The sequence below is a fragment of the Nilaparvata lugens genome, chromosome 3 (genome assembly GCF_014356525.2).
Source record: "Nilaparvata lugens isolate BPH chromosome 3, ASM1435652v1, whole genome shotgun sequence".
NCBI classification, from domain to species: domain Eukaryota; kingdom Metazoa; phylum Arthropoda; class Insecta; order Hemiptera; family Delphacidae; genus Nilaparvata; species Nilaparvata lugens.
The window spans coordinates 58,536,781-58,825,138 of NC_052506.1; the positions used below are offsets into that span (position 1 = coordinate 58,536,781).

Here is a 288,358-nt window from a genome sequence, read left to right on the forward strand (position 1 = left end):
TAGCTCTAGCCTGAGCTTTGTTCAGAACATTTTATGATCCTGCCGAGCCGGGATAAATTTAAATTTGTAATTTGTTGATTAATTCACACACATTGGATTCAAGCAGTTTCGTATTTGTCCAATGTTGGCATGTTGAGAATGGTCTGATCCATGCTCAACTTAAGTTTGTTGTAGCCTTGTTCTAAGAGCAAGGTTTCTTGTCAATTTGTATTTGTCTGAAATTAAATTTATTTCAGTTAAAATTATAATTTCCTAAAACTAGGCTCATTGTGCTCTTTTTCAAGAATTTGTTTGTTTGTTGGAATTTGTATTGTCCATTTTTTATACATGTTAGTGAAGGTTAATCACCAGCATGATTTTGTTTGTTCAATTCAACAAGTTATTGTTTGTTTGAGAGTTGTTGGAAGAACATTATCTAATCATATAGTTTTGTTTTCAGCAATAACTTATCTTGTGAATTGATAATCAAAGTTTAACTTTGATAACTTACTAATTCGTGATTCTTCCTTTCATCTAGTTTTGAACTCATTCTTGTTTTATTGTCTGTTGTTTGTATTGTCGGGGCTGAATTGTTTTGTGTATGAGTTCAAGATGGAGGAAAAATTACAGAAACAAATCAGGGTGCATTGCGTTAAACTGGAACAATTGTATGCCAGATTGCAAAGAATTTATGACCTGTCTAAAAATGTCTCTGATCCAAAAGTTGCTGAGCAATTTTCAATCTTGTATCCTCGGGTGTCTCAGACCATTTCGGATTATGAAAAGACAGAATTAGTGGTTAATGAGTTGGAGCTTGAGTTGAATAAAGATCATGTTGTAGCATTCAACGACTCACACCTAGATCTGTTTCAGTATATTGAAGTAGCGGCTAACACTCTCAAACAGAAAGAGGCGACTGTCGCTATTGCTCAATCTTCGGCAGCTACAGCAGCTAGTTCACAGCCGGTCGTGTCCGAGTCGGTACTGCCTAAAATCGACCTTCCGAAATTTGATGGGAACCAGACTCAATGGTCGGTGTTTTATGAACTATTTAAGGCATTGGTACATGACAACAAGAATTTGAACGATCAGCAGAAGGTCCAATATCTTGTAAGTAGACTTACTGGACAAGCAGCAAATATTTGTCGTCATTTGCCACCATTGGCTAACAATTATCAAATAATTTGGCAGGCATTATTGACCCGCTATAACGATCCACGGGCGCAAGTCGATGCCTATTTCAAACAAATTATTGAATTTCGTCCAATAAAATCAGAATCAAAGGCAGGTTGTATTACGATTTTGGATGGGTTTTGCAATTCAATCAATGCATTGAAGAGATTGCGACTCACTGATTTGTCAGACTCGATATTCCTCTATCATGGCTTGAGATTGCTGGATCCAAGTTCTCGTAGAAATTTTGAATTGGCCGTCCGTGACAAGGCTATGCCAACTTATACCGATTATGTCAAATACATTGAAAAGCAAATTAAGATTCTTCCTTCTGATGAGAAACAGACTGAATCGTTTAATATGAAGCACAAAAAGGATAATAAATCAAAGGTGTTTGTGGTTCAATCTAATGATTCATCTAACGATGCATCTAGTAAAAATCTCAATTGTCTGAAGTGCTCAAAACCGGGTCATCGGTTAGTAGATAGTTTCAAGTTTCTTGAAAATGACTCCTTGGGATCGTTATTGTTTGATTAAAGGAAAGTTTTGTTGTTTTCGTTGTCTTGATGTGGATCATTTGAGTAGAAATTGTCGTAGTAAAACTCAGTGTGCTCAATGTCGAGAATCTCATCATTCTTTATTGCACTTTTCCAGATCAAGTTCCAATGAAGGTGTTGCGTCCTCGTCGAACTCCAAGGCAGGTGGCACATCACCTATTAGTTGTTGTTCTACATCCAACGATGTAGAAAATTCGACCGTTGTGTTGTCGACCGTCACTGCACATGTTCGAGATTGTAATGATCAGCTTTGTGATGTTCGTTTCTTGGTTGACACCGGGAGTCAGTGTCATTTTGTTACAGCCAAATTGTGTCGGCGTTTGAGACTACCATTCCAGCCCATGAAAACCGTTGTTCGTGGATTCGGTGGTGGTACTAGTGAAGTTCGAGGTCGTACTTGTGTGTCGATTCAGTCGAAGTTGGATCCTACCGTCAAGTTTTCGATGGATGCCACAGTGGTAGATAAAATCATCGACAAGTTGCCTTCTTGTGAAATCGACAGATCCAAACTTCATCATCTTGAAAATCTCACACTGGCTGACGACAAATTCTACCTTTCTAGTAGAATAGATGGCATCATTGGTGCGGAGTTAGTTCCTCACTTGCTACGTGGGAGTCCTAGTACAGGTGAATCGCACGAATTGATGACTGTTAATAGTGACTTTGGTCACATTCTGATGGGGAGAGAGCCGATTCTCACTTCAACAACGAATGTGTCGAATTGTTTTACAGCCATCTGTAGTCCATTCGTTAGTAGTCCATCGTTGGATAGTTTTGTGGAACGTTTTTGGGAGTTGGAATCGTGCCCTGCACCAAGCTGTCAACTGAAACCGGAAGAGTTGGAGTGTGAGGTAAATTTTCGGAAGTCTGTACATCGTGTGAATTCTGGTCGTTTTGTTGTTGCCTTGTCATTTGCGGAGCCGCCCAGCAGCTTGGGAGATTCGTATGCTGTCGCCGAACGCAGACTGCTGACTTTGGAGAGACGACTAGAGCTTGACAGCAATACTCGTATTTCATATCATGAAATATTGATCGATTACCTACGTCAGGGTCACATGTCGTTTGTAGCAGATCAGACAGACCGAGGTGGTTACTACATACCGCATCACGCCATCGTGAAAGCAAGCAGCACTACCACGCCCATCCGAATTGTATTTGATGCTGGTTCCAGAACATCATCTGGTTTGTCATTGAACCAGGTTCTTCATGCTGGTCCCAAATTGCAGACTGACATTTTTGTTTTGTTAGTTAATTTTCGTTTGTTCCCAATCGCACTAACTGCCGACATTAAACAAATGTATCGACAGATATTAGTGGAGGATTCCTGCCGTCGTTATCAGCGTGTATTGTGGAGATTTTCGCCGGAGGATCCAATTGAAATTTATCAGCTCAATTGTGTTGTTTTTGGTGTTTCAAGCTCTCCATATTTGGCGCTTCGCACCGTCCACCAGCTTGTAGAGGAGGATGGAAATCGTTTTCCAGCAGCCAAGGCGAGAATACCAGGAGACATGTTCATGGACGACTTAGTCACCTCTGTCGCCACAGAGTCAGAGGCCGCGGAGCTGTATCGTCAGTCCAAGCAGCTGTTTGAGGGAGGAGGTTTCTCGCTCACAAAGTGGACAAATTCACCATCAATGTTGGAGAAATTCTCGGAGGAAGAGAAATCGTTTTCGTACAAGGATTTCGAAGCAGACAACTCCTTGGCTATCTTGGGATTGAATTGGCAACCTAGTACTGATCTGTTTCAGTTTTCCGTCAAGTGTGGTGAGGTCGTCGCTACTAAGCGTTCTATTCTGTCAGTGATGGCTCGTATCTATGATCCACTTGGTCTCTTGTCACCGTTTACATTATTTCTAAAGTGTCTTGTCCAGAAACTGTGGAAATTAGGAGTGGATTGGGACGAGAAGCCGCCTGAGTCTATATGCACTCTTTGGGAGAATTGTCAAAAAGATTTGCCTCTATTGTTGAAATTTGCTGTTCCACGTCACGTTGTTTTGTTTCAGGATTCTCACATCAGTTTTATTGGTTTTTGTGATGCATCATTGTCTGGTTTTGGTGCAGTTATCTATGTGAAGTCGCAGAATGAGAGCGAGGAGCCAAGAGCTGTATTATTGTGTTCAAAGTCCAAGGTAGCACCATCTAAAGTTGTTTCAATACCTCGTTTGGAGTTGTGTGCGGCACTCTTGTTGGCAGAACTCATGAATTCAGTAGTCACTATTATTAGTGAACGTTGTCATGTGTCTCGTATTGTCGCACTCTCTGATTCTAAAGTCACCTTGTGTTGGATTAATGCTCCATCCGCGAAATGGCAAACTTTTGTTGGTAATCGCGTCGCAAAAATACAGAATTCTTGTATACAGGGGTGGATGCATGTTGCCGGAATTGAAAATCCCGCTGACTGTTTGTCTAGAGGTTTATCACCAGTTCAGCTTGTGAACTTTCCGTTGTGGCTCTCAGGTCCATGTATAGCAGAGGACGAATGCGATTGGCCCGTTCGAACTCAAATGGAAGAGATAGTGGATCCACCGGAGGCGAAAAAACCGTCAGTGTTGACAGTCACAAAATCTCCTGATTGTAACAGCAATGCAATATATTCATTGATTGGTCGTTGTTCGGATTATGGTCGTCTTTTGAGAATTGTAATTCTTGTTCTCAAATTCTTACGAATCTTACCCCAATCAGAAGAATCAGATTTTGATGTTACTGAGAGGTATCTATGTAAAGTGGTACAGAAGATACATTTTTCATCTGAATTTGTGCAATTAGAGAAGGGAGAAGATTGTTCTATGCGCCTACGTCGCCTGTCTCCATTCATTGATAAAGGTGTGATTCGCGTCGGCGGTCGTTTGTCTCATGCTGGACTTGAATTTGAGACTTGTCATCAGATGATCTTACCAAAATCCGACGCTTTCGTATCGATGTTAATTGATTATCATCACAAGAAGAATTGTCATGCTGGACCTTCGTTATTGTTGTCCTTGATCAGACAGAAATTCTGGATACTGTCTGCTCGCTCTATTATTCGTATTTGTGTCTTTAAGTGTAATCGTTGTTTCCGTGTTCGACCTAGTAATAATGCAATTATTCCGAAAATGGGTGACCTGCCTGCTTGTCGAGTGTCAAAATGCAAACCATTTAAAAATTGTGGTGTGGATTACGCTGGTTCACTGCGTATTACTATGACGAGACGTCGTAATCCTTGTGTTTTGAAAGCCTACATTTGTCTGTTTGTGTGTATGGCAACAAAGGCGGTACATATTGAGTTGGTATCGGATCTATCAACGCCCATGTTTTTAGCTGCATTTCGTCGTTTTTTGTCACGTCGTGGACCCTGTCGTGTGATGTATTCCGATTGTGGTACTAATTTTGTAGGTGCCAAGGAACAGTTGCGAAAAATATCTCAACTTTTGAACTCGTCCGAGTTTCAAACCACATTGACTAGTCAACTCGCCGAACACAAAATTGATTGGAAATTCATTCCCCCTGGTTCGCCGCATTTTGGAGGTCTGTGGGAGGCAAATGTCAAATCTGTAAAGTTGCATCTGTTCCGAGTAATTGGCAATCAACTTCTCACCTATGAGGAACTGAACACTGTATTGGTGCAGATTGAAGGTGTCCTGAATTCCCGCCCGCTGTGTGTACAGAGTGAGGATCCGCGTGAACCGCTGGCTTTAACACCAGCGTACTTTTTGACTCTAACACCGTTGAAATCGTTTCCCATGCGGGACGTGGACAGTGTCCCTGTGAATCGTCTCACCAGGTATGAATTGGTCAGTCAACTTATTCAATCGTTCTGGAACCGATGGAGAAGTTTGGTCTTGCAAAAAAACGGGCCGACGAAACAAGACAGAGAAGACTTACAAAAACATCCACAATGCCAAGCAGCACACGAACTTCAAAGTCGTAAAAAATGGTTGAAATCACCCACTTCTATCGGTGTGGGAACGGTTGTGGTAGTTGACCAACCAAACACACCTCCATTGCTGTGGCCACTGGGTGTCATTGAACAAGTGTTTCCGGGAAGTGACGGCGAGGTTCGAGTGGCGAGTGTTCGCCTAAAAACTGGTATTTATAAAAGACCAGTAACAAAATTATATCCACTCCCAACTCAATAGTTGTTGTGATTGTTGCATTTTTTCTTTTGTGTTGTTTTTTGGTGTTGGTGTTTTGTTCTTTTTGGCATGTCTGGATTTTTCCTTTCCTTGGTTTTTTCAGTTTTGTAACTTGGCTGAAAAATAGTTTTTCAGAGGCGGGGGTATGGTCTGGCCAGAGAACTCGAATTGTAGCGCCAGAATGCCAGACTGTAGTTCTGCCAATAGCAGGCTTGTGTTTGTGCCGGCGCAGACCGTCCTTTGTCTGTCATGTAATTTTCGATCGGAAATTTCTTGTGAATTGTTTGAGTGTAGTGTGTGTGAATTATGAATATAACATCGTAAATAGTATTGAATTGAATTAATTTGAATCAGATTTGAATTTATAAAGAATCCAGTTTGAGCTTTGTTCGAAACACAGTGCATAACCTGCAAGTTGAACGCAGAATCAACGAAAAGGCAGCCCGTAAGCAAGAACCTGTCTATTCCCAGATTTCGTCCCACCCTGAACCTGACCAAAACACCCAATAAAGGCTTCGAAGGGCAAGTAGTCAAGATTGGAATAAATTTGGTGAGTTTTTGCTCTTTTTTATTGTTCATTAATGCAGAGTTTAACTGTACAAATAACCTGGCTCAAATTGAAGATTAAATTTTGCCCCTTGTTTGTATTTGATTATTTAAATAGTAAATTACAGTCCTCTGGTAGCTCTAGCCTGAGCTTTGTTCAGAACACCCTGAAAATTTTGGCGGCCATCTTGTTTCCGAGATGTTTGCCTGTGATTTCGACTTATCATCATCAAGATCCTTATTATGCTAGACCTAACAAAGAAATTGAGACATCTTCCACGACTGTTACTAAAAAATGACCACGGAATGACATTTGCGTCCGGACTACTATACAGAGTTGGTGAAAATTATGGAAACAGATGATACCGTATTCCTCATACAAGGATAATTTGGCAGAGGATTTCATGGGGATCCTATTCGAATTGAAAAAACTACTTTTCTTTGGCTTCAAAATTTTGGTCCACCGTTTTGGATCAAACTTTTTTTTTAATAGGTTGTTGGTCATATGATACTTGATTCTGATACAGAATTTCAAGAGAAAATACTTACTTACTTTCCGTGTCCAGGATCACCAGTCTTCTATTTTTCTATATATTTCGCTCCCAATATTTAGCCACCCGGAGGGCTTTGTCGTTGCTTTGGAGGAGGTCGTCAAGCTTGTGTCAAGCAACTCGCACTGCAATAGGTGAGTGTAGTTTTGTTCCAGGCCGCAGTCGCGGGCAGCATCGTCCTGAATGTAACCCCAGCGTAGTAGATTTGATTTGCACCTTGTGACTCCTGTGCGTAGTCGGTTTAAAGAGTTCCAAGTTGTGAAAGGGAGTTCACTACCACAGCTAGCACTTTCTTTCAGTTCCAGGAGCGGATTTTGCAGTTCCTCCTGCCATAGATCCAGCCTTCGTTGTTCAGGTGTTGTGGTAAGAGGTACTTTTGACTGGATAAAACTCCTTCTTGACTTGAGCCTTGTTGCCGTTGGTGAAACAGAGGGTGTCTTGGGTCGCTGATTTGCTTCTTCCGTTCCACACTGCTGCAACAGTTCTGCGAATGGGTGGTGGTGCTATTCCTATGATTGGGAAAATTTTACCAATGGGTGTGGGCATGAGACAGCCTGAAATTATTCTCCCAGTCTCATTGACCGCCGTATCAACATGTCTGGCATGTACAGAGTTTGCCCAAACTGGGGCAGCATATTCTGCAGTGGAAAGGCATATATTGTTATTTCATCGTATAAAACAGCATATGATGAGCACAGCTCAAACGGTGTACTACCGTATATGTCAAATATATCAAGTATATGGTTTCCCTCCATTGAGGGAAAGTTTTTCATTTTAAAAAATCGTCTGGATAACTTCTGATCTCTAGGATTTCAATGAGAAGATCTCATAACATTCTCTTAATGAATACGGGCAGCATTCAGTCAGTATATCTTTGAGAGCTGTATAAAATTTACCATGACTGTCAACACTCTTAAGTTTGTCCGTCAAACAGTTGAAAATTCTGAGCCCAGCATAATGTGGTCCCCCCTCCAAGAGCGAAAGTCTATGAGTGGGGTACTGGAGGGTAAACATTTTATGTCTTGTGGGGTATCTGTGTGAAATGTTATCCTCCATGAATTTCTGCTTATTACTGTAAACAAAAGATGCAATATCCAAAAAATAAAGGGCTGGAATTGTTAATAATTTGAGTTTTTTGAAAATTGGCCTACATGAAACCCTAGATTCGGCTCCCTCAATAACCCTGATTGCTTTCTTTTGCTTACGGAACATATTCTGAAGGTTTGTCTGGTTGCTGCCCCAGAATAAGATACTGTATCTGATGTGAGACATGAAATAGCCATGATAGACAGTTAGTGCTGTTTTTCTATTTGCCACTCTGACTATTGTTTTCAAGGCAAAAATAGCACGGGACAATTTTACATCCAATGCTTTTACGTGGCTGTCCCACTTAACATTTCCCTGCAGGTCAACACTAAGAAATCTAATCATCTCAGCAGCGCAACATTCCTCTCCTGTTGTTGAATAAAGAGTATGTGCGAGACTTCCAGAGCCCCCAGTAGAAAAATTGAGTTGATGGGTTTTCTTCAAATTTAATTTTAGAAGATTACAGCTGAACCAATGGCTAAGCTGGTTAAGAACCTGTACTGATTTCCGCTGCACTTCATCATCATCTTCACCCTTCACAATCACAGTGGTATCATCTGCATAGAGAATGAGGTCAGAGCTAATACTATGAGGGAGGTCATTAATAAAAATATTGAAAAGTACAGGACCCAAGATCGACCCCTGAGGAACCCCACATAGATTTCTTTTCCACTTTACCCCGCCACATCCGTTTGTAAGTCTGACGGCCTGAAATCTCCCCGAGAGATATGAATTGAAAAACCTGGCTGCTTTTCCCGTAAATCCATAAAATTCTAACTTTTTCAGCAACAATTCATGATCGACCATGTCGAAGGCCCGGGAGAGGTCACAGAAGAGGCCAATGGCACCCTGAGACCCATCCAGAACCCACAACACGCTCGTTACCACATCAAAAATTGCGGACTTTGTTGAGAAAACCTTTCTGAAACCATATTGTTTCTCATGAAGTATGGAGTTACTTTCTAAAAATCTGGTTAAAAACAGCCCTTTCAAAAATCTTGGAGAAAACAGTCAGCAGGGCAACAGGGCGATAATTTTTAACATCTTTCCTATCCTCTTTCTTATACAGTGGTTTGATAATTGCAAATTTGAGTTTTTCGTGGAATTCACCATTCATAAGACACAAGTTGATAGCATGCCTCAGAGGTTCAGCAATTATTGGGCATGCAGTTTTTATTACTGAGCTTAAAAAGCTCAGTGCAATGGCTGATGTACGTAGAACACTGGGGTTAGCCCCCCATGTTGTACTTGTCAATTTACGTATTATGTTGTTTCTAGCAGCCACCTTCTGTGTCCTGACAGTGTGCTCTGTATGACAGCGTTCGGTCCAGCTCGACACCAAGGTACTTAGGCCACTCACAATGCTCAAGTTCTTGTTGCATCCAGTTTACTCTAAGTTTTCTTTTGGCCTCTTTATTTCTGAGATGGAAAGCGCACACCTGAGTCTTAGATGGATTGGGCTTGAGGTTATTAAGTTTGTAGTACACACCAAGATTTTCAAGGTACTGGCTAAGCTCTTCCTCCACCTTGTCAAAGGTTTTTGCTTGTACAGCCACTGCTGTGTCGTCAGCATAAATGAATCGTTTCACCTTGGGACTGTTTGGTTGTTCATTTGTGTAGATGTTATATAATAGGGGCGCCAGAACACTTACCTGTGCCAAACCGTTTTTCTGTTGTCTCCACCGGCTATTCTTTCCCTGCAGCGTTACATAGAATCTTCTATTCTGCAGAGTGCATTCAATAAACCTTGTCAGCTTGTAATCTTTGGTGAGGTTATACAGCTTATGGGTCAGCTTTCTATGATTGATGGTGTCGTAAGCTGCACTTAAATCAATGAATGCAACTCCTGTCACCTGACCCCTCTCATAACCATCCTCTATGTGCTGTGTCAGATTGAGAATTTGCCCACAGCATGATCTGCCAGGCTTGAAACCAGCCTGCTCGGGAATCAAGGACTGGTCGATTTTTTCAGAGATCTTGTGAATACCATCCTCTCCATGCACTTGAAAAGGTGGCAAAGTAGAGATACAGGCCTGTAGTTTTTACAGTTGTTTGGCTCTTTCCCAGGCTTCCAGAGTGCTATCACTCGTGCTTTCCGTGCTTTCTCGTGCATGCAAGAGAAAATTAATTACGAAAACCACTCATCCATAATATTATCTCAAACCGTTCCAAAGTTATTCACATTCAAAGATACTTTATAAATTTACAAAAATGCAATGAGTACATTAAAAATCTGACAGATCAAAGTATTAAAGATGTTAATAAATTTTAACTAACAAAATTTTACTAATAAGTAAAATTTGATAGTTTAGATTTCCAATTTTATTCATTTGTTAATTTTACTCAATTTTGTATGATTTATTAGTATCTTTGAATGTGAATAACTTTGAAACGTTTCAAGAAACCAATGTATAGTTTTCGCCATTCATTTTCTCTTGAAATTCTGTACAGTATTGAAATCATGCATCCACTTTCCCATACAAAAAATGAAGGTAGAAATAAGATCCTCAATAAAACCTACTGTCAAAATATCCGTGTGAAATGAAAATAGGTAAAGGTATTTCCATAATATTCTCCATCCCTGTACTGTATAGCATAGATTCAAATGAATCTCAAGTACTCGAGATAAAAAAAGTTGCTGACAGCAGCAGAGTAGGTACTTTTTGTGTTGACCATCAGAGAACAGAATATGCTATAATTTTGTTTCCTGTGCATGGTGTAGGAAAATGACTTGCTATAATATTGTGTATTTCACAGGGGTACGCGACTAGGTGCCACCCCGACTACTTCTCCCCTTTTAAAACCGGTTTTTAGGGGACAAGTAGACGTGAGCCATACCCGTCTACTTGTATCCTTTCTGAGGAGGTGAGACACTAGTCGGGGGGACACCCTGTCGCGAGGGTGCGAGGTGTCAAGTTGTCGTTTACGGTCGGGACTAGTTGGCACCTCCGGTCCAGTAGGTGTCAAATAGTCGGGGTGACAACTTGACGGCAATGGTATATTTTTACGAGGCCACAACAACCTATCACCTCTACACCACTCCACAAGAAATCACCATTCTAGCTGGCTCTTCATTTGAAAGATGGGAAATGAAGCCTAACTATCAAGTTCTATATGAAAAGGCATTGAGATTCCTAATTTTTATATAATAAGATATTTTCAACATCAATGTTGAAATTCATAATAAGTCCTATTCAAACTTATCCCATAAGTTTTAATAGGACTTTTCATCCTCACTCTTTGTGAGTGAGCCTTTTCAACCATGGTGCAATCAAGAATAAGTATAGAAACAGACTGTATAGAAACAAGTGTATATAAATAATTATTTAACCTCATATTAATTACCAGACTTCATGTAATACCTCAGTTGATAACCAGTCTGATAGCTTCATCTGCCATATCATTGATTGTTGAAAATTTGACTGTCCTAGCATTATGCTCAATTTACTCGTAAACGGTGCGTATGACGGGAAAATATAACTGAACAAAATGTGTTTAGAATTGTGTTCTACATCTGGTTCAGTCATCAAAAGGGCTTGTTATTCATTTTTTTCGGTTTTCAACCAACTCGAAAAAATTTGTCCTAAAAATAGCAAAGACGGCGAATATCTCCCGAACTGTACGCTTGACGGGAAAATGTTACTGAACCAAAAGTGCTTAGAATTCAATTTTACATCATAAAAAATTACCAGTAATAAAAATTGTTGTATAGTGTAAGTTGTGTCAACTGTTGCTCTGTAGGTGACAAGTAGTCGGGGTGACACCTTGACGCCAGCGTGCAAGGTGTCATGTAGACGTGAGCCATCCTCGTCTCCTTTCCAAGGAGGTGACAACTAGTCGGGGGGACACCCTGACGGGAGGGTGCGAGGTGTCAAGTGGTTGTTTACGGTCATGACAAGTAGTTGGCACCTTTGGTCCAGTAGGTGTCAAGTAGTCGGGGGGATAACTTGACGGCAATGGTATATTTTTACGAGGGTACAAGTAGTCGCCTATGGCCAAAATGACCAGGTGTCAAGTAGTCGGGGTGACAACTAGACGGCTACCCTTTCATAGCTAAGACCCATAACACAAACGCCTGATGACAAACATACTGTAGTGAGGTCTACTTTATAATGGTAGTTGATTAACATTGGCATTGCTATCCTTGTCTATCATTCGACAAAACAGATAGCGCTAACCATTTCTACCTCTGCAACGTTGCCAGATCACTTTTCATCAATCTAGAAATATAATTAACAAATTATTTAATCTCAATTATAGGAATTTATTATTGAATTTTATATTTTCTTGACAATTTAATAAAATATAATAATTTTTAAAAGGAATGGACAGTTAATTCTCATCAGATATACCGGTATTAGCTGTATTCTATAGAAGAAGGTAGTGGCAAGGCAGAGATCCGGCAACGCTTTTTTCTAGCTTTCTTCATTACCATTATAAGGCGGACCTCACTATCACTATATAGATGGCCTATCACGAGCTGATCTTAATGCAACAGTAAGGCTTATGCTCCAACACGCAGGCGATATTCTTCAAGTCATTCTCATGAGCTGAATTTTACAAAAATGGCTGTGTTAGACTAAAAGTTGACACTAACTGTTTAAAAACCTGCTCTCACACTACCCTAGAAATTTTCAGGTCTGCGCAAGCGTGGTAAATAGTTCTTTGTTCTTTAATGTCTGCCAGACTCAGCTTGTGATGGGCCATCAACTTCATTATTTAATAAATTTCATCCAGTGACCTCCTGTGGAAGGGGTATAAGGATTCGTCAATTTTTTACTAAAATTCAACAAACAGTTGATCAAACTAACCTAATCCACCAGCTAGTTACAACTACCTAATTGTACCTGGAGGAAGGAACAAACTTTAGGCACAAGTTTGATCTCATTCATAAGAACGATAAATTAGAAATAATGTTGATCATACCATGCGCCACTAATTCAATGCTTTTCTCGTTTGTAAAGTTATTGGAACAAGCTGGATAAATTTCAAGTAAATAAGCAGAAAAAGCAAACATTTTGAGGAAGAAGTGACCATCATTAATTTAAAAAATGTTTTTTTTATTTACTAGATACTGAAGAACAATCAGCAAATACAACAATAATAAATAAACAAAAGAGAAATAATATGGAATCAACTTTCTGTATAGCAGTATCATGCGAGTCTATAATCTGAATTAATTTTAAAACTGCCAGTAAAGGATAAATAGTAAAAATAATAGAAACTCCATAATAATTGTTCTAAATAATATTATATTAATGACATTTTACAATGGTGATGGCAAGTATATACGTTGTGTCTGTTGCCTGGGAACTTTTACACATTAAAAAATATGTTTAGACTGAAAGAAAAGTAGTTTAGCTGTGAGAAATGTGTACATTTAATTTTATAGAAAATTATATGCACCGCCAAAAGTGAGTTCCTATGATAAATACAACAAACAAGCCATCCAAGTTTCAATTACTTTAAACAGAATAGCAAACACAATAAAAGTAATTTCTGAATTTAGAAGAAGTTTATTATGAAACAGCGCGCTGGTCTCCGATATTTTACAGCATTCAGGATGAATACAACTGAGATTGCCAATATCTTGAAAGGAGGAGTAGGAGAAGAGACACTTGCAGTAGGCTTCAACCAATTATTTATGCTTCCACAACTGTAATAAAAGAAAATAATCAATTCAAATACAAAACATTATAATATTAATTGAATTGCACAGATCTCGTGATATAATTGTGCTATTTATAATGAATTCATCAATAATATTGTAGGCTGTATATTATACAAATTTATGCATGCTTACATACATTTGTTAGTATTAGTAGCTGCTCTGTTTGAGGTTAAATTAGTTTTTTATTATAATTTGTAATTCTCCAGTTATTTATTCATTGCTGTCAAGCAGCTGTTTTCCGCTCGAAGCCTTTCGCGTGAATGTCTTAGTAGGGGTTTCACACCAAAGCTGGGCCGCCGAGCCGAGCGGAATCCGCGTGCGCGCAAACTGTGCAGTATTTAGTCGGGAGCATTCAAATCAACGCCGGGCCGAGCCGAGCTGAGCGGATTTGTGCAGTCGGCTTGACGCCCAACTCGAGCGTTTTCGGTCAAGCGGATTCTGCCTTCTTTCAGTTAAGTTCAATCTCACGTAGTGAGTTGCGCAGTATTTTGTATTTTCAACTAAAAAATGTCTTAAAAAGCAAATTGGCAATCGGCTTCAGTGCGAACGCAGGCAGATTCCGCTCGGCTCGGCATCGCATCGATCCGCCCGGCTCGGCCCAGCTTTGGTTTGAAATCCGCCTTAGACTGGCCACTAACGGTAGAACATGCATTCCATGCACAGTCGTCTAACATTGTTGTGTCATCACAGCTGTGATCACCGTGAAACCCTTCGAGCAAAATTTTTGAGGTTAGGTCTTTGTATCATGTATGTGCATTCATGTTCTACTGATAGTGGCCAGCCTTATTCGTTTGAAGAAATGTCGTTCACACATGTTCGATAAACTTGTCCTGTCGTAAGTGGCTACCCTAATAAGGGATCAAAGTTTCAATCTTCGCTTCAATCTACCTTCGTCACTCTCTATGTTTTGACACATTTAAATAAATTTATATGCTCAGCTATTAGTAAATGTACTAAGCAAAATCAATACAATTTGCATGTACCCGTGCTTCGCATCGGAACTCCTTTTTTGTATTAGTAATTTTATCCAAAAGTATTTACATGTTACTATTTTAGGCTAATGTATTTTACTGCGCTATGAGTTATTTTACAAATCTATTTCAATGTTTCAATCTATTCTTATATACACCGTGTCCCACGAAAAGGTTTACATGTTCAATTTTATATTACGTGCCCATTCATGCACCAAACTTTTTCAAATTTTACACAGTTTACAAAGTTGTTTTCAAATTTCAGCTCCCTAACCATCGTAGAAACAAAATGGCGGCCTATTGAAAATATTACCAATAGAAAAAGAAAAATTTTTATTATGCTGCCATTTTGTTTCTACGAAAGTTGGGAAGTTGAAATTTTCCCAGAATATGTTTAGAACCTACTTTGTAAACTTTGTAAAATTTGAAAAAGTTCGTTGCATGAATGGGCACGTAATATCAAATTAAACGTGTAAACCTCTTCATGGGACACGGTGTATATCTTAATATCTATTAAATTTGAAAATAAAAAAAATTAGTTGACTAATGTGTTTTGAAGTGAAATAAGTCAGTTGATGTAAAATAGTAAAGGAGTCATTTTTGCAATTTTGGAAATAATCCTTTAGTTCGTATTGAATTTTTCAATTTGAAAAATTACTTTGTACAAGGTGACACACGGGAGACGGACGGTTTTGAACTGCGTAGTACTGAGAGTGCGGCGGTGGGAGGTGGTTGTGGTGGGGATAGTTCTGCTCGACATAAGACGCCATTTTGTTTACTCAGTCACTATGGAGCAGTGGGACTTACAACGTCGATTGTTTGTCTATGACAGTTTCGTGAAAAGTGGTGAGTCTATTACAGCTACGCAGCGATTGTTTCGTGTGCGGTTTAATGTTGGTCGACATGGAGCTGTTCCAAGTCGTAACACAATCCTCAGATGGGTGAAAAACTTCAGATCGACTGGAAACATACTGGATAAGAAGCATCCTGGCCCGATACGCAGTGTAACAACACCAGAAAATGTTGAAAGGGTAAGGGAAGCAGTAGTCAGAAGCCCAGGACGGTCAGCTAGACGTCATGCTAATGAGCTACGAATTAATCGTGAATCGGTTAGACGAATTTTGCATAAAGAATTAAAATTCCATCCCTACAAAATGCTCATTGTCCAACAACTTAAGGCAACTGATTTTGCTGTACGCGAAGACTTTGCATACCGAATGCAAGTGATTTTGGGATTGAATGAAAATGCAATTTTATTGATGAGCGATGAGGCTCATTTCCATTTAAACGGGACTGTGAATAAGCAAAACCTGCGTTACTGGGCTCCAGAGCATCCACAACTTATCCATCAGCGTCCTCTACACTCAGAAAAAGTAACAGTATGGTGTGCTCTTGGCTCTGTTGGCATTATTGGACCTTATTTTTTCGAAGAGAACGGGGCCACAGTTACTGTTAATTCGGCTCGATACATTCGTATGCTTGAAACTTTCTTTAAACCAGAACTACGAAGACGACGAATCCCCTTAAAACGTGTTTGGTTCCAGCAGGATGGGGCAACATCACACACCGCAAACAATTCAATGACAGTTCTTGCACGCATGTTTCGTGGAAAGATTATCTCACGTTTTGGCAATGTTCCTTGGCCTCCCAGGTCTCCTGACTTATCAGTGTGTGACTTTTTTCTGTGGGGGTACCTTAAGAGCTGTGTCTATAACCACAAACCACGAACTTTGGATGAGTTGAAGAATGCAATCATTCAAGAAATTGCTGCCATCCCTGTAGAGATGTTAGTCCGTGTGATGGAGGATTTTGAGAAGAGACTTGAGTCCTGCATTCGAAATGATGGACATCACCTTGAGGACATTATTTTTCACAAATAACTGAAATGACAGGTAATGAGCTTTGTTAACTAAAATGGCAAATAATAAGCTTTGATTTTGTGTAAATAAACATGTATTAATTTTAAAACTGGCTGAGTATTATTACATTAAAATCCGTCCGTCTCCCGTGTGTCACCCTGTATAACATTTAATTTACCTATCTTCTGGAGTTCGGGCCAGATACTCTCGCTCAATAAGGCTTTCTATTCGCTTCTTGATTATGACGGGTGAAGGAAGGAATCGACTCTTTAGTTGCTCTGTCACTTCTGCTACGAGGACATTGTGCTGAAAATAACATTTAAATAATAGTATATACTACAAAATAATTATAATCCTGAACCTATACGGCTATATGATAAGTTGATACAGATTTATTATATTTTCAATTCCACTAAACTTTGGCTATACGATGGAATTGATAATCTATCCCAATAATGGAGAGATTCCACATCGACATTATATTACACATCTTATAAAATAGTGTAGGCCTACTATGCAAAATACACTAGCATGGTTCAATCTATGAGTTATTATCAAGTTATCAAAATTATTTGTTTGTCATCGGGCCACAAAGCCATCTGCAACGTAAACTGTAAATTGCCAAACTATTAAAAACAATGAATGAATAATTGCGCCAAATAGACCAATGTGGAGAAGAAAAAACAGTTTAAATAATCTTGACAGCTTGAAAATTCCCAAAACCTGATGAGAAATAATGGAGGCAAGAAAGGATTGTTTTACTTGCTGAAAAGTTGCAAGAGTAGCTTGAACAAAATCTTGGCAAGAGCAGAAATCTGGTTTCACGGCCAGATATTGAACTTTTCTGCAATCCAGAAAAATTAAAAAAAAAAACACACACACAGAGATTGTTTATTAAAACATACCATAACTCCGAGAGAAAATATATTCAAAATATCAACATATTTTTTCGATTTTTTAAATTCTATCAAGAAATAAAGTTTTCTATTTCAACCATTCAACCCTGAAACCTTTATAGCATACTCGAATATCTGGGATGAAATCTTACAAAACATTTTATGAATGGTTTAATTAGAAATTCGAGAAAGTTGCAATTTGGCAACACTGTTATTTTGCCGGGTGGAGGGGTAAGTCTCAACGTTTTTTTTATTCAGTAAAAAGTAAATTCTTATGGCTTTTGTTGGTGGGGAGTCCCTTGCGGGAAGGTCCCACCTCGCCTGAATATATAATTTAAGCAGTCAATGGGCCTTAAGACTGTCATACTTCAGCCGGGATCGACAAATTAATGTGCCCATCTGATAACACGGGAGTAATCTGGTAAAAAACTTTTGGTAATGAGAGGGTTTGAACCCGGGATCTCTATGCTGCTATGCAAGCACTCTATCCACTAGACCACGGATCACTCAAGACTATAGATAGATGGGTTTTGATTCTAATAAAACTAATAGTTTCACTCACAGTCATTTTCTTTCTCGCTTTCATGATTCGGACTATTGCAGCTTCAATTTCATGCTTTCGATCTTCATCGACTTTGTTTCGTGTTTCGCGTCTCTCTGGTTCTGATTCACCTTTCGCTGCTACTGTTTGAATTTTCACCCTGAAACAACAAAAACGTTCATACTAAAGTACTCTATCAATTTGAGCACCTCTGACAGAAATCATTCTCACCTCTAATTCTCATCTTCGATGAGTACTGGGTTACATTTTTCAAAAAAAATTCATTATAAAATATTGAAAACGGATCCTTTCTCGTATTGTAAAGGATAAATAACTCACAAACGGTCGACACGAAACACGACCTCAAAGTGAAAGCTCACAGCTCGCTACGCTCCTTCAAATAGAACATTTACTATGTACAAAATAGTACCTACATTTTTGAAAATTAATAAAGATCTAAGTTAATTGTTTATGCAATGATTGTAGGGTATTGAGCAACTCAATTTAAGAAATTCACCTTTGGCTTCCTAGAGTGCCCAAAAATCTTCAAACATATTTTTTTCAGTTTCTTGCAATTCCAACCACATCCAGTCGTCAGACAGAATAAATATTCCCGCTTGTTTAGTAGATAACATTTTGAAGAAGACCTGAGCCAGCCAGGTCATTATTATTTGAAGAGGATGAAACTTGATAATAAAGAAACATCATGATTTTTCATTTATTTTATAGTCTTAGAAAATGTTTAATAAGTGTTGTAATATGGTGAATATTGGAAGGATTGAATTTTAGTTTTTTGTGCCTTTCTTTCAGGTTGTTGAATGATCAAAATTGAACTAAATTTTTCCAATATGAACTCTAGTGGACCTTGTTTTTGATATTTAAAGAATGTATTCATGTAACAAGTAAGCACCTAAATTTTGTGTCGCCATAAAATATTTTCCAACTTGCTTCTCATTCATCCAAATTATTGCACTCTTCTGGCATTTCCTTAGTACTGGCTTGGATTTCGTAATGAAATTAATGCAAACGTATTTAGAAATGTATTTGAACCGTGCGACCCCACGACGTTTTAACCTTAAATTAGGCCTGGCGCTCCACATGTTTTCTTGAAAATAGGAAAATTTGAGTGGAAGAGCGGCAGTTCTAAACGAGTCGTCACCGCGAGGAGATGTGGTCACAGAACAAGTCTCGGCCTCTAAATTAGTCTTCGGCCTATTTAGATGGAAAATATCCTTATTTTTATTTTGTATAAATTAAAAGCATGTAGTCTGAAAAATAGTACCGTAGTTAAAATGGGAAGGTGAGTGATTGTGATTACCGATTTATTTGTTAAATTTTCGATTCATGGTGAGTGCCAAAATTATTCTATTAAGCTCGAATAGATTGACCAGATAAATTGACCGAGGCCCTAAATTTATTGTGGAGTGAGTTAGCAAATTCTTGTCTAAATATCAATTATGAATCGCTGCGATAAACAAGTAATTGAATAAATAACGGGATTGGTTACAGTGAAGATTCGATCTAACAAAATTTCAAACATGAACGATAATTCTATGTTTGAATACAACTAATAAATTAATGTCAGTAGCATTTCTACCAAAATATTTTATTTGACGTTCCTGGCTCGTGATAAGTTACTTAGTTGCTAAAACAGGTGTTGTTAAACAGTAGTGAAGATCTTACGAATCCATCCAAAGCTCCCAACCGTGGATTCAAATAATTTAAACAGTTGAGTGGAGATTTTTAAAGCAATTATTATATATTTTTCCTTGTTACAAAATGGGGTGCTAACAAAGTTCCCCTGGCCTCCCACCCGTTATAGTGGTGTCATCAGGTAGTGTTATAAATACCTCCACCGGTTACAATGATGTCAGGTGTGAGATAGTATTATAAAGTTCTCCACCGTTACAGTGTGATATAATTAAAAACTATAATAGAAATATTGTTATGAACTCTTTATATTAAATGAGTGGATCTTCTTACTTGAGAGCGGAATTTCAATGCAAGGAACAAACAAGTTAGTGCTGAATGTCTAAACTTAAAATATGGGGTGTAAACTTAAAATATGAATTTTCTTCAAGCAAGAGAATTTTTCCCCACCCTGCACAGAAATAGTAGGCCTACATTATGTCCTGTCAAGCAACTTATGATGCATAAAATAAGATAGCTGATAACATAATTCTGTACTTGGAACCACCACTTTATTATTCAACTGAATTTTGGGCAAAAGCTAGAACTAATAGTCACTAACTGATAGTCACTAGATTCTAGTGAGGCCCATTAAAGTAAGCTGTTCAAGATGAAATTGCCCTTGGAATAAAATATGTAACACTCATTACTTAAGCTCAGCAAGGTGAATCTGAGTCTTAAATAGCAAACTTTAATGCTTCAATAATGGAAAATCGTTGAATAATTTTACATTTCACATTCAGCCTTGAGAGAGGAGCTCTTGAAAATGGTGGTAACTTCTACTAAAAAAATACATTTTTGATAGCACATTAATTCAGAGCGTCAAAGGGCAAATTAGAATTTAAAACGAAGTCATGTTTCTAATTTGAGATTCACTCACCTATGTAACTTTGAAGCAAACGAGTCGTTGACGTAAAAAACATGACTTGGTTCGATCTCTTTTGTTTTTGGGTTTTTAATCAGGATTCTCTGTGTGGCTTTGCCCATAGCAAGAGACTGTAATGCTCTGATCAAATCTCTTTCGGGAATGTCAGTCTCATTTGTTAATTCCTAAAACAACATTTCACTTTTAGTCCAGTCAAATAAATATTGAATATGAATGACATTCGATAAAGTTGCAAATTATTAACAAAAACATTTCCCTTACCAAGATTCAAACCTACAGTATTCATATTTTCATTGGAAGTAAATAAATATAATAATATCAGTAAGTTATTGATTTTGCAAGTCAATCATGCAACAATCATGCAGTTTTCCACTCCAGTCATACAGGCGGACGGCGGACTGACAACATAAATGAATGCTGGAAGCCTAATCTATCCTACCACCACTATTTGTGATTGAGCTTAACATGTGTTTATATTACTGTATTATATCAAAGAATGAGTTTTCACAATTACATGACATTTTGTCATGATAAATCAAAATATAGCAACAGAAATCAAATCAAATTGATTCAATTTCAACTCAATGACATCACATTAACACATTACATTACAGATCATCGAATATAGTACTGTTTGCTCAAGAAAATCTTGTCTGCAAACAGGAGTAATCTTCAAACAATTTACAATCTTTACTCAACTGTCAACCATTATTGCTTATAATTTATTAAAGACTAGCATGTAATGGGGAAAAGTTGGAGTTGTAAAATACAATCTCCTTATGTTCAGGAAACATGAGGAAAATAATAATTATTTATTATTTTGTTCAAAATCACATCTAATAATATTTATAAGAGTAGAAAACTTTCAGCAAAAAATAATGGGTTTGATATGTCTCGAACCCCAAACCTTTTGATTCATAAACCGTGCTCGCTATCAACTAAGCTACGGAGTCACAGGAGAAAGCACTGATTGGTTGGGCTTTTATAGTTACGTAAACTCTGAATCACAAATTGAATAAATTTGTATCATTATAATTGAATAATTATTAGCAATGAAAATAAGCTTATGTCCATCCTAGGTGAACTCAGAATCTTTGTGCAAAATTCCAAGTTAAAGAGTTGAGTAGTTGAGACGTGATGATGTGCGATTCGTGTATTTCCTATCCCTTACATGTTTGAGACGATCCTTTTCTTTATTATAGGTAACCCGTGCTCCGCAAGGGTATATTTTAAAACTTGACAAACTGAGAACTTGACGTAATAAAATCTAGAAGAATTTAATAATTATCCTCGGTTAATCAAGAATCTATAATTATGCAAAATTTCAAGTTAATCAGTCCAATAGTTCAGACTCCTATTCCTATCCCTTAATGTTCCTAATGTGTATTTCCTATCCCTTAAATGTTCAAGACGATTCTTTCCTTTACTATAGTATAGATAATAGATAGATAATATTGGAGCTTTAGCATACCTCATAAGTGAGTTTATCCCTATTGTTGAAGAGCATGAGCACACACATCTGATAGGTGGAGACCTGAATGATGTGCTTTCGGGGCGAGGTGTTTGAGGGGCGCGCAGGAGGAGGGGGCATCATGGAGGTGGAGGTGGGTGTGTCGCGGCCCTCCCCCTCCTCACGGCGCACTCCCCCCCAGAACACCGCGTTCAGGTCCGAGGAGCCCAGTTGGGGCTGAAGGGTCAGCTGTCTGCCGCTGTGCTTTCCTAAATAGAATCTGCAAACAAATCAATAATTGACCGAGCGAAGTGAGGTTCAAGATTCAAGTCGACGGTTTGGCATTTCTCTTAATGTTTAAATGTTTGAATGTTTAGATTTTTAAACGTTGCGCATTTACGGCGAAACGCGGTAATAGATTTTTATGAAATTTGACAGGTAGGTTCCTCTTTTAATTGCGCGTCGACGTATATACAAGGTTTTTTGAAATTTTGCATTTCAAGGATAATATAAAAGGAGAAAGGAGCCTCCTTCAAACGCCAATATTAGAGTAAAAATCAGACTATAGAATTATTCATCATAAATCAGCTGACAAGTGATTACACAGATGTGTGGAGAAGCCAGTCTATTGCTGTATTTCCATAAGGTCTATAGTTTCAATCAGGTACTTGTGGATGAGAATACTGCGTGAGGTCTACTGTTCACAGAACTACTAGTTATGAATGTTAAACATAATACGCACTTTATATATCAATATTTCCATTAATAAGTGAGTTTGTGTTTTTTTATGACTCCAAACTTTCAAAGTTCATTTAATATTACACAAGTTTCTAACACTTGTTCATCTTGTTCAGCATGACGGTGCACCACCTCATTTCCACAGAGAAGTTCGGGATTTTCAAGACAATTGCTTTCAACTTCGCTTGATTGGCCGTGCAGGACCAATTGCATGGCCACCTCACTCACCGGATTCAACACCGATGGATTTCTTCCTGTGGGATTTCATCAAGAATAAGGCTTAAGTTCCGCCTCTAACAGACAATCTCCGAAATCAGATCACAATCGGATCTCTGCGGTTGCACAAGTTACGCCTGATATGCGGGTACGAGTGGGATGTATGTCGCATTACCAACAGCTGTCACATCGAACCACAATAACATCCACACCTTAAACTTGAAGTGTTTTGTAAAAAAATGACACCTTTCTCTATTCTGTAAGTAATTTCCATATAATTATATTCATGTGCTTTCAAAGTTGTTAAGTCCTTTTATAATCACTCTGTATATATATGTTTCCCTCAATAGAGGTTTTACTTGAAGCGAGATAATAATGTATAATCTTATCAAATATTAATAATGATTATATAAAGTAAACTTTTTGCTTATGTTACTAACTCAAACTCATAACAACGGCAAAGTGAAAGAAGCAATGGTATTAATAACAGAGTAATATGGATAATTTTGAGTTTTATATCCAGAGTTGAAGATGAACAGAACACACCTTCTGAAGGCCTCGAATGCATTGCGAGGGGCGGATGGAATGCTGCATTTCGGTGTTGAACTTTGAGTTGGCCAAAACCCTGTCGTCAGTACTCTCACGCTGAGATCTACGCCGTGTAAATTCGCCTGTCAAACATATTCAAAATCAATTTAAACAAGTTTGAATAAAATGAAACTTTATTATACTTCAACTTTTTGAACACTCTGTTTATCAATTGAAATCTAAATTTTGAATGGTTTGGATTGTTTGGAAGATATATTGTTGCTTTATTTGGATTCTTTCTAATGATATTAATAGAAGATTTGAATAATTTTTGGAATCCACATGAAAGCCAGTATTTGAATGTTCTATTTGTAGATGTTAAATTTGATAATTGCAGTAGAAGATGAAATATAAATTTACATAATAAAGCTATGAAAATTGTGCATTATAGTTTTAGCTCCATAGATGTCAAACTCGTACAATATAATTATATATGCTTGAATTGTCACCTATATGTTCATTTCAATTAATCAATGGAGTGGCCTATTTGAAACCATTCTATTTCTGACAAACGTAAATGCCAAGAATGAATGTAAGCTATTCTATTGAGAAACTATTAAATCAACTTACTCCGGACGATAAAACATGTTCTTTAAATTCTTCCATAATCGTGTTGGATACAGTCATATCTTTAAACATGCCCTCAAGTTTCGATGTGAACTGACAGCCACATTCGGTCTGTAACAAAATGTAGCATTAATTATAAGTACTAACCAACATAATTGAATTTTATTCCCATATAATAAAAGATTATACAATATAATACATACACAGGGTATAGCAACGCTACAAATATTCAAATTATTTGAATATTGCAATACATAATAGTGGGAATTAACCCCATTACTTTAATAACGCCATTATTAAATATTGTTGAATACCATCATTATCAATTATAATAGGAAATGAATTATTAAAGTATAATTGCAGCATACCAATACTCTAACAGTGAAATAGTAATTGCCTACATAGACTAAAAAATGTATGTTTGTGGGTCAATGAGACCAGCACCTTGCCAATCCAAAAATTATTTTATTGCTCTAATTCAATATTTAATGTTGAATAATCTAAAACAATCATACCTGCACCCCACAAATCCTCACACACATCCCCCCCACAACACACACACACATACACCCACACACGTCAGCTGTGAATAATCAATAAGCGGTAAGGGGCCGTTGTTAACAGTACCGGTACTGAATAGTGGGTCCCCTCCACCGAGCACTCTGTGACCGGAGCGACCAAATCTTCAACTGTTGATCAAGTTATAGACAAAAACTTGGCTCAATTGAGTCTCCCGCCAAGTGCTAATTGTGTAGCGCTATTAGTTTTTGCAAGCAAAATGTAATAGTGCCGCAAAATCTAACTAAGAATGAGTCAAGTTTACAGAGAAGACTTTATGAACGGTGGTGTTGTGCATGAATGGTGTCGGGAAATTCAAATACGTCCTTTAAAATTATTTCCGGAATAGTTGTTATTCATGATCGATCACCCGCCATCAACCTAACTTGAGCACGAATAGATTTCACTTTTTTCACAAAATCAAGGCATGACTTATTAAAGGGCAGCACTTCCAAACTAATGTGGAGCTCTAAAACAAATTCCACTCATTTGGCGGTAGCATTTTATGAAGAGGATATTGGCAGACTAGACAACATATATCTTATGACAAATACCTCACGGCTATTATGTTGAAGAATAATTATAAGTGTATGTAAATTTTAGTGATTAAATATTCTTTTATTTTGGTCGTTATCCATAAAATATATAACTTATAATATAAGGAGGTTGAAAACACGACCCTAGTCTTCTAATTCTTCTTCTTTGGCTACACCTTATCCAAATCATCCGCAATTCAGTCTATGCTGTATTTCTGCATCCAGCCCACCGTCCCTTTGCAAAATTGAACCCAGGTACTTGAAGCTCACAGATGATTTGAGTTGGCTCCCATCTAGTTCCACGGCCAGTTCGTCATCGTTCCCCAATGTCATGTACTCTGTCTTTGTCCGGCTTCCAGTCGGTGTTTCCAGTCACTTCACAGAGCACAATGTCATCCGAAAACAGCATGCACCATGACGCTGGCCTCTTAGCCTCAGATCCTATGACATCAATAATTAGGACAAACAAGTATGGACTGAGTGCGGAAGGCGACTGGTGCAGACCGACTCGCACTTGGAACTCATCAGTTCTTCCCACACTGGTTCTCACTTGTGTGATGGCTCCTCTGTACATTTCCTTCACCAGAAGAATATACTTTTCAGGCACAAACCTTTCCCTCATACTTCGCCACAGCTCCTGCCTGGGTACCCTATCATAGGCTTTCTCCAAGTCCACAAAAGCCAAGTGCAGCTTAGATCGTGTCTCTCTTGCCTTCTCCACCAGCTGCCTAAGCGCAAATATCGCATCTGTTGTTCCTCTCCCAGGCATAAAGCTAAACTGTTTCTCACTAATCACCGTCTCCTGTCTTAGTCTTCTCTCAATCAATCTTTTCCAAGCCTTCAAAACACGACCCTAGTACTTGGAAGAAATATTATTAACAGAGGTGCAACAAATTTCAATAGAGCAAAACTTTCAGTATTCAGAACATTCTGAATACTAGAAATTGAACCTAGTCAATTGAATACTAGTCACTGAACCTAGAAATTGATAAATTTATGGATTTCAAGCGTTTCATTCGACATAAATCTGCAACTGAATTCAGAGACAATAGAATATGAATACATATGCCTCCGTTCCCATGAAGCGAAAGCTTATTATTGCTAACGAATATGCTATTGAATAATGAATTATTGTCCATGGAATAATTAAAAGATTTCTTGATATAATGAATATGTTCACAAAGATGAATGTATCTTCTGACAACGAACATCGTTCTGTATTCTATTATTCACATCATTCTGTATAATACAACTCATACTACCACTGTTCAACCCCTGCAACGTTAACTTATTATAATATATACCCGTGACGCATACGTCATACATTAACTCAACCACTCAAGACTAAAACACTTGGAAAAGGAACAGCAGGTATTACTTGTGAATCATGGCAAGGCTACATCTTGTATTGAGCTATCAAGTTTCTTGACTTGACTTTTCAAAATAAAATTTATCAATTTGAAATTAGAAAAGCTCCTAAGTTACCTTCAATTTTGAGATCATATTCTTTTCATTGTCGTCGCTGACTGACTTATTCAGCAAGAGCCGCTTCGCCAAATGCTGCTTGTAATAGCGTTCAAATACATCCTTCTCTTGTAGGAATCTGAATAGAACCATCGTTTTATCTAGAACTGTTTCTATTTCTTGTTCTGTCATCTGTGAACAAAAATTTCAACGTTTCAAATAGGTCGAAATAATGAAGCAAATCAATATTATCTCATACTATAACACAACAAATACGACAAACGCTTCTTGTCGAGATTATACTTCACTATTTAGAAAAAGCAATATCATATTTACAGTAAGTTACAGTAAATTCAATTTCTATAAGAATAATTATTAGCTTTAAAATGTGATCAAGGTCTAATTGAGTGAAGAAATAAAAATGTATACAAAATAGATAAGAAAAAGTAAAAAAAAATTCGTATCGTAACGGCACATTTTATGAAAGTTGCCAAAAGTAGGGAATATCCTTAAATAGAATACTAAAGAGAAATAAAAAAAAATCATCATGAACAGTAGGCCTATAAAGGAATTGTTGCAATAGAATTTTGTAAGTAGGCGCCAAACTAGGAGTAGTGTATCCGCTATGTTGCTGATAACAGACCCCTTCTACAGCTGATAACTTAGGCCGGCTCTAACATAAAATAATTATCACTCCATTATAATTATTTCCTAAATTGTTTAAATTGAAAGGAACCTAAAATATAATAAATAATTTAATCCATCCACCCATTCTATCATATTTCACGAACTGGCAAAAAAAGTTATATCAATCAATAATCCTTTATTGTCATGAAACACAAAGTGTTGTAACAAATGTCAAGATACAATAAAATTAATAACAGTCATCAAAATTGGCAAATAGTAATAAATAGCAGTAATTGATAAATAGTAGTTATTAAAACGGGGTCCACTTGATAATTAAATACTATAGGTAGGCCATATCAGTATTTCCAACACAAGTCAGAACAAAGCTGTTACAGTTAAACAGATGAACACTGAAGCTATTCAAAAAATTCCCCAACAGAATAAAGACATCTTTCTATAGTAAGCCTTTTATGTGTGATTTGAATAGTGAGATACTCAACAGTCTTACTTCAGGGGCAAGCTCAATAAATAACTTAATCAACAAATGTTTCTCCGATGCCTATGGGTGCTTGCATATAGGTGAGAATCAATTCTGAGATTTAACCTGCCTCTAGTTGGATTATGAATGTCACTATTTCGACTATATTCATTCAGGGTTTTTTCATGTACATCAAAAGGTGCGTACAGACTGTCGCTCTGCTCCGCAGCCGAACGTCACTCCAGCAGAGCGATTGATGATCGACCGGGGAGCAACAATGGTTCGACCGGGGAACGCGAGAAGATCTAAAGGTGCGTACAGACTTTCGCTCTGCTCCGCAACCGAACGTCACTCCAGCAGAGCGATTGATGATCGACCGGCGAGCAACAGTGGTTCGACCGGGGAACGCGAGAAGATCTAACATCTTCCGTAACGTTCATGATGGGTGCGTGGGCGGCGCGACTGTAGTTCGATGGAGGAACGAGGGCGGTACGAGGGAGGAGCGTGCTCGGTGCGGGTTGGAAGAGCGTATATGTGTACGCAGCTAAACAAGTGAATACATATAAAGATGGGAGGGTCAAGACGCCTTGTTTACGAAAAAGTGGCCTACATGTTGCTAGAGGTGCTGCCTGAAGATTATTCTAATGGCCTTCTTCTGTAGTCTGGTAAGTTCAATAGCGGCCGAACAATTGCCCCAGCTGAATCCCATAGGCTAAATGGCTATAGACGTGAGCATAAAAGACACTCATTGAAATTTCATGATTCACTATGAGTTAATCTACGCAGGACACATGAACCCTTACTGAGTTTACCAGCTGTATAATCAATGTTCTTTTTCCAATTTAAATTCGAGTCAAGCATGATACCCAGGAATTATTTTAAGGAATCTGTGCCAGTGAACCTAGGGTTGAAACTGAATTGTAGGTCACAGGAGGTTAAGACACAAATTGTTTGAAGCACACCAAACCATTGCTCAATTCAACAACTGTGTCAACATTTTGTTTTCTCGTCCCATTTACCAATAAGCCCAGGTCATCGGCAAAAAGATAGGGTTGGTTTTGATCACAGCAGTTCCTTATCACATATGACAAATCATTTATGTGAATGATAAACAACAGTGGACCAAGTATTGAACGTTGGGGGACACCATATCTAACCAGCTCACCACTTGAGAATTTGCCATTTCTATAGACAAATTGCATTCTGCGACCCAAGTATGAACCAATAAGATCCACAGCTAACTTGTCAAGGCCATAAAAAGAAATCTTTTCAGATAGAATATTATGCTTCACTGACTCAAAAGCTTTGGAAAAGTCAAATGCTCTGAGGTTCACAAATCTCTTGTGATCTAAGCTACTGATGACTCCCTCAATAATATTCAAGACATTGTTAGAGGTACTGAGATTTTCCGAAAACCGTACTGATCTATATAGTATCGAGTAGCTTCAAGTCGTGTGACGTGCCGGTCGTGTCTAAATAAGTTTTTACCGGAGAATCATCGCTTGTCAAAGGCTGATAAAAGTGGGTTTTCACATCCGTATTCGGCTAAGTAAGCGATTAGTCAAAATACTACTCAAAATAGTCAAATACTAGTCAAAATAGACTACTTTAAAAATGTCAACTTGTAAAGGGAACAACAAAAAGACGTGGCTCTGTATAGGGGAAGTTTTAGATATAAAACGAAATAGAAAAGCTCCTGACATCGACCCTATAGTATTAAATAATTATTTCTCGCAAGTAGGTAGAAGTTATGCAGATAATCTGAATAATAGTTTGAACTCAAGTCACCCAGTACCAACTTTAGTTCCACATACTCAACATTTTCGAGATTCGTTTTTCATTTTCCCTACAAATTCCGATGAAGTTGCTGCCATGATAAATACATTAAAAACTAATTCATCTCCTGGTATTGATAATATAAGCAATGTTTGTTTGAAAAATATATCAGAATACATATCTCAGCCTTTATCAATTTTGTTTAACAAATGTTTCGAAACAGGTCATTTTCCTTCACACTTTAAGGTTGCAAATATAATTCCACTATTTAAATCAGGTGAGAGACAAGCTCCTGAAAATTACCGCCCTATTAGTTTAATAAGTAACCTGTCTAAGATTTTTGAAAAATTGATGAAGGTACGTATAATGAAATATCTTCAAAGACATAATTTAATAGCAGAACATCAATTTGGTTTTCAAGAGGGAAAATGCACTGAGGATGCAATATCAGAGCTGGGGAGGATTGTGACAAATAATTTTCAGATGAACAGAAGGACCTTGGCTGTCTATTTGGACTTAGCCAAGGCCTTTGATACTATTCCTCACATCTTTCTCTTGAGAAAGTTGGAGGGTATAGGTTTTCGTGGCACAGTTTTGAATTTTTTTGAGAATTATTTGAAAGACAGATCACAAATTCTGACTATAGATGGAAAAACAAGTAAACTAACTTTAACTGAGTTTGGCCTTCCACAGGGAACGGTTCTGTCACAAATTCTATTTCTCCTCTATATTAATGACCTATTGAGACTTGATATAGCTGGTTGTCATTCGATCTCTTTTGCTGATGACACGGCATTGGTCTTTACTGGTTCAAGCTGGGATGAAGCTAAGCGCTTGGCAGAGTCTGGTCTCACACGTGTTAAATCATGGCTTGACCAACACATTCTTACACTGAATGCCAATTAGAGTGTATATATGGTATTCTCACCAGCAGTGAGCTCTCTCCCCAGAGATATTCTGAATACTGGTATCAGAATACACTCTTCAATCTGTCTTGAACGGGAAAGATTGCGGACTGGTGATGGAGATTGTGATTGTCACTCTTAAAAAAACGTGAAAGAAACTAAATATCTAGGAGTCTTTGTAGACTCTCATCTTAAATGGAATGCATATATAAATAACATGTGTAAGAAAATAAAACACATAATTCACAAATTCCATAGATTGAATGAGCTCAATGACCCAACTATAATAAAGATGGCTTATTCAGCATATGCCCAGTCCATATTGCAATATGGTATTAGGGTATGGGGTGGAGCATTGGACATCCATTTTAATAAAATCTCCGTAATTCAAAGATATATTTTAAAAGCTGCACTTGGAAGACCAAGACGATATCCCAGCCATAGCCTTTTTGCAGAGTTTCCAGTTTTAACAGTAAGACAACTTTACGTGAAAAACTTAATTCTAGCCGTTCATAAGTATAAAAATCTCTTTGAAACTAACATTCCGTCGTATAATTTCCGTTCATCATCTCATTACCGCATTCCTAGAACAAATTTAACAGTATGCCGCAGGCAGTTCATATACATGAGTAATAGATTGATGAATATTTTGCCAGACCAATTAATCTCAGATAGATTTAATAAATCAGCCATTAAAAATATAGAGAGATGGATCAGAAGTAACAATGTTTTTCGCCTCATGTACAGTTAGAATCTACTTTATTAAAAAAAAACTTTTTTCTTTGATATTATTTTCACTAAGTTATATTTTTTTCAGATATTATATTACTACAATTATTATTATTTAACTTATTTATTTATTATTACCATTCAAATAAAATGTTTAATCATCTTTTATGTTTATGTTAAATTAAATGAAATCTTTTGGTACTCGTTGCTAGCACACAAACTTAGGTTTTGCTGGCAACGCCAATTAAATTTTAAGTTAAAATTTTTATTTTTATTCTGTATAAGTATGAAGTATTTGTTTTATCCATTATTGTTATCTTTATAATTGGCAAATAAATGATTTTTATTTTTTTTTTTTTTTGATTTGCTATTTTGACTTAACGCATACGCCGACGAACGCGGATCCGCACAAACGAAACCCCACCTTTGGACAGAAAACGCATGCCTGAAACCAGTCCAGCGTGTGTACCAGACTAATATGAGGGACTCAAAACTTGGCCTATAGGTGAGTTACAAATAATTTATATTTTCTGTAATTGCCAATTCCTTGCCATAACCTCATGCCAAGCCAAGTTAGGTCAATAATTAAATTCCATTGAGCTATCCGGAGCAATTATAAATAAACAATCCTCTTTAAAATAAAGTAAAAACAATTAACACAAATAAAATTTAAAACTACAAGGCGTAGCCAGTGCTCTCCAAGTGTCAGATTCTTCATCAAACGAAATCAGCATCGCTCACAGACTGCTATCCAAGAACCAAGAGACTACACCGATGATTGTCGTCAGATTCGTGAGAAGGAATATGAGGGACAAATGGATGACGGCTTTCCAAACCATGAGCAGAGAAGATAGGAGCAGCCCCGGAATCCATGTCAAAGAAATCAACAGAAACCTGCCGAACGGACACTTCAGGATAATGAATCAGCTGACTGCCAAGAGTGCTAAAGAACTGAAAGCCGCTCGTGAGTTAGCTAAGGAAAATGATTGGAAATTCGTCTGGTTTCGTGATACACAAATGTGCGCTAAGAAGTCGGAGGGCTCACCTGTATTCAAAGTTATGGAACTGGATCATCTGAGAAAATTTATCAACGGAGAGGAATAAAATGTTTGATACAGGTTTGAATAAACATTTATTATGAATGATCTTACGCAATTTGTAAATAGTATTAACAGTGTTAGGGAATGTGAAAGTACCGATGAATACTTGAACTATATCCAGCCCCTTGATTACGAATTGAATATTTTCAGTTTAAATATAAGAAGTTTGAAAAGAAATTTTGATCAAATTCTCCTTATCTTGAACAGCATGAGAACAAAATTTGAGGTTCTAATTTTTACTGAAACCTGGACTTCAGAAGAAGAAAAATCACTGTTAAACATTAATGGCTATAATTTATATATAAAAAGTAACCCCTTGAATCGTTCAGATGGAATTGTCATGTATGTAGCTAAAAGTATTTCTTCGAAAAAAATTGATAGTCCAAACGAATATCCTTTCTTAGCTGTTGAGCTACAAACTAAAAAGAATAAATAATTAGTAACATCAGTTTATAGATCTCCTAGTACAAGTATACCTTTATTTATAGAACAGCTTGATAATTATATGAATGGTTCATGCTTTAATTTTGATTATTCATTAGTGATAGGTGATGTAAATATTGATCTATTAAGTAATTCTAAAAAACGCATGATTATTTGTCTGATATGAGTTCGCATGGGTTTGAGTCCTTTGTCAATAGAAAAACTCGTCCTGCTTCAAATACTCGTTTAGACCATATTTTTTTCTGAATCCGAACATAATGACTCATTAAAAACTGCTGTTTTAGAAATGTCAATTACTGATCATTATGCGACTGCTCTTCACGCATCAATTAAAAAGATGTTTGTTCTCAATCTAGTCAGTCATGTAAGTTTATTGAAGTGAGGAATGTTAATTAAGAAAAGTTGTTAGAGGAGAGTGCTTTGATGAATTGGGAGATTGACGCGTAAAAACATGCATCAGTAAAGCAACAGTTATTAAAAAGGTTAATTTAACTAAAAAACATTTGAAGCCTTGGATGTCCAATGAAATTCTAAAGTCCATAACTATAAGAGATAGATTATATAAAAAATTGAGAAATGAACCATTCAATGTAGAGCTGAGAAGGAAATTCCTGTCTTACAGAAATGGAATAGTAGATATAATTAGAAAAGCAAAAGATTTTTATTATCAATCAGAAATAAATAAAGCTCAAGGTGACCCTAAGAAGATATGGTCTGTGATAAATCAAGCAATTATTGGGGTAGACAAGAGTTCACAATTACATGTAAATCAAAATCTTAATGCTTTGAATGACTATTTTGTGAATGTAGGTATAAATCAAGCGCAGGAAATTGATATACATGGACAGAATGAGGATCAATATTTGGAACAAACGATAGATATTGAAAATACATTCAATTTCAATTTTGTTACTGAAACAGAAATCAAGGAAGTAATCAAAAGTTTGAATGATAATAAGGCACCTGGATGGGATAACATATCCAACAGCGTGCTGAAACTATTAACTGACACAATCTCTAAACCTCTTTCAGAAATTTTCAATTGTTGCTTTCCATCTGGATACTTTCCCTTGCATTTCAAGAATGCAAAAGTAATTCCTTTACACAAGGGGGGGAGCAAAGAAATACCTCAAAATTATAGACCAATTAGCTTGCCAAGTTCTATCTCTAAAATTTTCGAAAAATTGGTAAAGAAAAGATTAGATGAATTTCTAGATGTTAATAACATCCTTCATAAGAGGCAGTTCGGTTTCCAACAGGTTAGAAGTACAGAGGATGCATTGGAGTCCTTAACTGAGACAATATACAATGGTTTCAAAACAAATAAAAAAACCTTGGTCATGTTCCTGGACCTGGCCAAGGCTTTTGACACAGTTCCACATGATAAAATGATTCAGAAACTATCTAATATTGGTATTCAAGGAATAGAGTTAGATTTCTTTGAAAATTATCTAAGGGGTAGAGGCCAAATCGTTAACTGTGGTGGTAGTAATAGTGAGATTAGAGATGTGACATGGGGACTACCTCAAGGGACTGTATTGAGACCAATTTTATTTTTGATCTACGTTAATAACCTCCCTAGTGTACTAGACTCAGTTGGGTCTAAGACAGTTTGTTTTGCAGATGACACAGCACTTATCTTCCAAGAAGGTTCCTGGGAAGATGTTATCAAGCCAACAAAAGTGGGTTACATTAAGGTTTCTCAGTGGCTAAAATGTAATTATTTGAGACTAAATCTTGGTAAAACAAAATGTAAGACCTTCAGTCCAACAACAAGAGGAGATCTAGATTTGAACAGGCTTTGTTTGAATAATGCTTGTAACAGGTATCCATGTGATTCTTGCAATGAGGTTATTGAGAGTGTAAACAATTACAAGTACCTTGGTATTCTTGTCGATAAGCATCTACGCTGGTCACCTCAGATTAGCTACCTTTGTAGAAAATTAAGGGTGGTCAATTTGAAAATGTACATACTTAGGAGTATTTTGAGTCTAAAATTACTAAAATCTGTTTATTTTGCTTTATTCCAATCCTTAGTTCAGTATGGCAATTCTATATGGGGAGGAACTTTTGATTCAACTTAAAAACCTTTATTTGTTCTACAAAAGTTAGTTATCAAAACAATAATGAAGTATCCAAGAGATTTCCCAAGTGTCACATTGTTTCAAAATTCCAATCTGTTCACTATAAGACAATTGTTCATTTTAAAGACTATTAAGAAACATGTGCTCAAATTAAAAAAATATGCAAAATTTTCAAAGAGTAACTAGACAAATCGCTCACAACTTAATCAAAATTAAAAGAGTTGACAGCACCCTATCCCGTAGAAGTATTTCATATTTGAGAAATAAGCTCTATAATAAAGTTCCAAGAGGATGGTTGATAAAGAAGCCTAAAATAAAAGAACTCCATACCTGGGTGAAAGAAAATTATTTTTATTCGATTAATGATTTGGTTTGATATTGATTAATGTTGTATGAATTTAAAATTCAGCTTTATGTAAATATTTAATTATTGTTATTTCTTATAATGGAATATTGAGTTGGTTGAATGTTAATTATTGTAAGCCTATATTATAATATTTTATTATCATTTTATATATTAATATTAAAGACTCCACGTCGGCGTACAAGTTTTCTTTTGCCGACGTGTAGCACAAAGTTGTCAATTTCCTTTTTGTTGTATTCTGTATATATTTTTTGTGCAATAAACTATTTGATTTGAAATTATTCCAGTTATTTCAACTTATTTCAAGTGAATAGAGCGGTTCTTTTACAGTATAAATAAGGTACTGTAGCTTATATATATTTTTTCAAATCCATCAATAATTAATGTTGAATGCGATTTATATCAACCTTCCAACTTTTACTTCGTAAAGGTGCGCCAGAGAAACTTACTTATTTGAAAAAAAAATCCTGTAGGTTGAACTGGTCGTGTAGAGGGGCAGGAGGGGGCGCATCTGGAGGGGGAAGTTCTCAAATTTATCCTCCCTCAAGTAAATTAGTCATCATGCTCTGGTCTAGAGAGCAGCGGGCCTTCGCAGTTGAGAGCTTCTTTTATAATGGTCGATCACCTTCCGCGCTCGATTTGAAATTCCTCCCCACAGACTCGTTCCTAGCCATAATTCGAATCTGTCGTGGTTTAACTCATTTCAGGATTGTGTAAGTGTCGCTAAACCCAGAAAAGGACTTCAAGGAACCATCAGAACTCCAGAAAATATCGAAAGAGTATGGCAGTCAGTTGTGCGTTCTCCAAGGCGTTCCGCTCGCAGACACGCAGCTGCTATGGCAATTTCTGACTCCAGTGTTCGACGAATTTTCCATGAAGACCTTAACTTCATGCCTATAAATTGGCTGTTGTTCAAGAATTGACTGAACGCGATTTTGTTGTCCGTCAAAATGCATGCGATATGCTGATTGACAACCTGCGTGAAGACGCGGTCATTTTTTTAGTGACAAGGCTCATTTCCACATTCGTCAATGCGATTTTTTTATAGGATTATTTGAAGTCTCTGGTTTATGTCGATCGACCACGGATCATAGCACACCTAAAGAACAACATTCGCGACTCCATTGCCAACATACCGATTGATATACTGCAACGAAATTTCAAAAATCGACCTCATCAGTGTATGCGCAATGGGGGTCGCCATTCGTATGATTTTATTTTCAAGACTGCATGGAAAAAATTTATATATTGTATTCTCATATAAAAAAGAGATTAAAAAAATATCTGGAGTACTTTTGTTTCTATTGACCTTTCAAATAAGTTAGTTTCTCTGACGCACCTTGTAGAATCATAATACTTCTTTAAGAAAGTAGAATACTACTAGTTTCAAATTGAAGAAGATTTGTTGGGAGTCAAGGACAAACCTGAGATATTTCAACTATGAGATATTGAAAAATTAATGAGCACGAAGAAAATTTATTTCTGCTTCTCTCCAGTGAAACCTGGACAAGTTGAAATTAACAATATATAGCACACTTACCCCTTTCACCCCCTTCTTCAATTTATCATCAATGAACAATGAGAGATATTCCGGTGATTTAGGATTCAGGTTCAGGAAATACTCAAAGTCGGATGCGATCATCTGTTTAAAAATCTTATCGTTTGCGAACGAATTGTGTAGGAAATGATCGAGTCGATCTTTAAGATCCAGCAGGTTCTGAAATATGAAATAAAGATTCAATAAAATATTAAAGAGTTTGTGCAACAATAATTGTTGATTTCACTAAAGTATCAATAGAAATAGGTCTATAGTTACCTATATACATATGAGAGCATTTCACAATAATACTACTACTACAATAAATTATTTTGCTTTCTCTTCAAGACTTTTTAATAATTAATTTGGTACTGGTTAAACCTTTTTTACATACAATTTATTAAAAATGAAAATAATTTAATATTGAAATGAAAGAGGAAACCTTTCATACATTTGATTTATTAAAAAAAATTGTGAATAAGTTGATTTCTAACAATGGTAACAGCCACTGACGATGTCTCAATTTCTTCTTTAGGACAAGTATAATGAGGAACACAATGATGATAAGTCAAAATCACAGTTTCCTGAAAAGTTTCAGGGTTTTCCTTTATCGTTTGTATTTTTATAACAGTTCAAGATATTCAACCGTTTAATGCAGGAATATATTCAAAAAAGCTTCTATAAGTTTTATCTTATGAACGTATTTATATCTTACGATTTTTATCTTATCACAGATTTTATTAGTTAACCTAACCTAAAACCCTACAAGAATTATTTTTTCCTACAGATACCTTGAAAAGTGACCATTTCTGCACTGATTGCAGGCTGCAAAGAATCACTTTTCCGCTCTAGTGCGCAAAGTATTACTTTGCGTACTCCAGATTTGCAGCATGACAATGCAAAATAGTTAGTAGGTTATATGCAACGTTAGTAGACAGAAGGTTGATCACTCACAGGTGTGAGATTCAAAGTGGTGGGGGGAACGCCAGCGTGACGTCACATGTAGTAAAGAAGTGATGGAGTAACCACACTGAACATACAGTTTATTCATTGTAGCTTCAAATACATCGTCATTTAACACCCTTACAATTAAGATAGAACATTAAAATTCTCTGTACTTGTAGCGAATGAATCACCGATTCTAATGATGTAGTTTAATACACAAATTTCAAGTTCATTCAAATTGTATGAATAAAATACAGTTGGAAGTTTTTCAAAATTTCAAAAACGTGACATGAAAAAGTTAATAAGCTAGGAAATTCTCAATTTTTTTTGGGTAAGCAAGTTTTGTTAGCGAGAAAGTTCGAGATAGAAAGACAAATTTAAAATTTAATTTGTTCATATTTTACTAACCTTGCCCTTACAATCAGAAAATATCATGCTCTTCAATTCCCTTAAAATTTATTCCATGATCAAGGAAGTTGTTCCTGAGCAATTTCAGAAGATGTGGAACATCATTAAATACCCAAATATGATTAGAGGTGATTGATGGGTGATGCCACATTTAATGAATTCAATAGACTTTGGTTCCCTCCGCCCACGTCACTCACTACACCAACAACTTTGAAGTCCGATTTTTGCAGTTCAGAAATAACTTCAAAAAGAATATCTTTTGTCATTTTTTGATCAAATGCATAATATATTATTTGCTTCCATTTCCTACATAGACCCCTAGCCATCACAACCTGAACTTTTGAGTGTGGTCCAAGAATTTGGTCTTCTCTTTGGTCATACACTACACGTGAATCCATACTCATCTCATCAAAGCTCAACATAGTCAATTTCTCCATTTTCTCCATAGCTTTCGATTTTGCTGTCATGAATCTGAGAACTTCTTTTTGAAGTCCTGTGAGACATTTAATATTCCTTGTCCACTTTGATAGAGTTGACAATCCTGGTAATGGTAAGTTCATTTTTAATCTTAGAAAGTTGTATGCTCTCCTAGATAAAACGAAGTGTTAATGCTGAAACAATATCACTTTCATTCCATTTCAGTCTTTTATTGCTCAGTAGCCTTGCAATTTGACCTTCAGTGAACACTTTTCTGGCATAAATTTCATTATCCTTCGAATATCTTGAATACTTTCGTTTAATTAGAAAAATTTGTTGCTGCAAACTTACAATATTCTTTTTCCTCGTGGCTGAGAGTTTTCTTACTTTGCTCACCTCCTGTTCTAGATTATTAACTCTAATCTGAAGCAACTGTAGCTGTCTTTGCAGTTCATTTTCCTTAATAACTGAATTCATATTATTGACTACAGGTGGCTCAGTATCAAAGTTAGAGTCTACTAACGTTGGCTCAGTATCACATTCCACATTACAAACTGGTGCATCAATTTCACTGGATGATTGTAATATATGGTTTACCAACTGTTTGCGATGTCTAATGGCCACACGGATGTCAAGACTGGAAGTTGTAGATAATGTATTCTCAGATTTCGGTAAGAAGAGCTTTGGAACAGCATCTTTTTTCAGTTTTTCTTCCTTTGTTGTCCAGTTGATTCCGCTTGTAAATCTCTTTCATAATCATCATTTTAAAAATGGATTGAACATATGAAAACATTATTCGCATTGAATTTGTCAAATCTTCTACAAGCTACAATCCACTGTTTTCTTGCTAATGTATCCCTAGGAAACCTGTGATACATTAATGAGCCCCCTGTCTTTTTCGCATCATTTTACAACTCTGAACTGCACAGCTAGCAGGCATTGCGGAAAAATAACTTATAAAGTGGCCAAGAATAAACTAATTATTTACATAAAATATCAATTAAGGTGTAGTTTGATTTGTATTAATGATGCATAATGATGCACACAAAAAGACTACAAACTAATATCTATAACATAAAGCATAAACTATAGCTATATCTATAATAATCAACTAATAACGCACTGCAAACATTGCCTAACACTGCATTGTTCAACACACTAATTTATTCGACTGTCAATCATAATAATATATACACTGATAGTAAAACGAAAAAAATAATAAACCGATAAACTGATCCCGATAAATTTGAAGCATTGCATTCACATAATATTATGCATTGAAGACATGCTGGAATCGAACACATGTTCTACAATATTATTTGTACTACAGCCTACGTCACAGCTGCAGTTCCCCCACTCCAATTAATTTTAACTCCAATACATTAGATGAGTGACCAACCTTCTGTCTACTAACTTTGGGTTATATGGAGCACCAGTGCAGGAAAATCAAAATTAAGTTGGTAACAATGTCTGTGGTTATATAATTCAATTCAATTCAATTCAATTTATTTCACCAAAACACAAAAACTTTACAAAGATGTGACAATCAGAAAAAAAACAATAATTATTTTTCCTCCACCTACTATCAAAAGTCTCATTTTACACCCTGGAATCGAATACTAAAGTACTACTTTTCCTCCCATGGGACTAAAAATAATTCCCAGCGGGAAAAGTGATCACTTTTACTCCCAAGGGAGTAAAAATAAACCCATAAGATTAACATAGGAAGAAGTCCGACAACGCCGCGATTGAAGAATGAGGAATGTGGCAACACTGTCGTGGTCGGTAGAGGAAAAGTAAAAGAGCTCTATTTCGATCTTTGGAATATTTTAGCTCTAGGAAATAAGTAGCTCTATTTCGATTGTTAGGTTATGTTCAACCGTTGGTGGATATGAAAAAGTACACACCTCTAACGTCATCGGCATCTCTACGAGAGCGTTCATCTAAAGGTACGTTTTCGTTTATGCGAACTTTTCCGCAGTCGACGACGGCAAGCATTGTTGACATTCATATTGTCCAAATTTCAAGTGTGCTAAAAGAGCTCTATTTCGATCTTTGGAATATTTTAGCTCTAGGAAATAAGTAGCTCTATTTCGATTGTTAGGTTATGTTCAACCGTTGGTGGATATGAAAAAGTACACACCTCTAACGTGGATATGAAAAAGTACACACCTCTAACGTCATCGGCATCTCTACTAGAGCGTTCATCTAAAGGTACGTTTTCGTTTATGCGAACTTTTATTTAATTATTCAATATACAAATTATTCATTGTTATAGGTATTGGTGTAGGTGGAGGAAAAATGTTGTGTGCATCACGGGACTAAAGTACTTATTCTCCCTCAGGTACGCCATCGGGCGACAACAGTTTCCCTCAGGGAGAAAAAGTTGCACTTTAGTCCCTAGATGCACAAATAACTAATTCTAAATATCTATATCATCTATCTGTGGGTAGAGATATAGATATATTAGAATATATATATATATATATATATATATATATATATATATATATATATATATATATATATATAGTGGTTATATAAGAATCATCAATGGCTGTATGTCTACATATTTATGATAAAATCCCAATCTAGAAATCCAAAAAAATAATAATGTTTATCTAAATCATAATTAAATAATAACTTCTCATCATATAATAATAGATAATGTTTCTTTTCTATTGACAGTAATAATTATTTCAACTCCAAGCAATGAGAAATGTAGCAAACACACATTATGAAATTCGAATTTTCAGGTTAAATAATTACCGTTCGAAATCCATGTAAATAAAATTAATAAAATAACATTAGAATATACTACAATAAACTATTTTCTGTTGTCTATGTTATTTTATAAATATTTTTTAGTTTACTTATAGTATTTTTCGGTAATTTTAGTTAACCATAAGTCTAATTATCTGAATCCTGTTTTTAGCTGGATGAAACGAATTCTTTCCACTAGGTCGCGCGCTTGTCGGTTCAGCCATTTTGCAGCCATCCCAATCAGCTATCAACAATGTTGTTGACTGTGTATTTTGAATGTGAGTTTCTTCTATCTGTATTCTTTTCTGATTTTTGTATAATTATAAAAATGAGAATTTTTGCTGAGAATTCTCAACTTCAATAACAATTATTCATTTAATTTTGACAAACTAAATATTTAAAATAAATTATTAAAATTAGAAAATAAAATTGTATGAATTATTAATTGATGAATTAATAATAAATAAATTTACTTATATTCTTATTATTTGAAATAATATAATTTATAGAAATATTAAATGAAAATTAATGATATAATAATTGATAAACCAATTTAATAATTCAATAAATTATAAATAAATAAATTGATATTATTATAAATACTAATACTGAATATAAAATATTGAAATATATTCAATTATACATTTTGAATTTTATTTACCATTCATTATTTTAAATTATATATTTTTTTATTTAAAAATTGATTGGTTGATAAATTATTAAGAAATTGAAAATTATTTACAGTTGCAAATTAATTGGTTTATTTCAATTATTTATTGAGATAAATTGATTGAATTAAATTTTCAATTGAATTACTAATCATTATAATTAAATTATTATTTTATTTTAGATAAATTAAGGCCTTATAAATAAAATAAATTATTAATGACAAAATTACACAGAAAAACATTTTATGGATTTCAGGGAATTTTACCCATAATTAATCACTTTTCATATTCAATGGTAACTGTAGGAAGAATTTAATGTGAAATTTAATGTGCACTCAAGAAACCTTTATTCCGCATTCGCCTATGGCTCGTGCGTAAACGTTTCTTTCGGTGCAGCAAACAGTCACTTTGCGTACTAGTTGCACAAATAACTATTTCACATGTTTTTTCAAATTTATTTCTTCCAAAACTTTTTTCGTACAAGAGATACAGAGGAATGTTGAATCTATAAAATTTGGATCGTTTTCTCAGCTTTAAAAATTATATATTTTTTCATGAAAACTTCATGATAAATGCAAAATTTGCATTTGATGATATCAATCTCTACGTTAGAACAAGCTGAATAAAAATATTTATAATGGAAACAACGAAAATAGTTATCATCATTGAAAAATTCAAGAAGGCTGCATAACTACCGGTATTTTTTATATAGATTTATATTCAGTTATAGTGAGAGATATCGAATTGATTCTACCGCTAGAGTGTTTGGAATTACCCAAAATATAATATTCAAGAGAAACGTCTCATTTTGAGTACTTTTTTAATAATTAATATAATATCAAGAGCTTGAAATATACATGTTTTGGGGACAAAATTTAACTTTCCAGCCTGTAAATGTACTTACAGTAAATACACACTAATATTATTCAGACAGTGTAGTAGAATATTTCCGAAGCTTCTAAATAACACCAAGTTGAAGGTTGCAAGACCATTTTCCATGGCTGGAGCATCATCGAAAGAGAGAAAAGTAAAGTATGCAACAGAAAACACGTTTTTCACACCATATTCCAATCCAAACCTAACAATTGGAAAAGCGTGCATCTCATGACTCGTTGAAGATACAATCTTGGAAATGGTATCAATCTCTTACACCAATAAGTGCGTAAACTGAAACGGTCGATTTTATCATGATTTTGTGTAAAACATTACATTTTCTTAAAATTCCTGAGATTTTTATACTTCATTTATGAATTATAAATATGAAAGCCAAGATCAAAGAAAATAGTATGGAACATTCCAAGTAACTTATTCAATTGACTAACCTACTTTACGTAATTGAAAAAGTAACAATACTAATAACTATAGTGAGGTCAGCGTTATAATGGCAGTATCTGATTAAAATTTGTGTTGCTTTCCTAGTCTATCATTCGACAAAGCAGATAGCGCTAGCTTATCCTTTTTCTAGCCCCGCAGTATTACCAAATCTATAATAATTATCAAAAATATAATAGCTCAACAAAGTATTCAATCCCAATTATAAAAATATATTATTGGATCATTGAAAAAATATTTTTTCTTACCGAATAAAATATAATTGATTATTTTAAACCATGATGAGCAGCTAATTTTACATCAAATATACCGGTATCAGCTATCTTCTATAGAAAATAGAAGGCAGTGACAAGGCAGAGAATCGGCAACGCCATTATATCCACTGCCATTATAACGTAGACCTCACCATACTAATAAATGAAAATGATAGGAAATGAAATTTAATACCTGCACAAAATTAATGGCATTTGTGCCACCTTCTTCTTCCTGGACGAGCGCTTTTCCTTGTTCTCGGAGATATTGTGAAACACAATCGGACATGGTTTTGAGGCCATCGTGTACACGCGAGAATAATTTATACATACACGCCAAGTCATCTGTTTTCTGATTTTTGAGCATATGGACAACGCCTGAGTTCTCCATCTGAAATGAATGTATATGTTTATATCGCACTATGAATTGAAATAATTCTATGTTTAAACTAGTGTAAAGCCGAGTCCACATTGAATTTGTTGGAACATGCAGCATTCCAATTCAAGGCCGATATTAATGTGTGGTGATGGTAGGACATACTGTGTGGCATGCAGGATTCTAGGCCGTTGTCGGGACGCTGTATGACAGGCGTGCGCCCGGCGCACGGGGGTAGAAATGAACACTGAATCTATTTTCCTTCCAACTACAGTGCATAAAGACCTCTGGCCACCTACTAGGTACTTAATCTAATTGGAAGGATCGGCAATAACTAATTAATAATCATGCAGCTTAACACGTTTTATCCTAAATAATGTCTTTTTTTCAATCTGATGTTTTCCAGTGAAATATACTTAGTTTGAGCCCACTTTAGTCCATTATTGTGAATTAATTTCACATATGTGACATAAATGTGACACAGTAGATAACCTAGATTTGGAATCTATTTATATATAAAAGCGAAATGGCACTCACTCACTCACTGACTGACTGACTGACTGACTCACTCACTCACTCACAGAACTAAAAATCTACCGGACCAAAAACGTTCAAATTTGGTAGGTATGTTCTCTTAATTTATAATTGAAAAATGTCCATACCATATGTTAATATAGAGCTATAATCTGGAGAGAGTACCTCTTCGAAACAGTTGATAACTGGTAACTAAATTAATAATTTTGTCAGGTTGACTTTGTTAGGTTGGCACCAAGTTGAAGATTGAAATGCATTTATCGCAGAAAAATTGATTGGGCATTGCTACTTTAATCAGAGCTATTCCTGGGAATATTATATTACTAGCCGTCAGGCTCGCTTCGCTCGCCATATCCGTTTAGCCAGACGTTTAGTCTGGACCCCCGACTGGATCGTCCTAACTTATGATAAAAATGCTCAAATGAAAAATGCAGGCGAGCGAAGCGAGCCTGCTGACCTCATCCTTGGACGATCCAGTCGGGGGTCCAGGGGGCGGAGCCCCCTGGCTAGACGGATATGGCGAGCGAAGCGAGCCTGACGGCTAGTGTTGTAAAAATTAAAATAAGAAACGTTTTGGGCACAAGCCTTCTGGGCCATTTCAAAAGCTATAGCTATACAGTCTGATATAAATAAATGTGTATAGTGATTGGCCTTATTGTAACGCTTGGATAATCCACTACCATTGATATAACGTACTTGATTTGAATATACAGGTCGGTCAACATTGAAGAAATCATACAGATTTATACAGAGTTAGTGAAAATCAAGGAGACAGATTTCCGTTACAAGTATAATTTGACGATAGATTTCAATGGTGATCCTACTCGAAATGAAAAAATACTTTTCTATTGCATCAAAATTTTGATCCACCATCTTCGATCCGCCAAATTGAGTCCAACTTCATTTTTTGAATGTGGAGGTTAGTTGTCATGTGATACATGATTTAGATACAAAATTTCAAGAAAAAATTTATGGCGAAAACCGAACATTGTTATTTCAAACCATGTCAAAGATACTCACATTTAAAGATACTAATAATTCATACAAAAATAAAATAGATGAGTACATTGGAAATCTAAAAAAATTAAACTACCAACTTTTATTTTTCAATTGTCAGTAAGAACTTACTCTAACATGTACACACATCTTTGAACAATAAAGTTTGATTTTTAATGTACTCATTCATTGGATTTCGCATGATTTATAAGTATCATTGAATGTGAATATCTTTGAAACTACTTTAAAAACTGAATTTGGACTTAATATGGCGGACCAAAATTTTGAAGCCACAGAAAAGTAGTTTTTGATTCAAATATGATCCTTAATGAAGCATATAGCCAAATCATCCTTGTAACATAAATATCAAGCTGTTTCCATAATTTTCACCAACCCTCTATATTTAGGCTACACACTGATTTCTTTTATTGTCAGATTGGCCTACCCGAATATAAAAAAATGTTGATTGTTACCTTTGTAGAATATTTATATTATAGTCTTGAAGTGGTCTTATAAAAAATTTTTCTATACATCACTTTTTACTTCTTAACAATGATCTCAATTTCCAAATCTTATCTTTCAAATTATTATTATTATTGCTGGACCAATGAAAAATTGAAAAATGTTTTCAAACTTATTTCTCATTATGGCATCTACTATGAAATCATGGTGCAAATGAATATATTCATTTATCAATGCATTCATTTATAACTGAATATATTATCATGTCCAGGATCCACTATCATTTCTTCATCAACAACATCGTAATCACTCATTATCTCTCAGCATTAGCTTTGTATTGCCTATTGTCTAATAACCCTCCCAAATATTTTTCTCCTAAATCTTTGTAGGGTGAGTAGCCTACCCCACTTTCAGAAGGAGCAATGAATAATAAAATCACTGCCCTATCATCTTCCTCATCATCATTATAGGCTAAAATTATGCTCAGTGACTCTGGCAAGTAAGCCCAAGCATGAAATAGAAATAGAGTTGTTCACATTCCATCCTGGCTATAAGTAAGTAGGTTGCAACCAGTAGCAGTGAATTGTCCTAGCGTTACCACATCAAATTGAATCAAATCAACAGTTTTTATTGTCGTTGACAAGTATATGTATTATAAAATGGTACATTACAAGTACATATATAGTAAAAATGGAATAGAACATTGATTTTTGAAGACCAAATATTATAAAACTCATGTAAAACTAAGTAAACAAGAATCACTCTTGACTATTGTTTATTGTATCTAAAACCTGGAATAAATAATAATATTTAAAAATAAGTAGCCTAGAACTTCCTGTGTTGTTACATGTTATCCAGCAACAAAAAAATCCAGTGAGCATAGTAGATTTATATCACTGACAGAAGCTTCTAACCTAAACTAATAATAGAAATGCTAAACCAGTTTAGGTTATTCTAGCAAGGATCCACCTCGATAAAACTACTTTTCAACTTGAATAGTGTGATCATATGGTGACGCTAGGATATTTAACATCTGGACAAGCATGCGAAATTTATCTCAGTCATCTGCTCTCACTTTAGTTATTGTTCTATAGTAATATTGATTTCTACTCTCACAACTTATTATGGACGGACCGCAGGCCGGTAGATGTAAATTAATGGCAACACCTTATGCACGCCACAAGCGATGTCTGCTCACTTTAGTTATTTGCTAGACGCATATTCTCAGTGCAATAGACTGAATAATATATAATTTAAATTTCAATTATACTATCAAGAATGAATTTGAGTAGATCAATTAGTTAGTAATAATTGCATTTGCATTGTGCATTTCTTAATAAAAAAAGACAAAAACTATTCATACAATTAGGCAAATGAGTTCTAAGAAATGGTGTAACCAATATCATTAGTATTCTCCATTTTTATTATTATTTAATTAGTAGTATCCATTTTTATCTTGGTTTAGGAATTTTATGAGTTATAAGCAATTATAGCTTTCTCACTTTTGTGCACACTCCAATAATCTTTCTGTATTTTTTTACAAACATCCAAGTTCAAATCAAGTAGGTTCAGTATATTATAGCTATCCAGACATTCCTCTAGCCTGTTTTCATGTATGCATTTCCTAATCACTTCTCACTTCTGTGTAAAGGTTCATACTTAAGCAGTTAATACTTCAAAATATGCCATTCTAAAGCTTAACCTGACCTACCTGTATTCTTTGTGAAATCTAGGTTTGAAAGGTTAGGGTTAGGTTAAGCTTGTAGTAGCCATCGTTCCACTAATAATAACGTTTTTAAGTAAATTCTATCTAATTCAACAAAAAAATCCATACTTAATAGTACACTTTTCGAACAACTAAAAGTGATCAAACGTCTACTCTCCATTCGAGCTATTTCGACTTTTAAAAAGAGATGTGTTCAGACAGAAGGCGATCAGAAGAAATCTTGTGAAGATGTCAGGTTGGACCAAAGCCAGTATGTCAAGTGTAATTTTTAGTATTAAGATAGATATTTGAGGGTTAAACTCAATCTTATTTTCTTCTCTTCCCACAAAAATGTATATCAATACATCCAATAGAAAGCTGGAATAAACCGCGGTTGCTTGACAACACTGACGTGCACAGATACAGCACTAAGTTTATAGAAAAATAATGCAAAAACTTTTTCAACACTTCAAAACTAGACAACCAAATTAGTAAACTCACAAATCTATACATTCTCAATAACCTGACTGTGTTACACTATGAAAGGAGCAAACTAGCTTGATTACTTATAAATTATGATTAAATTTAATACTACAGTTAAACTTAATGAAAACAATCAAGCTGGGATTACCGATTGAAAGAATCAACAACGTTAGGTTACTAACTTTGAATTTAATATCATTTATTACGTCAAATTCATAACTTTCAACGTTTGATTGTCAATTTACTCTAGTAACGATTAACGATTTAACATCGGTTACTTTCATTTGCGACGGTGAGTGTGCTGGTTTGCACAGATGTAATCCTTGTAATTGAAATAGAGTGTAGTGACATGCACATGCATTGCATTGCACCGGGCAGCGGGGCCAATCCCAGGTCAAGTGGGTGTAGCTGCAAACTCCTTTACGCAGTCTAAAAGTGTCTTGGTGTCATACGCAATCAGTGTCAATAAATTTGAAACTTCAACTTCTAATCAATTAATTTTAATTTGATCAGTTAGGTACTTTTTCAGATTAACTTCAAACTTCAATCAGTTATATTTGAAAGTTAAACTTTAATTTGAATCAGTTGGAAAAATTGGTTAACTTTCCCAACTTTCTCTTATTCAACACAAAACTATTTATCTTTTCCTTTTCAAAGACGGTATAGTTTCATTTTTTCTCAATGTTCGGTATGTTACTTTCGATCTTCAATACCTTTCCAAAGCAATTGACAATGTTTCAGTTATCAATAATTGGAATTATTGCAAGTGCCCATGATATTATGTATGAAACGTAAAAATACATAAGTTAATTAGAAGTGAATGAATTTGACCCATTAAAGTAACATATTGAAAATGAATTGCATGAGTATGTAATAAATCACCTCAACAATTGTTTTCATATGCTTCTTGATGAGTTCTTCTTCGACAACTTCCACGATGCGAGATTCGGTTGACTCATCCAAATAGTGCTTTGCTCGTTCAGCTTCTTCATTGATGCGTGCTTCAACTTTTTTAATATAAACAGAAGCACTATTTTCACCAAGGAACTTTTGACTTTCCATCTGAAAATAATTATTGAAAAAAATAAATTTCAACTGTAGAAGTTATTTCTATCTAAGCATACACTAGTTGAAATAAATCAATCGAATTTGCGAAAAAAGTTCGTCCAAATATTAATTTCTGAAACAATCCAACTGTAGCCAACTGTAGAGAAAAATTAATTTTTCAAGTAGCTAACAATAACATTGAAACTATTCATTCAACAAAAATCTAAATTCGTGCTAGTGTAATAATGATTTTCACAGCTAATATTGATGACAGACAAAATAGTTTGTGATTATTCATTGAATGCTATCACAGGTACACACAAATATTGGTATAGACCGAAAATAGAACCCAGAATCCCGGAATACCTGCTTCCTCACATAATAATAGCCTGACCGGATTAGGACTGGTTACATACTCATACATAATAAGCTCTCAGGTCTAAATTGACTTTCTGAGTCACGATTTTATCTTCTAAACTCCGGAGTCTATCAAGTTCTCGACTTATTTGAGTCCAGGACTTTAACGCAGTAAACGTGAGGGAAATTCACAATATTTTGCTGTTGTATTGTTGGCATTTATAGCAAAACGGAAACAGCTGATTACAGCGGGACAATTCAAATGAGCATGCTCTCCAAAGTCCAAACTATATTGTAAAAATACGTTTCGATTTCTTTGTAGGCCTATTCAAAGCAAAACCTTTGAAAGGTGAATGAATAAACATTTCATTTTACGTTATGCTATTATTGATCATTGATCCTAACCAGTGATTTTGGAATAAAATTTAATTAGGCTATTGGGTTTGAAAACGTATTTGTTTTGAAAAAAAACTGGAGTAGCTAATAATTTATTATAGCTATTATTATTAATATGTTGAATATGACATTAAAATAATAACATTCAGATTGGAATACAAATTCCAAGGCAATCCTTGTATTATTTTGCTTGAACATTTTTAGGTTATGTCACAGTCGTAAAATGAGGTTAGTTTTTTACGCATATTTCTGATACAATTTTATTCCAAAATGAACTTGCAAACTATAAATTATGAATCTAAATGGACAAATCCAAAAATTTAGGTATTCCATGATATCTATTTGGCTTTTTATTTACTCCAAAACAATAACTGAATTGTGTTTGCTCAGTTGAGTCTAGAACTTGAATTTAAACCCTACCCCAGTCGAGGGTTTAAAATCACGCTGTTTTAAGTCCTGGACTTAACGATTTTTGATAAATCCTTGACTGGGAAAGAGGCGAGAATCTAATCTAAGTCCTGGACTTATAAGACCTTCACTCAGAAAGCGAAATTATAAACTCCAGGGTCTAACATGATCTCTAAACTCCAGAGTCTATTTAAGTCCTCAACTACGTTACCGCTCTGACTCGGAAAGCCAATTTTCTGACTCCACAGTTTAAAGCCAGTTAAAGTCTAGAACTCAGCTAAATCCCGAGCTCAAAAACCGGCCCATAGAGGTTTACAAAATCAATTTTCAAGCGGAGGCTAAAACTATTCCTAATTAGTAACCCTATATATTATACACTTTTCAGGAGTTCTATGAACTGGCTAGGACTTTGTGAAATGCTTAACATGTTAAGCCCATTTTGTTATCAAATACTGCTACTTTTTTGTTCGTCTTTTTTCTTACTGTTTTTCCGTGTCCCAGGACTAGGATATCATGTATTTGAATATATTCTATATAACTTTTTTCTTTATCTGGACATTTCCATAAGTGGATCTTGATATTTGATATATTTTATTGTTTTTAGAATAGTTTTTTCAATTTTTGTATAATGTATGTATGAAATTTATTGTATAGTGTAACGAAGGAAAAGCGTTTACAATAAAACATATTCTATTCTATTTTAATAACCGTTCAAGATATTCGACCGTTTTTTGAACAATATTATGAAAATCGTCCTCTATAATTTTTGTTCCAAAAATAGTTCTTCTAAAACGCATATTTCATTAGTTATAGCCTCCAAAAGCTCTACAAAACATTTTTCTCAATTTTTTTAAATCTCTTTTTTTTTCTATCAAAATTCTTTGTGCAGGAGAAACTGAAAAAATGTTAAATCTACGAAATTTAGATCGTTTTTTTAGCTTTAAAACGATATTTCTTCATGCCTGAACCTAAAAAATGTGTTCTCCAGCACCCTCCAAAGAAAACCTTGCATGATTTCTGGTGCGTTTTTCCATACGCATGAGATAACAAGCAAGAACTATAATTTGTTTTTTTTTTTATAATTACTTAAAGATCGAAACTTGCAAATGGTCCCAATCTCTTCGTTACAACAAGCCGAATAAGAATATTGATAATGGAAACAACAAAAATATTTGACATCATTAAAAAATCCAAGATGGCAGTCATTATTGACAAAAATTTTCATATCGCTTCCTATGCAGTTATTGTGAGAGATATCAGATTGATTTTACCACCAGTGTTTAGAATTAACCAAAATATAATATTCCAAAGAACCGTCTCATTTGGAGTACTCTTAACTTCAAAAGCATGAAACATACATTTTTCCGGGGACAATATTTCACTTTCCACCCTGTAAATTTATTCGCAGTAGACATACTCTAGTATTATTGGCTTATGTCCGGTTGCAGAGTCGTTACATATAATCAAACATAGCTATGTGAGACATAGTTTAAAATCACTGACATAAATGGTTGGTCGTTGCACAATCGTTTGTCGAAGCCCATTTAGCTATATCTCAAATTAGCATCACACATAAGTCACACTGCAGCTCTATTCACTTTTGTCCGTACATTTCCGTGCATGCTTCTTTCCAACCAATGTCTTGGCATCGGGGAAAATTTCAATCGACATGACTGTGAACATACCTAAAAGACCTCACATAAAATTGATAAACCATATGGCGAATAGTGGCTTTTGACGAGATTTCTCACCATATTTAGCGATAATATTACAAATGGTTTTTAATAAACATCTTTAAAAAAAGCTATCACAACCTCTAAAATGCATTTGGCGAGTGTAGATATTGGATGTAACAGCACGACTTCGGGCCCATAACTTAAATGACCGTTTTGCAACGAAATCGTGTGTTTAATTGGGCGTTTTTAGTTTTATGGGAGCTATAGTTTACTTTGACATCTGTGCAACACTAAGTGGACTTCATAAATAAGTTAAATGCGTGCTTTTAACTTTATGTGACAACTCTGCAACCGAGCAATAGTGTTGTAGATTATTTCCAAAGCTTCAAAATTAAATCTGGTTGAAGGCTGTAAGTTCATATTCCATGGCCGGAGCGTCATCGGAAAAAGAGAGAAAAGTACTTTTTGCAGCGGAAAACACGCTTTAACCACCATATGCCAAACCTAACAATTAGAAAATCGTGTATCTCATGACTCCTTGAAGGTACAGACTTGGAAATGATATCAATCACTTCGTAATAATGTTTGCAGGAAGAGAATATTCATGATGACTATCTCAAAAATGTTTGTCATCATAAAAAACAAGATGGCGGCAACCATTTTTCTGTATATACGATTCACTATGTATATAGATATATTTGTGTACTTGATATACTGTGTATAACTTGATTAACTGTGAATACCTGAGTAGGTATTGTATTTCATCATGTGATGAATGATACATTGTGTTGACTCAAATATGTTTTATTAATATTGTATTTTGTTGCATTCACATAAATTTTATAATATGTATTAATATTGATTTTAGTATTTGATTAGTTTTTAGATATTGTATTTTATTATGTTATGAATGATATATTGTTTCGTCTCAAATATGTTATATTGATATTGTATTTTTTGGCTTCTTATTTATAATGTATATTAATATTAGATTGACTGACGATATCCAACTGCACGATGTTTGAATTTGAAATTATGCTAGCATAATGAGAAACGCGATGATAAGTCGGAATAGAATAGAATATTTTTTTATTCAACATAGCAAAACGAAACATCATGCAGTTGAATATCGTCGCTCAATCTAATATTAATACACATTATAAATGAGAAGCCAAAAAATCTGGTGTGGTACACTCACACAACTTTCCTTGCTCATATTTGAAACTACGATCAGACTTCTGTATAATATGTTTATATAATTGTTTTCAGAGTACTTTTTCCTTTGTGTAAACTGTGATATTCGATGATTTTTTTAGTCGTCATTTTTTTAAAGTCGTCGGAACAGCTGTTCTACAGATGAAATAACTCGACTTTGTGTTCTTTTTATGAACTGCGCTACCTACCTACCTCATGCACGAGAAGGAGGTTACTAAGTTTATTTCTCAAGGATGGGGTGGACCCCCCATTAGTTTCCCAGAAAGAAGACTCATGCCAGTTGATAGAGCTGATAAATAACTATACAGGGTATGAATTTGAAAAAAATCGGTCAAGTTATTTTTGAGAAAATCGTGGAAAACATGGTTTTTTAGTAATTATCCGCCATTTTTCTCAAGAATATTACTGAGCTCCTGCAATTTTCCCAGAAATGAGACTCGTGTCAGTTGATAGGGCTTATAAATAGCTATCCATGGTATAAATTTGAAGAAAATCGTTAGAGCCGCTTTCGAGAAAACCGTGAGAAACATGGTTTTTTTAGTAATTATCCGCAATTTTTTCCGCCATTTTGAAATCAATTTTATTGAATTTCTTATTGTCAGATCCTCATGGTATAAGGACCTTAAGTTTGAAATTTCAAGTCAATCGGTTAATTAGGAATGGAGTTATCGTGTTCACAGACATACACACATACACACAGACCAACACCCAAAAATCATGTTTTTGGACTCAGGGGACCTTGAAACGTATAGAAAACTTGAAATAAGGGTACCTTAATTGTTTTTGGAAAGCAATACTTTCCTTACCTATGGTAATAGGGCAAGGAAAGTAAAAATACAATATCAATATAACATATTTGATACATGTTTCGTTTTGATGCGATATCATCGCTTTTCTCATTATGCTAGACCTAAGGCTAGTTTCACAAACATTCGGTTCGGTTCGCTTTCTGTTCGTTTTCGGCAGATTCTGATAAGAGTGTGAAATGGTAATTCGGTTTGAATTCGGTACCGAATAGAAATTGCATAGAACTGAACGCCCACTTGACACTAATAAATTCCATCAGGTTTAAATCCGTTGCTAGCGAGAATTCCGCACACATTCGGTTCGGTTTTCTTTCTGTTCGTTTTCGTCCGATTCTGATAAGTGTGAAAAGGCAATTCGGTTTGAATTCGGTTCCAGATAGCTACCGCATAGCACCGAACGCCCCCTCAACACGAATAGGTTTTATCATATTCGAATTCGTTGCTAGGAAACAGGAAACAAAAAGAAAGTCTTTCACACACGATCGGTTTTTACTTTCCTTGCCCTATTACCATAGGTAAGGAAAGTATTGCTTTCCGAAAAAAATTAAGGTACCCCAATATCTAAATTTCTATACGTTTCAAGGTCCCCTGAGTCAAAAAAGTGGTTTTTGGGTATTGGTCTGTATGTGTGTGTGTGTGTGTGTGTGTGTGTGTGTGTGTGTGTGTGTGTGTGTGTGTGTGTGTGTGTGTGTGTGTGTACGAGTGTATGTGCATCTGTGTACAAGATATCTCATCTCCCAATCAACGGAATGACTTGAAATTTGGAACTTAAGGTCCTTATAATATAAGGATCCGACACGAACAATTTCGATCAAATGCAATTCAAGATGGCGGCTAAATGGCGAAAATGTTGTCAAAAACAGGGGTTTTCGCGATTTTCTCGAAAACGGCTCCAACGATTTTGATCAATTTTATACCTAGAATAGTCATTGATAAGATCTATCAATTGCCACAAGTCCCATATCTGTAAAAATTTCAGGAGCTCCGCCCCATCTATGCAAAGTTGGATTTTAGATTCCCAATTATCAGTCTTCAGATACAATTCAAACAAACAAATTCGAGTGGAGAAGATTGAGCATGAAAATCTCTACAATTAATGTTGATTAACATTTTCACCTAAAATTGAAATTAAGCTCGAAATTCGAAAAAATGTGATTATTCTATTGCAAACTGTTGGCAACTGTTGATTCTATCAAATCATTCACTATGAAGAGATAGCAGACCTCATATGTCTCCAGCGTTATTGTCCTGTCACCAGCTGGCTCAGATCTTTGTTTATAAGTAGACTTGAGATTCGTGTGAACACTAGCGTCAGGTGATCAATTCATAACGGCAAGGAAAGTTGTGTGAGTACGCCACACCAGATTTTTACTTTCCTTGCCCTATTACCATAGGTAAGAAAAGTATTGCTTTCCAAAAAAAATTAAGGTACCCTAATTTCATGTTTTCTATACGTTTCATTACTTTCCTTGCCCTATACTATAGGTAAGGAAAGTATTGCTTTCCGAAAAAAATTAAGGTACCCCAATTTCTACATTTCTATACGTTTCAAGGTCCCCTGAGTCCGAAAATGTGGTTTTTGGGTATTGGTCTGTATGTGTGTGTGTATGTATGAGTGTATGTGCGTCTGTGTACACGATATCTCACCTCCCAATTAACGGAATGACTTGAAATTTGGAACTTAAGGTCCTTACAATATAAGGATCCGACACGAACAATTTCGATCAAATGCAATTCAAGATGGCGGCTAAAATGGCAAAAATGTTGTCAAAAACAGGGTTTTTCGCGATTTTCTCGAAAACGGCTCCAACGATTTTGATTAAATTCATATCTGAAATAGTCATTGATAAGCTCTATCAATTGCCACAAGTCCCATATCTGTAAAAATTTCAGGAGCTCCGCCCCATCTATGCAAAGTTGGATTTTATTTTCCCAATTATCAGCATTCACATACAATGTAAACAAACAAATTCGAGTGGAGAAGATTGAGCATAAAAATTTCTACAATTAATGTTGAGTAACATTTTCACCTTAAATTGAAATTAAGCTCGAAATTCGAAAAAATGTTATTATTCTATTGCAAACTGTTGGCAACTGTTGATTCTATCAAATCATTCACTATGAAGAGATAGCAGACCTCATATGTCTCCAGCGTTATTGTCCTGTCACCAGCTGGCTTAGATCTTTGTTTATAAGTAGACTTGTGATGCGCGTGAACACTAGCGTCAGGTGATCAATTCTCATAACGGCAAGGAAAGTTGTGTGAGTGCGCCACACCAGATTTTTGTTTTTATTTTAACCTGTTATCGTGCTGTTTCAAAATCTTCTATGTCAAAATCATATGGTCAATTTATTTCATTTAGTTCACTGAAGCATTTTTTCTCAATAGTATGTTAAAAAAATATGAAGGTAAATTAAAACTGTAAGAGAATTTTCATTTTTTCCAATGAAAATTACATGTTTTCATTAATGGAGAGAACAGATGAAGGTTATGTAGGGGTACCATGTGTTAAAAGCAAGAAACTAATTTTAAATTTAAAAAAATAATCACTCTGAAAATCAAAAATTAACATAATAAAAAAACTAGGCCTATTTAAAGAGTTCACAATAAATTTTGAATTAACTTGAAAATTTTGTAGTTCAAGAAATAACATCTTACTATTTGAACACCAGCCATAATATTTTCATACCAGCATGAATGTGATACGTATTAGAACGTGATACGTATGAAAGTCTCATTCGTTTTCGGTTCGTTGCCGAAAGCGAATGAGACTTTCATACAGAATGGAACCGAATGTGTGTGAAGCTAGCCTAACGATGAAATTGAGACATCTTCCACAGTTCTTACCCGAGAGTGCCTTTTTCATGACATTTGCGCCCGGACTACATTAAACTTGTCTCCTTTTCAGATGCGCCCTCAACTTACTCACCCGATAGAACTCAGCGGATTGGTGCAAAAAGGGACGCTCGAAGTCTTCTTCGTAGACCGATCGGCTGTTGATGCCAAGAACCATCAACATCTGGGAGGCGTTCTTGATAGCGATGCGGTCAACCACTTCTCCTCTTCTTTCTCTCATAACAAGATTCAACAACGTTTCTCTCAAATGATCTCGTATGCAGCCATATCTGACTACCTGTCAACATATCGACAAATGGGATTATTTGTAAAACTGGAAATGACAGACACTCAATATCAGCCTTAACAATTTTGCCAAATCTACTTCTAATAAAAAACAATTCAATAGTGATTGACTGATGAATTATCAATGATATTACAAACACTGTTTTCAAGGTATGAATAATGTAATGAAATAGAAATGCAATATTTGTCTTTTCCTAATAAGATAATTAAATAATGCATTTATTTTATATCACGTTTCTATGATCATATCGTCGGCTCAGTTCCATAAGGTTCTATGTGACAATTTTGGGCTTATTGAGTTATGCACATAGATCGATCCCCAAAAACAAAGAGAATGCACCAGTAAAAGGTTCTATGTGTTAAACTGTATTTTAGTTATAGAAATTGATATTTTCATTATGTCCCATGTGCTTTACCCCTCCACTGATTTTAGCCATAAGGTTCTATGTGATCATACTGAAACATAGAGCATAATTAGGTCTGAACAGCTGCACTTCCTCTAAATGGCTAGTGGTTCTATGTTATTAAATGCTTCATTTTTCCCAGTTTCATACAAATGTGGTAGAAGTATCAATACAAACATATACATTATTAGTTATTAAATCATGAAATATTTATTAGAAATATAGACTTACAGAGAAGGTCCTAAAGTAGGAATACACTGAAACAGATTTCTTAAAAAATCATGGAAACAGATAAATTTTCCTTTTACAATAACAGTTTCAACAATTTCATTCATTGGGAATCATATTCTTATTGGGAAATAACTTTAAGTTAGAAAGCTAAAGAACCTTTAAGCTGGTTCCATAATTTTCACCAACTCTGTACATACATTGATTGTCTGATTGCGCCCTTTCTTCTGCTTTCACTGTGACATCTTGCAACTTGTTAATTCTCACGTTGAAACATATGCAATAACTCACTTATTGCTCCCTGATCAATAATAGTACCTATTCTATTTTAAGCTTCAACTATACCACAGAGAAAATATGAACTGAAATATCATAGGCCTATGATATATTATTTTCTATGAAAAAATAAATAATGATTTATTTAATAAAGAAACTTTATTATTAGGATGTAGTTTTACAAGTAGAAATTGCTTGAAATCACACCAAATTGAGGGTATTTTTCTAAAATTTTCTGGGGGAGGCTCCCTAGACCCCCTTCTCGTGAGAGGTATAGAATTTTCTTGTTGTTTGAAGGTGTTTTCATTTTCATTTTCTTATGTTTTAATATTTTAAACATTGGTGGAAAAACATTTTAAATATGACTTTGTGGGTAATGAAATTGTTCAGAATTGAAAGACGAACCCCAATTTGAGACTGGTTTCTAATAAAATAAAAAGAATAGCAAGTTAATAGCTTAATACGAACTTAAACCTGCCTCCTAGCAGGTCTAAGTTGGAGTCCAAAATAATCATTTTTGCTCCTGATATTACGGTATCTCATTTTAGCCTGATCCCGATCTCAGCAATCCACCGAGATTATCTTTTAAACCCGAGTTGATGATCTACGCTTGAACTCAGCAATCCACCGAGATTAATTTTTAGTCTGATAATGAAGAGTACTTATTGATTGATTGAGGCTCCGTAGCTTTTAATTTGTTTTTCAATTATTGCATAGTTATGCTGATATTAAAATGTTCAATTCATACACAATTATCTATTTTCTTAGTTTGTTCCCTTCATAATATTTATTATTCCAGGTAATAAACGTTTGAATAAGCTCTAAATCTTAAATCAGTGACCAATAATGTTTGAACAATAAAGCCTGCTTGCACTGTTAATAAAATGCTGGTATAATAGTTAATAGAGTTTGCTATCCAAATCCATGGATCATCCTTTACTGTATAGGCTACTAGAATTATTACTAGATTACTAGAATTGCATTTATAAAAAATCGATTGCTTGCCTTATTGCAGTCATGATTGTATAGATGTAATAAAGGTTTAACACAGTATTGTAAAAATCTTAATTCTTAGATTACTGAAATTCTCAAATTCTTATTGATAATTAATAATATTTTTAATAGGGAAAATGTCATGGAGTGGAGATATTCCAGTGATTTAAAAAATATCAACAGTAGAAGAATGGCGAGATAAAAGGTTCTATGTTACATAGTGGTTTCAAATGTGTGATGTAAATGAATAGCCAGAAGGTTCCATGTGGACAGTCTTCTATATTTTCTCAATTCCCAAAACTGTTCCTCAAATTAAAACATTGTTTTAGTTCCTATGATGATTGAAAAGGTATCTGTTCCATAAAACATTCAAAACATTGGAGAAAAGATGGTAAGTTTTGGTGTGAGTGTATTTCGAGCCTGCTTGAAAACTTTGAATGCTGATATCTCCAAAGTAGCAAAAATACACATAGAACCTTATGGAACTGAGCCGACGATATCTAGTTTCATGTTCAATTGGTTGTATGTAGATTACATAAAATATTTCTTGAACAACTACAGATGTAGGCTAATATGCCATTTTCATAGAAGTATTCAAGGAGGAAATCCTTGACTATGCCTCATAGTTGCTCGAATCTTAAAGGGTAGCAGAGAATAATTGCAATTTTGGATTATCAAAATATATGCTGATATAATCTCAAATTGAGAATTTGAAACAGCATTGTGTAAAAGTTTGACTATGGGAAATTAAATTAACGCATTCATTCAACCGTGTCATTGGGTGATTTTTTTTAAAGAACACTCCACATACAATCGAAATACAATGCAACTCGGTTCCAGTGCACAGGCACGGCCAATGCGGGGACCTTCCTCCTATTTAACAGCTAATTCTATAATTCGTCAGGTTTATAGTTCGTAATGTTGGGCCTGTATTATTTTAAAACATTATTAATATGTTGTGAATATTTTCTAGTTTTATTCTTCTTCTTCTTCTTTGTCTCTCCCCACTATGCCTTTAGGCTATGTACACATGGTAGCGTCGCACCGCGCGGTGCGACGCGCGTCCAAAATTCTGCAGTTGTACACATGCAAGCGTTTTATACGCGGCGTCCACCTCCAGTTTAGCAATGGAAGTTGAAGAGGTAACATGTATGTGGCTTGTGTATTGTAGATATAAAGCGAAAAAACGAAGGCAAAGAAACTTTTGCGTTCACCCTATTTTGACCAATAGATTAACGCATGGTGCTTTTGTGACACTTTACCCTAACTTGAGGAAATACGAACCCAAATTTTTTAACTATTTGCGAATGTCGATTTCATCTTTTGACGAGTTGTTGGAGATCGTAAAAGACGACTTGGCATCAAGTTCTTGTTCTGTTCTTGTAATCAGGACTCGCCATATCCCATATGACACGTCGACTTTTTACTTCTTCTATAAACAATTCTGTGTCAAAATTGTTCATTTCCAAGGCTGCACACTGAACAGAGTTGCTGTAAAATCACTACACAAAACAAGTGAACTAGATCAAAACTCGCGTCCGACTGCTCTCATGTGTACAGTCCAACTGACTGTAGTGTACTAGGAACTGCGCTGTCGCCGCGCGGTTCAGGTTGAAAGTCTGAGCGGCGCAGTGCGCGGCGCGTCCAGATTTGAGTGAGTGGTGCATGTGGACGCTGCCATTATCTCCATTGTATATCGCACCGCGCGGTCGGACGCGCGTCTCAAGCCGCGCGGTGCGACGCTACCATGAGTACATAGCCTTACAGCGTTGGGGTAGCCTCGACCCAGTTCTTCGATACCCGTCTGTCCATCGACATCCTTCTCATCTCCGGAACAGTCTTCCCTCTTCTCCTTCCAATCTCCTCAATTCTGTCCTCATATGAGTACCTCGGTCACCCTACAGTTCTCCTTCCCTGCACTCTCACATTCACAAAATGTTTCGCTTTTCTACTATCATCCATCCATCCATCCATCCATCTATATATGCCCATACCATAAGCTGCCTCATTTCAATCCTCTCACATATCTCATGCCAACTTCCTCTCTTATTCTGGTGTTTCGTATTCTATCCCTTTTTGTCTTTCCCAATGTTTTTTCTATGACATTTCATTTCCACCGTTCTTATTTTATTTTCATGGCATGTTCTCATGGGCCCGCTTTCACTCCCGTACAGTAAGTTTGGCTCAATTATTGATCTGTATACCTGGTTCTTTATCCTCTTACTGATCTCTTTTTCAACCTCAGAGAGTCACGCACCCAAATACTCATATTTCGAAACCTGGTCAAGCACCTCTCCGTCAACCCTAATTTCCACATTCTCTCCTACCTTTGAAACCACCATCACTTTGCTCTTCCTTACATTTAGAACCATTCCTTTTTCTTTCAGTTCTTCTGACCATTCCGTCACAGCTTGCTGGAGTTTTTCTAAAGACTCAGAGATCTGGACAATATCGTCAGCATATAGGAGGGCTCTTGTACCAATTGGCCTAATATTCCAATATCCTACTACCTCTGTGTCCTCCTCTTGCATATCTTGTGTATATCATCCATCACTAAAATGAATAGAAGAGGATTGAGGCTGTCTCCCTGTTTCACACCCTTCTCCATTTGGAATGCTCTTGATACATCTCCTCCAATTCGTACTTTGGCTGACATTCCTTCATTTACACTTCTGATGGCTTTCACAAGTTTGGGAGGTACTCTTCTATTACTCAACACCTTCCATATCCACTTCCTTGGAATTGTGTCGAAAGCAGCCCTCAGATCCAGAAAAGCCAAGTAAACATTCTTACCTCTCTCAATGAATTTCGAGCATATATTTCGGAGTGGGAAATATGCTCCTGGGTCTGCCTACCTGGTGTGAACGCCGCTTATCCTCTTCCATATCCTGTTCCACCACCCTGCGTAAGCGTTTCTCCAGAATGAATGTGTAAATCTTCATACCCAGCTGGGACAAACATACAGCTCTATAGTTTTCACAGTCTGAAGTGCAGCCTTTCTTGTGGAGAGGAATGATAATGTTTTCCTTCCATTGTGAAGGAACTTTTTCTTGCTGCAATATTAAATTCAACAAAATCAGCAGTTTCCCTGTCAGTATATCCCCTCCCCATTTCATCAATTCTGGAGCAATCACATCGCCCCTGCTGCATTACCGACCTTCATTTTCTTCAAAGATTCTTCAACTTCATCTCTGTTAATATCTGATGTAATCCCCTCAATTTCGTCTAGCATAGGCATATCTTCATTCTGATCATTTTCTTCACCCATATGCTCGTTATTCTCCCGGAATTTAACTTCATAGAATCTTCTCCATCTCTCCAATACTTCATCCGTCTGTGACACCAATCTTCCATCTTCATTCACTATTGTTCTTACTTTCTTTCCAAACTATCCTCTCAGGTGTTTAACTGTTTTCCAGAAGGCTCGGCCATTATCTTGTCCATGCTGGTCCTGTAGATCTCTACCAAAATCTTCCCATGCCTGTATCTTTGCCAATTTTACACTTCTTTTAGCATCATTCCGTTTCTCCACATGCGTTCTGAAATCTTCCTGCCTCTTAGAGATCATATATTTCTTATATGCCTTTTTTCTTCTCTTTAACCTTTTTCTTCACTTTCCAACTTTTCTCTCACCTTGGCAGCTCCAGTCACGGCTCCTTTCAAGTCACTCCAGAATTTATCCACATCGGTGTATCTTTCTTCCTGGGTTTGCCAGTTCTCTATACGGGCTGAGAGCTCTGTCTGGTACCTTTCTCTATTCTCCCTGGATCTTAATTCTTCGTGCTTGATTCTCATGTATGCCTTTTGCCTGCCGTCCTTTCTCTCTACAAAGCCTGTGTCTGCCACTAGAAGCCTATGATCAGTATCCAGCTCAGCTCCTCTGATCACATTGACATCCCTCACAGCATACCTAAGATCTCCTTGATACAATATATAATCAATCATACTTTCTGCTTCTCGACCTTCTCCTACAAATGTGATTTTATGAATTATTATGTGTATGAACCAAGTATTTCCAATGAGAAGATTATGTTGTGATGAATACTCAATCAGACGCTGTCCATTATCATTTTTTACTGTCTCAGCCATATTTTCCCATACTCCCATGTCCATCTTGTTCATCCTTTCCAATTCTTCCATTGAAATCTCCCATCACTATGAGTTTCCTTGATTCTTCAGCTTCACATGTTTCTCTTTCCAGCTGCAATCAAAATTCATCTTTATCTGCCATACTTGCATCCTTAGTAGGTCCATAAACTTGAATGATGCTATTTTTTTCTTCCAGATCTAGATCCACTCTAATTATTCTAGGACTTATTGCTTTCCAGCTTCTGACTCTTGTGTTGGTATCTCCATCAACCACAATCGCCACTCCACCGCATGCCCTTCTTCCTTCTGCCATTCCTGAGTATCTCATGACATAACCATTATCCAAATCACTCTCTCCCACTCCCCTTCCTCTCGTCTCACAAATCCTCAAGACCTTCATTTTATATCAATTCATTTATTCCACCATCTCCACCTCCTTTCCTGTAAGCGTTCTTACGTTCCTTGTCCCGAATCTGATAAAGTGTCTTTTCCGTTTATTAATCCGTTAATTCCTGTCCCGTCCGAGGCTAGTTGTAGTACTTTGAATCCGATGTAAACCGACGTGTGGGGGATTAGCCCAACGACGTCTTCTTTGGAGCACTTCTTTGTCTTACTCCTACTCTTCGGCTTGGGTGACCCTACTAGTAGAGTTACACTACCGCCAGTATAGCTCTCCGGGTCACGGGAGTACACAAGCCCCTCCACCACGACCAGGTGTTGTGCTCCCCAGAAGGGGTCTAGTTTTATTGTTGTCTATAAAATGTATTGTGTTTTTGAGGAAATAAACAGTTTGATTTGATTTAAATGAATCATCCATAGATTAATAAGCATCCAAGTATGAATAATAAACAATATTTTAAATTTTGATAAATAGTAGACTTACCTGGTCCCTAAAAATGATCAGTCCCAAATTATAAACGTTATCGACATCGTTTTGCTGAACATACACTCTGTCCATGTACATGAGAATATCACGGATCATCACCATGGACGTCTGGTGGTCATTCCAGGCTTGATTCAGGGTTTGTAGGAAATTGTTATGAAGAGCGCGTAAAACATCTTCCCTAACCTAGAAAGAAAAATATCGCACAGAAAAAAATATTATTGGCAATAGAAAAAGAACCAGTAAATATAAGTTTGGTGATTTAATGTATCAACAACCATCTTCCACCATAAGACAATATTATTGCAAAGATAAGGAAAGTTGAGATTCAAGGTTGACACTGCAAGCTTTTTTTTGTTGTTAGGCTGGGTAGTTTGGCAATATTGTCAGCTACTTCTTTCTTCTCTGCTCTGCCTGGTGTACATCGGACTAATGAGCATCACCGTGACACTAGACAAGAGCTGTTTGACATTCTTCAGAGATTGCGGGGTAGGCCTATGATACAGGAGTTCAACACTACGCTACTTCAACAGGACAGGCTGCCGGCAAGGATGTAGCAGTTGGATCTGAGCATTTTCAGAGTATGACTATGTGATACTTGAAATGCAGGAATTATTACTTGGACGCTGAAGTGTCTCATTGTATTGAGCCAAGCATTCAATTGAAAAGCGTTATGTGCCAGTTCGTTGGCTCCTTGATTTTCACTTGTGTGTTTGATCACAAGTACAACAATCTCAAGTACCAAGTTATACCACACTGTAAGAGACAGATGAAGAGAAGTGTACATAATACAATATGTACCTATATGAATACATGGAGTTGAAGGATTTGAAGTTATTAAGTTAGTTTTAGAAAAACTCTAACTTATAAAAACGATTTTACAGAGTGTGGCATCAAAATTCCCTTTTTTGAAATGTGCACTATTCAGTTAGTTGATGACATAGCGGAGTTCTAGTAGTCACTTTCGAAAGGCAGGGTTTACGGTTTTGTTGTTGCACAGTTCAGTCGCCATCATGCGTTGGAACAGCGAGGCCTACTTTTTGAGTGTATATGCAACACATTGCGCTTTTCGGAATCGGTTCATTCCAGCACTGTTGGCCCGTGTTCCAGACCGAAAAGTAATTTTTCGTGGGTTACTACGTTTAGAAAAACAGTTAGTACAACAAAATTTAGAGTTCCACGGCCAATTAGATTACGTGAAACGTTGAGACAGTAAGAGCTTCAATTTGCGTCTGCCTTGGACTTTCCGATTGTTCTTTGAGGAGGATTGTTCACGATGACCTCCTGAAAGGGTGATATCAAATACTAGAAATGGGACACTAAGTGTAAAAGAGTGGGGAATGTCGTCTTCATGATATACTCTTCACAACTACATGAAAAAAAAACTTTAAGGCTGTTCGGTACACCTTTTTATTTTTATTTAAATTGGATGATATTTTCCAATATAATTGTTTAGATTATTATAAGAGTGAGAAAAAGTGGCAACTAAAATTGTCAACTGGTCTAATAAGCGAGTTATGGGTTTAAATTTAAATAATAAAAAAGTGTACCGAACAGCCTTAAATACATACTTACATTTTAAAAATAGAATAAAATTTTTCTGACTCTAACAATGCGTTTTAAGTTTTGAAAAAAAATTATGATGTCGCACACTGTATGATAAGAAAACATCAATTACAGACAAGAATACTGGAGAGATATTTGACTAAAAAAACTTTTCTGAAGTGCCTTCATTAGAAAATCTAGATGAAAATAAACAAGATGCACATACTATTTGTTCATTTTTAATTACAAAAGTATAGGCCTAATAGAATTTCAAGTATAAAGTACCTACAATCTGATCAACATCAAAGAACTGAATAATGAAATTTATAATAGATGCAATACATACCTTTGATTCTAAATGTTGCGTTACTACTTCTTTTAAACCTGTATAAAGACGTTCTCCATGCTTATGCAATACCATAGTATATGCATTACGATAAAGTTCTTCAAAACTGAGTCCTGAATTATTTTTTTTCTGAATCTCTTGAATTGCACTTTTAAGGAGGGCCCAGATGCTGTCAACAAACTTCTCATCCATTGACATCTGAAAAAACCCAAATTAATAAGGTCTTAAATTTAAAAAAATGCATAGAATGCAAACACACATATTACAGAAAACCTGTAATAAATAAATAAATAAATAAATAAATAAATAAATAAATAAATAAATAAATATATATATATATATAATATATATATATATATATATATATATATATATATTAAATAAATAAATATATATATATATATAACCTGTTACGACGTTACGACCAATAATTTTATTTTAAAAAAAGTTTACATTATGATTCTAATTTGAATAGGGATTGGTCATTGTTAAAAATTGACATTACTCAATATTAATGAAAAACAACCAAACTGTATTCTACGTAAAGCCAATAAAAGTTCTTCATTGAGTAAATAATGTTTGTTACAATACTTTTTATTCTATATGGATATCTAAAACGATATCACTCTTAATACTAATGTGCTAAAAAAATAAGGAACTACGCATTTATAATAATAAATTTTTAATCAAGGTTAAATAAATTTTAAACTTAGGACTAATAATGGACATACCAGTTTGAGATATAATGGAATTTAAATAATTAGAGTCTCGGTAAAAAGCCTTTCAGCAAATTTGAAGAGCTCATAAAATTTATGGTTAAACATTTTTATAACATAGTATTTTGTCACACTCTATTAAAAATAAAACAATTATTAATAATACAATATTATTGGTAAAAACCATGTAACAGCCCACCTTTTGTTCTAAATGTTTGGGAAATGGCGGGGACATTATTTTAATGCGCCATAAACCTATTCTGAAGCTGTAAGGCATCATGTTTAGGCTACTATTTACTAGCTCTTCACCAAAAACTTCACAAAACAAGGATAATCATAATACAATTGATGAATGGATGATTTGAGGTTGTGTAATGTAATAAAAACTGTAAATTTTGTAGAGTTGAACTGGAATGTAAACTGGTAGGCTAAATTAAAAATGTAATGTAAACAAAAGTCATCTGAAGATTATTTTGGAATCCAAGGGTGAATAAAACCACCTGATTTTTGTTGCTCAAGAAATTAATATTTGATTGAAGTGGTAAAAAAACATGCTATTATCTGATTTGAGCAGCAAAACTAACTTGATGAAGTAAACCATATCCGATGCAGACTCTATGTAATGGTCAAGCCATTTTTCAATCAAACTGAGTGGATGCAGACAAATTTAAGAGTAGCCTACAGGGCTTTAGAGGATAAAATTACCTACAATTTTATAGGCTACCAATTACAGTACTTGTTTCTTTAATGCATTAATTGGCTCAAACTCTGAAGAGGATAAATTTCTTAAAATCTTGGCTTCTTAAAACTTACCCAATTTAAAAACCATTTATTCTCAACTAGCAGGTAACACGTGCTCCACCAAGGTCTAATTATACACTTGACCTACTTAAGTCTTGAAGAATTCAAAATAGGCCTAAAACCATCCTTGGTAAATTAAGAATATGCAAAATTTCAAGTTATAACTTTTATACAAAACATTTTGGGAGCGTAACTTTTATTAAACAAAACATACATTATTATGAGGTGAAAACATCCTAATTTCTGGCTTTTTATGGGTAGATAGATATTTGATGGAACGTAATATGACATCAATGTACATCTTTGAAAGGATTAAATCAAAGTCGATGGATATCCTGATTTGGAGTCAGGATATACTTGTTTAAAGAAACCATTGTAGAGTTGAACTGGAATGTAAACTGGTAGGCTAAATTAAAAATGTAATGTAAACAAAAGTCATCTGAAGATTATTTTGGAATCCAAGGGTGAATAAAACCACCTGATTTTTGTTGCTCAAGAAATTAATATTTGATTGAAGTGGTAAAAAAACATGCTATTATCTGATTTGAGCAGCAAAACTAACTTGATGAAGTAAACCATATCCGATGCAGACTCTATGTAATGGTCAAGCCATTTTTCAATCAAACTGAGTGGATGCAGACAAATTTAAGAGTAGCCTACAGGGCTTTAGAGGATAAAATTACCTACAATTTTATAGGCTACCAATTACAGTACTTGTTTCTTTAATGCATTAATTGGCTCAAACTCTGAAGAGGATAAATTTCTTAAAATCTTGGCTTCTTAAAACTTACCCAATTTAAAAACCATTTATTCTCAACTAGCAGGTAACACGTGCTCCACCAAGGTCTAATTATACACTTGACCTACTTAAGTCTTGAAGAATTCAAAATAGGCCTAAAACCATCCTTGGTAAATTAAGAATATGCAAAATTTCAAGTTATAACTTTTATACAAAACATTTTGGGAGCGTAACTTTTATTAAACAAAACATACATTATTATGAGGTGAAAACATCCTAATTTCTGGCTTTTTATGGGTAGATAGATATTTGATGGAACGTAATATGACATCAATGTACATCTTTGAAAGGATTAAATCAAAGTCGATGGATATCCTGATTTGGAGTCAGGATATACTTGTTTAAAGAAACCATTGCAGTGTTGAAGTTCGGGTTGGTACTGTGGGGGGGGGGGGTGGGGTAAGCAAGCGGTGTACCGATGGAAACTCTTCGGTTCCACGCTATGTACTATTAATACCAACACCCTGCAAGAATTCAACTTTCCCCTATTTTTTGTGCTAAACCCTGTTTTTTGTCTTCATTGACTGGGCTGCATGTACGGGGTAGGTAATAGACGAACTGATCAACTTGCAATTTTGCATAAAAGTTCTAAATTTACTGAGAATGATAATACGCTTACTTCCAGTTTACAGTACGTCAAGTTTTCAATTTGTCAAGCGTTCAGTTAATTTACTGAGTATGTTTGTAGGCTTACTTCCAGTTCGTCAAGCTTCCAGTTAATTTACTGAGTATGTTTGTAAGCTTACTTCCAGTTTGTCAAGCTTCCAGTTAATTTACTGAGTATGTTTGTAGGCTTACTTCCATTTCTTCAAGCTTCCAGTTAATTTACTGAGTATGTTTGTAGGCTTACTTCCAGTTCGTCAAGCTTCAGTTAATTTACTGAGTATGTTTGTAGGCTACTTCCAGTTCGTCAAGCTTCCAGTAATTTACTGAGTATTTTGTAGGCTTACTTCCAGTTCGTCAAGCGTTCAGTAATTTACTGAGTATGTTTGTAGCTTACTTCCAGTTCGTCAAGCTTCCAGTTAATTTACTGAGTATGTTTGTAGGCTTACTTCCAGTTCGTCAAGCTTCCAGTTAATTTACTGAGTATTTTTGTAGGCTTACTTCCAGTTCGTCAAGCTTCCAGTTAATTTACTGAGTATTTTTGTAGGCTTACTTCCAGTTCGTCAAGCTTCCAGTTAATTTACTGAGTATGTTTGTAGGATTACTTCCAGTTTGTCAAGCTTCCAGTTAATTTACTGAGTATTTTTGTAGGCTTACTTCCAGTTCGTCAAGCGTTCAGTTAATTTACTGAGTATGTTTGTAGGCTTACTTCCAGTTCGTCAAGCTTCCAGTTAATTTACTGAGTATGTTTGTAAGCTTACTTCCAGTTTGTCAAGCTTCCAGTTAATTTACTGAGTATGTTTGTAGGCTTACTTCCAGTTCGTCAAGCTTTCAGTTAATTTACTGAGTATGTTTGTAGGCTTACTTCCAGTTCGTCAAGCTTCCAGTTAATTTACTGAGTATTTTTGTAGGCTTACTTCCAGTTCGTCAAGCTTCCAGTTAATTTACTGAGTATGTTTGTAGGCTTACTTCCAGTTCGTCAAGCTTCCAGTTAATTTACTGAGTATGTTTGTAGGCTTACTTCCAGTTCGTCAAGCTTTCAGTTAATTTACTGAGTATTTTTGTAGGCTTACTTCCAGTTCGTCAAGCTTCCAGTTAATTTACTGAGTATTTTTGTAGGCTTACTTCCAGTTCGTCAAGCTTCCAGTTAATTTACTGAGTATGTTTGTAGGATTACTTCCAGTTTGTCAAGCTTCCAGTTAATTTACTGAGTATTTTTGTAGGCTTACTTCCAGTTCGTCAAGCTTCCAGTTAATTTACTGAGTATGTTTGTAGGCTTACTTCCAGTTCGTCAAGCTTTCAGTTTTTATTATACTTTGCTTGAGAGTGGTCATAGATATAATAAGAGTATTCACCGGTTTTATCTTCTATCTGCTTATTCTTCTTTTTCTACATCTATACTATATTATTAAGGAAGGAGTTGGCTTATATTGTTCGGAATACGAAATACTTGTTTGACGCATCATCGCGTCGGAACTAGGCCTACATAACTCATTAACTTTAAATTTTGCATGAAGATTCTTAATTTACCGAGGATGGTTAGAAATAGAGACCTATTTTCGTTTTTGTTAACGAATTTATAATAATTTATTGATTAAAACAAATTTATTCATTCTGTGATACAAAGTTTACGTAAGATAAATTCCCAATGAAATCATTTTTCTATTGTAAATTATTACAGTTGTTAATACTTTCAATATCAGCATAAACTGAATTCAATCTATTAGTGTTTTAAACTATTTTACATTTGTGCGGGCGGAGCACGGGCTACCTGCAAGTAAATAATTGATTCATCCATGGTAAAAGATATAAAGTATAACTGCTGTTATAATAATGATAAAATCCTACTGTTATCAATGATGATTACATTTATCAATGTAAATATTTAATGTAAAAAATGATTTATCGCTTTTATCAAAGGATTTATTTTTTATTACACTCCCAATCTGAATTTCAATTATTTTATTTTCTGTCATTCGCATAGTTTCCGAAATGAATGCGTAAAAATGGTACTTAAATCATCCACCCCTTAGCACAGAGGCTTGGAATGAGGACTTTTGATATGTTTGTAGGCTTACTTCCAGTTTGTCAAGCTTCCAGTTAATTTACTGAGTATGTTTGTTGGCTTACTTCCAGTTCGTCAAGCGTTCAGTTAATTTACTGAGTATTTTTGTAGGCTTACTTCCAGTTCGTCAAGCTTCCAGTTAATTTACTGAGTATGTTTGTAGGCTTACTTCCAGTTCATCAAGCTTTCAGTTTTTATTATACTTTGCTTGAGAGTGGTCATAGATATAATAAGAGTATTCACCGGTTTTATCTTCTATCTGCTTATTCTTCTTTTTCTACATCTATACTATATTATTAAGGAAGGAGTTGGCTTATATTGTTCGGAATACAAAATACTTGTTTGACGCATCATCGCGTCGGAACTAGGCCTACATAACTCATTAACTTTAAATTTTGCATGAAGATTCTTAATTTACCGAGGATGGTTAGAAATAGAGACCTATTTTCGTTTTTGTTAACGAATTTATAATAATTCTATTGATTAAAACAAATTTATTCATTCTGTGATACAAAGTTTACGTAAGATAAATTCCCAATGAAATCATTTTTCTATTGTAAATTATTACAGTTGTTAATACTTTCAATACCAGCATAAACTGAATTCAATCTATTAGTGTTTTAAACTATTTTACATTTGTGCGGGCGGAGCACGGGCTACCTGCAAGTAAATAATTGATTCATCCATGGTAAAAGATATAAAGTATAACTGCTGTTATAATAATGATAAAATCCTACTGTTATCAATGATGATTACATTTATCAATGTAAATATTTAATGTAAAAAATGATTTATCGCTTTTATCAAAGGATTTATTTTTTTATTACACTCCCAATCTGAATTTCAATTATTTTATTTTCTGTCATTCGCATAGTTTCCGAAATGAATGCGTAAAAATGGTACTTAAATCATCCACCCCTTAGCACAGAGGCTTGGAATGAGGACTTTTGATATGTTTATATCTTAACTATCCAGAACAGAGCTGCAAAACTGAATATTGTGTTTCAAGCATATCCCTCCTACCTTTTTTAGGGCATTCGTTGCCAGGACTATAGGGAGAATTGCAATGTTGGATTGAAGATTTTGTTAACTTGCCATAGTTTGGAGCAGTGAAAATCAAATGGAAAGTCGGTTAGAATGCATTCAGCAATGCATTGTATACCGCAGCTGACAGCTGATTTTAGACCCACGTTCAAAGTGTCGTCAATTCATTGGGAATTGACTAGTAAGGAGGTAAGTATAGACTTTACAAAACTAGTAGGACATTTTACAAGCTTTTATTCTTAAGAGAATATGTATGTCGCTGAAACGCATAGATCTCGAATTGTATGCGAAAACAAAAATTTAATTTAAACAACCCCCACCCCTCAAGGAACAGGGGGTAGGAATGAGGAATTTTTCTACATCTATACTATATTATTAAGGAAGGAGTTGGCTTATATTGTTCGGAATACAAAATACTTGTTTGACGCATCATCGCGTCGGAACTAGGCCTACATAACTCATTAACTTTAAATTTTGCATGAAGATTCTTAATTTACCGAGGATGGTTAGAAATAGAGACCTATTTTCGTTTTTGTTAACGAATTTATAATAATTCTATTGATTAAAACAAATTTATTCATTCTGTGATACAAAGTTTACGTAAGATAAATTCCCAATGAAATCATTTTTCTATTGTAAATTATTACAGTTGTTAATACTTTCAATACCAGCATAAACTGAATTCAATCTATTAGTGTTTTAAACTATTTTACATTTGTGCGGGCGGAGCACGGGCTACCTGCAAGTAAATAATTGATTCATCCATGGTAAAAGATATAAAGTATAACTGCTGTTATAATAATGATAAAATCCTACTGTTATCAATGATGATTACATTTATCAATGTAAATATTTAATGTAAAAAATGATTTATCGCTTTTATCAAAGGATTTATTTTTTTATTACACTCCCAATCTGAATTTCAATTATTTTATTTTCTGTCATTCGCATAGTTTCCGAAATGAATGCGTAAAAATGGTACTTAAATCATCCACCCCTTAGCACAGAGGCTTGGAATGAGGACTTTTGATATGTTTATATCTTAACTATCCAGAACAGAGCTGCAAAACTGAATATTGTGTTTCAAGCATATCCCTCCTACCTTTTTTAGGGCATTCGTTGCCAGGACTATAGGGAGAATTGCAATGTTGGATTGAAGATTTTGTTAACTTGCCATAGTTTGGAGCAGTGAAAATCAAATGGAAAGTCGGTTAGAATGCATTCAGCAATGCATTGTATACCGCAGCTGACAGCTGATTTTAGACCCACGTTCAAAGTGTCGTCAATTCATTGGGAATTGACTAGTAAGGAGGTAAGTATAGACTTTACAAAACTAGTAGGACATTTTACAAGCTTTTATTCTTAAGAGAATATGTATGTCGCTGAAACGCATAGATCTCGAATTGTATGCGAAAACAAAAATTTAATTTAAACAACCCCCACCCCTCAAGGAACAGGGGGTAGGAATGAGGAATTTTTATACGTTTATCCCAATATCCTAAACAGAGCTACAAAGTAGAAAATTATGTTTTAGGGCGAGCGCGAGTCAATAAAAAATTGAATGAATAAATGAATAATAATAATAATAATTCAATTTAGGAAATGCACTGAACATAATAATTGAGATAAAAATGATAATAAATGAATTAAGCAATTTGAAGAACGAAAAAATCAACTAATAACAAAGTAAAATACATTGTAGGGTAATAATAGTAAAAAGTATAATGTAAATACAGTACTTCTATTGGATAAAATTAGAGTGCATTCTAGTGAGAAATATTTTATAAAATTATAATGGCAAGGAAAGTAGTTTCAGTTTCAGTTTTTTAAGTCTTCACCGCAGTCAATAGCCCGGGCAATTTGTCAAATCTCAATAATCTAATAATTTAAAAATATTAATAATCTGACTCCGCAAATGTTAATAAGTATGTTCCTCTGTGTATTCAGAGACTGTATAGTATGGCCTTACAATCAAATATTTTTTTAATTCCTAAAAAAACAATCGTTTGCTCTCAATAGTTTTGAGATGTAGTGGGAAAAGGTTGAAAAATCGTGATCCTGCGCAAATTGGGGAGCTTCTAAATTTATTTAGTCGATGCTGAGGATATTTTTTGTTGGTCTTATTTCTTGTGTTGGTTGTTTCTTAGAGTTGGATTTGAGTTTTTTGCTAGTATTATAATATTCCTAACATATACAATGATATTATTTAAAAAATTTTGTTTTTCAGAAATAGGGGCTTACAATGTTCAATTAAATTTGTTTGGAAGATTGTTCGTATTGCCTTTTTTTCAAACTGTTTTGGGGTGCAGCTCCCCAGGCAACAATTGCATATTGCAGATGCGAAGCGAACAGTAAGCGGTTAGAGCCGTTTTTTCATCCGTGGTATTTGTGTTACGTCTTACTACATATAGTGCTGAGGATGATTTCTTAGGTAGTCGGAATGCTGTTGCCAGCTCAGGTTCTTGTCGACCATCACACCAAAAAACTTAGTAGAGCCCTCCAGCATGCTACCTCATCCTCTCTATTGCAGTTTTTGGGTGTGAAATTGATGAGCGTTGTATTTTTCTTGTTGATACTCAGTTTCAGACTATTGCATATTGAGTTGGCTTCTTCAAATGCCAAGTTCACTCTACTATTGTTTGCTTTCTGTTTGGTGGGTAAAATAAGTAATGGTTGTATCGTCAGCAAAAGTGTGACAACATATTTTTTTATAATTACATACAATATTTTTTCTACAACTGCGGAACAATTTGCCTTCAAAAACAGTTTAATGATTGACTCACCTAAAAGCTAAAACCCTGATACAAAACAGTAAAACCGAACTGCGCATGCTAATCGAGCGGTGAAGTAAAAACCTACTGCGCAAGCGTAAATTAGATTATCAGTTCTCTACCACAAAATCTACTACTACTACTCCATGATGAATTTTCAGTACGTATAGAAGTGACGTATAGTCACGAGCAGTTGTAGAGAAAGCTATTTTTAATTATGTATTATATTATCTTTTTTAGTTAGGTAGGGCTACTCTTGAATAGAAATAAAAAAATATTTATTCAATTACTTGATAATGGCATCATGTCCGAAACATGTCGTAAATAAATAATTTTTTAAAAAAGGGTACTTAGATTTTTAATTTTTATTTCTATGTATTATATTTTTTGTTTTATACACTTAATCTTCACCAAAGACTTTTAAAAGTCTTTCTGCATGTACCATGACCGATGATATTGGGGTATGACGTTGTGTTGTGATAAAGACTTTAAATATACTACAAAACTGTTTCCATCTTATATTTCTAGCCATCGTTTAATTAGTTTATTATCTCTAGTGTAAACTGGTTTTTTTAAAGGAGGAGGGCGAGTGTGGGAAAGAATTTCGTACGCCATTTTGAATGCAACTTTATTTTTTAAATAGGAAGGTGGTCATGCGATACATGATTTCGAGGAAAAATGAATGGTGAAACCCGCACATCGATATCGCAAACCGTTCAGAAGATATTCACATTATTAATCAATACCACTCAAGTATTTCATTTCTGATATGCATGATATGAATATGCTATGATATGCATGATGTGAATATCTTCTAAACGGTTTGAGATATCGATGTGCGGTTTTCGCCATTCATTTTTTCTTGAAATTCCGTATCAAAATCATGTATCACATGACCACCTTCCTATTTAAAAAATAAAGTTGCATTCAAAATGGCGGACCAGATTTTTAAAGTCATAGTAAAGTAGTAGTATTTTAAATTCGAGTAGCATCCCCAATCACACTCACCTTGGAATCACTTTTTTTTATGAGATACTAAGCCGTTCTCAGACTTTTTTCTTTCTTTTCTGCTTTGAATAGTATTGATTAATAATGTGAATATTTCCGAAACGGTTTGAGATATCGATATGCGGTTTCCGCCATTCATTTTTTCTTGTAATTCCCTATCGAAATCATGAATCGCATGACCACTTTCCTATCTAATAAATGAAGTTGCATTCAATATGGCGGATCCAAGATGGCGGACCAGATTTTTAAAGTCATTGTAAAGTAATTTTTTCAATTTGAATAGAATCCCCAATCACACCTACCGTCATATTACCTTTGTGTATGAGATATTAAGCCGTTCTCGAAATTTCACCCACTCTGTATAGCTGAGTTACATGTGGCTCTGCTACATAGTGTAAACCTAGCTTAAGGAATAAATTCTATTTCAACTTGGTTTTTAATCAGAAGAAACAGTTTTACTGGGACTTGTACAACAACGAATGAAATGATTCATTTCACCGGATATCTGTAATTTATCTTTTCGCCCCACTTGGATATAATGAGCTGGTTTACGTGCGTCATATGGAGGCCGAAAGTGATTGTTTTCTGACCAGGCCGGTAAAATTTTTACGGCCCTAGGGTTGTAAAATAACCTTGAAATCAGCTGATTCTGATTTGATGTGAACGTGTTTAAAAAATAGTTTATGAAACGGAATCAGTTTATGCTTCTAGAATTGAATAAAGTATTTTGCAATAAGATACTATCATTTTATTTGGATGAATGAAATACAGATAAAATATATATTATAAATATTCAAATTCGATTTTCAGAGTATAATAGAATCTAACCTCAAACCTCATAGTACTTCGTTTATCACGAGACCTGGTGGATAATTTTGGAACTACTTGGGCAATATCCATGGTGCTGAACGTTTTTACAAATAGTTTATGAAACGGAATCAGTTTATGCTTCTAGAATTGGATAAAGTATTCTGCAATAATATACTGTCATTTCATTTGGATGAATGAAATACAGATAAAATATATATTATAAATATTCAAATTCGATTTTCAGAGTAGGATAGAACTTCTAAACTAAACTTCCTAAGTCGATGACAACAAGCATTGTTGACGTTGACAATCAGATTGGCCGAATTTGAAGTGTGCTAAAACAGCTGATCAAAAAACTTTCCATTATTTGTGTTTATTATTCAATAATTGAAACATTATTTATAATAAAATGATCTTATTGTCATTTGAAAAAATGAAAAAGTATAAACTCAACCTCCAACATGATTGAACATAATCTTTCAGGTTATTCAAACAAATCAGAATAAAAAATAAAAATACTTGGACACTTCAGATCACCTCAGATTTGCTAGAGCTATGACCTTCCACTTTAGCATTTGGAAGTGCTTAATGAACAATTATTCTCATATATATATATTGTTTATTTTTTTGTGTGGCGAAAAATCACCATGGGCAAAAATGTTTTTCCGGCTCTCAATCTTTTCTAGTCCTTGGCCTACGGCCTCGGACTTGAAAACCGATTTCGAGCCGAAAAAGTCTCATTTTCGTCCCTAGGTGCGAAATATACTATTTTTTAACCCACTCATAAGTTTAGCCAATCATTGGAAGACTGAATCAATTCAAACTTTTTACGGAAAACCTCTTAAAATTAAATTCCTAGAAGTAATTTCTAGGAGAATACATATATAGCCTAATACTAATATATAATTATTTTTAGGGAGTCACAAACCTTAGGTATAAACTACAACTTACAAGAAGTGATCTAGTTATCCGCAAAATTAAATTTTATAGTTTTTTTTCAAGTATACTTCATTATTTGAACCCATAGAGTTTGACATTATAATCTCCAAAGAGTGTGGGGCTACATGTAAGAAACTTGTTTCATCTATTAACTTTTTCTCACTCTTATAATGATTTTAACAATTAGGTATAGCCTATTAAAAAAGATTATCCAATTTGAATAAAAAAATATACCGAACAGCCGTAAACAATCTAACCACTACTTACAGCACGGTGGCTTTCGTATCCACACTGAGAAACATAATAGTTATCCACATTCACAAAAATTGGTAAGCTTGATAGAACATAAATATTTTTTTGAGATATCATTCAATGAGAGGAGCTATATAGACCTGGTATAAAGTAACAAATTGGTCCATTTTTTTCTAGGAATCAACGCAATTAGTTTATCACCTTCATACTTTATTTATTTAGAAACCCCTTTTTAAAACATGTCTAAGTGGTGTTAATGACTGAGCAATTGTCAACCTCAACCTTAGTTATAGTACCGTATATGTTTGTAAGTACAAAATCGTAGGCCAGTACTTAGTTATGGTATATGTTTGTAAGTATGGTACAAAATCGTAGGCCAGTACTTCAAATTTTTCAGTTGGGAAGTATATCAGTGAAATATATTATGTTTTATGATTAGATAATTGCACAGCAATCAATTTTTTATTAAGAGAACAGGTGTTCCAACAATACATTTTAAATAAAACTGACTAAAATCAAAGAAACAAAATTAATCTTTCAACTTGTTGCAAGTAAAGTTAGTCTAAAATCTATGTTATTTAAATTGTAGTAAGTTTCAAAAAGTTAAAACAATTTTTACAATCTATAATTTTTTAAGAGGATAATGTTTTCTTTGTCAAGAATATACGGTAACAAAGCGACTTCTAACCTAGGTTCTTAAAAATTTTATATGCTACAACCATAACTTTAGATTCAAGTCTACTGAAAATGTAATTACCGGAAATGCTCGAATCCGCATCTTGCCATCCTTTTTCGAACTTTTCATCATCTTTAATTCTTCTATTTTTTAAGGTACGGTAATGAAATAGTAGCTTTCACTCATCTACCTTCAGCTAGGCCTATTCAGCTGATAACACCCATTCATTAATTTAGAGTCTTCACCACACTAATAATAGTCATGTTTAAACACAGTACCTAAAAAGAGATGTATAATGTAAGTATACAGGTTCTAAACAACATGCTTCAACTAAGATTACTTTAAAAGATTCAAGAAATCCGAATCAACATACAACATGATGAGCTAAATAAAGAGCCATGAACATCAGTCATGAAGATTTATTCCTCTCTATTCACAATTCACAACCAATCTGCCATGCTAACAAAATGTCAAACATATGAGCACCTCCAATTCATTGTTAGACTAGTCGATAAAATGAAAATAGTGAACAAATGAAGAAATCATCATTTTTACAACTTATCTAACGTTCTTCACTATTTTCAATTATAAAAGAGATTTTACAATATTCATATTTCTTCACAAATGGACTCTTTTTGTCTGTACGCACCAAAACATGAAAAATGAAAATTGCTCGAAATAATTGAAGATGAATCAGTTATTCGAAAAGTGTAGTCTTGATTTGAATTATTAGTTTAATTGGATTGATAAAGATAAGGTATCTTTTATTGCCTTTGAACATATAAAATGCAGTAATAGGCAAGAGTCACAATACAAACAATATGAAAAAAGTAAAAAAATCATAACACTGGCGGAAATTACTCTACAAAAAAAAGTTACCAAGTGACAATACCAACAACTAAACCAACCGAATACAGTTAATAGTTGAAAAGGTTCGTACTGACTTGAAACTGAATATTAATCGATATTCTGTTGTACAGTTTCTTTTACAAATCAATGGTACGTTTTCATTATGCTCCTGCTGTTAGGACACAGATAAGGAGGTAAATCTATTTTACATTTGTGTTTAGCCTATATTAAGGTCCACGTTATAATGACAGTATTTGATCAACTTTGGTTTTGCTATTCTTGTCTATCATTCGACATAACCGGTGGTACTATCCTTTTCTAGTTCCACAACGATGCCAATTATGTTTTTGACAGTGTAGAAATATAATTAATTAATGCAGAGAATCGGCATCGCTATTCTTCTATCTTTATCCACTACCATTATAACGTGGACCTCACTATCGGGGTCTTTGATTCGGTTTGGGTGGTAGCCAGTTGTTCGCTCATCATTTGTGTGTACTATCAGTGTTGTTCGCATCACAATCTATGCGCGCTGGTTACCTATGTTACTGGTTATGTATGTTGGTAACACTTCCATAGACGTATCAAGTGACTTGTCGATGCTATGGTTTGTCGATGCTATGGTTTGTCGATGCTATGTCGTGTCGGTGCTATGGTTTGTCGATGCTATGTCGTGTCGATGCTGTGGTTTGTCGATGCTATGGTGGTTCCCCATGCGCGCTGGCAGTTTTGTGCAAAATTAGTCGTTTAAGCTGTGTTTTCGTAACGGGCAGGAGCAGAATCGATTGCAGCGCACCCAAGCGGGCAGAAACAGTAGCATTCAAAGAACTAGTTCTTTGACATGAATTTTGCTTTATGTGTTATGGGTATAGAACTTTTTGGGTTGTCCAAAAGGTAATTCTAAAATGATTATTGGATATTTAATTCAGTAAAGTGGATAAATTGCTTTTTATAACTCAGATAACTTTTCCACAATTATTAGTCACTTCAATTATGCTAAATTTTATGCTTTATAGGCATGTCAATCAAAGAGTTAACTTTTCATTTCCTATGCTTGAAATTTGTAAGGGTGAATTATTTGAAGTAACTGATTGTATTTCATTATTAATAAGATATTATTTTATTAACTAGAAGCATTCCATTATTAATAATATATATTATTATTATTTTATTAACTAGAATCAATTGCTTTCAGAGTCAATGCATGTTCTTTGAATCACATCGTGTATAGGTAGGCCTACCTACAATGAGTACCGTATTCAACTTCGAAGGCCTATAGCGGCCTATTGAAGCTCTATCGAAAAAAAATCAAATTAATAAATGAGTGCTTTTACTTTTGGCATTTTTGGAATCTACGGGTTATATTACACCAAGAGAAATAAATATTGTTAACGTTTTTTAGGCAATTTTAGTCCCCTTTTTGATCATTGGATAGGTACGGTCCCGGCTGATATACTTAAATAAGAATCGTGAGGCCCATTGCCTGTCTAAATCAATATGCCTTTTCAGGCAAGGTTCAATTAGGGACTCCTACCCAGTAAAAGCTATACGAATATTAAAAATTATTATTATTATATTAGATTACTGTAACACATATGACATGTACAAAGTGTATTCAAACAGGCGAACTAATTCTAATAATTATTGTTCATATAACTATATATTGCTAGAATAAACAGGTTCTGTTATGGTACTTTAAAAAACACATAGCCTATTTTAAAATGGATAAATATCTATTAATTATAGAAGGTAACTAGTTCCCTTGTGATATTCCAAAATGAAACATGATTAGTTTCGACTTGTTCAATAAGGACTCTCTTGACAATGACATAATTAGAAACTGCATGCTCATGCTTATTTTGAATATTTTAGGGTAGGCCTACTAGTTATTTTCTATAATTATTAAACATTGAAGTTGCCCTATTAAAATTAATACTTTATTAGGGTATTAATTAGAACTAGAGTAGCCATTCAATCTCCTTATTCACTATAATGTTCTAAAAACTTATTAATTTTAATCAAAGCCTTGGAAATATAGCCTAGAAGGTAGAATTGAAAGTGATTATATTTGATGTGGCTTGGAACATAATATTTTCAACTTTTGCTTGAGTTATTTTTCATATTCAAAGAATTATTACCCCTTCAATGCAGTACATAAGTACTATTACTTAATTCTTAATGCAATACATAATTGTGATACCCTATGTTATATTCAATTCAAGTCTATTATTTAACTACACGTTACCTCTAGCATTTGCTAGTCAGCAATGTTAAATAATGTTATTATTTTCAAAAAAAGTAGAAGCCTTACAGAACCAATAAAGTCGTTAATAAGAGTTCGATGCTGTTGGGTTGAATATAATTTTAAAAATCCCTCAAGTAAAAACCATCAAAACTCATTTTATTAGCTTCATGTCACTTGCTGTATAATTCAAAACTACCTGAATTGCAGCAGTTTGCAGGAGCGATCAGAAGAAGAAGATATTATTATGAATAACATGAAATAAAAACATCAAGATGTACTGAAAAAATGAATATATTTCTTAGATTAGTCCATCTCTTTCTTCTGTAGGCTACTACATCATACATGAATCATATCCATGGAATATTATTCATAGTTGATTTTCTTTGTCATCCTCTACTTCTGGCTGGTACACCTCTAGGCCTGAAATCAAAAAGTTATTGATAATTATTTATTATTCATTATAAAAAAAACTTTGCAAAGTGAATTCTGAAATTGATTGTTTGTAATCTGTATAAGTTTTTAATTATATTTCTTGGGAAGAGACCCCCCAATAATGACAAAGTAATATTATATGAGAAATTCCAATAAACCAACAATCAGTTGAATTATTATTGGCATCAATCTGTAAGTTGTGTAATTCTGAATGATTGATTGAATAAATAAATAAATCTCCATGCAGGAATTGGGATTAATCAGTGTGCTCCAAGGTCAAAAGAACTTGTTGGTGAACAACACATTTTTGGATACCATGAACAATTCATTTATTTCTGTGGTCAGTAGGCCTACTTCTCGACCGTTCGGTTTACTAAACTCTTCCAAAATGTACTGCATAAAGTAATTATTGGTTCTATATTTAAAGAAACAAGTTTAATGAAACAAATCGAAATATAATCAATTAATTGCTTAATCTGAAATGATGATTATCTACAACATTATAAGTAGAACTAAGTGATTTGAAAATGAATACCAAACTGTAAATACATAAATCTCAAAATAATGCAGGTATTTCATCCATGAATTCAATCATAAATTTTAAAAGGTGGAATCACTGTCATTAAAGCTATTATTCAGTGTTTTCTACCAGCACTTGCTGAGTGAATTTTTGAAGTCATCTATTCATAGTTCTAATGTATGGTCATTCATAAAGTTCAAAATTCACTCAAGATCAAGATGGACAGTTGAGAAGATTGTTTCAAAAACAATGTATTCACTTATCATTCAGGGAATAGAGCTGTTCATAATATTTAGGATTCCTTCCATAAAGAAATAATTTATGTAACAAAATCTAATAATGTGATAACATTTTAACATCAAATTATGTATTTAATGTTATCACATTATTAGATTCTGTTACATAAATTATTTCTTTATGGAAGGAATCCCAAATATTATGAACAACTCTATTCCCTGAATGATAAGTGAATACATTGTTTTTTAAACACTCTTCTCAACTGTCCATCTTAATCTCATGTGGTTTCACGTTGTTTTGAAATATTGTATACTGTAAGCTATTAATGATTTCAAAATTCAGTCAGGTTTTTAATTATTTTAGTCACATACCATAGCTTTATGTCTTACTAATTGAATAACTAACATCAGATCGATAATAAAACATCGAAGTGGATAAACTTTTTAAAAAAATGTGAAACTGTATAAAATGACATCGCCTATATAAAGTTTAAAAAATGAGTGGAATTTTATCTTACCTAACTTATTCTTATTCTAACTATGGGTTCCAATGACTTTTTCCATCCTGGTCAACAAAAAAGAATTCATATGAATTTCCTTTCGAGCACATTCTCTTCAATATTTTGTTTGTAAATGGTACCTGAAAAAAGAAACATATTTAATCTTTCAACATATATCCATTTTGGAGATAAAGTGAAGTTAATCATCAATGATAATACATAGTTTGGACTTTGAATAAATTAGAAGTGAACTGGGCCTCAATAAACTATTCACATAGTGTATAGTATACTATAGCCTACTTACATTAGACTATATACTATAGCCTACTTACAAGTATATAGCCTACTTACATTTGTAGCACATAACAGAAAACACTTTAAAGTTTTATAATATAAATTAAAACAGGAGACACACGACATGGATAGATTAAAAACACTAAAAAACTTACATTACACACTCTCTGCTCAGTCGAGAAAAGGGACACAGTTCCTCGAAAATTTCCGATTCTAATGTAAGTTTTTCAGTGTTTTTAATCCATCTATGTTGTGTGTCTCCTGTTTTAATTTATACTATTTACATTGATATACCTGGGATCACGCAATATATTGATCAATAGAGCATGAATAAGTGTTTCAAATACATTACTATTTTAGTTTTAATTTTTTTTTTTTTTTAAGATTACGTCCTAAAGACTCCAGTCATGGAGTATAAGACAAGTCATGTTATTACATAATGATTCTAACACTAAGTAGTTCAACCTAGTTTAGGTTTGAAAGGAATTCTTGTACACTATAAAAAGCTCTATCAACTAAATATTTTTTAATTTGTTTTTTGAAAATCTTCAAATCATCATTACTTTTCAAGATTTGAGGTAGCTTGTTATAAAATTTCCTACCAATATAATCTGGTTTTTGTTCAAATAACCTACTATTGTGACCCATTATATGATAATCTGCTCTGTTTCGCGTATTATACTCATGAACATCTGAATTCTGGATCACACCACTCGTTTTCACATGCATTACTACTTCATATACATACAAAGATGGCACAGTTAATAGACCAAGCTTTTTAAATAAAGGCCTACAAGAGTCTAACCTATTCACTTTCTCTATACATCTGAGTGCCTTCTTTTGAATCTTAAACACCCTGTCCATATTTTGTTGAGATGAATTACCCCATACTAAAATAGCATACCTAATATGAGATAGTATAAGTCCATGGTAAGCAGTTAGCAGTAGTTTTTTATCATTCAGCCTGGCAAGCTGCCGCAGGACAAATACCCCAGATGATATATTATTACATATCCTCTCAATGTAAGGATGCCATGTTAATTTCCTGTCCAATAAAATTCCCAAGAATGCTACTTTCTCTTCTTGGTCTAATTCATTTTCCTCTACAAACACATTTATTTCTCTATCCTCTACTGAATTATATTTACTTTTGAATTGTAGGAATTGACATTTCTTACTATTTATTGTTAATTGCCTTTGCTTCAAGAATTGGACAATTGACTGTACTCCAGTAAAAGCATTTATTTCTAGACTATCTAATAAATAATTGTTAAAGATAAGCGATGTGTCATCAGCAAACAACAGAGCTCTGTGATCTTTTAACTCTTTTGGTAATTGGTTCACATACAACAGAAACAGTAAGGGACCCAGAATTGAGCCTTGAGGTACTCCAGCCTGGACCTCCAGTTTTTGAGATTTAATTTTTACTATTTCATTCCCATCCACCTTGGTAAGCTCAACACACTGGTTTCTACCTATGAGATATGATTCAAACCATTTTAGTTCTATACCATTCACACCTACAGTTTTTAGTATTTCAAATAATATTCTATGGTTCACACAATCAAAAGCTTTGGATAAATCAAGAAATATTGCGGCTGCCTTCTCACCTGAATCTATTATATCTATTAGTCTTTCAACAAGGGATACTATTGCAGTCTTAGTAGATTTCCCTTTCTGGAACCCATGCTGTTCATCACATATGAAATTAATTTCTTCCAGGTGCATCAATAGCCTATTTAAAACTACTCTTATAAAATTTTACTTATTACATTTAGAATACTAATGGGTCTATAATTTTCAACTCTTTCAGAATCACCGCTCTTGAAAATTGGCAAAATTTTTCCTTGTTTCAGATCATCAGGGAAAATACCCTGCTCTAGTGAAGTATTAAGGAGATGCAATAGAGGGTCCAGTAATTCATTTTCACATTCTTTTAAAATTTTGCTTGAGACCCCATCCAATCCTACTGTTTTTTTTGTTATTCAAATTTTTTATTATTCTTGACAACTCATCTCTTGATAATGGATGAAATTTAAATACCTTTTCAATTGGCTCAGCATTTAATGTAGTTGTATTACAAGTATTAGTGTTCAGTGACTTTTGGAGATTATATGCAACCTGTTGATAATACTTATTGAAAAAGTTACAAATGTCTATACTATCATCCATATAATTTCCATGTTCATCGATTATCCTAGGGACATTAGTAACTGTATCTTTTTGAGCTGCTCTCCTATTTCTATTAATTACCTCCCAAACAGCAGAGTTAAAATTGGTACTAGTTGTTAATATTTCAGCTGTTTTCTTACACTTAGCTTTCCTCACTTCTTTTGCATAGTTTTTCTTTAGACATTTGTATTTGACTTCACTCGGAACATCCCTCACTAATTTAAATTCCTCATAAGCTTCCCTAACAATATTTCTTTGAGTAAGAATATCTTCAGTTATCCATTCATCTACTTTGTTCAATTTACTTTTTACTTTGACTTTTTTTATTGGACAGCATACACTAATGTGAAATCTTAGAGTATCAATGAATTGCTTATATTTGTAATTTAGGTTACAACTGTTATAAACACTACTCCAATTTTCTTGAAGCAGTTCCTGCTTCAAACAATTTATATTTCCTATCTCATATTGCTGAATTTCTTTCACAAAAGTTTTTTTTCTGCTTGGATTCTGGCCCTGCAACTTAACATCTAAAATTTGATAGTTATGATCTGATAGATCTGAGCTACCTAACCTGACATCACAACCTTCTATATTTGTGAGGATATTATCAATAATTGTCTGTGAAGTTCGAGTTACTCTTGTATATTCGTGGACCTCAATTTCTAAATTATTCATATTAATAATATCTCTAATATCCTCTGTCATTTTATCCTGCCTGGCAAAATCGGTATTGAAATCTCCTACTACTATAACATTTGTGAAACGAGCGGTTGTAATTTCCAAAAGTGTATGGAGCAGCTCACAAAATTTTTGCCAATCTCCATTTGGTGACCTATAGATACCTAACACTGCTACCTCAAATCGATCATCAATTTTTAACCTTAGTCCCGTCACCTCTAAATCCATCTCAACAGAAAATCTCTTAACAAAATCCAGTTCATAAGTTTGGGTTTGTTTAGCATTGCTAGTGAATATACATACACCACCACTTCTATGAGCTATTCTACAAAATTCTGATCTCAGTGAATAGCCTGGAATCCTCACTTGATTTATTTCCTTTATTTTTAAGCCATGCTCTGTGAAAATAACAATGTCAGGATCCTCCTGTTTAAGAAATACTTCTAATCTGTCAATTTTGTTGCGAAGATACTGAATATTTTGATGATAAATACTAAAAACCTTACCATCTTGTGCTACTCTATCTCTAGCATTTGTAGCTATTTCCCTTTCCCTGTTTTGAGCCAATTTACTAAAAAATCGTTATTTGTTTTTTTGACTGTTTTTAAACGCCTACTAAAGTAGACTACCTGAATAAAAATTGTAAACATGCTGGTAGGCTACTTATAAAAATTATATCAAATTGTGTACAGTAGATCTAGCCTACTTTATTATGAGAAATTTAAGTCTACTTACTTGAATCCTCTATCACATCAGCAATTTTCAACCATATTCTATTTTTCAAATAGGTAATTCGTTGTGCAGGTCTGGAAAGTACAAAACTTTGAACTGTCGCATCAAATTAATAACGAATTTCACGCCTTTCTGTTGTAAATCCATTTTCAATTTCTCTTGTAAAAATTATAAGAATAAAGAAACCAATGGAAATATTTTATACCTCAATTTTCTACTACAAATTAATTTCACAGTATAATAGTAGCAATCCGAAATCTAACAACCAACAGCAAAATAATATATCAAAACAAACCATCCAAAAATTAAAGATTGAGGTTAAAAAGAACATGGCGTCTGATCCAGAGAAAGATTATTATTCTGCCGGTGTCACGTGATCAGAGCAGAAAAATATTTCGAAGCTGTCTGTTCCCGTCGACAGAATCCCGAAATTAGTTCTTTTTCGACAAAACGGTTCACGAGCAGTGATTGGTAGAAGCAAAATAGCATTGTGATGAACTGATAATAGGCCTTAAAATGAACGGCGAAATGAACGACAGTTCGTCTCTGATTTGAACAGTTCTTTTTTTCTGCTCAACTTTCTGCCGATGGGTGAACACTCCCATAAGAACAAATGCTTATTTAAAGTGAATTCTGTCGTCTGCCCGTTACGAAAACACACCTTTAGTGACATAGGCGCTCTATCTGCGATCTGACAGATTGTTATCAACGAGCTAAAATATAGTAATATAGCCACTGAACTCTATACTAACTGAAATGGACTAGAAACACAAAGAAAGTGAGGCAGCTGGTAAAGATAGGCAACCCGCATTGCTGTGGGATTCGTAGTTTTGTAACACATTGGCTCTTATGGGAAAATGCATTGCACAGTTTCAATTTCTATTTTATTTCTATATTGTATGTCTTATTCCATGGAAGCGTTATTTTTCCTTTATTAAGCAGTTCATTGTTAACTTTTTGAGAGAAAAATAATGAAATAGGTTGAATATGAATAATGAAAAGATTTTTTTCATTTGTGACTGCAGTAGTTTTAGTATTGTCAACTTTTCACAAGCAAGAGAATAACTTTGGGCCAGATTTCAGAGAAGTGTATCATTTATTAATTTTTATTTATTAAACAAGGACAAATATAAACTGTCATGAAATGATTGGGAATGAAAAAACAGGCTGATTGTCCTTATTATTCCAATCCCGAATTTTGTTCATACACACAGTCCAAAGGAGGGCTGTGTTTAATTGAAACTATTAAACACAGTCTTATGTTTATTTTAATAGGATATACTATTGTTTTTTGGATTATATGATTTATTGTTATTGTTAAAGGAAATATTTATGATTTATTGTTTAAGGAAATATCTCAATTTAATAATATAGGCCTACTTACAGCAGGCTATGAATGTAGAATATTATTTATGTATGAATATTATGCATTGGTGTAATTTCAAATCATATAAGAGTGGGAGTTTCAGAAATGGAGCAAATAACGAAGAAACATTTTATTATATTATATGACTATGATAAGCAAACAGTAAAATATGCTACATAATTACCATAGTAAAATGAACAATTTGAAATTAAAAGGTTTCAAAAATTAATTACAATTCAGCTGATAACAATCTCATATTTTTTACAATAAAAGTAGGTGAATAAAATGAATTATTATGTGGACTCATGATGATTTAATAACACAGGATTATTGAATATGTAATGATAGCAATATACTAGGTATTCTGATAACATTTCAAATCATGTAAGTGTGGGAGTTTCAGAAATGATGGAAAGAAATCTATGAAGAAACATTTATATTAATTGTATTATAATTATGACCATATGAAAAGCAAACAGTAAAATATGCTCAATAATTACTATAATATTGTAAATTGAACGATTATTTATTTGAAATGGAAAGGTTTCAAAAATTAATCACAATTCAGCTGATAGCAATATCATATTTTTCAAAATAAAAGTAGGTACCTGAAATAGTTATTTGTGCATCTAGGGACTAAAGTGCAACTTTTTCTCCATGAGGGAAACTGTTGTCGCCCGATGGCGTAGCCGAGGGCGACAATTTCCCTGAGGGAGAATAAGTACTTTAGTCCCGTGATGCACACAACATTTTTCCTCCACCTACACCAATACCTATAACAATGAATAATTTAACTACATCTTCACGCTTTCACACTATTTTTTTAAAAACAAAATTTAGCTCACCTCTGATAATAATTTGTTGATAGTTGCTAGTTGATAGTTGATAGTTTATAGTTTCCTTATGAGTCACAAAATTCCATGTCGCATATTAACTATTATATATAGATAGTTTATAGTTTATAGTATAGATGATGATTGTTGATAGAGATGATTGTTGATAGTGTAAAAGCCTACTTCTGATAGTAATTGTTTATTGTTATTGTGCACCCATCACAATTTTGAAAGACCGTGTTCGGGGTTGATAGAACAGAACTGGATTGAAACTGGTGCGTTGCAGCCACTGGCATAGGCCTAGTTGAAGTTTCATCAACATCGCTGGAACTGGATTGAAACTGGTGCGTAGCAGCCACTGGCATAGGCCTAGTTGAAGTTTCATCAACATCGCTGGAACTGGATTGAAGCTGGTGTGTTGTGGCCACTGGCATAGGCCCAGATGAAGTGTGATTTAAATCAATGTTGCTTGTTGTTTGGTTCAAAATCCTGTTTGCTGTTTGTATTTTATTTCCAATTGATTCTTCAATATAGCCTTCGGCGACAGTAGTACTCTTCCATCCGCCATGTCTTTTAAGCTGGGTCATTGTTCCTCCAGCATTAACCAGCAAAGTAGCTGAAGTCCGCCTTAGAGCGTGTCCAGTATACAAGTTAGGATTGGGAAGTTGTAAGTATTGTGCAATACTCATGGGTATTTTTCCCAGGGAATTTTTCCCCATGGCTTGATTGTAGCATCTCCCATTTTTAAAACTTAAAAATAGCCGGGGTGATTTTGTTGTCTTTGGTCTTAAATTTAAATACTTTCTGAAATAATATAAGTAGTCTATGTCTCGTTGTGTGCCATTGATCACAGTGAAAACACGTCCCTTGTTGGTTTTAGAATCAGGTACATTAACTATGAGAATTGAATCTTTGTCCTCAATGTCACTAACAGTCATATTGCACAATTCACCCATTCGGCAAGCTCCACAAATACCAAAAATCAAGGCTACTTTTTTCAATAAGTATTGTTCATCTGGAGCATTTAACAGGAATTTATTTACCTCCTCTTTGGTGAATGTTTTAGACTTCTTAGGTTGATAGCCTACATTTTTCTTTTTCAGAAAAGCACCCACTTTCGTAAAATTACTGATGTCTATGTTGTGTTTCACAATAATTGTTGCTTTCAACATTGAATAAATGGTCCATAAATAACTTGGGCTACATACCTGTGCTTGTTGTGAGAGGTAAACAAGGATTACGTTTTCTGAAATTCTTACTGTTCCACCACAATTCTTCTTGCACCATTCAACGAATAAATCGTATCGCTTGATGTATAGTTCCTTTGATTTTTCCGGAAGCAAATTTTCAGTTACATTTTCAGCTTTGTGTCGAATGTTCGGCGGAGTTAGAACAAACTCCTCATCACTCTCACTTTCCATTTTATAGAAAACCGAAAATAACTTCTACAATACCGGTAGCGGATTTCGAAGATCTTAGTAGGTAACCAAGAAAAAACATAACCTGCAATCTTGTTTTCTGTGCAGACACGCTCAGTCGTCTCTGTTAAAGTGGGTTTTCGTTTATGCGTAAATGCCGTCGTCGACCATGACAGGGAGAGAATCTCAGATTGGGTAGATTTCAATCTGTCTACATAACTTAAAAGATTATGTTAAATTATGTTTTAATGGAGCAGGTTGAGCTTATACTTTTTTATACTTTTAAATGGCAATATTTTGATATTATTGAAAATGTTTATTTCTTTATTAATAAAGACAAATAATGAAAAAGTTATTTAATCAGCTGTTTTAGCACACTTGAAATTTGGACAATATGAATGTCAACAATGCTTGCCGTCGTCGACTGCGGAAAAGTTCGCATAAACGAAAACGTACCTTTAGATGAACGCTCTCGTAGAGATGCCGATGACGTTAGAGGTGTGTACTTTTTCATATCCACCAACGGTTGAACATAACCTAACAATCGAAATAGAGCTACTTATTTCCTAGAGCTAAAATATTCCAAAGATCGAAATAGAGCTCTTCTACTTTTCCTCTACCGACCACGACAGTGTTGCCACATTCCTCATTCTTCAATCGCGGCGTTGTCGGACTTCTTCCCATGTTAATCTTATGGGTTTATTTTTACTCCCTTGGGAGTAAAAGTGATCACTTTTCCCGCTGGGAATTATTTTTAGTCCCATGGGAGGAAAAGTAGTACTTTAGTATTCGATTCCAGGGTGTAAAATGAGACTTTTGATAGTAGGTGGAGGAAAAAAATTATGTCATCTCTTGATGATAACACAGAACTATTAATCATTTGTATTTATTCTTTTTTGAATAAGGATTAATTTGTTCTTCAACCATGTTTTTTTATTTTAGATGCTATAAAGTAGGCCTAAATTTTCAATTAGCATAGAAACTATCACCGTATACTAGGAATATATAACCAAATTTGTTGTTTTATTTTTGGTCAAATAAACTGATCAATATAGAAAAAAGTATTGGAAATGTATGTAGAACAAAAAGGTTTCTTCAAATTAATTAATAGACTAAAAATGTTTGACTTACCTGTGAAATGGTATTTCATTTCCTTTAACATGCCTATTCTTGCATCCAAGTGCAACACAATACATCACCATTTCTCGGTCATATTTTTATTCAATTCTACGCATTTTATGACAAATACATCACAATATTAAAGAGAAAAGGTTGTGATCTAATACTGATAGCCCTAATACTCATTCAAATCCGTTTCTCAACTTTAAAAATGAAAAATCGTACTCAAGAGCTGCAACAACCTGCTTAAATGTATGAGTACGAGAGATAAGGGAATCCCACACACAAGTAGGCCTGTCTCACTCACTCCGCCTTACACACTTTTGGCTGTAGCTTAGCATTGGACAGCCCGTTCCAGTTAGTATAGAGTTCACTGAATATAGTCAGTGAACTCTAAACTAACTGGAATGGACTAGCAACACAAAAAAAGTGAGGCAGCTGGTAAAGATAGGCAACCCGCATTGCTGTGGGATTCGTTCATTTTGTTACGCATTGGCTCTTACTGGAGAATGCATTGCACAGTCCCAATTTCTATTTTATTTCTATATTGTATGTCTTATTCCACGGAAGCGTTATTTTTCCTTTATTAAGCAGTTCATTGTTAACTTTTTGAGAGCAAAAATAATGAAATAGGTTGAATATTAATAAGGAAAAGATTTTTTTTATTTGTGACTGCAGTAGTTTTAGTATTGTCAACTTTTCACAAACATGGGAATAACTTTGGGCCAGATTCAAGAGAAGCGTATTATTTATTTATTTTTATTTATTTAACAAGGACAAATATAAACTGTCATGAAATGATTGGGAATAAAAAACAGGCTCATAGTCCAATCTCATATTTTTCACAATAAAAGTAGGTAAATAATATAAATATGATGATTCAATAACACAGGATTATTAAATTATGTAATGATAGCAATATACTAGGTATTCTGATACCATTATTTTCAAATCAGTGTGGGAGTTTCAGAAATGATGCAAAGAAATCTATGAAGAAACATTATATCAATTGTATTATAATTATGACCATATGATAAGCAAACAGTAAATATGCTAAATAATAATTATTTTATAATTATAAATTATATAAACAATAATACACTTATAATTATACACATAAAATTATTTTATAATTGTAAATTGAATGATTATTAAATTTATTTGAAATGGGAAGATTTCAAAAATTAATTACAATTCAGCTGATAGCAATATCATAATTTTCAAAATAAAAGTAGGTACCTAAAATAAATTATGTCATCTCATGATGATAACACAGAATTATTAATCATTATTGTAAAGCTGTGTTTAAATTCATTAAATGTTTATTTTTCCATACTTATAGATTCTATTAGATTATAGTATTATACTATCAGATTCTATTAGTATTATATGCTGCTACTTACACTAAATTTATATTAATACCATAGAAAAATTTATAATATTATACCATATACAAATATTATGATAAATATACTATATTCATTATATGTGGATGCTTAACACCAAATTTATATCCATAAATTACATCATACATAGAATGTGTGATAGAATGAATGATAGTCTTTGTAGGGAAACATTCACAATTTCTGCATCAGATATTATTTATTATTTTTTGAATAAGGATTAATTTGTTCTTCAACTATGTTTTTTATTTTAGATGCTATAAAGTAGGCCGAAATTTTCAATAAACATAGAAACTATCACAGTACGGTATAACTTACTAGGAATATAACCAAATTTGTTGTTTTATTTTTGGTCAAATAAACTGATCAATATAGAAAGAAGTATTGGAAATGTATGTAAAACAAAAAGATTTCTTTAAATTAATTAACAGAATAAAAATTTTTGACTTACCTGTGAAATGGTATTTCATTTCCTTTAACATGCCCATTCTTGCATCCAAATGCAACACAATACATCACCATTTTTCGGTCGTATTTTTATTCAATTCTATGCATTTCACTACAAATACATCACAATATTTAAGAGAAAAGGTTGTGATCTAATACTAATAGCCCTAATACTCATTCAAATCCGTTTTTCAACTTTAAAAATGAAAAATCGTACTCAAGAGCTGCAACAACCTGCTTAAATGTATGAGTACGAGAGAGAAGGGAATCCCACACACAGGTAGGCCTGTCTCACTCACTCCGCCTTACACACTTTTGGTTGTAGCTAAGCATTGGACAGTCCGTTCCAGTTAGTTTAGAGTTCACTGAATATAGTAAGCTATAGAGTGGCCGCTATTTCTGTTACGAATTGAACATGGGCAGCCATGACAGAGAGCGGCAAAAAATTTGAATGGCCCTATTGATATAATGGAAGCTTGCATAAAAGACAAGGTGGAAATCAGTTATATTTGATAAATACTACATTGAATTTCCATTGAACATTTTAAATATATTACAGTTGTTATGCATCCATAAAATTAATTGTTTGAGTTGCTTTACTTGAAGCCTTGGTGAAATTAATGTAGCCCAAGCTACAGTGTTAATACTGCTCAGCCATACAAGTGCTCTACTAAGTTGAAATGCCATACCATAACTGCAAAATTATGATTTTAGAAATTGGATTATTTTTCATGTTATTTTGAGTAGGGAATTCGAAAAAACTAGTTTATGGAAACGTTTCTTTGATACCAGCTTACGGTACTTATCTACATTATCTCTACAAGATCAAAACAAGAAGGCGAAGTATGATAGTCAAAAAAATGAGGCCGGTATTGGACGGTAATATTCCTGTCATATGCAGATCATATGAAATAAGTTGTACAAAATCATATTTTCATCTTTTTTCATGTTACCGGCTAATACTATTACTATCTAATACCGGCCTAACATGATCATATAATATTAGCTGATGTCCATAGTTCAATTCAGTCAAGTTTGAAATACCATCATCATCATAAATATAATAATTAGTCATAGAAATCAATTTAATTCACAAAACACACCTATTCCTGCAGTGGCAGACTGGCAATAGAGGCTCTTCTTGCCTCTCTCTGTCATGGCTGCCCTCAGATCGCCGTGTAACACATTAAAGCCTTGTACACACGTCCGGACAGATTCGCGCGAACAATCGTATGTACACATGCCTCGGCATTCACTGTACGTCCTTGTGGACGCCTTCCACATATGCCCCAGCATTCAAAAAGCTATCTGATTTGCAGACGACGCGAAGACATGGTAGATGTAATTTATTTCCACATCATGACAACAATGGCGTCATTCCATCATTAAAGATAAAATTATTACAAAATGCAGCTGTATCATTTATTTTAATGACTTGTATAATAAAATCGAAAATAAAACTCAACAAACAATGTTGGTGGGTTGAACAATAGTAGGTTGAAGTAAGGAAATAAATTGCTACATCACATAAGATATGAGATTGACAATTCAAACTTTATTGAGATGTCAAAACATTATTTTGTTAATATATTGAATCTAATTCAACTAGTTATCCAAACAAATGATACCATTATGAGGAAAGCAATAATTTTACAAGAACGTTTGTCCCTAACTTTGAGATTCTTGGCATTAGGCGATTCATTTGTTGGTTTCCAATATCTATTCTGAATCTCAAAAAAAAGAAAATTTCTACAATAATTCCAGAAGTTTTAATGACCTAATCAAAGCACTTAACACTGTCCCACAAAATTTACAGTCTTCTTTAACGAAATTAGCTATAAATTGAATCAAATACTAAGTTTCTGTCCATTTTAAACTAACTCTGCTCATACACATGACAAAACAAGATTCTCCAAAAGATTAGCTTCAAGATTGACCAAAGAATACTAGTTCAAAGTTTGAATAAATCTCACTATAGATAGCCTAGCTATCTAAAACGTATAATATCATATAAAGATTACAATTTTAATTACCAACTCTGATTGATATAATAAAACAAACACAAGATGATTTGATAGACACGTACATTCAATGCTCGCCCGAGGCGCCTTTGAGCACGCCAAAATACCGACAGGGTTCCGGTTCGCCCACATGCCTCAGCGAACAGTGTCCAGACGTGCGAATGCAAGCCCATACACGTATGCTCACCCGAGGCAAACGTACGTGTGTACACCGTTTAAGATCTTTGGGTAAAGCAACGAGCTAATAATATAGTAAACCATAGCTCTTTGAAGGGCATCAAAATTCATCACAATGTGCTAGAGGGGCACAGTACAAAAGTATCAAATTACATTAAAAAAGTGAAATTACCTAAATTATATGGCATTTAATATCATTGAAAAAATATTTAAAAAAATTAATATTAATTTCCAAATGAGATAATCCCTTATCAAAAGTGGTTACTGACACTAACCACCGCCCCATATACTTATACTTGAAACATAGTTACTTACACTGACCACATATTGTATCAAGTGATAGAGCTGAAGCCAAACATTAGGTGGTTTTGTCAGTGGCTTGTGCTCTAAAACAGCTGATATAGACTATTAGATTTATAATTTATGCCCAGCTGATGATTTTAAAATCGAATGAAACCATTGATGCTTTATATCAGCTGTTGTCTGTGAGAAAATCACCTTAATTTTTGGCACCAGCTCTACTGGACATTTGAGTGAATGGGGATTTAGAATATGAAATAAAAATACTTAATTATTGAATAATAATAGTATAATAAAAAAATTATCACATATAAAATTACTTTGAATGCCAGTCATCAAAGCATGGTTTGTCCTTTCTCTGACACAATGGCACATTGCAAGTTATACAAAACCAGATGGTGCACACAGGTTTTTTCAATGTGCTGCATTTTGCACATCTTCTTGAAGATCCTCTTCTTGCCCGATGTTTATTTTCTTCCAAACGGATGTTTGCAGGAACAAAAGGCTTATGTTGTCGACGTTCCACAACTGACAGCACTGGCTTTGGCAACGGTTTCTCAGCTCCAATTTTCTCCCTCAGTTTACTGGAGAACATGTCCATATAAATATTCCTCCTAAAATCTTTATTGGAAAGCTGCTGCATGTTTAATTCCTTGTGCATTATAAACGCATTTATAACACAGCAATCAAGAAAATGATAGAATAATCTTGGCCACCACTTTTTACTTTTTCTGTCGATGCAATAGTCACCTTTCAACCTATCAAAATTGTCCACAAAATTCATATTTCCATTGTAGTCAGGGAGAATTTTTGGGCAAGGTACACTGATTTTTGTTCCATCCTTTTCTCTTCTTTGCACAGATAATGTATCATTTGGGTTATGGTAATTTGACATCAAGTTCACACACTTATTGTCTTTCCACTTGTACACAGAAATACCATGGTTCTAACACTCCAATCAAATTCTCCTCTTTTCAGAAGTTTGTCATCTGTGAGCTTTGGTAAATGCTTTCTTGCCTGATTTACCGTTCCACAAGCTGAAATACTATTTTCTTTCAATCTCAAAAAAAGTGGATACGATGTGAAAAAGTTGTCCATCACCACTATTTGTTTTTTTCCAGCAAGACTTGAACAGAATTGAGAGACAACACGCTCACCTAATCCCATTTCTACTGAGTTCTTCAGTTTTCCTGTGTAGATTTCAAATTTCATCCATATTTTATAACCTCGTTTTATTGGTTTATCTCGCATGAATTGTTTCATGAAGCATCTTCCTTTACATTTTACCATGGATTCGTCTACAGCAACACATTCATGAGGGTTATAAGAGTCTGAAAATGTCTTTGACAAGATGTCCAACATTGGCCAAATTTTGTACAATTTATCATAGTCTGGATCCCCTCTTTTTGGCATCATCTCATTATCATTCACATTAAGATGAGACAGGAGCTGACTGAAACTTTTCACGGGCATCAGACTGGAAACAAGGTTGTCATGCAGGTCAGGCTGAGTGCTCCAGTAGTCTCTATAGCTGGGTAATTTTTTTATACCCATGTATAAATTAATTCCAAGGAATAACTTTAATTCTTCAATTGTTGTTGAGTGATTTTTTTGTTGCCATTCTCATCCTCATCCTCATCATCATCATCTTCTTCTTCTCCAGCCTCCCTTCTAGCTCTTTTGGGCGGCCTGGGTTGAAGTGCCTTCTGGGTCATGTACAGGTTGGTTTGAAAAACTAGATGCTCCAAAAAATCATCTGAGAAAAGTTGGTTGAACAGCTTGTAAGGTGTTGGCTGTTCTATATCTTTTATTTTGGAGCTGATTCCAGTAGGGTTATCTTGTGAGAATTGTCTGTCTGTTTGTACAAGATTCACATTGTCCTTGTCCCATGTAGGTGCTGAAAATGCTGGTGAAGGAGATGCAGCTTCCTTTTGTTGAACAGTCTTTATTCGGTGTGTTGATGGTTTGGTAGATTGTTTTTTCCTCTTTTCTTTCAATGCAGGAAGACTTTGAGAAGAGTTTGGAGGGGCTTGGTCTGGCCAGAGAATTCGAACTGTAGTGCCAAAATCCCAGACTGCAGTTCTGCCAATAGCAGGCTTGTGTTTGCGCCAGCGCAGACCGTCCAGCTGTTTTTGGCCTTGTTGATGTTAAAAGCCCCAGTCCATCTTGTCTAGTCACCCCGTTGTTGTGCAAGACCTAATTTGTATTTTGTCATGTAATTTCGATTGGAAATTTCTTGTAAATAATTGTTTGAGTGTAGTGTGTGTGAATTATGAATATAACAGCGTAAATAGTATTGAATTGAATTAATTTGAATCGGATTTATAAAGAATCCAGTTTGAGCTTTGTTCGAAACACAGTGTATGACCTGCAAGTTGAAAACAGAATCAACGCAAAAAGGCAGCCCGGAAGCAAACCTGTCTTTTCCCAGATTTCATCCCACCCTGAATCTGACCAAAACACCTAATAAAGGCTTTGAAGGGCAAGTAGACAAGATTGGAATCAATTTGGTGAGTTTTTGCTCCTTTTTATTGTTCATTAATGCAGAGTTTAACTGTACAAATAACCTGGCTCAAATTGAAGATTAAATTTTGCCCCTTGTTTGTATTTGATTATTTGAATAGTAAATTACAGTCCTCTGGTAGCTCTAGCCTGAGCTTTGTTCAGAACATTTCTTGGTCCTGCCAGGCCGTGATGAATTTAAATTTGTAATTTGTTGATTAATTCACACACATTGGATTTAAGCAGTTTCATATTTGTCCAATGTTGGCATGTTGAGAATGGTCTGATCTATGCTCAATTTAAGTTTGTTGTAGCCTTGTTCTAGAGCAAGGTTTCTTGTCAATTTGTATTTGTCTGAAATTAAATTTATTTCAGTTAAAATTGTAATTTCCTGAAACTAGGCTCATTGTGCTCTTTTTCAGGAATTTGTTTGTTTGTTGGTATTTGTATTGTCCATTTTTTATACATGTTAGTGAAGGTTAATCACCAGCATGAATTTGTTTGTTCAATTCAACAAGTTATCATTTGTGAGTTGTTGGAAGAACATTATCTAATCATATAGTTTTGTCTTCAGCAGTAACTTATCTTGTGAATTGATAATCAAAGTTTAACTTTGATAACTTACTAGTCGTGATTCTTCCTTTCATCTAGTTTTGAACTCATTCTTGTTTTATTGTCTGTTGTTTGTATTGTCCGGGCTGAATTGTTTTGTGTATGAGTTCAAGATGGAGGAAAAAATACAGAAACAAATCAGGGTGCATCGCGCTAAACTGGAACAATTGTATGCCAGATTGCAAAGAATTTATGAACTGTCTAAAAATGTCTCTGATCCAAAAGTTGCTGAGCAATTTTCAATCTTGTATCCTCGGGTGTCTCAGACCATTTCAGATTATGAAAAGACAGAATAAGTGGTTAATGAGTTGGAACTTGAGTTGAATAAAGATCATGTTGTAGCATTCAATGACTCACACTTAGATCTGTTTCAGTATATTGAAGTAGCGGCTAGCACTCTCAAACAGAAAGAGGCGACTGATGCTATTGCTCAATCTTCGGCAGCTACAGCAGCTAGTGCACAGCCGGTCGTGTCCAAGTCGGTACTGCCTAAAATCGACCTTCCGAAATTTGATGGGAACCAGACTCAATGGTCGGTGTTTTATGAACTATTTAAGGCATTGGTACATGACAACAAGAGTTTGAACGATCAGCAGAAGGTCCAATATCTTGTAAGTAGACTTACTGGACAAGCAGCAAATATTTGTCGTCATTTGCCACCATTGGCTAACAATTATCAAATAATTTGGCAGGCATTATTGACCCGCTATAACGATCCACGGGCGCAAGTCAATGCCTATTTCAAACAAATTTTTGAATTTCATCCAATAAAATCAGAATCAAAGGCAGGTTTTATTGCGATTTTGGATGGGTTTTGCAGTTCAATCAATGCAGTGAAGAGATTGCGACTCACTGATTTGTCAGACTCGATATTCCTCTATCATGGCTTGAGATTGCTGGATCCAAGTTCTCGTAGAAATTTTGAATCAGCCGTCAGTGACAAGGCTATGCCAACTTATACTGATTATGTCAAATTCATTGAAAAGCAAATTAAGACTCTTCCTTCTGATGAGAAACAGACTGAATCGTTTAATATGAGGCACAAAAAGGATAATAAATCAAAGGTGTTTGTGGTTCAATCTAATGATTCATCTAACGATGCATCTAGTAAAAATCCCAATTGTCTGAAGTGCTCAAAACCGGGTCATCTGTTAGTAGATTGTGCAAGTTTCTTGAAAATGACTCCTTGGGATCGTTATTGTTTGATTAAAGGAAAGTTTTGTTGTTTTCGTTGTCTTGATGTGGATCATTTGAGTAGAGATTGTCATAGTAAAACTCAGTGTGCTCAATGTCGAGAATCCCATCATTCTTTATTGCACTTTTCCAGATCAAGTTCCAATGAAGGTGTTGCATCCTCGTCGAACTCCAAGGCAGGTGGTACATCACCTATTAGTTGTTGTTCTACATCCAACGATGTAGAAAATTCGACCATTGTGTTGTCGACCGTCACTGCACATGTTCGAGATTGTAATGATCAGCTTTGTGATGTTCGTTTCTTGGTTGACACCGGGAGTCAGTGTCATTTTGTTACAGCCAAATTGTGTCGGCGTTTGAGACTACCATTCCAGCCCATGAAAACCGTTGTTCGTGGATTCGGTGGTGGTACTAGTGAAGTTCGAGGTCATACTTGTGTGTCGATTCAGTCGAAGTTGGATCCTACCGTCAAGTTTTCAATGGATGCCACAGTGGTAGATAAAGTCATCGACAAGTTGCCTTCTTGTGAAATCGACAGATCCAAACTTCATCATCTTGAAAATCTCACACTGGCTGACGACAAATTCTACCTTCCTAGTAGAATAGATGGCATCATTGGTGCAGAGTTAGTTCCTCACTTGCTACGTGGGAGTCCTAGTATAGGTGAATCGCACGAATTGATGACTGTTAATAGTGTCTTTGGTCACATTCTGATGGGGAGAGCACCGATTCTCACTTCAACAAAGAATGTGTCGAATTGTTTTACAGCCATCTGTAGTCCATTCATTAGTAGTCCATCGTTGGATAGTTTTGTGGAACGTTTTTGGGAGTTGGAATCGTGCCCTGCACCAAGCTGTCAACTGAAGCCGGAAGAGTTGGAGTGTGAGGTAAATTTTCGGAAGTCTGTACATCGTGTGAATTCTGGTCGTTTTGTTGTTGCCTTGTCATTTGCGGAGCCGCCCAGCAGCTTGGGAGATTCGCATGCTGTCGCCGAACGCAGACTGCTGACTTTGGAGAGACGATTAGAGCTTGACAGCAATACTCGTATTTCATATCATGAAATATTGATCGATTACCTACATCAGGGCCACATGTCGTTTGTAGCAGATCAGACAGACCGAGGAGGTTACTACATACTGCATCACGCCATCGTGAAAGCAAGCAGCACTACCACGCCCATCCAAATTGTATTTGATGCTGGTTCCAGAACATCATCTGGTTTGTCATTGAACCAGGTTCTTCATGCTGGTCCCAAATTGCAGACTGACATTTTTGTTTTGTTAGTTAATTTTCGTTTGTTCCCAATCGCACTAACTGCCGACATTAAACAAATGTATCGACAGATATTAGTGGAGGATTCCTGCTGTCGTTATCAGTGTGTATTGTGGAGATTTTCGCCGGAGGATCTGATCGAAATTTATCAGCTCAATTGTGTTGTTTTTGGTGTTTCAAGCTCTCCATATTTGGTGGTCCACCAGCTTGTAGAGGAGGATGGAAATCGTTTTCCAGCAGCCAAGGCGAGAATACCAGGAGACATGTTCATGGACGACTTAGTCACATCTGTCGCCACAGAGTCAGAGGCCGCGGAGCTGTATCATCAGTCCAAGCAGCTGTTTGAGGGAGGAGGTTTCTCGCTCACAAAGTGGACTTCAAATTCACCATCAATGTTGGAGAAATTCTCGGAGGAAGAGAAATCGTTTTTGTACAAGGATTTCGAAGCAGACAACTGCTTGGCTATCTCTCTTTGGGAGAATTGTCAAAAAGAGTTGCCTCTATTGTTGAAATTTGCTGTTCCATGTCACGTTGGTTTGTTTCAGAATTCTCACATCAGTTTGATTGGTTTTTGTGACGCTTCATTGTCTGGTTATGGTGCAGTTATCTATGTAAAGTTGCAGAAGGAGAACGAGGAGCCAAGAGTTGTATTATTGTGTTCAAAGTCCAAGGTAGCACCATCTAAAGTTGTTTCAATACCTCGTTTGGAGTTGTGTGCGGCACTCTTGTTGGCAGAACTCATGAATTCAGTAGTCACTATTATTAGTGAACGTTGTCATGTGTCTCGTATTGTCGCACTCTCTGATTCTACAGTCACCTTGTGTTGGATTAATGCTCCATCCGCGAAATGGCAAACTTTTGTTAGTAATCGTGTCGCAAAAATACAGGATTCTTGTATACAGGAGTGGATGCATGTTGCCGGAATTGAAAATCCCGCTGACTGTTTGTCTAGAGGTTTATCACCAGTTGAGCTTGTGAACTTTCTGTTGTGGCCCTCAGGTCCATCATGGATAGCAGAGGATGAATGCGATTGGCCCGTCCGAACTCAAATGGAAGAGATCGTGGATCCACCAGAGGCGAAAAAACCGTCAGTGTTGACAGTCACAAAATCTCCTGATTGTAACAGCAATGCAGTATATTCATTGATTGGTTACTGTCTGCTCACTCTATTATTCGTATTTGTGTCTTTAAGTGTAATCGTTGTTTCCGTGTTCGACCTAGTAATAATGCAATTATTCCAAAAATGGGTGACCTGCCTGCTTGTCGAGTGTCAAAATGCAAACCATTTGAAAATTGTGGTGTGGATTATGCTGGTCCTCTGTGTATTACTATGACGAGACGTCATAATCCTTGTGTTTTGAAAGCCTACATTTGTCTGTTTGTGTGTATGGCAACAAAGGCGGTACATATTGAGTTGGTATCGGATCTATCAACGCCCATGTTTTTAGCTGCGTTTCGTCATTTTTTGTCACGTCGTGGACCCTGTCGTGTGATGTATTCAAATTGTGGTACTAATTTTGTAGGTGCCAAGGAACAGTTGCGAAAAATATCTCAACTTTTGAACTCGTCTGAGTTTCAAACCACATTGACTAGTCAACTCGCCGAACACAAAATTGATTGGAAATTCATTCCCCCTGGTTCACCGCATTTTGGAGGTCTGTGGGAGGCAAATGTCAAATCTGTAAAGTTGCATCTGTTCCGAGTAATTGGCAATCAACTTCTCACCTATGAGGAACTGAACACTGTATTGGTGCAGATTGAAGGTGTCCTGAATTCCCGCCCACTGTGTGTACTGAGTGAGGATCCATGTGAACCGCTGGCTTTAACCCCAGCGCACTTTTTGACTCTAACACCGCTGAAATCGTTTCCCTTGCGGGACGTGGACAGTGTCCCTGTGAATCGTCTCACCAGGTATGAATTGATCAGTCAACTTATTCAATTGTTCTGGAACCGATGGAGAAGAGAGTACCTGCTCGAACTTCAAAGTCATAAAAAATGGTTGAAATCACCCACTTCTATCAGTGTGGGAACGGTTGTGGTAGTAGACCAACCAAACACACCTCCATTGCAGTGGCCACTGGGTGTCATTGAACAAGTGTTTCCGGGAAGTGACGGCGAGGTTCGAGTAGCGAGTGTTCGCCTAAAAACTGGTATTTATAAAAGACCAGTAACAAAATTATATCCACTCCCAACTCAATAGTTGTTGTGCTTGTTGCATTTTCTTTGTGTTGTTTTTTGGTGTTGGTGTTTTTTTGTTCTTTTTGGCATGTCTGGATTTTTTCCTTTCTGTGGTTTTTTTCAGTTTTTGTAACTTGGCTGAAAAATAGTTTTTCAGAGGCGGGGGTATGGTCTGGCCAGAGAATTCGAACTGTAGCGTCAAAATCCCAGACTGCAGTTCTGCCAATAGCAGGCTTGTGTTTGCGCCAGCGCAGACCGTCCAGCTGTTTTTGGCCTTGTCGATCTTAAAAGCCCCAGTCCATCTTGTCTAGTCACCCCGTTGTTGTGCAAGACCGAATTTGTATTTTGTCATGTAATTTCGATCGGAAATTTCTTGTAAATAATTGTTTGAGTGTAGTGTGTGTGAATTATGAATATAACAGCATAAATAGTATTGAATTGAATTAATTTGAATCAGATTTGAATTTATAAAGAATCCAGTTTGAGCTTTGTTCGAAACACAGTGTATGACCTGCAAGTTGAACACAGAATCAACGCAAAAAGGCAGCCCGGAAGAAAACCTGTCTTTTCCCAGATTTCATCCCACCCTGAATCTGACCAAAACACCTAATAAAGGCTTCGAAGGGCAAGTAGACAAGATTGGAATCAATCTGGTGAGTTTTTGCTCCTTTTTATTGTTCATTAATGCAGAGTTTAACTGTACAAATAACCTGGCTCAAATTGAAGATTAAATTTTTCCCCTTGTTTGTATTTGATTATTTGAATAGTAAATTACAGTCCTCTGGTAACTCTAGCCTGAGCTTTGTTCAGAACATTTCTAAAGAAGTTGAAGAATTAGTAGATACAGGAATTGAGTAGAGATCATCATTATTTACTTCTGTTGAGATTTATAATAGGAGTAGAATGGATGCTTTGATAACTGTGACCTTCCTTGGTGAATGGGTCCGACCATACTATGACAGAGAAGTTCTTGATAATTGAATAGGTTCCTGGATTCATGGATTTGATAGCTTGTACCACAGCTAAACAAGTTGATTTTCACCTCCTTCTTCTGCTTTTATGATGCAGTAAAATAGATTCACCTGGAATCAAAGTAATGGACAAAATCAGATTAAAGTGTAATTTAGTAGGCTATAGTGATTATGTTTTATTTGGAAAAGTAAATTATGCATTTTCTCCTGTAGGAGGCGAGTTAATAGTATGTAGCACAAGCCAATTAGAAAAGTGAGTAACTTAGTAAGAAGTTTATAATTGAGCAGTATTTAGTATTCTGATCATTTAAATGCACTGAAACATGTATCGATATAACCTTTTGAGAACAACCATGATCTAGTCCAGTCAGTAGTTTTATTCTTGTCACTGGAGGTTCGGAACGAAATGCATATCTTAATTTGGACTGTCCTTTTAAGATTGTTATCACTAGAAACGTTTTAATTCCTAATTGATAAGTAGGAAAATTATGCATATGTATTTCACTTTAAAATTTTGATTACAATTTCTATTCTAAAATTATTATTATAATTTCTATTCTTAAATTATTAATACTAGTAGGCTAATATAAACATTATAATAATGCTTACATAATTTTATAATTAATCCATTCATGAGATTCTTGTTTCATCACAATGTGCTGGATTTCTTTTGTAGGATTTTGCCCACATAACCTCTTCAATTTTATGAGTAAACAAATCATCATTGTCTAATCATTACCGTACCTACCATTAAAGTGCGTTTTCGTTTGTGCGTAAACTTCTGCAGTTGAAGACGACAAGCATTGAGATACTCTCTTGGAGATCTCTTTGTCTCAGATACAAAGTAACGACAGGCAAATGTCATAGTTATCACATAGTTATTAGTCCAGGCAATGAATGCTCAAAAAAGGGTATAGAGGGAAAAGTTTGGAAGACAATTTTTGACCCCGCAGTTCTGTTTAGGGTAGTGAGGAGGTAAACATATCAAAAGTCCCCACCCCTACCCCCTGTGCTAAGAGGGTGGGGGTGGTTCAAAGGTACGATTTTTTGGTTTCTTGCATACAACTCAAAAATTGTACATTTTCCAGACATGACTATTCTATAAGAAATTAAAGCTTACATAATTTCCTACAATATTGATCCCAAAACTTTTTCTATATCTCTTCCAATTTCCGCTCTAAAAGATATGACATTTTTGAAAAAAACACATTTTCATTCAATTTTTTGCTATTTTTGCTCTTATAACTTTTTGAATATCATTGGTAAAAATCCATGCTGATCATGAGCTCATAGAACATCAAATTCTCTTCAATTTGATGTATAATTTCACAAGTTTACGCACATCCCCATGACTGCTGCAGCAGCTTCAGTGTTGAGTGTGAGATCTTCAGTTATGCAAAAATAGACCAATTGATAGAGGAATTTGGAAAGAATGTTTTAAACACAGCTTTTGACTTCACAGCTTTGTTGAGACCAGTTGGGGGTGAGCGTATATCTCGAAAACTGTTGAAGATATTACAAATCATCAAAGAACAAATATTGTAGAGAATTTATCAAGCTTCATTTCTGAATAGCTAGTCATATCGGTTGCAGTTAGCACAGGAGGTAGGGGTGGGGACTTTTGATATGTTTACCTCCTCACTACCCTAAGCAGAACTGCGGGGTCAAGACTTGTCTTCCAAACTTTTCCCTCTATATCACTTTGTTAACTGGGCTATATTCAAAAGTATATTCGTGAGTAGTTTCGACAAGCATTGTTGACATTCATATTGTCCAAATTTCAAGTGTGCTATAATAGCTGATCAAATAACTTTTCATGATTTGTGTTTATTATTTTTAAAAATAATATCAACATATTGCCATTTAAAAGTATAAACTCAATCTCCCACATTGAAACATAATTATTGAACATAATCTTTAAGGCTATGTAGACAAATTGAAATCCATCCAGTCTGAGATCTTCAGCCTGTCGTGGTCCACAACGGCATTTACGCACAAACGAAAACCCAGCTTTATATGTTAATTGGACAGAAAAATTTGCTCTCACCTATTTATTAGATTGAAAGATTCTGAATAAAATTAGATCATTCGGAACTCTCTATCTCTGATGAGTACTGAATTATGATTTTTCAAAAATGAGTGGAATTTAAAGAAAAAATAAGTTTTGACGAATTATAGTTTTTAATCAACAATATCTTCCAATTGTTACCATTTAGATGTATAATTCAAAATCCTTCTGGGGGTATTTTTGTGCTCTATAATCTGAGTTCAGGTAGAGCGCTCTATATCATATAGATTTCCAGGTAGCCTACACCTGACAACAATGCTCCTTGTATTGTGAAAAACACATAATTTTTAGCTTCAACCATCATCACTGACTAAATATTGTCGTCACATTGATATTTCGCACAATGATATAAGTTCATGAGATTATGTTCTATGAGAATCACCCTTTAGATGCACTTCATCCCAGTATGCACATAAGGACACCTCCTAAGGACTCCTCTGTGCATAAGGACAGAGGAGAGATGCACATACGGACACCTCAAGGATCAAAATTTCAAACACTCATAACTTTCGACACAATGCTCGGATCTCATCGTACTACACTTCATTCTTTTCAGCGCTCTCTTTGATATCTGTAAAATACTTATTTGCAGTAGTGTAGCGTGTCTTCATGTGTTATTCACGTGAAGAAATGCAGATGATCGATAAAACTTCTTGAAACTGTAAATTCCAATTTATTTTTACAAATAATATAAAATGAAAACTAATTTGAACAGTTCAAAATAAAGCTAAAAACTGTTTCATCTTTGCGTAACACCTGATTACTTTTTTATGGGAGATGCTAGGTACTAATTCCATCATTATCATCAATATTATCGTATTGCAGGTCAATATTGAAAGATATTTCAGAGCAAAGAGCTAATTCATACTGATAATTATCATATGAACATAAATTAACAATTATTCAATGTCGTTTATTTTATTTATTATTGGAAATGGCTCTAATGAGTTGAAGCTAATCATGATTTGATAAAATAAAAAGGTGCTTGATAACAGCTTCCATTGTTTCAGGCTATCTATGTGTACTTCCCTCATTGTTCTTCTTAACAATGGAGGCCCTCACCAGGGATACCGTTGCACATTGGACTATTTTTTCCTACTGTAGCTCACTGACTGTCACACATTGGACGTGACCTTTACGATAACTTTATTATGGAAAATTTCTTTCTCTTTCAGAGCTGTTTCCTAAAAAAAATCAAATTGTAACAACATTGATACTTATTTAACTAGGTGATTTAAGAGGTTTTATTGAAAAAAGCTGTAACCAAGGTCTTAAGCTGAATAAAAACACCTAATTGAATGTCAAGCACTTATTCTGATGCAATATATATACGTGTAACATAGGGACTCCAGACGTTTAACATATCAGTACTTCAAAGTGCTAGACATTCAATCAGGTGGCATAATTCAGCTATAGGCCTCAGTCAGAGCTCTTCACCCTAATATCTCCCTTGATTATGATGTATCCTCAATTGGACAATAAACGTGAGACTAATTTGGACAATAGGACAATCTAATTGAACAATAGAGACTTAAATGTGTAGAAACATTAAAGTTATGTTGAAATCACTACCTTAACAGTAAATTTAAAAACCTACCTTCCTTTTTGGGACACTATATAAACCAATAATCAAGTCAAGTGAGGCATTACTTACCAAGGAATTGTGTCTTCCGGAAAGCTTTCTATGAGGTGACAGGCAGACATAACTGGCACTTTTATTTCTGAAAAGAAAAACGTATTAGTAGAGTTAAGTAGAAGAAATAATAATTAAAAAGATTGAATGCATCATACTAGAGATTAATCTACTCTCAATCCACATAAAATTTATACCGTATTGATTTTCATTTATAGGGGTTGCATCCATTTTGCATGTATGGTATAGAGCACTAGCTGTCTGAAGAGTGCAGCCTTAGTTGTCTTAGCTATCATGGCTGAAATATTCCCTGTTTTGATATTAACCGTTGGGTAGCCTAACAGATTGGCCAGAATGGACTCCCTACTTTCAAATCAGTTAATAGTGTCCTGAAAAGCAAGGCGAATTTTACACTTTGATCACCACTTACACCCCTAAAAGATTATGGTTGTTTCAGATGACTGGTTAAAGCATACAGATGCTTGCAACGCACTCTTAACCTCTGTGCAACATGACACTATTCTGTGGTCTACAGATGAAGCATATTTTCACGTCTCCGGATCAGTAAATACAGGAAGTGCAGATCCAGTCGACCATACAGTAGTAAGCCATTCCTTAATGGCGTCGCATAGGTTCATCAGAAAGCCAGTCATGATGATTCAAACCAAACCACCTAAAAGAGGTTTAAAAGTTGAATTTTTCAGCGTTTTGCTTCCACGCTCATATCTTGAAAACAATGCATTCAACCGACATAGCTAACAATTCAAAAATGAAGCTTAATACATTCTCTACACTTTTTGTTTAGTGAAATTTTGTGATATTCCCAACAGTTCCCCAGGTATTCGCTCTTGAAGGTGTGCAATTGTTAAAGTAACAGGTTTTTATCCGATGTTTTGCTCTTTCAGGGATTATAACTCTCCAAAAATGCAACATAAAATGGGGACTTTTTATATGTTCTCCTCCTAACTAGTCTCAACGAAGCTGCAAAGTCAAAATTTTTGTTTAAAACATTACCTCCAAATTCCTTTGTCAATTGGTGTATTGTTGCAGAAATGGATATTTCACACTTAACACTAAAGCTGCTGCAAAAGGTGTAGAGAAATTCGTAAAAGTGTAAAATTATACATCAAATTGAGGAGAATTTAATGCTCTATAAGCTCATAATTAACATGGATTTTTCCCATCGATTTTTAAAAATTTATAAGAGCAAAAAAAGAAAACAATTGGTGGCAAATGTGTTTTTTTAAATGTCACACCTTCAAGAGCGGATATCTCAAAAACTAGAGGAGATATAAAAAAAGTTGTAGAATGAATATTGTAGGAAATTATGTAAGCTTTAATTTGTTATAATTATGACAGTTAAGTCCTTAAGATACATAGTTTTTGAGTTTTTTGCGAGAAACCAAAAAATGGTACCTTTAATTTGTTATAATTATGACAGTTAAGTCCTTAAGATACATAGTTTTCGAGTTTTATGCGAGAAACCAAAAAATGGTACCTTTAAACCACCCCCACCCCCTTAGCACAGGGGTGGGGACTTTTTATATGTTTACCTCCTTATTACCCTCAACAGATCTGCGGGGTCAAAAATTGTCTTCCAAACATTTCCCTCTATACCCTTTTTTGAGCATTCATTGCCTGGACTAAATGTCAACCAGGGGTTGGGTGACTTTGTCTAACTTTGAAAAATATATGGAAAAAAGTTAATTTTCAAGATTTATATAAAGTAAAACCAAATGTCAACCTTTAAAATGAATAATTAAATTAAAAACAAATGAAAACCACTTCAAAAAATTACAAGTTAATTATTGAAAAATATTTATGTTTCTGCTGCCTAAAAATTTTTTGTAACATCGAGGCATGTTGGTCCAGCTACAGAATAAGCAAAAAATGAATATCGAGAACATATTAATTTTAAGCAAGGTGAATAATTATGTTTTATTGGGTGGAATACATTATATTTATATATTTATAAACTTCAGTGAATGAAGTTTGTAAATAGTAATTATTACACGCAATAAGCAACTAATTACTTATACCCCAACACATATAATATATAGTGGGGTGTATATTTATTCATTGAAATTATCATTTATTCATTGTTGAAACACCGCTTATTTATGTAGTTATATTACAATACTATATTATCAATATTCTAATGTTGCATTCAATCTTCATTGTACTAATTAATAAGTTTTCATAATATGTGAAATTTGTTGCATAATTGGCTGTTGTACTGTAATTTATTGTAGATTCGTGTATGAACCAGAATGTATTGTAACTTAATTGAATAAAATTTCATTTAATTTCATTTCATTTATCATATTTTGAATTGTATTCACTTAATATATCCTGCATAATAACACAATTTTTATACTGGGACAAAGTCACCATAATTTTAACCTAAAATGACTTTCTAAATGATCACTATCTATACCAATTCAAATAATAATGAAAAACAAAAATGAAATGTACTCGCCGATATTATAAGTCTTTTAGAAATAAGTTTTCTAATAGGCTACAAAGTATTCAGAAAACAAAATCACAAGATGAAGCAAGAAGCTAGGTTTTATGTCAATAATTCAAGTAATATATCGAGATTCGACAAGATATCAATTATTGTAAAACCTAGATAATGATGATCAGGGCTATGGATATAAATGTTAAATTTCGATTTCGGATAACAGATATCGGAGATAAAATGATTTGAATCTATTTCCGCGACGTCGTGGGTCTAAGTCACCCCCGTCGATGGTATTTTACAAAGGCGACTTTCAAGAAGTATTTTAAGCCTAGATGATGAAAAATGATACAATATAAGTAGTGTTATAATGAATGAGGTTATGTAGAGTTCTTTTTTTATTATTGTATTAACTTAATGATAAGTTAATAGGAGGAAAAATATAAAATAAAATAATAATTGCTATGGATTCACAAAAAAGCTTGTAGTGCATCCAATAAAACACAAAAAGCAAGATAGGCTAAGGGGCTAAGCTATTTGTGATAATAGGAAAACAGCTACCATATAGGAAAACTTTATTTTCTATAAAACATAGCAAATCAAGTATAGGTGCCTCAGTACCTAGGTTTACTTATTGCAAATGTTAATTAATTTCATTAGATTATTAGCACATCAACTTATATTTTATAGCTTTTAAAAAGTTTCTAGTTTTTATTGTTCCCAAAGACCTGGCATTACTGGCAAGCGCTGAAGAAGTTAAATCATAAAGAAGTAAATAAACCATTCACAAAACTTAAGTACATCTAGTTTTAATAGGTTGATATTAAAAGAAAACTCACTTGGTAGATTTTTGATATTCCATTAGCTTCATTAACTTGAGTCATTCATTCACCACAGAAAATTGAAAATATAAGGTACAATATAGGCAGTAGTAAGGTTGATATGCAGGAAAGCAATTGCTATTGTTATCTGAAAAATAGTTTCCAATTAGGCCTAGCATAAATTAAATAAATATAGGCTAAGTGAATTATGATCAGAATAAAACTAAATAGCCAAAATAAGTTAAATAAATAAAATTAATATGGTATGCTACTCTAGTTTTAAGTTTGCTGTTTTTGAAAACATTGAAAATATAAAGTTGTTTTTCTTATTGTATTACTTTATGTGATACCCATGATTATAAAATGAAGAGATAAACAATGAAACTATGTTTATCAACCAATCTCATTGATTCACAGTGAAACTTGCTTATTGTTCAACTCTAAATATATAAAGAAATACTGTACCTATATAACTAAGTTAATGACCAACAACCTTGAAAATAAACATTAATTGTTATCATAGATAAATAGCAACATGAACTGTCATAATATTTCAATAGAAAAATTCAAATTAACCTAAATAATGAAATACTTACCAACATGAGAGTCAGTTTCTTGTTATAATAAAGATTTTTTTTTTATTAGGTACCGGTAGGCTACATTATTGCTACTTCATTTTATAGCTAATACCATAACCAACCGTGAAAATACGAATTAAAATGATATTGGTTTATAAAATAATGGTTATGTACATATTATGCAAGTTTTCAAAACTCTGTTATCTGTTTCAACAAACAAGACTGACGACTGTTGATGAGTTTATTTTAGGTTAACTATAGAACCCTTCATTTGTTTTGTGATAAATTTGTTTCATCCCACATAAACCCAGTCTCGCTAATAACGATCTCTTTAAGGTCTTTGTTCATACTGAATGTCGATGAAGCCAACATCTACTGCCAAATCTACCCATCTTGACGTCACAGCAGTGACGTCACGCATCGTGTAGGCTAGACATTGTTGTTAAACAATGCATTGTTGTTAAACATAGCTTGTTTTCCATAGCAGATTATCATTTATTCATGTAATTATTATTTATGAAAATGGTAATCTCCTGCGCAGCATATAATTGCACTGAAATTTTTAGGAAAAAAGTGGAATATCTTTTCATGTGTAAGTTGGAATTTATACACATAAATATTGTAAGTTTTAACTGTTATTTCATCCTTGGTTATGATGTAAGTGAACTCATTGAAGCATGACAATAAATTAGTTTTGTAGGATACCGTACCTTATTATTTTCAAAACACATTATAACTTTGAAGCCGATATCACATCAATTTACCTAACCATAGAAGTGGAATTTGGAATGTTTACCTGATAAGCTGAACTTGGAATGCTGACAACATGGCCAGCTTGATTTGTTTTGTAATTTCAAATGAAATATATTTATATTTTATAATGAAAAATTGTTCAAATCAATCATTGATGAGTCTATTCAGATTGAAAAAAACATTCATTGGTAGATTAACTCTTCATTCTTCTTTATTTTGAAATTTTTGAAACACTATTATCAAGTTGGCTTAACCGGCAAATTCAAATTCAAGTTATCAACCGGCAAATTCAAATACTGTATGCTAACCATGAACTAAAGAAAACTAAATGATATAGGTAGGCTACCATCTATAATAATATTGAAAATAATATAGAAAGGGGATATTTGCTTATTTCAGCTTTGAATCTTAGTAGAATAACCAACATCATAAATGTGTCCAGGCTACTTGAGGAATTCTTGATCGAATTATCATAGACTACAGTACCCGTAATGAGATTTGTGTTGGCGGTCAAAAAAGAATATAAGCAATTTTATTGAAAACATGAAGAATAGAGGATTTTACTTTAGTAAATATATCTGATAATCTTGTTAGTAATTCGTACCGTATGCTTATAATTTAGTAGCATACGAGTACTGTATATCTACTATATAGAGTAGATGGCTTGGCTGTATGAACAAGTTTAATGTATCCGGTTATTTATCAACAATACAAGGGCCAGTTGAGCGTTTTTAGAGTCGGCAAAGCAGGAAACTCTTCGATTGGTGAAAGAAATGCTTAATTTTGTTCTTGTAATAAATTGAATATGATCTGGCCCTAACGTAAAAGAATGAGAACTTTCTTGAAATAGATTGAATACAATTTTTGAAGCTTCAATTAGAAACTCTACTTAAGTTCAACAAAAAACGTTGTTTTGTCTGAGAGCTTGTTGATGTATGTATTTATTTATTGAATGTCCAATGGTATACTTCAAGAAGAAAAACCATCACTGTCCTTCAACTTCCCATGAATGTTGAGAGATCTAAATTTCTTATTGAAAATACCTAATATACGGTATTGTATTGTAATTCATATTTGAATCCAAGATCCTGGTGACTTGTTTAAAATAATCAATCATATTTTTATTCGTCAAGAAAAATAGTTTAATGATGATTCGAATAATGAATTTTAATAATAGGTAATTGATATTAATGCCTGAATATAGAAATCAAGTAATAGTAGGCCTACCATTAACTTTCATAAGTATTCTTATTTTGTAAAATCTTTATTCATCAATAGACTAATTATTATTTTTTATTGGTTACCGTACTGAGTCATAGCCACCTCTAATACATGTATTAGAGGTGGCTATATGCTGACTGAGCTCATAGATATAATATAGCTTTTCTATTCTCCTGTGACAGCTAACCATCAATTTAATATAATAATAATATGCTAACTTATTGGAATTAATGTAATGTATCATGATGGAATTGAAGATTATATATTGTATATGAATGAAGAAAAAATAAATTTGAGATTTTGCAAAAAATAAAATTAGAAATACAGGCCTAGGCATACCCAAAGTGACTAAAAATAAAGACATTGCCTATTCTGTGGAAAATACTGTTATTTGAAATGATTTCAAAGTATTATAGCTATTATTTGTTTCATATTAGAATTATTATAGCAAGCCTTGTGTCACAACTGACAATTAAAACAATGCTTGTATAGCTTCTATCAAAACAGTGACACTTAATTTTCCATTACCGTACCTACCTTTTTCTGATTCCATTACAAATTTATATTTTGGTACCTGCGCATTTGTCTCAGTAGCCCGAATGAATTGTTGACATGTTCAAACTTTTGAAGCTAGTGGAATTCTACTAGCCAGCTATATACTGTTGATAGTTGTTACTATTTCGCTCGCAGCCAATGGAATAGCCAGGTGCGACATAGGGTAGTTAAAAATGAAGAGTATACTCAAGTACAATATAATTTTATGGATAAGGATAAATGCTGAAGCTGCTGCATTTACACCAAAGTTGTCAACGAAAGAATTTGTCCACAAATAGTTTTCTTTATAAAGTTACTGTTCTTTTGTAGAGCAACAGAATAGAGAACTTGTTGCCAAAGAATTGGTCTAATAGCGATTGTATAGTTTGCGTGGACTTGTAGAGGTAGAAGACTTTGTTCACAACTTTTTCAGTGTTTCTCATATTGGTTGGGAAACAAAACTTTTTGTTTAAAACAAGGATTTCCAGAAACTGCCTCAATTTGTTGAGAACTTAGTTGACAACTCTGGTGTGAATGTGGCCTAACTTTAACAGCAAATTAAACAACTTAATTATTGAGTAATTCTAGTTTATTGCAGAAAAGCTACATAACCGACATGAATTTTGCATTTAGTAATGAGGCATCTGATCATAACTAGTTTATTGAAAACCAAATTAATAGTAGAAAAAGTTATAACAGCTTATTTCGATTCAGTAAAGAATGACCATCATGCTATCATGCCTCTTTATGCATAGCTAACCATGATATTAGTTTTTTGCAATAATTTACATCAAAACACATTGAAAATTCACATCTTTGACAACCTCGGTAATATATTGATTTCTTGTGTATTATAAAATTGGTAAAATATTGAAAAATTATACTATGAGGGAAGCTTTTTAATTAATGTGATATCAAAATTAACTGGATGATATACAGTGCAGTCAAGGAAAGGTTATAGAGGGGAAAAGTTTGGAAGACAATTTTTGGCCCCGCAGTTCTGTTTAGGGTGGTAAGGGGGTAAACATATCAAAAGTCCCCCCCACCCCTTGTGCTAAGGGGGTGGGGGTGTTTTAAAGATAAATTTTTTGGTTTCTCACATATAACTCGAAAACTATGTATCTGATGTGTTTGGTATGAGGGACTTCAAGTGGACTGTATACTAAGTTGAATGAAATGTATGTTAAATAATAAATATAATTAATAGAAGGCTGATGTTGTTCATCAATACCTTTACCCAAACTCACATAAAACTTATGAGTAAAACTACTAAATACCTGGTAGCAAGGTAGACGCCAAGAAATTGTAAGACAATGTAACAATAACAAATGATTGCATTTATTGATATAAGTGGCACTTTACAAATGGCCTTAAAAGTTATGATGACTGCACTAAGTAGGAAAAAAGACGTTTAATGAAAATCAAAAATAACAAAATAGTAAATTTGAATAAGCAGTAAAAAAGGAATTGTCAATTGATTCAATTTGGTTACAACAATACAAAGTATTCATATAATAGTTGTGTGATGTAACAAATGATCAAAAATGATAGTGCAATGTAGCAACATTTTCAATATTGCAACTAGTGTCAACTCAGTGGTTCCAAACCTTCTACAGAGGGGATAAAGATGTGCATTTTTGCCATGTTAATCTACTAACTAGTCAAAATTAAGCTGCAACGTCAAAAATTGTGTCACAGACACCCGCTTCAAATTTCATTGCCAAATGAATAATAATATTGTTGTAGCATTGGAAATTTCATCCCCTACATTAAAGTTGCTATAACAATGAAACAGAAACTTTGAATAGTGAAATAATACACCATTTCAAAGAGAATTTAATGCTCTACAAACCTATGATAAGCATTGATTTTTACGATGCATTGTTGGAGAGTTATAATTCCTGAAAGAGGCTCTATGAGCTCATAATCTGCATTGATTTTTCCCATCAATTTTTAAAAAGTTATAAGAGTAGAAATAGAAAAAAATTGGAGGCGAACGTGTTTTTTTCAAAAATGTCACACATTTAAGAGCGGATATCTCGAAAACTAGAAAAGTTGTGAGATGAATATTGTAGGTAATTATATAATACTTTTGTATGTAACAGTTATGTCCGTAAGATACATAGTTTTCGAGTTATATGCGAGAAACCAAAAACTGGTACCTTTGAACCACCCCACCCCCTTATCACAAGGGGAAGGGTGGGGATATTTTTACCTCCTTAATACCCAAAACAAAATTGCGGGGTCAAATATAGTCTTCCAAACCTTTCTCTCTATACCCTCTTTTGAGCATTCATTGTCTGGACTATATAATAATAAAGTTATGATGTTGGATGCTTGGTTCCTATTGTTAGATGCAGAATGGAAACTGGGTAACACACGATGGCTTTTGATGTTCACGCTTTCTATCCGTCCATCTACACTGTGTAATATGTTTTGGTGTCTGAAAGAGAAAAAACAAACGAATTATTGATTGATCGAATGATAAAAAATAAGTTGATGAAATTTGAAAATAACATTTAAAATGTTCAAGTTGTAGCGATAGGTAGGAGTGGTAGAATAAATATGTTGTAATATACTTCTACTTACAGTTCACTAAGCATAAGACCCAATTCACACCAAAGTGTCGTAGAGGATTCTCACACCTCTAGAAATATAGAAATATGGTCCAATGGAAACAGAATGGACTTGGTGCTACATCTCTTCTGTTTGTATTGGACTATATTATAGGCGTTTTGCGCTAAGACTGATTTACTTGAACAATGTGAGGTAGGAACATGGTGTAGTGAGTAGACGGGGAGATTTCCAGGGTAGTCAGTGCTGATTTTTGAGGGTAGTAATGTAAGTCGGGAATATTCCCATTGGGAAGAAACTTATGATTGAGTAATATTTCTCTGCCCAAGAAACCATGGGAATGAATTGCATTAAAATAGTTTATATTATTTATCAATTTCAATCACATTTGACAATCATAATCAATAAATCATCCATTCAAAAAAGCAGTGTGAATAGCTCACAAATTATATCAATTTTTTATATAATTTGGCTAGACTTTACGTTGAGTGAACCAGTGATCACCTATATCGATGAATTAAGTTGGGTTAGTTAGATAGTATTAATTGAATACTATCGATTTTACAAATTCAATTAAAGCAAAGCGTCCCCTTCTTTATTCTTTATCATAATAAGTATATCATGAAAATGATAGGGAGAGGAAAAATAAGGTAACCCTGTGCTGTTCCTCTCCCAAATTTAGATAAAGTTACACATAGTCCGAAATATGTCAAGTCTTGTAGTTCTTCACTTCACAAAATTTTCAGCCCTAAAATATTTTCAAATTTAGATGCTTCAAAACCAAGCCTTCGTAGAAAGAATATTACACATTATTATCACAAAAAATGAAATATTCAAATACTAATGAAATTTTGAAGGAGCGAACATTCTAGTATGTTCTTTATTTTTTTATTTTTGGGTTTAAATTATTGTGAGCTTCTTTGCAAAATAATAGATGCATTATCATAATTAAATTTCTTGAGCAATACAAGACGATGTAAACCCAAAATTCAACTTCTTGAGCGATTCAAGACGAAGTAAACCCAATATTTTGTTGACTAAGCTTACTTGACTGTTAGGAATATGAGTATAACAGATTTAATTAACAAGACATAAAATGGAAGTAGCATCATAATAGTGGTAGCCTACCGTATACAATAATCAAGGATGTGCACCACGCTTTTTGATTCTTTTTACTGGCAAATTATCAAAGTATTACGAATTGTATACTATCAATTTATTTAGATTTGACTAATTTCAAGAAAAAACTCTTATCATTTTTACTTTTTGATATATTGGGTGCTTTGAAAGCGCCAAAAGTTGAAATCTTGGGGCAGATCCATTACATCATAAATGATAGCAAATAAATTCATACAATTTTGATGATGGATCTCTCCCAATATTTGAACGTTATGCACTTTTAAAGCGCCTAATATATCAAAACGAAAATATGATGAAAATATTCTTTCCTTGGAAATATGATCTATTCAAGTATCTTAGAATTCAAATCAAAATGGAACCAATAATAAGTTTCCAAAAGCGTGGCGCGGAGCCTTAAATTATTAGAAAATGAATGCTTATTCCTCCTCACACTCATCAAGAAGTGATAAATAATTATTTATTTTTATTCTAATCATTATTATAAATAATTATTTATTCTAATCATTTCAATATAACTTGTTTATATAGAACTGTTTATATGATTATCAATAAGTTTAGTTAAAAAAGGCGTTTTCTTAGTTATCATACAAAATAATCATTAACTCCCGGGCATTTATGAATTTTGGGAATCAACTCCCTGGGAATAAATGTTTCTGATCTTGAATTTTGCATCATAAGTTAAGAGATGTTTGATTTGAAATTGAGTTCTTAGTCAATTACCAACTTAATTTGAAATCATACACCCTCTTAAACATAATCACTGACAAAACAATTTATAGGTTTAATGGTCGAGTTAGATTTAATAAGTGGTGTCCAAGATTCAATGGTCCATTAGATTTAATAAATGGCCTGGAAACTGGGCATAAGAGTAGGCTAATATAATCTGACAGTTTCAAATTGGCAGGCAAGTGAAACAAGTTTGAATGTTTTTGTTTGGGGATGAGACTCGTTTAATGGATTCTAGATATTTCCGAATAATAATTGTTTATCTCTAAGACCAATGATCAAAACTAGTAATGTATTACTCACCGTCGAAGGATTTTGTGTCTTCATGAACAGGCCTCTCTACACTGACATGGGGGTAGATTACAGACAGCATGTTTTCTAAAAAATAAGAAAGTGTTGGATATGAATGGGAAGAAAAAAAACTAAAATTGTAAACAAGTTGAGAGTTTAAGCTAGGGACTTGCTCCATTCAGGATGGATTAGAACCTTATGCCACAAACCTCCTGCAATCATTATTTTTTTCCTGAGGAATAAAACATAATTAGTTATTTCAAACAAGAATGCAAAGTTAATATTAGATCAGATATCCTTTATAGAAGACAGTAGACAGAGAATCGGAAACTCTGTTCTTTTATCTCTCTCTCTCCACTGTTATTATAACGGTAATAAAAGCATATTAAATTATAATATAGTAATATTTGTAAAGTGTCTATATATAGACAAGTATGCACAATTGTAGTGCATTAAAAACTTGTGAGTCTATAATGATCTAGATAGATAACAATAATTTTTACAGACGCCATTTAGTAATAACACAAAATAAGTGTTTAATGCCAAATGCATTATAAGAATATGCAATTTACAGGGCTACGGCATATCTTCCAGTAGCAATGTTTGTTGGTTTTACAAAAAGTTAGGCTAGGCTACTGGTTACGGGAATGAATAATAATAATAATTATTGATTATCCTGAAAAGCTAACTATATCATAACATAATAAAAAGGCAAAAAAGGAATTATTTTTTGAATAATAAATTGGACCTGTTTATTTTTAAAAGTTTGATTTTTAATCAAATTTGTTTGTCTTACCTGGAACCTGGTACAGTGAAGAATAACATCAATCTTCATCATTATTTTATGTTATCATACAGCTATATAGTCTAGCTCAAATCGATTTTGAAAAATAATTTTATTTTAAAACTATGGCTTTTGTAGCTAACATATTCATATAACTTGCAAACTAATAATTATTGATTATAAGTAAACACAACCATTATTTTCCGCTAAAATTACAACATAACCTACAAATAATAATAAAAACATGTCTCGTAACTCTCGTAGTTCACAAAACGCCCACTGGAGCGCTGTCAGCATTCCAAGTTCACTGTGAAGGTTGGCCGCCATCTTGGTAAACATTTCAAATTCCACTTCTATCGTTAAGACAACTCGATATCACAGTCATAACACATCATAAATTAACAGATATCGTTTTTGCCCGTAGCTAGAAATAACCTAAAACACCATGAATCTGAAATAGACACAATATGAAAGTTTTCAATACGATGCGTGACGTCACTGCTGTGACGTCAAGGTGTGTGAATTTGGCAGTAGATGTTGGCTTCAAAGGCCAGACTTCCCAGCGTGTCTATTCTATAACTGGTCTAAGCATACTTCCAATTCCACCAGCTGACAAGATATTTTGAGTTCCGCCGGTTTGCACGATATTCGGACACAGTATACATACAGTACGGAAACTTGGCTATATCCTGACGCCAAAATCCGCCATCTTGTTAGGAAGCGCCGCATTGTAATAGTATTGATGGTAGGTTCGGATCACTTGATCTCGTTCACTGCCACGAGCCAATCAGAAGACCAGGATTGGAACTTCCCAAGGTCACGTGACGTGTTTAGTATAGGGGTCATGTAAAAAGCATTGGTTAGATGGGCGATTGATTACAAGTTTCCATTCTGTATATTCTGTGATTCGGAGTTCCGCCTGTCAACATATTCGGATTTCCATATTCCAATTCCTGCCAGCTGCAAGATATTTTGAGTTCCAGATATTCCCAATTCATGTGACCCCCTGAAAATACTTGATACTCATACTCTTGCTTATTTCATAATTTGTAGCTGATTGGCTGGTGTAAGTTATTAGTATTTTTGTGTCTGACTGTCTTCTAATTAATTTATTATAGTTTTGTAATTCATTTTATCTCAGCGCAATATTAATTTAAAAATATAAAATACTTAAATAGTCAGAAGTAAGTACCGTAGCCTACTTATTTGTATAAGCATTAATTAGGATCAAAATGTACTAACCTAAAACTCAGTTTTTGAAAAAGACCTATTTCAATAAAACATTACGGTAATATTATGATCATTTATATCCTATCTCATGTTAAATTAAGGTTTTAGATTATTATTGAGTAATTCCTACATAATTCATATTTACATCTTATTCATTGGATTAGAGCATGTTTAATAGATCTATAAAAACATGTTCAATTCAATCAGTCGTTGACCAGCTGTATGCTGATATAGATTTTGTCAATAAAAAGTACAATAATAAACACTTAAAACACAAAGTTCAACAAGATGGCACTGGATATGTAATGATCAAAACAATTAAAACTGGATATCTCACCAGTCACCATCACCACGGAATAAGCATACCAAGTAGTGCTTCTCTACTCTGTGCCATCACCAATACCACAGTAACCACACTAATGGTGGCATGCCAAATTAACGATTCCCATCTGGTCGAAATTATTATTTTGTCTAAAACTAAAGTGCGAGATAAATTACTTTTAACATGAAGAGGAGAAACCCATTTCTCCCTCCACAGTTTGTAGCATGGACACAGACGGACATCCTGCGCACAATTGGATGCGCCGTGTCATTTTGCTTCATGTTCTTGTGATGAAAACATCTCTGTAACATACACAAACCAATATACCTGCTGACCAGTTCACTACTTTTGGAACATTGCCAGCAATAGATGGAGGGGAGTGTTGCCGCGTCGCGTTACAAAGCTCTCACTCAGACACAAAAGAAGGAGAATGCTGCTAGGTAGTGGGAGTGATTAGTGTAGGATAGAGCATCGGACCTCTCCGTCTTTGAGAAAGAGCCGTGTTAAAAGTAATTTATCTCGCACTTTAGTCTGACGTAAAAGTCCGATCGTGAATGGGCTGCTTAATATTCAATCAGGTTTTTATAATATTCAATTTACTAGCAGGTAACCCGTGCTTTACAAGGGTCTTTCTTAAAACTTGCGTAATGAAATCAAGAAGAATTCAAAATCGGCCTACAAGAATCCTCGATTGATTAAGAGTTATCAACTGTATTATCAGTTATAAACTGAATTATCAACAAAGAATTATTTACACCTGTATAGGCTACGTTTATAATCCAGTTCTTTCCTTTATTATAGTATAGAAGATGATACATGGATGGATGATCATTGTTATTTTACTAAAAGATAGAATAAGTTGAATAGTTTCCCTTTCAGAGGGAGTTTTGACAACCCACAAAACTCATTTTTCATTTGTAGATATAACGAAAAGGTGCATACGACCTAATTTTTTTGCTCAGCTTGCCAAAATACCCCTCATTCCAATATTAAAATTTTCGACCGACTGTACAGTGAGTCAGTCATTCTATCAGGGCTCGAATAATTTTGTAATTTTAATTAAATACAAATGGAAGAATATAATTTCTTTATGTAAATAACAACACTTTCATTCAAAGACATATTAACTGCATGCGTTTTAATATTGCATTGATGAAACTGTAGACGTTTATTTAGCACTTTGTCTCAAAAATTGTTCCAGCTGAAAAATTAATAATCCATGCCACGTGTAGGCCTAAACATTGCATCAGGAAAACGAACTTTCAAAACTATGTTTTTCAGGTAGAAAGTAATATAGAAACAGATGTTCCTTTTTTAATTTCGACCATATGATTTGGTGATTTTTTAATGAAATCGAATGTACCATTAATTAAATTTAAACATTAATTCTGAAAAATCCAGAAGGAAAATTAAAATTTGGGCTTCCAGGTGCACGAGATTGATATTTTTAGAATATATGTGCAAAATTTGGGGATCTAAATCATTCCCATTTTTCCGGTATGCAATCCACAAGTTGACATGTTTTGATGCGAACAAACGAAGAAACACAACCCTACTCTCTCTTATTATATAGAAGATTACTAGCGGGGCAACCGTGCTTCGCTACGGAAATTGAAAGATAAGATTATTTTTGTGAAGCATTTGTAATCTAAATTCTACCAAAATTGTTATAATCGTTTTTGAGATTAGGCCACAACTCGGTATGAAAACTATTGTGTCAAATCATTCGATTAATCATTGATGTGTTGGAAGTGCTCTGTAGAATAGTAGTCCAATTGCAGCGAATTTTGTAGAATATTGGGCGGGGTTCAAGAGTCAACCTCGACTTTATTCATTGGCAATTAATATTTCCCGTTGACAGTTATCAAATTAGCAGTGATCATGTTATTTTTGATTTTGCTTGATGCAATTGAAGATTAAATTCCAAATTAAGTTGATTCGGAATTTGATGACTCTGGTATCCATGGATCTCTTGCTTATTCTGGAATTTTTGGCATAGCCTGTAGCTTACTTTTCGTTTCTTTTTACTTATCCAAAAGTGTAAAAGCTGCCGCAATCCACTGATTCTTTCTTCCATGGAAGTCCATTCATACATAAGAGTCCATTCATAATAGCTAGTATAACATTTATTGTGGCTGATTTCTCATGTCCTAAACTTTACTATCATAAATATTGAAGTGGGATCATTTGAATGTGAATTTTCATAAATCTGAATAGAGTTCATTCTCTTTGATTATTGACTACACTTATATGATTTCTTTCTGATCTTAGCTCGAAACCAAAAGCTTAGGGATGATTTGGATGTAAACTAACTTAATTTTATTTCTATCCAAATTGACAACTTCACTATTTACTTGTGATCTATCAATATCAATAGGTTTGTCTTGTGTCATGTAATGACATCATGAAGGGAAATGGGAGCAGCTGATGGAATAAAATTATGTTTTTTCGATTTAGTTTTCAGCTGATTCTGAAACATGAAAATATCAGGCCCAGTAGCACAAAATCATGCTCAATTTCAATCAGGATTAAATTTCATGAGAATTGATCAGAGCAGGGACTTTTTTATAGATGGCTTCTCTCATTGGTTCTTGTGGTATTTAGTCCAGAATAGGAATTAACAGTGCAACTGGCTCTCTCAAGGCCATGGCTGCGTACAAACATAGACAGAGGAACCAATACAACAGAAGCTGAAGAAATTAGTCGCATTTCTATCACCTCACAATGAACATTACATTCATCTACCATATGTTTGGAGAGATCGATTATAAATTTCTTTTGCTATCATCCTGTCACTTCCTGAACCTATTTCAAATTTCAAATTTTCAAATTTATTTTTTATTCAAATTTATTCAAGTAAGTTACAATACATTCTGGTTCATACACGAATCTACAATAAATTACAGTACAACAGCCAATTATGCAACAAATTTCACATATTATGAAAACTTATTAATTACAATGAAGATTGAATGCAACATTAGAATATTGATAATATAGTATTGTAATATAACTACATAAATCAGCGGTGTTTCAACAATGAATAAATGATCATTTCAATGAATAAATGATCATTTCAATGAATAAATATACACCCCACTATATATTATATGTGTTTGGGTATAAGTAATTAGTTGCTTATTGCGTGTAATAATTACTATTTACAAACTTCATTCACTGATATGGGATTAAAGTTTTTTATAATAAAATTAGTAAAAATGTATAATACAAACAAACAAAATTATGGAATTAGTAAATAAATATTAATGTTCTATTAAGGATAATAATAAGAAAGGTTATTTTTAGAAAAATGAAAAACAGTAAAGAGTGGAATGAAGAATAAATAGTTTCAATATTTACAGTCTAACTAAATTTTCACAATTTTCCACTCCAATATCAACCAACCAGGAAAATAAACTTTTCTTGAACCTGTGTCTATTGAATTCTTCCCTAATGTAACTTGGTATTGAATTATAAATTTTTGGTCCCAAATATGTGTAGTTTCTTTGCCCAAATGTAGTGTTCATCTTTGGTACTATTGAATACGTGTTTCTCTGCCTTGTTTGATGGTTATGATCTGCCAGTCTTATGTGTTCGTTGTTTCTCCTCATTCGCGTGATGATAGCCTGGATGTAGAGTTGTCTTACACTCAGTACTTTACTGTCCTTGAAAAGGATGTTCGTGGGGAATTGATTCTCCTTGAAGCCTATTATTTTTAGTATTTGTTTTTGAAGTTTATAGAGAGGTTCAACATGTGTAAAATTCGTAGCTCCCCAGATAATTATGACGTATCTTAAAATTGATTGCACTAAAGATATTATACCAGATGTTCCAAGAATAGTGCAATGTTTTAAAATAAGGTCGCCAAATTTGGTAACTCAACTACAGCTATTATAATATTTTTCATTTGCTCACACTCTCTTACGTTTTCAACAGACTATGGAAAACTTTTTTCTGATCAGCTGCTACTTGAGGGACCAATAATCCTTCCTCAAGGAACTTCAGCGAGTTTTCCCAGAGTTGAGACCTGTTCCAAAATAATGTTTTTTTCGCAAACCCACTATATTCCTGATTTAATCAAAATCGTTAGAGCCGTTTTCGAGATCCGTCCGACATACATACATATCCACAAATACACATATTCAAACAGAAAGTGCTTACTAAGTATAATTGACTTCAATGATTTCATTCAATGAGAGCTTATTTCACATAATAATAACAGCTGGGATCAAAAGAAAAATGTCTAACATGTTTGAAATTGAAACAGTAGCGATCATCAACATTATTATCTTCATCTGATCTGAAGTAACCAAATTATAGTAAGATTCACATCAATGTGTCAGTATTGTTTGAATGGGGAGCATTGATGCTATTAATGAGAAATACTGACAGTCAACGAACTGTTATGCATATTCTCCAATATTTATAACGAAAGCAACCTTCTATTTTCTTTGGTAAAACAATCAATATTTGAGAATAATATTGATGCATGGGAAAAGCACCTTACTTCTATGGAAGATGTTAATTTCTACATTAGGAAAAGGAACAACAGCTATTTGCCCGTTTTAATGAATAACCCCTTTCTTTCGCCCAAGTTAAATTTTGGCCGAATTTCCTCATTCTTTGCAAACGGATTCCACAACGGACACTTCTGAAGTTTTAAAAATACCCTCCATATATCATACTGAATTATCAAAATTTCATCGAAATTGTTTAAGCAGTTATCGCGATCGGATATACAAACAAAATTAAATTAGTCTTGATAGAATAGGATAAATTTATAGAAGCAACTCCCGTCATAAAAGTTTGTTTTATGAAAAATAAAAACTATCTATACTCCAGGAATAGCTCCGATTGAAGCAGCAGTGCCCAATCAATTTGTTCCCGATAAAATAATGCATTTTGATTAGTCCTTCAACTTGGTGCCAACCTAATGAAGTCATCTCAACTTAATGCCAACTTGTCAAAATTATGAATTTAGTTGCCAATTAACAACTGTTTCGAAGAGGTAGGCCTACTCTCTCTAAATTATAGATCTATAATAACATAATGATATGGACATTTCTATTATAATAAAGAGATTGGGAGAAGAAGAATATACATGCTAAAGACGAACTTTAAACCCTTAAAAACCACCCTTAGAGTTGAAATATTGCACAAAAGATTTCTTAGTGAGCACCTAGGACGTTTAAGGAAGCTATATTCCAAGTTTTGCTGCAATCCATCCAGTAGTTTTCCAGAAATCGTGATCAGTGAGTCAGTGAGATAAGAATTTTATAAGTATAGAAGATTGCAGTAAGCTTTACTATTGTTTGTATTTCTAGTAATTACATTCAACATTCCATTTTAATAGTCACAGCTGTTCGCGGTGTTTTATTATATAAAAAGTATAAAAAATATAATAATTAATATTATATATTATATATTATATATTATATTATAAAAAATATAATAATTCTATTTACATTTTTGAGCAGACTTTGAATGAATTTCAGTTCAAGGAAGAAGTTGAGGCATTGCTGGATGCTGCAATGGATATTGACGGAAGCGACTATGAATTATCCTTGAAGGCTGAATTTAGACTGATGATCAGTCAAACGTATATCAATGAAACAATATTAGCCTATGTCAAATAATTCAAATAGAGTGTCATCCTAAATCATGGTGCATAATTACCAAGTTGCACAGTAGAGAAAAAACAGCGTTAAAGATATTTTATGGTATAGGGATTTCAGGTTCCAAATTTCAATATTTTATTTTGTTTGCCCAAGCCTATTATTGTGTGGGATGGGTGGGAGTGTATGAACGGCACAGTATGAGAGACTACCAGCATCACATAGCTTTTCACGAAAAATAACTATGTGGACTATTAGCTTGAGTAAGTAGTGAAATTTGGTGCATAAAAAATGTCCAATTCCATGGTATATCTTCTTAAGCTATATTTTCGCTATGGTTGCACCAAGCTATATGTGAAATAGATTCATCAGATCTGAAGGAGTGGTCATAGTCAAGTGGATTAGATGCTGGCTTCTTAATCCATAGACTTGGGCTTGAATCCCAGCCTGAACAAGGTATTTTTCTCAGCAATTCTCATGTTTTAGATGGACATGAGCCATATGATCCCGGCTGCCTGAAACAAGTCGTTAGGTCATGTCAGAGGCTTGAAATTGATCAATTATTTCATGATCAATAGACTAATGTCACTACTAAAATTGATTCCCATTTAGTAATCCATTTTGTGAGTGTTCAATAATTGAAGCCACTTTGAAATGTTTTTGTTAACTGGAACCATTTTAATTCATTGCAGATGTCCACATGTGACCAGGGGACAGATAGCCAATCATCAGTCTCAGAGCACAATTCAGTGAGTGGAAAATCAGATTCCAGGTTGACGAAGGCCATTGGAAAAGAAGTATGTGGTAAGTATAGTGATAAAATTGGTTACGTCTGATAAGCGATTTTGGGGGTCAACAGTCCACTGACCGATCCATAGTTCAGAATAACAATAAGGATAGGCATACGCTATGAATGAGAGGACTTGAGTGACATTTTAATCATCAGGGACAGTGGCGTAGCAAGACCACAAGCGATAAATTGGTAGTGTCATGTGTATACTCACAATTCGATATTATATTGATGATGATGATTGAGTTAGTACATACCACCTCCCATAAAAAGGAATCAGTTGTTAAGCAAAGATCTAACAGATCTAACAAGTTCTATCAATCATCTGCATTTCTTCAAGTGAATGATTAACACTACTGAAAATAGATAAGTATAAAGTATCTCACAAATATCAAGAAGATTTAAGTTTATTTATGTATTTATTTATTACAGAACAACTATTACAGACTACAGGCATTAAGCCCAAAACAGTCTTCACTACCATTTACAATCGAATAAAGTAAGTTACTAAAAGAAATAGAAATGAGAGATACAGTTCATGCAATTCACAAATACATAAGAAAGATGATAAGTATGAGTAAAGCATAAGTAATTGTAAGTAGTCTAAGCATAAATAATAAATACAGAATAAAACTAATCTAACTTATCCAAACTTATCTAAAACTTACCCAATAAGTTATAAAAAGAATAGGCCTACAATTGAGCATAGAAACAGTTTAAGGAAAAACATGTGTCACTGTGGGAAGAAAATTGATGAAAGCAGAGAAAAAAAAGAAAAAGTTTTAACAACAAATATTCAAGTATAAAAGTTAAGTGATTTTAACTGTAGGTTTGATCAACTCTATAAAATTAATAAGAATCACGGACATCATATTAATTGAATCAATTCAGAAACTGAATTCAAATTCAATTATGAATAGCCTCAATAATGCGCCTTCTAACCTCACTAACAGGGCCATGCACATCAACACCTTCACAAACGCTATTGAATAGCCTCAGAACCCTATTAAGTGGAGAGCAGAAGTTATGAAGGGTCCTTGATCTTGGTACATGAAAGGTCCTAACTCTTCTGACATTGAACGTGGGTACCTGGAAACCAATCCTAGAGAGAAGAGCGGGTGAATTAATGTAATTTTTCAAAAGTGACACCACAAACATCAATGAAAACCTGTCACGTCTAGCCCTACGACCTAATTTTTTTGCTCAGCTTGCCAAAATACCCCTCATTCCAATATTAAAATTTTCGACCGACTGTACAGTGAGTCAGTCATTCTATCAGGGCTCGAATAATTTTGTAATTTTAATTAAATACAAATGGAAGAATATAATTTCTTTATGTAAATAACAACACTTTCATTCAAAGACATATTAACTGCATGCGTTTTAATATTGCATTGATGAAACTGTAGACGTTTATTTAGCACTTTGTCTCAAAAATTGTTCCAGCTGAAAAATTAATAATCCATGCCACGTGTAGGCCTAAACATTGCATCAGGAAAACGAACTTTCAAAACTATGTTTTTCAGGTAGAAAGTAATATAGAAACAGATGTTCCTTTTTTAATTTCGACCATATGATTTGGTGATTTTTTAATGAAATCGAATGTACCATTAATTAAATTTAAACATTAATTCTGAAAAATCCAGAAGGAAAATTAAAATTTGGGCTTCCAGGTGCACGAGATTGATATTTTTAGAATATATGTGCAAAATTTGGGGATCTAAATCATTCCCATTTTTCCGGTATGCAATCCACAAGTTGACATGTTTTGATGCGAACAAACGAAGAAACACAACCCTACTCTCTCTTATTATATAGAAGATTACTAGCGGGGCAACCGTGCTTCGCTACGGAAATTGAAAGATAAGATTATTTTTGTGAAGCATTTGTAATCTAAATTCTACCAAAATTGTTATAATCGTTTTTGAGATTAGGCCACAACTCGGTATGAAAACTATTGTGTCAAATCATTCGATTAATCATTGATGTGTTGGAAGTGCTCTGTAGAATAGTAGTCCAATTGCAGCGAATTTTGTAGAATATTGGGCGGGGTTCAAGAGTCAACCTCGACTTTATTCATTGGCAATTAATATTTCCCGTTGACAGTTATCAAATTAGCAGTGATCATGTTATTTTTGATTTTGCTTGATGCAATTGAAGATTAAATTCCAAATTAAGTTGATTCGGAATTTGATGACTCTGGTATCCATGGATCTCTTGCTTATTCTGGAATTTTTGGCATAGCCTGTAGCTTACTTTTCGTTTCTTTTTACTTATCCAAAAGTGTAAAAGCTGCCGCAATCCACTGATTCTTTCTTCCATGGAAGTCATAAGAGTCCATAAGAGTACATAAGAGTCCATTCATAATAGCTAGTATAACATTTATTGTGGCTGATTTCTCATGTCCTAAACTTTACTATCATAAATATTGAAGTGGGATCATTTGAATGTGAATTTTCATAAATCTGAATAGAGTTCATTCTCTTTGATTATTGACTACAATTATATGATTTCTTTCTGATCTTAGCTCGAAACCAAAAGCTTAGGGATGATTTGGATGTAAACTAACTTAATTTTATTTCTATCCAAATTGACAACTTCACTATTTACTTGTGATCTATCAATATCAATAGGTTTGTCTTGTGTCATGTAATGACATCATGAAGGGAAATGGGAGCAGCTGATGGAATAAAATTATGTTTTTTCGATTTAGTTTTCAGCTGATTCTGAAACATGAAAATATCAGGCCCAGTAGCACAAAATCATGCTCAATTTCAATCAGGATTAAATTTCATGAGAATTGATCAGAGCAGGGATTTTTTTATAGATGGCTTCTCTCATTGGTTCTTGTGGTATTCAGTCCAGAATAGGAATTAACAGTGCAACTGGCTCTCTCAAGGCCATGGCTGCGTACAAACATAGACAGAGGAACCAATACAACAGAAGCTGAAGAAATTAGTCGCATTTCTATCACCTCACAATGAACATTACATTCATCTACCATATGTTTGGAGAGATCGATTATAAATTTCTTTTGCTATCATCCTGTCACTTCCTGAACCTATTTCAAATTTCAAATTTTCAAATTTATTTTTTATTCAAATTTATTCAAGTAAGTTACAATACATTCTGGTTCATACACGAATCTACAATAAATTACAGTACAACAGCCAATTATGCAACAAATTTCACATATTATGAAAACTTATTAATTACAATTAAGATTGAATGCAACATTAGAATATTGATAATATAGTATTGTAATATAACTACATAAATCAGCGGTGTTTCAACAATGAATAAATGATCATTTCAATGAATAAATGATCATTTCAATGAATAAATATACACCCCACTATATATTATATGTGTTTGGGTATAAGTAATTAGTTGCTTATTGCGTGTAATAATTACTATTTACAAACTTCATTCACTGATATGGGATTAAAGTTTTTTATAATAAAATTAGTAAAAATGTATAATACAAACAAACAAAATTATGGAATTAGTAAATAAATATTAATGTTCTATTAAGGATAATAATAAGAAAGGTTATTTTTAGAAAAATGAAAAACAGTAAAGAGTGGAATGAAGAATAAATAGTTTCAATATTTACAGTCTAACTAAATTTTCACAATTTTCCACTCCAATATCAACCAACCAGGAAAATAAACTTTTCTTGAACCTGTGTCTATTGAATTCTTCCCTAATGTAACTTGGTATTGAATTATAAATTTTTGGTCCCAAATATGTGTAGTTTCTTTGCCCAAATGTAGTGTTCATCTTTGGTACTATTGAATACGTGTTTCTCTGCCTTGTTTGATGGTTATGATCTGCCAGTCTTATGTGTTCGTTGTTTCTCCTCATTCGCGTGATGATAGCCTGGATGTAGAGTTGTCTTACACTCAGTACTTTACTGTCCTTGAAAAGGATGTTCGTGGGGAATTGATTCTCCTTGAAGCCTATTATTTTTAGTATTTGTTTTTGAAGTTTATAGAGAGGTTCAACATGTGTAAAATTCGTAGCTCCCCAGATAATTATGACGTATCTTAAAATTGATTGCACTAAAGATATTATACCAGATGTTCCAAGAATAGTGCAATGTTTTAAAATAAGGTCGCCAAATTTGGTAACTCAACTACAGCTATTATAATATTTTTCATTTGCTCACACTCTCTTACGTTTTCAACAGACTATGGAAAACTTTTTTCTGATCAGCTGCTACTTGAGGGACCAATAATCCTTCCTCAAGGAACTTCAGCGAGTTTTCCCAGAGTTGAGACCTGTTCCAAAATAATGTTTTTTTCGCAAACCCACTATATTCCTGATTTAATCAAAATCGTTAGAGCCGTTTTCGAGATCCGTCCGACATACATACATATCCACAAATACACATATTCAAACAGAAAGTGCTTACTAAGTATAATTGACTTCAATGATTTCATTCAATGAGAGCTTATTTCACATAATAATAACAGCTGGGATCAAAAGAAAAATGTCTAACATGTTTGAAATTGAAACAGTAGCGATCATCAACATTATTATCTTCATCTGATCTGAAGTAACCAAATTATAGTAAGATTCACATCAATGTGTCAGTATTGTTTGAATGGGGAGCATTGATGCTATTAATGAGAAATACTGACAGTCAACGAACTGTTATGCATATTCTCCAATATTTATAACGAAAGCAACCTTCTATTTTCTTTGGTAAAACAATCAATATTTGAGAATAATATTGATGCATGGGAAAAGCACCTTACTTCTATGGAAGATGTTAATTTCTACATTAGGAAAAGGAACAACAGCTATTTGCCCGTTTTAATGAATAACCCCTTTCTTTCGCCCAAGTGAAATTTTGGCCGAATTTCCTCATTCTTTGCAAACGGATTCCACAACGGACACTTCTGAAGTTTTAAAAATACCCTCCATATATCATACTGAATTATCAAAATTTCATCGAAATTGTTTAAGCAGTTATCGCGATCGGATATACAAACAAAATTAAATTAGTCTTGATAGAATAGGATAAATTTATAGAAGCAACTCCCGTCATAAAAGTTTGTTTTATGAAAAATAAAAACTATCTATACTCCCAGGAATAGCTCCGATTGAAGCAGCAGTGCCCAATCAATTTGTTCCCGATAAAATAATGCATTTTGATTAGTCCTTCAACTTGGTGCCAACCTAATGAAGTCATCTCAACTTAATGCCAACCTGTCAAAATTATGAATTTAGTTGCCAATTAACAACTGTTTCGAAGAGGTAGGCCTACTCTCTCTAAATTATAGATCTATAATAACATAATGATATGGACATTTCTATTATAATAAAGAGATTGGGAGAAGAAGAATATACATGCTAAAGACGAACTTTAAACCCTTAAAAACCACCCTTAGAGTTGAAATATTGCACAAAAGATTTCTTAGTGAGCACCTAGGACGTTTAAGGAAGCTATATTCCAAGTTTTGCTGCAATCCATCCAGTAGTTTTCCAGAAATCGTGATCAGTGAGTCAGTGAGATAAGAATTTTATAAGTATAGAAGATTGCAGTAAGCTTTACTATTGTTTGTATTTCTAGTAATTACATTCAACATTCCATTTTAATAGTCACAGCTGTTCGCGGTGTTTTCTTATATAAAAAGTATAAAAAATATAATAATTAATATTATATATTATATATTATATTATAAAAAATATAATAATTCTATTTACATTTTTGAGCAGACTTTGAATGAATTTCAGTTCAAGGAAGAAGTTGAGGCATTGCTGGATGCTGCAATGGATATTGACGGAAGCGACTATGAATTATCCTTGAAGGCTGAATTTAGACTGATGATCAGTCAAACGTATATCAATGAAACAATATTAGCCTATGTCAAATAATTCAAATAGAGTGTTCATCCTAAATCATGGTGCATAATTACCAAGTTGCACAGTAGAGAAAAAACAGCGTTAAAGATATTTTATGGTATAGGGATTTCAGGTTCCAAATTTCAATATTTTATTTTGTTTGCCCAAGCCTATTATTGTGTGGGATGGGTGGGAGTGTATGAACGGCACAGTATGAGAGACTACCAGCATCACATAGCTTTTCACGAAAAATAACTATGTGGACTATTAGCTTGAGTAAGTAGTGAAATTTGGTGCATAAAAAATGTCCAATTCCATGGTATATCTTCTTAAGCTATATTTTCGCTATGGTTGCACCAAGCTATATGTGAAATAGATTCATCAGATCTGAAGGAGTGGTCATAGTCAAGTGGATTAGATGCTGGCTTCTTAATCCATAGACTTGGGCTTGAATCCCAGCCTGAACAAGGTATTTTTCTCAGCAATTCTCATGTTTTAGATGGACATGAGCCATATGATCCCGGCTGCCTGAAACAAGTCGTTAGGTCATGTCAGAGGCTTGAAATTGATCAATTATTTCATGATCAATAGACTAATGTCACTACTAAAATTGATTCCCATTTAGTAATCCATTTTGTGAGTGTTCAATAATTGAAGCCACTTTGAAATGTTTTTGTTAACTGGAACCATTTTAATTCATTGCAGATGTCCACATGTGACCAGGGGACAGATAGCCAATCATCAGTCTCAGAGCACAATTCAGTGAGTGGAAAATCAGATTCCAGGTTGACGAAGGCCATTGGAAAAGAAGTATGTGGTAAGTATAGTGATAAAATTGGTTACGTCTGATAAGCGATTTTGGGGGTCAACAGTCCACTGACCGATCCATAGTTCAGAATAACAATAAGGATAGGCATACGCTATGAATGAGAGGACTTGAGTGACATTTTAATCATCAGGGACAGTGGCGTAGCAAGACCACAAGCGATAAATTGGTAGTGTCATGTGTATACTCACAATTCGATATTATATTGATGATGATGATTGAGTTAGTACATACCACCTCCCATAAAAAGGAATCAGTTGTTAAGCAAAGATCTAACAGATCTAACAAGTTCTATCAATCATCTGCATTTCTTCAAGTGAATGATTAACACTACTGAAAATAGATAAGTATAAAGTATCTCACAAATATCAAGAAGATTTAAGTTTATTTATGTATTTATTTATTACAGAACAACTATTACAGACTACAGGCATTAAGCCCAAAACAGTCTTCACTACCATTTACAATCGAATAAAGTAAGTTACTAAAAGAAATAGAAATGAGAGATACAGTTCATGCAATTCACAAATACATAAGAAAGATGATAAGTATGAGTAAAGCATAAGTAATTGTAAGTAGTCTAAGCATAAATAATAAATACAGAATAAAACTAATCTAACTTATCCAAACTTATCTAAAACTTACCCAATAAGTTATAAAAAGAATAGGCCTACAATTGAGCATAGAAACAGTTTAAGGAAAAACATGTGTCACTGTGGGAAGAAAATTGATGAAAGCAGAGAAAAAAAAGAAAAAGTTTTAACAACAAATATTCAAGTATAAAAGTTAAGTGATTTTAACTGTAGGTTTGATCAACTCTATAAAATTAATAAGAATCACGGACATCATATTAATTGAATCAATTCAGAAACTGAATTCAAATTCAATTATGAATAGCCTCAATAATGCGCCTTCTAACCTCACTAACAGGGCCATGCACATCAACACCTTCACAAACGCTATTGAATAGCCTCAGAACCCTATTAAGTGGAGAGCAGAAGTTATGAAGGGTCCTTGATCTTGGTACATGAAAGGTCCTAACTCTTCTGACATTGAACGTGGGTACCTGGAAACCAATCCTAGAGAGAAGAGCGGGTGAATTAATGTAATTTTTCAAAAGTGACACCACAAACATCAATGAAAACCTGTCACGTCTAGCCCTCAAAGAGTCCATATTGAAAAGGGATCTCAAACGTCCAGAAGGAAAACCCAAGGGACAGGCTCTTCTAAATTGCATATAAAATAGGAAGCGAAGAAGCTTATTCTGTACTTGTTCGACTCTTAATGTATCCTGATGAGTAGAGGGACTCCAGACAATAGATCCATACTCTAGGACACTTCTGACTAGCGACTGAAACAGAGTTACAACAGTCTCAACATTATTGAAGCCGGTAGAGTTTCTCAGAACAAAGCCCAATAGCTTGTTCGCTCTGCCAATGATGTGATCAACATGTGCTGAAAAGGACAATATACAACTGAATACAATACCAAGATCCTTTCACATTGCTACCCTCTCCAAGCACACACCATTGATTGAGTAGGGATAACGAGCTGGATTAACCATTCTGGAGAAAGTCATACATTTAAATTTTTTTACATTGATATCAAGCTTATTCACATGGCACCACAATGCAACTCTATCAACATCAGCCTGCAAGGAATAGCAATCATCCAATCCTCTCACCTCTTTGTAGATCTTCATATCGTCAGCGAATATCAAGCACTTGGAGTTGGGTATCTGAAGTGTTAACTCATTTATTAATAGCAAGAACAAGAGGGGTCCCAGATTGCTACCCTGGGGGACACCAGACGTACTGAAATAAGCATGAGAGACCCTTCCTTGAACAGTTACAAAATTTTTTCTTTGAAACAGGTAACTTCTGAATAAATCAACCAAAGCACTACTAAAGCCCAGCTGTGACAGCCTCTTCAACAATATACAATGATTAACACGGTCAAAGGCTTTACTAAAATCAGTATAGATCACATCCATTTCTCCACCGGCATCAAGTACATTGGAGGCAGACACTGTAAACTCCAATAAATTTGTCACAACAGATGCCAATCTACAATCGTTATAGTTAGTATATAAAGGCGAAATGGTTCCCATATTTTATTCACAACATATTCCATCAACTGATTCAATCATCATCAATATTAAATGGATTTTGATAAGCACATTGAACACCTGTTATCAAAGTGCAATCAGATGATGGGCTTTGTTTTTAGAACATGCTCAAGCTTCGAGAGGTGGGAGCCCATTTTATACTTGTTCAAGTCTTTGATTCGAAGCCAGCTTGAGTATGCAGCGCCGGTCTGGAGTCCTTATCAGATCACCTATGTAATAAAACTTGAGAGAATGCAAAATAAATGTCTAAGATTCCTCTTCTTCAAAAAATTCGGGCATACCTGTGAGAGGGGTTTTCCTACACGTCGATTAAGATCATTGTTTGAAGTTGATGCTCTTAAGCTCAGGAGAGAGGTATCATCTTTGATTCTTTTCCGTAAGATACTAACGAATGAGGTTGATTCTTCTTATCTCCTGGGAAGAATTGGATTCGCCGTGCCCACTCTCAGGCGAAGATGGCATTCCCTATTCGCGGTACAGAGGTGTAGGACAGTTAATGCATATTTTTCCCCCCTCAACCACATGCCAAGATTGTTGAATGGACTTGGCTGTGGGGTGGACGTGTTTTCTGATGGCCCATTAAGTTTCAAGCGCACAATAACGATGAGAGAATCAGAATAACTGAATTTTTAATCAGCAGCCATAATTTTCGCTAATATTTCTATCATTGTTGAATATAATTATATCACTCTTTAAATATTAATTTTTCTTTATTTGCACATTCAAACTCATTTTATTCTTACTTTCCCCTTATTTTCAAAGTTTTTTGCTGGCAGTTATCATTATCACCCTCATCCTATCATTCATATGAGACTGCATGCTCTCTCATCATCTTTATTGAAAGCACCTCTCCTTCATCACTTCATATATTCATTTTCACCATCACTTTCACCATCAACTCTATTAAGGAATGTTTAAGAAGTAGTTTTCTAAGTATTATTTTCTTTCTTTTCAAACTTTAGTTTTTTTTTGTTTTGATTGAATTGTATACTGTACTTATTGTTGTGTTAAGGAAACATATTTGGGTCATTACCTGTTGTTTCCGATGTGATATTGTGAATAAATAAATAAATAAATAAATAAATAATTAAATAAATAATTTAATAAATATCGTATTGCGAGTATAAGGCTTGTGGCTTTCCTCCGTCACTGTCCCAGATGATTAATGACTCCCAAGTCCTCCCATTCATAGGGTGTGCCTATCCTTATTGTTATTCTGAACAACGGATCGCTCAGTGGACCACTTTTGCCTGATCGCTCATCGGACGACACCGATAAAATTGTTGTGTTGTATGCAATTCATAATTCAACTTGTATTTTGCATTTTTTAAATTTTGCATTAGCTGTGTGTTTTTAAGTAGTCTTCAACTGCATCAATCTCAGGGCCTGTCTCATCAACATTTAGAAGTCTCCTGAAATGGGAGCAGCTGACTGTAGGGTGTGCAAACACTATTGTAACATTCACCCTATGAAATCAGTGGAAATTACAGGAACTATTGTCGCCACTTATCCATTCCCAATGTTTTCCATAGTAGATATCTGTCATGCAAGTTATCTAACCAGGATAGTTATCAGAACTAATATTAATATATTTTTCATTGCTAATAATGATCAATCATGAATTCAATAGATTTGATATGCCATGGAATATATTTTTTCATTATTAAATATATTTTCAAAATTGACAATGTGCATAGATTCTCACCTCAACAATATAGATGGAATTTTTAGATCTTGGATTTTACTTTGTATTCTCTCCTCCTCATTGTACTCTCTCCCATCCTTCTCATCTTCCACCTCATATTCTTCCAATTCTTCCTTTTCCACTGCTTCCTCTTCTTCCTTGGGTTTGTATATATCGTTTCAAAGTTGAAAGAACGATCTAAATTTCATAGACTTGAAATTTCTCTATATCTCTTGCATGATAAAAAAGCTATAATAGAATGAAATTAGAATCAGTTCGTATCAGTTCGGCTGTCGAACTAGACGGTTGAATTTTCGAGCGGTCGCTTATCGCTAATGATAACTAGCTAAATGTGTTCTGTTTCGGACTGCCGTGAATTGTTTTGAACTGTTTTAAACGGAATTTATTGAGATTTGATAGGAATTTATTCAAGTTTGAAGTGTTCAAAGTCGACCTATTTTATCTATTTACACCTACTGCAAACGTTATTTATCACTTTGCATAATGAGTACGTGTGGAAAGTGCCAGCAACCTGTGAATCGCTCTTCAACTGCTTCTAACTTATTATGTAAAGACTGTAATTGTTTATTTCATCCTGCATGTGTTAATATGCAGGAGGCTGATGTTTCGTTTTTGAAAAACAAGTAATGGAACTGCCCTGATTGTATTAGTGTCCAACGATCTCTCAGGGTGAATGACTCTACTCCTGTTAAAATAAATAAACAGTGCTTAGGGGAAAGCGAAGTTTCGGCTCCTAGCAATCAAATAAAATCCATGGAGCAGTTTGAGGAACAGTTAGAGGGCTTAAAGAGTGAATTATTGAATTCTATTGAGGAACTGAAATCTATTGTCAATACCGGGCAGGAAAAACGTGATAAATTGGAGGATATAATTGCTAAACAGAGTGGAATTGTTGAACGACAACAGACGCTGATAGAATCTCTCAGAAGCGACGTTAATGGTGTCCAGGAACGCTTGCGAGTCACTGAGGAGTGACTGGACGACCTAGAGATGTATACGCGGCGCAACACACTGGAGATACACGGCCTCCCCGAACCGGCTAATGAGAATGTGTTGGATACGTTTGCGAGAGTGAGCAGGGCGGTAGGTATGCCTCCGGTTATAGTGGACGCAATCCACCGTCTCAGGCCGTTCAAGGGTAAGCCTGGACCAGCATCATCCCCACCTGGTATAATTGTCAAGTTTGTCAGGAGACTGGATGCCGATTTAATGATGGATCTCAGGAAAAAATTCGGCAAACTGTGTAGAACTCAAATTGAGGGTTTTGATGGACAGGAACCTGTATTCATCAACCGTAGTCTGTCGCCTAGGCAAAGAGAACTTCTTGGTGTTGCACGACGGTTGAAAAGGGAGGCTAAAATTAAGGATGCCTGGGTCGACCATGTTGGCAGGGTTAAAATACGGAAAATTGATGGATAAATCTCCTTAATTAAAAGTGTAAATGAGCTTAAATTTGATTAAGATGCGACCAACTTCATGATTGTAGGCTGCTTAAATGTTGTTTGCATTTTGTTAAGTGGGAATAATATATGATTGAATTGATAAATATATAATTTAGAATAATGGACAATTATAATATGCAGTTACTACAATTTGAGATGGACAGTGACATAATAATTAATTCATGTTTTGTTATCCTGTTTGCCTTAATAATGATTTTTTGCTTCATTAATCTTAAAATTATCCTTTATTGAGATATTAAGAATATTATTAGTTCATTCTTAAGTTGAATTGTTGAGCGGTTTTCTAATGATGTGTCGCCTAAAATGATTATATCAATATTTTGTCGCATCTAGCTATTATTGATCAGTTTCATTGAATAGAATAGAAATTATTTTAATGAACTATTATTATCGAACAACAATGAGGCTTTAATTGCAATAAACATCGCTAAATTTTTTATTATCAGGAGCTATTATTGATCAGGTATATTGGAATAAGCAGTAGACTGGGTATTATGATAAATGACTTAAAGTAGGATAGCCTAAATGGTGATAATATGTTGTAATAACTTTTAAGTGATGTTCAATCGTTCAAATTAATTTTACAATGTTTTATGACAGCATAATAATAATAATAATAATTACATGGCTATGACTTTATGGCTTAATTAGTGAAATTTATTATTGTGAACAATAACGGAAATGATTGTCATAGAGCTGCCAATCAATCTTATTGCTGCATTCCTATTGCTCAGTCTTATCGCTGCATTCCTATTGCTCAATCTTATCGCTGCATTATTGATCAATCTTATCGTTGCAATCGTATTGCTCTATTATCATTACTGTATTTATTTTGTCTGTAGGTTAATGTAATATCAATAAACCTTTTAGTAGTTTGATGATGATTTTCATCACTATTCAATTATTTTTTTCTCAATACATCTGATAGTCAGCTCACATATTATACAGTATAAGTCTTTTTCAATGGATATTTGAATATTGATATTGAGTAATACTAGTAGATTAGTTTTGGTCGAGTCACTTCGGATTCAATGAATTTCATCATTCATATAATATAATATATCTATAGTTCCGAGATATCTAGGTTTACTTCTCATTTAAGATAAACGAATAAATGAATAATTTATTATCATTATAATTTGAATTATTGTCGTGCATGGCAGTCCGAGAATGGACTGAATACAGTAACAATTTTTTTTTATTTTCTTTTATCTACGGTATATTTAAGAAAACAATTTCAAGATAATAACTTCATAAAAAACAAAATTTAAATATTTATGGAAAATTTCACTTCCCTTAATGAATGTAGATATATTACATCACTTGATGATTTTAATGTCATCTCAGATGTGTCAGGGGTGAGGTCACAACGGGGTCAGCTTCCTTCAGAAGAAGTGATTGAAAGCTATATAGGCTAGGATCTTTCAAGGTCGACAGCAACACTCAATCCTTGTTTTGGAGACCTGTTTGTCCAGAGGAAGTGACCAGTGTTATTGCTGGACTGCATGGTTCCAAGGCTCCAGGAATGGATGGGTTTCCATCAGCGCTCCTAAAGAGTATCTCCTCCAGGATACATATTGTGTTAGCTTACCTTTTCAACAAAAGCTTATTGGATGGTAAGTTTCCATCTAAATTGAAAATTGCAAAGATTATACCAATCCCAAAAAAGCGCAATAGCACAACTGTTGAAGAGTTTCGATATATTTCCTTGTTATCTATATTTTCAAAAATTTTAGAAAAAATAGTTAAATCACGTCTTATTTCGTTTCTGAATGTGTCTGATTTTTTCGCGTCAAATCAATTCGGATTTAGAGATGGTCTGAGCACAGAGCTAGCACTGAGAAAGTTCATCTCTGAAATTCACACCAATCTGAATCAGGGGGAAGTGTCCGGGGTCTCGGGTCTTTTCCTTGATATCAGAAAAGCATTTGATACAGTTGATCATGATATCCTGATTAAAAAGTTGGAGTTAGCTGGAGTCCGTGGGTTGGCTTTGGATTGGTTCCGATCATACCTCCATGAAAGGAATCAATTTGTATGTATTGATGGTGCTGTGAGTACAAATCATTTGATTCAAGGAGGTGTACCCCAGGGATCAGTTTTGGGCCCGGTGCTGTTCCTTATATTCATTAATGACCTTTTTGGTGGACCCTTTAAAGGGAAAATAACAGCATTTGCCGATGACACCGCTTTCACATATGGTGAGTCCAATTTGCAGAATCTTCAGTCTAGTATGCAAGCAGATCTCAATTTACTATCTCTATGGTTCACCTTCAATAAACTAAGATTACATTCTGAAAAGACAACATTTGTCAACTTTGGCCTCACCCAATCTTATACTTTTCATAGCCCACTCAAGTACCATTCCATTGACTGTGTAAGCTCCGAGAATTGCCTTTGTAGTGCAATCCAGCAGACAGGTACTGTGAAGTATTTGGGAGTTGTGGTGGAGAGGGATCTCCTATGGAGGGCCCATATCAACATACTCAGGAATGGACTGAGGCAACTGCGTCATAGATTTTATTATTTGAAAAAAGTATGTCCCAGGTCAGTTTTGAGAGAGATCTACTTCTCTTTGGCACACTCTAGGCTCTCTTACGGTGTTGCTTGCTGGGGTTGCACATATATTACCCATATGAAACCTCTAATTAGATTACAGAAATCATTAGTTCTTACTGTTGGAGCTGAAAGACATGTAGGTAGAGAAAATATTTTTGCAGTATTGAATATTCTCCCATTAAGATCAGTGTTCTGTTACAAAGTGCTCACTAAATTTTATCAAGCGAGTGGTAGCCTGGGCAATACAGTAGATGCACAGGTGCTTAGGCCTGCCACACGCTTCATGGAGAGAGTCAGGTTGCCCAGACCTAAAAGCACTTTTTTCCAGAAGTCGTTCCTGTTTCTTGAGGGTAAATTTCATAATAGTTTACCAGATGAAATTAAGCACTGTGACTCATTCTCTCTATTCAAGAGATCTGTTAAAAGATACATTATGTCATTAACTGAGGATGAAATTGAAAGAATGTATTTTGTAATAATTTGAATCCTTATTCTTTTTCATCCAGTTTGAAAAATAAGGATGGTAAATGGTAGGCTACTATATTAATTCTTAACTCTTAATTCTTGGGTTGTTCATTCAAAGAGTTTCTATGCAGTGTATAGAGCTGCATTTGGTTGAGAAAGGAGAAAGAATGTTTCATTACGGTATTTTTCCTTTTTTTCCTTTTTGTGTCATTGAGTGATGTAAAATTTCATTTTGTTTTGTTATTCGATTCATTTTTTTCATTCATTTATTTTATTTCTTATTGAATGATTATTGTCATTAAAAGATTTAATTATAATGTATTTACAGGGATAGTTCGGTTATTTCTTGATAAGTTAGTTGATTGTTCGGTTTTTTGAATCTATTACTTCTTATTTTAATTTAAATATAATCAATGTGATATCATTAGTACTGTGCTCCCATATGCGGACAAGCTCATTGAGCTTTGCATATGTGTATTATTTTTCAGTTGAAAACTTGTTTTTATTTGTATGAAGATGTTTTATGTTATGTATTTTCTTTGACTGAGAATAAACATTTTATTTATTTATTTATTCAGAATAAAATAAGTAAAAAAGTTTTTTAGGGCTTTTGAAGGTTATAACTAGGTAATAAAATATGCGTTTCAGAGGAAACTTTTATAGGACAAAAATCGTAGAGGAAATTTTAAAAATATAAAAAAAACGATTGAATATTTTAAACGGTTATTGAAATACAAGCGATATAGCAAAACCCTGAAAATTTTGGCGGCTGTCTTGTTTCCGATGTGTTTTCCTGTGATTTCGACTTATCATCATCACGATCCTTATCATGCTAGACCTAACAAAGAAATTGAGACATCTTTCACGGCTTTTACCCAAAAATGACCATGGAGTGCCTTCTTCAGACATTTGCGCCCGGACTATGGAGTGAATCTCATGTGCTTGTTTGTATTTCAGGTGGAAGAATAGCCAAAGTAGTAACAGCAAGGTTGGAGGATTCGTTTGAAGGCTGCAATCAACAGAAGTTATGTCCATACCAGGTAAGAGGAGTGTATTTGTTTAAAAGTTGGAAACCATTCTTATTTGCTTATAAACTGTATTCGGGATTATTTGTAATTTCTTGTTGTCAAGTAGAATCTTGTTAACTGTTGTGTACCGCAGTCTACATATTCTTGCCTCCAAAAACACTTTTGACTTTTGTGTCTATTGATTATGTTGTTTTCCGTTCTGTATAGAATCTGTTAGAATCTATGTAGACATGGTATCAAAAATGGATAAATTTGTTTTATTATCAATATTATTATTAAGTAGCAGGTAACCCGTGCTTTGCAAGGGTCTATTTTAAAACTTTACAAACTGAAAACTTGACGTAATAAAAAATTCGAAATTTAAAAATAGGCCTTTAACCATCCTCGGTTGATAAAGAATAAATTATTTATGCAACATTTTAAATCAATCAGTCAAGTAGTTCAGATGATGCATCAAACATAATTTCCCATACATGTATGAGCCAGCCTTTTCCATTATAATAGTAAAGATTCATGTTTATTTTTTAATATAGAGATTCATGATAGATGATGGATCTTATCAGTATCTTTGAATAAGAATAACTTTTGAACGGTTTGAGAAATCGGTGCGGTTTTCAACATTAATTTTCTCTTGAAATTCTGTATTGAAATCATGTATCATATGACCAACGTTAGTTTTCTGTCTTCTAAATTTGTCATATGACTACCTTCCAATTTAAAAAAATGTAGTTGAATTCAAAATGGCGGAACAAAATTTTTATGCGACAAAATCTGTTATTTTCATTCGAATAGGATCCCCAATCATACATATTGTGACAGGCCTAGCTCCAGGGAGGGCATGGACCACACAAAAAATGGATAAATTTATGAAAGTGCTCACTTTTATGGGTACATGAATATCTGCCCCTCTGTGTAATATCAGACCTGAGAATTTATTTGATTGGTTGAGAAATTTGTAGGTTATCCCAGATGTAGGATTGAAGTGTTCCTATATTACTAAGCTTAAATAAAGCGATCTTAAAATTATTTCCTGGTTGTTGTTCTGATAAAGAGCCAATGCAACCCGAACAAAGACATATATCACAAATCCATGTATGATTGTGCCTCTTACCGCTATCAGAATTGATAATGAATACTTTATTAAATAAATATAATTTCCGAAAAGAGGTTCGAGTACAGAATCTAATCCTATCAGTGTTGGGTTACATTGACTTAAATCCTGCAAAATGCCGCATACTGTTTAATTTAGTCTGGAAATTATAAGCTAAGCTGCCGACAGTGACCAATGTAAAAGCAAATGTAAGCAGAATTATATTTATCGATCCCGCAGTGATCCACTGATACATTAGCAACCATCCACAACCTTCCACTCAATTAATTTCCCGACTTGTTACACTGACCATATGAGGTCTACCACAATACCAATGGTAACGTGTCAAAGACGATATCAAGGTTTTAAGAAAAGAAACGAACTGGATGATATGCTCAGTTATTTCAATATATTGACAATTTTCATGATAAGCAGATAGTAAATAATAATTTTCAAGTGAAGAGTGATGATTGGTATAACGTGCTCTGGTTTAACAATACCAGACATGTACAGATTACAATTTAATAATGATTTAAGAATTGAAAGAAGATGTATGTTAAAATGATAATTACAGGGTAGTGAGTTCTGCTTTGGAATAGCTTGATCTATAGACAGATTATTATAAATTAATCTAATTTAATGATGATGATTATTATAATGTAGATTAACGTTGGATTTCCCCTGATTACAATCTGGTCATGACCATTAATTTTCACTAAAATTTATATCACTAATGAATCGTAGATGGGGCCCCAATATATTTACTAGAACACTCACGTGACTCTCTTTTCCTTTTTCCTTGGTTCGTAAATAATTATTCTTCTGCCATGTGCTGGATTTTCTGTCCTCCAAGTAAAACGTGTTGCTGGTATATTACTCTGCGATTCATGTAGATTCAATCGGGTATTCTACGTTAATTATTATTTCCACAAACAAAAGGAACTTTACAATTAACATTTAAATTCACAAATAAACAGTTAAAAATAATTTACATAAAATTTTTCAACAAAAACGTAAATTTACTCAAAACGTGTGACTAGGGCAATGTCAGTGCTAGAACAGAAAAAATCTTCTTCCTCCGAATTAAATTCACAATTCTATGAATCTCTTTGTTTCTAATTTGCATAGGACGATTGCTATGGGTTGCAGCTGAGTGACGTAGTACGCACGTTATATTTTTATGAAAAATGGTTCCTTTGTTTACATTCAATTCCCTGACTTACAAGACGAATAAATACATTAAAACATAAATATAATTCAATTATTTCAAAATACAGTTCAATTCCAACAGTGTAGGTGAATTAATAATAATACATGAAACTACAATAATAGAGATCTCGACATTCTGTGTTGCATCTCAACAATTCAAATTTTGGTATCCCTTTCTTTGTCCTCTGATTGTTTTTTCGTGCAAAGAGGAATAAATCTAGCAAGATCGCTTCTATTTAATATTTATTTGTTGATAATCCAAACAATAAATGTAATTAAATTAAATAATACCGTTTGTCAATGTAGACTTACATACAAAGAGTATTTGTAACTTTTTGCTATTATTGTACATCAGAATACTATATCTTTTTTATAATTTGTTTTTCAAAAATAAACTCATTTACTGTGGTAATAATTTTGATTAGCTTATTATTATAAATTCCTTTTTTCCTACACATTAACGAAAAATGATAATTCACAAATAAACATGCCATCACATTATATTATACAATAAGCAGGTCTGAACGATCTCGACTATTGGTGTTCTAAGCGTTCGAACGTTTTAGGTTAGGTTTGCCACAACATTCCCTTAACCTATAGATGTGATTTTAATATAATACTTTCACAAATTAATAGAATAAATAATATAATAAGTAATATGAACTCAATTGGCTTACTGGAAGAGACTGATTCAATTAGATATTGTTATCAGTTAGTGGTAAAGTTGATAACCATTATATTTCGAGATTGTTTGCTGCCTCTGCCTTGATTTTCATAATATGATTTAAAGAATTAGTTTTTTAAGTAGCCACTGGAACGAATCGTCACAATATGAAACCCATACCTACGAATCATACCTATATCATCTAATGTCCCTTTTAAAAGAAATGTTCAGCTGCTTTTATTCAACAACTGGAAGCATGACAAATTGAAAACTTCGTAATGGAAACTTGAAGAACTGAAAATAGGCATATAACTATCCTCGGTTAATCAAGAATTTATATGCAAAATTTCAAATTAATCAGTCTAGTAGTTCAGACGTGATGATGAGTCAAACATAGTTCCCTATTCCTCACGTGTATAAGCCAGTTCTTTCCTTTATTATAGTAGGCCTATAGATAACTGAAGAAGACATAATACTTGAAAACCTCACAGAATCATATTGATGTTTTTCAACACATCAATAGATTTTAGTATAGATTAGATCCTCCTCAATTTGAATCAGGCAGCCTTTTGTTCTCCCAATTGCAAAAAAAATACCTACAATATTTGTTTCACTGCGAATTTGTGTCTGATAGTATATACAACTGAAGAATATAAATTATTACTTATTTTATTGTGATCATGTTTTTCTTATGAAATTCAATGATACAGCATGAAGACTATGTCGATTTCATTTATACTGGTGGCAAAATTTTACATTAAGAATAATTATTTGATAAAATCCAAGTTCCTAATGTTCCAAGTTTGATAATGAAAACAAATTCCTTCAAAAAATAATTGATAATAATACGTTTCGAGGGAAAAAATTAAGAACAAAAAAATTGGGCAGGGTCGTGATTCGAACCGAGGAACCATCGCTCCGAAAGCAAGTGTTTTACTGTTAAGGTGCGTACAGATTTACGCGCCGCGAACATGAGCAATTAACTTTTAATCAGCTGATGCCAAGTTTTTTATATCTGTATCTTACCGTTTCTGTAAAAATACAGATATAGTCAGCTGATTAAAAGTGAATCGCTCATGTTTGCGGCGCGTATATCTGTACGCACCTATACCCTACACGGCTCCGTTTGTAAATGATTGTCTTGTAACAGCATTATAACCTCCTCATAAAAAACACTTCTGGGCTACTGCAATGTAGCTTATGACGTATGGAACTTCATTTACGTTATCATGAATGAAATTTGAACATTAATTCTGAAAAAAATCTAGAAGGAAAATTGAAATTTGGGCTTCCAGGTGCACGAGATTGATATTTTCAGAATCTATGTGCAAAATTTGGAGATCTAAATCATTCCCGTTTTTTCGGTATGCAATCCACAAGTTGACATGTTTTGATGTGAACAAACAAACACAACCCTACTCTCTCTCATTACAGAGATTGATCAATAAAAATGGAAATAGGCCTACAATCATCCCCAGTCAATTAAGAATCTTGATGCCAAATCTCAAGTTAAGCAGTTGAGTAACATCTGATTTTCTGTTTTTATAAGTTTATTTAAAAACTGGGTAACAGTATTAAAAAACACCTTGATTCCTTCAATAAAGCTCTTGGGTTGATACCACTTTCAATTCCTACACTCTGTATTCTCATTTTACAACATAGAAAAGCTATTCACCTACTGTTATACCAACCCATCTATAATACAGTCTGCTAGTCATCTAAAATTAACGCCCTCATAAACCACTGTGAGTAATAGTAGTCCTGCCATTGATTGTGAATGTGTATGTGTTGCAGATGGTGACAGTTACTGTTAAAAAGGAGGAGGAGGAGGAGGAGGAGGAGGAGGAGGAGGAGGAGGAGGAGGAGGATGATGATGATAGCAGCCAGCAACCAGCTGCAGTGGAAGACGATTGCAGCCAACAACATTATCTAATCCCTGGCTACAACATGATCTTCATCAAAGAGGATGCATATGGTGAGATGCATTCTATTACTACCTGATTCTTGATTGACCAGGGTCTACACTTCTTGATTGGGTGATAAGATTGTGGTCAGCTTTCTCACATAAAGTTTTTTTGGTAGAGTGTTAGTGGGAAGGATACTTCGAATATTCTTTCCGAAGAATGGACATTAATATGTCCAAAGCTCCGCCAATTTATGTAGATGCATAACAATATTATCTATTTCATCTATTGTTATTACAAATTGCTTTATCTACAACTGTGCGTAAAGAAAGAATTTACACACTCAATTCTCCTCGTAAAACAGCTTATTTCTGAGGAGAATCTACTTTTTCGCTCGCTAACCATCCGCGCATGCGCAGTAGATTTACTTTACGCTCCCAAATCATTCGCGCAAGCGCAGAAGAGTTTCTTTACGCTTCCTAATCAGCTGATTGTAAGCAGCTCGCCAAAGAGTCAGATCTTAACCTAAAAAGTCGGTAATTGTAACTCCGCCGATATAAGTAATTTAACAGGTTTGGGCAGTTGTAGAAAAAATTTTGTATGTAATTCGCGCGTAATGCTTCTTTATCGCTCTTGCAAAATTATCACGCTCCGCTTCGCGTCGCGTGATAACGGTTTTGCGCGAGCGATAAAGTCGCGCATTACGCTCTTAATACATAAATACAGTAGCTATTTTTTCATATTATATACAGCTCAATAATTATTTTCTTAATTTATATTTAGTAAATTCATCTATAATTTTGCTGTATTGTAAGCTATTGTATATAAGTGTATAAGCCAGTATATATTGTAATCTACATAAATAAAGTACTCAATCAATCAATAAAGTGGTTTGATGTTTGGGAGTGGAATTCCTGTGTAAATGCTACTCCTGAATGGGCTGTCTGTCACATGTCAACCAAGCACATGCGCAGAACAAATGTGTAGTGTGTTAGATGTAATGTGTTCATACTATTCCATAGAATTACATATCAATCTAAAGATGATTGCCTACAACATTTTTATAGATTTGAACTTCTTCAATCTCATTAATTATCTCTGATAACTTCAACTTCTATTATCACTGTCTCTATGTAAGTACTATATTGTTCTATTCTACTAAAGAACATTGATGAGCATATCATTGACTAGTCATCCCGTACCTATAGTTACAATCACGTTATCAAGTCAACACCTGATTAACATTGTTTGCTTGACTTGTCTGTTATTGGATGAAGCAGATAACTCTATCCTCCTATAGCTCTGCATCATTTCTAAATCATTAGTTGGCTATGAAGAAATATAATGAACTACCAAAATATTTAATCACAATTATGAAAATTCATAATGAAATCATAAAAAAATATTCTCTTGATATAAAAGATATATTTTGTATGAAATTTATCATTATTACTGAGAATCAACAATTATTAATATTGTATCAAATATGCTGAGAGGACTTGAAACACAGCTATCCACTATAGGAGGTGATAACAGAAAACTCACTTCCCAAAATAGATGTCACTATATAATATCCTGTTTTCATGATCTACAAGTTGCATTATTGATTATTGCAGATGAGCAAGAGGTTGAAGGAAGTTCAGAGAAGAGCAAACCAGAGATGTGGCCTTCAAACTGCTGCACATCTGGCCGAGACTATGCAACAGAAGTGGGTGAACTGAATGAACATTCAATCTCTCCAGTGCAAAAGTGCACTGAGTCATCTGTGTCTTGCAAAAAGAATAAGCTCTACAGCTGTGCTCACTGTAGCTATAAAACACCATGGTTTAGTAATTTGCAGAGACACATTAAAAATCACATTGGAGAAAAACATTTCAACTGCGAGTTTTGTGACTACAAATTTGCTCAGTTTGATAGTTTGAAAGCACATATCAAAACACATACCAGAGAAAAACCCTTCAGTTGCGAATTATGTGACTACAAAAGTGCTAGGTTAGGTCATTTGAATGCACATATCAGAACACATACTGGAGAAAAACCTTTCAGCTGCGAGTTTTGTAGCTACAAAAGTTCTCATTCAGGTGATTTGAAAAAACATACCAAAACACATACTGGAGAAAAATCTTTCAGCTGCGATTTATGTAATTACAAAAGTGTTCAGTTAGGTAGTTTAAAAGCACATATCAAAACACATACTGGAGAAAAACCTTTCAGCTGTCAGTTTTGTAGTTACAAAAGTTCTCATTCAGGTGATTTGAAAAGACATACCAAAACACATACTGGAGAAAAACCTTTCAGCTGCAATTTATGTAATTACATAAGTGCTTATTCAGGTGATTTGAAAAAACATACCAAAACACATACTGGAGAAAAAGCTTTCAGCTGCGATTTATGTGACTACAAAAGTGTTCAGTTAGGTAGTTTAAAAGCACATATCAGAACACATACTGGAGAAAAACCTTTCAGCTGCGAGTTGTGTGACTACAAAAGTGCTACCTCAAGTCATTTGAAAAGACACATCAGAACACATACTGGAGAAAAACCTTTCAGCTGCGAACTTTGTGGCCACAAAAGTGCTAGGTTAGGTGATCTGAAAGCACATATCAGAACACATACTGGAGAAAAACTTACATAACTTACTGCAGAGTATACAATATACAATTTCCTACAAATAGACATTGATTGTAACTTGCATAACAATAATTATCAATGTAATATTAGGCACTGTCCACATAAGATTCCTCGTGTGTTCCATTTTAATATTGTTGTGGGTTCCTACACTAATAAATACACTTGAGTGTGATTCATTCTGATTAGATTTATTAATTAAATACGATTTATTACTATAACATACGGAGGTAAACTAGAAACAACTATAGAAACTGATAACTACCTAATAAATTACACAGAATCATCACAAGCGTACGTTAATTAGTATAATTAACTGTATAGGAATAACTGTCACCAAGAATAATAACTGTTTAAACAAAGTCTATTATCACTTTATCACTAGTCTTTCTTAGGCGGGATGCACACCAGAGAAATGCGTTTTGTGAAAAAAGTTTCAGGAAACGTGAAACGAAAGTTGCTCGCAATCGACTGATAAGATTAAGCAGGGAACGTTTCTTTTGTATGCATGCGCGAGTGAAACGGATTGCATGAAACAAGTTTTATGAAAGAGGGCTTCACGAAATGCGTTTCTCCGGTGTGCATCCCGCCTTAGTTAGAAGCAGCGAACACTCCACTGTAGTTTCTCAATTGAACGGCCGATTGAGATGCGCCATTAATATGAGGCAAGCAGAACAATCTATAGTGAGGTCCACGTTATAATGACAGTGGATAAAGATAAGAGTACAGATTAGTTAAGAGTACAGATGAAGATAAGAGCGTTGCCGATTCTCTACTTTAATTACCGTATGTTTTACTACTTACTTACTGCTATGGCTATACATATCTAAGTATAATATATTTAGACGGATCAACAAAGCCCCTTCACCTCTCTCGATTCTCTGCGTCCTTCTCGGTAACAAAGTGTAAGTATTACACCTAATATACAAAAATCTCAAAGGCTCAGAAAAAAACTTTAGAATAGTACATACTTCCGGTATAAAATGATAAAGTGATAATCCAATTAATCAGTGTGACGTGTTGAGAACATCATGACAGTGAATCTTTCACAAACAAGAACAAATAACATAATACAATAAAAATAAACTCCTGCTAGGTAAAGTGGGAACATTCACAATATCTGGAGAAAAACCTTTCGGCTGCGAGTTTTGTGACTACAGAATTGCTTATTCAGGTGATTTTAAAAATATACCAGAAAACATACTGGAGAAACAAGTCTTATCTAAGCATTTATAATGATCACCTACCACAGCATCAACAAACCACAGCTCTGATTACAGAATGTTTTGTAAACTGTAGGGATATGAACTGTTGCCATTATTGTCCTGCCTGCCTGCACAGACTTGTTTTAATCATGATTCTGTCAATTCTCACTGTCTTAATTCAATTTAGTTTTGTTTCAATTTTCAATATTTAATTCCTATTTAAGAACAACATTTTTGTATCATACTTTTGATGTGAATTACAGTAACTATATTACTTATAGTTATGCAAATGAGGTTTGTTTTGGCATTAAGCTGTAAACCTCTTTGGCTCAACTCACACTCACGCGACTCAAGTCGAGAAGAGACTGCGACTCTAGTCTCTTCTTGACCCATCATGTGTTTTCAAATGGTTACATTCACACCAGTTGATTCTAGTCTCCGCGACTGTGAGACTGAGTCGAGCGTCGACTCGACATGTTGGTCGAGCCTCGACTTGAGTTGCGTAGTACCGTGCATATTTAATAAAAGTTATGTTTTATAATTTTAGATAAGAAAATAATAAGAATATTAGATAAGCCAATAGATTCATAATAATTATAAAATTTGTTACATGCTAAGTAGTGACGAATTGGATCTTATATTTCCTGTACAGTAAGGTTAGAAAATCGAGCGGCATGGAACTGAAGTAGTGACAATGAGCTAAAAAGTCGTAAGGTCGAGAGACTGGAGTTATATGATTTGAGTCGAGGTAGTGTGAGTTTAGCCTATGAGTTGTATTATTATTTTCATGTGAGGTAATGTACCGGGTGATTACAAATGAAATAGACAGTTTGAATAGGTTGTAGAGAATTTATTATTTAAAAGTTTAGATCATTACTTACATGATTACATAGAAGAATTCTTGAAGTTTTTATTGAAAATTTACAGATGTTCAATGTGTGCACCATTTGCAACACGACAGATATCAACACGGTAGTCAAATTCTGACCACACACGACTAAGCATCTCACGGTTAACTGTAGCAAGAGCATTTGTGATTCGTTGTTTAAGATCATCGATATCAACAGGAAGCGGTGGTACGAAAACTCTGTCTTTTACATAGCCCCACAAGAAAAAGTCGCAGGGCGTTAGGTCCGGACTACGAGGTGGCCACGGCTGAAACACAACGTTTTCCTCACTTGCACGGCCGATCCATCGTCTAGGAAGATGTTCATCCAGATACCCTCTGACGTCTGAGTACCAGTGAGGCGGAGCTCCATCTTGTACAAAAATGAAGTTACAACTATCTTCATGGAGTTGAGGCATTAACCATTCGGTTAACATGTCCAGATAAATTCTTCCGGTTACTGATGGTTCTTGGAAGAAGAAAGGCCCGTAAACCTTTTCACAAGATAAAGCGCAAAACACGTTCACTTTAGGAGAATCGCGTATATGCTGTACAGTCTCTCTTGGGTTTTCTGTTCCCCATACTCGTACATTATGTCTGTTAACTTTTCCACTAATGTGAAAAGTGCATTCATCACTGAAAATTAGGCGATTAAACAATGTGTCGTCATTTTCAAGACAATGTTGCATCTCTTGACAAAAATTTTTACGTACAACTTTATCATTGTCATTTAAACTTTGTACTAACTGCAATTTATAAGGTGTCATTTTCAAACGTTTCCGCAGAATTTTCCACACAGTAGGTTGAGGAATTTGCAATTCTAAACTCGCTGATCTAGTCGATTTTCCTGGACTTCGTACAAAAACATCACGAACACTATCAATTTTTTCTTCTGTAACAGAAGGTCTTCCAGTACTCTTCTTCTTACACACACATCCACTGCTTTCAAAACGTTCATACCAGTCATAAATTGATTGCCTTGTTGGTGGTGGTTTACCGTATTTTGTTCTGAAATGACGCTGCACAACAGTAACAGAGTTTGTTTTGGCTAATTCAAGAACACAATAAGCTTTCTCCACTTGAGTAGCGGCCATATTGCTAAACTAAACTGGCTGTTGTAACACGGAGCAGCCAACAATAGCCAGCAACAGTTCTACCAACATAAACTTTAAGAAATTCCCTACAAACCTATATCACTTACTATGTTGAAATACACCAGTTTAATTTTGTACAGGCTATTGAAGTTGTCTATTTCATTTGTAATCACCCGGTATTTTCACCGTGTACAACGAAGAGGTTTACACGTTTTATTTTATATCACGCCCATTCATGCACCGAACTTTTTCAAATTTTACACAGTTTACAAAGTAGGTTCTAAAAATATTCTGGGAAAATTTCAACTCCCTAACCTTCGTAAAAACAAAATGGCGGCATATTGAAAAACGATACTTCAAGAACATAAAAAGGTGTTTTTGGTTTTATTAAATATGTCTATTGTTGCACTTTAGGGCAATATGACTTTTAAATAAAAAACCAGAACGTAGCCTAATGAAAAACCTAGCCTAAGTCCAAAATTATTCAAATTGAAATCCATCCACAGCAACACACTGATAACAGCGCTTAAGAAATTATTTGTAAGATCTTACAAAGAAACTCTGCGGTATCCGGAGAAGTTCCTCTTCTATTGATCGTTTTAGTTCCCCATCATTATTGAAGCTATGGGTACAAACTTCTTCCTTCAAGTAACCCCATAAAAAGAAATCACAAACAGATAAATTTGGTGAACAGGGTGGCAATTCTAAAATAATTTCTTCCACAGCCAATCCAACGGCTATAAAGTTTGTCATTTTTAGTAATTGCTTGACATGATTTGCAAAATGAGGTGGAGCACCATTTTGTTGGAATGTTGCTTGATCCATTTCTGATACCATCAAATTAGTCAAGACTACCGCAACGAAGTAAACAAATCAGATATTCATGAAACTAGTTGTTTTCATAGGGAGCGAATTGGTTAAATTTTCATATGCCGCCATTTTGTTTCTGTGAAGGGTAAGAAGCTGAAATTTTCCCAGAATATTTTTAGAACCTACTTTGTAAACTGTGTAAAATTTGAAAAAGTTTGGAAGGCTACATGAATGGGCACGTAATATAAAATTAAACGTGTAAACCTCTTCGTGGGACACTATAATATATAGGAAGCCATGTGCCATAAATAGATTATGTTTACATATTGATTACATATTACGATTACGATTGTTACATATTATTATGATTTATGAATTATGTTCATGTTACTGTTGGGAATTGAGAAATCAAGAATTTAGGTACAATTAATTGAGTGAGCAAAGTGAGGTCTAAGATTCAAGTCGACGGTTTTGCATTTCTCTCTGTTTATATTTTTATGTTCCGCATTTACAGCGAAACGCAGCAATAGATTTTCATGAAATTTGACAGGTATGTTCCTTTTTGAACTTCGCGTCGACGTATAGGCCTACATAAGGTTTTTTGAAATTTTGCATTTTAAGGATAATAGAAAAGGAAAAGGAGTCTCCTTTGAACGCCAATATTAGCGTAAAAATCAGACTTTAGAATTATTCATCATAAATCAGCTGTCGAGTGATTATAAATTGCATGCAATGATGACGCATGCAATTTATCTGTAACTTGGTAAAAAATCAGCTGTCGTGTGGACTATTAATTGCAAGCAATGAGGCATGCAATTGATAACTCGAAGTAGCATATTATTTTCTCCCGACTTTTCTCTGCTTTCAACTCGGTAAGCTTTTCATTATAGTAGCATAGCTGTTTATAACAAATTATTGTCGATACAACAACCCAAACAGCCATTAGTTGTTCACACACCGATATGCCGTCAAGCACTGCCGTTAATGATTTGGAGATTATTCAAAATAAGTTATTGAGGTATCTTTATTTCGAAAAGTATAATACATTTTGTCCAATAACTTTTTCCACTGAAATTTCGAGGTCAACATTTCATGTCCAAAAATTAAAAACCAGAAAATCCATTAGACAATAGAATTAATGTTAATACAGTGAAATTCTAAATAATAATATATTCATGCCAGATTTCATCAATTTGTAAAATTTCTATGTTCCATGCAATAATAGACCAAGACTTAATATGCTATTTCAAATACCGTTTGTCAGAACCGCTCACCATTTTCCAATCTTTTAATTATAGCCTAATAATTCAAATGTCCATACTATATGTTAGTAGAACTATAATCTAGAGAGAGTACGGTAGGTACCTTTTCATTACGGTTAAAATTGGCAACTAAATTGATCAACAGTCTAATTCTGTCAGGTTGGCATAAGTTGAGGATGGTTTCTAAACAAGATTTGAGTTCTGTCACTTCATTACGTAGAAGCTAAAGAACTTGAAATACATTTATTGAGCAAAATCTTGATTGGGCACTGCTGCTTCAATCGGAGCCATTCTTGGTATAGTTAATTTTCATTAATAATTCTCAATGTTTTATGAAACAAAATTTTATGACTGGAGTTGCTTTTATCAATATTGATCCGATTCTATCAATACTACTTGTTTGTATATATTCAACAAATCTCGGAAAATGCTTCAACAATTTTGATGAAACTTGGATTATTCAGTTTGATATTGAAGTTCTTTTTTGGTGCACTGTTGTGCACAAAATATATGCCCCACTTTGGTAGTGACGTATTATATGTTGCTCAATCTGACATACATCTATATATATGCAACGTCGTATTTTGTACACATTGACAGTGATGATAACTCCAAGATGCTCCACGTTATAGCAATGTTGATGTAACGAATGTGGGTTCTGACAATGCGTAAAGAATACGACCTTGATTGACTCAGTATAGAGCTTAAAGCAATTTTTGCTATGAGATACTATAATAACCTGTGCAGAATGTGTCTGCAGATTCTTACCATTGGCGTTGCTGCTACAATCTTTGTCAAGATAAAAATATTTAAGGATTTCCAGTATTGTAAAATACAAAGCAATCCCACCTTCAAACCAGTCCACTACCATTCAACAAATTGGTCAGAAGCGTTGAATCATACCAGACAGGGTCAAAGATAGAATAAATTAGGAAAACCTTACAATTTCTACAATCCTTTGTGCTGGCTGCTGCTGTACGATATACTAGTGACCTCAGAATAATAATACTGATGGCTGAATGTCTGATAACTTGAATGACCTTTGGAAATTCTTATTTCCAAGGTAGATTTAATCAGAACATATAATACTGCTGATATTAATTAAATATATTATTGGAGGTATCTCCTTTCAAATTATTCAGATTCAGATCAATACCAAGTATTCAAATATTTGATGACATTTTATGTCATCAGTATTATAGATGTCAACCTGGAGCCCAGATGATCGTATGGTCTTCTGTTACCATCGGAGAGGTGACAGTATGTACCCTCGGGTACATATGTCAGTCACATACCCTTCCCATCCTCACCCCTCCTTCCCACAGTAGGAACAGTGTGTCACTATGTATATCGTAACTAGTGAGGAGAATTGAGTTTAGGTGAGTTTTGATGATGCTCGGTAATCTCTTGATGAGATCTCGTTGTCCAACGAGCAGGCCGGCCGCTGAGCTACTGCTCAACAGTGCCGCGAATCCTTACCCCCTCCCTCTCAGCTACTGAGGGAGGCTCGTGAAGAGCTAGTAGTAGGAGCTCAGTCTAGTGCGGGTGTTCAGTGCAAGCGGTCGGTAGAGAACCAGTGAAGGAAGCAGCGTGCAGCTAGCAAGTGAGTACAACTCATGTCCAGAGTGTACTCCGACTCCTTCGACTTCTAGGAGTTGTGTCTTAGGTTAACTGGAGTTAACCGAAGGCGCTGGAAGCTCCGAGATTCAGCACACACAGCAGGTGAGTGTTGTTTGACCACTTCGATGACTTTTGGCAGCAACTTGCCTGATTCGACCAGTGGCAACAAGTCGGGTTTTGGCTATAACCTGACTAGACCTTGTACATCATCAACAGGACCAGGAACGGTAAGAGGACCTCGAGGAAGGCTTGGGAACGCCTTTCTCGACCCCGAGACACGATCCTGGTCGCAGGAAATAGCTGGTGCCTGAGGTTAGGGACCCGGTGACCAACAGCGATGTCGAGTGTAAGGGACCTCCTATCTTGCTATTTCCAACAGGAAAAGCAAGAGGACCTCGAGAAAAGCTTGGGAACGCCTTTCTCGACCCCGAGACACGATCCTAGTCGCAGGAAATAGCCGGTGCCTGAGGTTAGGGACCTGGTCACCAGTAGTGACGAATGGTGTAAGGGCTCCCATACCTTGCTATTTCGGCCTAGAATAGCAAGAAGACCTCGAGTAAGGCTTGAGAAGGCCTTTCTTGGTCCCGAGACACGATCCTGGCCACAGGAAATAGCCAGTGCCCGAGGTTAGGGACCTGGTGACCAGTAGTGACACCCGGTGCAGGGGCTCTCCTACCTTACTATTTCGACCTAGAATAGCAAGAGGACCTCGAGTGAGGCTTGGGAAGGCCTTTCTCGACCCCGAGACCCAATCCTAGCTACAGGAAACAGCCGGTGCTCGAGGTTAGGGACCCGGTGACCAGCTATGACGACTAGTTCCGAGGCTCTTATACCTTGCTATTTCGGACCTAAATAGCAAGCAGACATCAAGTGACAATCGGGAACATTTCTCCCATACCAGAGACCCCCCTCATGGCAGACACCAGATCGTTTCTATTCCTCTCTCTCCACGCCCAACCCTGATAGGCAGTGCGAAAGCATGGCCTCTCTTACCTAAAAGAGGGAAGCATTTCAGCAAGGTACTCAAGACCCTGGTCCAATCCCCGACTGGAATGAGGGTGGTTGACGGACGCCCCACCAAGCTTCCCATCCCCTGCTGTGGCCCACCCCAGATGCCGACTGAGTCTAGCCGGCCCAGAGCAACACTGGGGATTCTGATAGAAGAAGGTGTGGGCAAAAATCTACTCAGAAGATTGTGGGGCTAAAGGTAGGAGGAGAAGAACAGTGATGAGTGCTGAAGAGAAGTGTAATCGTGGCAGAGAGGACAAGGATGATACAGGAGACGACAGCAGTGATCCAAGAGTGGCCTGGATCTACAGGCTTCACAGGGATGAAGCAGTGAAATTCTCGGCCGCGGCAGGCCTACCTACAACTGGAACCATGCTCTTGTCGAAAACCACCTGAGGACAATGGTGGAGGCCGCCGGTTCAAATAGGATTGGTGGCAGAGCTGGCACAGGTCAGGAAGAGGGAGGAGCTGCAGCACTGTGGCCACCAGTCGCAGAGGCCACTGCATCTTCCAGACTGGAAGAAAGACATCTCCAGAGTTTGATGGTGACTCCAGCAACTCCTGGGTGTACAGAGTGTACGATCAGGGCTTGAAAAGTACGAGCCTGAGGAGGGCTCTACAGGAGCAACAACAGCGGATTGTTGAAATGCTCCCCATTCTAGATAATGGGGAGGAGGTGCTTCGTCGAGGAGCGCGGAGGCCAGCACCAGTTAGCAAGGAGGTGACAGCAGAGACGCTATACCATGCAGAGCCTGCACTGGTGAGGCCGGAGATGCCAGAGAGGCATAATAACATGCCTAGGCATGTGTTGAGGTCATCTACCAGACCAGCGGCCCCTGCTACATCCTGTATGGACCCGGGTGCCATGTGTGACAAGGTTATAGGGTGGCGGCTCTCATATGATGGCAGTGGAGATGCTCCAAGTTTTATGGAGCGGCTTGAGGAGCTGCAACAAGCATATGGCTTGTCTGGCAGACAGTTATTTCCAGCGTTACCTGAAATGTTAGTGGGGAAATGTTCCTTATGGATGAGGAATAGGAGAGAAAAGTGGAGACACTGGGACGATTTCCTGAGAGACTTTTGGTCTTGTTACTATCCACCTACTTATGAGGAGGATCTTGAGAATGAAATTCTCGACAGGCGGCAGAGAGAAGGTGAGCTCATAGACAACTATGTTGAGGAGCTGCTAACACTGATGAGAAGAAGAGGTGGTTTTTCCGAGAGGAGCCAGGTACACAGATTGTACAAAAATCTTCTACCACACTACAAGCTCTACATCAGGGAGGCTGAAGTGTACACCATCAACGACTTGCTACACTTAGTGAGACAATATGAACGGATCAAGTTCGAGGAGAAGAGTGCTCAACAGAGACAACGAACGAGCTGTGAAGCAGGAGGAGGTGAGGAAGCAGACCAAGCCTCAACAGGAGACAACTACTACACAGCGCTGGAGTGAAAAACCTCCAGAAGGCCTCTTGTGTTGGCAGTGCAAGAAGGTGGGGCACTGGAGATCAGAGTGTCCGGAGGTTTCACTCTGCTCAAAGTGCGGGAAGCCTTGACCAAATTGTTCCTGTGAGAGAGAGCAGAAGAAGACTTCTGATAAAACAGGTGTGGTTAAAACAAGGCTTCAAATCCAGCTAGAGCCGGAGCTCCAGGATGACAACCATCTTTTCACAACAGTGGAAATAGGAGACATACAGTACAGTGCTCTAGTTTGGAAGCAATGAAACGAGAGCCTGTGCAGCGCGGCGCTGCTATGGCTAATGGAGCGGCTGCATGTCTATGAGGAGGTGTTATAACCAACCTGAAAATTGGCAGAATATCCCTATCAACAACACTCACAATAATGGAAGACCTTTCTCCAGATATTCTGTTTGGTATGGAGTTTCTTCATGAGCACTGGGTGAAAATAGACCCCTATTCCCAGTCAGTGGAATAGGATCCTCATCTCGTCAAAGCACACATTGGAGACGATATTTCCACCCCAAAAGTGGGAAAAGAAGCCGTCAACTCTAGCCTGGCTACTGTAAAGACCCAGCCTGACATGTGGAGGTCGAGGAGAACACCTAGAATTATTCCTGTGAGGAAGAAGGAGAAGAAGAATTTTCCTCAAGTCCAAAAACACCTAGGAGCAGTGGGGAAGACTAGGAAAGAGGAATTCATCTTTCAGAAAATTTTTCCCGCCTGTGGAAAATTCATTTGCTGGCACTGTAAACTGCCGGGGCACTGGAGGTTCAACTGTCTGGAAAAGCTGTACAGGAGGTGGAAGAAAGAGGATAATTTTCAGCAAGGAGCTGGAGATAATCATCGAGCAGTGCAGTCCAGAAGACTGCCTGTGCTGGAAACTACACAGACAGTAGTTTCAGATATTGGAAATGAGAATTATAATGCCAACCGGTATTATAATATTGGAAAAGGGGGACAAGGAAGGTGAACTCTGGACAGCTAGTTTACAGGAAGGAGTGTCACCTGTCCTCGGGTGCTAATCAGCTTGCTGCGAAGTTAGCACCGGAATTTTCTGGCCCATATGAGGTCGAGGAAATGTTGAGTGCCAGTAAGAGGTTTACTGTGCACGAGAAAGGCACCAAGCTCCAGCCACACCTGCCCAAAGATGAGGAAGAGGATGGTGATGAAGAAGTTGCAGAAAAGGTGGACAGAATTCGAGTGGATGGACAGAAGGATGCCGAGTGCGTCTATAGAGGGTCGCTGCCTATCTGGAGGATGGGATACTAGAGAGGTGTCACACGCCGCCAATAAGGAGGTAAGAGGCGAGAAGGGATGGATAACATAAAGAGTTCAATCATATCACAGCTTTAGAGCTATTTCTGATTGATAAATTATCCCATTTAAAATGAGGAAATTAAATTTTGTTATCAAAGACAAAATTGCATAGGAATTGAAGAAAATTAATTCAGAATCATTAGCACGAATTTATTAGCCGAATTTTGAAAATTAATAGCATTAGCACGATTCCAAAAATAATGAAAATATTAATAGACTGAATGACGTGGTGTCTTGGCACCATAAAATAATTTTGAAGTAAATAACTAATCTTCAGTAGAATTGTGAAATTGAAAGAATAGATAGCCTAGTCAAGGTACCACTCAAATAAAATTATTAATAAAAATTATTATTTATTATAATATTTATTATAAATAATAAAATTATTAAAATAAATTATTAATAATAAAATTATTTAGAATATATTATAAAGAGTAGTCATATTATCTATAAAGCGATAAGAGAACCATGAAAAATTGTAATTATGCAGTAATGAGAATCCTTTGGCAGAAATAAAATTATAAAGCGGCTTCTTTATTATTGGCAGATTATAAAAAAAAATTGCTTGTACAATTTGAGGTTAGAATCCTTTGTTTGATTTAATACATCAATTGATCTTAGATCAATTGACAATTTATTGAATTGATATCAAACAAATCAGCTGATTGTTCAATCAACTAATATAAATTGAATTATATTTTTACTCATAAAATTTATATACTATATGCTAGGGAAGGTTTATGTAATAAGATAACAACAATTATTATGTTACTCGAATATTTATTGAAATCTAAAAAAAGTATGAAAAATAAGAGTATACAAAGCTCACATGAAAAATTAAATGTATATCACGTTATAGCTTCATATATTGAGATTTATTTATTGGAATGTTCTCAGGCTATTATCTAAGCTATTTATTTATAAACTTTTATTTATCTTTGTATAACAAAGTTGGAGAAACCCTGAATCTTAAGTAACTAATTACATCACGTTTTACTAAGATTAGAAAGCCAATCAGAGGAAAGCTTATAAATTGTTAAAGGGAGAGATGAAATTTTTCTAAAAACTGCTCTCTCTGGCTTGTGATCGCGACCTATGCGGAGCACATGGAGAATAGGGTCTTTTTTCCAATTAATTTTTAAAAACATCAAGCCAATCCCTTTTTTAAATGTCAAGTATATGTAATAAATGTTTGATTATTTGTGAACTCAGTGTTTGTTAAAGAGTTCTTAACTGTAATTTATTCCCGTAAATATATCTTTAATACTGATAGAAACTTGTAAGAAATCTGGACCATACAGGAGCCCTGCAGAGTCGAAAGGATCCAGCTTATTAATTATTGGAGATAATTAATTATTCTACAAGAACTTCAGAACATCATTATAGTGAGTGTGCTAATTATATTAAATGAGCTCATTTAACTAAGGCCTTCATCAGTGAATTGGGGAATTAATCAAAGCGCTATATAAATTTTATTCAAATTTAAGAAATTCGCAACATGTCGAACACTATCATATAGTTTATAAGAACTCTTTTTATGAATTTATTTGATATATGTAGGAAGCTTATTTCCATGCTTGGCACGAACCCACAAACCCTGAGATTTTAAATTATTACTCTTATTAATTACTATTCATTGATCAAAGTATGTTCTATTAAATCTATAGACTGAACAGGTTCCAGGTTATTAAGTTCTGAACCGACTTGAAGTCCATATATCAGTATTAATAAAATACATATTTTTACAGCTCACAATTTTTGCATCTACTACTGAGCTAGAGCTGTGGTCTGAACCCAGCATATTTGCGAGCCAGACGGCCTTAACTTTTTGCAAATCTATTTGCAAGCTAGGGATCTTAAGGCGAATCAGCATAGAAAAAATTTTGATTCTAGCCCTATAGATAGCAGCACTGTTGGGGTCAAATTACTTTATGTGATTACTCACTTATTTTTAGTCCAATATGGAAGACCAAAACTGTTTTGCAATCAGCTTAAAGGTTTGAAACTTGCTACCATATGCTTAATTTTTTTTCCAATTTATTTTTTTTCCAAAAATTAATTTTTATATTAAGAAAAAGTAGGTAATGAAGGTAGTCATTTTAAAGGCAAATTTTTTTCAAGAATTTTAAAATTAATTTCAAACAAATTGGTTGAACGGTTCTTTCGGAAGCGCGTTTTTAATTCCAATGCATTGTTCAATTGGATTGTATTGTTCACGCGGTCAGAACAGTAGTCAGGACAGGTCAGTTCACTGCCTAAGCCTAACGCACTGATTGAGTGCCTTCTCACTCATTCTCTCTCTCTTTCTATCTGACTAGTTCCAGAGCTTTCTTTCTTTGGAGCTATAGTCAGTGACCATATTGTGGTTATTGTTGTGGGAGTGAGTGATTGACAAAGTTTGCAATTCACTTAATACATTTTTTTTCAATCTGAATAAGTATTTACAATTGATAGCTTTTATAATAAGTAAAAAGTTAACTAATGCAGGTAGTCATTTTAAAGGCAAATTTAAAATTTAATTTCAAACAAATCGGTTCAACGGTTCTGTCGGAAGCGCGTTTTTAGTTCCAATGCATTGTTCAATTGCAGTGTATTGTTCACGCAGTCAGAACAGTAAAATAATAATAAATAAATAAATTTATTTGCTTGAAGCACATATGCTAATACAAACGAGTTGAGTTGAATAAAGTCATTACATTCCATGATATCAAATTACTGATATGTCTTAAATCATATATGCTTTAAATATATATCACAAGTAAGAGTACTTTAGTAAGTATATGTTCCTAATATACAGAAGAATATATCTATTACAATCAAAAAATTTTAAATTTTAAAATAAAATATCAATCTGTACATTTTCATTTAATAACAATTCCATAATATCTATCAATCATAGCATTCCAGTATTATATATCTACCTATACATATTTTATAAACGTGCAATAACAGTTCAACTACAAATATAATGAATTTTACATAAAATTTATCCAATACTACATTTCTTACATACTAATAAAATACCATTTATAGTAATCAACAATAATAACATTCTAGTTTTAAATATCTACCTATTCGTATTTTATTAACAAAACGAGTAATAACAGTATTAACTTCAACAATAATAAATTCTAGACAAATATATCCAATAATACATTTTTATATAATAATCCATCACACATACAATAATCTCTTCCAACTATCTAATTTTTAGAGCTCAATCTATCCCCATCAAACTTACTTTATTCAGCTCAATGCATTCCCCACTTAACCATCTAAAATGAGCATCGAATACTTTTAATATTTTCAATGATATCCTCTGTTTCCTGACTATAATTATCGGACATTATTCAAGTGCTTATTATCATAGATCTGATTTCGATTGCTTTCATTGTATACACATACAAACGGTTGATTTTCTGCTCCATAAAGTTCGAAGTAATATGGGTTTGTAGTAACCACATTTGTAGTGAATTTTTCTAAATAGTGTCTTCTTATTCCACCATACATCGGGCACCTCAACAGAAAATACTCCACAAATTCCTTCTCTTTCATATTACAAATAGGGCATTCTAATGAGCTGTCCATATTCCCAGGTCTCTATTATTATATAAATAGAAAGAGTCAGAACAGTAGCACACAGTCAGTTCACTGCCTAATGCACTGATTGTGAGCCTTTTTACTCATTCTCTCTCATATTCTCTCACTCTCTTTCTCATTTTCTTTCTATCTAACTAGTCTCAGAACTTTCTTTCTTCGGATCTATAGTCAGTGACCATTATCATGGTTATTGTTGTGGGAGTGATTGACAAAGTTTGCAATTCACAAAATATATTTCTTTGCGTAATGGTTCAATCAACAATTTTACGATTATTGTGCAATGACAAAAATAAAACAAATGAATAGCTGTAGTGTGAACTTGAGTGTAGTTTTGAAACATCAAAACAATGAAGGTGAGCCCTCTTCTGTCAACATTGTCCTACTATAGCATTGTCCTTCGTCCTAACTTCTTTCCGTTTCCATTGTCATTGCAAATTCAACCCTCTATACTTGTCACCATCTACCCATTTCACACCCGCTCATCCTTTGTCTATCACCACCTACACCTCTTATGTCTTTCTTTCCTTCACATGACTGTAGTGAACCTCCCGAGCTGTAAAACTCACTTAGGAAGTATTGTACTAATTTTGAAATCCACGATTTGTATAATAATATTACTCATCATGTGTTTGTGAATGTATAGAACTTTATGAATACTTTATATATTATGGAATAAGTCAGAATAAGTCGTCAATTAGTGTCATTTGCAATGATGGACATTCTTGTGGCGCAACTTCAGGTCTTGGATCACTGGTAATCACTTTACATTTCTGGCAATGCGGGCATTTGAACTTCATTGTCCATTCTAATGATTTTGAAGTTGAAGCAGGGGTGCCCAGCCCCCCCAAGGGCAATGGCGCAAGCCCCCACCCCAATCCAAGTGTAATGCCCCCCCCCCAAAGTACCCCAATTCCCAACCCTTTAGTTTTCAACATTAGTCAGTGTATGACAATAAAATTCACATCTTACATTCTAATCTTCTAAATGAAATTATTTACCTTTGTCTTGTGAGGAGTTCTTTCTGTTTTCATAATATTGTAAAAATATATACCATCGTTCCTTATCTCTTTTAAAATAGAAATAAAGTATCTTTTTGGTATCATTTTTGAGACTAGCAGTGCACCCGTTCTTGTTCGGGAGGACTAGAAAGTACTAAATTACATCAGGAAAAACTACATGACAAATATTTTAATAGGATATTGAAAGATAAGTAAGGGAGGCTTTGCTTTTTAAATGTTATGGTTACTTATAAAAAGTTGAATAATAATATAATTGATAATTCTTTATTGCAAAAGAATATTGCATAGCAATTTTGGTACCTAAACATTCATGCAAATTTGGAACGATTTTATTCATACAATATATAATGTCGGCAAGCTTAGGTATTCTAAATCCTATAATATAAAACGAGCCAATTCTGTTGAGATGTTTTGATGTTTAAATGTTTAGATGTTTATGTATGTATTTCACCGGATCTCGAAAACGGCTCTAACGATTCTCACGAAATTTAGAACATAGTAGGTTTATAATATAAAAATTCGATTGCACTAGGTTTCATCCCTGGGGAAACTCGCTGAAGGACATTGAAATAATTTATCAATTTCAATCCTGATTAATTCCAGTAGAACCAATCAGATAAGCTATCTTCTTGATATGGTCTTCTGTGATTTGTTTCGTGAAATTAATCAGGATTAATTTAACATGCTTTTGTGAGAGAAATTTTTGCATTCCTCTGGGAATCAATCTCAATCCACTGTGATTAGATAGAACCTTTATGTATGAACTATGAATATTCATTATAATTTCTTCTTTCGTAATAATTTTTATATGCTTTTGTAGGTACTCCAGAGCGGAGCTCGGTGCCCCGATATTTATCATAAATTGGAACAGGTTGTCACTGATGTTGTGTTGTTGGTAGTATTTACTTTTTAACATTACAGGAGTAAATAACACAAGTCGAAATCTTTAAATGGTTTGGTTTTTGGAATAAAGATATCATCTGAACAAGTACATTTTGTAAATTCTATTTATTAATGCCAAATATCGGGGCATCGAGCTTTGCTCGTTATTTATTCATTGATAAACAGAACTCAATTCTTTAAATGATTGGGGAAGGACTAACAGGCACAGCCCAAAACTGTTTCTTCCCCGAATTTTGATTTATACACTATAAAATTTATAGTTGGAATAAAAATACATGATACAATACATGATAGAAACTTGCGATTGGTCTTAAATGAGAGAAAATTTCATGCTCTATAGGCTGAAATTTAAAATTTTTTTTGCCTTAAATTGATCTTGAATTATTGTTAATATCGAAAAACTGTCAAGACTGTGAAAATAAGAAAAATATCGCAAATTTCTTGATTTTTGAAACAAACGTATCTTACTTCACGATTATATTTTTACAAAAATCATTCACCTCCCATAAAAGAGGAGATTCTTTTCTTCAAATCAAGACCAAGTATCATTTTGAGTTACCGAGACACACAGTTTTGAATATAGAAATCGGTCATTTTTCTATGCATTGAAATATGGGCTGAAATACACTAAAGGAGGAATTTCCTATTCTTATAACAAATTTTAGTGACATGATACATGATTTTTAACCGCCTTGACGTGCTGATATGAACGAGCTGTAGTACGAGGAGATGTGATCATTCAGTCAAAATTCATAAGTGATTAAAGTTTTGATCCTGGACGTATCCTTATGTGTGCCCCCCACTAGGAAATACTGAAATCTTACGAGTGATTCTCATAGAACATAACCCTCGTAAGGTGATTTCAGCCGAAATGTGTTTCTTTTTTGTTAGGAAGGCCATGAAAAGGTATTATAATGAAAATTTGAATTTTGGCTGTAGGACATGATTTTTTATTTTTGGGTGTATTCCCCCTCCCACCACTACTAAATTCAAAAATACCTAAGGAATTCTGTTCAGAATTAATATTGTTAATTCACGTGATGTGTGGATTTCTATCATTACTAGAAAAAGATCCTAGTTGTATAGGGTAGAAGTGGTAGGTTTGCATAATTTTGGAAACCCCTTAAAAAAATACCCCTTTTTTTGAAAACTCTTAGCTCTGGAATCAAAAATCGTGGAGTCCTGCACGACCACTCAATTTATTGGAAATTTTATTATGTTTTATATTTTAAATATAAATTTAATTATCTTCAATGTTATATAGAGAATGCTTTTTCTCGAAAAATTCAAGGTTCTCGAGATTAAATGGAAAACTTAAAAAAGTCCAAAATTTTGGGGGTGAAGCCACCCTCTGGCGTGTCAGCAAATTTCAGATTAGAATTCAGGGCCCCAAAATACATATAGAACCGACGCAAAAAATTCTTTCGGGCTGTTTCCTGAAAAACAACTATTTGACTGGACTATTATACAAAACAGAAAAAAGTAATAAAGCATTACACTAATTACTTGATTACTGTGTGGTAAATAGGGTGTAAATTTGAAAGATTGAAATTTGCTTCATTTGATATTTTTCACAAATTTTTGACAAGAGAAGTTTTTTACTCGCACTCTCTCTGACAATCGCTTTCTCTCTCTTCCAACCCCTAAGTTTGGAGAAGCAATACAGCAGTGAGAGAGAACGCGTTTGGCGAATGATAGTTTCATGCTTTCTCCCCTATCCCTGTCACACTCTTTCTCACTTCAGCCCATTGTAATATTTTCTGTTGTAGAACGATGTGCAGAAAGTCTCTTCAGGTTTGGAATGTCTTTTGTGCCTATTCTTTGTAATTGAAAGAAAAAAATCTTACTATCCCTCTCTGACTCTTGCTAATATGTTAGTTTTTCTTGGAGCTTAATAGAATCGCCAACCTGAGGCGCCTATTGCATGAATGAACTAGTAATATTAGTCTTATTAACTAGTGTGGAATTTATTTATACTGTACTAAAATTTCAAATAAATATTAGTCAGGTGATCGAGTCATTATTGCTATTTTCATATTGTAGGCTATATTTGTTTTTTTTAGCTTTGAAATACTGGCTTGAAAAAATATTTATCTAACTAAAAGTATCAAATATTAACTATGAAAAATTATTCTTGTTCTTGTTTAGCATCTACAAACGCCTTCAACACAACCTAGCTGAATCATTCAACTTCTAATAAAATTGATCTTATTGTGAATCTTCTCTTGCGAAACAATACTAGTCCAAAATCATATTCCTCAATGAGTAATATTGTGGGTTGATCCAACAAAGCTTTATATATATAACAGTTGAAAAAACAATAGAATATAGAAAAAAGTGTACCAGTGACCAAAATACATTCTACTTGTTAGGAAGTATAGAGAACACCATATTCGTATATATGAAATTAGTTGTAAGTTGAGATGATGACATACCTTGTTAGTAAAGTATCACAGACGTTACTCTCCATGTAAGAAACTCCACTATTTCGCATTGAGGTGGTATCAATCTCATGGTTCAAAGCTGGTTGTAGACCAATTGAGGGGATTGGTGGCACAATTGTAGCAAAATCAGAGGTGACATCAAGGACGCTGTTTTTTAGATTTGACTCTAAGGTGGAAGAAGATGTTGATGGCCCAGATTTTTCTTCTCCTTTAGATTTCCTTCACAAAAAAGAAAAGTTTATAGGTCTGATGTATTAATTCTCATTGAATTAAATTTTAAATGGATATAGTTTGGGAAATAATTGAATCATAGTTAAAGAAATGGCTGGAAACGTTATGTTTGTATAAGAAATAATATTATATAACTTTGAATTTGAATGTCTATTCCAAGTATCATTATTCAAATATGTGTTTTTTATATTATAATGTATGTGTTGGCTTATTCGTTTTTTCAATTGTTATTTTTATTTATCAAAAAATAACCGGTGGTTTGGTAGATACAAGAATATGGACCATAAAAAACTTCACTTCTTTTTATAGAGGGAAATAATAATTTACTATACTAGCTGATAATTATATTCTGTACACTATTGAGTTACTTACTTTTGCTGTAATCTCCATTTCATCAAATGCACTGGTACTTTTCTTTTGTGTGGTCTTCTCTTCTTTCCTTTAGGAGTTGACGTTGCACTGCAATTAAATTTAGAAAAGAATTATTCTGGAAACTTGTGATTATGGAATATGAAAAGAAAGTGTATGAAGCAAATGGATTTGTAAATTCATATTTCCAACACAGAGAATGGGCTACTGTGATACTAATATTGTCTTCGTAAGGGTATAATTGTATTTATGGTGGAGGGTGAATTCCTATAGGGAATACTTATAGAGAAGGATCAGACAACCATGAGACTTACAATTTTAATTGAATACATTTGACTTTATTAGAAGTAATGAGCATTGGGATCGGGAACATTTCCAATCACAATTTTCTCTATTTAATTCACTTCATGTATAAGTGATGCTTATAAACTCTTCAAAGTTGAATATAAAGTGTTGTGAGTTGCAAACTATTCATTGTAAATTCTTAACCTGTTGTAACATAATGCAAGTGAGATTGTGGAAATTCGAATCTTGAAATTACAAAGTTTACCTGGGTTGAAAGTTCTCAGTGGATACAGAAATGGCATCTGCTGAAACACTGTCAGCCTGGGAAGATGAAGGCGCTCTAGGCAATGAGGTAGAGTTGCTACCCTGTAGGGTTGTTAGTCCTAGACCAATGTTGCTAACACCACCAGCAGTTTGCAGCTGCCTGAGGATTGTGCTGGCAGGTCCTAGCATCATCACAATCATCTTGCCTGGCTGCTGCTGCTGTTGCTGCTGGGCTTGGCTTGGTCTTCTCTGCTGACCAGCCTGCCTTGTCCAATGCCACAGTCATGAGCTGGCACCATAACTCATCTTCAACAGAACAAAAAACCGTTAATAGAAAAATGGATGTGTACATGTGTGCGTGTATAAGTAGATATAATAATCATATACTTTCTGCATACAAATAATTTCATGTTTCACCCATTTCCAATACTCTGTCTCGACTGCATCGTAAAGGTCTGCTCGAGTCATATCCTCTTTATAGCCCACCCAATCAACTGACCACAATGGACAACTTTGCCATACCTGCATGATTGGGAATTTTGAGTACACAATTTCAGCTTCAACAATAATTGGTGCAGTTGGGATTTCTCTAACATAATCACCTACAAATTCAATCCTTTTTCGAAAGTAAGTGGGAAAACAATGGGTTATCACTCCTCATTCTCTACACTTTTGACATCTCTGTGTATTGTAGAAATGTGCAAGAGCCTGATATGCAGAGCAACTGTCCACAAATGCATCAATCAATCTACATAACCTACCATCTTTGTATGGACAACTCAATATGGCTAACTGTTTCGCAAACTTTCTAGACATGTCCATTATATAGCAAAAAAAAAAAAAAAACAATAAAACTGATAGACAAAACTTGGATACCAACCTCTGTTACTGTCACTGGCTATGTATCATGCAAAGAATCACTTGTGACACAGACTTCAGGAGCACACACTCTGCTAATGATCAAAACACTGCACTGATGCTCCTCAACTGTTCTACACACTATTTATATGCTTCCCAAGTGAGTGGGGGTCTTCTGATTTATTTTTTTGATTTTTCATTATTATTTTCATTAATTTTTTTTTCTCTTTCTAAGTTTTGACGTTTTGACCTTGTCCTTGACCTTGACTTTTACCTCGACCTTGACCTTGACTTTGACCTTGAACTTGACCTTAGGTTAGGTTAGGTTAAGTTTTTTTAGATTTTTTGGGTTATATTAGGTTAGGTTGACCCTGATCTTCGACCTTAGGCTAGGTTAGGTTAGGTTTGTTAGGTTAGGTTGGATTTTTTCTTAGGTTAGGTTCATTTTTACCCAAAGGAGAAGTCTGGCACACCGGAAGTGTGCCAGACTTCTCCTTTTTATACTACTTGGGAGAATAATTCCGAACATGCTGAATTTTTAGATTTAAAGATTCTGGAGTATTGAACAGCCTTTAATACAAATAATGATTGAATTTCTAGCCCTGGAGCTTCTTACAAGGTGGCCCAAAAACAACAGATTATCGGCCCCTTTCCCAGTCTTTTTACGATTTTTGCAAATCGAGCCATCGGACAGAAAAAGTCACTCACACCTTTTTTGACATAAAAAATTCAATTTAATGAAGAAATTAGGAGCTCTCTATTTTCATTGAGTCCTTAGTTACATTTTTTTTTTTTTGAATGTGTCAAATATTTCAAATGAATAAATTGTATCCAGTGAGTATAGAATGTAAGTATAGAATGTAGAATGTGAGTATAGAATTATAGTAAGAATGTGAGTATAGGATTACATTCTACACTCACTGATGGCATCATGACAATAACCTGCTACTTCAGCTGTTATTTTCAAAATCAATAACTAGCTATTATAGTCACTTACCAAAACCACTCTCAGAAATTAAAACTACGGTATGTAAGTTTCACTGTAAATATCGGGGCACCGAGCTTCGGTCGTTATTTTTATTTATTGATAAACAGAACACAATTCTCTAAAATGATCGTTTTTATATTTCACAGCTGGCTATTATGTCATCTTATGAATTTCGGGGATACGATATTTTGATTTTTCACATACTCACTCGCTCACTCACTTTTTTACTACCCACAGCTGTTTCAGCCAAGGATGAATATCCTTTTAATGTCGTTCGACGAGTTTTCCCAAGGATGCAATCGAATTTTCATATCATAAATCTATGTTCCAAATTTCGTGAAAATCGTTAGAGCCATTTTCGAGATCCGTTGAACATAAATAACCAAATATAAAAATACAAATATACAGAAATTGCTCACTTAATATAATAGGATGACTTAGAATGATGATAATGAACTAGGCCTTATCGAGGCCTACTGAAGTTGGTGATTGAATTGAGCTTCTTAAAAATTCTATTTGATCCAAGATTCTGGAAAGCTCAAAACAGTGAGAAGAATGAACAATTACCAACAATTAAACTGAAAAATAATCGAAATATTTTTACCGATTAAGACATTCTCACCCTTATTGAGAGATTTTTGCTTTTCAATAAATATTACAGTAACAGGACTGCCCGTTAAATCAAGAATAGTATACAGATGACAAATGAATATGATAGATGAATAGGGAAGGCCCATTTCAATATTATTTTCTCTATTTCATACTTACGAATGAGAACTATTATTCTCAACCCGTATTCCTGCAATCTAAGAATGAGCTGGGCCATTCATTATTACCAGTACCCTTCATGAGGTTTTATTCTATCTAAATCACTCACAATCTGCACAGAGAAATTCATACCTATATTAATATTTCTTTTTGTTTCATACTTACGAATAAGAACTAATATTTTCCACCGTATTCTTGCAATTTTAAAATGAGATAAGATATTTTTCAGATATCATCAATAGCCCACAGACGTTTTACTTTATCTGAATCACAGTGTGCGTTTTAACAATAAAATCCGTGCCATAAGTGGAGATTGAGTAGTAGCACAGCTAACCTGTGCTGATGCCTGCTTTTATCTCGCCAAGTCAGAAGGTCGAAAAAAGTGCAAAGTACAGGAGAGACTAATAACCACCACATTCAGCAGTTGATTAGGGGATGAGAGCGAGAAGAGAGCAAGGTCTTATCGCATATCATATAGGTGCCAAGCTTTACAGCTAAAATTCACATTAATATGTGAGCACACGACAATACATTAATCTAAATCCAAACCCACACTAATCCAAGTGAAAGCTTGTTCTACCTCTGATTTCAAACAATAATGTTAATGCGCTTTAGTGATATATCACTTCAAGTAGGTTATTGATTCCAATTTTCAAATATGAGTGCGAAAACTATTCATCCTGGACAAGAATGATTGAATGTAGTCTTAGATAACCCAAATAAAAAGTCCTGCGAATCATCCAGCTGAATTTATTCTCCATGTCTGCCTTTCTTGATAAAAATTTATGAGTTATAGGTATTGCAATGATTCATGATTCACTTATTCACGAATATTATCATCAGGATAACTTGATAGAAGAAGTAATTCAAGCTAGATTTGGATTTGAAGAATATAGATAGCACTGATTTTATTTCTTACACACTCAATGATACAAATTTCTCTGAACACAAGTTGATGCACAGCGTAGGCTTAGCAAGTCTCAAATGCTGTAGGTTGACAGTATTAGAGGTTGTGGGTGGACGAAATTCTTGGAGGTCAAACCAACGCCGTTCCTCCCCGCTCACAACTTTCAATTACCAGCTTCCATCCTCGTCCCTAAGCACAACTTATTGTGGTTGTGCACTGGCTCTTGGTGCTCGTCTATTTTAACTTGTCCACTTCGACTAGACTTTTTCGCACAAATACCACGCTATCGTCTTTCAAAGTTTGCTGGAATCCTCCTTCCAACAACACTACACCAACAGCACTATTCCACATAGCTTAATCACTCTCAATGCAACATAAGTTTTGTGAATTCCACATGCTTTTTTATTTCTAAATCATAATAAAATAGGGATATTTGTACACACGTTTCCTCTAAGATCAATCTTATTACTTCTGTTGAATTTGTTTCTGAACGTGTTTGACATAATTTTGATCATTCGATTTATTGGTTCATTTGCGTGATATTGGCGTAGGAAGTAAACTACTCTTCCTTTTATATTATTATTAGTGTGTGTGTGTGTGTGTGTGTGTGTGTGTGTGTGTGTGTGTGTGTGTGTGTGTGTGTGTGTGTGTGTGTGTCCTTCCCCTATAAGGATCCGACACATACAATTTCGAAAGGGTTTTTCGCAATTTTATCGAAAACGGCTTCAAAGATTTTGATCAAATTTATACCTAAAATAGTCATTGATAAGCTCTAAGTTTCAGGAGCTCCGCCCCATCAATGCAAAGTGTGATTTCAGATTCCCAATTATCAGGCTTCAGATACAATTTAAACAAAAAAATTCAAGTGGAAAAGATTGAGCAAAATCTCTACAATCAATGTTCAGTGACATTTTCACCCAAAATTGGGTGAATTATTATCTCTCCAACGTAGCCTCCCTGGCGCGACATAAGGTGCGATAAGCCAGAGAATTGCAAGATTGTATTTTATAACAAACCGATGATTTTACAGATCTCACGTCAGTCCTAAGGCTCTAGCAGTGACGCGATTATTGGCGAAATATGATTCCCCTCTTTTCAGTCAACCAATAGAAGACCCGTTTCTAAAGACAGTGGTGGGGCGATTCCATAACCGAGAGACCAGATTATGTTTCGGAGGACACTTTGCTAGGAGCACTACGAGAGTAAAGATGTAGTCTTAATTATCTATTGCTCTTTTGGGGAAATCAATCATTATTTGCTTCTGTAGTTTATTAGTTTGCTTTCATTTATGTTTTAAATAATTTTTTTTCATAGTGCCATTCAGTGTCCTGAAAAGTTTAATCGTGTTTTATCATGTAAGGATAAGAGTATCTTCGAATAACCGCTAAGGTACGAAAAATAAGTACTTATATTTCGTGAATGATCCTTATTCCTCCAGAGTCTTCAATACATGATTGATTAGGAGTACCCTGTTTGTTTCCTGAAGTTTTTGAATACTGGTTCAATTCCCGCTGAGTTCTAACATAGAGAAACGAAAACTATACGTTTTACGAAAACTGACGATTTACTACATCTCTGGTTCTAAGCTCTCAAAATCCATCGATATACTGAGGCATTGCAATTAGCTTGAGAATGAGAATTACTTCTTCTGGAGAATTTGTACTTTTCTATCAGAAATTCGAAACGACTGTTTATTAAGGATTGAAATCTTATTCTTAAATTAACTATTATTTTTGGTTTATCCAAGATGTGAAAACTTCTTATGAAACCAATAAAAATCATCAAAATATTCAAAGTGCAGTACTTTCATTTGAATATTTTTTTCAGCAACTGAACAAAGAGATTAATAATTATTACAACCACATTGTGAATTTTAACATTGGGAGGGCCAGAAAATTATTATATTTTTTGTTCGATCACGATCCAGTCATATTGGATGCAGCTTCCAGCTCAATATAAAATTGATGGAATTGATTGACGTAAAGAGGGATGGAAGGATCACACTCAGTTGCAGTAGACGACTTGGTTTGCCGTCGGTCTTACATGGGAACAACATTGAAGAAGTCAGAGTTTGAAGAAATAAACGTCAATTTTTGTGAGGTTAGGTCTCAGCTTCAATAGTTTTGAGCTTATAAACGGGAGGTCAGCTGTATTACACCGACTTGTGTAATATAATGGATGGAAATATCGTTCTTTTTTGGTAGTAAGCTCCGCCTCGAAGCATTTTGCGAGAACATTGTTGTAATCTCGCTGTGGGTGGTAAAGGCACTCCCGGGGCCCATGTTTCCTCCCTTATAACGATATCATATTTCGTTCTCAGCCAACTAAACTCAAACTTATCCCTGCTATACTTGTGTGTGTAAGAATGGCGATGTGATTTAGTCTAGACGCGTACTAGATACTGCTGAAACGGCTAAGAAGAGCGTGAGAAGAGGAAACAAAAGAAAGCATGGTCCATCGGGGATGATTTTTAGATCATCCAAAATAAAATTTTAATTGAATTTTTCCAGGAAGAGCTGTTACTGAGTGGCGAGATAATCTGAGCGCCAAGAGTCGCGCAGATAAACATAAAGAGCCGAGTTGTTCACTTCTTTCTCTTTTTGTTCTGGAAAATGAGGGTGACTCACAAGAAGCCGGCTTTAATCGTTTCCACACAGATGTATCCCACCACTCGTGTAAACAGAGAACTGCGACGCCTACTTGAGTCCCTAGAGTACTGCCCATAAGAATAAGAATAATAATAATATTAATAATAATAATTTCTGCCATAAGAATACTTTTTAAATCTCACTAAGTTAATGAGTGTTGCAGGTTCTCACGAAATAACTCGAATGAATAAGAAAAAGCATGTTCAATATACAGCAAAATGTGTGTCAATGACCTTCCTCTTTGAAAATAATATTACAGTTCTATTATAGTTCAATTCAATGATTTGACAGCTCCAATGATCGTTCAAGAATATTTTCAGCCCCAATAGCGCTAGAAAATGAGGTTAAACCTTGGGTCTTGGGGTGTCATTGCAGAAATTATTATACTTTTGTGTTATATTATGAATTGTCGGGCTATTGGGAGCTCACCTCTACCGGTACATGTATGATTGTCTTGAAACATGTATTAATTCTGAACTTGTAATCACTAATGATAAAACTATTCTTCCTGTGAGAAAAATTCACTATTAATTTATACGTTGATGTTACCTGTTTAATGATCAAGTTTATACTGTATTCTGTACTCCTTGGGGGGTTCCTGATCTTTTGACTTGAATAATGCACCAGACGGAGACGTCACACAGGTATAAAATCTTACACTGAATCCTCGGTGTTGTAATCTCAAATTTATGAGTGTGTGGATGAATACTATAGAACACCAGGCTGAGAGATTCAGTATAAGATTTTAATTTAATAGTCCAAATCGCGGGAGGCACAAACTCCTGCACACCCTTGATCTGTTCAATGACTATCTCTATGAGAATAATATTCTTTGCAAGTATGTGGTCGTAGTGTAGCAATTGCTAGACACCAGATTCAGAGACCTTAAATTAAATTATTACCTGTATTGTGGACAGTGCCCAAAATCAAACAGGTCGAGCAAGGAACTTGGTGCATATAATTTGCGGGATTGCGCCACTAATAAATTCCGACGGTCTAGGCTAGGTTTGATATACCAAATGCCGTTCGGAAGATACTTCGCGGACAGAATCTTTCCAAGTTTCAGGCTCTATTGTATGATTCTCTATGCTGTAGTTGCTCTGCTCTGTGGTGGGAACCTTTATTCCTAAGTCGAAGTAGGGCACAGATAGAAGCTGAGATATTAGCAGGTAAGGACAGAGAATGTATAATCTCGATCTGACCCCACTTAATTCCACATAGATCTGTTACTTGAACCAAATTTGGATCAATTATTTCAATGATCGTTTTTGATTGGTGCTTGAAAAGTACAAACGTGCCAAACACAAAATCTGAAGGGCTAAAGAAATAATCGAACTCAGGAAATAAAGTATTAAATTTGAAATGTAATGAGCAGTAATAATAATTAATAAACAGTACAGTTTCAAAATTTGATAAACAGGTTTTGAATAATTTTCTGCTGACAGGCTTATTTCAATTAGTGCTATGATGCTGGGCTATCATGCACGTTCTTTCTGCAAAGTTGAAAAATTCTTAAAGATAAATTATGATTCCAATGATTTAACTAGAAAATATTACAATATGTGAAATTTAATGGGGGTCGTGGTTCAGGCAGATAAGGACAGTTAAACGACCACAAAACTTACAATTACAATTCAGTACACTTAAGCTATTTGTGCTTTCGATGTGGCCATTAATAATTAGCGAAGAAAAAATTGAAGTAATTTCTGTACTTTTCGAAGCGAAGGGTGGGGCCCCATAAAATAAAAGAGAACTCACGTGGATCCTTCTTGGTATGGTGGTTTCTTTGAATTAATTCAGATTCGATGGTTCGTCCCAACTTCAATCTTCAGCACATGGGAGATTTTTTATAAATTAATTATTTCCTTCACTAATAAAAAATGAATAATAAAATTTAGATTCATGGAAGTAATCAATTGATGGAATAATTTTACGAATATAACGGATAATTTTGCCTTAGATTTAGGCTAAAATACATAAATTCAACAAATAAGAATCTCACTAGAAAAACGGTAACTTTTAGAACAAGGTCTTTACAGTGGAGGCATTAAAAGGGAAGTAGTGTCTCTCTTCTCGAAAAACTTTTGGTGAGCAGTTCCGTCTTACTTAATTTGCATAGAATTTTGCTATTGGTGTAACTAGTATGACGTATACATCATGTCAGAGATGAGTAAGAGAATAGTTCTTGCTTTACAATAGATAAACTTAAATTATTTGCCTTTTATTAGTAATAAATTCTCTTCATATTTCTCCGTATATTCAACATACAATGTGTTACCGCATATGATAAGGCCTTTTCTAGTTGCTGATAACAAAAATAGAATATCATGTTTGAATATCATCCCTTTTTGGTGTCATTTTTCTGACCTATGATTGGCCTGAACAGGTTACAGAGATTTTTACATCAGTCCATGCGGTTGATTCTATGATAATTATTATATAATATTAATATTTCATACAAGAGATTACATTAATGAATAAAAAAAATGAATATTACAATTTCTATCAATGATAATGCTTGTATCATGACCATGCTCACTTTTATAATATCTAACATGTTGTATATTTCCATTAGTTAATTATTTTAATAATAATAAATTTATTTTTATTTTGAAACTCTTATCCTTATTACAATTATTATTGGTTTTTAGAAGTAATTATATCATCGTTTTGGAACGTAAGTTCAGCAGTACAAATAATTCATTTTGACTAATTTCTTGACTGCATTCAAAACAGCTGTTCACTAACATAAACAAAGTTGTAACCTCTAAATTTGATGGTTGACTATAAGCGATTTACAAATTATTTGCAATAAATTATAATTTTCAATAAATAATTCTTCCAAAATATGCCGTATAGAACGGTGCTCTTATCTCAGTTTCAGCTGTTGATAAGAGTATAATCATAGAGGAACAATAGCGTAGTAGATATCCCATGGTATAGGGAATTTATGTCGCAACTTTTACTGTTATCTCAAGCCAATTATTATCGATTATTGTCAATTTTCACTGTTTTGTTGAGGTGATAGTGTATGAACGGCACAGTTTGAGAGACTATCAGCGTCACACAGCTGCATAGGAAAGAACTACGTGAACTATCGGCTTGGGATAACAGTAAAAGTTGCGACATAAACGCCCTATACCATGGGATATCTACTTAATTTTATGCTATCGTTTCTCTATGGTATAATCTTCATTGCTATCAGGTAACAGTATATTTGATACTTTTCCTAGCCTTTGACAATAATAATATCTTTTATTTCTTTGTTTTATTTTATTTTATGGTCTCAATAATTTAAAGATGTCACAATATATAAAGAAAAATGTGAAAAGTCTCACAATTCAGCCATGTGATTGTGTGAAAGTATTTTAGTCGTTTGAGCCTTTACGTCATCCAAAATGTGTAATCTATCTTGAGCAGCTCTCGCCTGGGTTTGAGCAAGCATTGATGCAAGCAATGCATTGTCCATTCATGAGGTTAGACGTCTTGCTTGGATATGTGAACAGTAGCGGGTAGCAGAGGAGTGCAATAGAGTTATTCCAGTGTAGTGGAGAGACTGTGCTGGCAGCAGGCAGCATCTGCAGTTGGCGAGGTGGCAATTTGGAGTTGCCTTCAGACGAAGCAAGTGCTTTATTCCAGTTCATCTACGTAAGAGTGTCCCTGGGGATCGGTGCAAGTTATTGGTCTGAACCGGTGGCACCATTCGGCTTGTCCGCTGAATAAAACACTCTGGTAGACGCTTTCCTTTTTCTCACCGCTGCAAAATAGCGATGCCTTCTTCAAGAATCCACATCTACAAGTCTCTCGAGAAGCTTCAATAACGCTGAAACGCTCCCTCTCTCTCCCCCCTCCTGACAATGATACAGCTTTGTAAGCACTTCAAAACTACCGCTCCCCAATAATTACTCCGATTTCTGTTCTGGTACCATACCTTTTCTTCCATTATTCATCACTAGCAGGTAACCCATGCTTTGCAAAGGTCTATTTTGAAACTTGACGTAATGAGATCCAGAAGGTATTGAAAATAGGCCTATAAGAATCCTCGGTTGATTAAGAATTTTTAAGCAGCATTTCAAGTAGATCAGTCCAGTAGTTCAGACATGATGATGCATCAAACAAAATTTTCCCTATCCTCTTCACGTGTATACATCTTTAAGCCAGTTCTTTCCTCTATTATATGTAACAATATAATTTAGGTATTCCCCAAAAACTATTATTGAAAGAAATTGATAGGTCTCAGCACAAGAATCTAGAAATTGTTATCACCAATTACGGTGTCAATGGTCTAGAGCTTAGATAATAACGGCTCTCAAGGCTATGATTATTAACAGTCAAGTGAAAAAAAAGTCTGGTTCCAATTAATTTATTCAATAATATAATAACTATAATATTATGAGGTTAGGCTCTTTGACATTAGCTAGTCGGCGACCTTTGTAATTGGTTGAGCCGTATATTTGAGAATTAGCAAGACACCTCATGGCAAATTAATTGCGTCTAAACAGCATTCGCTTAGACTAGGATCAGAGGGTTTAGTAAGCAAGCATGCCAAATAAATGTAAACAAAAAAGCGATTAAGAAAGCACAAAAATATTTATTATATCAATGAGCAAGAACAAGAATATATAAAAAAAACAAAAAGATAAAGGAAATTAGATTCAACTTTATTAAGTGCAATAATACATGTTACAGTCTTGGGATGTACCAATCACAATGCAGTATTTGACTGGCGCTAAAAATGATTTAATTCAAAATCTCCATGCGGTATTTATAAAAATCATAGAAATTTGTAATCATCATAGAATGTATGGAAATATGTAATCAATGTAAACAGTTTAAGACTAAAATATTCACTCAATGAATAGTGATATGATGTTTTGTTATGGACTATTTGACAGTATCAAATTACGTCATTGTGGAGTATTTAAAATCCACCAATGGTAGAGGATATTTAAATCTTATGTAAATCAAAAAGACGGAAGTATCATTGAGAAAGAATAGGGGAAGACCCATAGACTTGTTTGCCAGAGGTCACCAGGGACACCCACCAATATTATAAGAGCACTAGACTGAATCCCTTTTATATGTTTAATAATTTTTGTTAATGTTCAAGTTTGATTCAGTAATTGAAAAAATAAATTTCATAAGACTGAGTGATGTCGTAGTATGACATGAGTCATTAAATTTAAATATTCCCACTGGAGAGGACAACAGCAGCCCACCAGAAAAGGTTTAGGACACCGAGACAAATCTAGATCGCCATCAATAATTGTGAAAAATCGACACATGAGTTCATTTTGAAAAAGTTATTAAAGAGGCCCCTCAGTGCTATTAATGAATCACAATTAAATAAAGCTAGCTCGTCAAAAGTTTATTTAAAGATCAAACAGAATATTGAAATTTCCGCACATATTCAAAAATGTAAAGGGAGTCTTATAAGGAATAATTCATGAGAATTTAATATCTAAGTATGCACAGAGCAAGTATTTATTGATATTTGATTTATTATATATGCTCACTTATTTATCTTTCCCATCAGTAATTTATAAGAATTTTTATGAAGCTCATGTTCATAAGATAAATTGTCACATATAATATGGAAGATGATAGATAGATGGATATATCATCAATTTATCTATCATCTTCTATACTATAATAAAGGAAATGAATGAGAATAAATTTTGAAAGGTTTGAGATATCGATGTGCAGTTTTCACCATACCTTTTCTCTGGAAATCCTGTATTGGAATCATGTATCATATGACCACCTTTCAATCAAAAAAAAGAAGTTGGATTCAAAATGGCGGAAAAAATTTGGATGCGACGGAAAACCTGTTTTTATCATTCGAAAAGGATCCCCAATCATACCTTTCTTCTTATTTCCTTTTTAAGAGAAATATTCTGCTGCTCCCTTACAACAACTGAAAGCATGACAAATAATTGAAAACTTGACAAACTGAAAACTTGATGTAATCATATATTAAAGAATTTAAAATAGGTTTATAACCATCCTCGGTTAAGCAAGAATCTATATGCAAAATTCCAAGTTAATCAGTTCAGTAGTTCAGATGTGATGATGCGTCAAAGATAATTTTCCTATACTACTTTACTCCTGTATACATGTATAATCAGTTCTTTCCTTTATTATAGTATCGAAGATATTAGATGGATGGATAATCATTGTTATTTTACTAAAAGATAGAATAAGTTGAATAGTTTCCCTTTCAGAGGGAGTTTTGACAACCCACAAAACTCATTTTTCATTTGAAGATATAACGAGAAGGTGCATATGACCTTATTTATTTGCTCAGCTTGCCAAAATACCCCTCATTCCAATATTAAACCTTTCGACTGACTGTACAGTGAGTCAGTCATTCTATCAGGGCTCGAATAATTTTGAAATTTTAATTGAATAAGAATGGAAGTGAATAATTTCTTCATGTAAATATCAACACCCTTATTCAAAGACATATTAACTGCATGCGTTTTCATATTGCCGATACAGCATTGAAGAAACTGTAGACGTTTATTCAGCACTTTGTCTCAAAAAGCTGTTCTAGCTGAAAAATTAATAATGCATGCCACATGTAGGCCTGAACATTGCATCAGGAAAACAAAGTTTCAAAACTATGGGCCAGTTGCACATATGTCTGTTAAATATGGACATTAATGCCGATTAACAAATCAGCGTTTGTTTTACAGATTCATTTCTGTTCCACAAAGATCGGTTAGTTTTTAATTCCGATTAAGTTTTCTAGTTAACTAATCAAGGTTTTAACGGATTCACAATCCGGCAACACTGTAATTTATCCGACAGTGATGTTATTAAAATTATTATTCTAAACAAATAGCAAAAAAGTGAGGTTATGTTATTGAAGTGGTGACTATCATTATGCATGCGCCATAAAAATGTTCTGTCTGTCGCAAGTTTAGTCAAAGAAGATAGAAAACTAACCTCAAAAAATAATAATAATTAGAATCTAATTTTGAATGCTAATATCAGCTAAATACTCTTTTTTATTTCATTAATGGATGAAATTCATTCATATATATTTAGCTCATACTTTGAATTCTGTAGTTTTTTTTACCAAAAACAAATTTTGGAAGACCGAATTTTCGGAAACAGTAGGTACCGAATCGGCTTAAGTTGAATTTACTTCCCCGTGAATGGTCTGTTAAAACTTTTTTATGTCGATTTGGCATTATCTCTTGAAATTTCTTTTTTGTGCAACCAAAATGCTTCAGTTAGCGTTAATCTCAATTGAAGTATAGCATTTTATTGCAATTAAATGTTAACTGGAATACGTGCAACTGGGGGAAAGTTTTTTTCTAAACAGATGCTTTTGAGATGAATTTGATGCAGCTGTTTCACATCCACCATATTATTATACAGAGTTTGTGAAAAAGAAAATATTTATTAATTATCAAAACAATACCATTATTATTTTTATATTTAAAAAAAAAATATTTATCAATTATCAAAACAATATTATACAGGTTAAGTGATATCAGGTAGAAAGCAATAATAGAAATAGATGTTCCTTTTTCAATTCCTACCATATGATTTGGTGATTTTTTTATGAAATCGTATGCACTATTAATGAAGTTTGAACATTAACTCTGAAAAATCTAGGAGAAAAATTTGAATTTGGGCTTCCAGGTGCACGAGATTGATATTTTTAGAATCTATGTTCAAAATTTGGAGATCTAAATCTTTCCCGTTTTTTCGGTATGCAATCATGTTTTGATGTGAACAAAAGAACACACGAACACACGAACACACAAAAACATGAACCAACGAACAAACACAACCCTACTCTCTCTTATCATACAGGATTATCAATAATTATGGTAAAATAATTCAATACGTGATAGTGGAGGTTAAAATGAGAAAACATCTCTCATAAACAAATATCCATAAACACTTCATTAGCGAGCTATACAGAGTGAAAGATTTCTCCCGGAATTCAGTTCCTCTGATGAAATACACCGATGCTGAATTCTTTGGGGACTGGTTTTTGAAAAACTTATGCTGGATTCATATGAGAAAAAATATCTGAAAAAATGAATAAAACTAGTCTGGAAGTTGTAGTGTGAGTAGTTTTTGAGAAAAAAGTTGAAATATGCAAAAAATCTAAGTAGAAAAACACAGAATTCTACGTTTGATGCCCAATAACTTTCTTTAATGACCAGTAAACAAATAATTTTTCGCAATAAAAATTGTAGAGAATTTAATTCTGAAAATAATTATGTAAGCTTTGTAAACTAAATTCAAATAAATGTTGAATAAAATGTATTCTTATGCAATACATTACACCACAAAAATTTGCTTTTTTATGAGGAGAGAACTAATAACTCATAAGCTGATTGCAAATGAAACATGAATTTTAATAACAGCTGTTCCAAAACAGCTGATTTATTTTGTTTCAAATAAGAAAATATTTAAAAGAAATATTATTAGCTGAAAATTATGTTCAGAAATATTTTAGCTCCCTGTTGAACAAAACAACAAACTGTAAGTTAGGCCTACTGTAAGGCCAGTTTCACACGGCAGAGACCTCGCTCCTGGAATATCATATTACAGAAGATCATATTTCATATTTTGCAGCTCTCCTGTACTTTCACATGGGGATCTTATGAATAAGCCGACAGATCTAACAACTATGCCGACGTTTGCTCAAACCTATGACTCATCACTTTTTCTCAAAGTCTAACTTCCTTAAAAATATAGATAGAAGATTTCTGATTTCGGATTTGGATTCAGCGACCCCAAATTCTTTAAAGCGCAAGTCCCATTTTCAAAAATACCCGGAAACAAGGGAGTTATAGCTGTTTTTAATATAGCTTTCCATTATCATATGATTATATAGTACATACTAAGATAATAATACTCCTGCCTCACAAAGGGACAGTCAAAGGTCTTAAGAAGTTTTTGAACACCTGAGAAGTTTATACATAAACATTTTTAATTTTTAAAAGTTCTAGTTTTCCAAAAAAATATTGAACTATGAAAAGATGAATCCAAATATGAAATCATAAATCATCTCCACTCATCACCCAATAAAATAGGAGGAAAAGGAATGTTGTACAGTAAAATTCACTGAATTTCAATTGTCATTCAACAATCCAATTTATCAGGTTCAAATCGTTGAATATCACTTTAAATTCTCAGCAATTATTGACTATTTCTTTTTACAATCAGAAAAATCTATTATGAACATACAGTATAAACATTGTGCTGATCTGAATCGATCTATGGTAATAATAGGAATTGAAAGAATAGAAAATGTCATGGCATTCCAAGTAGTGATGTCTGTGTATTAGAACTGCTGAGTTGATAATGCATACTGAAAAAAAGTCATGAATAGCTCAGACTAGCCTGGCGACTTTGATGCTTTTGAAACCGGAATCTTGTTTTATTTTTATTAAAGAATGATACGGAATGAAAACCATGTATCATAGTACAAAGCTTTGTATCATGAGTAAGATTGACAATCATGGCTTGTCGATTTTAGTTGCTGACCTAAATCCTCATTCCTCAGTCGTAGAACTATGGACCAAGCGCGAGCATTTGCCTTTTATGTCATATACCGTCGACACAAACTTATGAAATTTATGAAAAGCTTGATAGCTTGAATAGTGATCTGATATTTGTTACACGTTTTTTTCTAAGACATAATATGTCTTGTAGACTAATTTTTAATGTTTCTTCAATCGGCAGGAAAACTTTGGTTTTTCAAAGTTATCTTCCTCCCTTATTTTGGGGTATTTCCAGAAATCAAGATAAATAACCTACCAAATTTCCTACACAAATACAGTGTAAGTTGTATTATAATAGCTAGAGTACTTACGTACTGTATAGTACAGTACCTGTTCGTCTTTACCGTATAATTATATGATAATGGAAAGCTTTATTAAAAACAGCCATAACTTCCTTGTTTTCGGATATTTTCGAAAACGGGACTTACGCTTTAAAGAATTTGGGGTCGCTGAATCCAAATCCGAAATCAGAAATCTTCTATCTATATTTTTAAGGAAGTTAGACTTTGAGAAAAAAGTGATGAGTCATACTTTGTGGAAACGGCGGCGTAGTTGTTAGATCTTGCCTCTGCTTGCCTCGAGGGGAAAAGACGTGACAAAACGAGGTTCCTGGATAGGAGTCACCATGTGAAAGACACGATTTGACTCAATGTACTTCGACAAAAAAACGAGAACACTGTTCAGTGTTCAAGTTGCACGTCTCCTATCGTGTGAAAGAGGCCTAACCGTGCTGTGTTTTTTGTTCAATCTATTAACCAGTTATTTGTAACCAATTCACATTGCTTTTGTGTTAACTTTTTAAAAAATGGCAGGTAATTTTAGACATTATTCATATTCCGAATTAGCTGACATGCATTTGATATATGGAATGGGACACTACTGTAATAGTACTGAAGCAAGACGTTTGTATCAAGAAAACTTTCCTAACCGATTATGTCCAAGTTCAAGGTTTTTTGCCACTATTCATCAACGTCTGTCTGGAACAGGTTCTTTGATATCCAAAGAGCACATTTATGCAGGCAGACCCCGATCTACTATGACTGTTGAGTTAGAAGAACAAGTTCTTAATGAAATTTATGAACATTCAGAGAAGAACACGAGATAATTGTCTGTGCAGTTCTATTTCAATCAATCTTTTATTTGGAGGATACTAAAAGAGCAACAATTACATCCATACAACCTTCAGAAAGTTCATACTCTATTGCCAGGAGACTGTATCCCCCGTGCTGGTATTTGCTGATGGTTTTCAGTAAAACTTGTAAACCCAAACTTTTCAACAACCGTTTTATTTACTGACAATGCACACTCAACAAGAACAGCTATCGTTAACGTCCACAACCTACATATTTGGGCAGATGAGAATCCTCATGCCATCAATCCTAATCGTCCACAACATCAGTTTTCAGTAAAAATTTGGGCAGGAGTCATAGGAGATCATCTACTTCTGTTCGAGCTTCCTCCCAGGCTTAATGGCATAATCTACTTAAACTTTTTGAGAGAGGAACTATTTATCTTACTTGAAGATGTACCTCTTCAGTTGCGCCAAAACATTTGGTTTATGCATGATGGAGCTCCAGCACACTTCAGTGTTGCTGTTCGTGAACACCTGAATCACAGCTTGCCAAATCAATGGATAGGCCGAGGTGGGCCAGTACCATGGCCAGCTAGGTCACCAGACTTAAATCCTTTGGATTTCTATCTTTGGGGACACTTGGAAACCTTAGTATACAATACTCATGATACCTAATACAATGATTAATACCATTGGAGAACTCCGATTAAGAATTTTGAACGGAATAGAAATGATAAAGCAGACTACTGGAATATTTGAACGGGTCTGACAATCGATGAAAAGACGTCTGAACATATGCATTCAGAACAACGGAGGTCACTTTAAACATCATCTTTAGTCTTTTGGTATAAGCTAAATGTCATTTAGATATGTTACTTTCATATGAAAATAAAACTTTTCAAAAAAAAAATGAATATTTTATTTGCAATCAGCTACAACTTATGAGTTATTAGTTCTCTCCTCATAAAACAGAAAATTTTTGTGGTGTAATTTACTACATAAGAATACATTTTATTCAAATTTAGTTCACACAGCTCACATTATTCTTTTCAGAATTAAATTCTCTACAATTTTTATTGCGAAAAATTATCTGTTTACTGGTCATTAAAGAAAGTTATTGGGCATCAAACGTAGAAGTCTGTGTTTTTCTACTTAGATTTTTTGCATATTTCAACATTTTTCTCAAAAACTACTCACACTACAGCTTCCAGACTAATTTTATTCAATTTTTCATATATTTTTTCATATGAATCCAGCATAATTTTTTAATACTAGTCCCCGAACAATTCAGCATCGGTGTATTTCACCAGAGGAACTGAATTCCGGGCGAAAACTTCCACCCTGTATAGCTCGCCAATGAAGCGTTTATGGATAAATGTTTATAAGAAATTGTTCTCTTATTTTTACCTCCACTATCACATATTGAATTACTTTATCATAATCAAGAATCACCCTGTATAGATTTGCCTCTCTGCTGAAACATCTGATAGAGAATATTTCACCTTCCATTGCAAAACACTATCAATATGGGCCTACATTGATGATAAGAATGGAAAGTCTAATTTATTATTAAGCATAAATGAAGTTTCCATTTGGAAAATTATGTTCTTTTTCTTGAAGTTCATGTAAAACTCAAAATCATAATAATAACGAGGGTATTTACCGCGGGGGGGGGGGGTGTTTGAAAGGATGCTGGCTGCGATCATCTAGAAATTCTCTGGGAAGGGGTTGTGACCTCAAAATTAAAAATCAAATCTTGGGGCTTTCCAAGAAACCAAAAAAGGTCATCAGTGATTTAAAAGACCATTGACGACTTCTTTGGGTTCTCAATAATTCATGGTGAGGAGGGGGTAATAATAATTTATAATAACGGAAAGAATCACCTTATACACGTATGGGATAGGAAATACATGAATGACGCGTCATCTCGTCTGAACTACTGCACTGACTAACTTGAAATTTTGCATATACTGTTGGCTCATAATTTAAGGATGGCTTCTAGTATAGACCTAATAATTCCAGTTCTTCAAGTTTTCAGTTTGTCAAGTGCTTTAGACACACCCATGTGGAGCACGAGTAACCTGCTTGTAATAGCAGATATCGAGATATGGTCACCAATAATTAATAATATTTCGAATGGATTCAATTAATAAATGATGTATTATTACAATTGTCAACAACCAACTACTACTCGAATATGAATTTAGGCTCGTGAAAGTGAAAAACTCACAAAAATATGCAAAACCTCAACTGCAATGCTCAACTGCAGAGCTCAACTGCAAAGCTCAACTGCAATGCTCAACTAGAAAGCTCAACTGCAATGCTCATGCTCAACTGCAATGCTCAACTGCAAAGCTCAACTGCAATGCTTAACTGCAATGCTCATGCTCAACTGCAATGCTCAACTGCAAAGCTCAACTGCAATGCTTAACTGCAATGCTCAACTGCAATGCTCATGCTCAACTGCAATGCTAAACTGCAAAGCTCAACTGCAATGCTTAACTGCAATGCTCATGCTCAACTGCAATGCTCAACTGCAAAGCTCAACTGCAAAGCTCAACTGCAATGCTTAACTGCAATGCTCATGCTCAACTGCAATGTTCAACTGCATAGCTCAACTGCAATGCTTAACTGCAAAGCTCATGCTCAACTGCAATGCTCAACTGCAAAGCTCAACTGCAATGCTTAACTGCAATGGAAGGAGCATATTCAGGTCCTTGCAAAAAAACTAAATCAAGCTTATTTTGTAATTCTCACCCTCTCTCACTCACTAGACAAAAGCACCTTATTGGCCGTCTACTAAGAATATGTCTACTCATATCTAAGCTATGGAACCATTTTCTAGGGAAATTCTGTTGATAGTGGAAAATTTTTATAATCCAGAGAAAAATAATAAGAGTCATTTGAGGATTGAGATCAAGAGATTCTTGCAAAGCATTCTTCAAAAACCTAAACATTCTAACGCTACCATCTATTTTTATCTATCAATTGTTGGTTTTTGTTAAACAGAATTTAGATAAATTTCAATTCTGCACAGATAATCACGGGTATAATACACGTAATAGTAGTCTCATTGCTTTTCCAGTACATAGGCACACAGCTCTAGAGAAAACTCCATTCTACTCTGGAATACGTTATTTTAATAAATTACCAGCAGCCATCAGAAATCTAGATTCAATAAACAAATTCAAACTAACAGTCAGAAAAATGCTAGTAGAGAAAGCCCTATACTCTGCTGCCAAATTTTAATTTGTGAAAAGGGGCTGTAGAGACCAACTTAACTTTTTGTGACTTTCATTTCCATGTGAATTTGATGAGATAAATCATAGAGTGTATTTATTTATTTTACTTTCAAGAAGTTAGAACTGATTCTTTTAAATATAATTTTGTTCTAGTATTGACATGTCACCAGTCAAATGAGTGTTACTCAAAAATTGATGTAATGTGACGATAAATAAATGAAATGGAATGCTCATGCTCAACTGCAATGCTCAACTGCAAAGCTCAACTGCAAAGCTCAACTGCAATGCTTAACTGCAATGCTCATGCTCAACTGCAATGCTCAACAGCAAAGCTCAACTGCAAAGCTCAACTGCAATGCTCAACTGCAAAGCTCAACTGCAATGCTTAACTGCAATGCACATGCTCAACTGCAATGCTCAACTGCAAAGCTCAACTGCAATTCTTAACTGCAATTCTCATGCTCAACTGCAATGCTCAACTGCAAAGCTCAACTGCAAAGCTCAACTGCAATGCTCAACTGCAAAGCTCAACTGCAATACTTAACTGCAATGCTCATGCTCAACTGCAATGCTCAACTGCAAAGCTCTACTGCAATGCTTAACTGCAAAGCTCAACTGCAATGCTTAACTGCAATGCTCATGCTCAACTGCAATGCTCAACTGCAATGCTCATGCTCAACTGCAATGCTCAACTGCAAAGCTCAACTGCAATGCTCAACTGCAATGCTCAACTGCAAAGCTCAAAAGCTAAAGAGCAGAAGGGAAATGATTCAGTTCAAATATTAAAAGTATTATTCGGTAGTCTTTCATTCGATATTCGCTAGTTAGGAAGCCGCTAAGTGGCTCATCAATCTCAAAGAATCTGCTGATAATTTGATGCGAGAAAACCTAAGAATTAACATGATAAGGATGGAGAGAGATTTCATGAGGTCTCTGTAGAATATGCGGTAAGCCAGCAAACTCTTTTATCTCTGCGTGTAAGTTTCATGCGTGTACTTGAAACTGGAAATTCGTCGTTGCTTCAATTGAACTGGCTGTAATCTAGAACTCGCTTCCACCGCGACGTTTGTTGAATTCAAATCAGCCAACACGAATGGATCGTGCCCGGATGAGTCCACAACTCCCGTCGCATCAGCCGTTGCTTCAACTACCTCTTCCTCTAATATCAAATCACAATTCAGCTTTGTATTGAAATTGGAACCCAAGTTGCGCCCGCTGCACACCACATGTGTGTGTGATTCCATCAAATCTTTGACTCCGTTGACGCCATCAGCCCAAATTACACGGATAATATTCGCTCGATTATATTTTGATCATAAACTCCACTGCTACAGCAAACTTTGCAAGACTTGCCTGCAACTCACTGCTCCCACATTGTAATAAGGATAGACCAACTTTCTTGCTAATTGAAGGTCTCAATCTTGAGCAATCAACGTTGTTTGAACTTGGTTGTTTCAGATAACTGTTGTTAGAGAGTTGTTCAACTAGTAAAGATTGGATCAACCTGGTTAAGAATTTAATAGCTATTAGTGGAGAATTCAAGAATCATCCATCACCAATGTGTTCCACTTCAAGGTTTCCATTGAAAATAGAAATTAATCCTTGCAATATTATTGTAGCATCGAAGAGCTTTAGAAAGCAAAATAATTTCAGTTGAATCCACAAACCATCTATATCTTACTACATTCTCTATTATATCATTATCCATTAATCTATTATGCAATATCAATTTGTAACAGTATTTTTGCTTTTCCATTAGAAGAAAATTGATTATGTTCATCTAACGGTGTAGACTGTATCTTCAAATTCACTTGTCACTCTCCAAGGATTTCAAATGACCGAGTCTTTCGCTTATTCCTCTAGGCTTACCAGTATCAATAAGTATGAATGATTAACAAAGAAACTGAACTAAAGATTTGAAAACACGGTATTACATTACCTACAAAATTGGATTCCATATAATTTAGATAACATAAATTCACATCATTGAAAAATAGCTGCTGTTAAAATGTTATTGCTTGCTTCAATCAACTGGTAAGTCTTCAAATATTTAATTCTGACCAAAATTTCTTAAAGAATCAAACATTTTCCGTTAAGGAAATCGAATTTAAAATTTCAAATTGTAACTACATTACAAACATAACGAATAAGGTAACGACATATTTATATTTCTTTTAAATATAAACTACTTTTTTTTTAGCTCAACTACTCGTACAATCTTACATATATCTCATACACTTTCCATGTTCCTAAAACACTTTTGATTAGAAAACTACTGATGTTGAACTACTTTCAAAGTTTCAATCGCTCAAGTTGATTTTCTATTATTTATTTCCATAATGGCTATTTCATTTTTTAATTCATTATTACAAACACGAATATCAACAACAATTGATATCATAATCAACACAACAGCACATCAATTATTACAATAACATTATACAAAAAATACAACATCTGCAGTTCTTGGCACTATACTAGTACTTGAAATAACATGATAAATTCATTATTGAAAATCTTTGATTTATAATTTCAGGAGTAACAGTCTGCTACTTGCATAGTAAGGTCTCTGTTCCAAGGTGTCGCCTTCTCTGTCTGAAAGTAAAAACATATTTCAATGAAGAAAATCAGTCGAATTCAATCAAAGAAATTAATAAGAGATATGAACTTATCTAATTCATTCTATGTTTGATTCGGTGATTAAATAAAGTTCTACATTTTAGCAATTGTGCTAGTTCATCCCAAATTATCAATATCAATCCATTTCATAAATATTTTACTTGCATTTACAGTAGATTTTCTTAATAAGAGCTCATAATATTCTCACAATAGAGTGTCATTACCATGTTGACCAAGTGCATTTCTCTCATGTAGTTCCCATCAAGTCAGATTTAGCGTAGATTGGTAAAGTAGTTACACGAAGTGGCAAATAGTTGCTAACAAAGTTCAGTAATGGCAGCAATAAGCATTTTCGGTGAGGAGCATGTGTGCTCAGGGAAGCGGGGAGCTGCAGACACGTCCAGTGACAACTGCTGCAAGGTTAGGCCTACCGGGTTCATTATTAATAGTGGCCAGTTCACGTCTAATACGTTCATTAATACGTGCGAGCTCATTTGTCGAGCGTCCCTTGGAGTATTGCTCGGCCACTACTGGTACGCATCCCTTTTTCATGCTCGACAGCCAAATGCAGCACAAACTGTGTTACACAAAGCAGCGGTGGCTGTACAGCAGCAACAAGCCCCATCAACCACCCATTTATCTACAAGCCTGTATCCTGCAACGATGAGAAGACAAAACTTGTTCAATCGGAATTTTACAACCATTAACCCAGCTTGATTGATTCTGCTATACAAGTAGAGTTGGCTCTTCAAGGGCATTCAACATTATTGTAATAATGTATTGTAATAAAATCTTATTGCGTGTTATTGTGCTAATCAAAGTTATCGACTCAAGTAATGAGAGTCGTGTGAATAGGGCACAGAATATGATATATTCCATGAGATTGTCAGGAAAAACGTATAGACAACTTGGAACTGCCACCAAGCTATATATAAGCGTATAGTATACTGAAATAAATTTATGATCTAGTACAATAATTAACAGGATGATTTCCGAAATGGAATGGAGTAATTTATTCGACGTATGCATCCGGAACCGAATCAATACACTTGAAATAAGAAAAACACATTACTATGCAATATTTCACAATTATACTCTATTCAGTATCGTCTGTCATGCATTCATAATCTCTGTATTTACAATCATCAACAGAAATCTTCGTTCCTTTACTCTACATCAAGAGGAAATAAAAAAATAATTTCTCCAGCAATCCACATTATCGAAAATGATCCCTTAACGTTTATTTTGATAAATCCACAGATTGTTCGTTAACAGTAAATGTTTTACTCGTGGGTACACAATTTCTCAACCAATATAATGTTTTCCATTTGATTCTTGCACCTTGTTTGAAAATAGATTTTTATCGTATATATTTGCTTGAGAATCAATCTTCTCCTCTACAAAATATAGAAACTTTCATGATAAAAAAGTGTCAATAAGCCTAAGCTCTTGGCTATATTAGTGCAATTTTTAAATAAAAAGTACAAACTCAGTTAGTTAGGGTTGATACAACAGAAGTATTTGTTAAATTGAAGGAAATTTTGATAGTAGGTGAGGTACCCATCGAGATTTGATAATGCCAGACATATATAGTGAGAGGAAGGCTTAATTCTTCTCCTCCACTTTAAATTCGGCCGGAGAAGAAATTTCACTGAATAAGCAAGCTGTTTTGGCGCCAACTGCACTACTCCCTCCCTCCCTTCCATTTGCCTCAATTTCTCTTCATCGTGAACTCCCTCTCTACTCTCCTCTCCACCCGATCATTCTCTCACACTTGATTCATTACTTGCCTCCCCCTATTCTGCACCAACTTGATCCTGCTAGGATAGAATTGTCTTCTTAGATATAAGAACAAAATAAGACGTGAACTTTGATACGATTTTTGATAACAATTCCGTTACATTTAGCAAATATAGGAGAAGTAGCTGCAGTCATCGTGAAGGAGTCCCTCCATTCCCTTCTTATTCATGGTCTCATCTCTGTTGACAAATAATGGTAGTAGAGCACAGATGAGTTTCTCAGGATTGTGAAATAGAAATAGAAATCTCTTTCTAACTCATACAACAAAGGCTTCTAATAGATAGTGGCAAGAAATTGTACAATTTTACTCCTATAAACATGCAGCTTTTTTGTGATCGTGAATACCTGAGGTATTCAGTTCTTATGTTATTTCTGTGCCTTGTATTATGATTATGGACTTCAGTGCTTGTAGCCAACTTCCCTTTATACGTACGTATATAGAGAAGCAGGCTCATAACATAGATGGACGGCAGAGTCAACAGTTTAAGTTTTTTGAAAAGAGGCCTACAATGAGATCTTTGGTTTTCATTCATTATTATTCTTACTGCCCTTTTCTGAAGCCTAAAAATCTTAATGGACCTACTGCAATTGCCCCATACGATGATTCCATAAGACAACAATGAGAATATCTGAGCATAATAAACATTTAACAAAACATCAACATTAACAGCTCCACGCAATATTCTTAACATATAAAGGCCTTTAGATAATTTTTCACTTAGAGACTTCACGTGCGAGAACCAATTCAGTCTGTTATCAATATATATATATATATATATATAATATATATATATATATTATATATATATATATATATATATATAATATGTAAAAGAATTAACCGGGTACATCCGTTTGTGTTGTTGACTTACTTGAGTCTGACGTTTCGTCGCCATCGCAGACGACATCTTCTGAGGGTGGCGTCGAAATCCACACTGCTGAGTCCTAGGTATTCTTTCAGGGTCGAAGAGCATACCTCCTACCCCCTCCCTCCACTTGCTTGGGCTGGCGCTGTTGGGTGAGTGAAATTCCAGGAATGTTGTCTTGTTTTGGTCACAATGGTGCTGTAGCGGGTTTCATTGTACCAGGTACTGGGCGTTTGGTATTCAAAATTAACTTCCATAAGGGAGACACGTTGAGGCTGTCGTCTCTTTTATTTAGAGAGCCTTGCTTTTCGATTTCCAACGCCTATCTCACAATCCTGACTCGAAAATCTCGAATGCTGGCTATTTGTTTGGAATTCACGAAATTTATTGTATGACCAGTATTTTTTACATGGTTATATAGGGCTGAGGTTGATTGTTGATTTTTTATGCTTAATTTATGTTCATCTATTCTAGCAGAGATTCTCCTATTTGTTTGGCCTACATATTGCTTGTCACAGTTCAGGCAGGGGATACTGTAGACTCCTTGGTTTTCTAGCTCCAGGCTGTTGATGGGTTTTTTAAGATTTGGGAAATGAGTAGATGGGGTTTGAATAAGGGTTTGATTTTGTGGGTTTTTAATACTCTTCAAATTCTGTCTGTGGTGCCCTTGATGTATGGGAGGAGTACTGTCTTTTCAAAAGTTTCTTCTTTTTCTTGTTGATTCCCTTTTTTAAGTGAAAACAGATTATTTACTATTGATTTTTGGATGATTGTAGTTGGGTAGCCATTGAATTTGAGAATGTTAGTCACTGTCTTTATTTCTTCTTCTCTCCTTTTTTCATTGGTGAGATGAAGAGATCTGAAGATTAAGCTGTTTATAACTGAGGAGGATTGAGCCGGTTGATGATGTGATTGGAAATGTAAGTACCTGTTAGTGTGGGTGGGCTTTCTGTATACTGAATAGTTCAAACTTCCATCAGTTGTCTCATCAATACAACGTCTAAAAAGGGTAAAGATGACTCTTTTTCTATTTCTAGTGTGAACTGGATTTTAGGGTGTATTTCATTTAGCTGCTGTAGAAATTCCAATAGTTTTTCTTCACCATGAGGCCAAATTATGAAATATCATCAACATATCTTTTTCAGATGCTTGGTTTAAAAATAGCTTTGTTCAAGGCTTCTTCTTCAAAATGTATCATGAATAAGTTTGCTATGGCTGGAGAGAGAGATGATTTCATTGGTGCTCCTTCAATTTGCCTGTAATATTGATTTTTGTGTATGAAATATGTGTTTTTCAAGCAATGGCTAGTCAATTCTACTGTTGATTTGGAGTAGTGCTTGTTCTGTTTCATGATGGAGAGGGCTTCGTCGAGTGGGATGTTGGGATATAGAGAGATAACGTCTAAGCTGGCTAGTATATCCCCCGAGTTGAGAGTTATATTTTCCAGCTGGCTGATAAAATCGTACGAATTCTTCACATAGGACTGGGATTTTTCTATTATGGGCTGGATAAGGCCGGCTGAGTATCTTTCTAATTTCTTAGTGGGAGAGTTAATTGCACTGACAATCGGTCTCAAGGGTGTGTTTTCCTTATGGACTTTAGGAAGACCATAGCTTTTTGGGGATCTGCTGGATTTTTCTCTTGGGATTAATTTCAATTGACTGTCTACATCTATGTCTGAGGCTTTGATTTTTGATTTTGTGATTTTTTCTAGGTAGGTGGTGGGATCTCTTTGAACAGGCTTGTAGGCTGCATCTTTGAGGATATTGTCTAGTTTTTCATCATATTCACTCCTGTTCATAACTACTGTGACGTTACCTTTGTCGGCTGGTAGAATGACTATTGAGGGATTACTGGGCAAGTCTTCCAAAGCAGAGAGCTCTGCTCTATCCAAGTTTGGTTGAGGAGGTTTGGATTTTTTCAAAATATGGAAAACTTCTTGTCTTATTTCCTCTGCTTCAAGTTGGTCTAATTTTTCAAGGCTGAGCTCTATACTAGAAATTATTTGTTCATGGGGTAGATTTTTTGGGGTAATAGCAAAATTAAAACATCTTTGTAATACATTTTCCTCTACTTCAGAAAGTTTGTAGTTTGAGAGATTATAAATATTCTTTCCACTGCTGTTTTTGGTTGTTACTATCCTAGTCTTCTTGTTCTTAATTTGTAAGTTATCAAATTTCTTTTTAAGTTTTTTAGTTTTAAGGAGGTAGTCTGTTTCTTTTCGAAAGTTTACCAACTGATCAAGTTGCTGCCAGATAAGGGGGTGAAGTAAGTTGCTAAGGTTTATGTGGATCGTAATCAGCTCTGATTCTATGGTGCTGAGTTGTTTTCTAACACGACAAATATTTTCAATTAGTAATGCTCTACCAGCTTTATGGAGGATACTATTGGTTTTGAAATTTTTTGTATGATATGATAACTTGGTAAACGTGGGGAGCACATCACTGTCACGACACTTGCACAGAAACCTCAAATCAACAACAACGTCGTCCTATTTGAATGGAGTTTCTCGAACACTTTAGTTTGATGGAACACTTTCTCCCCGTGGTGATTGATAATATTACATTTGAGTGTTTCGCGGATGGATATATTATATGTAAAAGAATTAACCGGGTACATCCGTTTGTTTTGACTTACTTGAGTCTGACGTTTCGTCGCCATTGCAGACGACATCTTCTGAGGGTGGCGTCGAAATCCACACTGAGTCCTAGGTATTCTTTCGGGGTTGAAGAGCATACCTCCTACCTCCTACCCCCTCCCACCACTTGCTTGGGCTGGTTAATTCTTTTACATATTATATATCCATACGCGAAACACTCAAATGAAATATATATATATATATATATATATATATATATATATATATATATATATATATATATATATATAAAAAGGTACCTAGTACCTTGGAACTTTAGTGATTCAATACTGCTTGGTAACCTATCATTATAACTAAAACTAATATCACAGGTTTTGTCTATATTATGTGTAAGATGATCTGATGAGCACCAATCATTCACAATATTTGTACTATTTACAAGTAGGTGATCCAACTCTAATGTGGTATTAGCTTTCATTTTTAAACCCAGGTCATCTGCAAACAAGAAACCCTCTCTGGTAGCACAATCAACACTCGAAGGTAAGTCATTTATATAAACTTTGAATAATAGTGGTCCCAGTATGGATCCCTGAGGAACACCATACAGTACATCATCACCACTGGACAGAAATCCAGATTGAAACACAAACTGAGTCCTCCCCTCTAAGTAAGATTCAATCACTCTAACAGACTGAATTTCCAAACCATAATATTCCAATTTTCTTAATAACAGATCATGGTGGACTGTATCGAATGCACGGCTCATATCAGATGATCTGAAAGTAAAAAGAAACCTACTCTCAAGATCCATTACAACTTGATTTGTTAATTTCTGCACAGCCTTACTTGAGCTACAATGTTTTCTGAAGCCAAATTGCTTATCTGAGAATAATTTATTATTTTCGTAATACTCAGAGAGTTGCTCCTGCATTATCATCTCAAATAATTTAGATAATGAAGGCACTATTGATATTGGTCAAAAGTTTGATGGATCATCTTCAGAGCCTCTTTTATGAATAGGTATTACTTTCATTTTCTTCAACTCAGGAGGAAAATCAGAACAGTTAACAACATATCCATTGAATAGGTAGGCTAATACTTTGCATATATATTCCGCAGAGATTTCCAATAAAAGAGAATTTAAGTCATGAATATCTAGACATTTACTATTACTTAGCTTATTACTTAGCTTATGAATCATTGCATAGACCTTCTCCACAGTGACAGACTTAAAAGAAAAATTACTATTTGGCTTCTCAACCCTCTTCAAATAATCAGAAGAGAGCAGGTTACTCTTTGGAATCTCACTGCTAAGGTCTGCTATGTGTCCTGTGGGAAAATTATTGAACTTTTCTGCAGTTATTGAGCACCTTACATTGGTAAATTTTGTATCAACATTAGACAGCGATCCAACTATGTTCCAAGTAGTTCTACTCACATTCTGAGAACTGAGAATCATGTGACTGAAGTACTATTTTCTTGCATCCCTAACTGCCTTCTCATATTCATTTTTAGTGGAGTTGTACAGATTTTTTAAATGTTGAAATCTGTAAACTTGATAGAGATAATGCAACTCATCACATTCATCTTCAAGAGTTTCTAGTTCACCTGTGTACCATTTATTGTCAGGTCTTGCATTTCTTCTCTTGGAAAAAATTAAAGGAAAAGCAGTGTTGACAGCTTTTAAGTATGTGTCTAGAAATTTTTTGATTTTTTCATCCCTATCTTATATATAAACATCAAACCACACAATAGATCCAATAAGTTCCGTGAAATGTGAAATGTGAAATTCAGTTGAAACCTCATGATGGTTTAGATTATCATAAGCTAGTTTCGCTTACCGGAGACTATGATACGAAATGGAATATCATCCTCACTACCATGAAAACAGAAATTCTTATTATCTACATAAAATTTAAAATTTAAGCCAGTCGAATTTATCAACTTGTCATCAGTCAATGGTAGTGCTCTTTTTTATTGCGGATGATGCCCATATCAGCGTTTTGCTTGTGTAATGGGAAGTGCGAGGGTGAATTATGAGATGATCAAACGTCCATACCTATTCAATGAATTCGGCGGGATTTGAGCCCGCGACCAGGTAGCACTAGCACACTGAAGGGTGGAACTCCTCAGTCAACTCGGCTATCTGGCCGGCAAAATTATTTCGATTTATCTAGCCGGCTTTATTCCGATGTGAAATGTCCTGATGAGTTAGAACTAGAAACCGAAGAGTGCGAAGGATTCCAATGGAGTGAATATTGGGTCAACTATTTGTTATTGAAAAACAAAAATGTAAAACAATTTTGAAAAGTTCTCATTGTATATCTCTCAGAAAAGTGATGATTTTAATATTTAAGGCTTTTATTGATTATGTAGTGTGGATAAAAATGTATCATGAAATAATTACAAGATAAGATACATCCTTCTGCCAAAAGTGTTTGTGGTTTGGTTAGCATGATGATGTTTGCAAGACAATGGAGCTTGGTGCGTGGTGCCTGGACAAAGAAAATTGCTCAACACACCATTGCTATTCGTGAAGCAAGCAGATTTTTTTGTGAACAAGTTTATTTGGAGCAGTGAGTAGGGAAGGCGACAAAGAGCCAGCAGCCAGTGGCCAGGATGTTGTACGCGAGTTGTGAAATTAGTTGCCGAGGCATGATCGGATAGAGGTCTCTTTTGTAGTCGGCCTGAGCCCTGGGCTCTTGACAGTGTCCGACACTATTTAGTATGCAGGCAGCTTTTCGTATGCTTCAGCCGTGATTTCATCTAATTATCGCTGGCTGGGGACTTTATTTACTCACAGATGCGCTAACAGCCCTCGCGCAAACTACAAAGTACTCAACAAGTAACCCTCTTATTACAACATAATACCATTTGCATCAAACCCTAATGCAACTAGACGCCACAATGCTTCTCCATCCCTCTACAACTATTGTTGTTCTACATTATTACTGAAGCTAAGGGATGCAAATTGAAAGTGGATTGACACACGAAATATATCATTTCGATGATTTTGCCGAATAAAAAACGCTGACCAATCAATACTTTGCAAAACAAATTTGTTGAACTTAAAGTTATCATTGATATTAGTTATCATGAAGTTAACTTTATTAAATTTCTTTGAGTGTAAGATATTTGAAGCTCTATTCTCCAAGAAACCATTGAAGGATGAACCTCACAATACTACAATTGAATGTAGTGAAGTTGACAAAATTTGCAATTTTTATAAGAAATCACTCATTTCATTATATACCTAATTATGATACTTTGGTTATCCATCTCATTATGATTCCATAAAAAAATATAGAAGAAGTGAATATTATGCAATCATACAGAATAGGTGGTAATTGTGAAAGAAGAATATTCCTTTAACTAAGGTAATTTGACAGTAGGCTTTATTCGGGTTCCTATTCGAATTGCCCTTCTGATTTTTCTAGAGTGTCTGATTTAACTTCGTAATTTTCATGGCGTTGTAGCATTATACAATCCATAATTAAACAAGTTTTGTGATTGTACTAGTGCATTTTCATGGTTGTTCTCTCATGACGCATTTCATTCGACTTATTTTGATTCCAAGGAGATCATTAATTTATTTTCAAGTAAATTTAGATATTCATAGTCGTACTCGTATTATCTCATGATTGATTCATAGATGATTTTTATGCTGTATCAATTTTTACATTTAATTATTGCATCCAAGTTAAAGTTTCGATTGTTATTGTGATCGGTTGTATTCATTAGATGATTTCATGATGACGTATACATCGAATATTACTCTAATTATGTGATTTATTTTAGCATTACTGAGTAGGCCTAGGCTACTTAACTGCTGTAGCAGGTTTTTGAATTCTCGTATTTTTGTTTGTGAGCATTATTGTATTGAGCTGTAAATAAGCCCAGCTGTCGAACGAGAGCTGACGCCTGACGAATTCACCGACCGACATGGTCGGTGATATCGGACATCCGACATTGCCGTGGGGGACCGAAAGACCATGTCCTATCGAATGGCTACTAGCTCGATGCCTGGAGTTCATCATCCTCCATCCTCGTCTACCATCCCTTTGAAAACCAGACTCGTTGACGAAAGAGGTCATCATCCTTCATCTTTAAAGTGTTTAATATGTAAGTGAATGTCATCATAAGTGTTTACCAATACTTTCAAAAGTGAAATTAAATAGTTTGATTTTTCTACGTTTCCAATGAACTCATTTATCCAATTTTTATTTGATTTATCATTGTCTTTAAATTTGAATCTTGAGACGGTTTGAGCTATCGATGTGCGGTTTACCCCATTCATTTCCTCTTAGAGTTTTATATCATCACATAACCATCTTCTGAATAGAAAAATTAATTTGGATTCAATGTGACAGATCCAAGATCGCGGACAACTTCGGAGCGACTGAAGAGTATAGTTTTCTAATTCGATTGGGATCCCAAATGAGACCTATTGTCAAATTATAATCCTTATAATAGCAATATTGAGCTGATTCTATATTTCTCACCAACTCTGTATAATAAAACTATCAAGTAGCCTTATTGAAAAATGAATTATGAGTTATTTTGCTCATTTTATAGCATAGTTTATTTGATTCATCTATCTGTATTGTACTGGTCTTGATTATATTATAAAGAGCTGTATTGATTCTAAAATGATGTTAAAAATATAGTGAGGAATGTTTATTTAGAGCATAATTCAAACAAATTAATAATCCATTTTACTTTTAAATCCAATTTCGTTATAATATTTAAGATATGCCCCCACAAACCTTAATTTTTGTAACCAATTTGAATCTAAATATAACTGCACCTTGACCTTAATTAATTTTTATTAAAAATATAGAAAATTAAAAATTTAAAAAAATATAGAAAATATATAAAAAAAAATGTGGCTAGCGCACAAGATTTCTATTTCTAGCCACGCCAATTATTTAACAAAGAGTTATTCATGTATCTTCTTGTAAATTGAAAAAATAAATTCGATTTGATTCGATATTTTATGCGGGAGGAGAGATTCGAAGCTTCTTACAATAACAGAATAGAAAAGAATAGAATAGATTTTTATTCCTTTAAGTATAACATCTATACAATTGGAAACGTCACATGAGATTACAATAGTAATACATCTAACAGACATTCAATAATAATGACATAATAGACAATTTAAATATTCAACTCATGAATGTTTATATCACAGTTCACTTATATAAATTTGTTTTCCAAATGCATTCAAAATTAATCAGAAGTAGCTACTAATGGATACATTACTCATGTTTAGGAATTCAGTCAATGAGTAAAGCGGATTTTCTGTCAAAAGTATTTTAATTTGAAGTTTAAACTGAACAGCAGAAATTTCTCCCACAGCAAACGGGAGTTTATAGAATATTTTCACAGAAATTACTCTCGAACTGACTTGTGTTCTTCTCAGCCTGTCATAAGGTACTTCAATTGCAAAGTCTGTACCTAATAGTATTATGCTGGTGAAAATCCTGCCCACGAAGGAAAGACTCAAGATTCATTTCCATATCCATAGCTAGTAAAAATACAAATGAACTATGAATAGTCATTATTTTATGTTCAACAAAAATTGGCCTGCAAGGTTCCAAGTAGTTTGCATTAAAAACAATTCTCATTGCCTTCTTTTGAAGAAGCAAGATTTTTTGTACATCAGTAGCACAACCCCACAATGGTAAACCATATGAAAATATACCTTGAAATAAGGCGAAATAGGTCATCTTAAGGTAAGGTTGAGGTTCATATTCTTTCATTTGGCGTAGAAGGTATAACACTGGGCTCAGCTTGGAACAATGATCAATATGTGGGCTCCATGTCAATCCCTGATCCAGATGAATACCCAAAATCTTCACACATTTTAAATTATCTTTATCAATTTGCCTCAATCCAAAAATTAAATGTTGTGTTTTATTGCTTTTTAGAAGTAGATTATGTGCCCTGAACCATATGCTCATTTCATCCTGACAGTTGGACATTTTTTCTTTTAGTGCCAGGATATCAGAATCTACAGAAAACATAGAAGTGTCGTCAGCATAATAAACTACTTTAGATTTAGTACAATAATCAATATCATTCATCATCATCAGAAATAGCAAGGGTCCCAGTATTGAACCTTGTGGTATACTATGAGGTACAAGGCAACACTTAGAGAATTCGTTATTAACATGTATAGTCTGGGAACCAAGTCTTCCCAATATTATTCATTTTCAAATCCACAAATATTCGCACTAACTTACTTGAATCAAAAGGCTTGTTGCACAAATTATATCGTCATGGAATGAACAGTAGGTCTGGGTAAGTTGCTGAATAGTGACCGGGCTGGAAATATGCTCAATTTTCGAATGTGCTGAGGTGGGGAGTAGAAGTGAAGGGTAATGGAGGAAATGTTCTTTCCGAATAGGAAGGAACGTGTTGTGATGGAGCATGGACTATGGAGCATGGAGCATGGAGCATGGAGTATGGAGTATGAAGTATGAAGCATGGGGTATGGAAGAGCATTAGCTGGTCCGTTTTTCAGCTTTCCTGTATCGGCTTCAGCGTTGGCGTCCAGATACAATTTTTCAGCTCAGTGACCGGATCAATTGCGCTATCGACTGCATGCCTGACAATAAATCGAAAACTGCAAGTCGAGAATCAGTCGTTTAATGCAATGACATGCAACTCTACTTTGACATGGTGGAGCTCATCTATTAGGCCTAGAGGTTCAGCTGAAACCACAATGAATCCTTCAAGGTACTATAATGTGAGCATTATTCTACAACTTTTATCAAAAAATTCAGAGCTTAAGGCAGTGAGTATATATGCTGTGGAGATGGCCAAAGTAAAAGCGTAGAACAGTGTTTTTATACTGTACTTATACATCAAGAAGGTTTATGAAGATGGAAGGGATTCATGAGAGATCATAATAATCAGAATGCTATTGGATTCATAATATTCGAAGACAACAATTGTTATCCCCTGAATACACTATGATGATGTGTTTTGACACCATAAAATAATTTTGAAGAAAACAAACTATCTTTAATAGAATTGTGAAACTGGAAGAACAGTTAGCCTAGTCGAGGTAACACTCTAATAAAATCGAATCTTTATGATAAGGAGCAGTCGCACTATCTATAAAGCGATGAGAGAACCATGAAAATTATAACTATGCATTAATGAGAATTCTTTGGCAGACATAAAATCATAAAGCGACTTAGTTTATTTATTGGCAGATTACAAAAAATAAATTACTTGTACAATTTGAGGTTAGAATCCTTTGTTTTGATTTAATATGTCACTCGATCTTAGATCAGTCGACAATTTATTGATTTATTATGCGAACAAATCAGCTGATTGATCACTCGACTATTATTAATTAAATTATATTTTACTTAATGTTGAAGAAAGGTTTATGTAATGGAAAAACAACAATTATTAAGTTATTTGAGTATTTATTGAAATCTAAAAACTATGAAAGATCAAGAGTGTACAAAGCTCACATAAAAAAGTAAATGTATTTATTGTTATATTATTGTATATTAAAATTTATTTATTTGGAATGCTCACAGGCTACTATATAAGAAGTTATTTATGTATAACCTTATTTATTTTTTGTATAACAAAAGTTGAAGAAACCCTGAATCTTGAGTAACCAATCACATCACGTCTTACAAAGACTAGAAAGCCAATCAGAGGAAGGCTTACAAATTATTGGAGATGATTAATTATTCTACAAGAACTCCAGAACATCATTTAAGTGAGTGCTAGTTATCTTAATGAGCTCATTAAACGGAAGGCCTTTATCAGTGGATTGGGGAATAATTTAAAGCGCTATATAAATTTCTATTCAAGTTTAAGAAATTCGCAATGTGTCGAACACTATCATATATTTAATAAGAATTCTTTTTATGAATATATTTGATAAGCGTAGGAAGCTTGTTTCCCTGCATGGCACGAATCCACATACCCTGAGATTTTACATTATTATTTTATTAATTATTATTCATTGATCAAAGTATGTTCAATCATACCTATAGACTAAACAGGTTTCAAATTTGTTAAATTCTGAACCGACTTGAAGACCCACTCATCAGGGTTAATAAATATATATTTTATAGCTCACAATATTGTGAATGCTACCAACTCCTGTGATAATTATTGAGATATTAAAGAATTTGTTTCCATGGAATTATAAATGTAAGAGTTTGTTATATAAATTATATATTTCATGGGAATATATTTGTGTTTTATGTCAGCATACAAGATCTTAGAAGTTTTTATTATTTTCCTAATTCATCTCGTGATATACAGTTTGAGCTATCTTGGAGCCAAGCATTTTTTTTCTGCAGCATATATAATTAGTGAATTGATCAATATTGATCTTATTCAGAGCAGTTATTACTTATCATCCTTTGATGATAGTCATATTATTTAGCCAGCAAAATTTTACTGATACTTATAATAATAAGTCTTCATGACGAGCGTTTTGAAACTCAATTAGGAGAATAATAGTTGATTTTCATTATCCTTGATTGAATATATGGTTAGTGACAATCAGTTACTGACTATCTTTTTCATTTCCTTATTGGTAATCTTCAATATCTTCAAGAGAGCAGCGGTAAGAATTGTTAATTATCAGTTGCTGAAATCCATGGTGTTTCATTACATCGAGAGTATTCATGCATCTATCACTGAGCTAGAGCTGTGGTCAGAACCCCAGTATATTTGCGAGCCGGACGGCCTTAACTTTTTGCAAATCTATTTGCAAGCTAGGGATAATAGCAGCTACACTGGCATATAAAAAATACCACATCAGAACACTCTTTCATGACTTGACTTAGAAGAGGGGTACTCAATACTTATTGCTTCTTGAATTTTGACTAATTTCATATATGTCTCATTCTAAAAAGGTGTGTTTCCTTCTGACCTAGAACTGTGTGAGTTCCACTGGAGACAGAACTACTAGGTATAATACATGCAAGGAGACAGAATATCGTTCTCTGGATATAATTCGTTTCAATCGAAGAAATAATATCAATTTTGCACTGTTCGAAGACCAATTGAGATCTTGCTTGGGCATTTATGTAGTGAATTTTGGAAATCTTTTAATTGCAGTAATTGAGCTGTGATTCATCGATTACCAGTGAACAACTCTGAACAACTCCATTAACCTATTTTTTCACTCCCTATGTATATGCCTATTCTTTAGTTCACATTCATCACTATTAATGGTCAGGAAATGATCAGATTACTAACTCGTTCTCAAGTTTCATAGTTGGTTGAAGAACTGAGCTTTGCTGCATTATTAATAGTACAATATAAATCATCTTATGAGATACAGTATATTCCAATTTTGTGGATTGACCAGTGTATCCTGGACTTGAGAGACAGAGAGTGAGTAAAAGAGATATCCAGTGTAATTTGAGGAGAAAGGTTCATTCACATTGTTACCATCATAACAAGGGCTGATGTGGAGATTCAATCAGCTAAAACCCTCCCATCCAAGCATGTCGAGCCATTTCTCCACCATTTAAGACTGAGCCGAGGGTTGTTTTTATATCCAAGGGTTGCTTTAGTGGCATCGTTAATGGCTTGTCGCTACTGAGGTCACGGCTACCCAACCAAGCTAGACCTTTCTAGATAATTCATCGAATTAGCCAGTGCATTTTATCCCTTTCGCTGATATCACTTCATATTTCTCTTCATCACCTTATGAAATATAAAGAAGCTTCCTTTGAAATTGCTTACGGAAATATTTCTAGGAGCAGTTTCATGAGTTCATTTCCAAGTGAGACATTCTGGACCAATTATCATATTCTTATATGGAACATCCTTTTGAAACTATGAAACCCTATTATTCGATAATATTTGTTCCACTTGGATAGCTTTGATTCATATAAGATTTTCATAATTTTCAAAATCATCATTCGAATGGAGTGTTCCATTATTTTTTACATCTCATTCATACATTCTACATGGGCATCACTTGAAAGAAGATACCAGCGAATATACCAAATTTTTAGTAAACGAACTCCAAATAAGCCGTTCACCTCCAAATGAAAAATACATACTTGTACCGTCGTTCCAGTTCATGATGAAATTGTTCAAGTTGTGCAAGCCATCTACTGTAACAGCTCCTCCAGAATGATATTTGATGGAATAATAGCCTATTAATAATAATCCTGTTGATTGTTAATCATTTTTATAATCTGGAATACATAAAACTCTTGTGGTACATAATACATGTACTACAATTTTCATGTTTTTAAAAATGGAGGGATCAACAATAAATAAATACTCAAGATAGATGATATTTTGTATCATGCAGCCTACAATAAAATATTTTTGATTGACATTCATAATCAAGTTTAATGGTGACCATTCCAATGCAATATCCTGATCTAGTCGAATTGGCAGTATAGTTTCACAAAGGTTGTGAATATGGAATGTCCAAACTGCTGTCGTTCCGATAACATTGAGCACTGTTGTGAGCAAACAATCTTGTGATAGTAATCCAGCAATATTATAATTTCAGGCGACCACCAGGTCTATTTTGCTGGAGGGTAGAACTGGTATAAACTCGGGGTGGGTCCGAGAAAGCGGTTGATATTTTATGTTTGTGCTCGTGAAGAGCTAGTGCAAGACAGAGCAATCGTGGAGATACAAGCGTGCAATAAAAGTTGACACGGTGCTAGTGGTGACGGTCTGTGGTCGAGGGAGGAGAAGAATGAGTGAGTGAGAGAGGATGAGAGCTTTCAGTTTTGTAGGCGAGGAGGAGGAGTTGAGGAAGAGGAAGAGAGATGAAAACAAATAAAAGTGGCAATATGGGCGTGTGCACCTGGTACTCTCTATATCAAGCCGCATGCAGATATTGCAAGCAGCTCCAATGTGCTTCAGTGGTAGCAGGCAGCCAGTCCGGCAGACCATCACTAGTGGTGTGAGTGGTGTGAGGGGGCCTTATTACGCCCTCAACACTCAGCCATGTGAACTCGCAACACGTTAAGGCACGCTACCCCAATAAAGGCCACACTCTCTCACTCACGGATCTCATTCTCTTCCACAGTATATCATTGAGTAATGTTTTAAAATAGTCTCTTACAATGTGGCAAAGAGAAAACAGTTTGGATCTTAACTAATAAAAAGCATTTAGAGGTAGTTGAGATGTAAATTGGACAATATCTATAATTCCGGGCGAAACCCCATTTGACATTTTCAATGATTTGTTTATGATAAAAATTGAATTTGATAAATTCATTCTAATTTAAAAAATACACATTTTTTATTCATTATCCTATGAATTTATCTTTGAATCAATCTATTTGGATTTGAAGAAAATTATCATCCATTTATTCATCCTACGATTGTATTTACTATCTTAAATTTAAAATTATACTATCTTAAATTTAAAATTAGTTTTTTCTCTAATTTTTTAGTGTGAACAATTCAAAATGTGACTCTTTTGCAGCCTATATTTTTGGACTGTTATCTGTAAATTGGAATGGGAACAGTTCTGGGCTTGAGCCTGTTGATCGTTTCCTCAAGTGATTGTGATATGAATTTCCATATTGATTCATGATTCAATGGATGAATGAATAGTTGGAATAACAAAGATACCATGAATTTTTTGAAATTATGAACATGAGGGTACCATAAACATTATTTGACAATCTTCAAAGCTCAACACATATTGTCACATCTCTGATGAATTTATTTCATTCATTTACCTCCATAATACGTATGAAATAATATCTCAACATAGAAGTGGAAATAAGGTTAGGCTTCCAATAAGTTCAGTAATCAGTTTACCATGCAACCAATTTCCCATTCAATTTGAAGAGTTCCAAGGATCTAAAGTATTCTAACCAGCCATTAATAGGCTACTGTTTTTTTTAAACCGAACTGTTTTGTACTCGAAGTTCCTCTGTTGGAAATACTCTTCAATAATATTAGAAAAGGAAAGTGGATTGGAGTAATAATCGGTCAAGTTTGTTGAGGAAACATCTTTCACACTGCGAGTAGTGCAGGTTCAGAACAGGAATACAGGGCCTGCTACTCTGGCAGAAACAAAGGGAAGATAGCGAGAGTTGAAAAGTCAGGCATACTTTGGAATTTCCTTGCAGAGTTGTTCTTTATGAAAGAACCGAAGAGATTTATTCCGAAACAAATAAATCAGCAATTCTCTTGCCAGTACAGAGAGAGAGAGAGAGAGAGCTTTTTCCCTTCACAATTAACTAAATAATCGCTGACTTAAGCTAACTCTGAACAACGGGATCTTCACGTCCTCACCTAATTATCACGGTTAGGCCGCCCTTAAATTTTGTCTCCTAACAACAAACATTTATCCTCGCTAACAGTGACTTTCATCCCTGGAATTGAAAAAGAACTGAGAAGTGAGTCACTTTATCTTTTCCGATGTGCAAACAGATTATTTCAAAAACTTCAGTCAACCACAAGGCTTCCCTGGAAAAAGCTACAATCAGGACTATGATCTGACTTGATTCATGAAATTCGTCCATTCAAGACTGTGTCAAGACCATCAAAACTGAGAAGTCACTCTCATATGTGATGCTATATACTATACATATGTGTAGCTTTTTTCCTAACTTATTGAACGATATAATTGAACACATTTTTAATGGCACCACGTGTATGTGTGATGCCTGAATGGCATTATTCAAAGAGTTAGCTAATATCAAGAAATTAAAGGTCAAATTTTAAACGCATTCAGGGAGAAAACCATAAAATGATTTCCCCCTCATAATGAGCACGAATTGAATGAGAGAATGGATGTATAAAACCGAGTCAGGCTCGTATCTAAATCCACGAGTCCAGTGATACTGAGTGTGTATATGATAGTGGATATAGAAGTATGAAGCATTTCCTTTACCTTTCTGTATTTTATCTTCGAAGTGTAAAAATTTAAAAATCTCACACATGCATTGTCGAGCAATTCAAGAATCAACATTTTTGTCAAATCTCATGAAATTATATTGATGCGTTTAATTGGAAATTCGTCGCTTATATAGGCTAGTCGCATATTTAGATGCAACGCGACGTGACATGACGTGAAACGTTTCGCGTTTCAATATGTTACTAGTCTCACAATCATACATTATGCATACACGAAAGCTAATCCGGGTGTATTGGAATGTATACCTTACTGGGCACGGTAAACAATTGATCTTTCAATAATATATTATTACCAAATCGAAGTGGACTATTATTTTGGAGACTATGGAACAAAACTACAAGCTGATCAACTATCAATATTAATATAATATATATACCGAGTCAATGTATTTAGAATTAATATTTCTAGGTACATTGTATGGAGTGGTTTCAGGCTATATTTTCACCAGTTTTTCAATGGCGCACGAATAAACTCCCAGACGCGCTGGCGCTACTCTGTACAGCTGATATTTGTCTACAATCCAGGGACCAACAACAATAGCATAGAACGAGTGACAATGAAACGAAAGATTACAATATGATAGACTTCAATCAACCAAGAAATAATATCAAACAAAGAAATAATCTCTCTTATGATTCTAAATAATACAGTACATAAATTTTTAATCCAATAAATAATTAATTATCATTATAATAACATAGTATTATTGGGACACAGTTGTTGTTGAATATTTTGTAGATGTTTGTGCTCGTGAGGAGCTAGTGCAAAATAGGGCAATTGTAATTATATCATCTATCTTCATAAAGCATACATTGAGAATAGCCGAAAATATTGAGCTTAAACGAATTTTTACACGACTTTAGTCGATTTGAAACAGTCCTAAAACTCAATGAGCATTCAACATGCAAATCTATTTACATTTATATATTGTCACGTGGTATTTTAGTGTTAGCGATAAAAGAGTAATCGTATTATCTAAAATGATAAGGAAGAACATGCATAACTGTGATTCAACAACTAATGAGAATCCATTGACAGAATGAAAAATTATAAAGCGGCTTATATATTATCGGCAGATTATAAAAAATAAAAGTTTGCATGTACATTGAGGTTAGAATTATTTGTTTACACTTTTAAATGAATCAATCGATTTAAGCGTTATATCAAGGACCTCCTATATATTACTGGTATATAGGAAGTCCTGGTTATATCCCTTAATGAATATCATACTCGAAACTACATGCCGATAATGTAACTATGGTGACCGTAATATGATGTGAACTTCAGTGTTCATTTGGATTGATGAGATTTCGAATAGTATAATTTGGAGTGCATTATAATATTTTATTGAAGGAAGCCAATAAGAATGTCTTAGGAAGCCTTCCTAAAATATATTGGCCTTCCTATATTGGCTTCCTTCAACAAAATATAATAAAAATACAATTTGGAGTGCGTTATATTTGAAATTCAATCAATCCAATTGAACACTGAAGTTCACAACAATTAGAAGAAATTAGTCCAATCGTGAATTCAACCACTGTAGCTCATATACAGCTTGTAAAACGTCGATTGCATTGCTCATAATATAATATTATGTTACAATGTTACTGGGCACAAAAATCACATGTGTGTGTGTGTGTGTGTGTGTGTGTGTGTGTGTGTGTGTGTGTGTGTGTGTGTGTGTGTGTGTGTGTGTGTGTGTGTGTGTGTGTGTGTGTGTGTGTGTGTGTGTGTGTGTGTGTGTGTGTGTGTGTGTGTGTGTGTGTGTGTGTGTGTGTGTGTGTGTGTGTGTGTGTGTGTGTGTGTGTGTGTGTGTGTGTGTGTGTGTGTGTGTGTGTGTGTGTGTGTGTGTGTGTGTGTGTGTGTGTGTGTGTGTGTGTGTATGAGTGTATGTGTGTCTGTGTACACGATATCTCATCTCTTAATTAACGGAATGACTTGAAATTTGGAACTTAAGGTCCTTCCCCTATAAGGATCCAACACGAACAATTTCCATCAAATGCAATTCAAGATGGCGGCTAAAATGCCGAAAATGTTGTCAAAAACAGGGTTTTTCGCGATTTTCTCGAAAACGGCTCCAACGATTTTGATTAAATTTATACCTAAAAAGTCATTGATAAATTCTATCAACTGCCACTAGCCCCATACCTGTAAAAATTTTAGGAGCTCCACCCCATTTATGCAAAGTTTGATTTGAGATTCCCAATTATCAGGCTTCAGATACAATTTAAACAAAAAATTCCAAGTGGAAAAGATTGGTCATGAAAATCTCTACTATTAATGTCCAGTAACATTTTCACCTAAAATTGGAAATAAGCTCGAAGTTCGAGAAAATAAGATTATTCAATTTGCAAACTGTTGGCAAGTGTTGATTCTATTAAATCATTCACTATGAACAGATAGCAGACTTCGTGTGTCTGCAGCGTTATTGTCTTGTCATCAGCTGGCTAGATCTTCGAATAGTAGACTAATTTAGATGCGCGGGAGCACTAGCGTCAGTTATCAATTTTCATAACGGCAAGGAAAGTTGTGTGAGTGCGCCACACCAGATTTTCTCTTTTATTATAATCTTTGTTCGAGAATGGAAATTGATTAAACTTTCTGTACTCTATGACTCAATTCTTCAACTCAAATGAACGTCTAAAATTATCGAAAGGGCATTATATTCCCACTAACATAAAAAAGATCAGCCAATTTTTTCTCAGGATTTAATTTTATTCAAACTGAATTGTCTATAACTATGAGTTGGATATTATGAGGGCCGGTTTCTGAGATCGGGATTTAGCTGAGTTCTAGACTTTAAACAGCTGGAGTCAGAAAATTGGCTTTCCGAAACGAGGCGTAGTCTCAGTCCACGTTCAAATTAAAATTTGAAATACTAGAAAAACGAACACAGAATATAATAAAGAGGAAATAGTGAAAAGCTCCAGCTATTTATAATTTTAGCTATTCTTAATTTAATATTTAAAAGGTATTCTGGAATGTTTCATTTCGTCAAGGAAAAACGTTTCCAATTATAGAAATAAGAAAATAATAAAGATTACCATGAAAACTGCGACTACGCCTCGTTTCTGAAAGCCAATTTTCTGACTCCAGCAGTTTAAACTATCAAACTCATAGCTACATCACGAGCTCGGAAACCGGCCCTGTGTCAAAGAAGAAGTAACAGAATCTCGAGAGACGGAAGGTTCGATGTAGTTTGGGGTGAGGACGCTAGATTGCGTTGAGGTCAGAAACCCTATCTGTTGGTATACATATATTTCTATTAAGGTAAATATTAGAGTACTCTGTAGTCCAATGAATTTGATTCTCATGTTATATATGAGAAAAACTCTATTTAAATGGTGATGATTTCCTCTCATTACGATAAGCCAATCAATCAAATAAATAATAAAAACACTGGGATGTTGCCAAAAATATCACTTATTAATTGTAAAATAACAAACATGTTCGACAGCAATGTCATCTTTAGTGTGAAAAATTAAAAACTTTAAAACTGTAGGGTAGTACACTATAGCAACTATAGCAAAATTTCAAAGTTTTAAATTTTTCACACTAAAGATGACACTATTATGGTGTCGAAACATGTTTGTTATTTTACAAAAAATAAGTCGTATTTTTGACAAAAATCCAGTGTTTTCATTATGGATAGATATCACAACATCTCACCAGCAACATTATCTGAATTAAATAAACTGTAATAATTATTAAATACTTTTAATAGACAAAGCTATAAGTTAAACTCATAGGCTTGCTTTTGTCTTGATTGATAAATGTAAGGTGGCAGTAATTCATCTGTTTTTTGTTTGTCTTTGTCACCCAAGCTTTGGAAAAGTCTCAACTCCATTCCACTGTGGGCTCATGCGTCTCCACTTCAAGATCCAATTACTCAACACCAAACAAGAATTATACCAAATGAATTAAGTTTTCATAACTTTGATACGGGAATATTCTTGGGTTGACATAGAATATTTTTATTTTTTTACAAATTATATTAATGTTTTCTGTAATTTCACTTCAAGCTCTTGTATTAATAAAGCTATTGATATTTCTAAACTGCTATCTATAATGTTGATGGATCAACTAGTTTTTCCAAATACAAATGAATTAAGCCATGGAAAATCTAATTTCGAAGCTATTTTTAGAGCAGTATTATTGGAGAGTTTTGTATGTGCTAGAAATACATGGCATGTTTGCAATTGAATTGTAGAGAAGGGTGGCAAATTAAGTGTGTAAAATAAATGGGTACTTGATTCCATTCGGTTTCACTGGAGACTTCGAAATAGAGTTCTGGTATGAACAATCAGGTTCAATTCCGATGAGGAGAGAGGAACATACGATTAATGTTATATGTGTTTCCAATTAATGAGCGTTAACATATGTCGCTGGCGTAATTGGTATTAAACGTTCTGTTCGGAAATGGAAATTGAACTTTTAATTATTGTGAGCCGAACCCAAGTCCATTTGTCTTTTGCAATGCCAATGCTCACCCTCTTCTATTGCATCAAGGGCAGCTCTTTCGTAGGAAATGTTGCTTTCTTGAAGTCGAAGCTATACGCCTTTGAAATCTATCAATTTACAATCACAACTTTGGCTGTGAATTTAATGTTTCGGACGCTATGGAAAATTCGTAGTAATTTCCTGGAAATGTTTTCAGTTGATGGGAAACTATTCAGTAGTGATTGCAAGCTTTGTTAACAATTATTACAATGTCCGAGAAGGGCCTAATCTCCACTCAGGTTGATTTCCGATCAGAATAGAAAAATTTCTAAACTCTTCCTATTGAACCAAACCATGTCAATTTCCCTTGGTAGAATGGCAACCTCGCTAGGTAGGTTTATCAGCTGGTCAGTTTTAATCTCTTCTGGAAAATAAATACTTAGAAACAAGGGGAAAATTCAACAATGATTAAAATACTTCAAGCGAAAGTGGAAACAAAACGAGTGGGTCGCGGTGTAGAGTTCGGTTTCGATCGATGCCGTTAATGATAAAATGTCATCGCGCTGGACGGAATACGATACATTACCGTACTGTGTACTCTCTTGCTTGACAATGTGTTTGTGTTACATGTAGATCAATCGCGAGCGCGACCTACACTGAAAACTAAACATCGACCTGACCGTTTTGGTTGTAGCCTTATGCATTGTATATACCATCGCATGCCGCAGCTGACAGTTGATTCAAGACCTCGCCTCCAGCGTTGACAACTCCTTTGACATGGTATCTACTATTTATGTGGCTGCGACCACACTCATTTTTAAAATTCTCTCTCTTCCATTAGTGGTGGTCTTTGATAATAACAAGTTGCTATTAGTATGTTGTATGGATTATTTTATGCAAATCGCATACCTTAAACGCGGGTTTTTACGGCCTACCCGGCCGTTTCCCGCACTCAACACGCCATCTGGCTCTATCTCCCCATACGTCTTGTTGGATGCCCCTACTCTCCATGGCCTCTTCTATGTTTTGTTGCCAAACCGTTCGTGGTCTTCCTCGTTTCCTCCTCTCAGCCGGAATCCACTCATATATTATCTTCCTTGGTATGCGACTGGGGATTATTCTTCTGAGATGTCCGTACCACAGGCGTTGTTTCTCCTCCACCTCATCAACCACTGACCTGTCCAATTTCATTTTCTCTCTTATAACCTCATTTCTCGCCCTATCTCTCAAGGTCAGCTGGCAGTATCTTCTACAGTAATTCATCTCCATGGCCAATAATCTTTGTTTTAGTCTCTTGTTCAGTTCCATACTCCTCCTCCCCCCCCCCCCCGATAAGTTACACATCTCATCACGATTGTTTTGAAAACCTGTTTCTTTACTCACCTGTATCCAATCTATCTCATCCCGTCCGTCACCTTTTATTGTCATACCTAAAAGTACCTAAAAGGCACTCCTTGACATTTGCAATATTTCCGTGGAGTCGTCAATGTTCAATGAATCTCCTCCTCCAAACGCAAATGCAAATTGCATGATATGATAAACTAGGAGAAGAGAAACATTGAAATCTTCTGATAATTCAATAGTTTGACTATTCATTGTGAGTGATGCGGAGATTTTCTTTTGGCGAAAGAGTGGTGGGAGCTATGGTGGCTGGGGGATGGGTATCCTACCCCATTGCTACACTGAAAATTGCTTTGAACGGAAGAATAGTGGAGGGAGAAATCGTATTAGAAGGGAGAAGGTTGGAATATACCAGCCTGTGGTATATTTATAATAGCTGTCTTATGGCTCGTAAAGCACCAGAAACAATAAAATTCAAGCAGTGCCCTTCTCTCGTAGCACTCTCCAAAAACAAAGCTCCATGAATGTCAGTTTGTTCTTGTACTGCCTTCTCTTTCTTTCTCTCGGACCAGCAGCACGTTTCCAATGTCATCTTGATTTTCTCCAAAACTTGGCTGCTAAGGAAATCTTCCTTATTCTATTCCTCCATTCTATCATGGCAATATGAGAAATAGGAAATTTTGGAATTGCAATAATAACGCTCTTTTGTTAGAATAACTAATTCGTAATTATATATTTTTCCAAATCAGTAGAATTTGTTATTTGATTAGGCTCAGAATCAATCGATTTACACTATGTGTGTGGAAGTTACAAGGATTATACCAGTATGGCATTGACCAAGTGGATATGATTCTCCGTCGATTTCAATTTGTATGATTTGATGTTTCATAAGGATTATTCCTTAGACTTAGCTTAAACTGCTGAGATTATGCAATGAATTCATGCTGCATAATATTGAATCATAAAGATTCATTCACTATCTTATCATCATCAATATATTGTTAAACGATATTAGGAGCCACTTTTCAATAATATGATATTAGGATTATGCAATGATTCTTTTTAATATGAAGAATAAATTTCTATTTTTGTTTGAAGTTGGGCAATAAAAATGAAAAACCGGCATGAACCAAAATTAAAATAGATTGTATGAACAGCTCTTGTTTATCATGATTCAGAATTTTGTTATCTTGTTGAGACTACATTCGTGTCATCAAACCACAAATTTGATCAATCAATCATAGAACTTTATTCTTGGACTCATCTTCTACTCTCTTCTGTAAGAAAGTTTTGAATCATACTATTTTGTGTAGCAAATCTATGAATCACAATTTTTTTTAAATGAAGAGTTCAAGAGGGTATTGTAAAAAACTTTTTGCTTATGAGGCTGTATTTATGAACTATGTTCAACACGATAAAGCTGCAGCTCTGACACTTTCCTGTAGAAGATTTTGTACAAAACATGTCTCATTTCTTCATGAATCAGATTGATAAAATAAAAAATATCAACAGAAGCTACTAAACCTAGCTCCAACTGAATGAAGTCTGAATAAAGTACAACTATGCTTCCATTCGTGAATCTTTCAAAGTTTGATGGCACGCCTTATTTGACGGGGCAACCGCATAACAGACACAAATTACAGTAGGCCTATATCCATCTCATAACAGACGCCATAGTCATCCATGATATTTACGTTCCATCAGCACAAAATTGTTGAAACATTATCTAGAATAATTTTCCATTTTTGGATTTTATGTAACTTTTCAATTTCCATGTAATTTTTTAAATTGATTACCTATTCGGGATTGAAACTCTAGATCTAGATAATCACTGTGTATCATACAATGTTCATGAAACTGAAATTAGTGGCAGGAGTGGACGATGAGACAAAAACTGGCTCTCACATGAATGGACTTAAGCAAATATCTGTTGTTAGACTACTTACTCCAAAGTTCACATTCGAGAAGTGTGCATCAAAATTAATAAATTTTTATCATCCTAACCATCACTCACATAATGTCTTGAACTTGTGCGTACATTATTCTTAGAGCAGAATTTTATTATTGTACAAGTAATTGTAACTCACGCTCCTCAAGAGTCAGTGGAAACACAAATAGATTGAATTATAGTTTTATAGTTCCATGCTGAAAATTTAAAGGTATTGAATTTACTTGACAACAATAGAAAAGACATTGAAATAATAGAATTATTATCAATTATTAAGCCAGAATTACATGGATCCTTATTGGAATTGAAAATTCTCAGAAATAAAAAAGCGTCGATGATCGAATGATTGAACTCGAACCCGTCATTCATCTTCAATTCACTAGTCTTGCAGAGCTACCATTTGCTCCAAGATTGCGCTCGAATTATGGTCTGTCTGATTGGGCTTTTATCGTTGTGCGAACTGCGAATCACAAATCGGATTAATTTGTTTTATTGACAAATTGTAATAAATAATAAATTATCGATCAATAGAAATGAAAATAGGCCTACGACCATCTTCAGTAAATTCTGAATATTTATGCAAAATTTAAAGTTAATCAGTTTGGTAGTTCAGAAGTGATGATGCGTCAAACATATATTTCCTATCCCGTACAATATACTGTATTCCAATTGTTTATGTTATCAACAGTATATGGAATGAATATGGAAGATGTGGCTTTGACAATAATAGCACATCTTTAGAAACGTATCCATCAACCAAACTGGGGACCAATATTTTTAATTTATTCTTACAAATTAGTAGTTTATGGTAATTTGTACCTTGACATCAATATTTTGGTATTATTCAGTTCCAAGGATCCAGATAAACAGGAAAACAAGAGAAGAATGCTTTCGAGAGTGAGAGGCTTTCTCTCAAAAACACATCTGCTCGACAAAACATCATAATGCTCCGCAGAAAAAGAGAACGTCTTTGAAAATCCAGCAGCTATAAACAGTGGGTAGCGTGAAGGATGGGAATAAAATTATTTTCATAAGAGCTTGTTCCGCTGGTTTATACGCCACGTGAAAATTAGATTTTAGAGAGAGGTCGTCCTTTGCACGGTAAACTAGCTTGGCGCTGAAGGGGAGAAATATTGTGGTCGACCAAGAAACCGAATGGAGAGGGAAAAATGAAAGTAGTGGTCCAAAAAAGATGGGATGGTGGCTGAGAAGGAACAGGAACGGGATATATACAGCCATTTTTGTATAATTTGTATTTCTCCTTGCCTCGGTTGTTGTTTTCCGTTCTAATTTGCCTGCCAGCAGAAGTGTACGGGTAGATTGCGGTCTGAATAATGGAGAGACCGGCAGCCGAGGCTGAGGCCCAAGTCACTGGGGAAATAACACCCTCACCGGCCACTTCCTTCTTACTCCCACCTCTCGCCCTTCACCTCTCACCCCAACACATTTCTTCAGCAACTCCATGGGCTACCCTCTCACAGTTTCTACGTTTACTTATGGACGTATATGGCAGGTCTCATAGGTAGCAAGAATCCTCACCGTTTCCAGCTGTAGAATATTCTCTGACTTAGAAAACTAGATGAGGTCATGAGGTAGTAATTGGTTTGTGAAATAACTTGATTACTTTGTTGAAAAGTCGCGGGGAACTTGCTGCATCTGAAGATCTGTATATCATTCAACTTCCTTTGCAATTTCTCAGGAGAGATTGAAAAGCTAGTTTCACGTGTTAGTGGAATTATATTCTCGTGTTGTCTATAATGTATGAATAAATTAATCCATTCCCACCTCAAAAATATATCATTACATAGTTGAGATTTAGAATTATTATTGTAAAAGTAATTTGATCTTTGATTTGCTATTGGCTAATTTAAATAACTGAAGAAACAGGTCTATTGTATATCAACTTACTAATATCGTTTTCAGTGGACGGTAGTGCCAGTCGCAATTGAGCTTGTGTGACGTCATTATATATGAGAAAATTATAAGAATAAACACTCTCACCGTAAAGAAACTGGATTTCCCGTCTGAAATTCCAATTCCCTATACTCAAAGCTAAATAAAGACCATGAAATCCATATTTTAAGTCGTCTTTTACTATCCTGCCTTCGCCTTCCAATTGTTACTAAATTTGGTAGCTGTTGATTATTAATATTGATAATATCAAGATTCCTTGACGATCAGCTTATGATCCATGCTGATCGAATCTGTGTGAGTGCGGTAGTCACAATATAATAGGATTGATTCCTATTATGCACTCGTACATCAGTTTGAATTATTAATGTTTCATGAATTGTATCGACAGTTGAACATAGTTGTACGGTGTAATCGTCAATAACCGTGAAGTAGATATGCTTGTCTGCGTTATATCAAGGACCTCCTATATATTACTGGTATATAGGAAGTCCTGGTTATATCCCTTAATGAATATCATACTCGAAACTACATGCCGATAATGTAACTATGGTGACCGTAATATGATGTGAACTTCAGTGTTCATTTGGATTGATGAGATTTCGAATAGTATAATTTGGAGTGCATTATAATATTTTATTGAAGGAAGCCAATAAGAATGTCTTAGGAAGCCTTCCTAAAATATATTGGCCTTCCTATATTGGCTTCCTTCAACAAAATATAATAAAAATACAATTTGGAGTGCGTTATATTTGAAATTCAATCAATCCAATTGAACACTGAAGTTCACAACAATTAGAAGAAATTAGTCCAATCGTGAATTCAACCACTGTAGCTCATATACAGCTTGTAAAACTTCGATTGCATTGCTCATAATATAATATTATGTTACAATGTTACTGGGCACAAAAATCACATGTGTGTGTGTGTGTGTGTGTGTGTGTGTGGTGTGTGTGTGTGTGTGTGTGTGTGTGTGTGTGTGTGTGTATGACAGACAGACAGACAAAAGATATTTATTTTAAAAAAAAATGTACTTTACATACGAAGTAATAATCCTATGTACTCATTATCAATATATAAATCTTTTGAAAATGGTCTGCATGGGCAAAAAATGCCCGAAAAAAATAGTTCAGAGTTGCATATTATAAGTTTGATTGAGAGAAAGGAAACACTAATTTTGCTGCATTCAGAATCCTATTTAATATAATTATTACGTACAAAGGATTATTGGATAGCTCAAAAAAATAAAAAGGTTAATAATTAGTGTAATGGTGCATACAGATTTCAAGAACAGTAGACAGGTTGTCACCACCAGCGAATTTATCAATTAAGGTAGGCATAATTTGTTGTGATGATGTTTTCTGCATTGTCCACTCCCAGCTGTATTAAACATTTCTTCAATTTCAATTCAAATTCGAGACGTCCTGAAATACTATGTGATGTGGTAAGTGACGAGCCAAGTTACGATACAGAATATGTGAAATATAGAAGGAATTGGTTTGTGTAAGGGATCTCTGGAGGGGTATGGCTGTAATACCAGTGTTAATAGCATACCGCGTTTGATGCATATGTATAAAGGGCCCAAGAATATTCATGTTGGAAAATGAATGTATTAAAATGTTTTTTAATGAAGAGCTGTCTTACCGTCAGGAACGCACTCTCCTCAAAGAGAATGTTAGTTGAGAAACGAGGATTTTTCAGAGCTACTTTCAGAATGGCTTTCTGGACAATAAAGAGTGGCTGAAGTAGCCTACCGTCTTGCAAGCATCACCCCATGCAACTATATCTAACTCCAAAAGGGAATGGACATATGCAAAGTATGCCATTCTAATCTCTCTCTTATCCAGTATATCGCTTATCATTCTAAATGCATGCATATATATATATATATATATATATATATATAATATATATATATATATATATATATATTCTAAGTCTTTTTTTATGTATTCAATGTGAGCAGATCACCTCATCCTATGGTCGAAAAAACGCCCAAATACTTGTAGGAAGTGACCATTTTGATACAAGAACACCCACATGTAACACTGAGAAAATCCCCACAGCAGTGAACTTTCAAATTTGATGAATTGTAATCGGTCGTTGGTCTCAATGATATTGGCATAAATTTCGTTTTCATGGTGTTCATTGTCAAGGTATTCTGATCAAGCCATGTTTTCATGTGAAAAAGGTCATTTTGAGCATTTTCCTTAACTTCAACCCAGCTTGGTCCTTTCAAAAATATCAATGCATCATCTGCAAACAAAAATAACCTCCTATGTATATTTACTTTTGATATATTATTTATATAGATTAAGAAGAGGATTGGGCCCAAAGTGCTTCTCGAGTCACCCCAAAGTCAACCGCCACAATCTTCACCCCTGACATCCATCAAGGAAACAAACTGAAGGCGATTTGACATATAACTTCTGAACCATGCCAACGCTGTACCTCGAATTCCAATAAGGTTTAATTTATTCAATAATTTGTTCCTATCAACCGGATCGAAGGCTTTTTTTAGGTCAAGGAATAGAAACATCATTCGTCGATTTTCATTCATTCCTTCATTTATGGCTTTGCAAATGTCAAATAGAGCATCAGGTATCTGATCATTATCTTTTATGAAGCCATACTGACAGTCACATAGAATTTTATTCCTATTAAGATAGTAAATGAGCTGTTCTTTCACTATTTTTTCTAGAATTTTTGAAAAAACGCTTGACAATGATATGGGATGGTAATTGTTTTTGTCGGTAGGGTCACCAGATTTGAAGAGGGCGAAAACCTTGGCCATCTTTACGAACTCAGGGAACACACCAGACTGTAAACTAAGATTAATTTTATTAAATGAGTTAGTGGCTTGATCAGAATTGCAATATTATCTTTCAGGACTTAGCAGAGATATTATCATGCCCTGGAGCTGACCCACCTCTGAGACTACCTATGGCATGCATAGTTTCAGCTTCAGTTACAGCTTGAAACTGAAAGTGATTTTGATTCAAATGTTGACTATCATCGACTAAAAGAGGCTCTCCAGAATCTATAGCATCAGCCAGAATTTGGCCGACTGATGCAAAAAAAACATTGAATTCATCAGCTACATTCTTGTAAATCGCTGTTGTAACAGACTGGATACCTGGTAGAAATTTACTAATAACAAAAGAATCCTTATCAATATTTTCCCCGCCAACTCTCCTATCACTCCCCAGAACCGCCTAGGATCATCTCTAAATTCCATTAGTTTATTTTTATAATATTCAAGTTTAGTTCTTTTCAAATTAACGGTAAGATTTTTTCTAAGCGTGAGATAATGATTTTTCAGACCGTTATTATATGGTTGCCTCTTCAATTTCCTACTCAATTTATCTCTTTGTCTAATAGCATCAGGTCTGAATTTATCCATGGCTTTAAATTTTTTCTTTTTGACCTCATCGTCTTAGCCGATGGTACTTAGTAGATTCATACTGGAATCTACTGAGTTTTTTATAATTTGATGAAATTTACTAGAACAATTATCTATTTCAATACAGTTTTCTACCGAACCCCAATCCGCATTCTGGAGAGCCTGTGCTAATAGGCCTTCGTTTACAATAGTATAGGTCTTAGCCGATTCAGCCGGTTTTTGTACTGGACATGAAATATTAAGAGCTATACTGAAATGATCTGTTATTGCAGTATGCAACATGGCCGCCTTCATCTGATCCTGATCAGCGTATCTTACAAAAATGTGATCAATAAGAGAAATCGAGTTACCATCAACTCTAGTTGGCTTATTTATACACGGTACGAGACCAGCACCGACCAAACAGTTCAAGTACCTGTTCGCGATTAGGTCATCTGAGAACAAATTTATATTTACATCTCCTACCAGTAAGCACCATCATGAGGAATAGTTCAAGATACAGACTTCTGCAAGAGATCCTTAAAGGAAAAATCAATGGGAAAAGGGGACCTGGCTGGCAAATCTGAGGCTATGGTTTCACCAGTCATCTGCAGAGCTGTTCCGTAGCGCCATCGACAAAATCAGGATAGCTATTATGATCGCCATAATTTCGATATCTATGAACAACTTAAAAAAATCGATTGGCTTACGATTCGTATTTTGAAGCAAATTTTGGCATTTTAAAGAAATTGAATTCCTCTTCTCACAATCAAGATGTAAAATATTGTCTTCTCTTACAGCATTGTTTCCATTACCCACGAATCCTTCAAAATCACTGCTGTTGGAGTCACTTAGATCAGGACTAATTGGCTGTACATCATCTTCAATCCCTTCTTCCTCCAATTCGTCAATCATATCTTCTGTAACAATAGAATGAAACAAACTATTATAGTCTATGAACAATAATGAATATGCTTCATCAAGTTTCAAATCAACATTGACAACTGAAAAGCTTGAAAGCAATGAAACACAACCTAATCTCAGACTACCAATAGAGTAGAATAACTAGTAAGTTAGAATATTTTACTACCAACAGTAGTCTGAGACATAATGTATTTTATAACCTAAAAACCAACAAAAATAATGTAATATGAAATTTTTGTAAACAAAATAAAATTAATTATCAAAGAAACAAGATTAGAAAACACAACTGTAGCTTGAAAGCAATGAACTCTGTCATTATAACCTTGAATTGAACATGTAGGATAATGTCGAATTTTTGTAATGAGTTAGGATGAATGACACAAACTTACCTCCACTTGAGAGATCCGATTCATTTTCAAGAAGTCTCCTCAATTCTCAATCAACCCGTATAAATTGAATTATAAAGTTTACTCACAAAATATGTATTATATACACTAGGGAAGGTTTATGTAAATAAATAGGGACAACTATTATTGCTGCATGAGTATTTATTGTAATCTAAAAAAAGTATGAAAACCAAGAGTACACAAAGTTCATATAAAAAATTGAATGTACACTACTTGATAGTATCGTATATCGAGATTTATTTATTGGAATTATCTAAGACAGTCACTCCATTTATTTATATTGAAACTTTTTATTTATCTTTCTATAACAAAGTTGAAGAAACCCTGAATCTGAAGTAACTAATTGTATTGAGTCTTACTAAAATTAGAAAGCCAATCAGAAGGAAGCTTACAAATCATTCAAGGAAGAGATGACATTTTTCTGAAAATCGTTTCTCTTTGGCTTGTGATCCTGATCTGTGAGGATGCACATGGAAATTAGGGTTCTTTCTTCCTATTACATTTTAAAATCATCAAGCCAATCCCGTTTTTAAATGTAAACTATTTGTAATTAATGTTTATTTATCTGTGAACTCAGTGTTGTTAGAGAGTTCCTAATTGTAATCGGTTCCCATTATATATTTATAATACTGAGAGAAATTTATAAGAAATCTGGACCATGCACCAGCCCAGCAGAGATGAAAAGGACCTGCTTAATTAATTATTGGAAATAATTAATTTACTCTACAAGACCTTCAAGAATATCATTACTGTGAGTGTTTAGTTCAAACGAGCTCGTTTTTTAACGGCTTCACACATGTAGGGTGAATCTTGTACTGAGTCAATGGTGTAGCGGCTATAAATTTTGTAATTGCGTGTGTGGACGCTGAGTGTACACCAGACTGATTGATTCACTACAAGATTCAATACATTGTCGGAATCGCGGGAGGCCTAAACGCTCGCTCACCCTTGATTCTTCTAATGACAAATTGTATAGTGATGAAATTTTTATAAGTAGTGTAGCGATCGCTAAACACTGAATACGGATACCTTAAAATTATTACCTGTGAAGAATGAGCATACAAAATCATACAGGTCGAGCAAAAATCCCGATGTAGATAATTTACGGGACTGCGTCTCTAATAAGTTCTGAAGGATTAAAATACGGTATTTGGACCAAATATCGTTCAGAATATACTTCGAGAACAGAGTCTTGTCGGGTTTTAAGCTCTATTGTAGGAATTTATATGATCTATGGCTGCCTCTGCTGTACAATTGATGCATTCGCTCCTAAGTCGAGGTAGGTAACAGATAAAAGCTGATATATGAGCAGGTAAGGACAAAGAATAAATATCTCGATCTGACCCCACTCGCTACATCCACTTAGACCTGTTCCAATATCCAGCTTAATTCAATTATTCTAATGATCGTATTCGATCGGTTCTTGATAATATAGAACGTATCAGACACAATAATTGACAGGCTTAAGAAATAATCGAACTCAGAAAGCGAATTAACAAAACTGAAATATATTACAATAAAATATGTAATCATACAGTGCAGATTCAGAATTTGATTTACAGTTGATAATAATTTAGCATTAACAGAAGGAGTTAAAATGTTCTTGTGCTTGCATGATACCATGCGTGATTCAACAGAATTTTACAATTGATAAAATTGAACAATTTTGAAAAAATAGTGAAAAAAAATGAATTATAAAATATTTTTAAAAATGCTCGGGGTCGTGGTTCAGGCAGCGGAGGATAGTTAATCAACTACAAATTCTTATAAATCAATATGAATAAATTCTAGGCTCTTAAATCTAAAGCGCTTGTCGGCGTGGCCAATAATTTAACGAAGAAAAATTTATGTTTCTGCACTGAAATATTTTCGAAGCGTAGATTGGGGCCCCTTATGACTTATAACTCACGTGAAATTCCTTGGCGTCGTGGTTTTCTTCTTTAGATCAAAAAATCGTTTGATCGGCGGCAATCCAGGCTTCGGTTTCAGCACGTGGGGAATTTTAATTTAAATATCTCCTTCACCGAATTAATTAAGGGATAGTTTACTTTAAGCTTTTAAATTTATCGATTGATGAAAACAGAAATTTATAAATAACAAATAGATTGGCCCAAAATATCGGCTCACAAATAGAACATTTAAAATCGAACAAGAAATTTTACAAATAGGTCTTTGGTAACTATGAAAGAGATCTACACGGTAAGGATTTCAAAAGGGAAGTGCTGCTCTTTTCTCTAAGCTTTTAGGCTAGACCTTGCTTCTCGGAATCTCAATGTAATAATTTGCATAAAAATTTGCCATTGGTAGAACGCTTGTGACGTAAACATGACGTCAGTGGCAAGTAGTAGAATACAATTCCTTTAATTACAATAATAATTTAATTTATGTAATTCTTAAAACTGCTTAATCTTATAGACATAGTTCCTCTCATACAATGTACATGTGCTAGTGTAACTGATAAGGCAGGGTTGGTGTCTGATAATAGATTAACATGTGTTGCTTTCAAACGATCACCGTCTTGGTGCTATTTCTATGCACTGTGATTGGTTTAGACCTACCAAAGAGATTTAATTACCATGTGGTTCAGTTGAATTAAATTATTAATAAATTAATATTCTTGTACAATTTTTATTAGGTTTGAGATTATTATAATTAATTTCTGCCATTTTATCAATAATAGAATTTCATGCTATGACCTATTTAGTTACAATAAGACCTGACGCATAATACAATTTCTTAAATAATAAATAATTTCAACAATAATACATACATTTTATTTTTTATTTTGAAATTCTTGATCCTTTATTGATAGTTTTATAATTTTTAGGAATGATATTTTACCTTGCATGAGAACCGGTATGATATTTGACAATGCTTTGAATCAGTCAGCTGCGTTCGAACTGTTTTAAAAACATCTGATCGATAGTAAACAAGTGTAACCTCAAAATCAGTGAGCGATTCGTAAATAATTTGTGCTTTATTCGCAAAATAATTATAATTTTATTGAATAATTTTCCTAGAAAATATTCAGTACAGAACGGTACTCTTATCTAATATACAGTTATTGATAAGTAAGCTTTATCGCTCGGTCGCTAACTATTCCTTTAGCAAATTCTTTCATTTTAAAAGGTAATCACAATTTTTCTCTCTTCTCATGAGATCTATTTGAAAGATTCATCACACAAAAGCCCCCAGGATATTTTAAATAGGTAATTGGGAGACGAGTCGAAACAATGACTATTTGAAAAATCCGATATTGTGATGAATACACTATTTCATCTCCTTACTTCTACGAAAACTCAACACTTAACACTAAAAACAATATATCGTGCACTTTTGGCTACGAAAAATAAATAATTGATTGTTCCTTTCATTGGATACAATCGAAATACAATAATTAATGAGGTCTCTTTGGATCCTTCATTAAAACAACTCCACAACTTCCATTCACGGGTGGCTTATGAGCAGACCCATAACTATAACAAATATACAAGATTTCACATATTACTTCTTAAGATTTGAATAGTATTTGCAACAAATATAGACTTTCATCATTTTTTCATAGTTATTACAGGTTTCGACTCTTTGGTTTGGCTTTTACATAAATTGGGTGAGAGTGTGATTTTACTTCGGTGACTTGACAATCGTCTACCGTTTGACTCGAGCAATTTCTTATTTGCGCTTAGTACGTTGCGTACAAACAGGTTACACTTGAAATGGCTTTCTTGATTTTTATCAATGTTGGTTACAAATATTAAGTCTTAAGATTACATTTATCAATTTGAATTACAATTCATGATCTTTTGATGCAACAGTAATAAATTTCACATTTGAAGGTAAGAATTTCATTTTCTTTTTAGTTTTTTAGAGATACATTTATATGACACAGAACATGCGCATTTCGTGCAAATTAACATAAATATATTTTTGGTTGCGTTTTGCTTATAATTCACATTAAATAATATGTTACATTAATGAAATAACGATATTGCTTGGATTCTATTAACATTGACTCTAGGATTTCGTACACATTGGTTGGTGGGACGAAGAAAATTATCGAACAGGCTTTGGTTCTGAATAGATTTTTCTATCGATTCTGTATTTCGAGGTTAGATTTACACATTTTTTCAATAAACTTTGTTTATTTTCTTTCCTCCTATTCACTACTAATTTCATGTTATTTCTAATTTATAATTATTTTCCGTGGATAATATAATTCTTGTTTCTTTGTTTTCAGTTGTGCAGATGATACCAGGCGATTGTTTCGGTGATGACTCTGACATGAGGCGGATGGCTTGATTAGGTTGGTAAATTTTTAAAGTTGTTTCGTAGTTTTAATTTCTTCTGTTATTAAAGTTGATTTCGATTTCTTCATTTGAAGTGAATTAATAATATTTCCTTATTAGCTGAGATGCGGCGAAGTTTAGGTTATGTTGATTAGGCTGCAGTAGAAAGATGCTAGTCTGCAAGATATGATTGATGGGTAGGCTGTGACTATGAAGAAGTTTGATATTGATGTATTCCACAATGTAGCTTCCAGTTAATTAAAAATTATTTCTTTCTCAAGCCCCCATCTAAATTTGATTTCGGTTTATTCAAGGTCCATTCCAATTTGCAACTATCCGTTTTATTAAAACTTGGCTTAAAACGAATGTGCCGGTGGTGTAGATCGATTCTTACAAACTCGTTTCCTCTATGGTGACCGTAATATGATGTGAACTTCAGTGTTCATTTGGATTGATGAGATTTCGAATAGTATAATTTGGAGTGCATTATAATATTTTATTGAAGGAAGCCAATAAGAATGTCTTAGGAAGCCTTCCTAAAATATATTGGCCTTCCTATATTGGCTTCCTTCAACAAAATATAATAAAAATACAATTTGGAGTGCGTTATATTTGAAATTCAATCAATCCAATTGAACACTGAAGTTCACAACAATTAGAAGAAATTAGTCCAATCGTGAATTCAACCACTGTAGCTCATATACAGCTTGTAAAACTTCGATTGCATTGCTCATAATATAATATTATGTTACAATGTTACTGGGCACAAAAATCACATGTGTGTGTGTGGTGTGTGTGTGTGTGTGTGTGTGTGTGTGTGTGTGTGTGTGTGTGTGTGTGTGTATGACAGACAGACAGACAAAAGATATTTATTTTAAAAAAAAATGTACTTTACATACGAAGTAATAATCCTATGTATTCATTATCAATATATAAATCTTTTGAAAATGGTCTGCATGGGCAAAAAATGCCCGAAAAAAATAGTTCAGAGTTGCATATTATAAGTTTGATTGAGAGAAAGGAAACACTAATTTTGCTGCATTCAGAATCCTATTTAATATAATTATTACGTACAAAGGATTATTGGATAGCTCAAAAAAATAAAAAGGTTAATAATTAGTGTAATGGTGCATACAGATTTCAAGAACAGTAGACAGGTTGTCACCACCAGCGAATTTATCAATTAAGGTAGGCATAATTGTTGTGATGATGTTTTCTGCATTGTCCACTCCCAGCTGTATTAAACATTTCTTCAATTTCAATTCAAATTCGAGACGTCCTGAAATACTATGTGATGTGGTAAGTGACGAGCCAAGTTACGATACAGAATATGTGAAATATAGAAGGAATTGGTTTGTGTAAGGGATCTCTGGAGGGGTATGGCTGTAATACCAGTGTTAATAGCATACCGCGTTTGATGCATATGTATAATGGGCCCAAGAATATTCATGTTGGAAAATGAATGTATTAAAATGTTTTTTAATGAAGAGCTGTCTTACCGTCAGGAACGCACTCTCCTCAAAGAGAATGTTAGTTGAGAAACGAGGATTTTTCAGAGCTACTTTCAGAATGGCTTTCTGGACAATAAAGAGTGGCTGAAGTAGCCTACCGTCTTGCAAGCATCACCCCATGCAACTATATCTAACTCCAAAAGGGAATGGACATTATGCAAAGTATGCCATTCTAATCTCTCTCTTATCCAGTATATCGCTTATCATTCTAAATGCATGCATATATATATATATATATATAATATATATATATATATATATATATATATATATATATATATATATTCTAAGTCTTTTTTTATGTATTCAATGTGAGCAGATCACCTCATCCTATGGTCGAAAAAACGCCCAAATACTTGTAGGAAGTGACCATTTTGATACAAGAACACCCACATGTAACACTGAGAAAATCCCCACAGCAGTGAACTTTCAAATTTGATGAATTGTAATCGGTCGTTGGTCTCAATGATATTGGCATAAATTTCGTTTTCATGGTGTTCATTGTCAAGGTATTCTGATCAAGCCATGTTTTCATGTGAAAAAGGTCATTTTGAGCATTTTCCTTAACTTCAACCCAGCTTGGTCCTTTCAAAAATATCAATGCATCATCTGCAAACAAAAATAACCTCCTATGTATATTTACTTTTGATATATTATTTATATAGATTAAGAAGAGGATTGGGCCCAAAGTGCTTCTCGAGTCACCCCAAAGTCAACCGCCACAATCTTCACCCCTGACATCCATCAAGGAAACAAACTGAAGGCGATTTGACATATAACTTCTGAACCATGCCAACGCTGTACCTCGAATTCCAATAAGGTTTAATTTATTCAATAATTTGTTCCTATCAACCGGATCGAAGGCTTTTTTTAGGTCAAGGAATAGAAACATCATTCGTCGATTTTCATTCATTCCTTAATTTACGGGACTGCGTCTCTAATAAGTTCTGAAGGATTAAAATACGGTATTTGAACCAAATATCGTTCAGAATATACTTCGAGAACAGAGTCTTGTCGGGTTTTAAGCTCTATTGTAGGAATTTATATGATCTATGGCTGCCTCTGCTGTACAATTGATGCATTCGCTCCTAAGTCGAGGTAGGTAACAGATAAAAGCTGATATATGAGCAGGTAAGGACAAAGAATAAATATCTCGATCTGACCCCACTCGCTACATCCACTTAGACCTGTTCCAATATCCAGCTTAATTCAATTATTCAATGATCGTATTCGATCGGTTCTTGATGATATAGAACGTATCAGACACAATAATTGACAGGCTTAAGAAATAATCGAACTCAGAAAGCGAATTAACAAAACTGAAATATATTACAATAAAATATGCAATCATACAGTGCAGGTTCAGAATTTGATTTACAGGTTGATAATAATTTAGCATTAACAGAATAGTTAAAAATTTTCTTGTGCTTGCATGATACCATGCGTGATTCAACAGAATTTTACGATTGATAAAATTGAACAATTTTGAAAAAATAGTGAAAAAATGAATTATAAAATATTTTTAAAAATGCTCGGGGTCGTGGTTCAGGCAGCGGAGGATAGTTAATCAACTACAAATTCTTATAAATTAAATATGAATAAATTCTAGGCTCTTAAATGCTAAAGCGCTTGTCGGCGTGGCCAATAATTTAACGAAGAAAAATTTATGTTTTTCTGCACTGAAATATTTTCGAAGCGTAGATTGGGGCCCCTTATGACTTATAACTCACGTGAAATTCCTTGGTCGTCGTGGTTTTCTTCTTTAGATCAAAAATCGTTTGATCGGCGGCAATCCAGGCTTCGGTTTCAGCACGTGGGGAATTTTAATTTAAATATCTCCTTCACCGAATTAATTAAGGGATATTTACTTTAAGCTTTTAAATTTATCGATTGATGAAAACAGAAATTTATAAATAACAAATAGATTGGCCTAAAATATCGGCTCACAAATAGAACATTTAAAATCGAACAAGAAATTTTACAAATAGGTCTTTGGTAACTATGAAAGAGATCTACACGGTAAGGATTTCAAAAGGGAAGTGCTGCTCTTTTCTCTAAGCTTTTAGGCTAGACCTTGCTTCTCGGAATCTCAATGTAATAATTTGCATAAAAATTTGCCATTGGTAGAACGCTTGTGACGTAAACATGACGTCAGTGGCAAGTAGTAGAATACAATTCCTTAATTACAATAATAATTTAATTTATGTAATTCTTAAAACTGCTTAATCTTATAGACATAGTTCCTCTCATACAATGTACATGTGCTAGTGTAACTGATAAGGCAGGGTTGGTGTCTGATAATAGATTAACATGTGTTGCTTTCAAACGATCACCGTCTTGGTGCTATTTCTATGCACTGTGATTGGTTTAGACCTACCAAAGAGATTTAATTACCATGTGGTTCAGTTGAATTAAATTATTAATAAATTAATATTCTTGTACAATTTTTATTAGGTTTGAGATTATTATAATAATTTCTGCCATTTTATCAATAATAGAATTTCATGCTATGACCTATTTAGTTACAATAAGACCTGACGCATAATACAATTTCTTAAATAATAAATAATTTCAACAATAATACATACATTTATTTTTTTATTTGAAATTCTTGATCCTTTATTGATAGTTTTATAATTTTTAGGAATGATATTTTACCTTGCATGAGAACCGGTATGATATTTGACAATGCTTTGAATCAGTCAGCTGCGTTCGAACTGTTTTAAAAACATCTGATCCTGATCAGCGTATCTTACAAAAATGTGATCAATAAGAGAAATCGAGTTACCATCAACTCTAGTTGGCTTATTTATACACGGTACGAGACCAGCACCGACCAAACAGTTCAAGTACCTGTTCGCGATTAGGTCATCTGAGAACAAATTTATATTTACATCTCCTACCAGTAAGCACCATCATGAGGAATAGTTCAAGATACAGACTTCTGCAAGAGATCCTTAAAGGAAAAATCAATGGGAAAAGGGGACCTGGCTGGCAAATCTGAGGCTATGGTTTCACCAGTCATCTGCAGAGCTGTTCCGTAGCGCCATCGACAAAATCAGGATAGCTATTATGATCGCCATAATTTCGATATCTATGAACAACTTAAAAAAATCGATTGGCTTACGATTCGTATTTTGAAGCAAATTTTGGCATTTTAAAGAAATTGAATTCCTCTTCTCACAATCAAGATGTAAAATATTGTCTTCTCTTACAGCATTGTTTCCATTACCCACGAATCCTTCAAAATCACTGCTGTTGGAGTCACTTAGATCAGGACTAATGGCTGTACATCATCTTCAATCCCTTCTTCCTCCAATTCGTCAATCATATCTTCTGTAACAATAGAATGAAACAAACTATTATAGTCTATGAACAATAATGAATATGCTTCATCAAGTTTCAAATCAACATTGACAACTGAAAAGCTTGAAAGCAATGAAACACAACCTAATCTCAGACTACCAATAGAGTAGAATAACTAGTAAGTTAGAATATTTTACTACCAACAGTAGTCTGAGACATAATGTATTTTATAACCTAAAAACCAACAAAAATAATGTAATATGAAATTTTTGTAAACAAAATAAAATTAATTATCAAAGAAACAAGATTAGAAAACACAACTGTAGCTTGAAAGCAATGAACTCTGTCATTATAACCTTGAATTGAACATGTAGGATAATGTCGAATTTTTGTAATGAGTTAGGATGAATGACACAAACTTACCTCCACTTGAGAGATCCGATTCATTTTCAAGAAGTCTCCTCAATTCTCAATCAACCCGTATAAATTGAATTATAAAGTTTACTCACAAAATATGTATTATATACACTAGGGAAGGTTTATGTAAATAAATAGGGACAACTATTATTGCTGCATGAGTATTTATTGTAATCTAAAAAAAGTATGAAAACCAAGAGTACACAAAGCTCATATAAAAAATTGAATGTACACTACTTGATAGTATCGTATATCGAGATTTATTTATTGGAATTATCTAAGACAGTCACTCCATTTATTTATATTGAAACTTTTTATTTATCTTTCTATAACAAAGTTGAAGAAACCCTGAATCTGAAGTAACTAATTGTATTGAGTCTTACTAAAATTAGAAAGCCAATCAGAAGGAAGCTTACAAATCATTCAAGGAAGAGATGACATTTTTCTGAAAATCGTTTCTCTTTGGCTTGTGATCCTGATCTGTGAGGATGCACATGGAAATTAGGGTTCTTTCTTCCTATTACATTTTAAAATCATCAAGCCAATCCCGTTTTTAAATGTAAACTATTTGTAATTAATGTTTATTTATCTGTGAACTCAGTGTTGTTAGAGAGTTCCTAATTGTAATCGGTTCCCATTATATATTTATAATACTGAGAGAAATTTATAAGAAATCTGGACCATGCACCAGCCCAGCAGAGATGAAAAGGACCTGCTTAATTAATTATTGGAAATAATTAATTTACTCTACAAGACCTTCAAGAATATCATTACTGTGAGTGTTTAGTTCAAACGAGCTCGTTTTTTAAAGGCCGTTTAACAGTAAATTGAGGAATTGATCAAAGCGCTATATAAATTAATTCAAGTTTAAAAAAAATTTGCAACATGTTGAGTGCTATCATATATGGGAATATATTTTGTGTTTCATGTCAGCATACAAAATCATAGAAGTTTTTAGTATATCCTAATTCATCTCGTGATATACAGTTTGAGCTGTCTTGGTACCAAGAAAAAATATTCTGCAGCACATAAAATTAGTGAATCAATTAATATTGATCTTATTAAGAGCATTCAGTACTTATCATCCTTTGATGATAGTCATACTAGTCCACCAGAAAAAACATATTGATAATTATATTAATAAGGTTCCAGTTATATCATATAAGGATCCAGAGAACTTCAAGAACTGGCGTTGTAAGCTCTAAGGAATTTCAGAAGGATAAATTGGTGAATACCTGTATTCATGACAAGCGTTTTAAAAATCAACTAGAAAAAACCATAGTTGGTCTTCATTATTCTCGATTGGATACATGGTTACTGGTAATCAGTCATCAACTATCTTTTTGATTTCCTTATTGGTATTCTTCAAGAACTTCATGGAAGCAGCGGTAAGAATTATTAATCACCAGTCATTGAACCCTGTGGTGATTAATTGTATTTGTAAAATTCATGCATCTACAGTATAAGCTCTCTTAACCGACCTCGGATCAACCGCCTGTCGGATTAACCGACCGTTTCCAGGAATATACAAACTTCCGCAGCTGCTGTGATAACGATCCAAAAATAACTTTCATGTTTCAACAGGTCGAACATATGATTTCGTAGCAAGTCAAAATTCAGTCAGTTGCTCTCAATATCATGTGCGGGCAGTTTCTAGTGTGCTAACTGTGTTTGCAAACTTTGATATTTTACAGTTTTTGATACCATGTAATTGTTTTTTTAATTGTTTATGTAATTGACTTTGTTAGTGTAAAGTACAGTAGTGTAAAATGAGTGGTGTTAAACGTAAGAGACTGGTTGTGACAATGGAACAAAAACTAAAAGCAATAGAACGGCTTGATAAAGGAGAATCTGTTAAAAGCATTAGCGATGAACTCGGTGTCGGTGTTACAACAGTCAAGGACTGGAAGCATAATGAAAAATCCATTCAGGATTACTGCACCCAAATTGAATCCGAAAAAATCTTAACCTCTCGTTGCACTTTAAAGAAACCTACAAACGAGATTGTTGACGATGCATTATGGCTGTGGTTTACTCAAGAGTGGCGGAAAGGTACACTGATTGGTGGGCCAATTTTGAAGGAAAAGGAGATGGCATTACACGCTAAAATTGAAAACTGTGGGACTTTCACGGCGAGTGACGGTTGGCTAGCATGATGGAAGAAATGTCATGGTATCCATTTTCTGAGTATATAGATCAAGGGACATGGAAGATCATAAGGACTATTGGGTGAATAATGGCTACAGTAGTTTTAAAAGTTTAGGAACAGTTTTTAAAAGCTTTTTTCACATGTTTGAATGATTTTAGCACCTATTACGACTATTTACAATACTATTCGGTTTAACCGACCTTTTTCGTTATCCGACTACGGTCCGGTCCCGTAGGGGTCGGTTAAGAGAGCTTCAACTGTACCACTGAGCTAGAGCTGTGGTTTGAACCCAGCAATTTTGTGAGCCGGACGGCCTTAACTTTTTGCGAATTTATTTGCAAATACCACATCACCTGTGAAGGATTTACAATTTACCACTTTACACAATGTCACCCAACAAGTGGGGCAAAAATCTGCATCCTCATAATAATTATCTAGGTTAGTATAATAGTGAAAATGACCATTACAACACTCTGAATAACTTTGTAAACAACAAAGCAAGCCTACAACAGCTGAGAGTTTGGTCCTGTAGAAGTAAGTTTGAAGATATGTCTGTGCTGCACCCTGGTGAGCGAAAATTCGAAGGCCAAGAATGCAGTTGTACACTAGGAGGCCAGTACTAGCCTTCTAGCCATAGTATTAGAGTGTAGGTTGTGTATTGAAAGTATACACAAGCAGCAAACAAGACTGGGTACTGTGTATCAAAGTTATACACATGGCCTATGTGACCCCACTCAATGTGTATAGGATTGATACGCATGGCGCTTAACATGGAATAGGAATAGAGTATGTTTGCAATAAAAAAATTATTTTGGAACAGGTCTCAACTCTGGGAAAAATTGCTGAAACTCTTTCAGAAAGGATTATTGGTCCCTCAATTAGCAGCTGATCAAAAAAAGTTTCCATACTCTGTTGAAAACGTGAGAAAGAAACTGTGAGCAAGTGAAAAAGATTATAATAGCTGTAGCTGAGTTACCAAATTTAGCGATCTTATTTTAAAACAATGCAGTATTCATGGAAAATCTGGAAGAAAAGGTACAGAAAGTGACCGGATGATAGCAAAATAAATTTAAAATCGATCTCTCCAAATATATGGTAGTTGCATTGATGTTTATTGTGAGGTGATAGAAATGCGACTAATTTCTTCAGCTTCTGTTGTATTGGCTCCTCTGTTGCTCTATGTTTCTATGCAGCCATGACATTGAGAGAGCCAGTTGTCCTGTCTGTTAATTCCTAATCTGGACTAAATATTACGAGAACCAATCAGAGAAGCCTTCTATTGAAAAAAACCCCTGCTCTGATTAGTTCTCATGGAATTTAATCATGATTGAAATTGAACAGGCTTTTGAGCTACTGGTCCTGATATATCCATGTTTCGAAATCTGCTAAAAACTATATCGAAAAAACATAATATTCCATCAGCTGGTCATATAGCTGTGATATGCCACTGTTATTTGAAACTTCAGTTTAGTTCGAACTTCTTGAAACCTTTCCTTATAATGATTTGAAAACTTTCTCGAAGTGGGTAACTTATTTTTTAATTTGAGATTCTCTATGATATCATTGTTGAACCAACATGGATACTTAATATTACTTATTTTATTTATTGTTGGAATACATTGATTCATAGCCTTAAGCAACAAATCATAATAATACTCAATGGCTTTATCAACATCCTCAATCGAGTATAAACTATCCCAATCAGAATTTTGTAAAGTTATATAAAGCTTATGAAAATCTGCTTTTTTCAAATTGTAGTGAGAAATTCTAGTGGGAAGGAAAGCTATGTGAGTCATTTCAATGTGAAAAACAGGAGCAGGGTGGTGACTATTTTCAGCAAGCATGGGATCATCTTGCCTGTAACATTCAATGGGATATTACTCAAGATTAAATCGAGAGTTCGTCCATTTATATTTGGAACATTATTGAAGGAATTCGAATTTAACAGACTCATTAATTGACCAATACATCTAGCCTTACTGGAGCCGACAAAGAAGTTGAAACTATAATCAGTAATCTCATTCGGATTGAAATCGCCAACAATAATATTGTCATTGTTTATCAAACCGTACTCATTTTCAATACTAGGAGAATAAAAATGGGAATTCTGGCACAACCTTGGGTTGCGCTAGAATCCGCCTCTTCACCTCAAGGCCACCTAAGTCGATCAAACCTAACCTCAAGGTCACCCAAGACGACCAGGTCACCCAGGTCTACCAAACCTAACCTCAAGGTCACCCACGTCGACCCACATACCAACCCATTTCAAGGTCAAAGAGTAAAGAGGGAGTTTTAAAATTAACCTAACCTAACTTTCCATAGTCAAACCTAACCTATTCAATTGAAAAATTGAATAAAAATTAATCAAAATTAAATAAAAATTAATTAAAATCAAATAAAAGGTCATTAAAATTAAATAAAAAATAATTAAAATTGAATAAAATTAAATAATTAAATCCCAAGCCCTGCTGTGATGGTGGGAGTGGGTTTGTATATATATTGACTGCCACTGGGAGTCCTGTTGTCATTGTGCTACTAATCGGCATGTGTGAGAGATACATCGGTGAGTCTTTTGCATTTTGTGAGTGTGTGTGTATGATTTTTGTATGTTCAATAAAAGTAGCAATGAATTGCTGATTTTTATTCCTCAAATCTCGTTCACCTACATTTAGTAATGTAAGAAAAAGTGATCATTCTATAGAATAATATACAAGGAGCTTGAATATCTTAACAGTAATAAGTTATCCTCTGGGTAGCATGTATGCTTTCAGATATGAGTTCTAGAGTGTAATCAAATCATCGTATCAAAAGGGATATATTTTCCCAGTTATATTTCCCAGAACAGCATCCAATAGTATTCAGTCAGTCACTGTTCAGTCACTGTTTAGTCACTGTTCAGTCACTGTTCAGTCAGTGTTCACTTACAGCTTGCTGGAAGCTGCAATGAGCTTGGATATAGTTGTTAAAGTATACATAATAAACAAAAAGTAAATAGATATCCACTGTGGTGTAGTGGTTAGCACTTCTGCTTTCTATTCTTGAGGACTCAGGTTGGAATTATTCATGAGGACCTGGGTTCGAATCTTCATTGTATATATGGGGATGTTTGGTTAAGAAATGTAGGTAGGTAGAGTGTAGGTGTAATTGTTTGTCAACCATTACACCACAATGGATATCTTTTGTTGAAATATGACTCAACAGGAAAGTTTTCATCTTTCAACTGGTCTGTATGACATCATATGATAGCCAAGTGATAAGGAAGTTGTTGAATAATAACAAAAATGTGCAAGTATATAGTATTTATTAACAAATCTCAATTATTGAAAAGAATATATAAATGAAACAGCTTCTCTCCTCTTGTATAATCATCAGTCCTATGATACCTCTCAGCTGACGGCTCCCCATGCTCTCGAACTTTGCATGGTCCATCAGGTACATCACAAGGAAGATCATCATCATAGAATTTGTAGGGTGTGCACATAATTCTTGAAGCAACTGCCTTGTGAATGATTATTTCAAAAGCTGGATCACCTGACTCTCCATCTCTCCGACTCTCAAGGTTTAAGTGTAAGAGAGGGCCTCCTCAAGCTCAATCACTGCATCCCACAGACATAGCTCACTGTTTGACAACATGTTGCAGTAGTCTGAATACCTCTCAGTGCTGACATGCCTTCTTATACAAAACAGAGAAAAGTGGCGGCGGTGGTGGTGGTGGTGGGGATATTTTTTCATGTTTCGACAGGTATATGATGATGTCACCCCATCATGACTCACTTCTCAATTCCTTGTTATCATTGGTAGGAAGAAGTATCATATTCTATATAATTTAAGTCTTTAAACATAAATCCTCTATGGTGTAGTGGCTAGCATGTCAGCTTTCCAAGTTGGAGGTTCCAGGTTCAAATCCAAGGCAGTAGAGGTGAGTATTAAATGTCAGTATCAACAGAACCAGAGGATATTTTTTTTGTATGTAGTGGGTAGAGAAGAGAAAAATATATTTTCATTCTTCCCATATGCATTTATTTTCCATTAAAAAACAGAATATATATATTAGTCATTGAAAATCCTCTTCTATATTTTGTGGTCTCCTGATAGACCTCTGCCAACCTTTCCTCTCGTTCTGAAATGCTGCATACTCAATCAGTTTGTACAGTATCCAGAAAAGCAGCACTGTAGATAGATATTAGAGCAGGGTCTCCTGAACAGCCCTCTGTAACTCTGAATCTCTTCACATGTCCATCATCTCTGCAGTATGAGAATCCTGCAGAGGTCACCTTCCTGTTGTTGCTGATAAGAGTTAGACTCTTGTCTTCGAATTCAAATTCACACCAACACTTTTGGAATGAATGATCATCAAAGATCAATTCAATCTTGACATCCTCATTTCGCCAATCATAGACTTTATCCAAATTTACAACAGCTACTTCACTATACTTGAGACTGTAGATAGTATCCAAAGGTACTCGTTGGCTATCACCAAACAGAACATAACCTTTAAAGTATGACATTGTCAGTAGTTAGCAATTGACTGATGTTCAAGAGACAAACGTCTCCACTTATATATAGTCTATAATGATGATGGTGGTGGGGGTAAAAGTGAATGATAAAACAGTAAATTGAATCAAATGTTCATTTATTGACATGAAAAGGTTACAACAAAAATATCTATCTTCCAGCATTGTTTCCATAATCCAATCATGGGTTGAGTTTACAATATTGAGTGCACAGAGTAGTGGTGCATTCAAAGACTCCTTCCTTGATCCAGTCAGCTTCTTCCGCACAGACTCCACATAGTTGAGTAGGTAATGCTCCTGGCAGTAGCTTCCATGTCCAGCGCTAGTCCTCAGCAATTCCTTCAGGTTCGGTATCTTGTAGTAGAGATAGGATGATGTCAAGTCGACATACTCTATCTTCTCTTTATCATCCAGCTGCAGCAGCTTGTCCAATAGAGTGATTGTGTCATATCCATTGTCACGGCATATTTTCCAATAAAAATAGAAACAGCTTAAATCAAAAGAATTTTGAAAGTAGGCGCCAATCTCTGAGTTCATTATCTCCTATTTCCGATAACAGAGAGCGCTCCTTTCCATACAGCTGATAGATTGGTCAGCCAGAAACAAAAATATTCCACAGATGATAATATTCTCCAAATTATTAAAAAAATTAAAGTAATTCGAAATAAAATGAAATATCAAATTCCATTCACCACCTATCCTATGTCCTTCCTTAATTTGGCAATTGAGTGTGACGTCACATCTCGGAAGTGCAGTGAAAGAAAAATCTTATCGTTTGTCAGGTGTGTGTCGGATCGTGCCATATGATGATGTGCTGAGAACTGAATGTGCTTCATATGTGAAGGACAGATATAACACATATATGTCGCTGTCGTATTGTGTCGACCGGTTTTATGAGGACTATATATATTGGTGAGTTGATCTATAATATATATATTGCAAAATTTTCCTGCATATTCCATCACCACCACATGTGTAACTCAGGCCTATTAATTGATTGAGTTATTCGGAGCAATTATGAAATACAATGAACCTTTTAAAATATAAAAATATGGAACTAATTTGAATTTATTCAATAAAAATAGGCCAAGGTAGTAGTGGATATTTCTAAATTGGGATTTCAAGATTATGAACCCCAACATGTGACACCCGAACCAAGGGACCTTAAATCTATTATAGAAAATTAAAAGCCCAATGTCTATCTCATAATTGTAATTGAGAACAAAATGTATAGATTAATGCAAAATTACATAAGATAACCTAGTCAATAATTCATTATAGTGTATGGAACCAATATAATGAAAAGCCAAGAGCTGATTATTAAATTTATTGGCAAAGTCTGAAGAAAGCTTTAAATTATTGATTGTATTATAATAAATCATAGCTTTATTAATGTTAGAAAATATAAACGATAGATATAATTATGCAGAAAATAGATATATTAAATTAAGTAATAAATTCGAGTTACCAGTAAATGAACCGAGTCAACATGGCAGGAATAACTTATTGTAAAGAAAACCATTTATTTTTGTAATATTTATTGAGCACACTCATTCCAAGAGTAAAATTATTATGAAAGGCACGACATATACTCATGAAAAAAGCTTTAATTATTATAAGTTCTCATGTGTTACTATAGCCTATGCTTGTGCAAGTAGATAATAAACATTTCTGTGGTAGAAAAACGACTAGACTATAATTTATGTTTAGAGAATTGATAATTATATTGTGCAGTATAAGGTTTAAAGATTTAAGAAATTGAAAGGTTAAGATATTTGTTAGAAATGGCTACAAACCAAGAATCTCCTTCAGTCGTTGATCTGGATGAATCAAGTATGCAAGATAGAAATTTAGGCAGTATATCTTCCTCAAACTTTTGTCCGGAAAATCTAAATCAAATGTCTTCAACCCAGATCGAATCTCCTAAACTTGATTTAGATAGAATTCAAGAGCCTGATAATTTTTCAGAACCTAATTCTGATGCTGAACCAGAAGTAGTCAAAGTACCTGATGATTCTGAATCTGAAAATATTTTCAAAATAAAAAAAAATAAAAATAATTTACCTCAAGTTGAGAATAACTCTCCCACTACTATGGCGGCTATGTACAATCTGATACAGACCATGAGTAAGAGGATGGATGCACTTACAACGGGTATTATTCAGGTTGTTTCTAGGGTTGAAACCGTTTCCAAAGAAACTAAACAACAAATAAATACTGTCGGTTCTCAAGTGAGTGTAGAATTGAATGAGAAATTGAACCAAACAACCACACAGATTTCAACTCGAGTTGATGAGTTAGGAAAACATTTTGAGGAAGAAGTAAAAGAAGGTTTTAAAAATATGAGTCTGGAATTAGAAAATAAGCATAAAGTTTTCGTCCAACAACAGACCGAAGAGTGGAAATCATTTCATTCAAGTCTCACAAATGAGTGGAAAGAGCATCAGGCCCAAATTCAAAATAAATTTGAGAGCATTGATTCTATTGTAGTAGAGAAAGTAGATTCTTTAGCGGCAAATATTAATCAAAAAGTTGATACTTTACAGGAGAAACAAGAGGGTACTGTAACGACTCTAGAGAAGTTAGGAAATAAACAGGCTAACCTGATAGGTAAATTGGAACTTGTTTCACAGAAAAATGAACAGTGTACAGTCAGATTGCAAGAAACTAGTGATAAATTAGAAGCACATATGACTGGTACAACTCAGTCTATTAAGAGATTGAACCTAAGAGTAGATAAAATGAATATTACTAGTTCTGGTAACCTAGAACAGCATAGGTTTAGCCAAATAACACCTACCTTAGGAGTGTTTGACCCATAAAATAAATCCATGAATGCCATTGAATTTATTCGCCAAATACAAACTGTACAAGAGCTAAATAGTATGTCTTGGTTTGAATGGAAATTACAACTTTGTTCTCTTCTAAAATCAGATGCATTATTTTCATTTTTATCCGAAAAAGATGAATTCCAGTCGTTGGACGAATTTCTGGCTAACTTCAAGCAGAGATACTGGTCAACCAAATTACAACAAGAATGTTTATTCGACATTCTTAATAGTAAATTTCAACCAAAAATTCACCTAACCTTTCCAGCATATGCCGCCAGCCTACGATACAGGAATACTTTTCTAGACCACCCATTATCTGAATTTAGCCTAGTCTCTATAATCTTGAAAGGATTACCTGAACAAATTCGACTAATACTTGCAACTGGAATTTCACAAAACTTCAAGCAATTAGAGAAAACATTACATCAAATTCATGTAGTTTCCAACTCCAGGTTAGAAAACAGATTCAACACTGAAAACAATCACAGGCAAACTAATTATAATCAAAGAGGCGGATATCACAGGCAAGAAGGTCAATTTATGGATAATGAAATGAATTACAATAGTAAATTTATGAGAATTATGTCTAAGGTCCCATATTTTATATTCTATTCGCTTTATATTTCATATTATTTTTGTTGATATCCCTATTCTTTATTAGTTTACCTTACATGAAGGTACAATAATTATAAACTTATCATAGGTTTATTCAGTTTGACTGATTCCGTTTTTAGTTCACTGTAATTCACTGATATAATTCAGTGGTGGAGATTTCCTGCTGGAATACAATAATGGGTAGAAAATTTTCATAGCTATGTAGGCTACATCACGCGTGTGTCATTGCTCTCCAATTGCTTGCTAGTATTTCAGTTTCAACCATTGTTATCTTTGAATCGTAGTCTATGTAGAATAGATTGCCTACTGGATTGCTTCATATTGTTAAAAATATGTTGCACTCTCAACTCTATAGTAATGATAGTTAGATTTCAATACACTCGGCAGAGTATATAAACATGCTTCATTGTTCACTATTATAGTCAACGTACTTCATATTTTACACACACAGAGTAACATAGAACAAATCAACATTCTGATGTCTTTTAAACGTTTTCCTTTGTTAGATTTTGCCAAGAAAATAATCAGGGACTCAATAAAGTGATTGAAGTATTCAAAATTATTATATTCAGTCCGTCTTTAGTACTTAATGAGTGGACACGCCCATATTAAGGATTCTTTCAACAAATCTCAATCAGTTTCTGTAAGTTTCAATAATTATATTAATTTTGCTAAATTTTGGAATGATTAATGATTTCTTTTGAAGAGGGCCGCTCCAAATTGGATCCTGGTGTCAATCCAGAAAATCGACTCTCCAAATTATACAGAATGCCTCTATGATAACATAATATCCTGATTAGATTTCTTTTTGCGTGTTTCACACCATAAGGAGGGGGAGTGTGCCGAGCACTATTTTTAATTCAGGCCTTTTCCCAAGTTATAATAGTTAATTTAATACGCAATAGACTAGAGCCATTATAAGTGAGTTAGTGAAATAAATTATTTTCTCTCTCTATTATGAACGGCCATGACTTCGAGTCTCCCAGGATAGATATTTAAAAATTGTGGCTCCGAGTTGTCGAGGAATGTAGATTATGGAAATATCTCTAAAACTTAGCCTTCCTATTGCGACATAGGGTGCGAAAAGTTGGAAAACAGCAAGTATTACAATATTATAACAAACTATCGATTTTGCAGTTACTATCTGGTCCTAAGGCTCTAGAAGCCACGCGACGATTGGTCAAATTTATTCCCTTCGCCCAATAGGAGACCTGTTTCTAAATACAGTAGTTGGGCGATTCCCCAGCCGAGAGACCAGATTACGTTTCGTAGGACACTTTGCTAGGAGCACTATGAGAGAAAAGATGTAGTCATTATGTTTCGCCCTTTTTGGGCAAGTTTATGAGTTTATATCATCAGTTAATATAAGAGTTAGTTTTTTTTTTATTGAAGTTTATATTTGCTAGTAGTTCCATGACCTGAAAAGTTTAATTGTGTTGCTTCATCATGTAGGAATAATTTTTTCTTCAAATAACCGCTAAGCGGTTCATCTGTGACCCCAAACCAACTTTATGTTTCACCCCTTCAAAATCCAGCTTTAAGACAGAACTTCATACCATCATGGACTCCACGAGCAAGGCATGTCGTAAGAGGTCCCGAGGATGATACCTGACCAGAATTGACGTAAAGCCGTTTCGGGAGACGGAGGTTCTGCATCGCAAGATGACTTCCCGACATCATCAACTCAACTCTTAGAAGAAAACGCTGAAATAACAAAATAACATCGAAAGGAAACACGACGGAAGCCATCAACAAAGTGCAGTTCAGTGAAACAAAGGGTCATACAAAAATGTCAATCAAAGTGCGGGTTTGAAGTTGGTGTATGGGGTTATCGACGAAATTTGGGTTCTTTGGGTTTTTTCTGTTTTGAGTTTTGCCCTGAAATTAATATTTGCAACTGATATTATTTGGTTTGATGACGTATTAATATCTAACGTAAGGATAGTAATGCGCCCCCATATCAGAGAATAAAGGTAATGTAACGTGTTAAATTTAATATGATTCTCATTCTCTTTCGTGTCTGTATTGTTGATATTTTGTTTGTTTTAAAATATTGTAGTGCTAAAATAGTGAACGGCGATTAAACCAGGCATGGCAAAAACACAAAAAAACTTATTGTATTTTTCCTGACTCTAACCCGTTCGTCGCATGAATTGAAATAGTATAGACTCAGATCCATTTTCTAGATGTGCCGGCCCACTTTAAAATTCTAAAAAATTTCTTCAAAATTATTTTTATTTTATTACCTTCATAAAGGTTAGGCACAATGTAACTTGGAGAAAAGCAGCTGTCATGTGGACTATTAATTGCAAGCAATGAGGCATGCAATTGATAACTCGAAGTAGCATATTATTTTCTCCCGACTTTTCTCTGCTTTCAACTTTTGATGATAGTAGCATAGATATTTACAACAAATTATTGTCGATACAACAACCAAACATCCATTACTCGTTTATAAACCGATATCTCGCCGACACGTCAGGACAGGACATAATTCACTCTGATAGACAGTATTAAAGGAGGCTGTAGTTTTTAACCGCGCGAGGTCTACTGCTCACAGAACTACTAGTATAACATAATGTTTGGGAACAATGAACTCGAATTATTATTTAATGTGAATCTGAGATCGTTGTGTGTTGATGGTTGATGATAATCATGGGCTACTAATAATGTGGTTGCTTGTGTGAGTAAGATGAGACGCGCGGAGGATGCAGAGTTTGTGTCGGCTGAGTTGTGCTTGAGCGCACTGCACGGCGGCCGAAGCACGGCTCGTAAATTCGGTTGCGCCTGATCCCCGATCCCTTACGATCCCTGGGGACCCCGACCCCTTTAAGGGATAATTAACAACTCTAGACGCTCGCTTCACTCCTTCCAACTCACCTGTGACCACCTGCATCGCTATCCCAATCCCAGGGGCCTCTCTTCCCACTGCAACATCGAAATCTTTATAATGGCATTCCTCATAGCCGACACTTTATGTTACTGCCACTACTTAGCTCCAAATTGTTCATGTCTTACGTTGAACAAGACTCATCAACCCAGCAGCCTCAACTAATCACTGCAATGACTGGCAACAGAACTTAATTTCACGTTGTAATTTTTTCAAACCTTGCAATAAATTATACAAGTAATAGTTTGAATTGCTACATCGGAACTAGACAGAATTTACATTGCCTTTTCTTTTTTCGGATTATGCACTTGGATTAGTACAATCAGTGCCGTAAGTTATTGATTTTTTTCAAATTATCGTTTCAGGCTGATACTGTGTATCAGGTCTGAATCGAATGGAAGTATATATAATGATATATACTTATAGAGTGGGAATGATATAATATCGGGGCACCCAGCTTCGCTCGTTATTCATTTATTGATAAACAGAACACAATTCTTTAAAAGGATTGGGGAAGGACCAACAGGCACAGCCGAAAACTGTTTCTTACCCGAATTTTTATTTATACACTATGAATAGTCCAAAAAGTAGGTTATGTACCATATACACTTGAATTCAGGTCCAATTTTCAGTCCAAACATTTGAAAACATAAACATTCTGATTGAGAGTGTTTAAAAACCAAATTTAATAACAAAATAACACTCACTAATCACTTAAAACTGTAAAATGATGATTAACTTTGAAAATTATGATCTCTAATTTAGAATGGTATACCATGTCATGTCAACAAATCAGATTATTTTGATCAAGTCGATTGAAATTTCTAGATAATTATTCTCGTGAGATAAGCTGATTGATTACACAGCTGAACATAATTCTGTCCCTGATGGAAGTGATCAATAGAGATCAATAAAAAAAATGTATTGATGTCAATAGGTATTTGGGCCAATACACATCAATAGGTATCCATGGATATGTATTGATGTGTATTGGCCCAAATACCTATTGATATCAATACAAATCAATACATATCCATGGATATCAATACATAACCAGCTGTATTGATATCAATACACATCAATACACATCAATACATTTCCATGGATATGTATTGGCCCAAATACCTATTGATATCAATACATATCCATGGATATCAATACATAACCAGCTGTATTGATATCAATACACATCAATACATTTCCATGGATATGTATTGGCCCAAATACCTAATGATATCAATACACATCAATAGGTAGCCATGGATATCAATACATAACCAGCTGTATTGATATCGATACAGATCAATAGCCATCTATAAGCAGCCTGTTTCCTTTATAGAAAAAATCCTCTTTTAAATCTAGGAGAGCAGCTTAGGATGAAGATAACATTTGCAAGGATTATAATATTTTAACTCAGCTGCAACTGGCATCAGACAAGAGAGTATACCTGTTTAATTATCTATAATTAATATAAGTAAATTGGATTCAGTGAATAGATGTCTATTGATATATTGATGAAAAATTAAGGGATGTAAATAGTTAAGACATAAATAATGTGAGAAGTTTGTTTATTAAAATAACTCATATGCATGTCATTTATCTATTAAGAAAGGTCCTTATTGTGGTGCTCCAGAATACTTTAATCTCTTCCTGTTTAAAGTAGCAATTCTTTGAGCTACATACTGGTTTATGTTACTGCACCTCAATTCAATCTCAATTTTTGTAGCATTCAGATTTTCCTCCAGGATCCGGTGTTTGAACATTTCTAGAACAAATAACAGTTCAAAGTATACAATCTTGAAAAATTAGAAAATAAGGATTTTTTTTCCTGAATTAATCTGCTAGCAAATTTATTTAATAACCTAAAAATGTATTTAAATATGCATGACTCTCCCTCTCCTGAGAGGAAAGTCCAAGATAACACAAGAGCGTTTTTTTCACGTGTAAATTATATCCTCACAGTTTTACATTATAACGTCATATTCTGGTGGAAAAGTCGAAAAAATCACATTTTTTCACGTGAAAAAAAGTGTAAATGTTCCAACTTTTCACGTGAAACTGAAACTTGAAAATAACGTTTTTTTTTGTTTCTACATTTTCACGTTATACTGAACTCTCAGAAAAGAACATGAATAAAACGGTTTTTTCTACATTTCTTATCCCACATTTGGTGGGATATCCCACATTTCACATGAAAATAACGTTTTTAAAATATATTTTTACAATATTTTATCATGAAAAGATGGAGAAGGATTACCTTAATTATTCTGAATGAATAACCTTTTCAATTATTGAGAAGAATTATTCTTTATTTTTACATGAAAAAACTATAAATCTTATAAAACTTTTGAACAACCACAATATAATGTGAAGTAAATTCTTCACCCTAACTTTAAAATAATTTTACACAAAACTGAATAAAAATCAAATTCAACTATAAAGTCCTATTCAGACAAATGGATTTTTCCTAGTAAGTAGTGATAAATGCAATCTAACAGCTGGACACTATAATTACAAAAAGAAAGCTCATTTTCATTTGTAATCATTCAACAGCTAACACATTTCAAAAATGTTTCATGTAAGCTTCTTTTTCCAGCTGATGGATTTTGTATCAGCCATTTGCTTGTATTAGCTTTGCATCACCAATGGGAAAAAACCATAAATGTCTGGATGGCCAATAGGGAGATTTTTGCTTTAATAAAATGGTGAAACAACAATAATTTATATTAAAATTGAATTTTTTTCAAAACATCACAGTCTTCAACCCTTCAATAAGTTGGAGACTGTTGTAGATATAATACTGTAACTTTCAGGATAAGTTATTGGTCAAATATTCCACCTTTTGACATACAACTGAATTTCAACTCCTCATAAGGGGGTGACTTTGGGGTTGTAAATCAAAGATTTTGTATATACCCATTGTGTATTATCTTGAAAGCCTTCTCAAAACGAGAAAGATGAAATCAATAAAAATCTCCTATGAGATTTTTATCCAAAATGGCGGCTGATTTAAGTTTTGGTTTTTGAAGAAACAATTGATAAAATTCAATTAGCCGCCATTTTGGAAAAAAGTATCATAGATTTTTATTGATGTCATCTTTCTAGTTTTAAAAAGGCCTTTATAATGATGTATCACACAATGGGTGTTTACATTAAAAATATTTCAGTTATAACCCCTCATTTCTTTACAAACTGTAACTTCAATCAGCCACCGTTTTGGATTCAAGTTTCATAGTACATTTTAATTGATGTTATGTTTCTTGTTTTAAAAAGCCCTTTAAAATGATGAACCACACAATAGGCGTTTACATTTTCCACTTAAAACTATTGAGTCACCATATTATACATTCTGAACCTAGTCAACCCCTTATGAAGGGGTTATAACCCCTTCAGTTGTACCATACGTCAAGAGTTAGAGTATTTGACCAGTAACATATCCTGAAAGCTACAGTATTATATCAACAACAGTCTAATTTATTGAAAGGTTCCCTTACATATGACTCACCCGGTATGATTACTAACTTATAATGATTAGCACAAGCCTAGAGCTCATGTGGACATCACCCATAGAAAAAAATTGTTTGACTTTATATTCTGTTTTAAATTAATCAAAATTGAGACTTATTTAGATTTCTCTTTGCTGGTAAACAGAGTTTTTGGAGACTTCAGCCAATATTTGATTACCATACTGCTCCTATTTCTTTTTCTTTTGTGTTGGAAAATTTCATCACCATATCAGAGATGAAACAAGAGTTTACTCATAATTAAACATATTTCAAATAACACTTTTTGACTAGAAAATTGGAAAAACACACAATGTTGCAAACACACAGTCTCACTCTTTCTTATTATATAAAATATATATTGCTAAAATGAGAGGACTACACCGATAGTTTTTCTAAATTGGAATATGATATAAAGCTGTTAATATAAATAAATGAATCAATTGCTTGCTGGAAAAAGTTTTAATGAAGCCTGCCGGTCCAGAAAATAACTGAATAAATTTTAATCTATCAATCCACAGTCATATATTATTGATATTAAGTTCATTATAATAACATGAGTGTAGATTAGTTTGTGGTGACTTCAATTACTTAGGCTAGGCTAAATAAAAAGTTTTGTTACACATTTAAATTTATATGTACCAGCATATAACCCTGGAATGTGTCTGCCTAGAATAATAATCATCTTATTTCCAGCAATGATAAATTCAAGAGGCTTTTCTCTTATTATTATTAAGTTATGCCTTAAATAATACGGTATTCAGTGTTGTGTTATAAGGTTATGTTATGCATGGCCTATAATAGTCTTTCAAAAAGATTATCATTTAATATATAAGTATTTAGACCTATAATAAATTTTATTCTTTCATTTTACAGTACATCAATAAAAACAAAATCACTCGACTTACCTATATTTCCTGGATAAAATCACAAAAATTACAGACTATGAAACTCATTCGAAAAACCGTTGGTCCTTTGCAAAATTTATTGTGCTTGTGCATTGTGACATCATGATCGTGTCTATCGATAGACCCAAAATGTTGATATAATATTATCAATACATCAATAAATAATAATTATCGACTATTAATAATTACATATTCTCAAATGTCATCTACATCTTTGTTTGGAAATGCGTCAACTGCATCAGAGGACCATAGGCAGCAATACAAAGAACTAAAAAATCTATATGACCAGGATGTAAAACACAAAAAAAGATACATGTCAAGAGTAGGATCATGGAATCAGACAACAGAACCAAGACCCTATGGAAAATGATCAATGATGAACGGAACAGAAGTAATCTTAACAGGCAGGAAAACCTCTGTTTGGAAATAGAGGGCCAGAAGATCACTGATCCTTTTCACACTAGCAACATCCTAAATGAAGCCTTTACACAGCCAGCAACAACAACAGGATTTGACCCTCCTCTAAGACGTATGGCCAAGCTGACAGGAATCAAAGCATTGAGTGAATTTCAGATGATAAATACAGCACAACTCCACCATCTCATAGACAAACTAAAATCAAACAACTCTGCTGGGCATGATGACATCACTGGAAAAATATTTAAAAGTTGCAAAGAAGAACTAACAAAGCCTCTACTGGAAATAGTAAATTCTTCCCTAAAGCAAGCTGTATTCCCACAGGCTCTCAAGATCTCTAAGATCTTTCAAAAATTCAAAGGAGGAGATAAAATGGATCACAAGAACTATAGGCCCATAGCAAACCTACCTATAACCTCAAAAATTATCGAACGAGCAGTATATGACCAGCTTATCCTGCATCTGGAGAGCAACAAACTTATAACAGCACAACAGCATGGATTTAGAAAACGTCTAGGCACTACAACTGCAATATCTGAATTGTGTGACAACATAAACCAACTTTGGGTGGAGAAAAATACTGTTATGGGACTGTTTATAGATCTTCAAAAGGCCTTTGACACACTAGACTGGAGCATCCTAATTCTGAAATTGAGAGAATTGAAAATAGAGGGAAGAGCATTGGAGTGGATAGAGGACTACCTCACCAACAGAAAGCAGTATGTGGTAATAGTGCAGCACAAGAAAACTGCTCTTATAAACTACAAATCCTCACTCAGAGCAGTGTCCCGGGGTGTGCCCCAGGGATCCATCCTTGGGCCACTGCTGTTCCTTGTCTACATCAATGACCTTCCCAAGGAAATTGACAACAGAAACAGTTTGCCGATGATACCACTATCTTGATACCATCGCAGAAACTTCAAGACCCACACATAATTGTCGAGATAGCACTGGAAGAGGCCACAGATACATGCAATAGACTGAAGTTGACCATTAATAGGAAGAAGACAGTCCACATCAGATTCACTCCAATCAAAAACAACCCGGATTGATTGAGTACTTTATTTATGTAGATTACAATATATACTGGCTTATACACTTATATACAATAGCTTACAATACAGCAAAATTATAGATGAATTTACATAATATAGACTAGGAAAATAACTATAGAACTGTATATGATATGAAAAAGCAATTTGTAATATAATAACTATAGATAATAATCATATTGTTATGCATCTTCATAAATTGGCGGAGCTTTGGACATATCAATGTCCATTCTTTGGGAAGAATAATAAAAATATCCTCCCCACTAACTCTCTACCAAAACGTTAATTTCGTTATTTAAACTAAGGATTTATTTATTAATGGAAATATTGTAAAAGTTTTAATCAATATGAATATTGAAGAGAAAAATAATTGATTAATAAAATGAAGTAGGCTGAAAGTAGATCAGGGTTATCAAATTTCAGTAATATACAGCAGTATGCAGTGGATAATTGAAATAACATGAGTTTATATAATATATATATATATATACAATTCGTACTATAACATGGCTTAAAGGTTTATATTGGTGGAATGGGTGAGGGATGGTTGTCATGTGATCGTTCTAGGGCCGGACAGTTTCAGTCATTTGTTCCAGAATATGTTTTTTTAAAGTCAGGTTGAAGCTCGCTCGGCTCTCGATAGACCTGATAGAAACAGGAAGTGTATTCCATGCACGACAGGCACTGACTAAGAAGGATTTTGTGAAAATAGTAGTTCGATGATTGGGTATCCTTAAAGTACTTTCTCCGGTTCTAGTATGTGAAGCATCTATCCTCCTACCTTCTGAGACAAATTTGAAATCATCTTTAAAATAGTTCGGATTACCGTATTTCAAGATATCTCTAACAAGCTTGACTATTCGAAAAAGCCTCTGATCGGGAAGCTTCAATGTTGAACTAGCAATGTGGGCTGGGGTGATATGATCATGGCGTTGGAGAGAGTAGACGAAACGTAGACAATAATTTTGGCAACGCTGTAGTTTATCATTCTGACTTGCATATCGTTAAGAACAGAATTACAATACATTAAATGTGGGAAGATGAGAGTGACTTGCATATCGTTAAGAACAGAATTACAATACATTAAATGTGGGAAGATGAGAGATTGAACCAATAATAATTTAATGTTTCTAGGGAGGATATCGTGCATTTTCTTCAATGCATGCATGGCTGAGAATACCTTTTTACAAGTTTTGTTCACTTGTTCTGACCAGTCAAGAGTATTATTCATAATAATGCCTAAATTTTTAACTGAGCTACAGTAAGGAATGTCATTACCGTCTACACTAATTTTGTGAATCGATTCAAGGTCAATATTGTTTATAAGACGAGAATATCCAATTATAATGGGTTGTGTTTTGATGGGATTAAGCTTAAGGCCATTTTTCTTTGTCCATTCCACTATCGAATTGATATCCTGATTCATTATTCCAACTGTTTCATTAATTTTTGTTATGGGACAGCTTAAATAGATTTGAAGGTCGTCTGCATAAGTATGGAAACTGGAGAATTTGATAATGGAAGAAAGGTCATTAGCATACAAAGTGAAGAGGAGAGGCCTAAAATTGAACCTTGTGGTACTCCATGCATAACGTTTTTCCAAGTTGACTTTTTGTCACCGACAGATACACATTGTTTCCTACCTAATAGATAGGATTTAAACCAAACTAACGAGTTGCGACTGAAACCAAGAATAGCCAACTTATTCAGAAGGACTGTATGATCAACAGTATCGAATGCTTTAGAGAAATCAAATAGGGTGAGGATGGTGCATTTTCTTTGGTCCATAGCTAACCTTATATCATCAGTGACACGAAGCAGAGCTGTCTCAGTTGAATGGAATTTTCTAAAGCCTGATTGAAAGTTATGAAGCTTACTATTGTTGTCTAGAAACTTTACAACTTGAGCATGAATGAGTCTTTCTAGCACTTTGGACAATGCAGGTAAAATACTGATTGGTCTAAGATCCTCAACTTTATTGGGTGATGGAACTTTATTCAGAGGGCGAACCAGAGCAAACTTCCAGTTTTCAGGGAAAATGCCTTCTTCAAGTGACTTGTTGAAAATGTATGTAATGGTTGGTAAAACAGCAAATAACATATTCTTGATAAATTTAATAGGAATTTTGTCTACACCCGTGGCATTACTATGAATACGTTGAATTGCTCTGAAAGTGTCTTCTTCTGAGATTGGATGGAAATGAAATTGATCAGTGATTGGTAAATCTAAGTTTGTAACCTGCTCTTCAAGATCATCTATATGATTAGCAATGACAACTTCGTTGCATTGGTTAGAGTGTAAAACGAAATGGTCATTTATATTATTCAATGGTAAGTCAATTTGTGGATTTTATTTCTGTTTGCCAAGCCCGAATTCTTTTAATCCCTGCCAAAGTGATTTAGAGTCTTGTCTATTGTTTGTCATAAACGAATTCAAGTACCTAATCTTTGAGTTCCGTAATTCCTGTTTAACCCTATTTCTAAGGCTCCTATACTCTATCAAACTGTCCAAGTCAAATGTCTTTTTAAATTTTCTATGTGCTTTGTCTCTACGTCCCATCATCTTAAGTATGTCTTCAGTCATCCACGGTACTCGTCGTTTTCTATTAATCCTCCTTGTCACATAAGGTGCATGTTTGTCATACAAAGTCAAAGTCCAATTCTCGAAAGTCTTGACCATGTCATCAACTGAGGGTAATGCTTCAATTTGATGCCATGGAGTCTGAGCCACATCAGTCAGGAAGGCGGCTTCATCAAAGTTTTTGAAGTCTCTATAAGTGATAATTTTCTGTTCTGGCTTGGGTATCTTATGGGAAAGTACACAGTAGATCAAATCATGTCTAGAAATAGCTGGGACTGAGATTTGGCGTGCTTGAACAACCTCATTGGGATCACTAACAATGAGAAGGTCAATGAGTGTGTCTGATTCATTAGTATGATGAGTTGGATCGAGGGGTAAAATAGTCATGTTTAAGCATTGGAAAATTGTAGTCAGTTGAAAGTAGTCAAAGTTACGATTCGTCATGTTCAAGTCGGTGTTCATATCCCCCATAACTAGTATACGGTTATAACAAGGCATAAGAGAAAGCAAGGCATTTTCGAAATCTGTGAAATGACCTATTTTTGGTGGGCGATAACAGATACCAACGAGTAATTTATCATTACTAGATAAGGATAATTCAAGTAGCATAAACTCTGGTCTGGAACAATACTCTTGTTTAGATGTGATTAAAACTTTTGTTTTGATACCATCTTTCACATAAATTGCTACACCCCCACAAGCTTTATTTAATCTATCATTCCGGAAAAGATTATATCCAGGCAATGCAACAAAATTTGATGTAATACTAGGCTTCAAAAATGATTCGGAAATTCCGATTATATTGAAGTCCTGAAAACGGAAGATTGCTCTGAGTTCATCAATGTGGCAACTGAGGGATTGTACGTTAAGGTGAGCAGCCTTGAAAAGTTTTTTGAAAGAGTGGAGCTTATTTGCTAGAAACATACCTGCGTCATTATACTATTATTGAAATAATCATACCTACTTGAGGGCGAGCGAGCTGACGTGTCAGTAAGAGGCATCATGGAAGCAGCAGACCAATCGTGAACCGACCTCAGAACGACACATGACGGGGAAATGGGGATGAAACTGATAAAACTTAACCTAAATGAAAAAGTCTCTTGATTCGAGTGCATTCAGTATGCCTTGACAGTTCGGCTCCCTTCACTATTTAAAGCACTAGTTCAGAAATTCACTAAACACAATAAGATGTAGATGTGTGGAGTTTCGGTGATGAATAATCCTAATGGTGAATAAGATGAAGATTGAGGAAGAACTGGTAATGGGAGATCTGGTCCAAGTGGAGATAGAGCGAGTAGGTATCCAGTAGTGGAAGAATCGGGTCCAAGTGGAGGTAGAGCGAGAAGGAATCCAGTAGTGGAAGATCGAGTCCAAGTGGAGACAGAGAGAGATGGAATCCAGTGGTGGAAAATCGAGTCCAAGTGGAGATAGAGAGAGATGAAATCCAGTAGTGGAAGATCGTGTTCATGGTGGAGATAGAGCGAAATGGGATCCAGTAAAAACTGAAAAAGAGAAGAAGAAGCCAGCAGAAAAACGAAAAATCTTTGAAGAAGGTTATCAATAGAGGAAAGATACATAATATAACTGATAATGAATAATATTCGCATAGAATTGAAGAGGAATAGTATGATTTAATGTGGGAAAGAATCGAATATTATATGGATAATATATGGATATTATAATATAATATATGGATATTAGTAGAAGGTAATCAGATAGAAAGAGAAAAGGTAGAAAGATAAATAGATATAGAAAGAAAAATAAACATTTGAACATGCTGGATAGCTAGTGGAAAAATCACAGGGAAAATAATGATAATAATAGGGAAGAAAAGAAGAGAAAGAAGGAATGTGCACAAATCGCAAAGAACTTATGAAACTGAACTATAGAATAAGAAATAGAACATCGCATTGTGATCTTGAATTAATCAAGGAGAGAAGAGAAAGAAGAAAAGAAAAAGAAAGAGAAGAAGAAGAAGAAGAAGAAGAGAAGAAGAAGAAGAAGAAGAAGAAGAAGAGAAGAAGAAGAGAAGAAGAAGAGGAAGAAGAAGAAGAAGAAGAAGAAGAAAAGAAAAAGAAAGAGAAGAAGAAGAAGAAGAAGAAGAGAAGAAGAAGAAGAAGAAGAAGAAGAAGAGAAGAAGAAGAGAAGAAGAAGAGGAAGAAGAAGAAGAAGAAGAAGAAGAAAGAAGAAGAAGAAGAAGAAGAAGAAGAAGAAGAAAAGGAAGAAGAAGAAGAAGAAGAAGAAGAAGAAGAAGAAGAAGAAGAGAAGAAGAAGAAGAAGAAGAAGAAGAAGAAGAAGAAGAAGAAGAAGAAGAAGAAGAAGAAGAAGAAGAAGAAAGAAGAAGAGAAGAAGAAGAAGAAGAGAAGAAGAAGAAGAAGAAGAAGAAGAAGAAGAAGAAGAAGAAGAAGAAGAAGAAGAAGAAGAGAAGAAGAAGAAGAAGAAGAAGAAAAAGAAGAAGAAGAAAGAAGAAGAAGAATAGAAAAGAATAATAATCATCATCGCAAACAACAATATTCAAGTAATCATTATAAATATAAGATCAAGAAGAGAAACGAGAAAGAAAAATAAGGAGTAGAGGAGACGATGGAGAAAGTGCTAGATTATTTTAGATGAGTTTTAAATAGTATTGAACGGTGAAGTATGAAAAATATTATATAGTATTAGAAGTATAATTAACTATTGGGAGTTGCAATAACGATAAAAGTAGTAAATTGAGAACTGTAATAGTTTAGTGATGAATGTCTAAGATAACGTTAAATGAAACACAGCCCCTATATAAGCATATGAACAGACTACCCACCCCTCTGTTCTATCAATAATTCTTCACACATTAGCTTCTATTGTTCAAGCTGTGGCAACAGTAGAAGATATCATTATATAGAAGAGATTACTATCTTTACCTATAGATTACATCCATATCTATAACGTATGTTGATCATCCAATTGATTTGAAATTCAGCATTTCGAAAATTATTAATTATGGAAATAATTTTGGTAAGAGATGTAATAATTATTAGTAAGAATAGAGATAATGATTCTCTAAGTACCCTCTGGAGTATAGTAGTTGATGCATTGAACGTAGTTTTGGGAATTAATATCAAGATAAATTATTAATCAGTATTAACAAATGTGGATCTCCTTAGTTTGAAATAATTGCCTCATGTATAATCATAAATAGCAGTGGAAAGGTTCATTTATAGAACAGAAAGCCAGCTCATGAAAAATGCCAAGGTATATCTACTGTGAAATGTATTAATACGAATTTCCTATTATTGTAGTGAAGGGCACCTTAGTCATCGAATCCTGAAATGATTCAATTTACCTTTATTTTTTGAAGGTCGGTCATCCTCTCGACTGTGTGGACCCTCTTGGATCTTCCCTCGCCGATAGAGATCTTGATCCTCCCGTCCGATGACCAGACATTCCTATGCCCATGACGGTCGACCGCAGCGTTGAGGATCTTGAAACGCTCCGCAGTCAGATCCTCGCGAATGGTGACGCCGGAACCCTTCAGCTTCTTCTCCGGATGAGAGACAAACAAATGATGACTCAATGATGGCAGACTGTACAAGATACCAATAATCAGGGGATAACAATTGACTGTCACTTAACATGGAGAAAAAGAGCTGTTATGCATATAGAGCTGTTATGCAAGAGGTTAGCATCTGCCGTGTATGTTATACAAAGAATCAGAAACATATCAGAGAAAAGTACATCATTCATTGCATACCACTTACTCTTTGCCTCACATTTGAGGTACGGTATTGTTGCCTGGGGATCGGCATCCCAGACACACCTTGACAGAGTCCTGAGAATACAAATGTGGGCCTTGAGAACGATATTGGAGAAAAACATGATGGAGCACTGTAAACCATTATTTGTGGAGAGTAAAATACTCACAGTAGTCTCATTGTACCTGCTCGAAACAATAAATCTGGTTGAGAGGAAAGGCCTTACCACAAGACAGGAAAAACACTGCTATGACCTTCGAAACAACAAGAATCTTGAATTGCCACAACATAGACTGAAGAAATACAGCTGCTCACCAACATATGCAGGATCATACTTTTTCAATTTACGGTACTGCTGCATGACCTGAAGGACATGGATGATGAGGCAGCATTTGCCAGAGGCCTAAAGTCATACCTATTGGCCCGACCCTACTATGCAGTATCAGAGTATGTTGAAGAGCATACATTTCAACATATAGGACATGCTCATGGAGGAAATAACCTGCCGTGAAAAATAATGATGAGTCCCCAGCCTTCAGACTGTCAGGAGGACAAATACAAGTAACAAGTAACAAGTAACAAGTTATTCAAATTACATAGTTTAAATAAGTAACAGTAGAATACAATCCTGATTTCTACATTTTTGAATGCAATAAAATCAGTTTTTCCCGGGAAAAAATTAGAATTGGTTTGATATATCGATTGTTAAGACTTTGATATTCCCATTTCACAGTACTGTATCAATATTATTGATAATATATCGATATTTTCATTTGATACCATAGTAATGGTGGCAATTTCAAATTATTGACAATGTTACTGTTATTAAAATATTTGATATTAATTTCAGGTGGAGATTATTGATTTTTTATGGGGGGACATTTGTGCTTGACACTGAAATAAAATTGGAAATGATAAAATAGTAGGTTGTTATTATTTGAATTGAAACCCCAAATATCATTTCAAAGTATGTGTGAGTAATTCCGGATACTGCATGATTTTCCTCATAAACTGTGATCTAATTTGAAAAAGTTTTATAACTTTTCCAATTTTGAATGGAAACATTTTAAATTCTAGGACAAGGTTGATAATATGAACAGAAACGTCCATGAATTTTTTCAGAATTTTTCATGATGAACCAAATTTCTTTTAAAATTTTAAACGTCAGTAGCACGTTAACGGCACGTCTGACAGGATTTTCACATAGGACAAAAAGTGCTACTTCTACACCCGAATCAGTCATCAAAAATACATTGTTCCGGGAAAATTGAAAATCTGCCAAAAATATTCAGTTTTAAACTGCATTTAAAATTACCGCAATCCATGCACTCCTATTGATATCACTAAACTTGTAGTGATATCAATATAAGTTCATTGACTGTATTTACCGTGATTTCTATTGGTATCCATGGATTTATATTGATATCCATGAGCTTCTATTGATATCACTAAACTTGCAATGATATTAATATAAGTTCATTGACTGTATTTACCGTGATTTCTATTGGTATCCATGAACTTCTATTGATATCACTAAACTTGTAGTGATATCAATATAAGTTCATTGACTGTATTTACCGTGATTTCTATTAGTATCCATGAATTTCTATTGATATCCATGAGCACGTATTGATATCCATGAGCATATATTGATATCAATAGAGTTTTTCTATCGATTTCTATGGACCTCTTCCACTAGGGGTATCTCTCCCACACAGACACACGCATCTTCTGTTATTGACAGACGACTGAATTTTAATCTGTTTTTCCACGTATGAATAATTATTATCCTCTCCATGTCCTTCAGCGAGTTTTTACAGGGCTTAAACCTAGTGCATTAGAATTTTTTATAATAAACTCACTATGCTCCAAATTTCGTGAAAATCGTTAAAGCTGTTTTCGAGATCTGTTTGACATAAATAAATAACGATATATCCATATAAATATATACAAAAATTGCTTGCTCAATATGATAGGAAAATTATTTTCTCAATACTATGAAAAGTAGGAATCAGAAAATGATAATTACTTGTAGCTCGATTTAAGTAGGTGAAGTCAGCTGAGCTTTAAGCTGAGTTCACACCAAAGCTATTAACAAAATGTTAATAACTTTATCCTTATAGATTCTATTAGATTGAACACAACTTATCATACACATTTTGAAAATATGTGTTTGTCAAGTTCCGTTCAATCTAATAGAATCTATAAGGATCAAGTTATTAAAATTTTGTTAATAACTTTGGTGTAAGCGCAGCTGAATAAGTGTTTACAAATCTGTGTTTCTTCAATAGTTCCAAATTTTCTTAAATAACTCGATATTATTTGTTTCAAGTGGCAATTGAGTGGAATATTCCGAATCAATCAACCAATTCAAGCCATATAATTTCAAAATTTATAGTTTTCATGTTTATTTTGCGCTAAACTTTTGTAAAAATTGTACGCGTGAAATTCTAACCTTATCGTAGACTGTGTCACCTATAAATTTGGATGGAGAATAGTACAAGGACTACCTTTTAATTTTATGTACCGATTTTAATACATTTGCATTGTAAATAGATGGAAATAAATAAAATAAAAAAGTAGGTATGATTATAATCGTTTGTAACTTTTCAGTTCAATTTCCATGTTTGAAAAATTGTGTGATTCTCAGTTTACAAAATTATTAATGAAATATCAATAAATCTGTATTCACGAGTAATTCTGATTTTTTAATGATTACATCCACTAATAAACTGAAAAAAACTGTTTTCCTGATTGAGCGTTATATTTCAGACTTCAAGACAATATGATGTTTTTTCTGTTTCAGTCTCTTTGACCGACAGAAATGAAATTGTATTGTGAATACCGATTTTTATGGTATGTGATACCATAAAATATATTATATCTATCATTCATCAAAGAATAAATCATTATATTAATAGTGACTGACTGCCTCTTCTACAAACTATCCTTGTGCATATTTTAAATTAATGTCATCATTCTTTATTTTCACAGATGAAAAATGAATTGCCTAGAGTTGGAATTCTGTTATTTTGAATCGTAGAAATCAGAAAGACTGGAAAAACTTCAGATTCCACATGATATATTCTCTTGATGAATTTGACATCAGTTGGAATCTCGTCTATCTAATACTGATCCATCATTATTGAACTTGGAAAGAACAATGTGGATGTATTGGGAGAGCTCGGGATTGTTCTCGATCAATTTAACTGCATAATGAGACTTTCAATCGATTTCACGCAACCGTGAGCAGACTTAGATAAACCGGATCACCATGTCAGATCAATCGCCTGTTGGTGAGCAACCGCCTCAGCTGCCTCAGCTGCCTTCACCGCCTCTGCCGCCTCCGATTCCTCCACCGCCTCTTCTGCCGCCTCCACCGCATCTGCCGCCTCCACCGCATCTGCCGCCTCCAATGCCTCCACCGCCGTTTCGTTGATGCATTACAATCCCGATAGTGATGTACAACAATTCCCCCCACCAAAGCTCATTCAGCCAATCCTCTACTATCATAATCGCACACAGCTTGTTTGTATCGGTGCTTTAACGAGTGCAGCCACTCACTCCTGGGAAATTCCCTAGCTATTCATAATTAACAATACGTGTACCAATAATTTAATTATAATAATTGATAGTGTAATGCTCCGTGATGGGTGGGGGTACTGTCAATTTTTGAATAATGCCCCAGATGGAGACGTCACACATATAATAAATCTTATACTGAGTCTTCTGTGTTTTGGTTTGAAACTTGAAAGTGCGTGAATGAACGCTATGAGATCACCAGACTGAGTGAATCACTACAAGATTTAATAAAACCGTCCAAATCACAGGAGGCATAAACTCTCGCACATCCTTGATTCGTCCAATGACTTATTGTATAAGAATAATATCTTTTGAACATGTAGGTTGCAGTGTAGCATTTGCTAGACACTGGGTTCGGTGACCTTGAACTATTACCTGTGATTGAAATGGTATATAAAACCAGACAGGTCGAGCAAAAACCTCGATGCATATGATTTACTGGACTGTGTCTCTAATAAATTCTGAGTGACTTTAATAGGTTCAACAGACCAAATGTCATCCAGAAAATACTTTGAGATCAGAGTCTTCTCGAACTTTATGCTCTATTGTATGAAATTATTACCTTCAGCAGCATCTGCTCTGCAGTAAGAGATTTGCATCCAAGTTGAAGTTGGCCACAGATAAAAGCTGATGTATTAGCAGGTAAGGACAGAAAATATGCAATCTTGATCTGACCCCACTCAATACTTCCACTTTAGTCTGTTCCTTTATCCAGATCTGGATCAATTATTTCAACGATCGTCCTTGATCGGCTCCTAACAAGTGCTGATGTGCCAGGCACAAAGATTAAAGGGCTTGAGAAATGATCGATCTCAGGAAGCGAATTACTGAATTCGAATTAAAATGAATTATAATAATCAACAGAAGAGTGCAGTATGAGAATTTTATTCACAGGCTTCGAATAATTTAATGTCGACAGAATAATTGAGCTTGTGCTATGATGATGTGATATCGTGCACCTTTCTACAGACTTTAAAATTTTTACAAATGGAGATTGTATTTCTAAAATAATCTAATAAATAATTTACAATATTTGAGACTCAAGGTCGTGGTTCAGGCAGAGGAGGACAGTTAATCAACCACAAAAGTTATAATTCCAAATCAGTCTAACTTTTAGTAATTCATTAATTCCAAAGCGCTTGTTGACGTGGCCATTCAATTTAACGAAGAGAATTTAGAGATGAAGACAATGCTGCATTAAGTATGATTTTGGATGATGACTGGATACGGCATTACAAAGATCTCTGGATTTCTAATAATGAAGATGCAAATGTACCTCAAAACGCAATCCGTAATAATTCAGTAGATCCAATAACAATTGCTAAATTACAACAAGCACTAAAAATCATTGAAAACCGAGAAGCATCAGGTTTAGATGGAATTAATGGTGAGCTTTTCAAGTACGGTGGTTTGTTACTAGATTTGAGATTCTTACATCTGATCGATGAATGCTGGATGAAATGTCAAATTCAAAAAGAGTGGAGTGAAGCAGAAGTAATCTCTCTTTTCAAAAAAGGCAAATGGAATGACTGCAAGAATTATTGAGGTATTAGTCTTTTAAATGCAGGATATAAAATATACTCGAAAATAATCAATTCAAGAGTGGAGAGTATCGCTGCAGCAGTTTAAAGATCTCTCTACCACAATACTCAAATAATAGTAAATACAGATCTCGAAGCTGTCAGCTGATCATCGGCTAGATGGAATCACCATCAACCAAGGTGTTAGACAAGGGTGTAGTCTATCGCCCACTTTATTCAATATATGAATGTGACCATATTTTCCGAAAATGGAAATGTAAAGTAGATTTAGGAATTCATATTGGTGAAGGTGTGTACCTGAATGCTCTGTTGTTTGCAGACGATTTGTGTGAAGTACAGGAAAATAAAAATGACCTCCTAAAATCAGTTCATATCCTGCATCAAATTTGTAAAGAATATAATTTCAAGATATCAAGGGAGAAAATCAAAATCATGGCTTTTAATGGAAAGTACCCAATAAGATCGAAGATTGTGATAGACAACAAGGTATTGGAGCAGGTGTCTCAGTTTCACATATCTGGGTTGTGAAATTATTTATAAAGATGAATTGGATGTAGAGGAGATAATAGGAAGGTTCCAAATGATTTGTAGGAAAATAAGTAGGACATTGGGGAAGAAAGCTACCACAAGCACGATAATAAAATTTTATAAGACAATGACAGCTCCACTACTACTCTATGGTAGTGGATCGTGGGTAACATCACAACCACTTGAGAGCGAAGTGCAGGCAGGTGAGATGAGATTTCTTCACAGAACAAAGGGCTGTGACAGAAGAGATCACATCAGAAATGAGGATATATGAAAAGAGCTGAATATCTTCTGCCTGAATGAGAGAGTTGCATCTTATCAATGGAAAGAGCATTAGTCCAGTCACTATATACATTGGTGCATGCAATTTATATTGTAGTTATGATTTTTTAATATATTATTTGGGTACATAAGAGAAGTCCAGAACCAATTTCTTCATGCAAAATTTCCTTGTGCTAGATACAGAGTGGCCCAGAAACCTCGTATTTTCGGCTCATTTTACTATTTTATGTCTATATTGACTGGACTACATGTGGAAAAAATGTCAGCTGATAGGCTTCCACTGAGAATTTTCAAGTATAAACCGGTGGGAAAAAAAGATATAGGCAGGCCACGAAAAAGACGGCAATTATCATTATTTATTATGGAATGAAAACAGTGAATTGTAGTGATGTTTAAATGTTTAACTGTTTAAAATGTTTAAATGTTTAAATGGTTAAATGTTTAAATGTTAAATGTTAAATGTTTAAATGTTTAAATGGTTAAATGTTTAAATGTTAAATGTTTAAATGTTAAATGTTTAAATGGTTAAATGTTTAAATGTTTAAATGTGTTAAATGTTTAAATGTTTAATGTTTAAATGTTTAAAGGTTTAAATGTTTAAATGTTAAATGTTAAATGTTTAAATGTTTAAATGTTTAAATGTTTAAATGTTTAAATGTTTAAAGTTTAAATGTTTAAATGTTTAAATGTTTAAATGTTTAAATGTTTAAATGTTTAAATGTTTAAATGTTTAAATGTTTAAATGTTTAAATGTTTAAATGTTTAAATGTTTAAATGTTTAAATGTTTAATGTTTAAATGTTTAAATGTTAAATGTTTAAATGTTTAAATGTTAAATGTTTAAAGTTTAAATGTTTAAATGTTTAATGTTCAAATGTTCAAATGTTTAAATGTTTAAATGTTCAAATGTTAAATGTTTAAATGTTTAAATGTACAAATGTTTAAATGTTTAAATGTTTAAATGTTTAAATGTTCAAATGTTTAAATGTTTAAATGTTGTAACATATTGAAATTTGGGTAGATATAAAAATCCCTAGCTGAAATACTAATAGGTCTGAGTAAAGTAACTGGCTAATATCGCCAAGGAGATAACATAAAGATTAGATAACATCAGCTTGTCCTGGCTAAACGGTACAATAGCCTAAAAGGAATTGAAATAATTTTTTGCTAATATATAATATTATATAAAATATTGAAGATTGAGGTTAGGCATAAAACATTCAGTGATCGGCGACCTAACGATCGACCGAGCCATGCAACGTAGAATCTGACCAAACCCCTTGGCAGAAATCTATTGCGGCAAAACGGTATGCAATTTGGAAGAACAAAAGGTCACGTGGCTAACTATTATGATGCATGAAGCAAATAGTAATATATAGAAAATTAACTAGCATGTAGAGGGCATACTTAAAAAACCTAATAAAAATAATTAAATGTATCCAGGAAATAGGAGGTTACCAAGCGCATGAATACTGAAACAATTTGCATGCACCAATCACATAATGGCAGTTAATAGGTGGCAATAGTATGCCAATTCAAAAATATTTATATAAATTTCTATAAATGATTAGAATTTGTATGAAATTGTTATATAGTCTATGTTATGGATAGGGCCCGAAGGCAAAGAAATTATTAAACATACAACATAAGTAATAATTAAATATTTTAGTACGGTCTATTTGAACCTTAAATGGCGGAGGACTAGGATATTCAAATTTTATGTAAATTTGAAAGTCGGAAGTAAGAATTGTAAAATTGAGAAAGGAGAACCAACACTCGCCTGCCAAATGCCACCATGAGAGGTCCCTAAATATTATAGAGCGTAATACCTTGCTATAACTTGTAAAAAGCTAAAGTTAGTTTGAATTATTAAATCTCTTATAAGACTTTGTGATGCTCTTATAAAGCAGAAGTCATTTTCATTTCTAAATAATTTTTGTAACCCCTTGGAAGAGACGATTCCGGCTACCATAGTCCAGGACCACCAGGAGTTCGATCGACATCAGCGGCTCATAAGAAGATTTCGACACGTGAGTGAGAAATATTGAATTAGTGTTGGGCGCCCTCAGTGCTTCGAAATTACCTAATAATCAAAGCTAGCTCGTCGAAAGGGTTTTCTTATAAATTAAGAATTTAATAAAAAAATACTTGCGCAAGTAAATATAGTATTAAAGGTATTTTATTAGAGGAATAATGAGTCAGTACATTTCAGAAAATTCTAATAAATCAAAGAAGTATAAAATCTAGGCTATTAATACATATTCATATGATCTTTAATTTTTGCAATAATTTGCGATAGTTTGTTGTAGCTCTGATTCACTAGATGAATTGCTCTACTTATTCCATCAGGTGCCGAATCTTGCACCCTGAGATAAAATATATATTCATTACAAAGAAATCAATTAGATACTAGAGAATTTAATAGATATATTTGGATCATTGGTTGCCAATTTATCAAGTTGATTTTAAGGAACCTATTTTTAATGGAATTGTCCAAGTCGACAAGTATTAGCAAACTTATGTCGCAGCTACATACAAAAGGATGCATATGATTAAAAGATAAAAGCACATGGTAACGTTTCGTGCTATAAATTTGGAGAATAATATTTAGCCTGTGATAGTTTACTGATTTCAATTATTGTTCTATTTTTATATTATATATTTTTATCGCTCTTTATATTTTTGCCCTGATCTATTTTTGCAATATTTATTAATATATGTATCAAATTGTTTATGGTGTGCAATTTATTTTAATTCCTCAATACTATAGGATAAGTACCATATATATATATATATATGTATTTTTTAATCAATTACAAGAATTATAGGGGAAGCTCATACCTGGGCCTATAAAGATTTTTATGAGACTGTATCCTATTAAAAAACCACGACCTAATTTTCATAATTATATCAAAATATTTCATGCTCTACCGACTGATGCCAAGCAGGAGGCTAATCATTATTTAAATATAAAGAATAACGTGACAGAAACATGTCGCCCAACATGATAGGCCACGGATACGACAGAAACATGCCGTACCAATGTGGGACTGATGATGAGAGCTGAGCTCATCAAATAATTATTTGAAATTAAGTCAAGACTCATATTGAGGATAATAATTAAAGACAAGTCTAGTCATATTAAAATTTGTCGTGGATGGATAATGAAACTATAGATATATGAGTATTGAGGAAAACAGGCGAATTAAACTTTGTATTACTTTTTGGGGAATCAATAGCTTTAAATAAAGAGAAATTATATGTTTTAAAGAAAATTTTATATTATTGTTATTGTAAAACATATATATATTATACAGAGAGATCATATTTTATAAGCCTAAACTGCTATTACTTTCTAGTCAAGAATATATTATGTATAAGCCGGTTGGAAAATAAGTCACAGTCTATAAACTAGTCAGGAATCAATATTCAATATTGGGGCGCTAGAGCATTATAAAAAACTTAAGTATAAATACCTTATTTTTGGATATCCAAACACTTTGCACATAACTGTTTCACTGTAAGTCCCGGTTTGTGTCTCTTTTTTAAGCATTTTTGCATATTATTCATCACTTTTTTAATTAGCATTTATCATATTTGACACAATGAATCACACTCCCACAAACTCTGAAGTTTCATATATGTACGGCGGTTGCACAGATCCCACTTTGTCGACTCCCAGCACATCAAACCCCACCATGGTAGATGCTAATACGCCACGAGAAAGGGAACCAGGAAGTGTTGGGTCAATAGTCTTCGATCCACAAGGTCTGCAACCTCTATCATCCACTCGAATCGACGCCGCTGACATACCATTGAATCAACGGATAGCAGAGATCAACTTCGAAGGGGGCGAGGAGCAGCCTGCAGAACCCGCATCTCCAGAGGCCGAGTCACATCTGAGCAAACCAAGTATATTTTCAGTCACTGAGCTTGATCCATTTAAAAGGGTAATAATGGAACAAACTAGCAGTATGTTCAATATTATGTTACAAAACACAATGGATAACATGATGCAGGAGATTAAAAAAGAGAATGCGGCAATAAAAGAGGCAAATAAGCAAACAGTGGAACAGGGCATGAAAGAGACAGCAGGTGCTATACAATCAATAGAACGACGGTTAGATACTATTGAGAGTAAAGTAGAGAATCATAGGGAAGAATTAAAAGCAATGATAAATCTACAGAAAGAAAGTCAGGATAAAGTTACGGCAGGATTAGCGGAAAGGTTGGATACGGTTACCTGTGAACTAAACGAAAGGATAGATAACTTAACCACACAAATCACTACACCTATTCAGGATTTAACAACTAACATTAAGGCCGATTGCCATCAAGAAATCAACAAACAAATTACAGTTGCCAATCAAAATTTAACAACTACAGTTGATAAAAATATTAACAGTATTAAAGATATACAAAATAAACAGATTAATATGTCCACAAAAATGAACCAACTGCAAGGTAGTATTAATCAGAACACAGAAACCTGTAAGGCTCTAAACGGAACTCTACTAATTCAAAAATCCACTCTGACTCAATTAGATCAAGAAATAAATGCTAATAAAATTACAAATAATAGTCAATGGCAGATGGCACAGGAGAAAATAACAGTATTAGAAAATTATATCCAACAACGACCTCAAGGAATTCAAGCAGATAACATCAATTCACATAGTATATTGCAAGGACTGGGTAAATTTGATAATACTGATCACCATTTGCAACCTCAACCATTCATTGATCAGATAAAATTAGTACAAACTCTTGCGCCTACCTCTTGGAGCATGTGGCGTCTTCGTTTGACTAGTTTATTAATTGGCGAACCCCTGATGTTCTTTCGGAGTAGAGCCCATGAATTTACATCATTGGATGAGTTTGTAGCTGTCTTCCTGGAACAGTATTGGAGCAGAAGTAAACAGTTGGACGTGCTAGCAGACATCATATCATGCGATTTCAACCCTAACTTAGATGGTGCATGTACCACTTTCGTCACTGCCCTACAGTTCAAAAATTCTCTATTGAGCGAGCCCATTAACGAATCGGCATTAGCAAGTATTATTCTGAAGAAACTACCGTATCAAGTTAGAATGGCACTCGCCACACAACCCATTACTGATTGCAAACAGCTAATAAATTATTTATATGGCATACAGTCTGTGATGGCAATGTCAAACCACCGATCAGACCAAAGATACACACGGAATCAACATAACTCAAAAAGTAATCAGTATACCAGCCAAAATTATGAACCGGTATCATATGATCGCTACCGATCTGCCCCTCAACTTGAACACCGCTATGAGCACAAGCAAAATAGTAACTGGAATAATGAAAATTTTCAAAATCGCACAACTAATCATTACGCCCATCAGAGCAACCTCAGGAATTACTATGATGGCCGTGATCGATTAAACTCAAATGATGGTTACACTCAGAATAATTACAACAGAAATTACAAACCGACACCTCAACAAGTAAGCACAAATTATACATTAGCGCATGCAACAGGATTAAACCAACAAAGAACACAGAAACCAACACCAGATATACTACCACCAAAAACCAGCCGCAAACATCAACCCATATTAAGTATTCTGTTCCCCACCGAAGAGCAACCCGCCACCGAAGAGTCACTACTAAATATAAACAGTCACCAGGATCATGCACTGATTAAGGAGTTAGTGAATATAGAAAAGATTAAAAATGTAACAGATCCGCGCACCGAACCTACAACCGCCCATCAAGGGACCACCACCAAGCATCCGCGCACAGGACCTACGCACCCGCATCAATCGACCCCACCAAGGCACCCCAAGATAGAGGACCAAGAGGATGACACCAGGAAGGACGGCATCCGGGAGAAGAGGAGCGCCCACCGCAAGGCCCGGAGACGGAAGCGCCCAAGGACACCCGACCGACATCAGGATGGAGAGGACGGCATTACGGAGATAAGAAGCATGCACCGCAAGGCCTGGAGGCGGAAGAAGCGACGAAGGAGGAACCACGCGCGCGCATACCGGCCGCATGCACGTTTTAAACGCCCGAGGAGGATACCGGATCGTCACCAGGATGGAGGACAAGAAAATACCAATGACGGCATGCATCCGCGGCACATACGCTTCAAGAGAGCCAATCAGTGATGTGACCGGAAGAATAGGCCAAAGAAAGGGGATAAAAACGGAGCTACTAAAAGGACTATTATGGACTCATGCATGGGCAACAACGAAGTGGACTACTTATTGAGATTGATGAAGGATAAACGGTGTCTAGGAAGAGTGAAAGAAATAAGAAATAATGTAAATAAAATGGGAGTACCGGGCTATTATATGTGGAGAGATTATATTATTAAAGAACTAATTAGTGTTTTGATTTATTGTATTGTGTGGATTACCATGTCTGTGATAATATTGAAAAGTGATGCTATAATTAAGACCATGTTATTGTTGAGAGAATTTATTAGTGTTGATTGGAAGTGTTATATTATTGAATTGTTTATTATGATGATGAAGCCTAATAATGAATTTAAGTGGAAAGTATCGGATGAAGATGATTGGAAGCTTTATATTATAAAGTCGTTTATTGGTGTAACTAGAATTATAAACAATGCCACTAAAGTGAAAATATCGAGACTCAACGGAATAAATAGAAATAATAAGGAACAAGGAGTTATTTGAAGAAAGAATACACCAGATACAAGGGCTTTAAATTTATGGTGAGAAAAATTATCAATTAGGACAGCCTCAACAATCAACAACCGGACAACAGATAACCGAACGGCCTACAGCAACATCTACAAACAGAATGCAAGAAGATGCAAGTAAATCACAACATTTCTACATGCAATATCGTCAAATTTGAAGTAAATATGATAAGAAGTCAAAGGAAAACACCACTATCAAGCCAATTACTGACCTTTCTTAATAAATTTAATATTGATGAAGCAACCTCGTGGCAACAATCCAATGTTTTTATTCCTCCCAACAGTCCAAAGCCTGCAACAAGCAAAAGAATAATTTTTAATTATGTAATTAAATAATATACATCAGATAAAAAAGGACACAAGCGGGGATAGTATATTTAAAATTTGTTAATTACCTTTAAAAGGGAAAAATGTAGCAGTTAGGTTAATTGTGAGATTTGACAGCAAGTTCTGACGTAAGCAGTATGAATGTAGAGCCAGCGACCAGCTGAGCAAAGCCACCTGAATCAAATGTAGCGCTCAACATATGATTATGAAAAGAAAAGCATTGTAACCCAAAAATGTTATTTATTACTGTTATTTATTATATTTATCAATGTTAATATATTCATTCATATGTTTTATATTTATTACCGTTAGTTATGCCATGTTTGTTACCTAAAAAACCTAAAATGAATGCTAGTTACCTAAAGCCAAAGAACCATTAGCAAAAGAAAAGAATTGTACCTGATGTATAGAAAAATTATTTATATTAAGACCTAGGAATTACTATAAAATATAGGCCCCAGAAATTTTGTACATTGAAATTATTGTTTGAAAGGAATCAATTATGACAATCAAGAAATGTGTGTAGTTAGGTTGGCGGCCCTGCGAGCGGCAAATTTAAAAATACTATGTTCTAAGTGTTGTAAGGAGGAATGTGTCTAGGAGATTATATTTACGATATTTTTGTGTTGATGAGGAGAATTTGTTATTGTATTTGATAGAGGTCTAAGGGAGGCGCAGCAGATAGATCTGCGAACTATGATAAAAATTTGAGAGTATAATTTGTAAACAAAGTATGAAATATATCGATGTATTGAAGGGTGGATTTTCATTAAAAACATTGTGATTCTCAAATATTTTGAATTCAAATCCAGGGGGCGCATGTAACATATTGAAATTTGGGTAGATATAAAAATCCCTAGCTGAAATACTAATAGGTCTGAGTAAAGTAACTGGCTAATATCGCCAAGGAGATAACATAAAGATTAGATAACATCAGCTTGTCCTGGCTAAACGGTACAATAGCCTAAAAGGAATTGAAATAATTTTTTGCTAATATATAATATTATATAAAATATTGAAGATTGAGGTTAGGCATAAAACATTCAGTGATCGGCGACCTAACGATCGACTGAGCCATGCAACTTAGAATCTGACCAAACCCCTTGGCAGAAATCTATTGCGGCAAAACGGTATGCAATTTGGTAGAACAAAAGGTCACGTGGCTAACTATTATGATGCATGAAGCAAATAGTAATATATAGAAAATTAACTAGCATGTAGAGGGCATACTTAAAAAACCTAATAAAAATAATTAAATGTATCCAGGAAATAGGAGGTTACCAAGCGCATGAATACTGAAACAATTTGCATGCACCAATCACATAATGGCAGTTAATAGGCGGCAATAGTATGCCAATTCAAAAATATTTATATATATTTCTATAAATGATTGAAATTTGTATAAAATTGTTTTATAGTCTATGTTATGGATAGGGCCCGAAGGCAAAGAAATTATTAAACATACAACATAAGTAATAATTTAATATTTTAGTATGGTCTATTTGAACCTTAAATGGCGGAGGACTAGGATATTCAAATTTTATGTAAATTTGAAAGTCGGAAGTAAGAATTGTAAAATTGAGAAAGGAGAACCAACACTCGCCTGCCAAATGCCACCATGAGAGGTCCCTAAATATTATAGAGCGTAATACCTTGCTATAACTTGTAAAAAGCTAAAGTTAGTTTGAATTATTAAATTTCTTATAAGACTTTGTGATGCTCTTATAAAGCAGAAGTCATTTTCATTTCTAAATAATTTTTGTAACCCCTTGGAAGAGACGATTCCGGCTACCATAGTCCAGGACCACCAGGAGTTGGATCGACATCAGCGGCTCATAAGAAGATTTCGACACGTGAGTGAGAAATATTGAATTAGTGATGGGCGCCCTCAGTGCTTCGAAATTACCTAATAATCAAAGCTAGCTCGTCGAAAGGGTTTTCTTATAAATTAAGAATTTAATAAAAAATACTTGCGCAAGTAAATATAGTATTAAAGGTATTTTATTAGAGGAATAATGAGTCAGTACATTTCAGAAAATTCTAATAAATCAAAGAAGTATAAAATCTAGGCTATTAATACATATTCATATGATCTTTAATTTTTGCAATAATTTGCGATAGTTTGTTGTAGCTCTGATTCACTAGATGAATTGCTCTACTTACTCCATCAGGTGCCGAATCTTGCACCCTGAGATAAAATATATATTCATTACAAAGAAATCAATTAGATACTAGAGAATTTAATAGATATATTTGGATCATTGGTTGCCAATTTATCAAGTTGATTTTAAGGAACCTATTTTTAATGGAATTGTCCAAGTCGACAAGTATTAGCAAACTCATGTCGCAGCTACATACAAAAGGATGCATATGATTAAAAGATAAAAGCACATGGTAACGTTTCGTGCTATAAATTTGGAGAATAATATTTAGCCTGTGATAGTTTACTGATTTCAATTATTGTTCTATTTTTATATTATATATTTTTATCGCTCTTTATATTTTTGCCCTGATCTATTTTTGCAATATTTGTTAATATATGTATCAAATTGTTTATGGTGTGCAATTTATTTTAATTCCTCAATACTATAGGATAAGTACCATATATATATATATGTATTTTTTAATGGATTACAAGAATTATAGGGGAAGCTCATACCTGGGCCCATAAAGATTTTTATGAGACTGTATCCTATTAAAAAACCACGACCTAATTTTTATAATTATATCAAAATATTTCATGCTCTACCGACTGATGCCAAGCAGGAGGCTAATCGTTATTTAAATATAAAGAATAACGTGACAATGTTTAAATGTTAAATGTTTAAATGTTAAATGTTTAAATGTTTAATGTTTAAATGTTTAATGTTTAAATGTTTAAATGTTTAAATGTTTAAATGTTTAATGTTTGAATGTTTAAATGTTTAAATGTTTAATGTTTAAATGTTTAAATGTTTAAATGTTTAAATGTTAAATGTTTAAATGTTTAAATGTTTAAATGTTTAAATGTTTAAATGTTTAAATGTTAAATGTTTAAATGTTTAAATGTTTAAATTTTAAATGTTTAAATGTTTAAATGTTTAAATGTTTAAATGTTTAAATGTTTAAAGTTTAAATGTTTAAATGTTAATGTTTAAATGTTTAAATGTTTAAATGTTTAATGTTTAAATGTTTAAATGTTTAATGTTTAAATGTTAAATGTTTAAATGTTTAAATGTTTAAATGTTAAATGTTTAAATGTTTAAATGTTTAAATGTTTAAATGTTTAAATGTTTAAATGTTTAAATTTTAAATGTTTAAATGTTAAATGTTTAAATGTTTAAATGGTTAAATGTTTAAATGTTAAATGTTTAAATGTTTAAATGTTTAAATGTTTAAATGTTTAAAGTTTAAATGTTTAAATGTTAGAATGTTTAAATGTTAAAATGTTTAAATGTTTAAATGTTTGAATGTTTAAATGTTCAAATGTACCCTAGAGTACTAATCATATTTTTTTGACATTAATACTAATCATGAGTAAAATTTACGAATAGTTTACAATAACATCACTCTTTTGTTTTTTCTCTCATAATGATTTTATTTTTTAATGAAGTAATATTTTTCAAATAATTTTTAACTTCAAACTTACAGAAAAAGTTTTGTAAATCCTTATTTACTTGCATCCTGGGCACATTTTTACCTGATGCTCACCACAAATTGGCTTATTGCATTTTGAGCAATAGGTGGTGGTAAACCTCCTCTTCCTATAATGGCATAAACCGCAGTACTTTCTTTCTCCTTTCTGAGCTTTCTCAGAATGTGGCTCTTCTGTACCGAGCACTTTATCAATGGTCGTTTTCAGCTCTCTCCTTAGTGTGGGAGTCTCAGCTCGACAGCGCGTAATCCACAGCGTTTTCAGTTGACTGTGAAGATGCAGTAGGAACTCTTGCCTGGAAAGTCCGACCTTTTTGGAATTTGGCGAATTCCTAAAAAATTGGTGCACATAAATCACGTACGAGTTTACACTTGACAAGTTCAGAATATTATAAAACAAGCAGAGTGGCCATCTTCGTGTCTTCCTGCTGCAGCTCATATGTTGACACATCTGATCGAGAGTGTCAACTGCTCCTTTTGTTTCATTATATGCTAGTATAATGTCTGGCTTTTTTGACTTTTCATCCACTGTTCCATCATCATGCATGGTCGAAATCAGTGTTACGAGCTTATTTGCTTCTGGCTTGTAAGACACTGCCGTTAGGTTGTCGGAAAATAAAAAAAGCAAAGAGTCCACATTTCTATTCTGATACTTTATGTCAACGAATTCAGAGGGCAGTTCAGGCTTATTTTTCTTTATCGTGCCTATTGCTGATAAACCGTATTCTTTCAGAAGCTTCTCGAATAATGGGATGCTCACAAACCAATTATCCATTGTTATGTTCCTATGCGATCCTTTCAAGCTCTCAACCAATTTCTCAACAAAATAATGTGTTGAAACAACTCCTTCCGGCGATGAACCTTTCCCCAGGTAAGGAATAGCATTGAACATGTATTTAGTGTCATTGTCACAAATCATAAGTACTTTTATCCCATACTGATTTGGTTTTTTTGGCATGTATACATGGAATGGGCATCTGCCACGGAATCCTACCAACTGTTCGTCAATTGTGCAAAACGAACTCGGCTGATAATTTTCAGCACAGTTCATTACAAATAAGTCCCAAACATTTTTTATTGGTGCCAGTTTGGATTCTTCGCGACGTTCATTCCTTGTTTCACGATCATCAAATCGTATACAATTGATCAAAAACAGAAATCTTTCGGCAGTCATTGTAGCTCGATAAAGATCACCACTGGACTTTGAATCGAATAATAACTCGGCTGATAAATGATTATTATTTAGAGCCGCAGTCAAGAGTGAAAGTCCAATCAGCTCTTCTTTACAAACATCCTTCAATGTTGCATTCACAACTTTGTAATTTTTCCTCTGCCTCACTATTTCTTCATTTGTCCTAAGGAAAATTTCATCGAGAATGTTGTCAGATAGTAGCAAATTAAAACATTTCTCTGGGTCAGGATCGATTTTTTGTGTGGGGCCTGGTCTAACATGGACAATGTTCTTATCTCTTGTCTTACCTTTGTTGGATCCAACTTCTTTGGTTTTCCATGTAAAACCTTTTTTTCCAATAAGCTCTTCTACAGGTGGCACTATCCTTAGCTTAGATATTTCACTCTCTACCTTATCTGTGACTTTAGATGATGATGACGATTGGGACTCCTCAAGGCGTGGTCTTTTCTTCTTCCTCTTCTGCTTTTCAGTTTGTTGATAAGCTTGCTCGATGTGTTGAATCTTTGTAGCTTCATCAATAATCTGGCCTTCATTGCTGGGCTGGAAGTCTGGGTCATCATCGCTGTTATCAGAGAATATCCCCTCCAGAATATCTTCTTCATCTGCGTCAGATTCTCCACCCTCATCTAGCTCATGAAGCATTCGGCGAATACGTTCTTCGTCAGTTCCAGCAGCCATGATCTGGGAAAAAAGTTGTTTTTTTATAATTTTTATGACTTTTCCAAGGTTTAGAAATTTGTATATATTTATTTGACACATAGGCCTAATGCTAAATCAATAATGATGGGCATAAATGAATTTTATTCAAATGAGTAGATAGAGATAAGATAATTTCATGTTCCATTTATCACATAAAAATCCATGTTGAATATCCATCAATATGTAAATTTACGTAAATACAAAAACATCATGCGTGAATTGAACTCATCTAAATTGTCAATTGATACTAAACATGCGTATATTTTACTCACTTAGAATACCCATGAATACTAAACATGCATATATTTTACTCATTAAAAATATCCATGAATACTAAACATGCGTAAAACAAGCGCGGTGACTTACCGAGATGTCAATGTAGTTCCCAACAGACAGAATATACAGCTCCTCATGATATGCAGTCTTCTATAGGAATGAGACAACAAAGCACTGCTAGACGCCTAGATCTCAAAACCACAGTGGAGGGGAGGAATAGCCGGTTTTATGGCGCCATGCGTAAGAATTACTCATGACTAGTACTCAATGTTTAAATGTTAAAATGTTTAAATGTTTAAATGTTCAAATGTGTAAATGTTTGAATGTTTAAATGTTTAAATGTTTAAATGTTTAAATGTTTAAATGTTAAAATGTTAAAATGTTTAAATGTTTAAATGTTTAAATGTTTGAATGTTTAAATGTTTAGATGTTTAAATGTTCAAATGTGTGAATGTTTAAATGTTTAAATGTTTAATGTTTTAATGTTTAAATGTTTAAATGTTTAAATGTTTAAATGTTAAATGTTTGAATGTTTAAATGTTTAAATGTTTAAATGTTTAATGTTAAATGTTTGAATGTTCAAATGTTTAAATGTTTAAATGTTAAAATGTTAAAATGTTAAAATGTTAAAATGTTTAAATTTTAAATGTTAAATGTTCAAATGTTTAAATGTTTAAATGTTTAAATGTTTAAATGTTTTAATGTTTTAATGTTAAAATGTTTAAATGTTTAAATGTTTAAATGTTTAAATGTTTAAATGTTTAAATGTTTAAATGTTTAAATGTGTAATGGTCCCATTACAAGGTAGTTGATTTATTTAAAGTTCCCGCTGAAGCCATCTGGTTTTTCTCCCTTTTAACTCATTGTGGGAAATTTTCTTTAAATGTGTTGCCAGTCTGCCTTGCCGACTGCTTTGATTGGTAGTTGAGGTTTTGCTCCAACTAAATTAACCTATCAAATCCTTTGTTTCAACTGTTTTCTTGCCCATCATTTGATTGGTAAATAAATTCCCTTTTACTGCTTTACTCCAATAAAGTTTGGTTTAACAAAGTTGTAGAGGCGCTGGCTGTCTACCTTCGAGGCTGTCTAAAAAGCTCAGAAAGCGAGGCAGAGAGAATATAGCTGGCGTCTGTTTTGGCTTGGGTGTTGTATTCTAACCAATGTAGCTATTTTTGTGTTGTTAAAGAACAGTTTTTCTTTCTTTTAGCATTTAAATTTTTGGCATTTTAACATGCCTAACTCATTTACCAAATTATCTCGTTCACCTAGCTATTAATTTTTGTCTCATTTGAGTAAATTCACCTTTTGGCAAACGTTTGACGCTTGACCAAGCCAAGCTTACCAAACGCGTCTGTTACTTGTTTATTAAATCCGCAAAAGGTATGTACTAGCATAAGTATTTAATTATTATTTGTAATAATTATACCAAAATGGGAACATTGATTTCCATAGACTCAAAACAAGTAGTAATAAGAAGTAATAAGGTACTCATAATAAGTAGTAATAAGGTTGCATCTTCTATGTACGACAGGTTAGATTGTAAGTTTGCTGGTTAGATCGTGTAATTAAGTGATCCTATGGATTCTCTGGACGAGAATAACAAATTTACTACTAGAATAGGAAGTCAGGATGCAGAAATATTACTTTGTTTTCTGTTAAACGTTATTTCATTTAAACATCGATAATTACTTCTGTTCAAAGTGGGGAGAGCTAATCTCCATAAATTTCAGATGACAATTATTCCAATAGTTATGTTAATAAAGAAATATTATAATTTTGATATTCCACTATTATTTGCCGTAGTACTAGTTGATTATAATTCAAGAGTGGCCAATACATAGCATGTAGGCTCCATGCTTAAGATAGAAATAACCGAAATGATTGTTATACAGTAGGTTAGGTGCGCAAAGCATAGATTTGTTGCATAATTCGAAACTCTTTTTTGAACTCCTTAAAATTATTCCAATTGAAAATATTTGTTTTTGAATTCCTATTGTTAGAGGAGTAGAAACTATTGTAGATTGTTTATTATTTTAAGCGGTCCACGACATGGGGATTCACGATCTCGGCGTACTGTCCGACACTCCACGAGCTGGGCGACATTCTGATTCTGACGTCACGGACGATCTGTTGGACCACGGCTGTACAATGGCATAACCATCTAATTTTGCCGAATGCTGTTGAACTACCAGAGTTTGTTACTCCCAATTGGAAAGTTCGCCGAATCGAGGTAATACATCTCCAATTTTTCTACCAAACTGGAACAATCGGCGAATAGTGGGGGAAGTTATTCGTTTATCCTTGTCAGGTTGGGAATATAATAGTTTGTTCTCGATAATGAATTATTGTATTCCTTTCACTGTCCGTGTTGAGTCGGAAATGATCGAGCAGTGTATTTGAGGAACACTTGACCGCAACACTACTGGGGTGATGTTAGATGAACGAATTGGACTGCAACCTAATCCAAGATTCACTGATTTGTATTTGAATCTTAGGTAATCCAAGTATCCCTTCAATAGTAATTTCTTTTATCTTTTATTTTTTGAACTTGCATTAATTCTTTTATTGGATATTGAGTATACTTGGGTGGACTTGCTTATTATCTGTTTTGAATTATTTTCCTTATATTCAAGATCAATGTTGATCTTTTGGGGATTTCAGTTACGTACTGGGTATCCTTGGATCGCCTAGATTCTTTCCTTTTGAGATTGTCATTTTCAGGTTTTGAAACTTATTAAGTAGTGGTCAACGACTGTTGAAAATCATGTATTGCTTTGTTCATAATATTTTTTTTTAATATATATTGGTAATTTATCCACCAAATGAGCGTCAGTGAATTTTAGATTGATTAGACCCCTTTCCCTAGGTTAGAAGTGGTCGGGCTGGATTCTTTCAAGTGATGAATCAATAACACTGTTCACACAAACTTTCTTAAGTGTGACAGTAAGCTGCGCCACTCTGCTATTTTGGTAACTATACCAAATTTCCAAATTCTATATTTTTCAGACATATCTTTTCAATATCCATATTTCCAAATTTATTACTTAATATATTTGATTGATTCATTGCTTGCCAAGAATGACAGCTTGACTGCCAGTCTGACCTGAGGAATGTGGTTTGATCGTCGATCAATCACAGGTTAGGGTATTGTAGTCAGGTGTGGATAAATTTAAATTTCTGAGAGTGGAAATAATTTAATGCATCCATATTATCTTCATTTAGAGTATTGAGATAGACAATCATCATTGGTTATTTAGTATTGAAGATGCTTAGCATGGAAATGTTAATAATATTGACAGTACTGTTAGTTAATGTGCCTTACAAGATCTAAAAATTTAAGATAGAATCTTATACATGATAATTTTACTTTGTCTAATTTTGTACAATGTTGCATACCTTTTGTTGGATTCTGAGTTGAGTTTGAAGTATGAATTGAATTCAAGGTATGAAGTGACTTTGAATTTGAACTTTAAAGACTTGGTCTTAAAACACAACGATTTTGAAATTTTCTATTTGCCATTAATATTTTTATTTTCTTTTCAATTTTGTACTAGCTTGCTCTAGCTTGACAAGATGGAAACCAGCATCCCAAATATGTCCGGACAACCCTCAGATACCACCCGGGAAGTAAGGGATCAGACTGTTCAGGGAACAGAATCCACAGAGTCCCCATCAAGTATGTTTTGGGAAGTAAAACATGAGATAGAGGAGAAAATAGCTTCAGGTGGGGGAATGAGAGGTTGGTTAGCTCGAGCTATTAACCCTAATCATTTAGTAAAGTTTCAGATTCATTTTGAACTTAGAACCATGGGAATCCCCGGGAGGAAATTGAACCTATGAGTGTAGATGATCTACGTAAGAAGTATAGAGAGGTGCGAAAAGAGCATGGGGAGGGGGAAAGACAGTTACATAGGTATAATCACTCTGACGACTCTGCCAAGTCTGAATTAAGTCAAATAGACAATATTATAGGATGGATAGAGGGCTGGTGTGCTAGTTTAAGTGGGGACATGGAGGCCGAGAATAGGAAGGAGGTTTTCCTCAAAAGTATGTCCAATGTGTCCCACTGCACAAATAGAATTATCCACTTGTTGACATTTGCCCGTTTTGAAAAGAAAGAGAGCTTGCTTTCAGATTTGGATCAACGTATAGAAAAAATACTAGTGATAGTTACATCATTGTCAAATTGGCAACCTGGACCTCCTAGCCGCGGAGCTTCACCAGTGCCGTATTCAACAGCCATGTCATCTCCAACGGTTCCTGAGGCTTCTGCAACTACTACTACTTTAGTGCTGCCTCCAACACAAAATTTGCAGAAAGTAGGCAGACCTGAAGTTTATATTCCTGTTGAGCCAGTTGGTCGTGCTCCTCTCAGGACAAATAATCCAAGGTTGACCTTGAACATTCCGCCTGCAGGTGCACATCAATTCATGCCAGTGCAACCTAGTCAATTCAACTTTAATCCAGCAATTTCCACAGGTGTCCCTCGTTTAGACCAAGTGCATCTTCACCTTTTGGAAGTTTGTACAACAAATTACAGAATCCAGTTGAGTCTTTATTGAAAGAGTTACCTGTCACTGATGGATTGACAGTTGAGACTTTATTGAAATTCTTGGGAGTGGCATTGAAAATTAGAAGCCAATTTGGTGTAAGTAATTTGCATTTATTTCAGCTGTTGCAACCTTTTGCGGTAGGGCCTTTAGGGGAACGTTTGAATTTTGCAATCAATTCAAACATCAGTTTTGACCAATTTCACAAAGGTATTTTACAATATTTCATTCCTCAACGCTTGTTATCGGCCATTGAGAGAGAACGTTTTTATCGTTTACAGAGCTCACAGGAACCACTTTGCAGTTACATTGTTTCGATCAGGGAAGCTGCAAGTTTGCTCAGAATCAACTTATCTGAGGCAGAAATAGTCCACACAATTTGTTCAGGCTTGAATCCTGCGGAAAGATCTCGTCTTATTTTCCAGGAAAGACCAACCACATTTCAAGCTTTAAATGAGATGAGTGTATTATCACAGAACCTGAGTTTTGCTGACAATGAGCGAGCCTATGTGGAGAGTTCGAGAATCGGTAGCGTCAGGCAGACCTCTACGGCTTATGGACACCGGGATAGGACCTGCTATGAATGTGGAAAGAGAGGTCACATTGCTATGAACTGTAGGTCAAAATCGGCACAACAACACGCTGGTACCTCCAACAATAAGCCTGATGTCAAGCAGCCTGGACCAAGCGCAGTTGGTGGAAGTGGAAAGGTAACTTGTTTTAATTGTAAGAAGGTAGGTCACTTTGCACGTGACTGTACATCAAAGAGGTCCTGACTAGTCAATGCTTGTCTTGATGAAAATTCCAACTATGAGTCCAAAAACAAATTGTTTACCAACTTGGAGGGATACAAGGGTAAACCCAGAAATAGAGTTATCTCTAAATATGGTCAGAGGAGCAGGCGTTTGGATAAGCGGCATCCTGCCAACCATAAGGCTAGAGTACTCATGAATGAAATCCTGCCTATAATTGTTTGTTTTTTGGGTTTAGGGGCTTTGGAAACACCAGCTTTGATTGATTCTGGTGCTGTTAGATCTATTATTTCTTCTTCTGTTCTGGATCAATTGTTAGCCAATGGTGACCACATTGTCTTCTCTGAAGAACATTTTGTCTGTACCACTGCAAATAAAAGCCCTCTTGTGTTGAGTAAGTCAGTCTCGATAAAAATCAGAATTGAAAACTTCACCTGGAATTTCAAATTTTTTATTGCCGAAAATGTTGCCTTTCCTGTCATTCTAGGGTGTGATTTTATTAAGTTTTCCCAGCTGATTCCTAATCTTTTCAACAATTCCTATTTCTTTGGCTTCAAACCACGGATTAAATTCAACTTTGTCACGGAGTGGAGATCTTTGTTGTCACCACTGATTGCATCTATTGGAGTCCTTGATAGTAACAGTCCCTTGTCACAGGATGAGCAGTCCGGTTTAGATGAGGTTCTTGGTGATTTCCAGGATGTATTATCCAAAAGATTGGGTAAAACAAACTTGTTGGAGTATAAAATCCGTTTGACCTCAACTGAGCCTGTACGTCGCCCTCCATATCAGCTGAACCCAATCAAAAGGGAGATTGTTGATCAAAAGGTAAAGAAAATGTTGGAGGAAGGAGTAATTGAGAAGGCTGTTTCCAATTATTCAAGTCCATGTTTTCTGGTACCCAAAGGAGATAAGAATGACTCAGACAGCGAATCATGGCGGTTAGTGGTGGATTATCGATTTCTAAACAAACGTATCTCGTTAGATTCTGTGCCTCTTCCTAACATTGAAAGTGCCTTTCACAACTTCAATGGAGCCAAATTCTTTTCTGTACTGGATTTAAATTCTGCTTATTATCAGGTTCCTCTGCATGAGTCCAGTAGGGACTACACAACATTTTGTACCATGAGGGCAACCTACAGATTCTGTCGTGTGCCATTTGGACTGGCAGTTGGTTCACAAATTTTGTCCAGTGTTCTGGATGAATTGTTTGAAGAAGAGAAATATAAATTTGTTTTCCATTATCTCGACGATATTGTCATCTATTCAAAAGATTTTTCAGATCATTTGTCTCACATCCGGATTGTGCTATCAAAATTGCGGCAAGCTGGATTCACCGTTAATCCTGACAAGGCTAGCTTTGGGAAAACCCAAATTTCTTTTCTGGGTCACATAATGAACGAACATGGAGTAGCTGTGGATCCAAGCAGGACTACTAGTATTCGAGATTTCCCTCCTCCTAAAAATCAAAAAGGAGTTGCTCGGTTCATTGGGATGGTTGCATATTATCACAAGTTTATCCCTCATTTTGCTGAGATTGCTGCACCCCTCAATGCATTGAGGAAGAAAAATGTCAAATTTGAGTGGACTGATATTCATCAGGAGGCTTTTCTCAAACTTAAGAAGGCCATTGCCAACCCACCTGTACTACGAACTGCCGACTTCACCAAACAGTTTGTCTTGCAGACTGACGCCAGTTCAACAGCGATTGCAGCAATTCTATCGCAGGAAACAGATGGCATCCTCCAACCTATTGCATATGCATCCAAGAAGTTGACACCTAATGAGACACGTTACAGCACCTATGAATTGGAGTGTTTGGCCGCTATTTTTGGGATGGAGAAGTTCAAAGTCTACTTGCAACATGCCAAGTTTAAGTTGCTTACAGACAATTCTGCTCTGTCTTGGGTTCTCAACAACCCCAAAGGTGGTCGTATTGGTCGTTGGGTATTAAGAATTTTATCGTTTCAATTTGAAACAGTTCATGTTGCAGGAAAATCAAATGTCTGTGCTGATTCTTTGTCTCGCATGTTTCAAGATGAGGAGGAACCTCTTGATTTGTCTCCTTCGGCTCAGGAAATAGAACCTCTCTTTTGTTTTGTTAACAATTTGAAACTGTCGGATTTTCCCCTTGTCTTTTCTGAAATCAAACATCATCAGGAGAATGATGCATTTTGTAAAGAGGTAATCGACAAGATAATCAACAATGAAGACCAATTTCCTTATTCATTGAGTAAGGGTGTACTTGTTGTCAAATCACGGAACTCTGATGACAAAAAGGTGGTAGTACCCAGGATTTTAATACCCCTGGTTTTCAAATACTTCCATGAAAGTGCTCTAGGTGGGCATTTAGGAATTTTCAAAACCACAAACAAGGTTCTTGAAAAATTTTTCTGGCCTGGGGTCAGAAATGACATTTGTCGCTTGGTGAAATCATGTCATGTGTGTGAGAAAAGCAAACCTGCTAGACAACACAATTTTGGGTTCCTCTCATCCAAGGTGGTCACAAAACCTCTGGAACGATTTTATTGTGATCTGGTGGGTCCTCTAATTAGAACTCCTGAGGGTTATACTCAAATCTTGTCTTGTGTAGACTCCTTCAGCAAATTTTGTTGGTTAATACCATTGAGGAAGGGAAATACTGCCTCTATTGTTAAAGCATTGAAAGGAATATTCTTGAATTTCTCAGTTCCCAAAAGTCTGGTTACTGACAACGCACCAGCATTCACCTCTAATGCTTTCAAGAACTTCTGTTTTCAGCTGGGCATCCAACAGGTCACTACTTCACCATAT

The 288,358-nt window shown here is 34.6% G+C and overlaps 5 protein-coding genes and 3 long non-coding RNA genes across 18 annotated transcripts; 2 read left to right on the forward strand and 6 right to left on the reverse strand.

Moving 5' to 3' along the window:
* Nucleotides 1-16,632: 16,632 nt before the first annotated feature.
* LOC111058577 (cullin-3) lies at nucleotides 16,633-78,784 on the reverse strand. 2 transcript variants are annotated; one of them, XM_039424158.1, is made up of 14 exons: nucleotides 78,395-78,784; nucleotides 65,830-66,027; nucleotides 63,939-64,124; nucleotides 56,854-57,057; nucleotides 48,901-49,080; nucleotides 43,659-43,853; nucleotides 36,682-36,858; nucleotides 26,656-26,826; nucleotides 24,080-24,187; nucleotides 23,468-23,592; nucleotides 21,989-22,247; nucleotides 20,512-20,681; nucleotides 17,964-18,102; nucleotides 16,633-16,811 (listed from the first exon to the last, which is right to left on the reverse strand). In XM_039424158.1, the coding sequence occupies exons 1-14, from the start codon at nucleotides 78,443-78,445 to the stop codon at nucleotides 16,680-16,682; spliced, it is 2,295 nt and encodes a 764-aa protein (XP_039280092.1). In that variant the 5' UTR covers nucleotides 78,446-78,784; the 3' UTR covers nucleotides 16,633-16,679. The 2 variants fall into 2 exon arrangements, with proteins under 2 accessions (XP_039280092.1, XP_039280091.1); XM_039424157.1 differs by lacking the exon at nucleotides 78,395-78,784 and adding an exon at nucleotides 66,745-66,995 and having other exon boundaries at nucleotides 16,638-16,811.
* Nucleotides 78,785-79,263: 479 nt separating this feature from the next.
* LOC120350511 lies at nucleotides 79,264-109,276 on the forward strand. 2 transcript variants are annotated; one of them, XR_005570821.1, is made up of 2 exons: nucleotides 79,264-79,356; nucleotides 108,946-109,276. XR_005570821.1 is itself a non-coding variant. In XM_039424159.1 (2 exons), the coding sequence occupies exons 1-2, from the start codon at nucleotides 108,312-108,314 to the stop codon at nucleotides 109,245-109,247; spliced, it is 330 nt and encodes a 109-aa protein (XP_039280093.1). In that variant the 5' UTR covers nucleotides 108,199-108,311; the 3' UTR covers nucleotides 109,248-109,276. The 2 variants fall into 2 exon arrangements, 1 of the variants encoding a protein (XP_039280093.1); XM_039424159.1 differs by lacking the exon at nucleotides 79,264-79,356 and adding an exon at nucleotides 108,199-108,339.
* LOC120350512 lies at nucleotides 81,579-87,450 on the reverse strand. Its single transcript, XR_005570822.1, has 3 exons — nucleotides 86,978-87,450; nucleotides 83,114-83,235; nucleotides 81,579-81,827 (listed from the first exon to the last, which is right to left on the reverse strand). It is a non-coding gene; the product is annotated as an uncharacterized LOC120350512 (long non-coding RNA).
* Nucleotides 104,514-113,672, reverse strand: LOC111060161. Of its 2 annotated transcripts, none has more exons than XR_005570824.1 (4): nucleotides 113,059-113,672; nucleotides 111,789-111,918; nucleotides 108,510-108,576; nucleotides 104,514-104,898 (listed from the first exon to the last, which is right to left on the reverse strand). It is a non-coding gene; the product is annotated as an uncharacterized LOC111060161 (long non-coding RNA). The 2 variants fall into 2 exon arrangements; XR_005570823.1 differs by lacking the exon at nucleotides 113,059-113,672 and adding an exon at nucleotides 112,367-112,776.
* A 1,755-nt stretch (nucleotides 113,673-115,427) lies between these two features.
* LOC111062689 lies at nucleotides 115,428-120,677 on the reverse strand. The gene is made up of 3 exons (XR_005570825.1): nucleotides 120,384-120,677; nucleotides 119,600-119,674; nucleotides 115,428-117,299 (listed from the first exon to the last, which is right to left on the reverse strand). It is a non-coding gene; the product is annotated as an uncharacterized LOC111062689 (long non-coding RNA).
* A 585-nt stretch (nucleotides 120,678-121,262) lies between these two features.
* LOC111054773 (oocyte zinc finger protein XlCOF6.1-like) lies at nucleotides 121,263-152,029 on the forward strand. Of its 8 annotated transcripts, none has more exons than XM_039424166.1 (6): nucleotides 121,263-121,555; nucleotides 139,757-139,978; nucleotides 144,285-144,367; nucleotides 149,113-149,136; nucleotides 149,173-149,293; nucleotides 150,839-152,029. In XM_039424166.1, exons 2-6 carry the CDS (start codon nucleotides 139,831-139,833, stop codon nucleotides 151,855-151,857), a joined length of 1,395 nt encoding a protein of 464 aa, XP_039280100.1. In that variant the 5' UTR covers nucleotides 121,263-121,555; nucleotides 139,757-139,830; the 3' UTR covers nucleotides 151,858-152,029. The 8 variants fall into 8 exon arrangements, with proteins under 8 accessions (XP_039280100.1, XP_039280095.1, XP_039280096.1 ...); XM_039424163.1 differs by having other exon boundaries at nucleotides 121,264-121,555; nucleotides 149,167-149,293; XM_039424164.1 differs by having other exon boundaries at nucleotides 121,264-121,555; nucleotides 149,170-149,293.
* Nucleotides 152,030-169,723: 17,694 nt separating this feature from the next.
* On the reverse strand, nucleotides 169,724-171,832 carry LOC120350259. The gene is made up of 3 exons (XM_039422849.1): nucleotides 171,633-171,832; nucleotides 171,086-171,172; nucleotides 169,724-170,701 (listed from the first exon to the last, which is right to left on the reverse strand). Exons 1-3 carry the CDS (start codon nucleotides 171,830-171,832, stop codon nucleotides 170,446-170,448), a joined length of 543 nt encoding a protein of 180 aa, XP_039278783.1. The 3' UTR covers nucleotides 169,724-170,445.
* Nucleotides 171,833-278,115: 106,283 nt separating this feature from the next.
* On the reverse strand, nucleotides 278,116-280,219 carry LOC120350260 (piggyBac transposable element-derived protein 4-like). Its single transcript, XM_039422850.1, has one exon. The coding sequence runs from the start codon at nucleotides 280,045-280,047 to the stop codon at nucleotides 278,116-278,118; it is 1,932 nt and encodes a 643-aa protein (XP_039278784.1). The 5' UTR covers nucleotides 280,048-280,219.
* Between the last annotated feature and the right edge of the window lie 8,139 nt (nucleotides 280,220-288,358).

Excerpts from the sequence above, each read along its gene's own strand:
- LOC111054773 (XM_039424161.1), top strand. The coding sequence starts at position 139,831 with ATGTATACGCGGCGCAACACACTGGAGATACACGGCCTCCCCGAACCG. Across the intron at positions 144,368-149,112 it reads AGAAGTTATGTCCATACCAG|ATGGTGACAGTTACTGTTAA; the intron begins GTAAGAGGAGTG and ends TATGTGTTGCAG. Across the intron at positions 149,294-150,838 it reads CATCAAAGAGGATGCATATG|ATGAGCAAGAGGTTGAAGGA; the intron begins GTGAGATGCATT and ends TGATTATTGCAG.
- LOC111058577 (XM_039424157.1), bottom strand. The coding sequence starts at position 66,825 with ATGATGCCTTACAGCTTCAGAATAGGTTTATGGCGCATTAAAATAATG. Across the intron at positions 23,593-24,079 it reads AACATGTTTTATCGTCCGGA|GCGAATTTACACGGCGTAGA; the intron begins GTAAGTTGATTT and ends TATGTTTGACAG. Across the intron at positions 22,248-23,467 it reads GCATTCGAGGCCTTCAGAAG|ATTCTATTTAGGAAAGCACA; the intron begins GTGTGTTCTGTT and ends ATTTGTTTGCAG.
- LOC120350511 (XM_039424159.1), top strand. The coding sequence starts at position 108,312 with ATGATGTATCCTCAATTGGACAATAAAC. Across the intron at positions 108,340-108,945 it reads TCCTCAATTGGACAATAAAC|ATGACTGGTTAAAGCATACA; the intron begins GTGAGACTAATT and ends TGGTTGTTTCAG.
- LOC120350260 (XM_039422850.1), bottom strand. The coding sequence starts at position 280,047 with ATGTGTCAAATAAATATATACAAATTTCTAAACCTTGGAAAAGTCATA.
- LOC120350259 (XM_039422849.1), bottom strand. The coding sequence starts at position 171,832 with ATGATTGTGATGATGCTAGGACCTGCCAGCACAATCCTCAGGCAGCTG. Across the intron at positions 171,173-171,632 it reads ACTGAGAACTTTCAACCCAG|TGCAACGTCAACTCCTAAAG; the intron begins GTAAACTTTGTA and ends ATTTAATTGCAG. Across the intron at positions 170,702-171,085 it reads AAATGGAGATTACAGCAAAA|GAAATCTAAAGGAGAAGAAA; the intron begins GTAAGTAACTCA and ends TTTTTTGTGAAG.